At 43.3% G+C, this 236251-nt stretch overlaps 1 protein-coding gene and 3 long non-coding RNA genes across 10 annotated transcripts; 3 read left to right on the top strand and 1 right to left on the bottom strand.

Annotated features, from left to right (window-relative positions):
• Positions 1-1933: 1933 nt before the first annotated feature.
• LOC310836814 lies at positions 1934-23252 on the top strand. 2 transcript variants are annotated; one of them, XR_014560218.1, is made up of 5 exons: positions 1934-2821; positions 6006-6116; positions 13770-13859; positions 17109-17260; positions 20306-23252. It is a non-coding gene; the product is annotated as an uncharacterized lncRNA (long non-coding RNA). The 2 variants fall into 2 exon arrangements; XR_014560219.1 differs by lacking the exon at positions 1934-2821 and adding an exon at positions 4996-5102.
• Positions 15458-188188, bottom strand: TRPC5 (transient receptor potential cation channel subfamily C member 5). 6 transcript variants are annotated; one of them, XM_083722117.1, is made up of 13 exons: positions 187396-188188; positions 186699-186820; positions 172530-172648; positions 142019-142417; positions 98580-99101; positions 73004-73340; positions 65796-65935; positions 55260-55582; positions 44911-45106; positions 28610-28816; positions 27321-27362; positions 18121-18210; positions 15458-16792 (listed from the first exon to the last, which is right to left on the bottom strand). In XM_083722117.1, exons 4-13 carry the CDS (start codon positions 142394-142396, stop codon positions 16061-16063), a joined length of 2967 nt encoding a protein of 988 aa, XP_083578243.1. In that variant the 5' UTR covers positions 142397-142417; positions 172530-172648; positions 186699-186820; positions 187396-188188; the 3' UTR covers positions 15458-16060. The 6 variants fall into 6 exon arrangements, with proteins under 6 accessions (XP_083578243.1, XP_083578245.1, XP_083578246.1 ...); XM_083722119.1 differs by lacking the exon at positions 172530-172648; XM_083722120.1 differs by lacking the exon at positions 172530-172648 and having other exon boundaries at positions 186724-186820.
• LOC310836876 lies at positions 28827-33662 on the top strand. The gene is made up of 2 exons (XR_014560290.1): positions 28827-31865; positions 32813-33662. It is a non-coding gene; the product is annotated as an uncharacterized lncRNA (long non-coding RNA).
• LOC310836877 lies at positions 47695-50926 on the top strand. The gene is made up of 2 exons (XR_014560291.1): positions 47695-47857; positions 49278-50926. It is a non-coding gene; the product is annotated as an uncharacterized lncRNA (long non-coding RNA).
• Positions 188189-236251: the final 48063 nt, after the last annotated feature.

Raw genomic sequence — 236251 nt, 5'->3', positions numbered from 1 at the left:
TCCTGCCCACCTAGCAGTTTAAAAGCACGTCAAGTGCAAGTAGATAAATAGGTACCACTTCAGCAGGAAGGTAAACGGCGTTTCTCTGCGCTGCTCTGGTTTCTCCAGAAGCGGCTTAGTCATGCTGGCCACATGTCCTAGAAAAACTGTGCGGACAAATGCCGGCTCCCTCGGCTAGAAAGGTGAGATGAGCACTGCAACCCCAGAGTCGTCTGCGACTGGACTTAACAGTCAGGGGTCCCTTTACCTTTACCTTTTTTACAGTGGTACCTTGGTTCTGAACTTACAATAATCCTTTCTGGGAGTCCGTTTGACTCCCAAAACAGTTTGAAAACCAAGGTGCGGCTTCTGATTGGTTGCAGGAAGCTCCTGCAGTAAAGCAGAAGCCGTGTAGGATGTTCAGCTTCCAAAAAATGTTTGCAGACTGGAACACTTCCGGGTTTGCAGCGTTCGGGAGCCAATTTGTTAGGGAGCCAAACCCTTCAAGAACCAAGGTACCACTGTATATCCAAACCATGATTCCCTCCTTGCATTATTGTGTATGGTGGTGGTACTTACTGCTACTGTTACAGGAACAGATGTAAGCAGTGCTTTTTTATCTAAAAGTATGTTTAGGGGGTACTCTCATTTTCCTACTCATATTGAAATACTGCCTCTCAGTGAGGCCAAACTTAGATTCATAAAATGTTTAGGGGTATGCGTACCCCTGCATCCCCCCAGAAAAGAAAGCAGTGGATGTAAGAAATCTTGACTATAGCACATCCCCTCTGTTTTGTGGTTCTTGCCCATCATTTTGTGTGTGTGTGCATATTTTTAGCCACTGGATGGTGCTGTAGTGATGTTTTTGTTTCTGGCAAGTTTCAAATATGCATTTTCAGGAGAAATGTTGCAAGTAGGCAAAACGGCTGTGAATTGAATAGTTCCTTTGTCAGTCATTTCTCTGCCACATTTTCCATCAAGGTTTTTTGTTTCCAGTGAAAACTGACTTTCTGCAGTGGCGAGGTTCATTCCCGCATTTTCAAATAAGTTCTTTTCGCTGCACATATGCTAAAAACTATGCCGACCTTGTTTTTTGAACCGTGACTTCTTAGGATTTATACTCTTAGCAGTGAAAGACAAAGTAAAAATCATTGCTGTTTTCTAGAAAAAGAGGTGCTGGAACTCACAATGAATGCCTCCATTGTTCTCTTAGTAATGGTGCCCACCTGAGAGGTACCGGAACTGAGTTCTTGTTGAAAAAAGCCCTGGTAAAAATAATACAACATAGAATCATAGAATCATAGAGTTGGAAGAGACCACAAGGGCCATCGAGTCCAACCCCCTGCCAAGCAGGAAACACCTGGCAGAATGTGAAGCACTGAGTGGATACAGACAAATAGATGCATGGGAGTAACCTAATTAGATCACCTAACCCACTTAAGAAAAGGCAGTATCAAAGCTCCTCTCCTCTCCTTAAATAAAGGCCTGCCCTAATGACAGAAATGAAGGGGCCAAGTGGCTTCTAATTGGGAAAGAGTTGCACAATGCAGGGCCAACACATCTTTATGTACTTACCAGCTGATGTTTCCAGTGAGCGCCCAAGTAGGACCTCAGATGTCAACTTCAGATCACAAGCAGGGTCAGTGGTGTAAGCCATCCTTCAGGTAGCCTAAACTGTTTAGGGCTTTGAAAGGATATTCTGGGTTAGGATCTGTTTTATGGACTTGTATGCTTTATCATCCTGAGTTGATGCTTTTCTTTTTAAATATACATAATTCTTCCTGTGCCTTCCCAGTATCACCCACCTTCTGTTCAATCTGATTGTGTTGCTGGGTACTGAGAGGGAGTTATTGTTCCTCTCCACTCCTGCCACCCAACCTGCCCAAGGGTAAGAAACTCAATTTGGGGAGTGGTGGTGGATGGAGACAATTTCAAGTGTGGGAAGTATTTATTTTTATTTTACTTACTAAATTTGTATACCATCCTTCATTCGAAGACCACAGGGCCGTTCACAACATCAAAACATGAGGCTAGATCTGTATAGCGTAGTGAAAGATCAGACTTCCACATAAAAATACAAAATTGAAAACACAGAATATATAATAAAGCAAAGCCAAACAAATTAATAACCCCTTGAAGCGCTTGGAGAACTTGTTACTTGTGAGTTCCAGTAAAAAACCAATCTACGTTTTCCAGTGTGGATTCCAGCTTAGTTGTCTGCCAGCCTTGGCACTTCCCGAGTATTCAAATGTATTAAAATAATAATAATTTTTATTTATACCCCGCCCTCCCCAGCCAAGGCCGGGCTCAGGGCAGCTAACAAGCAATAATAAAAACAAGTTGAATGAATACAACTTAAAAACAAGATTAAAATACAACATTAAAATATTGAAACATTAAAATATTAAAATGCAGCCTCTTCACAGGAGGAGAAAGGAAGAAGGAAGAGAGGGAGGGAATCAAATTGGCTCCAAGCCAAAGGCCAGGCGGAACAACTCTGTCTTACAGGCCCTGCGGAAAGAAATCAGATCCTGCAGGGCCCTGGTCTCATGAGGCAGAGCGTTCCACCAGGCCGGAGCCAGAGTTGAAAAGGCCCTGGCTCTGGTCGAAGCCAATCTAACTTCCTTAGGGCCCGGGACCACTAGGTTGTTGTTATTTATGGACCTTGAGGCTCTCCGTGGGGCATACCAGGAGAGGCGGTCCCGTAGGTACGAGGGTCCTAGGCCGTGAAGGGCTTTAAAGGTCAAAAGCAGCACCTTAAATCTGACCCTGTACTCCTCTGGGAGCTAGTGCAGCTGGAAAAGCACTAAATACATTTAAAAGTGGATATTTTAGGAGAAAAGTATGCATTTTTAAAAAGTATGTACAGTTAAATGCAAGTGTCTGCATAAGGAGAATTTGCAGATTAATGCGAGATCAAGACAAAATGGCATTGTGGGAAAGGTAGCATGGGTTGGAGACCATGAACAGGAGCTGCTTCCCTCTCCTTGTTAGGTTCTTCCTTTTCCCGTGAACTCACTAAATAAAGAAGGGGGAAAGCAGCGGCTGCTTTCCTCTGTGAAGTCAGTTTTGCTGGTTTGAATATGGGATTTGGATGCAGTTGTTATGAAATGGCAGCCTGCTGAAGATGTGCAGATGTGCTTCTCATATGCTCTGCTCCTGTGTTTGTAAACAAAATGTGTATTATACACCATGAATTTCCAGTGTTCCCTGGGACTTCTTGCCCCTTAGAAATGGGGAGCACATTAAGAATAAGGCTTCCCATCTATCTCTGTTTATCAATGCACCTATATTGGTTCACACATCCTATTATTCAGATAAATTTCAAGTTTATAGTGGTTTAATTCACCAATGGTTTCTTTCTGCTGGGTGGAGAATATTTCCTTAAGGAAACCACAGATTACCAGAGCTTAATTTCTGGATCCAGGGCAGAGATTGATTTCTGATAGGGAAAACAGTCAGTGAGTTCAAGGAAAATGAGTGAATTTGGTTGCTTTGGATATGTTGCACACAAGCAGTCAGCAATCCAAACAGTTTATTGATCGGCTTCATCATGGAGATTCTCTGCTTATTGGGCACTTTGAACTAGATGATACTCTTGAGTAGACCCATTGAATTGAGTCACATTTTTTGATTTCAGTGAGTCTACTCTGAGTATGATTAACACTGGTTATCACACATTGTTTTCACACCTTGTAAAAATTCATTTCTTTCCAATCCAAGATCCCAAATCTATGCCTGCCTTCTCACTTTTCAGCTTGTCAGTTTCTGTGTAGTCCAGTACTTTACTAAGCCAATTTTCTAGTTGCTATTGATACAGACCTCCAGAGCTAACCAAAGAATAACCTATGTGGCTATAAAAAGATTTTGAATAGTATTTTGACCTTGATGATTATCTTCCCAATAGTTCAGTATAAAAATCTAACAAACAAATGAAACAAATCCCTTGAACCCAGCAAGACTGAATATGATGGCATCACTATCAAAGAGAGAACATTTAAATCTGTGACAAGTTATTGATGCTGAGTTCTTCCATCAGTGTTTAAAGACCTTATTTAATCTTGCTAGACTTATATACTAGTGGTACCCATAGTTTGGCTCCAGCTTTCTTAAAGGCAAGCCACAGGAAATCTCCTTAATTGAGTTATACATTTTGTACCAGATTATGCCCAATATAGCAGTTTCCAAATTGCTGGCCCAGAACTATCTGAGATTCCTTTTAATTCTCCATCTTCGGGTTAATTTATACATTTGGGTCATCCTACTTTTCTTCCCTGTGTATTTTCCCATTAAGTCCTCAGATAAGTTTCTTAATTGCCTTCCCCTTTTTGTAAAAGCAAAACAATTACCTAGTGAAATTATTGCTGCCTAATCGCTTTCTACACAGCCCCTCACTTTGCTGTTGGTGGGGTGTGTGAGGACAATTGGAAGAGCATTTCTGTGTATAGTTATTTCCCTCTATCTTATCAAGGAGTGAGAGAATCTTTTTTTTTTTTTTTTTGGTTTAATGTAGGACAGAGTGTGGGGGCCATTGAGTTTATTTTATTAGGTTAATAAAGTGACCACAAGTACTGGTCCATCTTTATTTCCACTTTAATTTTTTTTAGGAAAGCCTCCTTCTTGTTCACATGTAGGGTCATATAATCATGTTAGGATCCCAGGCAGAAAGAAAGTACAGTGGTACCTCAGGTTAAGAACTTAATTCGTTCTGGAGGTCTGTTCTTAACCTGAAACTGTTCTTAACCTGAAGCCCCACTTTAGCTAATGGGGCCTTCTGCTGCCGCTGTGCCGCTGCTGCACAATTTCTGTTCTCATCCTGAAGCAAAGTTCTTAACCCGAGGTAATATTCCTGGGTTAGCGGAGTCTGTAACCTGAAGCGTATGTAACCTGATGTGTATGTAACCCAAGGTACCACTGTATGTAACTGGCCCAGGGTCACCTAGTGAACTTCATGGCTGAGTAGGAGTTTTAACCTGGGACTCCACCATCATAATCTAACCATTGCACCTCACTGGATCTCTGAAGCAGTTGTTTGTTCATTCATGTACTTGGGGGGATATCTAATCACTGCATCCTCTTCAGACCCGAAAGTTGTGCAGTTCTTCTACAATTTAGGCCTTTAAGTAAGTGGTTTTTTTAAAAAAAAAAATCACTTCAGTTTTAATTTCAATACTTCTACACCATTTTCCTCCTTAAAATCACATTTTGATTCCAGGTCTATTCAGAAGACAGTTCTGGTAAAGGGGTTGGGCAAATGTCAACTCTTGTTAGATGGCTTGGCTGAAGGGCCAAGCAAACCTCTCTGGGGTAGGGCACTGCCATTCTAGGCAGTGAAACTTAATTTTTGCAAATTTCTTCAGTGAGGGGTCTTAAAAATGTGGTTTGGGGTGTGAGGAATTCAAATCTGCTAGTATTTATGTGACTGGACAACATTTAGCTTGGTAAATATACGTTTGATTAAAAAGCACATAAACTGCTCTCAGAAAACCCAAGAATTTTAATTTTATTGCCAGTAATGCTATAAAAAATAGCTTCTGTGCATAAAATATATCCTACTAGGCAAAAAACATTACCTTGTAATCATGAAACAACATTAGAAAGTAGTGACATAAATTAATAAGAAATATAAGCAACAAGTTTCATCAGTCTTGCTTTGATTTGTTCTTGGACATAAGCCGCTGACTTGCTTCTTGGCCTCTGATGTAGCCCTCATGTTTCTCATGTGTATGCACCCTTCCTGTTGCCTCTGTGGCTTGTTTCACATTGTGTGATTGAGGGAACTTTTCATGTGGTCCTCAACCAACAGGAGAGCAATGGGGTGCAGTCATACCTCGGGTTGAATGTGCTTCAGGTTGAGGGTGTTTGAATTGTGCTCCGCGGCAACCCGGAAGTAACGGAGCATATTATAGAGCAAATCTATAATATGGAACAGAACTCACTGGCAAAGTTTTGGTAGCTGTTGAATTGAGTTAGCCTGCAATCACATATCTATCTAAAACTTGTTTTTCTTGCCTTGACCTTCAAAGCACTATCGCCAGAACTGCTCAGATCCTGTGATGTTGGCAACGTGCCATCGCTCCATCCAACGGGCACTTTCCATCCATTTGGTTCATCTGCACCTTGGACTCCCACTAAAGGTAGGGGGAAGTGGTTTTCTTGAAATCCCTGTGGACAGCAGAACGTGTGGTCAATATCTGTAACTCCACTGGCATGTATGCAGTGATGCAGAAGCATTGGCATTCTCATCTGACACAGCACATTCAGCACTCAATGCATGTAAAAGTGCTCAGAGCTTTGGTTCTCCACCAAAGACTCTTAGAAAGTCTTTTCTCAATGGGTAGAGTAACTAGTTTAAGCAAGGTAGATTATAGGGTGTGTGTTTCTCATTGTCTTGGCACAGCTAAGCCCTAGTAAACTGGGGAGTGTTATTACTCTAGGACAAGATCTAGGTGCAAGGGCTGCATGCCAGTGGTGGGCAGGGCTAGAGGCAAAGGTGGGTAGAACAATGAGTGTGCCCATTTATACAGTAGGCTACATTCCAGCCATGCAGAAGTCACTGGTTTTGTCTCTGTCTCTTGCTCTTGGCTAGCAAAGGGGCATGATCACAGTTCAAGCTGGGACAAAAGCACTGGGACTGGGGTAATGAGGAAAGGTGACCTGTGGAGAGACACCCCCCCCCCCAAGCACTGGACAGAGGAGCCTGAGATTCTGCATTGCTGATCTTGGGAGCACTAAGACCAGGGGTAAACCTGGTAATCAGTTCGCCAGAAGCGGCTTAGTCATGCTGGCCACATGACCCGGAAGCTGTTCGCCGGCTCCCTCGGCCAATAAAGCGAGATGAGTGCCGCAACCCCAGAGTCGTCCATGACTGGACCTCATGGTCAGGGGTCCCTTTACCTTTACCTTTACCATACACACAATGGAGCAGTCAGACTTTGCTAATTATGAGGAGTAATTACTTTGGATTAGAGACCCACTTGTATTATCCAGTTAAGATTCTTGCTAGTTTCTGATTTCTAAGACTATCCATATTTTTCCCCTTTGGGAGGAGAAAACAGCTTTTTCTATCAAGAGTAATAGCCGGGGTGTGGGGAGAGACAAAGAAAACAAGAAAATCTTTGGGAGAAACATCCATGCAACTGGGCAGCAGTTGACCCAAAGAAATATTTCTTAATGTATGTTAAGGGAAATGTTGGCACACCTTAAAGCGCATAGAGCCGTTAAATCATTGGGGTGACTAGATTGGGTATTAGCTATGTACTTTGCCATTACTAAAAACAATCTAATTTTGTGGCTTTGCCTAATAATCATAATAATAAAGCCAGTGCCTTGCTTCTACCGTGAGTCATTCTGCAAATACACATTTTGGCAGGAATGTTAACTACCATGATTACTGATGTTTATCAGCTATGCAAATTACAATACATTGTGCATGGGGCTACAAGACTGAATCAGATAAATTCACCAAATTTAGCTTATCCATCAGGCGATTTTTATTGAGGGGGAGTTGGGAGTAGAGTCTGCGTGTCTTTTTCAGGCTGTTTATGAGATGTAAAAAAACCTGAAGTCTGTCTCTAACACTGGTTTGTAGTTTTTGTTAATTGATAATAGACCACATTTCTCTTTGGCGTCTTCATGAACGTTTTACTTTTAAAAGTTAGGCAATTAATCAACGAAAAGCTATTTAATCAGTTTGTATCTCTGGTGACAAAGTAGATAGTTTTCTAATGCTTTTCTTAATTATCAGCTTCTTTTACAAAATAAAAGGGCTTGAGAAATACTATCCACTGTTATATTTTGAATATCTCTCTCCCCTGCCTCTCTCTCTCCTGGGTGCAGGATCCTTGTCAGAATCACAAGTTCCTGCTCATAGTCTAGTTTTTTTGAAGAACCCCAGAACCCTATTTTTGTACCACAGCATGGTGCCAGCTACCAGGTAATGCATTTGCACCATGAACCTTCCCTCTTGGAGAATGCCATGCCATTCCCAATGAGGTCACATCCAGGGCACCACATGGCGCAACTAGTTATCCGTAAAAGAAGAAATTTCCAGTTGCCAAGCATTCCTGTGTTTCTTTTATATGTTTCATTTGACATAATGATTTATTATGTTGAGGACGGGAAAGTCTATATATTGTGGGAAGGAATTACTGCACTAATGGTTGGGGATTAAGGTGCACTAATAAGCAGCAAATTTTAAAAAACTACAACCCAAAATTAGTCTGGTTGTCTCTCATTGAGTGAAGGAGCCTGGAAGAGAAATTCATCTGGATTTTCTGGATGGTGAAAGTGCAGGTGAGAGATGGGCAAGTCTGTCACCTTTGGTTTTATTTCCCCAAACATAAGTTCAGGTCTTCACATTTCCACATCAGTTTGATAATATTTGTTTAAATCCCATGAAAATTCATCAGCATCTTAGTGCTATTTTAGCCTAATGCACATATCTGTGAATGCAGTTTTGTCTAAAATACATTTTTTGCAAAGCCCATTATTCCCAATATAATGCATTTTTGCATGTTTACTAAGATGCATTTTTTTACCCTATGCACTTTGCCCTAGTACAGTTATGCAGGGGCCGCGTTCCAGGAATTGCATGTAAAGCCAACATTGCATTTGGTCAAAAAACACATTAGGTGCAATGGTGAGTGTGGTTGTCAAAGTCTTCCCACCCACCCCTGGAAGTCTTTCCCCCTTTTTAATTTGCCAAGCACCTAAAGCTTGAATGTACACAAGTTAAATGCCCATAAGTTGCAGGCTTGCTGTATACATACTTTTGTACACATTACTTGGATGGAGAAAAGTACAAGATTTGAAGTGCAAATTTTGAAGGCTGGCTGTGTTCCTGTTTGTGTGTCTATTACATAGGCTTGCCTTTAAATGCAAGCTGAATCTACGGTAATTTCTCCCCATTCCTAGCAGGGGTTGCAGAAAAACCTAAGTCCTTCCTATTTTAGGAAGCTTCAGAGTAACAGAAGTGGCAGCAAGACTCTGGTGTCAGCTTTGTTTTATTGTTACTGGGACAAGTTTGAGTATACAGTTGAGCTGTATTTATAGTTGTAATTCACTGTTCTGGATAAGATATTGTACAGAATCGCCTGAAGAATTTAAATGTCTGTGGGTTTGCAGGACACATGCCTATGTGGTGTTTTCATTCATTTGTCTCTAGATGTTAAACTAGGTCTGCAGACCCAGGCCAGGTGGTTGTTGAGAGCACATTGTTCTTTTTTGGCAGTGAGTGGGAAAGCAAGCTCCCTGCAGCTTCCCCTTTGGGCAATGGATGGGGCCATTTTGTCTTTTCCTTTGCTGTTATATTCTTCCCAGAAACAGCTTTCCAGTGGTCCGTATATAGTCATCAGGCCAGTGGCAGAGGCCAAGGTGGCCTTTCCTTCCGTTCTGTGCCAGGACAATGCCTTGGTTTTAGAGTTTACAATTAAGCTAAAGTATGCATTTATTTTATTTAAATCTCACCATTCCTCCAAGCAGGTAAATGTGGTGTACATGGCTCTCCCTGCCCATTTCCCTGCCTCACAACAACCCCATGAAGTAGGTTGTTGTTGTTTCATCGTTTAGTTGTGTCCGACTCTTTGTGACCCCATGGACCAGAGCATGCCACTGCCTCCACTGCCTCCTGCAGTTTGGTCAAACTCGTGTTTGTAGCTTCGAGAACACTGTCCAACCATCTCGTCCTCTGTTGTCCCCTTCTCCTTGTGCCCTCCATCTTTCCCAACATCAGGATCTTTTCCAGGGAGTCTTCTCTTCTAATGAGGTGGCCAAAGTATTGGAGCCTCAGCTTCATGATCTGTCCTTCCAGTGAGCACTCAGGGCTGATTTCCTTAAGAATGGATAGGTTTGATCTTCTTGCAGTCCATGGGAAGTAGGTTAGGCTAAGAATATCCATGAAACTCACCACCCTTTTAGGTTGACTGTTGTTCCTGCATCCTTTCCTTTGTTTACCCAAGCTGGATTCAAAACATTTACAGATGCTCCAATATTGATTAATTACTGGGTTACAGTAACTGGTTTCCCAATGGGAGTCCGCTTTGTGGGTCTCCACAAGAGATTAGGACTTCCCAAAGCCACTACCCCTGGAGCATCCAAAACAACCGGGCCCCTCTGTGAAACTCTCAGCTGCTCCTCAGTGTGGGTCCCAGTGGATGCTGCTGGGGAAGCTGTTGGAATCAAAGGAACTGGATGTGTGGGAGGGGAGGGCTATTTGTGCTATTTGTTCTGCTTCCCCCATCCTCATAAGTACCAATGCATTTCTCAACACAGAGTTAGGTTGCTGATGAAACTGACCATATCCTCTCCCAAATTCCTAAGCATGTCCCAGATCTGATTACACACAGGCTCTTCTACATCTGGCCTGTTACCTCCCTGAGTAAGTTACCCTTACATCCCTTGCCCAACCCCCTCCTTAAGTCCTTATGTAAACACAACCTCTTGTTTCTGCTATGGTGTCTATCCGTCATTCAAACCTGCCCAGGAAGTGGCTCCTCCTTTGCCAAAATCAAAATGGCCAAAAATTCCTCCACCAACCTATTTTTTTAAAAAATGATATGTGTTTTTGTGTTTTTATATTGTAAATAACCCTGTGATCCTCAGATGAAGGGGGCGGGTATGGAAATTTAATAAACAATAGCATCTTCAGTACTTAGCAGCTATAGATGATTCCTTAAGAACTGAACTCTGCAGCCAGTTTCTGCTGCCTTCTACCTAGTAGATGAGTAAGATCTGACAATGAATGTTCCTCACATCCCAACAGAGTGCATGGTCTATTTAAAACTTGAGCATGAAGTTTGCTGTTAGACTACAGCATTTATTAATTTCTGGAATTAATTAAAAACATGAAATTAATTAAATGAAATTAATTATTGAAAACATGGAATTAATGAAAGACATGAAAAATTGTTCTAGTTTCTTGTTACACACTACACTGAGCCCACTAATTCTTTTGTTTAAATATAACTTTGCAGTGGGTTGCTGCAAAAATTAGAATGTGTGTCGGGGGGAGTGGAGAGAGTTGTTCTAGATTTTGCAGATACTTGAGCAAGGCTCCTGGACCAAAAAATCAAGATGCTTCATTTGACATCTAGGAGCAACAGCATTCTGAGCCTCTCGGCTGGTTCGGCTTTGCATGATGTTTTTGTTGAGAAGTGAGGTGCTTAATAATTCAGATGCCTTGGAATTTATCCACAACTAGTTCTGACTTGACTGCTGCAAGATTCATCTACCCATATAATGCATTGTTAGTTTGCCAGGTAAAGCTCTTGGGGCCCAGCCAGCACCAGGTGACCTGAAAGGTCAAATGTTATGCATTCACAGTTGCTGTGGAGGTGATTTTTTTCTTCCTTGGGTATTATTATTATTAATTCAAATGTGTATATTGCCCTTCATTCAAAGATCACAGGGCTGTTCACAACAGAACAGTAAGAAGAGATGGTTTTGGCCTTCAGGAAGTAAGAGATTTTGAGATACCTTTAGATAAACTGTATCATGGGAAGATTTGTCGCTGAAGGGTACAGTGCATGCTTTGTAGGGGGAAACTTAGTGCCAGTTTCAGTTCCCTAATATCAGCAAGCAGGTCTGTCTGGAAACCATGGGGAACTGCTATCAGTGTAGACAGTATTATCCCTGACAGATTTGACTTGGTTTTAAGTAATATACCATGTTCCTAACCCAAATTCTAGCTTGAAAGATGTTATGTACAGTTGGGTATATTTTATAATAGATGCACAGAGTTTAAGGATGTAGCTATCTAGTAATTGGACTAAGCAGGAAATTAACCATTGTATTCCACCAGATTATGTTTTTTTTTTGTGTGTGTGTGTGAAAATGACCACCATAGGAACAGTTATATTGGTGGGCTGGGAGACGTGGGCCTGGTCTGAATCCAGACCAGACCATACATGACAGGTGGACAATCTAGATGAGATGGACTGGTTTGAATAGTGCTCTTGTAATTTGATCTCTTGCCATTTTTAGAAAGAGAGTGTACCTTCCACTTCTATGCTCCAGCTGTTCATCTGCAGTTCTAACAGCCTCCAGATGCTCATCAACATAGGAACATAGGAAGCTGCCTAATCCTGAGTCAGACAGGTGGTCCATCTAGCTTAGTATTGCCTACACTGACTGCAGACCTTCCAAGTGTCCCTATTTTCCAGGGACATCCCTAATTTAGAGAAGTCGTCCTGGTTTCTGATTTGATCCCAAAATGTTCCACTTTTCCTTAGGATGTCCCTGTTTTCATTGGAGAAATGTTGGAGGGTATGGAGTTATGTGAATCCTGAGCCAAGGAGATAAGTAGGTATACAACCTTTAGAAGACACCTGAAGGCAGCCCTGTATAGGATTTTTTTTGAATGTTTAACGTTTTACTATGTTTTTATATACATTGGAAGCTGCCCCGGTTGGCTGGGGCAGTCCAGTCAGATGGGTGGGGTACAAATAATAAAGTTATTGTTGTTGTTGCTGCTGTTGTTATTAAATGGGGCATCCCTGTTTTAAAAACTGGTAGGTTTTTTGAAAATGGAAAATGGTAATGCAGACAACTCTAAATATTCCTGTTAATTCAAAAGTAATGCAAGATTGTTGTAACCTATTCTACTAGACCTACTCCCTGAAGAATGTAAAAAGAAAAGAAAAGCCACATACCTGCAGTGAAGTTGAACATTGGACGTGTTTGATCTTGTTATCAAGCTAGTCTCAGAAATTGTTGCAGACAACACTGTAATCCCATTAAGGTGTGCTTGCTAATGATAAATCCTGGGATGCAATACTAAAATGGATATTTGAAACATTTGGTGTCATTCTTACCATGGCTATTGAAATTGTATTACTCAGAACTTTGCAGGAAGCTGCAGATCCCTCCAGTTCCCTGGTGCCTCACCCCTCAGTCATATTTAGTAATGCAAAATGTGTGAATATATGAATATTGTATGGTGAGTTTCCCCACTCCTGGAAGCAGCAGTCAATGGAGTGAAGTGTGTGTGTTGGGTGTAGCCTAGCCTTGTGTCATACCTTGAATGTTTTTTCCTTCCTAAATGGGTAATTTACCTACAGCGGTGGCTTCTGCTTGCAGGAGGGTGTGAGAATAACAGAAAGAGGACAAAATCCAGTTGGAAATTTAAATTGGATAGAGGGAGAAATAGAAATCTGAGCATTTCTAGCAGCAACTGGGAGATGCAGCTTTGTAGGGCTGAACAATTTGTCCTCTGGGGATCTGATGCAGGATTTGCAGCTGCTCATAGGAGTCTGTTTGCTTTCACTATGTTCTGCTTACATATTTGTAAATAAAGCAAATATTACAAAGGCACATGAAGCCTCAAGTGTGCTTTCGTCCAAAGGAAACTAAACCCTGAGGTATTAGCCCTGGAGCTTCTCACAGCTTGCAGAACTGGAGAAGGATGCATGGCAATAACTTTACCCATGTTGTAAATGCGTCAGCTGAATATTGTTGTGAATAGCAGTGTTCAGAAAGGGTAAGCTACTGTGCCAGAACAAGCACTTTAAATATCCAGGAATGGAAATGCTGTTCTAGAATCAATATAGCAAGGAATACAAGCCAGCACAGAATCTGACTCCTTTCCTGATAAATGCAATGAATGGTTCAAAACGGAGCAGTCATCTGAAAGACTTTGGCAAACCTACCCAATGAGAGCAATATAGGCAAGCTTGCCATGCAATTTTCAGGAAAGGCAGATCTTTGGGACTGGAAGGCCACTATACAGAGTTGCTAAATCATGGGGGTAAGGAATTGATTCTGAATAACACTGAACTTTGTTTCCATCACAGGCTTCATTAACCTGGTGCCTTCCAGAAGTTTTGGAGTTCAACTCCCAATAGCCCCACTCAGAAGCCTTATCAAGTGTTAATCTAGATAAGGTAAGATGTTTGCTCAAAGTTATTAATGGGGTGAGTTTTCAGTTCGTATGAAACAGAGAATCCTTGCTTTAAAGTTCTCTATTTGATTTTGGGCCTGAACACATGTGCTCCTTAACTGTGAAATGGTCAGTACTACATGGCAGACACTTTGTTTTACAGGTGTGATCTCATGAAGTAGATCAATTTGGGTGGCAAAATATAGCCCTGGGATTGCTGGAAGGAGAATATAATGACCTCTGCTAATCAAGGGGCTCCAGCCCTGCTTGGGAGGACTATGGGGTTCTCTCTGTTTCCCATGTGTGTATGCACAAAACTCTTTATCTGTGAGTTCTCTGGATAGGGACCACTATGTCATCTGCTGACAATTCAGTTTTTATAAGTCACAGCAGGAGCTGCAAATGTGCTAGGTTTGTATTCTCCTCCCCATCCCAAAAGCCTTTTATCTAGGGGCGAGGTGGTTAACAGCAGTACTCAACCCAGGCTCAAATATTATAATCCAGGGCTGTGCAATCAGAACACAGGAATATGATGTTTCATATAACACCTGAGAAATTGTGTGTGGCAAAACTGTACTGTCAATCCCTTCTCCATGTGTCTCATCCAAGGGAGGTACAGAAGCTGATGACACAATAACAGGCTTTTTCGGTGGTGCTCTCAACTCTTGTGGAATGCTGTCCCAAGGGAAATGTGCCTGGTGCCATTATTGTTAGTTTTTAGGCACGAGGCTAAGACATTTTCATTTGCTCAGGCTTCTGTTGGTTAAGTTTGGCTTGCCTTGCTTTTCTTTCAGTGGAGAAGGGCAGGATTTGTCCTTATTGTACTCATGGATGAGCATTTTAGGAATTTGGTATTGTGCTTTGTTTTTAAATTGTGTGTATTTTATTTTGGTGTTAAGTCACTTTGAAACTTTTTTTTTTTTGGTATAAAATGACTAACAAATGCAATATAATAATTATCACTTGCAAGACGTCCTCTGCTCTGGATGCACTGATTAGCCCATTGCCTAAAAATGCTGTTGTGTCAGCTTAGGGATGGGAAAAGCTCTCAGTTTTAGTTTCTCATTTTTCCCTCAATCTAAAGTTCAGTTATTCACATTTCCACATCAGTTTCTTAAGTTTTAAAAATTTTCAGCATTTTAGTGCATATTTCTCCTAATACACATTTTTGTATGCAAGTTGTCCTAATACACGTATTTTTGCAAGCAATTTCCACAAACATAATGCATTTGGGTGTAGTGTTTTCACTAATATATGCATTCATATGCACACTTTCCCCTAGTATATGCATTCTGTACACATTATTTGGTTGGAGATTTCAAAAAATTCAAGGGATGGCTGTGGTTTGTTTCACATGTTGTTTTAGGATGTGTGAATGAAGTATATTTGCTTAAATCCACACTAACCCCATTGTTATGTAAAATATAGACATGTGTTTGGATGTCAAACATGCTGAATAGCATTTGTGGGGGGGGGGATGTTGCTATTTCCCTGGGACAATTGCAATGGCATACTACCATATCCGGATGGAGGGGTGCACGCGGAGGGATGAGAAAACAGAATATTTTGAAAAACATCTGATGCATGAAAACAGATAAGTTCCAGAACTCAGCTTTAACTCATTGTGGTAATAATTTACAATAAGAAAACAATATGCAACCTTAATAAAAGACATACAGTTGAGTTGAAATCATGGGAAGTTGTATTGCTTGAAAGCGAAAAGCTCATTATATATTTGAACCCTTAGCCTTGCCTGTAGTCTCAGCCTGGCTCTTGACTTCCAACTAAGTCACTGAGCATCTGCTGATCCTAGTGAGCAGTAAACGGCCAGAAAAAAATGGAATGTAAAATGGCACAAAGCAGAGCTACTAACCAAGGTGAGGTTGGAAAAGAAGCAAATGCTTGAGAGGTTCTCCAGCGTTCTGTAACAAAAATATATAAATCCTAAAGAGATTGCAGGAGAAGAAAGAAAGGAACCTGTATGAAGCAACCTTAGAATGTATTATATAGATTTTTGTGTGTTGTTCAAAGGATTTGGCCATTTGAATTAAGAATGCGGCTAAAACAATATGAATTCTGCACTCATCAGTAGAGACAAAATGGCGGGGCGGGGGGGCAGGAGACCTCCTAACTATGAATAATCTGTGATAGCAAACAGTTTCTAGTAATAGTTATGTTCTGCAGCAGGTTACTGAATAGCTGTACTTATAGGCGAGTGGTAACCTGTTCCTCCTGTCCATCTTTCCATTGGTTCCTAAACAAATCACAGGCGTCTCCCCACGAGTCAAAAACGTCCTCAGAGGAGTCTATGAGTTTGGAATTAGAGGTGCAGATGCTGGAAGCACAGTGAAGGGAACTGGAACAAACTGCAGGGCACTGGCTCTGTCCCGTATGTCTGACGTTCCTACTGTAGTCCACCTCATTGAGGTTAATTTCACTCTTGGAGCAGTTCTCGTCTCGCTCTTTAGCCATCTGAGAATACTTAATGTCTTGCCACATGAGGTGTGGCTGGATGACCCCATCGGAGATGGTGTACATGGGCTCTGAGTTTGGCTCTGGGAGGTGGCCATTCATCTTGGAAAAAAGGAGGCCCAGTCGCTTGAAGGACTCTTTCTTGGAGCTAGAGAGCCTTTGGACCCTGTTTCCATTGCGGATGAAGGAGCGCTTGTTGATCCCATTGCTTTTGGGCTTCTCGCTGACCATTTCGAACCCAGACATAGTCTTAATCAGAGCCGACACGTTGAAGTCTTTCTTCTTGTTGGCTGTGCCAAAAGGAACGCTCTTTGCTTTGGATGTTTCTCCAGCAGTGTCCTCATTAGCGTCATCCTTCTGGGAGACTTCTGTGCTGCTGGTGGAATAGCTTCTCCGCTGGGGTTTTCGGTTGCCTAAGAGGTCAAGGACTTCATACCGGAAACTAGAGATATCCTGCTTTAATTCCTAGGGTGAGAGACAGGGAAGGGGAAAAATGAGTTAAACTCTAAAGATTTATCTGTCACGGGGGTGGGGGAAGAGAGAGAGTTTGAACTCTCCTGAGAGAAGCTATGCAAAGTTCAAAGTTATGCAAATGAATTTTTCCACATCACTGTGTACAAGAATTGCAAACAAATCTTTTTCATTATTTAGAATCAGGAACAGAAGTTCAGCAGTTTTTGTTGAGGAAAAGAAAATCTGCAATATGATTTAGCCCCTTCATCTAAACATTAACCATGCACTTCCTTAGTCTTTCATGCACAAATCTTGCTGGGGAGGATAGAGTACCTGGGACCAGCAAAGATGTCTCACAATTTCAGAAACAGACTGGATAAAAATCTCAACTGAAAAAGGCTTGTGGAAAAGGTGGCACCAAAAAGATAATAAGAGACAGCACCTGTCTGATGTGTAATGGGAGAGAGTTCCAAAAGTTAGGTACCACCACACTAAATGCCTAGTTTCTACATTGCATAAAACCAACCTTCTTGTGAGATGGTATCTGCAAGCTTAGTATCCCCAAACCATTTAATTCTTCACAGGTTGTGAGCTGATGGGAGGAGATTAACATTTAGAAGAACACACACACACACACATACACACATGCACACAAACCATAATCAGCACTTAACAGCACTTGCACTTAACAGCACTTAACAGCACTTGCCACCTCCCCATAGCCACCGCTTGGTTCTAGTAGGTGGTAAAGGGCTGTGATGTGGTGGCAGAGAACATGCATTGCATCCCAAAGATGCCAGGTGAGACTAAAACACTGGAGAACTGCTGGCAGTCTGAGCTGGATAAACCAATGATCTGACTGGGTGGGAGGCAGCTTCCTATGTGCCTAAGAGCCCGCTAAGGTGCTGCCTGTTCCCATCAGGTTCCCTATTCCTCCTATACCCTGGGATTTATCTCCCCAGGCAAATACTTTTCTCTTTACACAGATTTTTGGTTCTTATTTTGAAGGCCTCTTTTAAAGGGATGGGATTGGTAAATCCTAATCTTTCTCCCCCTGTTCATCTGTTGTTGTTTTTTAATCTTTTCATTGAATTTTCTTAGCTGAGGAGTCAGTTTGGGTCCTGCTGTGAGAAACCCATCTAACAAATATAATAAAAAATGGAAGACATTTAAGTGACAATACCCAATAATCTAGGAGCGAGTCTAATTTAACTCAGTGGGACTTAACAACTTAGTTGATATGCATAGGAACATGCTGCAAATATTTACAATGTCAAACAATTTTTATGTTGCGCCTGCCATAATACACTAAGTGGGGAATGACAGTATCATATCATTACCTTAAAGTTTTCTTCGGTTAATCCTTCATTGGTTTTTGAATTTCTTATCATTGCTGCAATATATCTCTTCACCAAGTTCCTGATCACTTCCTGTAATGAAAAAGCACAAGAAACCTAATTCCTTTGGAAGGCAATTTCCACAAACAAGGCTTCAATCCCTCTTCTGCTTTTCATGTAGTTCAGATGTGAAATCCAAATCCATCTGGAATGCCCATTTTTAAATTAGAAAATAATCTGTTTTCTAACCTGTTTAAAGAGCCTTCACCAATGACACCTTCCAAAGTGAAAGGCATTCATAGCGTCTCCTCTGAAGAGTCACACGGGAATCAGCCTGGAAGTTTTAGCATGTGAAGCAAATGTTCCACCACTAATCCATAGTCTTTAAGTGTGTGAGGAATGTTCACTGCTAACTCATCCTATGACAATCCACACAGAGAAGGCATCACTCTAAAGTTATTCCATGCTATTTAACTTTTTGTTTTCTTAGTTCGTCTCCCTCTGCTCATTGAAGCCATCTGTGCTCCCGAGAAGCTACTCTGGAGTGTTGCAGAATTCTCCTCCTTGTGGAGGGGATAATTGCCCACAATTATAATCACACAGTTGGCTGTAGGGGGAAAGACTTTCCTGTTGGGAATGTACATTAACTGATCTTAGGATCCATGCTAGGCGGTTAACTAGCAATAATAGATGAAATGGCTGGGTAGCCATAAATTGTATTGCTTGCTTTATTGGAAAGAAAAGCACACTCACTGAAAAGAAGTGGAACAGATGATATGAGTGGGCAAAAGCTCAGCCCTGTTTACCTCTGTTAGTGTTCAGTGAGCTGCGAAGGAAATACATTACTAGACTGCCCAGCCGAGCTGTGCCGATCTACTACAAAATGGTCTCATTTCATAACTCCTCTTAGTATCCTCCTATGAGAGGTCAAATGCTTAGGCAAGGCAACACCCCACACCCTTTCAAGCCTTCCATCCCTAGAGGGTCCTAATGCAGACTTTCAATTTTTGGGGATGTCAAGGCTGGCTGCAGCTAGCAGGAGAGCTAGCAGCTCCTTGTGTACAAGGGTGGGATTTGTATCACTTTTGATGGCCAAGAGAGATAATTTTGGGTCTTTGGTTAGAGATAGGTTTGTTTCTGTAGAATGGTTTGTGAATATATGCTGATAATTTTTCACATTCCAATCCACATATGAATGGAAGTATCACTGTGACCCCAAGCTTGCCAACATCTTTCAGAATATGTAGCAGCCAAACAAGGATCCAATGCTAGCCTAGGAAAACCCTGAAGGAGGCTTCCTGTGTTTTGGTGGAAATTGTCTTAATAAGGGGGAAGGACCAAGTGGATTTATCTACTTGTATCCCTATACAGTCATACAGTCAGATTACAGACGCTTCAGGTTGCGTTTTTTCAGGTTACGGACCGCCAAAACCCGAAAGTACTGGAAAGGGTTACTTCTGGGTTTCAGTGGTTGTGCATGCGCAGAAGCGCTAAATCGTGCTTTGTGCATGCGTAGATGCGCCAAATCGCAACCCGCGCGTGCGCAGACGCACTGCTGCGTGTTGCGGACGCTGCGGGTTGCAGACGTGCATCCTGCACGGATCACATTCGCAACCCAAGTGTCCACTGTATCTCCCTCCCACGCTCCTCTCAAGCCTTCTGAGGATACTGCAAAGATATTAATAAGCAGTTTGTATAACTGCTACTCTGAGCCTTTCAGCTGCCCTGGGGTTTGCAAGCACATGTATTCAAATGGGGTTTGGGAATGAACGCCTTACCTCTTGGACAGTACAGAGCTCATGAAAGGTCTAATGTGGGTCACTTGGAACCAAATGCTGTATGTTATGTTATCTTATGTTAACTTAATTTATGTTAACCTAATTTATTGTGTAGGGCTGCCTCTGATATGCAGTAGTCCCTTTCAGTTAAGTCATTTACATGATACAACTCCTTGGACTTCTGGCCTTCATACTGACTGTTGTAAGACACTTTGGGAACCCTTTCTCCCTGTTGAAGAGCAGGCTAAAAATACTTTAAATAATAAAACAAAGAATAGATTATTTCCTCCATAAGATTTCACTTATGGAGCAGCTACACGTCTTACAATTGTGGCCCTTGGGAAGATCTCTGGAAAAATGAAAGTGCTCCCAGAGTTATCCTGGAAATCTTTATCTACCCAAACAGGAAGTGTTCTCCATTTCTGTGTTCTTCTACACTTAATGGGTATACTGGAAGGGGACACCATACAGAGCCAGAGACCATCTTGATTGTGGGTCCTGGAAGACCTGCCCCCTGCTTTGAAGGCCCTTTTCCACCAGGCCTGGAAGGGCAGGGCCAAGACTGACTCCAGCTACAAAAGCTGAGGCTGTTGTATGGACTCTTGGGCTGGGGAATTGCTTATGGGTTTTTGTTGAGGATGTATGTTATTGCTTTTATTGATATTAATTTTTATATCTTTATTTTGTATCATATGATTTACGTGGAAATTTTTTGATTTGCTGTGTGTATTTTTTAATGTTTTATTTATTGTTTATGACTACTTTTCCTGTGTTGTAGTTATGTATTTTTTCATGTTGTAAGTCACCTTAAACATGCTAAATTAACTGCAGTAATTCTTGCAAGTAAAGACTGAACTAGGGCTTTTGAGTTAATGGGATGGACATTAATTGAAATGCCTAATTGATTTGTGAGTCTAGTGATAAATAAACTGGGTGCACTGCAAAAAAAATTATTATACAATCTTAAAAAAACCTTGATTATTAGAGCGATTTAAGTAATTTAATATAAATGATTAATGGATATGCTTACAGTTTTTTGTGAAACTGATTTCTCCCTTCAGTTATCTTATTGGTTTACTTTGTCAAATGAACTTACTATGCAAACTAAGTGCTTTAATTTACATTAGGCTATAGCACAGTTTATTGCATTTGTTAAGTCACACTCATTGAGGCTGCAACAATCATATGTACAGTCACTAGGAAGCAAATGTTATCAAAATCTGTTGGGCTTGCTTCTGAATAAAATTGCATAGGAGTGGAATTGTGAAAAGTGTGGAATATGTTCTGAGCATAAGATAAGTATATTTTTGCTGGATGAGACGAACATCCAAATAGTCCATCACTGCAAGCAGGATATTAAGGTAATGACCCACATTTGTACTTGAAAAATTCTGTAGTAGAGACATCCTGACCCTGAATATGGGAGTGCCATTTAGGTATTGACATTGATGTCACCTGATATATGGGATGCTCCTTAACGAGGGTCTTGGTTGCGCATGGACCCCTAAGTCACCCCCGCTGGGAGAGTTGTTGCCGGGCATGGCCCAAGCCTTAACCATTGGACCCCAGGATCATGCCAGGTTGTTTGGGCCAATTGGGGCAGTTGGCGTGATTCCTGGGGCCTATAAAAGCAGCGGTGTGGCGTAACTGGGGGTACTTGCATCGCGTTGCCGAACACCCGCCCTCCCTCCCTAATTTTAGGTGCTACTGCTTTGGCCTTGCTTTGGATTGGGTTGCCTGCTTTGGAGCAGGGGCTGGGTAGGAATTTTTTCCATTTGGCAGATTGGATGTAGCCACTTGGTTTTTGCCTACCCTCTTAGCAATCGTCACAACTTTGTAAGGTTTGGTGATTAGGCATTGGCTTATTGAAGTGTGTGGGGTGGGAGGTGTGGCCATCACCTGCCCCTCCATGAAGAAGGGTATTCCGGTAAAGGAATCTGGGGGTCCTGGATCTCAGCCGAAGTCCACTTGAGGGGCTAGGGCCATGCCAGGACCACAGGAACCCCAGGGTGAGCTTCGTTGGTCTTCATCGATGTTGCTCCCTCATTTGGTGTTTACCCTTTCAAACTTCCAGCCAGAGAGGCAGGAGTCAGTTATAGTCTGTTGCCAATGCCTAAGTCAACACCGCTCACTTTGCTGTAATCAGTAAAGTTGTGGCCTGAATTTTGCCCAATAACTCAAACTAAAATTATGTGCCAGTTTGAAGTTAGGGGAAGGGCTTGGGGGCCTCGAAGCGCAACCATGAATTTATGTTACCCTTTAAAAAGTCACCTTGGCACTACCAATAGGGGTGGGTGGATATGTCAGTTATCCTCAGGTTTCTCACTTTCCCAGTCTTAAATTTACTTTGCCACACATTAATGCACGAGTTCGCCATAACAAAGTCCTCAGAAAAAATTACCAGCATTTTAGTGTGTTTCTTTTAATATACTAGATTAGAAGCAATTTTCTTAACATAATGCATTTTATATGCTTTTCCCCCCACCAATACATGCATTTTCATGTACTTTCCTTTGATACACATGCTTTAGGAGTGCAGATTTCAAAGGACAACTGTGTTTTTTGGTTCATGCATTGTTTTTCGGAAGTGTAAATTGGGTTTTGTTGGCATCCGTCTGTCTCAAGAGACAATGGAGTGTGCCACTGGGGGTGAAGTCAAACCTCTGCATTAGCAGCATTGGAGTCACTTCCTCAAGGCGTAAGCCTGGGCAGTGTGTATGGAGGTCCTAGGCTGCCCAGATGACAAGCGTCCCCCCCCCCCCGTTTCTCTGCACTGAAACCAGAGTTATGAGAATGGCACGTGAACGGTCCTCAGAAACGCCACTAATTTGGGAGAAGAATAAAATTTTCGTATTTCCAGAATCCACAAAACAACTTGCAGATCAAAGATGTGGTTTCCTCCAAGCAAGATGCTTGGCAATAGAAGCTAATCTGCAGTTCTACATCAGATTCCCTGCTATTTTCTGTGTCAGAAGGGGCAAGGAAACATACAAATTTACAGTACCAAAGAATGCAGAAGCCTATATCCAAGCACTAACTGCAAAAAGTCTGCCAAGTACAGCTACCAACTGAGCACAAGAAGATTTTTATTTATCCAGGTTTTATGATGTCCAATTTTCAATTCTCTCTTTTTTTCCCCTCTTAACAGCTGTGACTTTATAGCATTCATTGATTTTTCTTTTTCCCTTCTTTAGCTAAATAATAAAATAAGTCACTAAGGCTAATAAGAAACTGAAATCCTTTTTCCCCGCTTGGTTACCATCTTAGAATGATGTCAACAGCATTTTTTCTTCTTCGTCTTCTTTTTGATATGAATGAAGCATAATTTTCATTATTAAAAGGAGAGAGCTGTTACAAGTTGGATTCAAGCAAGAAGTCCTTTTTTATCCTTCCCATCCTCTTTTTTTCTTTCCCACCTTTTCATTTTAAGTCATTTCTTTTACTAAGAGTCCCACTTACTTAGTTTAGTCTTGTTTCTTTCCCCTTTTTGTTGCTTCATATAAGCAAGTGAGTGTGAGTGTGCATGAGTGCGTGTGTTTTGTAATTATTTCCCCCCTTCCCCCTTACTTTCTGTATTTCCTCCCTTTCATTAATCTCATACTTTCCCTTTTATCAACATTGATTTTGATTTTACACCTATTTCTTCCCTTTCAATAACCAACATGTACTGGGGATATCTTTGTTATTTATATATTATTATTTATAATTATTGTTTTAAGGCATAGTGTTTGTTTGGGAAACAGTTTCTACATATAGTTAATATCTATTGAATTCTAGTTTAAACATATATGTTAGATATTTATCCTTGAGATATATTAGATCCTATATATTTCTAAATATGATATTTAGAAATATGATTTGAAATATAATTAGATCCTACATATTTCTAAATATGGATTAATTAGTTAAGAGAACTGATTAATGGGCTGAATTAGGTGCAAATATGAATGCTGTTAGTCTTAATGTGAAAGGTCTGTGAGAAACTAAGCAGCAGAATGTAATCCTAGCATATTTCCAAAGGAAAGTGGAGTGATATGTTTGGCATCAGCTTGGCTGCAGGAGTTGCTGGAAGGAGGCAAACAAGGGTCCCTCCAACCATCTTAGGGACTGCACTCCAGGTTTGTGTAACGTTTACTCCTTAGTCGTTTCCTCTCCTAAAAATATTCCGCAAGGCAGCAGAGGTTTAAGATCAAAGTGTTCCTTCTTCTAGATGAGCTACATTCCCAGATTGACTGGCTGTAAAGACTTTCTTCCCCATCCTTATCTTATGGCAGTAGATGTTGAACCTATAGCCTGTGCTCCAAATTAGGCCTTGCAGAAATCCTAACTTGGTCCATAAGCCCATTTTCCGCAAACAACACCCATCTGCTTCACATATGTTGTGATGTGAGTTCACGGATCCAGTAAAGACACGACTAAAAAAGGTAAAGGTAAAGGACCCCTGACAGTTAAGTCCAGTCGCGAACAACTCTGGGGTTGTGGCGCTCATCTCGCCTTACTGCCTGAGGGAGCCAATGTTTGTCCGCAGACAGTTTTTCTGGGTCATGTGGCCAGCATGACTAAGCCGCTTCTGGTGAAACCAGAGCAGTGCATGGAAACGCCATTTACCTTCCCGCCGGAGTGGTACCTATTTATCTACCTGCACTTTGATGTGCCTTCGAACTGCTAAGTCGGTAGGAGCTGGGACCGAGCAATGGGAGCTCACCCCGTCGTGGGGATTTGAACTGCCACCCTTCCAATCAGCAAGCCCAAGGCTCAGTAGTTTACACCTTAGCGCCACCTACATCCCAGCAATCAAGTAAAGACATGACTAGAAAGAACAATTGGGAGCCTTAAAGTGCCCTTCCTTGACAGGCAAGGCTTCCTGTCAGAACTGATCAGCTGTTCGATGGTCAGCTACATAAAGGCGTTCTTAACTGGGAACTCTGTAGTATGCCTGATTCCAACCCAAAGTGGGGCTTGCTTTAAGTTGCTGACAGCAAGCCCTGCAGGGGTTGGTAGTAGTACAGTGGTCCCAGTCCATGCTCCAAATGGGGCTTGTTGTAATTGTCTATGAGCCATCGCCTGCTGATGTTGGTGAAGCCAGATGACTGCCAGGTGAGCATCTGACTACCTGTCAAAATGGCCTGCAGAGAGCTGCAAAAAAAGGACAAATTTGAAATCTTTTGGGGTGCTTTTTGCCATATGTGAGTTGGAGTTCTGTTACAATAACCACTATCCCAGATGCTTTATGGAGAGGTTATTTGCAGGTTTCGCATTTGTAAAACTAATTGGTGCACAGCATGTTTTCATATTGTAGGATTATAAATAATGCACAAAATGTTAGTCAAAACTCTTTATTGTAGAAAGAGAGCACGTCTTATTTCAGTAAATCCTAATTTGTTGCCAAGTTTTGTTTGCATGTATTGTATCTGTTAAAATTCAGTAAGAGTATTTTTAATGAGTGGCCTGTAGGGAGTGGGGGAGCTCAGGATCCAGCTGCCACATCTCGCCACATATATTTCAGCATTCAGGATTTCAAGTGTAGGTAGTTAAATACTGTGGCTAGGAACTTCAGGTTGTCCCTGAAATCTCCAGTTTGCCTGGCCCCCTCCAACTGGGTGGGAGTGCCTTTGATAAAAAGCAAGACAGTGCATGCTGCTTGCAAGCCTCAGCCCTGTCAATTGCAGCATAGATACTCTGGGTTGTGTGTGTGTGTCTTCCCTCCTACACTTCACCACCAATTAACCTCTGTTTCCAGGGCTCATCACCAGTGGCCATTCCTAGGTCTCAATTTGGGGTCATGAAATCTTAGGGTCTGGGATGCAGCTGACCTGGCAACTCTATTTAGGACCCAGAAGCAAGGGGCAAACTATTTCCCACACAACCTATCACTCTCTACTTCTCCCTATTCAAGTGTTGCTTTTTGAATGCAAAATAATGTAGGAAGTTGCCTTATAATGAGTCAGGCCATTGGTCACTAAGCTCTGGCAGTGGCTCTGCAGGGTTTCACATGGGGAGCCCTTCCTAGTCTGGAATGCTGCAGGTTGAATCTGGGACCTTTGGGGTGCAGAGCAGATGCTCTAGCCACTGAGCTACAGCCTTTCCCCCAGATACAGTCCCATGAGTAATAGTAAAAACAGGCCAGGCCAGGATGGACGTTTTGTTCCTCCTAGGTTGTTCCACAAGCAAAAGCTAGACTCCAACCTGTTGCAGCTACAGAGAAGGAGCCACATCTAAAAGTGTATCTGAGCTTCTGATATCTCAGTGGTTATTTTCAAAAATCTAGCATAATGTGTTCGAGCTGATGGCATGGTAAATCCTTTAATCTTAGTAAATCTTTTAATTGGAAGAATTAGTGATGCCAAACAGGCTACAAATGCAGTTTAGGGTTGCGAAAAACTATGATGGAAAACGCTCAAATCCTCAAGGCCTTGTTCTGTATGCAGATACTAAATGGGGAACCCTTCAAGGACCACATACCTGTGGTGATCAGGGTCAGAGGCAAGAGGACAGAGGGACTTAGGGACAGTCCTAAGAACCTGGTAGAGAGGTCTGAAACGCCACATCCAGCCCATGGGCCTGAGGTTTCCTATCCCTGCTCTAATAGCACGACTCTGATACATTCAACAGGGTTTGTGCAGGGTCACATGGAAGGTGGAGAAACTGGTTTGGACAGCTTTGCAGCTCCCATGCAGTCTTGGAACTCTTGCTACTAATCTTGTCCTCCTGAGTCTTCGGCCTTGCTCTCAAACCAGATAAACCGGATGCTATTCCTTTGTCTTGCAAGAGCACCTGGACCCTGCTCCTTCCTGGCCAATGAGTTTGCACCATTAGACTGCTATAATAAAAAATACTTCTTTATTTACCAGTACATGCCTCTGCGGTTTGCATGATCACAGCCAGACGGCTTTTTGCAGTGTTTTGCCAATGCACATGGGTAAAGAGATGTAATGAACCAAGTGACCTGCTGCAAACTGCACATACTCAGTTCTACAGTCTAATTTTAGAAACACTAAGATTTTAATGCAAACCGAATCTCATCACACTTTTGCATTAACTCTCACGAACTAAGAATACTCCTTGTAGTTGTAACCGGATGCCAAAAGAAAGTATAACAGAAAGTCGTAACCTGGATCTAAACAATGAGGGAACTCATTCTGCCTACCCATGGGAGCTTTGGATTATTTTTATTTATTTATTTTTTGCAGGACCCCACTATGTGACAAACCTCTACTGGAACAGAGAAATGCTTCTAAAGCAGTTGATGATATGGTGTTGCTGCGCATGTTAGATTTGTCATTTAAATAGGGGGAGGGGGAAGTTCTTAAAAATCTGCAGGACACACCCAATTTTTTTGCAAAGTATAAAGAAACTCTTTGGCTCTAAGCTCATTGCAGAGCAAGGAAATGCAAATAAACTGCTTCATTAATGAATGTATTTTACCTGATAGTGCTGATTCTGAATCAAGTTGTCAGCATGACGTTCCTGAAATGAAAGAGGCGCATATATATTAAACAGGTGACCATCATATTTTCAACTTTTTTGCTGTAAGCAATTTGTCAAAAAGAGCCCCACTGGATGAGAACTAGTTAGCTAGTTGCTGATGGAAGTCCTGGTTACACATAAAAGTGAGGCACAACTATTGGTCCACTTACCCCAGTCTGGTCTACAATAGCACTCCAGGGTTTCAGACAGGGGATTAAACCTGGGATCTTCTGCATGCGAGGCAGATGTCCTCCCACCCACTGTGCTACAGCTCTTCTTCAAAAGTCAGGTCCTCCCACAACAGGGGTGTGTGTGTGTGTGTGTGTGTGTGTGTGTACAGCCTCTGAATCTGACCTCCCTTTTGAAGCCAATGAAGCCAGTGTTCACATCATATGTATCTGGTTGACTGGCTGAAATCTAGACTGCTCACTAATGGTTCCTCCTAATTCTGGGCAAAGGTGACAGGTGGAGTGCCACAACAGGGTCCCTGTCCTGGACCCATTGTTGGTCAACATCTTTATAAACTACCTGGAATAAGGAACAGAGGGGATGCTCATCCAGTTTGTAGATTACACCAAACTGGGAGGGGTAGCTAATGCTGCAGAAGACAGAATCAGAATTCAAAATGACCTTAACAGATTGGAGAACTGGGTGCAAGCTACCAAAATGAGGGCTTATCTGCTTACCTTTTGCCTTTCTCTTTCCAGGCACAGCTCACATGCAAAACCCCACTTTTTACCACTGAATCAGAGCAAATGATTGTTGCACTTCAGCTTTAAAGAGCGGATTTTTGTGGGGCAAAAAAAGAGCGCTCGGACACAAAGCTTTAAAGTGTGGACCCCTGCAAAAGTTAGGTTTGGAAAAGCCCTGAATGGAGATTTGAATCCTGGTCTCCCAGGTCCTAGTTTAACACCCTAACCACTAAACCTCACTGCATTTTGTATGTTATGTACACTAATATATGCATTTTTATGCACACATTACCTTAATGAGTGCATTACTGTACACATTACTGAGCTGGAGAACTGTCTTTCAAAATTTGAAGAATTGCAGATTTCGGATACCAGCTATGTTTCAGTTCTCATATTGTTTCATAAACTGCATCTTAGGGAGATACACCTTTAAATGCAAACTGAATAAAATTTCTTCCCCATCCCTACTTACAACATCATCCTGCCATTCAAAAGCAAAGAACCAAATGACAAAGCAGAGTTTCCTGAGAGTGATTGCAGGGACTGTCTCCTTACCGTGAATGTCTTCAGGTTTTCATGCTTTTTCTGATCATTGTCTGGGTCCTGAGACGGGCAGAGTTGGTTGTGGATCCACTTGCAAAGATACCAGAAGGACTTGGGGCTAGGGATGATGTTAAAAGGAGGTGGCAGAGTGCCACCTTCATCAAAGTAACTCATCCAGAGCTTGGTGCGTGCAAACTTCCATTCAATATCTGCGTGGTCCTGGGTGTGGAGAGAAAGTCAAGAAAACAATAGTGGCAAAGTTGTTATCAGCTTTTGGTGACAGCGAATTGCCCACACCCTAAGCTACTGTACAACAACCTCTCTGGCTGAATATTAAGAATGGCCCTGGAGATTATGCTTGTATATGACATAATGAAAGCCACAACCTTCCCAAATTGTGCCCTCCAGACGTTGTTGGAATACAACTCCCACCATCCTTGACTATTGGCCAGGGGGGCTGGAGCTGATGGGAGTTGGAATCCACAACATATGGAAATTTCTGAAATTCTCCTCAACCCACTATCTCCCCCTGACTGCGGAGTTCCAGATTATCTAGCCTGATTTCCTTTTTTAAAAAAATCTATTTTTATTGATAACTCGTTGAAAGATATACCAAAGTTCATACCCAAAATAAATGGTTTTAAAATTTAATCTAAAAAGGAATGGAAGCAAAGAGGAAGGGAAAGGGGGAAAGGGAAAGAAAGGAGAGAGAGAGAGAAAAAAAATAAAAAAGATAAAAGACTTCTGGTTCTCTGTCCTGAAGCTAAACATAGTATTCACTCATTAACATCCAACAATTCTATTTTCTATAAGCCAATATTTTTTTCAGTCTTCAGATCCAGATATTACAAATTCATTTTCTCTGTCCTGCAAAAAGTCCATAAGAAGTTTCCAATCCTTAATAAATGACAATAATGATTTTTCTCTACTTAAAAGTGTTAATTTTGCCATCCTATAATTTTATCAGCCATTCCTCCATAGTTTGTAGATCTTTCCATCTTTGGGCATATAACAGTCTTGCTGCTGTGAACATATATTGAAATAATCTCTCATAGTCCTTTTCCAGTTGTGTATCCATTAACCCTAAAAGAAAAAGTTCTGGCTTCAACTGCATATTAACCTTTAAAACCTGCTGTATCAATGTATGTGTTTGTATCCAATGTTTTGTAGCCTTTTTATACATCCACCAAGCATGGTAAAATGTTCCTTCATGTTATTGGCATTTCCAGCAAACATTTGAAACATCTTTATACATTCTAAATAATTTCTCAGGAGTTAAGTACCAATGATAACAACATTTTATAAAACTTCTCTTTATGATCATAACATAATGTAAATTTTAACCCCTTATTCCACATATGTTCCAACTGTTCCTTTTTTGCCCATTTAATCATGCACCCATTAACCCTTTTTCTTCTGATTCAAATTTCAACAAAAGTTTATACATTTTTGCAAGAACGTGTTTTAAAGTGAAACGAATGCATTTAGGGTTGTTGTTTTTTGTAAATTACCAGTTTGCTGCAGTTTTATGTTCTTTCATTTCTTCAATCTTTACTTCCCTCTATTATTGATGCACATGTTAATACTGATAAAACACTGCAAAAAAGCAATATTGAGGTAACAGTACAGATGGTTATACAATGATTAGTTTTTTGCAGTGTTCTTCTAATATGTGTGGGTAAACACTACATGCAAAACATCTTGAAGCATTTGTTCAGACACTGTGTACATACATACATATAATGTTGCAGTGTTGCATGTGTGCCCAACCCTTTCATTTGCATTATCTTTCCACTAGGAGTGGTAAATTCTGTGGTGCAGATGGTTCTCATGACAGCTTCCACAGCATGGGAGAATGGGAGAATACAACTCTCTCCTAAGACAGAAATAAACTTCTGAACAATGCTGAATTATGACTGTTATTATTGTCAATTACCTGCCCTTTGCCCTAAGGCGCCAGGGCATGTTGCAACATTAAACATTTGTTGTTACAGTGAGATGTACCCTATCCTCTCAAATACATTATATGTCATATATCAGCAATTAGTGATTTGCAGTGCTCCCAGTCATTGTATGCAATCCCTGGACTAATTTCATGCAGGTGGGAAAGGAGGTGACAGAGAAAGAGTGGGAGAAGGGCTAGCAGAGAGAGAGAGAGGAGAAGGAGCCCACACATGGCTGGCTCCTGCCCCACTTGCTTTCAGGTCTTGGACCCAACAGATGGCCCCCAAGGGACTGTGGTTATCAATAGGGGAAAAAGTTACCCCATCCCTTCCAAAGTTCATGTGCTTATTTAGCATTCAGACATGGGCAAGTACATGCTGACTTCCTTCTGTAAAGGTTGCTCAGTTTCCTCATTTTAAAAGAACAACAACCATTGAACCTACTGCACATATTCTGCACTATGGGCTTGTTTCCATGGTGACCTTATCATCATCCCAAGGTTTGATTCCAGAGACCTTTCTCCAAGCTCCTGCTGACCACACCCCCACTCTGTCCCATCACCATCACCACACTACTTCCTAGCTGTCACTCAGATATTTTTATCTTAGTTCTTTCAGTCATAAACAATGGACAGTGTTAGTCAGTCTGTTACATTTAAAAACAAACAAACATGTGCACACAAAATGCTAATTTCTCCTCTGTTTTCCTTCATAGTGAAGAAATGACAGCAGAATTCACAAGACATCCTTTAGCAAATCCCTGAGTCTTAATGCTGTCTTCTCTATTTGTAGTGGAATTTCCCCCATTCCCTTGCTTTTGCAACTGCAGGTTTCTTTTCTCGAAAGAATAAAGTTCATAAGAGCCAACTTGGATTCGGATTTCCAAGTGTGCAAAATGTCAAACTAGCTACTCTGATTGTCCCTGATGCTTTCAATACCTATCTCATGATTTGTCCTCAAAGGCCAACCTAGAAAGGATGCTGGAGACCCACAGTTCATCTCACATGATTTGTCTTAATGGTTTCTTACTTGTTCAAATGCCATTGTCAAGAGGCAGGGGGCTAGAAATCTGCAGTGGCTGTAAGGAGGGGGAATACTTAAGCCTTTCCCTGCAGGTGATTTCTCCTTCTCAAAATGTTTTGTTTTTTCCCCTTTCAGGGGAAAAGATATTGGGTTGAGGTATCTTTTCTGCCTACGGGTAGATAAAGATTATTTGCAAATTTGTACTGGCAATAGCTCTCCAAAGCCTCAGACAGTGTCATGAGCCCTGTGGAGATATCATGGAAGGAATAGTCAGATCCTGAGGCAGAGTGGGAGGAGATCAGGTAGTTGCAACTGGACATCCCCTGGAAGGTCTAAGCAGGTGAGCAGAGAGGCATCCCTCCTTGTGTTATTGGATACCTCTTGTCAGGTACCTTCTAAGTGGAGCTGCCATAGTTTCCTCCTCCTGTCTGTAAGGAGTCTCTACCTTCTGGGAAGGCACCTGAGAGTAAATTGGATACTGAGTCAGCACTGACTCCACCTCCATCTCCAAGGACAATGCTGGTGTGAACAAATCTCGCAGTCCCCACCCACTTACAGGGATGCCCATTTGCTTGCCCAGTCCCAAGACAACTGTCATGCTAAGGCTTGTGCCCACCCACTTCTTCAAATAAAAGAGACAGGAGCATGCCGCTTATTGGAATAAGATCTCATCTTGTGCTTAGCCATGCAATTCACCTGCTGTGCCTTTTACCTTGCCTATCTACTTTGCCTATATACTCAGCTACACATATTACTCAGATATACATATTAAAGATATGGGCTGAAACAGGAAGTCAAGTTCAAATTCTCTAGCAGTGAAGACCGCATTAGGCAGGGGTCTTTTCTGAGTACCTGAGACACTCTGGGCTTTCGGATGGATCTTAATGTGTACCACCATTGTACCTTGAGCCTTTGCCATGAGATGGGAGCCACAGCACCACCTCAGTCACAAGTTAGCTCCAAAGGAGACTAAAGCCTATGCAAAGAATTCCATAGGGGAATATTTGTATGTATAGATGTTCCTAGTTCCCAAAAATTAAGCCAGGTGCCACCTGAAAGTATTATTACCCACCCCCATTCTTGCACATGACAATGGCAATGGTAATGGTTCAGTTGATAAATAAATGCATCTCTTGCTTTGGAGGGGGTTGTAGGTTGTTGACTGGGAAGGGGTAGTAGGGATGTAGAATAAATCCTTTCCCATTCTGCCCTGTATTGATTGCATGCAGCACTGTTTCCATTCTTCCAGTTCCACTTCTGCTAAAATCTACATTATTCATCTCACTGTCTGCTGTGGTGAAATTATGGAGCATATTGAATTCATTATACAAATTATGTAAATTACTCCACCCCATTCATTTTAATGCAGAGGAAATGCAATGCAAAAGGAGAAAAGACATAATCAGTCCTGTATTGTTTGTGGACTGAAAGCAAAAACAACAGCGAATATTAATTTTGTTCACTGAATAGATTCCCATTCCTGACAATTTCTGCTCCCATTTCTATTTTCATGGAATTCTCCAACATTCCAAAGTGTGGCACCCTCAAAATAAGAAAGGAAGGATGTTTGATATCTGAATTTTAGTTTGTAAAAATAACAGAAAGATCAGTGCTGCCCATTTTGTAAGGATTTTGAATGTTTTGTATTGTCCACATGTTGTATTTTGTAGCCTTTCCGGTTCTCTTGGGCTTTAGTTCCCCAACATCTTGTCTATATGCATTCTGTAGCTGAATATTAAGGTTATGAAAAGCATGAAAAGCAAAACAAGCCTCCCCAAACCCCACTAGAGATGGAGGAAAATATGTATCAATTCAAATTTTAATGTGAACCCAACAAATTTGCACTTCCTGAACCAATATGAAGAACAAAACACAGCTATTGTTTGAAATTAGCGCTTCCCTGAATTTTGCCATGCAGTCTACTATTGAAAAAAATGTGGACACAAATGTAGTAAGGGTAAATGGATTGATTAATGAAAGTAACATGCAAAAACGCATTCTATTAGGGCTTGCATAAATGTGTATGCTGTATTAGTAGTTGTATGAAAGTGTGTGAAAGGTGTTTCTTGAGAGAAATGTAATTAAAATGCATACAAATATTTGAGTATATTTTTTTTAAAAGGCAGACTACTATGTGAATGCGTTGAACTGAATGGAACCTAAGACTTTAAAAATGAAAACCTGAGAGAAGTCAAAATTGACAGATTTGTCCATATGCAGCCAACGGTCCTGTGAAATGAAACAACGACAGCTAATGAGGACCTCTGGTAGAAGGCACGTGCGTAGAATAGAGCAGGATTTTAAAAATTCTCTTCTATTAAATTGCCTGATAGGAAAAGCCTGGAGTGGCTCTTTGATTTGTCCGAATTCAGTTCAAATGTGTTCTGCTTTGATTGCAATATCCAGATAAATCAGAGCACTGTGAAGGTCACAGGTCAAAAAAAGCAGTGCTTTGAAAGCACCAGCAGGGAATTTCATATGAGAAATAGATTAGCTGAATATATCTTCTCTATATCACTGTCCCTTCTCTGTCAGATAAGACTGTCCATTCCTTATAGCAAATTCCTGATAGTAGTTTGCCCATAGGACCATTGAGGCTCAGAACTTGACCGGATCTTTCATGGGCTTTGCCCTCAGTGTCTCCAGAGAAACAATTTAAATCCAAAAGGTGGAAGGCAAAAGGCCTATTTCCATCCTTCTTTCCCCAGTCTAATGTTTCAAGGGAGTAGTGGCCTCCAGGTATTTGTAGTGCAACTCCCATCACCCCTGACCATTGGCCATGCTGGCTGGGGCTAGTGAGCATGCAATCACATATGTGAGTGGCTAATCTATCCTCTTTTATACGATATACGATATACAATATCTTTATTGTCATTGTCCCTTGTGGAACAATGAAATTGAAAACTACATAAAACTACCACAAAACTACATAAAACTACCACAAAACTACATAAAACATTCAAAAACCCCTAAAAACTCTAAAACCCCATTTTAAAATACACTATACTTTTAAAATACACTATACACTATACACTATACTTTTCTAGCATCTTCCAGGATCTTTCTCCTTTCCATGGGAGAAAGAGATTGAGAAGCAGACACTGCTAACTACATGTTGAAAATGCATGAGAGTTAAGGCAGTTATCCTGCACTGAAGAGATCATGCCCTTACTCTGAAGGGCTCATCCAGACTTCCTTTTGTGTCATGTTTTTAGGTGCATGCCCACCCTTTAAAGGGCCATGTTTGAGCACTTCCCTGTGCTTTTCTTCAAAAACCCACTTTTTACCACTGAATCAGACCAAAGGGCAAACTGTTGAAAACAGGAATTGCTGTTTGTTCCGATTCAGCATTAAAGAGTGGGTTTTCGAGGGGAAAGTGCTGGGACAAAAAAAGTGTAGAGGCAAGCAGTTCTTCTGAATGGAGGAAGCAGTGCTTCTGAATGCCAGTTGGTGGAAACCACAGGAAGGGAGAGTGCTCGTGTTCAGGTCCTGCTTGTGGGTTCCCATAGACATTTGTTTGGCCACTGTGAGAGCAGCATGCTGGACTAGATGGACCACTGACCTGATCCAGCAGGCTCTTCTTATGAGTCTTATTGCAAACTGCCAGGTCTTTTGTTTTCCTGAACATTGTGGTCATCAGCTACTCAGTAGCCAGACCAAATTTTTGTAAGTGCCATTACCTCCCGAGCACCTTGATTACTGCAACCCTGATGAGCATCATGAATAATAGCTGGTGCAGAGTAACGCCGCTTGTCGATTGTATTTTTAGCATTTCTTTTAAGCATTTGGCCACTTTCCCAGGCAAATCTCTTTAATTATATAGATCTGATTTTCAGGGTTAGGAGAGAAGGAAGGAAAGGTTGTAAAGGAAAATGCAAGCATGAAGGAGGGGCTGGCTTGCCTTCTATATCTTATTTTGCTTAATTAATTCAGCCGCAAGAGAGAACGTTAATTTTGCTTGTCAGGTCTGACTTGAGGATGAGAGGATGCTCTAGGCTGCTGTCTCTGCTGCTTCCTCTGGGTACGTTGGCTTCCACCGTGTCATTAAAGGGGCCTCTTGGGATGTCATTTTGCCTGTCACTTGGCATATAAACTATGCAAGCAGGTTGGGCCCATCTCACACAGGCGGGGAGGAAAGCACCCTTAATATCTGTGAGAGGAAATTTATTGCTACAAGCACAAATGGCAGAAGAAGAGCTATCAGTGAGTTTCCATTAGGGGGAGAAGAGTCCCTCTATCTCATTTGCTTCTTGTTCAGCAACACGTCCTGTGTTCTAGTCTTCCACAATTTCAGCTTAACCTGGAGAATTTTCAACCTTAATTCTGGGACTGAGGCATATGTTGGTAAGGATGAGCAAATCTTGGATAATACTGGTTCCTGTAATGAGTATAACAATAACATTCATTAGACATTTAAGGTATGAATGAAGGAATGAGTGTAGGCCTGTTTTTAGGCTGAAGAACACCACTCTAAAATGGAGTCTCATTAAGACTTGTGGGCAAGTGAAGTGGGGAAGAAGTGCTGAGTTCTTGAGACTTGACGTATGAACAGGCTGATAACAAAGGACGGGTGTTGAGCAAGATTGACTAATGATGATGTGATGAACTCTGGAACGTGATGAACAACTATGACAAGGAACAGATGGTGGTGAATCACCAGAGCTGGAACGTCTGATTGAAAGTCTATAGAGAAGGGACTTTCCAGTGGAAAGGTGTGCCATGTTCCCAGTGCTGCAATGCCTGCCATCCGTCCTCTTGTCATGGCCTGATCAGCTACTGGTGTAAAGTTGGTGAGCATGACTAAGAATGTGCGCGCACGCGTGCTAGGGACTGCGATTTTAATGGTTACAATAAAAATGTTTTGCTGAGTCACTCTGAGTTTAATTTTCCTTTCTCCTAAAGAACCAGCTAAAAATGGATCAAAAGAGCCTCTTATTTGTAACATTTCTCTCAGTTCTTCCTTGTTCCAGTTTTAAGTTTTGTTTTCCACATTTTCACAACAGTTGGCAATTAAAAAGAAGTCATCATAAAAATTCATCAGCATTTTAGGGTGAACGTCTCTCACTATCTTTTCTTGTTCTTCATCTTTTTCCCCCAATAGTGGGTCCAACTGTCAAGAATGTGGTTTCTGCTTGTGCTGTAGAGGGAAGTGAGGGCCAGATGGGGTTTGTCAACCTGAGAAGGTAACTCATCTAGGAAAAGAAGGGAAACTCTGATCTTTAACCTCTGTTGCCTTGTTAAAAGGCTATGGAGCACATTGCTAAAGCATTGAAGACTGATGCTATTTTCTGGTAGGATTCAATTGTGTACTGACAAATTCAGGTTGTACAATTAACAACAAACCCCACTTCCCCCTAAAACTGGACTTTTGCATGAAGGAAAGTGGAAGGGAAAAAGTACTGGAAACACAGCATTGTATAACTTCTTTGCAAATCCCCAGAGGAGTGCCATTAGCTGTCTCCCATGTTACACAGGCCTGACTACGCTCAACTTAGATGTTGGGCACTTAAGTGTTGCTGGTCCCACACGGTTGAATGCTGTCTTCCAGCAGAGATGCAGCAAGCAGCAACACCTGGGGGGCACCTTCTATGCAGGGATGCCAGTGATGGACTCTTGGCACTCACCTTCACCTGCCCCCTTCCCCTTTCCCAGAGCAGGTGACAGCTGTTGCTCTTCTTCACCATCACTTGCTCTTCTGCTTGTTTGCCCACCACTTTGCTGGGGAATTGAACAGGCAGCAAAAATAGTAAAGGGTGTAGAGCATCTGCTATGCATGTATGTTCAATCACTGACATTACCAGGTTGGGTTTCAAATGTCTCATCTCTGAGACCTTGGAAAGCCACTGCAAACCAGTGTAGACCAGCCTTTCCTGCCCTGGTGACATCCAGATATTCTAGACTACAGCCTCCACCAGCTGGGGTTGGTGAGAGTGGTTGTCCAGGGCATCTAGAGGGCACCAAGTTAAGGGAGGCTGGTGGAGGCAACACTGAGCTAGAAGCATCAATGATTTGACTCAGTATAAAAGTAACTTTCTATGCTCTTATTCTCAAAGTGAGGAGGTGGCAATGCTGTGGTGTGTGCATGTTGGGCTTGGACGGGGACGGGGGAATGAGGTTAGGGACCTACTGAAGGTTTCTTGCTTGAGGTGCTTCATAACCTGGAAACAATGCCAAATATTAATAAAATACAATTGGCCACTTCTGATAAAAGAGTTGGAGAGAGGCAGAGAGAGAACTCATATCTGCTTATCCCTGTGGGGCTCAAGCAAAACACAAGTGTATAAAGTCAGAATGCATCCCCTGGATGCATTTGGTTGCTCAGCAAACAGTTCATGAATATTAAAAGCTCACTTCAAGTCCACAGGTGAGATATAGTTAGGCTAAAGACAGGAAAAGGAAAAGGAAAGGAAAGAGACAGTTCTTCATCATCACATGCATGACGTCCTCATGCTCCCAGGGAAACAATTAAGCCTCCTTAGACTCCAGTGAGGTATGCAGAGCCAGATTGCACAGGGAGACCTTTCCATTGCTCAGGATGCAGCTTGACATGTATTTGATGCCCCAGAGGAAATTCTGGAGGCAAATGCAGCACTCACACGTCAAAAGCATTGGTGAGTATGTGGGATATAATTACAGTATGAAGCTGCTAACTATTTTTTAAAAATTGTGTGCCCCTTGGATAGTACCAGGAAGAATGAAGTGTGTGTGTGTTTCTTCAGGAGCACAAAGGGATCTAGAAGCCTCTGAACATGTCACACTTCTCTGGGCACGGATAATGAATAATACTCAACACTTGTATGGTGCTCTCAAGGGTCCATAGAAATTTGTTGCAGTCCTTATAACAACCATGCAAGGAAGGTCAGTTTTGTTTTCCTCACTCGTGTGTGTGTGTGTGTGTGTGTGTGTGTGTGTGTAGTCTGAGAGAAAGAGAAAGCCTTGCCTAAGTACATGATAGAAACAGTGAGGGCCACTGACTTGGATGATTCTAAACGAGGTTTAGACAAAGTCAGGGTGGAGAATGTAGCCCAATGGCTACATTCTACCTGTCAGATTTAGTATGCTTCTGAATATCAGTTGCTGGAAACTACATGGCCAAGGAGTGTTCTTGTGCTCGAATCCTGCTTGTGGGTTTCACACAGGCATCTGGTTTGCCACCACAGAACAGGATGCTGGACCAGAAGTGGTTTGATCCAGTAGGCTCTCCTTATGTCATTTTTGCCATTCAGAATCCACTTTTGTTAGTGTGTTATTAACATCCATACTACAGGAATATAGTTTAAGAGTGCTTGAACATCTGCAAATATCAAAAATTTCACCAATACAAAATAGATACTGAAAGCAAAAAGAATGTATCACTGGACATGCCAACATTCCCTCCTCCAATGAGGCATTTTCAGTATCTATATGTATCTGACAGTGCCTTCCTGCACAGATATACCTAAAACATATTTTTTAGCTGAAGCAGTCTCAGTTACAAATCTAAAGCAACGTTCCTTATAGTTTCTAAACAATTTTCCATTGTTTAGCATATACAGCATATTTTAATTCCTTATCCCGCAACTCTCCAGTTCCTGCAACCTGCTTTACAAAGAGCCAAAAAAGTATTTATAAACAGCAGTCATGGATTTAGCTTTCTGAGAAGACTAAAAAATTCCCTCCAACAATTTAGGCGATGCCAAAGTGCTCAAAGCAGACAGTTCATAAATAGACACAAACACGTGTGGTAAATGAAAGCATTAACAAAGAAAAGGCAGCACACTGTGGAACTCACTCCTCCAGGAAGCAGTGATGTCAACCAGTTGTTGTTGTTGTTGTTGTTTAGTCGTGTCCGACTCTTCGTGACCCCATGGACCAGAGAACGCCAGGCACCTCTGTCCTCCACTGCCTCCCACAGTTTGGTCAAACTCATGCTGGTAACCTCGAAAACACTATCCAACCATCTCGTCCTCTGCCGTCCCCTTCTCCTTGTGCCCTCCATCTTTCCCAACATCAGGGTCTTCTCCAGGGAGTCTTCTCTTCTCATGAGGTGGCCAAAGTACTGGAGCCTCAGCTTCACAATCTGTCCTTCCAGTGAGCACTCAGGGTTGATTTCCTTCAGTATGGAGAGGTTTGATCTTCTTGCAGTCCATGGGACTTTCAAGAGTCAACCAGTTAGGATGGCTTTAAAAGAGGATTGGGCAAATTCATAACCGCAGCGGCAATCTTCTACAATAGCCGTCAGAGGCATTGGCCACTGAATACCAGTTCCTGGGAATCACAGGTGGGCAGAGTGCTGTTGTGTTTGTGGCCTCTTTATGGGCTTCCCATGGGCATCGGTGAGAGTAGGATGCTGGACTAAATGAGCCACTGGCCTGATCCAGCAGGCTCTTCCCAAATTTAGTCCCCATAGGTGCACTGCAGCAAATGTCATATTTGATGTCTTTGCCACTAAAGAAAGAAAATGCCCAACCGAATCCATTGCAGCTGGTAACACTGAAAGAAGTGCATTTTTACGAATGAGTATAGGCACACACTTAGAATTCTTGGAGTAACCAGGAGCGTAGAGAACCCTTTCTCATGTTGCCAAACCAGACATCAAGGAATAATGCCTTCAGACTTGTGGAAGGCTTATCATTACGTGCACTGTTGCTGATTCACTTGGCCATCCCTACCACATGGAGATAAATCCCACTGTCCTTTTAGACATCATGACAGTTTTCATCTGTGTTCAAAATGCAAAACTATTTCTGTCATGCCTTGAAAATATTGAGATGAGGAAACCCATCCTTGCAGAAAACACTGGACCTATCCACACTCCGCTCTTTCCAGGCACGGTCTGCTCTGTTTCTGAGGGTGTTTTTTGTTTTGGTTCTGGAGCTTTCCCTGTGAAATACCACTTTTTAAAGCTCGATCAGAGCAAGTGGCAAACCACAGGAAACCTGAATTGACATTTGTTCCAATTGAGTTTTAAAGAGCAAGTTTTTGCAGAGCAAGCTCAGAGAAGGAAAAAACCCAAACAAACCACTCAGACACAGAGATTTTAAGTGTGTCCCTGTGCCTGGGAAGAGTAGGGCAAAAGCTAGATGTGGATACGTCCACAGTGAGGAGATATCTTGATGCTGGGACTGCTACTACAGGACGTGATCTCAGCTGATTGACTAAGCCCCTCAATATCAGTTTACACTGAAGCACGGCATAAGGCGGCATTTTGCTTTCTTAGCCGCTGATTTCTGTATTTGAATATTGACTGTATTTTGATTCTATGAGAAGGGAAGATAAATACAGGTTGGTGCAGTGAAATGCTCAATAATTACATTGCTTCAAGGTGCCCTGAAGGGAGCAGACGGCTACTGAAGTTTAAAATAGCCTTTGTCCAAAAAGGAGAGTGAGAGAAAAAATCTTGCAGTTCAGTAAGCTGCCTTCCACCTAAAGCAATTCAGGGGTTATTATGGTTGCTTCTCTTATTGGGTCTTGTTCAGCCGCTCTGTGCCATCACTACAATGTGCGACCGGCAAACAGCCATTAGCTGAAAAGGTAGACAAAGATCTTAGAATGCGGAACTAGAAGACAATGGCAAAACAGGGCAGGCTTTAAATAGGGAATAAGCTTTCAAGTTCTGTTTAAAGGGAAAATATGTGCACATATTGTTGTTGGCATCTGTCTCAAAGAACAATGGAGTGTGCCTCTGGGGGTGAAGCCAAACTCCTGTGTTAGCAGCATCAAAGTGACCCCCTCGGTCTGCAAGCCTGGGCATGGAGGTCCTGGGCTGCCCAGACGACTAGACCCCCTACCCTCAGCCTCACTGGGTGTGGTCCAAAGGAAAGCAGAGCAATACACTTGGCAACAGCTTGGCTACAGGAGCTGCCAGAAGGTGGCATATAAGGTAGGATCCGACCATTTTAGGGACTCCGGATTTGTGTAGGATTTTGTCCTTAGCCTTTCTTCTCTTGGAAGATATCCTGAAAGGCAGCGGAGGTTTCAGATCAGGGTTTTCCTTCTTCTAGAGGGGCTACCTTTCCAGGTTGATGAGCTCCATCTGCCCCTCACTTCTCTCTACAGCACATGCAAAAACTGCTTTCTTGGCTGTTGTGCCCACTGTTGGTCTCGTTGGGCGCTCCTGCTAATAATGCACTCAGGTTAGTTGATAATCTGCAGTACTGTTTGCCCATTATGAGGGTGGCACTGCAGAACAGGGAAGATCAGACCAAGTAACTACTTAAGTTTGCTAACTAGTGCAGGGACAGTGCCCCCAGTAAAATTGTACAGATACCATTCAGTCTACCCTGCCTTAACGAAACAGATGTGGACTGGTGCCTTTGCAGTTATCCCTTAAGTAGGGATGACATTCCATCATCACTCCACAAGGTCTAAAACCCACAGAGACTTAATATGTATGTTCTGTTTTATTCTAAAGAGCTTAATAATCTTTCTCCCAAGATTTAGCACCTCTTCAGGGTTGCCTATACATCAGCATCAGGGCTATAATGAATCAGAGCCAGGTTCTCTTTCCAGGTCATATGGAGGGAGAGAGGGAGAATTGTATTTCTTTTGCCTGTTCTTGAAGTCCTGCCAGATGCCCAAAGTCACCAAAAGTACAGAATGCCTTGCCCAGTTCTGCATTTAGGTATGCAAGCAAGCTGTCAGGCATTGAAATGAGGATGTTTTTAGGGAACAGCTCGTCAGGTAGCTCTCTTGCAAGATTCATGTTCCTTCCTATTCTCTAGCTTGTGGAGGAAAATGAAGTCTAGCTTGCTATTTTGGAATTTCATTGGAAATTTCATAATATATAACTTTTAGCATGTAGAAAATGCATTATCACAATATCTTAGCAATATCCTTAAAATTACCATCCTATCATGGAGTTTTGTGTTGTTATCCCCATATTGCAGATGGAAGGCTGAGACTGAGGCTTGTCTAAAATCATCCAGTAAGGAAGAGGGAAGAGTCACACCAGGTACTTTTTGATTCTTTCTCTCTACCCAAGTGGTCACCAACATGATGCTCTCCAGATGTTGCAATTCAACTCCCGATCAGTCCCACCCAATATTACCATTGGCTACCCCTGCACTAGCAGCACCTCCAGGAAGCAACTTAAGTAGGTATAGAACAGGGATTGGCAATTTTTTTTAGCCGCAGGCCGGTCTACTGTGCCTCGGGGGGGGGGGTCTGGAAGAAGAGGCGGGGGGCAAGTAGTCCTCCTCCCCATTCCCCACCCTCAGCCACTGCACTTACCTTCCCTGGGGCTGCTGCCACCACCACTGCTGTTTCTTGTGGGTAGGCAGAGCGAGCTCATCCACTCCGCTCTCTGGCCCACAGGAGCACCAGGGTGGTGATGGCGGAGGGAAGATGAGCTGTGCGAAAGGGCTGGCTCTGGAGAGGGGCTGCTTAAAATGGCGCTCAGCCAGCTTAGCCCAGCCCCCTTCCTCCTCTAGGCAGGGCGGGGAGAAGCCAGGAGGAGGGAGGGAGGAGGCGCCACACATTGTGTGTGTGTGTGTGGAAATGGAATGGCATAGAAAAAAAAAGGCGTAGCCCAAACGAACAGAATCCCCACGCCGATCCACGGACAGTCTGCGGGCTGGATCCTGAAGGCAACTGGGCCTGATCCGGCCCGCGGGCCTTAGTTTGCTGACCCCTGGTATAGAAACTCATAATAGGGAGAAGCCTGGCATAACATATCTGTGATAACGGATTAGAAGCAAGTCTCACTGTGTTAAGTTCAAACATATTCTATTCCTCTCTAAGTACGAATGGTGGGCAAAAAAACCCCAAACCAGTACGTATCTTTGGGCTTGCAGTAGAAGCCCACATCACTGACTGGCTGACCTTCTGTGATGTCATCAAGAAACACCCTCAATCCCTGGAATGAAGCCAACTGTATGCAGCTATGATTGGCTTACCTTTTGTGATGTTACCAAGAAACACACACCCTTAATCCAATAAGAGGCACCAACTGCATGCAGCACTGTTTCACTGACCTTCTGTGATCTTACCAAGAAACAAACAAGACACTCTCAATCCCCAGAACAGAAGTCAATTGTAATCAGCACTGACTGGCAGAACTTCTGTGATGTCATGAAAAACACCTCTTCTCAATCCCTGGTTTTGATTTCCCTTCTCCATTGTTAAATTAATACATTAATGAATGAACAGATAAACACATGAATATTCACGCAGTGTTGTGTGTGAAAGAGAGATAGAGAGAACCAGTAGTCTGCCTGAAGCATGGCAGACGGGTGCTAAGTGGGTGGTTGAGCAGCATTCAAATCACTGGTAGGCATTTGTAATTAATGATGCAAACCTCATCTCATACCAATGGCTGAGGTACCTACAGCAGCAAGCTCTCTTTTTCTAATGCATCACTCTTCGTCCATTTTTAAGAAGTGTCAAACATAAGATTGTAGAATTGGAAGGGACCATGGTGATCATCTAGTCCAACCCCGTGCAATGATCAGTGTCATCTGAGAACACGGCAAATGAGTTGGGAATTTACAGCATATTCTATCTGCACATTTACTTGCAAATACATGGCCCACCCATGAGGCAACGTGAGGCAACTGCCTCAGGTGACAGGATCCATAGGGGCAGCAGATCCAGCCTCCAAGGAAAGCACTGCCTGCTGCTGCTGCTGCTGCTGCTGCTGTAACAAGAGCTGTGGCACGCTCCTTGAAGGCTGGATGTGTCACCACCTCAGCAGCCCCCCACCCCATTCAGCCTCTACAGTGGCCTGTCAGCGAATAGGAGGTGCTGCTGATTTTTCTCCCACTGCAGGGAAGAAATGATGGGAGCTGCCCTTGGGGGTTTTCTGGGCTCTGTACTGGCCTGGCATTATTCAGAGTGCCCTGTGATGGCCTTTGATTCCCACTTCAACTGCCAAGTAAGGTGGATTTGACACCCCCCCCCACACACGTTCCTGATGTAGATCTCCACTCACTCCTTCTTCTCTGGTGGGGCAGGGAGCACCATTTTGTGGTTTGTCTCAGGTACCAAAATGTCTTGGGCCAGCCCTGCATACATGTAATTATGAGGTCCTATTTGACTTCTTGCTTTTGGCCAGAGGATGGTGGGATCATAAGCTGTTCTCAGCTGCAGCTTGCAACAGCAATCCGTGTTACTCTTTGCTTCAGAAGTCAGGTGATTCTCAAGGGTCAATTGCTCAATGTTATGAAGGGATACAAGGGATATAAAGAATCCAGACTTTCTTGTTTCCCTAAGGGTGGTGGTGACTTTTCTGCCTCCAATCTGCAGCTGAAGTATCTTTGGTGCCAGGCAGAATCTTACTTTTCTGTCCCTCTTGTACACAGGCAAACGTATATACACAAAATGCATATTTCAAAGAAAATCGGAAAGAAAGTTCATCAGTTGACTTACTGCTATGAGCTGGTAGGAGTTATTCATCATTGCTATGAGCATATTTAGCAAGACCACTAGGGAGATGACGTTGTATGTGCCAAACATGGTGGCCCCAACAAATTCTGTGAATTCATGCCTGGCTTTCACATTAGTGACGTAGAGGTTCAGCAGACCAAACACAGACCAAAAGAGTGACTGTAGAGTTTCAAAGAGCCTGCAAAAGAGGAGTGCGACATTTGTCATTGCTGGTTGAACATTTAAAGCCTTCGTTTATTTAATTTAAGTACAGAGAAAGGATCAAAGCTGTTGCCTTCGAGAATATTCCAGCTGTCTTAAAACAGGAACAGCAGAATCCGGGGCTCCCCAGATGTTGTTGAATGGCAACTCCGACATTCTCAATTTTGCATATAATTAATCAAACACACCTGACAGATTAACTTAAACACACCTGACAATCAGAGGTGTATCTCAGCTCCCTTGTGCCCTTGACAAGGAGATGTATTGGTCCCCCCCATCCAAACAGCAGAGGAGTGACCAGGGCAGGATTCTGGCCACTTTGTGCCAGAGTAGAGAGGCATGGTTTTTGCACACCCCTGGGTTTGCACCCGTGGCAGGAGCTAATCTCACCAACCCCTAAGTACACCCAATGCATGCAAAGTTCAAGGAGACTGGAGCCACCACATTCCATGTATAGGTAAAGATAAAGGGACCCCTGACCATTAGATCCAGTCACAGACGACTCTGGGGTTGCGGCGCTCATCTCGCTTTACTGGCCGAGGGAGCCAGCGTTTGTCCGCAGACAGCTTCCAGGTCATGCAGCCAGCATGACTATGCCGCTTCTGGCAAAGCAGAGCAGCGCAAGGAAACACCGTTTACCTTCCCGCCGGAGCAGTACCTATTTATCTACTTGCACTTCATGCTTTCGAACTGCTGGGTTGGCAGGATCAGGGACCGAGCAACGGGAGCTCACCCCGTTGCGGGAATTCGAACTGCGACCTTCTGATCGGCAAGCCCTAGGCTCTGTGGTTCAACCCACAGCACTACCCACGTCCCTTATATATATCCATATATAAATTCTTAAATATCCTTATATATCCATGTATAAATTCATTTAAAACAAAGTTCTCCTCCATCCTTGTCCTTATGTGATAACCAGATATTTTACCTTCTTTTCCCAAAGACCCATGGAAGAAAATGCAAATTGTCAGCCTGTCCCTTCTCTACTTCTTCCTTTGTCCATTATTCAGAAGAACTCACAGTGTTTTTATTTAAAAGCAGCTGCAGAATAGGGGTTCCAAAGTGTATCAGAGAAGTGGTGCTGGGATGGGGAAGTTAGCCCTTTCCCATGCGTTGTTTCCCAACTGATACATTTTTATTTTTATTTTTATTACTTGTTACATTTGCATACCGCCCTATGCCCATAGATCACAACATAAAATTACAATATAAAAACACAAAATACATAATAAAAATATAAGCTAATACAACCCAATAATCCCCTCTTCCACAAGACATTTTGAAAGAGCATTGGATCATGTCAGTCATCCAAAGGCCTGGTTAAAGAGGAACGTTCTTGTCTGGTGCCCAAAGGTGTATAATGAAGGCACCATCCGAACCTCCCTGGGGAGAGCATGTTAGAAATAGGGAGCCACTGCAGAAAAGGCCTGTTCTCATGTTGCCACCCTTTGGACCTCTTGTGGAGGAGGCACACAAAGAATATATTCCCCTATTCTCCTTCTTCATGCTGAAATATCCCCCTGTAGCTTCACAGAGAGGGCTGTTTTTGATCAAGAAAGGGGTATGTGGGCTGGGGGAGAGTTACATGCTCCTCCCCCAGTGCCACTGCTATAAACATACCAGAGTTTGCCCTTATCTACTTTAAAGGGGGGGGGGGAGATTCTATCACTGTGCTGCACTATGAACTTGTCAGAAAGTATTTCTCCACTACCTACTGGCCTGTGATTTGAAATAAGGAGGGAAGCACTATTTGTGGTTCCATCACCATCTATGGCTTGTGAGGTGGTTACCCAAGACAGGGCCTTCTCAAGTGGTGGCACCCCAATTGCGATCATCACCACCATCATGTTATTATTTATCAGATTTGTATACCACTGTATACCCATGGATCTCAAGGCAGTTCACAACATAAAACCACAAAATACATAATAAAAATAAGAAGAAAAACAACAACCAAATAACCCCCCCTCCCACAATACATTTAAAAGGGCATTGGATGTCAATCAGCCAAAAGCCTGGTTGAAAAGGAACATTTTTGGCTGGCACTTAAACGTGTGTTTATAACAAAGGCACCAGAGAAACCTCCCTGGGGAGAGTATTCCATGAATGGGGAGCCGTTGCAGAAAAGACCTGTTCTCGTGTTGCCACCCTATGGACCTTTCATGGGGGAGTCACATGAAGAAGGGCCTCAGGTGGTTATCTCAGGGCCCAGGTAGGTTCATATGGAGAGTGGTGGTTCTTGAGATGTTGCGGTCCTGAGCAGTTCATCTGAGGCCCTTCATCACATGCCTACTCCCAGGAAAGATCTGAAGCATAACACAAGAATGGGCCTTTTCTGCAGTTGCTCCCTGTTTGTGGAATGCCCTCCCCAGGGAGGGTCGCCTGGCACCTTCAGTGCATATCTTAAGGTGCCAAACAAAAATGATTCTCTTTAACCAGACCTTTGGCTTTGGCTGATTAACATTCTATATCCTTTTAAATATGTTTTTTTTTTGGGGGGGGGAGGGTTATTGGTTTGTTTTTACTTTTCATTTTGTAATTTTTGTTCTCATTTTGTATTTTTTACGTTGTGAACTGCCCTGTGATCTTTGGATGAAGGGCGGGTTACAAATTTAATAAAGTAAATAAAATTGTGGAATTCCCTCCCTAGGGAACTGTAATTGTCCACCACACTGATAAACTTCAGACACCAATTAAACACATGCCTATTTCTCCAGACTTCTTGTAAGTAAGTATCTCGTAGGATCCAGGAGGTGGTATGGTGGATTTCTATGCTAATTTGGATTTATTGCTTTTGATAGGCTAGTAAAGAAATAACAACAGCAACAACAATAATGTGCAGTTTGGCCCTTAACTTAACACTTGGAAAATGTGGACACAATGAAATGGGAGAATTTGGCCAAAATTTGACCAAACACAAGTACATTTTGAGGAGTTCACAGCAGATCTATTTAGCTAGCACAGGAACTACAGACTAAACTTCCAGTAGGAAAAAAAAAATCAAACTGCAGCTGCCTTCTAAAGATACCCAGAGCAAAGTGACTGTCAGATCTCATTTCAATAGCACAGTTAGCTTCTACTTTTTACTGGCTTTGGAACAAAACCCATTCCAGTTATCCGTCACACTTCACACACAAAAATGGTGTGAAGGGAAAGGCAGGCCCTTCCTATTACCAGGGATGGCACTACCAAAAAAGGGAAGGTGGAGGAAAAGGAAAGAGAGGTTAAAGTAGGTTTGAAGGAGGACACCCTGCTGTGCATAGGAAAACTATGATGGAAATAATGTTCTGGAAAAGGAAGAGTAATTTTTTTTCAGATGGGATGCTTGTCCATTCTTTCCTGCTACTGCCACCAACCTATGGCAGCAATCAATGACTGGAGGTACATCAGCAAGGACACATTTTAATCCTACCATATCTTTACCCTTGTCCCTGTGTTGTCAGAATGTGCAGTTCCTCACTCTCTCGCTGCCAATGGATGCAGAGAGGATGCATAGCGCTCTGATGGGTTAAGTGCTGTTCTTTGCACTGACGATGGCCACAGGGTAATCAGAAGGTAGTTTTCAGCCAATGGAAGCAGGGAGACACAGAGCACTTTAGTGAGTTAAGAGCTGTTCTTTAAGTTGCAGGTATCCAAGGGGAGATTAAATTTGAAGTAGTCCCCTACTTCCCCTGCCAGTGGAAGGAAGGAGGCATGCAGGACCATCCTGTTCTTTATGCAGTGGGTGGCCAAGAGGAGGCTAGATGTTATAATTTTCAGCAGTCCCCTACTTCCTCTCTGCCAATGGATGTAGCACTATTATGGGTTAAACCAGCCTTCACTGGCCTAGTGCCTGCCAGATGATTTGGACTACAGTTCCCACCCGGGCTGATGGGAGTTTTATTTTGTTTTGTTTTGTTTGTTTGTTTCTTGTTTTGTTTCTGCTTTTTATTGTATGTTGAAAACTTTTAATTAAACTATAAATGAATGAATGAATGAATAAAAAAATAAATAAATAACTGGAGGGCATCAGGTTGGCAAAAACTGGCTTAAGCTTTGCCCTTCATTGTGGATGGCCAAGGGAAGATTAGATGTGACATTATAGCTTTCTGACGTCCCTGTGTGTTTAATGTTCTGACCCACAGCTCTATTGCAAATATATTTTGTAGATGGGCTATCAAAGCAAGGGTGAATTTGCCAAGAACAGGAAAGCCAGAACATAAAGCTAGATTTATTAATGGTTTGACCTCCTGCTTGTCACGACAGAATATTACAGTTCCAGGAGGTGGATTGCTCCAGAAAAAAATGGGAAAGAAAAAAAGGATTAAGACTATCCTTCGGAAAGCAATAACAAAGAGTATGACGGTGTCCTATTTTAAACAAGTTGTGCAAACAGGAACAAGAGCCCTTGCCTGGGTCTCTTAAAGAACTGGAGCTTATTAGCTGCTACTCTTCAGATCCAAGAGGAGTTAACGGAAGCTGCTCAGCTTCATTCTTCCATTAAGGGTGACTTAAATGTAGCAAACTCAAAGTGGCATTGGGGGCCGATTGCAAACCCATTGCAACGCCGCTCCTTCACACCGGCCCACAGATATAATTTCTTATTTCGCAGGCTGCCCGTTCTTAGCAAGTTATTCACGCTGAGCATCTGTTCGAAGAGCCAAATGTCACTTGGCACCAGGGGTGTTAATAATGACTGTTTCAGCTTTTAAGACAAGGTAGAGTGAGCTTCTGAAGCGAGGCTCCAACAAAAATGCAATTGCCGCGCGCTCTCCCCGCCTGTAAAGAGACTGCCACTCTAATGGTCTCCCCCTGCTGCTTCTTTGTTTCCGACAAATCTCCCCCCTCCCCAGAGTCTGAGCCCCCTCACATTGCCTTATGCGGCAGTTTTCCTGTGTTTGCAAAGTTGGCTTGTGAGTGTTCAAAGGCTGTCGTCAAGTCATTGAGTGTTGTTGCTGTCAAGCGGTTCACCGTACATTTTCTTAAGCTCTTTATTGTGTGTTGACGCCCTTCTTGGAGATAGGAAAATGGCTTTTTATAGTTATAATGAAATGTCAGGATTCAAGCCGTGTGGCTCTATGGCAGCAGAGTACAAGAGTTCATGGTACATGTAAGAGCTAGCATCTTCTCTAGAAACATAGGTCTCCAGGAAGATCGCTGGAGTACAGAAAACTCAAATGCCGATGGAGTGCCTTCAGCACAAGACCAATATAGGCTTTTGAGACAGAGATACTGTAATCCATCAACTGAACTCATAAACTCTAAGCTGCATATCCCTGGTTAAAATCTGTGCTCAGCCATTGACTCAATGGGCGGCCTTAAGCAAGCCACTATCTATCCTGCTGCCCCCAGCTCCTGTCTGTAATGTGAAGATAATGCTTCTAGTCTGGTGTTATAAGGTTGGCTGTCTTGATTAGACTGAATGGGCTTGTTGCCATTTTGCCTGACAAACATGATGGGTGACAAGGGACTTATCAAGAGAGATGGATGTTCCCTGATGGCTCTAGCCTTTGGAAGATGATGCTGTCTGTAAGGAGGGACAGAGAGCAACCAAGGAGGAAGATTGCTTGAATTTATGCAGAGAAAGAAAGCTGAGAGTTTTCAGCTGGTGTTGGCTAAAACTGAACCCAGTTTTTCCTCGGCTGCAGCTCTTTGGGAATCTGATGTTGGATTGGTGGTTGTGTTGCTTGTTTTTGGGAACCCACTTGCTTGCAACGGGTTCTGCTTTATGTTTGCAAATAAGTAGAGATTATGAAGGCAACTCTCATCCAAAGGAAACAAAACTCTGAGGCTCTACCTCTGAATTTTTAAACTTGAACATGGAAGTGTGGAGTGCATAACACTACCATAAAGGTAAAGATAAAGGGACCCCTAACCATTAGGCCCAATCGTGACTGACTCTGGGGTTGGGGCGCTCATCTCACTTTACTGGCCGAGGAAGCCGGCGTACAGCTTCCGGGTCATGTGGCCAGCATGACTAAGCCGCTTCTGGTGAACCAGAGCAGCACACAGAAACGCTGTTTACCTCCCCGCCAGAGTGGTACCTATTTATCTACTTGCACTTTTTGACATGCTTTCGAACTGCTAGGTTGGCAGGAGCAGGGACCAAGCAACGGGAGCTCACCCCGTCGCAGGGATTCGAACCGCCGACCTTCTGATCGGCAAGTCCTAGGCTCTGTGGTTTAACCCATAGTGCCACCCGTGTCCCAACACTACCATACTGTGTTGTTATAAGGATAACCCAAAATGCATGTAAAGCACTTAGGAGGACAAGAACTAGATGAATGCTGCTGTGAGCGATGGTGATTAAGATAATGATGATGCATCTGTGTGGTTCTAAAATTTCAGAGCTACGTAATCTGCTTATGGCATGACAATGATGTATAAATGGCTCTACAGGGGGGAAAGTGGGGATCAGTATCCCTGTGAATATGACCACTTGCCGCCTTTTGCCTTCCTGGCTGGTAGCACTGATGTGTGGTCACTACTGCAGGTGCAACTACTGATTGATGGAGCAAGATTTCTGAAATTTACCTTTAAAAGTTTGCACAGATGAAGCTCTTACAGGCAAGCACTTCTTAGGACAGAGATTGGTTGCATTATGGAGTTCCCAACTGGAAACTCTGTACTGCAACCAATCCCAACATGGCTTGCTGTCAGCATCTTACACGCCAAAGAACACACTTTAAGGATCCCAACTGTTCCTTTTCAGTCATGTCTGTACAGATAAGATGTTGGCAGTGGGGCGAGTGCCACTGTTTGGAGGAAATGACCCCTATTGATCCTAATTTCACCCACTGACCAGAGGTTCCCCACCACTTTCTTAAAGGAAGGAACAGGGAGATAAAAGAAGGTAAAACCTGGATAAGTAATGTGAATGGGGCAATTAGAAAATACAGATGGCATGCTTGGAATTGTGCGTGTGTGCAAATGGCAGCAGAAGCCATTATTAACAAGTTTCACAAGCACTGTGGCCTTTTCCCAGTTCTTCAGCCTTTGACGCCTTCTACAAAATATTTCTGAAGAACATTATGCTCTGGAATTGATCTATGGTTCTGAAAAGTATATGGCTACATTCCCTGACCATTCCTTGGGCCCCAGTACTCTATATAAATCTAGTATAATAGTATAGTATAGTATAGTATAGTATAGTATAGTATAGTATAGTATAATATAATATAATATAATATAATATAATATAATATAATATAATATAATATAATAATAACTCCAGAACTCAAATGTTGGCAATCCTATTGAGGGTTGTGAGATGGTGAAAATATTAAAATATCAAATTTGGGGTTCATAGCTTTTACTTTGGGGAATCAAGCAGCCCGGTCAAGAAAGGGTTATTTAATGAACAAAAACAGCAATAATAAATCACACATTTTTGGATTTTCAAGTGTGGGGCCTAATGGACAGGGAATTGAGAGATGCTTCTACAGGTCATGAGAGGCAAGGCCTGGGTTCTTTAACTCTGGCTTTACTCCCTGCCACCACCTGGAAAACTCTTGGGAAGTAGATGCTTCCAGTAGGGCTGTACAACAGATTAGGATGAGGTCCTAGCCACACTGGGCTAATTTGGAGGGATCCAGGCACCAGTTGAGTTGGGTTGAGACAGTTCTATATCACTACAGGCTGTGTTGGGTGGCCCAGAGAAATCTGGGGTTTTCAGGGAGGCCAGGGTTTTAGGCAGAGATGGGAAGGAGAAACCATGAAATGGAAGGGCCTACCAAGTTGGGTTAAGACAGGGGTGGGGGCAACCCAACCTTCCCTTTCTGTCAGTCCCCTCCTTCTTCCTGCCCCCTGAAGCAGCACCACACAAGACTGAATCCTCACATTTCAATTTGTGCAGTGCCAGTTGCTGTTCCTTGACAAATGCCTTCCCTGCATGCAGTGAAGCTGCTCATGAAGAAGCAGCATCCTGCAGGATAGACTCTTCCTGCTTATCACCTGGTCATTGGGAAGATTCAATCCTGCGTGTTGCTGGTTGCTTCATCCTTACCAGTGGCTTCCCCACATGCGGAGAAGCCACTCGTTAAGGAGCAGCACCCCACAGAACCCACACAGCGAGGGGAATAAGGTGACATAGTGTTTCCTCCTTTACCCACCTCCTCCCAACCATATGGGGTTTAGAAAGACCTTAGTAAGCCCCTTGACCTTAATTGCTTTGGGGGTAGAATGGGTGGCCTGATTGGGGGCCCTCAGATCAGAGCTGTGGGGCAGATCTGAGGGGCTGTGCACAGCTCTAGCTTCCAACCTTATCCTTGCTGCTGTACTACAACCCTGTCTTCTCAGTCAGACAGGTGGCCTGGGCAGCCCTCTGTAACTACTACTGTTCCATGCTTGGTTCCCCACTTGGAGAAACTGGTCTCTGAGGAAAGGAATCCTCCTTGGAATCAGACCACTACCCTCTCTTAAGACACCATCAATTGCATTTGGACCTTGGCTCTTTTTCTACCTGCACTGATCTCCTGAGGCTGCATGCCTCTGGCTGCACCAGGTCATGATAGGTTAGAAAAGCAGGAAAGGGGAAATGGGCTCCTGGACCAAGAGCAAAGAGCCCTCAATGTGATATGCCATTGTCCCCGGAGCCTGTTTACTCATCTGCTCCTGCATACCTGAGTTGACCCAAAAGAGTGTGGCCCAGGCTGATGCAAATACTGATCAACCCAAGAATTGCTTTTGCCACAGCAGTGGCAAAGAACATCCCAGGAGAACAAAGCTGCAGGTACCCAGGGCTAAACAGGAAATGCATATAGTGCAGGAACTTGGGGCCACCCCATGAAGCTGAATGTTGGAAGAATCAGCATAGGTGCAGAGAAAGTCCTTCTCTGCACACTGCATAAACTATGGAATTGACTACTGCAGGATATAGTGATGGCCAACCACTTGGATGGTTTTAAAAGAGGATTAAATACAAAAAGCATCAATGGCTTCTATCAATGAGGGTGATTTGTTCTATCTTCACTGTCAGAGGCAGTATGCATCTGAATTCCAGTTGCTGGTCAGGGCAGGTAGGGAGAGTGTGCCCTCAGTGGGAAAAGTCTGCTGGATTCCCCCCTTTGGCCTGATCCAGCAATGAGGTTCTCCTGATGTTCAATGGTAGAGCACCTGCTTTGTATGTAGAAAGTCCCAGGTTCAATATCCAGCATCACCAGGTGGGGCTGGGAACTCAGGATAGCCACTGCTAGTCAGTGCAGACAGTCTTAAGCTAGATGGTGGCAGCCAGGTTCGGTCTTATGTTTTTAGTGTTTGATATTGTATTTGTGTTTTTACTATTTTTTGTTGGGAGCTGCCCAGAGTGGCTGGGGCAACCCAGTCATGTGGGTGACATGTAAATAAATTATTATTAGTATTAGTATTACTGTTATTGTTATTATGCTATTCTCAAATAAATTGGGGCAGGTGCTGTCTGATTTTTACATGAACGGATGTGAATGCTTCCTCCTCCCTTTCCACTTTGGGTTTCGCTGGTCAGGGGAAGTGTGCCAGTTTAGCTGGATCCTGCAGGGTTCAGGTTCTTATGTTCTTATCAGAACATTACAAAATACAGCTTTTAAGAAAGGAACAGCACACCAGGATCCCTTGTAAGAAAACAGCTTATAATGTCAAACACAGTGACTCTGATTTTTAAAGGGCAACTTCCTTTGAGCAATTTTGTATTCTTTGCATGACTCAGTAACAGGAATGTTATGGTGATTTAACTGACAATGGATATACCATTTTAAGGATTTGGTCCTGATGAAGAGCAGCGCTGGAAACACTTAGGACAGCATTTACTCCCTGAATAAGCCCTTGGAGAGTCCCTGCAGCTTTGTTCTTTTGTGATATGCAAATACTAACAACGGGAATTATAGCGCCAGGGTGTAAAGTCCTGTCACCCTGACGGCTGCCTTGCCAAGTCCCTTGCAAAGCTCAAGTTCAGCTTTGTCCTTCTGCAGACTGTCTGTCTGAGATAACTCAGGCCAGGCTTACATAACCCCTGACAAATGGACTGGCACTCATCTATGAATAGATAAAGGAATTTTTGCAACACCAGCAGGAGCAGTGGCCAGCATGCCAAGGCCACCGCAGGGAGAAACAGCAGCATTCAGGGAGCAGAAAGAAGAAGGAAAACAAACCAACAGAAGAGAGGCAAGGAGTCTTACGTGGAGAAGGCATTGTTCTGCTTCTCGCATCGGATCCCCTTGCAATTGTTGGGTTCTTCCGAGGCACTGGTCTCGTAATAGAAATAAAGCTGGTTCAGTCCATTGGCGAAAGCCAGCAGCACCAGGCAGTAAATAAATAGGAACTTGAGAATATCTAGCAGCATACGTCCCAGAGAGATCTGCAGGGGTCCCAGGTGAGAGTTTGCTGTAAACAGGGAGATGAGACGCAAGGAGCTTAAAATGTTTGATATTGCAAAGAGGGCTTCTGCAATGAGGGTGGGGTGCCACATTTCCCACTCCTGCCTTGGACGGGAACCATTGTACTGCAAGAAATAATAGGGAGGGGGGAAAGGAATACAGGTGAATTGTTGCAGTCAACACTTCAAATGACATCATTTCACTTTTCAGAACATTATCCACACACGTACACATGCATTCTAAATTTCACTGAGTAGAAGGTGCTACTCTTGCAGGGGATCACTGGTACCTGATGCTCTTTGGGACTTGTCTGGTGAAAGGCATAGAGGTCAACAACAATAGGTGGATCCAGAGCCAAAGACAGCCAGAAGAAATTAATTCTAGTTTTGTCCCCATCCTGCTCCTCTCTGTTGAGTTCCACAAAGGATAGCATTGAGACTATGGAGGAAGAGAAAGTTGACAGCCAGTGCCACCCTCTGGATGTGTTGCAAGGAGGAAGCTGGGCAGCTGGGGGTTGGCTGAGCATAGATTGAGCTTGGTAATGCAGTGCCCAATTTTCCTAACAACCAGCCTTCACTGCAGGAGAGTCTACCCCCCTATTTCATTAGGGAGAATGAGGCAAGGGATTGAAATTAAAACTGCCAGTATCATAACGCTATTGTACAAATCTACAGTGAGGCCACACTTGGAACAATAAAGGCTCCCCCCATACTTCCTTTTGTGCCTAGAAAGCGTGGGGCAAAAGCTAAATGTGGATGAGCCCTATATCTACAGTTCTGGAGTAGAGAAAGTGGGGAGAGAGAGAAAAATTCTCCTTCTCTCATAATATGAACTTGTGGACATCCAATGATACTGATGTTGGGAGAGTCAGGATGGACAAAAGTAAGTACTCCATCCCATAGTGCAGTTATTCAGTTGTTGTATGGCTTTGAAAGAGACAAAGACAAATCTGTGGGGGAGAAGGCTCTTGGGACTCTCTCAAACCATGCCCTTCCCTTAGCCAAATCATTCACCTTCCTTGAGTGCTTTTGCCAGGCTTTTTCTTTGAAATATGGTGCCTTTTGGTTGCATGGATGGAGGAGGTGCATGCATGTAGAATTCTCTTGTTTTTTGTGGCTGGAATGTACAAAAGGTAATGATCTCATCTACTGCTTTGCCCACTGTTTGCATCTCCCTCTGCGTACCACTAGTATGCAGCCCCCAATAAGGTTGCCCCAGACAGAATGTGGCCCTAGAAGATAGAATTTATTCCAGGAAAAGGACAAAGTAGCATACTTTCCAGTTGGGTGTACTGTCTGTTTACAGTAGCCCCACATGACTCCCATCAGCTATATGCATGGGCAAAGGCTATGGGATGTGAAGCACAAGGTGCATCAGAGGAGCCCCTGCAGTTTCACAAAAGATTATGGGGAACCAATAGCATACAGCCAAAGAGTTCTGGCTGAGCATGTTCTACAGCAGCAAAAGGACAGCTCTCAGGTGATGCAGCACCTGCCTTCTTGGGCTCACCTCTTTGGATTCATCCTAGGCAGAAGATACTGTTAAGGGTTTGTGGGTGCCTGGATTTAGCAAGTGCTAGAATTTAATCTTTGACCAAACTGTGGGAGGCAGTGGAAGACAGGAGTGCCTGGTGTGCTCTGGTCCATGGGGTCATGAAGAGTCGGACACGACTAAACGACTAAACAACGATAAGAATTTAATCACTGCTTGGAGAGTTGAACTGGAAATCAGACCCTTAATAGCTGGAGGCTCAGCTTCCTGATAATGTCTGAGTCCTTAAGCAAAAAAAGGGCAGAGAGATGGGCAATTAGCAAAGCAGAGATCCTGTGGCAGCTGGAAAATGGTTGAAGACCCTCCCAGAGCTAGGAGTTGAGTAGAACTCCCTGAGTAGAAGAAAAAGGCTAGGAGGAGAGTTTCAAGATTGCAGTTTGCCCTGCTGTGCTCTATCGGAAAAGATTTTCAGTTGGTAAGCAGTGGAGAAGCAATCTAGGTAGCTGCCTAGTGCACAGTTAGGAGTTGTATGAGCAGGAAAGCCAGGGCAGCAGGCAGGATGTCTGATGTCTGTTTGAACTCAGGACGACACCTACGGGAGAAGCTGAAAGCTTCCAATTCATTATAGACCTAGGCTTAAGGTAAAGGTAAAGGTACCCCTGCCCGTACGGGCCAGTCTTGACAGACTCTGGGGTTGTGCGCCCATCTCACTCAAGAGGCCAGGGGCCAGCGCTGTCCAGAGACACTTCCGGGTCACGTGGCCAGCGTGACAAAGCTGCATCTGGCGAGCCAGAGCCGCACACGGAAACGCCGTTTACCTTCCCGCTGGTAAGCGGTCCCTATTTATCTACTTGCACCCGGAGGTGCTTTCGAACTGCTAGGTTGGCAGGCGCTGGGACCGAGCAGCGGGAGCGCACCCCGCCGCAGGGATTCGAACCGCCGACCTTTCGATCGGCAAGTCCTAGGCGCTGAGGCTTTAACCCACAGCGCCACCTGCGTCCCTACCTAGGCTTATATATATGTAAATAAATGTCCTTGGGGAGCCTTCATTCTTCCATTCTGTGGACATGACCAAGCCAGATGTTACTGAGACAGGAATACGGATATTCTGGGAATGTGGGCTTGGGAGAGCACATCTTTGTTTGAGACTCTGTGTTGCCATGTGATGCCCAAAATGTTCCTGATGCAGCACATGTGGAAAGTAACGAGGTGTTCCTGGCGGGTGTTAGTTGCCCACATCTCACTACCATAAAGGCCTGTGAGCGAGGTGCACCTGAAGCCAAAATGGGGGGAGAAGCAGCAACAGTCCTGGAAGAAATAAAGCTGATGATAGAACAGCAGAGCCGGCAGCTTGAGCAAATGATCCAGTGGCAAGGGCAGGTGTCCAACAAAATGGAGCAGAACCAGCAGTTTGATAGTACAGACCAGCTGCTGGCAAAGTCGTGGAAAAGCCTCCATGGCTAAGAAAGTGTGACTCCATGTGAGGTGAGAGCCTTGTCTGGGGAGATGCAGTCAGTAGGTGAAGGGGGAAAGATGATGCCTTGGGGACGAGGAAGTGCTGCTAATTTTCCATGGGAAAAGGGGGTGCAGGAGGAAAGTGTTACGGAGAAGAGCTGGCTGGCTGGAAATCAAGAACTGCTTCTGATTGATTTCTCTGCTCCCTGGGAGCCTGTTGTGGAAGAAGATGAATTGGATGTGCATGTGGATACCCAAAAAGTCCAGCTGGTTCTTGAGGAGGTGCCAGAAGAAGAGGTGCTGCAGGGGTAATTGTGCCTGATGAAATGGCTGTGTTTCCTTCAGTGGAGAACACCAAGGAGCAATAGAGGGTGGTATGCATGCACCACCAGTGGTAGGTAGCTCCTGCTGATTTGGCTTCTGCTGAATTTTTGAGATAAAATCCCCCAGTGATTTTGCCCATTGGGTGACACACCATTGGGTACGTCAAGATGGTACAGTGGTGCCCCGCAAGACGAATGCCTCGCAAGACAGAAAACCTGCAAGACGAAAGGGTTTTCCGTTTGCGAGTTGCTTCGCAAGACAAATTTCCCTATGGGCTTGCTTCGCAAGAAGGGAAATCTCCGGGGACCTCTTTTAAATGCTGGCGGTGGGGAGCAAAGCCTTTCCCCCCCTCCGGCCTTCAGAAGAGGTCCAGGAAGGCTGGCGGGGGCCGAAAGGCTTTGCTCCCCACCGCCAGTATTTTAAAAGCAGTCCAGGATAGCAGGGAAGCGCTTCCCGCTATCCCGGACAGCTTTTGAAGGCAGGCGGGGGGAGCAAAGACTTTTGCCCCCCGCCGGCCTTCAGAAGAGGTCCCGGACCTCTTCTGAAGGCCGGAGGGGGGCAAAAGTCTTTGCTCCCCCCTGCCTGCCTTCCCGGGAGAGCGGAGAAACACAGCGTGTTTCTCCGCTGTCCCAGACGGCTTTTGAAGGCAGGCAGGGGGAGCAAAGACTTTTGCCCCCCTCCGGCCTTCAGAAGAGGTCCGGGAAGAGGTCCAGGAAGGCCGGCGGGGGCCGAAAGGCTTTGCTCCCCACCGCCAGTATTTTAAAAGCAGTCCAGGATAGCAGGGAAGCGCTTCCCGCTATCCCGGACAGCTTTTGAAGGCAGGCGGGGGGAGCAAAGACTTTTGCCCCCCGCCGGCCTTCAGAAGAGGTCCCGGACCTCTTCTGAAGGCTGGTGGGGGGCAAAAGTTTTGTCCCCCCTGCCTGCCTTCCCGGGGGCTTTTAAATCGCCCCGGGACAGCGGAGAAGTCCTCCGCTGTCCCGGGGTTTTTTAAAATGCTGGGGGTGGGAAGAAAAGCCCTTGTCCCCCCCCCAGCCTTCAGAAGAGGTCGGGGGACAGACTGTCCCCGGACCTGGTCTGAAGGCGGTTTCCATAGGAACGCATTGATTGATTTTCAATGCATTCCTATGGGAAACCGTGCTTCGCAAGACGAAAAACTCGCAAGACGAAAAAACTTGCGGAACGAATTAATTTCGTCTTGCGAGGCACCACTGTATTGTGGGTTAGGGACCTGTCCCTGTACTGGCTACAGCAGCCAAGGTCACCCAGGATCCCATGATTTTGAGGGTTAAGAGCAGCCAAGAGGGCTACTTGTCTTTCTTTGTCCCCACAAAGTGCTCCAGAAAAGCTGGGGAGTAAACAGAGAGTGGAATTTTGGCCACCAACTTGAGGGGGCTGGGCCAATGGGTTCTTGAGAAGGTTTCCTTAGACAATGACTTGGAGCAGGACTTTGATCTGCAGGTTGGGTTGGGGGGTGAAGTGGACTGGGCCAAAGGGGGGTGGGGAGGAGGATGAAGCTGGATTCCCAGTGACTACAATTCCCATCAGCCCCAACCAAAATGGCTGTGCTGGCTAAGGCAAATGGGAGTTCAAAGCATCTAGAGGGCACCAAATTAGCAAAATGTGTTCTATAATGTAAGACACATCCTTTGCCTAGTTATTGGGCTTTGCACAAGCCTCAGACCAAGGGACTGAGGAAAAGCTACTAGTGGTATCTAAGCAGGGCTTTGTGGTAGAATACTTTGAGCCTGGTGACAGGACCGAGGAAAGAGGTGCTCAGTGGGTTTTGATGAGTTTGGGCCTAAAGCCTACTAGATAGCATCATCAGAAGTGTACAGAGTGAGGGGAAGTGAGGAATATCTTTGCCCCTTGCTTTTTTTCACAACTGGCCTGAAGCCAAGCAAGTAAACCAACAAAACAAAAAACAAATTAGCCAAGCAAAATGCCAAACCAAACCAATGGTGTTTGCTTTATGTGGTGTGGCAAACATGAAACCCCATGGCACACTCTGCCTCATGTTCTAGACAATATGTTTCTATAGTATCCTCCAGGTGTTGTGCACTACAACTTCCATCAGCCCCAGCCATGTCAGGATGATAGGAGATGTAGTCCAACAGCACCTGGAGGGCAGCATGTTTGGTCTGCCCCTGCTGTATGACATCCAAGTGATTTTGAAATTGCAGGTCTTTTTCATCACTGTGTCATTTTGTGAGACAGCGTCAGGTTGAACCTAGTGGTAATGGTGCATGCAAGAGGAAAATAATGTGGCTTGCTTGCTGGTGTTACACTGAGGACTTATTTTGCTGCATGGCTCCATGAAATAAAAGCCAACAGTAAATACTTGTTGCTTGCCTCTTAAATTGGAGTTGTGTCTGTACGTTTGCAGGCTACATAAATAGAATTTTCATGCTTTTGGAAAAAATGTCATAAATTAAACTGGTTTATAGAAACCAAGGATTGTGTAAAGCTTTCTTTTTTTAAAAAAAAAAAAGGATAATTTTTCCCGAAGTGCAGAGGTACTGAAGTCCTGCACAAATGCCTTTCTGCATGGCTTCTGATTGCTTCTGACATTTCAAACTGTTCTAGACATCCACGAGCGTCACGGAGAGACTCAGTCAACTTGATTTGTGGAAAGCCCTTACAATGCTCATGTTTAACTCTTCACTAGACCTTTAACTGGAAGCTATGAGTGTAGAGTTTGCCTGGAAAACAGCTGCCCAAGGGAAGCAGTGGGTGCCAGATATGGCTTAGCTTCTTTGACAAACTCCCACAATGCATGAGGCTCTTAGCCAACATTTGTGCTGAAGCCCCTGAGAAGAATAACTTGACAAAGTAATTTAATTGGCCAGATCTATATCATTCAGCATCTTCAAGGGCAAATTCGAACTGGGTCATTAAAAAAAATCAAAAATCAATGATGCATCCTTCTCTTGTCCTGTATAGCAATTCTGGCCATCTTGTGCCAAATCATTAAAGGCAGCTTTCCAAATACTAGTGAATGTCAAAGTGGCTTGCACACGGTGTGCTCTCAACTGGAAGCCCTTCCTGCTAGGCTGCCCATCTCTGCCACATGAGGTACTGGTTGTGCAGATTTAAGGGAGCATGCCTGGTTTGGCCACACTGGGCATGGAGCCTTGGGGTAGCTGCAGGGAGTGGCACAACTATGAGGTAGAATGGAAGGCAAAATGTAGGGGGCTCCAAGTTTTGGCATTACAGAGGGTGCCGCTGAAATTTGAGACCGTAAGGTCCACCACTGTTGCTCACTGTTGAAACGGTGATATTTTGCATGTGTCCAATGATGCAACATGCCTCATGAGAAAGTGGTTTGATGACCTTTGAGTATTGTTGAACTCTAACTCCCATTAGTCCCAGCCAGCATGGTGAATGGCTAGGGATGTTGAGTGTCCTGCTTTGCAAATGGCTGTCAAGAGGGCAGTCCTTAATTGCAAGGAGTCCTCTATTTTGGGACACAGTGGCTATAGTTCACCTCCAAGTGGTGTGCCTCTGAAGAGCTCATTTGTTCTCCAAGAATTCTCAAAGATTACAGACAAAGGCTGTGAGATTACATTCACAGGCTCCTTTAGTACCATTGGGTGCCGCTCACAAGGCCTTGCAGATTTGAAGTAGCTAGGTGTTCCTTTACCACCTCTCTTCCTATCTAGGGCTGCAGCTCCCTCCTTGCATAGTTTATTCTGTTATCACCGGGTTGGGCACTGCTTTCCTTTGGTGAAGAAAGAGGCAAAGCAGGTGTTGAGCAGTTCACCCTTCTCTCTGTCGCCCAATAGCATTTTCCCATCTTCTTCACACATTTATTTACTTATTTACTTAGGACACCAGAGAGTCCCCAGAGTCCCCAGAGAGGTTTTGAAGACTCGGCAAAATAAAGGAACAGGCCAAAATTAAGCCAATAGAAAACCCTGACATATTTCAAGCTTTGTTCTCTTCCTCAGAGGACACGTCTTCATCTGGATGCTGCAGGTTTTGCACTGTCTGAAAACCCCGAAGCAAGGATTGATGTGTGAAGAGCAGAGCTCTGGTACCTAAGAGCTTGGTTCTGCTGTCAGCAGGGCCAGCCCACCCATGAGGCAAGGTGAGGAAACTGCCTCAGTTGGCAGGAACCACCAGGGCAGCAGATCTAAATGTAGATCTTTCTTTCTCTCCTGCCCCTTGTTTCTTATGTAGATCTTCCCTTACCCCTGGCAGAGAGGGGGGATGCCATTTTGAGGTCTGCTTCAGGTTCCAAAACGTCTTGGGCCATCCCTGGCTGTCACTCTGCATATGCACTTGAAGTATATGATTCCTTTGACTTTGCTCAGCAGGAAACTGTGCAGCAAGTGCATCCTCACTGCAAGTGCATGGAGGAAGGAAAATTTGGCATTGGAAAGAGATTTCTTGTTATGGATGCGATCAAGAGTGTGAGAACTCTGAGAATATTCTAATGTCTAATCATGCACCTGGTTCTTTGCCAACTGCCAATTCAAGCATGAGCTACAATTTGGTCTTCATCGGCCATGGCAAGAACATAAGCCTTCTTCCAGTGGGCACTGGCCCACTGGAATTTCCTTTGGTGAAGCACTTTTAGATCTGCTTCCCATGCAGGGCAGATCTGTCACTAAGGTCCAAATATGGCACGGACTTGAGACAATTTGGCCTCTATTGGCTCTTGCCGCTCACATTCACATACACACCCAGGACTGCCCAATCAATCTGCAGTGAGATACGTGCATTGTCACACCAGCCATGACTCAGCAAATGCAACTACTGTTTTACAGCATCCCTTCTGTACAGGCTTGTCCACAATCAAATCAGGAAGCTGCTTTATACTGAGTCAGACCAATGGCCCATCTAGCTCAGTATTGCCTACAATGACCAGCAGAGGATCTCCAGGATTTCAGGCAGCCCTACCTGGAGATGCCAGGGATTGAATGTGAGATCTTCTTGAGTGCAAAGCAGATGCTCTGCCACTGAGCTACAGTCCTGCAAAAAGCTATGAGGCTGCTTTATACTGAGACAGGTCATTGGTCCATCTAGCTCAGTTTTGTCTACTGACTGAGCTCTCCAGATTTTTGGGGAATGGAACATTCTATATGGAGATCTGGGACCTTTTGCATTTAAGGCAAATGTTCTGTGACTGAGCCATGGTCTTTCCATCCTCCGGCCCTCACACAATCCAAACACAGGTCATTTGCATTCAAGTGTACATGCACCCTTCCATCCCTGCCCTGCCCCATTTGATCTCAGCATTTTAGTCTCCTGTAAGACTGCATTTGGCGCTCCAAGTCAAAAAACCAGTTTAGATGCCGACTGCCATTTTCATCCTGCAAATAAACCAATCTTTTCCTATGTTTAGGTCCAAAATTAGGATGTGGTGATTACTGCATAACATCTCATAAAAAATTAAAACAAATAATGGCACAGTGCAATTGGCCCCCATGTCTTAGAATAATAGAATTGTAGAGCTGGAAAATGGGTCATCTAGTCCAACGCCCTGCAAAGCACCAGGTTCCACATAATAGATGCCAAATGTCACACCTTCAGGGTATCACATGTAACTCATGAATTCAAGTAACCCGTGACATGTACAGTAGCAGTCAGTATGGAAGAGTGGCTGTACTTACTTGATTTCCATCACTGGTGTCACTACACCTGACCAGGAGGGATAAGTGGTGGGGTGGTTGGTATGGTGCTAATGTGCAGGTGGAGTCAACCCTGCAGGTGTATTTGTACTGTTTCACCCTCCCAGCCAATATGCCCCTTCCCCTCTCCCTCCTGGAAATGTGCAGAGATGCCAGTGATAGGAGGTCAGGTGAGCACTGCCTTGACTTCTTAAGAGAGGTTGGTGCTCAAATTCCACAATTATCTAATAAATGTTGACTTGCATGGTTTCAGATCTCCCCTCTTTCTTTTGTTGCCTTTGATCTCTTGGTGCTGCAATCCTCTGATGTTTCATTGTTAAATTCTAAAACTGTTAAAATGCAGTTGTACCACTGCCCACCTTGCACCATCCATCATCAATACATGTAGATAGTGACACGGCTGCTTGGGATAGAAGAAAAATCCTTATTTGGGCACCTGGTGCACAAGCAAGATACATTTCTGATGCATGTAACACTGGCTTCTTGAAAACCATGGTTTGCAAAGTGGGTGTTGGATAAGGAACTGGTTACTCATTCATCCTCACTTTCCAAGTCCACCCTAGCCATAGTTTATCATTTACAGCTGCATTTGATGGCAACCAAGTTCACATTGCAGACCACAATACTATACATCTGAGAGTAAGTCCCACATACATCAGGATTACTTCTGAGCATACATGTATAGGATTCCACTTCTAATCAGGATTTGAACTGAGTTTGCAAACCCTGGTTAAGAGCTTGATGTGGTTAGTGCTAGTGCAGACAAGATGCTAAGAACCATGAATGAGGCCAATAATGGGTGGGGGGAGAAGTGAGTAGGTGTCAGAAAGTTCAAAGGGTGAAGAAGCAGACATCCCCAAGACTCCAGATATGCAAACAGGAAATGCCTGAACTTGATCATACCCCCAAATTGTAATGTAATCATAGAATTCACATAGAATTTGATGTGTTTCAGCAGTTCTCAACCTGTGGGTCCCCAGATGTTGTTGGACTACAACTCCCATCATACCTGAGCTCTGGCCTTGCTTGCTAGGGATGATGGGAGTTGTAGTTCATCAACATCTGGGGACCCACAGGTTGGCAGGGAGAGAGAAAGAAAGAAAGCCATTATCTTGGAGAAGCCTAACACTAAAGCAGGAGTGACTAATTTTGGGGGGGCCCAATGTCAAGAGTTGCAAAAGTGGATGGTTAAAAAAAAAAGATTTGAAGGGGATCACAAGACGCTTTTGGCATTTACTTACAGATGGAAGTGGTCAGTAAAAACATGTATTGTTATTTTTAAAGTAAGAGATTTTTAATTTAAAAATGACAAATGGGGGGAAGGCTATGGGGGAGCTACAAAAAACCCTTAAGAGCATAAATATGACTTGCAGGTCACAGGTTAGCCACCCCAGTGCTAACGAGTGCAGACACACATGCTCCATGGTAATGATACCTTGACATATGCAACAATTTTCAGAGAGATCGTTGCCAGGTAGAGAGAGTTCATTGCAAAATCCATCAGGTTCCACCAGTCGTGAACATACTCATTGAAGCCTCCGTCCCACATTTCTTTGATTTCGCCCCAGATAAAACCTAAGGAAAGAGAGTTCATTTCCATGAGACACATTCACTGACCACCAAAGCAGAGTAAACAGGACCTTATGAAAACACTATTTAAAAACAGTGGCTCAGAAGCAAGATTCGGCGATCCCCTCTTGCCACTCCTTTGTTTCTGAAAAAACATAATGATGCTGCTTTTAAGTAGTCTGCTCTGACAGGATGTGAAATATGGCTTGATGTGGAAGGACTAGTACAAGCATAAGTAGCTGAGCTGCCGCTTCAAATGGAAAAGGCTTAAAAGCCCCTGGAAGAAGCGTCCATTTAACCGTTTTTATATTAAGATGGAAGTGCAGTAAGAGCAGTTTGCTTTGAGAAAATTCAGTTTAACTTTGAAAAAGGCTATTTGGAGGTGGGGGGGAGGTATCTCTTTCCTTTTTTATTAGAGACAGTCTCTTTCTTAAGTTGTTAGAGACTGTTCATGCCACCCCTCTTGACCCAAGCATAATAGTGGCTTTTGATTTCCCCATTTTGGCATTCAGGCTGCACACTGGAGACGTGACAGTGGACCATGCTGAAGCGAGCCTTTGGTGCTCGGTTCCTGCAACTGAGTCATTGTCCCTTCTCTTGGTAAAACCTCTGCCAAGCTAAGACCTTAAGGAGTTTCTGCCAATTAAAGAGGGACAGTGGACGGTGAGATGGGCCAGTTCAGTGAGCCAGCTCTGTGTAACGTAGCTTTACACACCATCCATATCTGTGTGTCCATTTATATCCCTTTTCAGCCCCATCAAATTCCATGCAGAGTCAATGCAAAGAGGGAGACTGGGACTACTCATCAGCCTCCCTGACTTTCATGCGCTAATTTTTGTGTGTGCAAATTATTATATAGCTCCGTAGTAGAGCGTCTGCTTTGCATGCAGGAGGTCCATGGTTCAATTCCTGGTATCTCCGGGAAGGACTGGGAATGTCCCTGGCCTGGATAGACCAAATAGGCAGCCTCCTGTGTTCCTAAATAGAGTGTCTGCTCACCCTCCAAACATTGATTCTGCTTAGAATTTGAAGACCCAAAAAGGGGATGATATGATGCGCCACTACCAGTTTATTGTTCTTTATCCTATCACTACAGGCCTGAATATGCATTCATTGAGCTTTATCAAAATATAATATCAATTCTATCTACATTCGCCCAGCAAGAGAAAAAAAAAAAAGAACAAGACAAGCAAATGAAACGAAAAGAAAAGGCACCCGGCCATGTTGGACCCTTCCATTTCCTTATGGTCACTAAACAACAGGGAAAGAGGGAGTTGAATCAATGAGAGGCATCCATTGCACTTGTTCCATTTGTGCAATGATTTTTGCTTGCCCTGTGAAACTTTGCGTGCTCTCCTCCCTCTGTGCATCCCTTGCCCTCTACGGATCTGCTCCAGAGGGTTGGGGGAGCCCCCCAGAACAGACCCGAGGAGCATGTGGCAGGGCAGAGGGAGGTGGGAAGGTTCATTGTACAAATGTAGATCCTTGTACTAATGAAACTTCTTTGGATGCATCCTGGCCTCATGAAAACTTAACAAAATCTTATCTTTCAGTTTTTTGAACTGTGATTTCAGTATCATCATCTTGCTGAGACTGGTTAAGGAATGTTTTATTTTTCTACCAAAATCATCTTCTTCTTCTTCTTCTTCTTCTTCTTTTTCTTTTGCCTGTTCAAACAAATCAGTGGAGTGGATTCTGATGAAGAACCCCATATGTTACATTCACTGCGAGTAATCATTGTTAGAATTGTTACTATAGTTACTGCCATGCCGTCTGCATGGAACGTGACTGTTCTTTCCGTTTGTCTCCCTCCTTTTTTAGAAGGAGGCATTTCATATTTTCTCCCCCTCCCCCCTTTTAAAGAAGGAAATACTCTTTTTTTTGCTATGAAACAATGCCTTCCCTCCGCAATTTAACCAAGACCCCCACTATATCTTTCTTTTTGGAGACAAACACAACCTGTTAAAGCAAGATTCAGGTAGGCAGCCGTGTTGGTCTGACACAGTCGAAATAAATTAAAAAATTAAAAAAATGTCGAGTAGCACCTTAGAGACCAACTAAGTTTATTCTGGGTATAAGCTTTTGTGTGCATGAACAAACCTAGTTGGTCTCTAAGGTGCTTTGTTGTTGTTGTTTAGTCGTTTAGTCGTGTCCGACTCTTTGTGACCCCATGGACCAGAGCATGCCAGGCACTCCGGTCTTCCACTGCCTCCCGCAGTTTGGTCAGACTCATGCTGGTAGCTTCGAGAACACTGTCCAAGCATCTCATCCTCTGTTGTCCCCTTCTCCTTGTGCCCTCCATCTTTCCCAACATCAGGGTCTTTTCTAGGGAGTCTTCTCTTCTCATGAGGTGACCAAAGTATTGGAGTCTCAGCTTCAGGATCTGTCCTTCCAGGGAGCACTCAGGGCTGATTTCCTTAAGAATGGATAGGTTTGATCTTCTTGCAGTCCATGGGACTCTCAAGAGTCTCCTCCAGGACCATAATTCAAAAGCATCCATTCTTCGACGATCAGCCTTCTTTATCGTCCAGCTCGCACTTCCATATATCACTACTGGGAAAACCATAGCTTTAACTATACAGACTTTTGTTGGCAAGGTGATGTCTCTGCTTTTTAAGATGCTGTCTAGGTTTGTCATTGCTTTTCTCCCAAGAAGCAGGTGTCTTTTAATTTCGTGACTGCTGTCACCAACTGCAGTGATCATGGAACCCTAGGAAGTAAAATCTCTCACTGCCTCCATTTCTTCCCCTTTTATTTGCCAGGAGGTGATGGGCCCAGTGGCCATGATCTAAGGTGCTACTCGACAATTTTTTAATTTATTTCGACTGTTAAAGACAAGATTGAAACAGTATGAAGACACCTGAAACAAAAGAGGCACCATCATTTTATTTACAACCAATTCATCCTTTGCTTGTTTGTTCCCCTGTAATCCCTTTTGTTTCCGCAGAGGTGTTTTGCACAATTTAAACTCAAAGGCAGAGACAGAGAGAGGGGCATTAAGAAATACTACCTAGTTAGGAGCCTGCTTGCAGGCATGTGCTGTGAGCACGTTCTTTTACGCAATGACTAGTTCCCGCTGTTCTGGTGTTTCAACTCAGATAATCACTCTCAGCTTCGTTTTTAGAAGCTGTGCAGCTGAGCTGTAAGAATACAATGCAATGATTTGTCTTTTTTTTCTTTTTAAAATCAACCTGTCTTTTTATTCATAATTTCAGCTTGCCTGTAGGCAGATGCGGACCTAGGCTCCCTTGCACCCTTGACAAGGAGATGTATCGGTGCCTCCAAAACTGGGAGAGACCACGGACAAGAAACTAAAGGAGTTTACTTTTTGTTGCCATTCACATTATGACAATGACTCCCTCTGCTCCTCCCCTCCTCTTCCTCTTCCATCAGTCCATCAGCTTCTCTCTGCTCGGTCCTTTCCTTCTGCTTCCTTCCACCCTCCCTTCCTCCTGCTCTCTCTGTCTTTCTTTGCTCTAAGTCCTAAAGGGCACTCCGCTCACACTTCTAATATTGCCACTGGCCCACTGAGGGGCCCGCAGGACTGCTGCAAAGTCCCATAACAGCAACTGGATTTCTCTGCCGAGGCACCCAGAGGAGCCTGTGAACCTTGTCCAGCTGCCCAGAGCAGCATAGGAGTGGCCCAGGGAGTGCATGGATGGGAAGGTTCCTGGCCACTCCAATCCAGAGTGGAAAGACAGGATTTTTGTGCCCCACTGGGCCTGCACCCTTGATGGGGGCCAACCTAAATAACCCGTAGGTCTGCCCCTGCCTCTAGGTCCCATGAGATCTATGTGAGATTAATTGCAGTTGGGAGAATTAACCTTTCAGGGATATTTGTGTGTGTGGATGAGGCTTTGACACAGAGAGATGTTCTCCCATTCAGAGTGAAGTTTTGTTTTCACTCTGAACTGGCTTTGTAGTGCCATCACATATTTGATTGGCTGCATCACTAAATCTGAGTGATGATGTGATGCTTTTACTCTGCATAGCAGACAACATCAGAGTAGATCCACTGAAATTGATAACTTAGATACATTACTTTCAGTGGGTCTACTCTGTATACAACTTAGCTGGAATGCATTGAACTAGATGACTCTTAGAAGGACTCCAAGGGTCATCTAGTCCAGGGATGTCTAGCAGGTCGATCACAATCTACTGGTAGATCCCCAGGAGGTTTTGGTAGATCATGGTTGATTGTTAGGTCCCTTTCCTTAGCGCTGGTAAAAAAAGAATCCAGCCCTGCCCCCTCATCCCGCCCTCCATTGTTGCACGATCTGCAGAATGGAAGACGGAGTTTACTCAGTGAGGCTCTTTGTTTCCCCAGCAATCTGTTGATGAGTGGCTGTTCCCCTTTCTCCCTTGAGCTTAGGCTTGAATCCTCAAAAATTGGGGCTTTCCTGCCTAAAAAAAGTTCAACAACTTTGACCTGAACCCCCCAAAAGGGGGTAGATCACTGCCAGTTTTTAATTCTGTTAGTAGATCACAGTCTCTTGGGAGTTGGCCACCCCTGGTCTAGTTCAGCCCCCTGCAATGCATGATTTACAGCCAAAGTATCCCAGACAGATGGTCATCCAACATCTGTTTTAAAACCTGCAAGGAAGAAAATCCTAGCAGCTTCAGAAGCAGTCCATTCCATGGTTGAACAGCTCTTAACATTAGAAAGTTCTTCCTAATGTTTAATCCAAATCTACTATTTTGTAATCTGAATCCATTGGCTCAGGTCCTACCCTCTGGAGCTGCGTAAAACAAACTTGCTTCATCTTCCATGTGGCAGCACTTTAGCTTGTTGAAGATGCCTATCATATCACCTCTCTCCATACCCAACTACCTTAACTGTTCATCAAAGGGCTTGGGTTTCAGACTCTTCTACCTCATAAGCCAGTTCTGCCCTACTGGTAAGGACCAGGTTCAAGATAGTTGTTCCCCTTGTATCTTCCCGTAAAGCTGATCAGGCAACCAACTTACACTTGCATCATCTGTGCTTTCGTACATGCTCAGGCGAGAAAACAAACATGGCACAGGTGCTGCAGGTCACTGAAGCAGCTCCCTCACTGTTCATGCCTCTTGTTCATGCCTCTTGCACCATGATGCAAACCTTGGGGTCTCCCGTCTCCAACTCCGCTACTAAATGCCCTTGCAAACACCCCTGTTTACTAGTCCTGCCCACAAGCTCCTGATAGCCTGACTCTTAATCACAGGCAGGTTCTTTCATAGCAAAAGTAGAGACTCAGAGGCATTCTTAACTTATTTTTGCAGCCATGGTACGGCTAGGCATGTTCCTGTCATAACAGACTATGGCTTATAGTGACATCAAATTGCAGCCACAATCTACAGTACATTTTCTTCACTGATGTAGTTTAGTGTAGCAGCAAGGAGACTGAATCTGTCAAAATGTCTAGCGACCCTCTGTGCTTCCTGCGTAAGGGTTTGTGAAGTGCATGAAATAAGCTGGAAATCTATATGTGGCTGGCTGTTATGTCCACCAAATAAAAGTGCCGCTGCTGGAACATTCTAATAATGCTGGGAGAGCATTCTTTCTTAGGCTGAAAGCTTGCTAATCATCCATGATGCTAATAGTCCAGGAGCTAATGACTGGATATGTTTTCCTCATAGCTTGAGTTCTCCTATATGCCCACAGCTGCTTTGAGGTCAGGGCAGCTTAACCTGAAAGAGGCGAAGAAATGTGTGTGTTTATGGAAGCATGCTTATTTGCCAGGCTCATCCTAATTAAGCTAATCCCCTTATATAGAACAGCAGGACAAAAAGAGACAATGTCACCATCTAGCACTTCATACCTGAGAAAGCTTAGCTTTTCACTCTTAACATTTGACTAGTGCTGCATACAGGTTGAAGTGGACATTAAAAAAATCATTCGAAGGAAAGGAAAAACAAAAAAGCCCACTTTGCCCACATGAATCATCCAGCTCACCCAGTAAAATGTTTTTGAGAGCTTTAGTTAAAACAACATCCATTATCGTTCCATTATTTGACCTTTGCAAGAATTATTATGATGAGTTATTTTAAGTGAGTGTGATGATCTCCATCCATCTGCAGAGGGGCTGTTTACAAAGGATGCACCTGTAGGAAAAAATCTCCTACAGGGAAAGCTTGAGACAAAGGGGAGTAAATTTCCCCCTACAGTCTGCTTGCAGGCTTCTCTTAGGCATCTGGATGGGTGCTGTGAGAGCAGAATGCCACTGTGCCAATCCAGCATGCCTCTCATGTTCTTGGCAGCTGGTTTTCTAGGTGCAGCCCTTGGAAACAGCACCTGTGCAAATGTATCAACCGTATTTTACCGCATACTGGTTGCCACCTTGTAATAGTACTACACCCCTTTTTCAGATCCTAAAATCGGTCCCAGGGCATTTCCCACATAATAGTCACAGGGGAAATTGTGAGGCGAGATGGGGATCAGCATGGGGGCTCCTGAGGTGGTGAAGTTGGGAGTCTGGGTCCTGAGCGGAGGTACAGTATCTGGAGGAGGCAAGGCAAAGCCAATCCCGGGCTGATGCTGCCCATTGCCGCCAACTTGTGACGCATGGAGTTGAGAGGCAAGGAGGCAGCTTGGCTGTGGGGCTGACTGGCAGAAACTTTCCAGAGATGCTACTCATTACCCACTGTTATTAGCTGTGAGGGAATGGACCAGCGACCTTTTGAATGTGAAACATGTGCTCTGTCACAGTGCTTCCCCAAGGTGTGACAGTGCAGAGTGTGCCTCACAAACTGTACTGTACACCATTTCACTGCTGCCCCTATAAATATTTTAACTCACTTGTACCACCTGGCTAACCCTAATCAGAAGCACAGACTTAAGACAAATAAGGAAAAGAAAAGGAAAAAATATATACCTATCTTCTTCCCTCAGCCCCATCCCAAACTGGTAGCAAAAACAGGGGGGAAAGTCTAAATCCAGTAGACTATTTGACCATTTTTCACCCGCAGAAGAAACAACAGCTACTGATTTGGAAATTAAGGTGCTACACCTATTTGCATGGAAACAGCACCCCAAACCAAATTAATCTGCATGCAAATCCCATCAACCCTCACATGCTTTTGCATTCAGTGGTTTACCTAGAACCCAGGGGAGGATCATCCATTCAACGATGGTTGGAGGAGGTCCCTGCATGTGGAGGTCAGTCCTGACAATGTGCTGCGATGCCAGTAGGAGCATGAAGAGAAAGGTAAGGTAGGAGCCAGTGTGGCAGATAAACTTTATAAATGGCTTTTTGATGAACAGTCCCAGCCTGCTCTTAGGGGCAATCAGGTAGGCCACAGAAAGCACGGGAAACAGCAGTCCAATGGTGATGCATGTCAAGAGCTTGACCACCCAATGCTTTCGCCGCCATCCGGGAAAGCCATCATACCAAAGCGTCGCTAGCAGCTGCTGGCAGTTGGGCTGGGCAACAAACTGGAGAGAAAGAAAGAGGAGAGAGAAAGGGAGAATCTGAGAGAAACATTGCAAAGAGGGAAAGCAAGGGATAAGCACAAGAATGAAAGAAGAGATTTTCTGGATGATGAGCACAAGAGCACTCTCCCCTCATGTGGTTTCCAGCAACTGGTGCTCAGAAGCATTGCTTCCTCCAACTGTGGCAGCAGAGGATAGCCATTGTGGGTAGTAGCCATTGATAGCACTCTCCTTCATGTGTTGGATGTGTTTACAACACAGATGCCCATGTAGGCAGAGACTCCAGCCTGCATTGTTTTCTCTCCCCACTGCCCTTTTCCAGTATGGATGGCATGATGACCTACTGAGTGGCTGCTCAGTCTGTTGTCCAAGTGCTAATTACAGATGGGCAGCTTCAGGGGTTTGGGTTTCCCTTCTTAGAGTTCTTTCCTGGAACCAAAGAGGCCTTTCCCAATATAGGACTGAGCTTGACAGCTCTTGAAATAGAGGACGGTACTCAGTAAAGCAGGACACAAGGCCACCTAGATTGTGTCACCTGCAACAGCAGATGGATGTGACTCTTCTACAATTCCTCTCCCTGCATCTGTTCTCAGTGAAATGATTTCATTTTACAGACTTGGTTCTGCTACTAAAACTTAAGGGGGTTCATATTTCAAGGAGGAAATCCTTTTAAGATTTTGCTTCCTTTTCTACTTTGTGCTAACCCAGAGAAAGAGCCATTAGAAAAAACACCGAACCAAACCATAGCTACTTAAACTTTTAATCAAACTTTTATTTCGGTCTTAGTGAGAAAATGTACCAAAAGGTGCCATGAGCAGCAGTGATAATGCCCCACCCCCAAGAACAGCAGTAGTCACTAAATGTGCACATCACAGCAGAAAAGCAATTGGGTTGCTCTCTAGTCATTAAATGACATCCTCCATTGACTTAAGTTGCATGATTCTGGGCCGTCACTGGCAATAGGCTTTCATTTAAATATCATGACACATTGTTTTTAAACCAAAGGGCATAATAATAAAGAAAAAAGAGTGCATGAAATCACCATAAAATGAAAGCCAGCACAAAGGCAACCTAAGCAGGGTTATTTCAACCTTATGAGAAGCTTTTCCAGTTTTGCGTTTTCTACTAAAGAATCTGAGAGTCATTGACACAGTGCCTGGGGGTGGGGGCTGACCTAGAGCGGGCCCCTAGGAGGGGGCTTTTATATTCCTCCATACTCGGCTCATAGACTGCTGGGATAGCTCAGTTGGTAAAGCATAACTCAAGGGTTGTGGGTTTGAGCCTCATGTTGGGCAAATGATTCCTGCATTGCAGGGGGTTGAACTAGATAACCCACATGGTCCCTTCCAACTCCACAATTCTATGATCTTATGTGGGGCTCTGAGCAAGCTTCTGCCCTCTCATGTGGCTGGCTGAACATGAGCATGTGCAGATTGTTTCCTCTGAGCACTAGGGGAAGGGTTGCAGCTCAGTGGTAGAACATCTGCTTTGCATGTAAAAGCTCCCAAGTCCAATCCCTGGCATTTCCAGGTAGGACTGACAGAGACCCCAGCCTGAAACCCTGGAGAATGGCTGCCAGTCAGAATAAGCAGTACTGAGCTAGATGGACCAATGGTCTGACTCAGTACAAGGCAGCTTCCTGTGTTTCTCTATCTGAAGAAGGACCACAGCTAAGTGGTCCTTGCATGCAGATGGTCCCAGGTTCAGTCCCCAGCATGCCAAAGTAGAGCTGAATGTGTCCCATTTCAGAAACCTTGGAGAGCATGGAGAGTATACAATACTCTCCTTGGGTCTGACTAAGTCTGAGGCAGCTTGCTCTGTTCCACATCAAAACCTTTGGGTTATAGGGAAAGAGCTTTGGAGAGTTGGGGTGTGTTTTGCAAACAAACCTATGATCCCCCACACAGTTCTTTCTTGAAATAAGCCTTTGCATGTCATGTTAGTGATAAAACCTGGCGCTGCCCCAGAGCCACAGGCCTGAGAATACTATGGCATCACCCCACTACCCTGCTTCTTCTCTTGTGATCATGTGCTGCTGATGCTTTTGGTGTCATTCCCGACACTGTCAGTTCCGAACATGATTTCCATACTGTTCTATAATTTTTCCTCATTTGCCCTGGAAAAGGAAGAATGACTGCAAACATCACATCTATTATTCTCCACATGAATTTGCCATATGGGTCAGGCTTCACTATAAGCTGAATGTTTTGCGCAGAGGAAATAAGGAGGACATAGCGTAAGCACTAAAAAATGCTGAGCATACTTCATTTTATATTTCCTCCATCAATCATGCTTTGGGCAAACTGCATTCTGTTATAGCCACAGTTACATTTGCATCCCTAGCCCTTTCTTCTTTTTCTTTTAAGCGACAATGAAATTATGAAGCATTAATTATACATGTTCAATAATCAGCAGTGAGGAGATGATGTACTTTTGCCCTGTATCAAAGCAGCTACCAGCACCATCTTTTCTTTATTATCAGGCAGAGTTAGAAGGCTAGGCAAATCTGTTAAGCCATGACATTTTGGGCAAAAAATTATAGGGAAACTTAGCTCCCTCCACAACACTTTTCTTACGCTTGCAATTTCAAGAACCAAGATCAAGGAAAATATATATTAAAGTGTATAATCCAGTAATAGTTTTGTATTGTTTGTCTGTATCTCTCTGTCTTTCCATCTTTCCATCTTTTTAATTTTCCCGAAAAAACACTTTACAGCAAGGAAAGAAAAACATCAAGGATAAGGAAAATAATATTTCCCTGTCCATCACAATAGTTTAACTGAATGTAATTTAGGGTAGAAATCATCAATTTTGGTACCCCAGAAATTCCTAAACCCCTTTTTCTCAAATGAAAAACAGAAAACCACCAGCCTTAGGCTATGATCCATCCTTCTGCAGATGCAATGACCATACATGGAAGGATCACCATAGGGCTCATTAGAAAGCTGGTCCCCTCCTTGACATATGCTTGTAGGTGCATACAAAAAGAGGTTCATTATAGGGATTGTGAGATCTGTGTGTATGCCTTTGCGGTTATGCAAATCTGAACTCAGAATCCAAGTGTTTAGGACTGGGTAGACTCCATGACTCCTGGTCATTGGCCATGTTGGCTACAGTGCATGGAAATTGTTGAGCAAAACTTATGGCGGGCACTCACTTGGGTAAGACTAGTCTAGTAGGTGGCTTTGTACTACCCCACTGCAAGTAATGTGTGAATATTCATGATTTTAAAAGTCACGCTTAAGAGTCATGGTTTCTCCTGCTTGCTGTTGCAATTAGTTTTCCTCCCACGTGTTCCTTCAGGGTAACTTCAGAACACCACACAGCCTATCATATTTGGCCATGTGGTGACATCACTTTGATAAAATTGAGAGCAACTGAGAGTGAGGGAATGTTTATGAATAAGTGAACATTCTCTGTGAAAGAAGGCTGAAAAATCACGAAAGGGGGGAGGCATTTTCTGGTGCTGCTGAAGATCTTTGCAAACACAGGTGCCTTGGCACAGACCTTGTAATTGCTTATCATTTGGCAGATGGTGACACTTCTCAGGGTCTTACTTCCCTGATTTATAAACTATGAAAACACAATGGGTGAAGCAGGCAAAGCCATGGTGGGTGACTGCAATGGAATCACTGGGTATAGGGAGGTTTAGAATTCAGTGCATTCTCAGATTCCTGATTGTTCTTCTACAGACGTGACTTTACCTGCCCCACACCTGACATTGTATTATATCATAGGTCAGTTAGGTAGGGCAGGGCAGGACAAATCAAGATGCCAGGAAGGCTGAATCTGGCCTACAGACTAGGGGTTTTCAATCTCTGATTGAGATCCATTTCTCTCTGGGTTCATGCCTAGATTGGGGGTAGGATGGGCCTTGGTTTCCCTGATGGATAGCCTTTGCTGGAGAGGGACATGGGGAGTTCAAAACTGTTACTCTTGCTCTCTCATCAGCTTTTGATGGTATCCTCCTGGACCACCTGTTGTGGGATGGGAGATTGAAGCACTGTGTTACAGTGCCTTCTCGCCTTCTTATGACTGGTTTCAGAGAGCAACCATGGGTGATTTTTATTACCCCTCCCCTTGGCAGTTATGCTGTGGGGTGCTGAAGGTAATCAACTTATCCACAATGCTGTTTAACATCTATATGAAGCCACTGGGAGTGGTCAGAGAATGGTACCCTCCGTATGTTGATGATGCCTTTTGAATTTGGGGGTTAAGGATTTTGTAGGAGGTATGCAGTTTAATTTAAAATTGATTTGCCTTTTTTCAGTGCAAAGATAAAGAAAGCAAAGAATTTAAAATGTAAACCATAAAGCACCATAGCCTGGAACGACAAAAGTTCAAAGATGCAGTGCAGGGAATAACAATAATGTATTAACTCATACAAAGCTTCCCATTACAAATAATAAAGCTATATAAAAATGAAAGTATTCTCCACCTCTGAGCTCCATCAATATTAAGAATAAAGGTTTTATAAAGTCTTAGATAAGTCAAATGTTTGCGCATACTGCTGGCACAGAGTGACTGTGTACCTCAATATTCATATAAGAAATATTCATATAAGAAATAAAACCATGCCATATAGAAAAACAACAACCAATGAGCCCCGCCCTTCAGATACTTTTAGTTTCTGAGATATCTTTTCAAGAAGGGCAATTAGGCAGACTCTTCAGTATGCTGGTGATATTGCTGGAATCTTGGAGCTAAACGTTTTATAGGTGGTATGCAGTATACTTTGGCAGATGGATATATGTTCTGCATAGCATATAGGATGGCAATTTCATAGAGGCATGGGATAATATTACATACTTTAGACTTGGGAAACGTCAGAGAGGGGGAAATGTGAGCAATGGTTTTATTAATTGAACTATTCAGGGGGACTATTGGATTATTACAAGATTGATTTAATTGCTTACATCTTTAAGTGCTTGCCGTCAGCGGCTCCCAGCTGGTTGCCCAGGAAAGTTTAAAGACAAGGAAAGGTTTATTACTGTCCTTTTTTATTTCAGACTTTACAGAGAGAGGCTGTAGAACCCAGCCTCTTGGATAATGGCATTGTCCCAAGTGAATCTCCACCCCACCCCACCCCCGTCTCTCCCACTTCCTCATTCCTCATTATCTCCTCTATGGGTGCTGCTACGTGCTGTCTTTGAGCTCTTTGCTCTCCTACTTTTGCGGCTCGTCGGGTTCTGGGAGATGGAGGGTCTGGAATGCTTTCTAATGACAACACTTCAGCCAGCTGCTGCTCTGGTTCTTCTTCCTCCTCTTCTATTATATTCCAACTTTCCCTCTCATCTGCCTCTGAGCTGTGATCTCCAGCAAACCTCTGTTGTAAATCTAAACTGTCTTCCTCTTCCTCCTCCCTGGAAGGGGCAGGATGGGCAAACGGTCTCCACCATTCCTCCTCTGCCCAGTCCCTGACAGCAAAGGAGAAGTCTGAATTGCAAAGTGAAACTAGAAGGGTTAGGAGAAGATAAAGGGTAGCGAAAGTTCCTGAGAGACTCCTGAGAGACCAGTTGCTGAGCTGAGCTGGGTAATGCTGACCAAATAATTAGATGCCAGAGCATGGCATAAGCATAGCTGTCAACTTTTCCCTTTTCTCACGAGGAATCCTATTCGGAATAAGGGAATTTCCCCTTTTAAAAAGGGAAACGTGGACAGCTATGGGCGTAAGACTTATTAGAGGAAAATCTGTGAGATCTCATTCACATTTCTGCTTGTCCCACCATTTTCCCCTGGAGAAAGCCACTCTTTACTAATGAATCGGAACAAACATCCATTGCGTTTTCCACAGATTGATGTTTGTTCTGAGTCAGCGGTAAAAAGTGGGTTTTCCTGGGAAAATCAGAGGGGACGGAGGCAAATGGAAAACCACTTGGACCCATGCTTTCCAGGCATGGGGTAAGTGAAGTATGAACAAGTCCTGAGAGTAGTAAGAACTGGGGTTGGTAATAATAAGGCAATCACAGAAATGAGGAAGTTTTGAATCTTGAATCCAGAGCCTGTAAAACTTTTGCTTATATGCAGCTTTTCTTAGTTGTGACCTAGGAATTGTGAATTTGGGTGAAGATATTGAGTGATTCTTTTAAATGGAAATCTGGCATGCCAGGCTATGAATAGTGGGAAGTGAAAATCAGGGGTATATAATCTGAAATGGCTCAAGGCCTCAATACCTTAAGGGCTGCCTCTCCCCATACAAACCGTCATGGACCCTGTGCTTGTCATCTGACGCCCTTCTCTGTGTCCCTCCTCCCAGAGTGGTTTGGAGGGTATCAACACGAGAACGGTTTTTTTTCTGTGGTGGCTCCCCAACTGTGGAATGCTCTCTCCAGAGAGGTTCACCTGGCACCTTCATTACATGTCTTTAGGCACCAGGCAAAAACATTCCTCTTTACTCAGGCCTTTGGCCATTAAATAATATATGGCCTGTTAAAGCTCTCTCCTCTCTCTCTCTCTCTCTCTCTCTCTCTCTCTCTCTGTGTGTGTGTGTGTGTGTTGTTATTACGATTGTTTTATTATTATACTGTCTGTAGTTATGCTTTTTATTATGTTTTTATTATTGGTGCTCTTTAAAACGTGCAACTGCATGCAAAAACCAGGCATATCAGAATAAATTCTTACTGAAATGCTATGAATTTTCACGAGGACTTTAAAAAAATCACAAACTGATGTGGAAATTTTTTATTGGGTTGTTTTTACTGTACATTGAATTGTCTTTGAAATGTTGCTTTGTATTACATTCTTTTATTGTGCAAGGCCCATGATATTATTTTAATTAGAGGCAGCATATACTTCTTTTAAAATGAAATAAAAAGTGATAAGCCTAAACCTTCATTATTCAAAATTTCCTCATTATCTGAAACTTATAACATTTCCTTCCATACACTCTTCTGGTAGTGAAATTGTGGATAATAAATGGTCCTTTCCTCTTATTCAAACTGTTCCAAGACAAGCCAAATGTTTTGTGTGCCCCTGAGGCCATCAGGATGCATTACATACATCAATTGTGAAAGTATTAATCTACCTTAGAGTCCTTCATGCCTCACAGTGTTTCGTAACGTGTGAAAATGGCTTCTCAGAGGAGGAAAGACTACAAAGAATAATGAAGACCATAAAGACTTCCCTGATTTCATAGCTTTAGAGCTAAGGCTGAGTACTGACCTAAAGCTTAAAACAAAAATATGTGGGATATATCCAGCCTCATTTTTCCAACATGCTTAACTCTAATTAATGCATGAAGGTGTTAAGACCATAGTGTAAGCTATCTTGTCAGGCTTACGTGGCTAACAAACCCTTGCTTTGGGAGGAAGGGTTACTAAAGCCTTTTTCCACAATGTGAACCAACCAGTATGGATGTCTGGACTGGTTTCTCAAAGAACCAGACTGCATGGCTTTAGCAAGACATCTTTGTGTTTTTATACACATAATTTAGAAGCTCTTACCATTTTTGAAAGTAAGTTGTACTGCCTTTCTTTTCTTGGTGCTGTATGGAAAAGCACATGAATCTGACATTTGAAGAGTTTGTAAGTAAACCATTTTTAACCTACCAAAAGTGTGGTCTCTTTCTTTGCTAAGGAAAGTGGGGAACTTTGGAAAGAACCTAGAAGAGGATATTTTAAATGTGTAATAACCTATATTTCCACACTTTACTTTGTCGCATGTTTTGTGATTTTAAATTTCTTAAGGTACTCTATCTCACCAAAGAGTGCCTGCTCCAAAAATTTGGATCTAGGCATCCAGGGAATTCTCCTTTTATTCTTTAACCAAATTACAAAAATAAAAATAAAAAATTAAAAATATCAACAAAATGAGCACTCCTGAAGATGACAGTTGAAAGCATTGCTCAAAGAAGCACGAGTGCTATTGAAAACTCTGCACAACCCATTTGCTTGCTATTTAAATGAGATGAAGGCTAACATCATTGAATACTTCTGCCCCAATACCTTGTTGTTTCCTGTAATATTTTCTCAAAACACTGTCTTCTTGGAACTGACTCACAAATCACAGCAGGCAGCCTCTTATGCATTAGCCTTCCAACAGGAAAGAGAGGCTGACCCAATCTGAATTTGAACAACATGTTCTACTAATCCATGTGCTCCAATTGTTCCTATATACCAAGGAAGTGGCCCTTATTTTCTTGTACCTTGAAAATGATGCTTTGGGGTGCATGCACATGTATGTGTTAACATGCACAGGGATGAACTAGAGTCGATAAGGTAGTGTAGCTCAGAGGAAGAGAATATGCTTTGTAGGCAAGTCACCTCCAGTTAAAAGGATAAGGGAGCAGGTGATGGCAAAGACCTGTACCTGAGACTCTGGAAAACTGCTGTCAGAGTGGACAGTAATGGACTTGATGGACATATATTCGGTTACAGTAGAATTCTGCTTCTGATTCCACCCCTTCCCCCCGCTCTCCACATACTGCTTCTCCCAGTTTCAGGGTGGAGCATGATGGACAGGGAGAGTGGCAGGAAGACTGCATGGTAAAATTGCTATCAGCCAAGTGGCAAAATCCCAGGTTGCATTCAATTATACTTGAATTATACTCAATTATACTTATGTGGCGCTGTTGTCTAAACCACAGAGCCTAGGGCTTGCCTATCAGAAGGTCAGCGGTTCGAATCCCAGCGCCGGAGTGGGCTACCGTTGCTCCGTCCCTGCTCCTGCCGACCTAGCAGTTGAAGTAGATAAATAGGTACCACTCCGGTGGGAAGGTAAACGGTGTTTCCGTGCACTGCTCTGGTTTCACCAGAAGCGGCTTAGTCATGCTGGCCACATGACCTGGAAGCTGTTTGCCGGCTCTCTCAGCCAGTAAAGCAAGATGAGCACTGCAATCTCAGAGTTGTCCGCGACTGGACCTAACTGTCAGGGGTCCCTTTATCTATACTTAGGAGTAGACCCAGTGAAATTGATGTCCCTAAGTTAGCCATGTCCATTAATTTCATGAGTCTAATCCGAGTATGGTTGTTGTTGGATACAACCTCATGGCACCTGATCCTGAGATTCAGTCCTTCCCCGGAGAACCTGAGAAAAAAGCTGAATCCTGAAGATGACGTGATAGGATTCTGCCTTCCCCCAACCTGGTGCCCTTGAGATGCTGTAGAAATAGCCCTGCCACTTCAGAGCAAAGGACCATGTCTTCCAGCATCATGTCTAGCATTGTAACCAGCTATCTCTACAAAGCCAACAAGCTGGACAAGAAGATGATAGTCTTTCCTGTGTCTGCTGCTTAAAAAATGTTATTCAGAGGTATATTACTCCTGGGCATGGAGGTTGCATCTAGTCTTATGTTACAATTGCAACAGTTTTGTAATACAGTGGTACCTCGGGTGACAGATGCTTCAGGTTACAGATGTTTAGGTTACAGACTCCGCTAACCCAGAAATAGTACCTCGGGTTAAGAACTTTGTTTCAGGATGAGAACAGAAATTGCGCAGCGGCAGCAGGAGGCCCCATTAGCTAAAGTGGTGCTTCAGGTTAAGAACAGTTTCAGGTTAAGAACGAACCTCCAGAACGAATTAAGTTCTTAACCAGAGGTACCACTGTAACCTCAACTTGGTCCATTGTATAATCACACATTCTCTCCCTCCTTTTTTCAATTTTTAAAGCAAATTGCTTCAAAAGCCAGTGCAGTATAGGCTATTGGCAAGTAAATGAATCTTATCTTGATAGGGTTGGGAAGGTTCCACCATCAATGAATATCTTCAGCCAAATATGGGAATTTGCAGGCCCTAAAATTTCTACAGTTGTGATTGCATTTAAATGTCCTTAATTTATTACCAATATCTATCTATTTCATGCTGGTTCATCTTAGGAGGAAAGAGAAAAGTGTAGATGAATACTAGAGATGGGGAAGAAATTTGATTCAGTTCGCATTTAAAGGCAAATCTTATTTTTACTTCCTGTAACAATATGCAAACCAAAATGCACCCGTCCTTTGAAATCTGGAACTTTTCTGAATTTTGCAGTGCTGTTCTCCAGACAAGTAATGTGTATAAAGATGCATATGCTGCAGTAAAGTATGCATAGAAATGCACATGTCACATGAACTAGCTTAGGAAGTGCATTGTGTTAGGGGAATTGCTTTGCAAAAATGTGTATACCAGGCAAAATTACACACAAAAATTGAGAAACTAGGGTAAAATTGTATTAAAATGCTGATGCATTTTCATGAGGATTTTTTTTAAAAAGAATTGTAAACTGTTGTGAAAATGTGGGGAACGGAGGGTAGGACTGGAGAAAAAAGGGAGCTCAGAGAAAGCCAAACTGACAGATTCACCCATCCCTAGCAGAGACAGGGGTGCTTCTCAGGTCCAGGGCCCTGTGGCCCATGAGGCCCCCAAACCACCACTCAAATGGGACAGATGATGAGGCCAGCAGCTGGGCTGCATGTTGAGTCCCACTGGAAGCTGGCCTATTCCTATCTCTAAAAACATTGTATAGTCAGGGAATAAGCAGCTGGGCACATGCCAGGTTACAGATGCTCATTTTATTATCTTATTCCACAACAAAATGGTCTGATTCCCAAGTAATTGTGCTTAGCATCAGGGCAACAGAAGCAAACAAACCCAAGGTAGTCATGGTTTTGCAAGGATTAAAACGAGTTTAAAAAAATGTGAAACTGTCCAAGTTCGGTCTATTATTTTTAATTTAAAGATTCTGGGGGTTTTTTCGTTTAATGTTTGCCTCTAACAGCAGGAATGTAGTAAAAGTTGTAGCCCATGCCATGGAGGTGGGCAGTGGGGAGGAAAAGAAGACTGTGTGCTTCACAACTAAAGCAATACAGTGGTACCTCGGGTTACATACGCTTCAGGTTACATACGCTTCAGGTTACAGACTCTGCTAACCCAGAAATAGTACCTCGTGTTAAGAACTTTGCTTCAGGATGAGAACAGAAATCGTGCTCCGGAGGTGCGGCAGCAGCAGGAGGCCCCATTAGCTAAAGTGGTGCTTCAGGTTAAGAACAGTTTCAGGTTAAGAACGGACCTCCGGAATGAATTAAGTACTTAACCTGAGGTACCACTGTATGCGTTTGTAAGGCATATGCACACACAACTGAGGTTGGAGAGGATCACATTATTATCTCCCAACCTGCAGACTGAAATAATGTGGGAATAATGTGGTCACAGGGCCACACAAGCTTGCCCCACCCCCTGTTTCAGAATAGTCCTGGTCAATGCATATAGTGCAATGACCCAGTAGACTTGAGGTGGTAGATGGAGGATTTTGGATTACAAGCAGAAAACTCCAGTCCTGATGCAAAGACAAAAGAGTTTCCAGCCCAATCCCCTTTTCCAACAGTTGTTCTACCATCTTGTCCTACTTTATAGGAACAACATAAGAACATATGGAGATGCCTTATTCTGAGTCAGATTATTGGTTCATCTACCTCATATTACCTACACTGACTGGCAGTGGCTCTTTGTCAGGAGCTGGAGTCAGGCATAGGTGAGAAATTAAACAATAAAGCACCTGATGTCAAGTGAAGTTAACTCTATATTCAAAGAAACAAAACAGCTCAGTTCTAGTGGTCACAGTGACCCTTCCCAGCAAGTATTGCCCCAATGAAGCAGCTGCAAGGACAGAGGGTCACTGCCTTCCCACTGCCCTCTAAGATTCCTCCCCTGGGTCCAGCAACCAGAGACTCCTTTGTCTTGTCTCTCTTGGCTCAGCACTCTTCATTCCTCTATGTAAACTGGAGGAAGGGGAGCTGGTCACAGCAGGGAAGACTCCCTGGATTCTTCAGCAACCTGCCTGCAGACTGCCTCTTGACCCCCGCCTCCTGCTTCTGCTTCTGGGACCACTCTGCCACAGTCCCTTCCTGCTTACCAGACCTTGTTACCTCTTCAGCTTCTGACACCTCCTCCTCCCAGTCTGCTCCCTCTTCTCCTTCTGACAACTCATCGTCATCCTACCATCACTCTGAGCCTTCTTCCCCTGGGGGTTTCTTGGGGGTTTCCTCCTCTGCATCCAGCCAGTCCATGCCACTCTCCATGGTTATGGGCACGGGGCATTTTCACTCCTACCTGGAGCTGTTGGGGATTTAACCTGGGCTTTTTGTATGCAGCGTGGATGCTCTGCCCTGACCTACAGCCTCTCCTCTTGATACTACTTGCATTAAATGTGTGTGTGTGTGTGTGCGTGCGTGCGTGCGTGTGTGTGTGAATATAATAAAACCCAACCTTCTTCTCTTTCCTCCCTGCCATTACTAACACCAGCAATCATGTTGACAGCAGCCTAGTTTTCTTCCTCCTTTCTGTCCCCCATGGACAAAGCACTTAATGATATCATGGCTCCGAAAATGGGTAAGCAGTTCTCGCCGTGTCTGGAGTCCATGCTGTCTCATTTTGGGCTGGGTGAATCATAACTGTGAAATGACAGATTGATGGCCATTGCAAGAGGACAGTGTGGGTGGTGGGGTCAGAAGCAACAGGGGATTATGACAAAAAAAACCCCAAAAAAACCCACAGAACAAAACAAAATGAAAAACACCTGGCAGCAATGAGAACTCCACTACTGCAGCCAGGAATTGTAACAATTCCTCTGACCGAAATCCTTAATGGGCTTCTGATGAATCAGTCTCCTTGGCTCACCCTTTTCCTAAAGAGAAGAGCCACGAGATCATTATGTCTCCTTGTCATTTGCAAATGATGATCCTGATCACCATTCCAATTTGGCTGCAGAAGAAAGGACTTTCACTGATATTTTTTGTTTGTTTTGTTTGAAACCTATCATTCTGAAGCTTATTTTAATAAATGCTTTTGCATCTGCAAACAAGCCTGGTGTCAGCAGATGGCAACCATGGGTAACTGCCAAGGACCCAGTGCAACGGCAGGACCCACTGGAGCTCCTATTCAGCAGTGGCTGGGTCTGGGAACCCATATTTTGATTCCTCACAAAGGATTTGAATTTAGGATTATCATTGCAGCAGAATAAACTCCCTTGGAAAGTGGTGGGCTCTCCCTCATTGGATGTTTTAAAGCAAAGATTGGATGGACATCTGTCTTGGATTCTTTAGTTGTGATTCCTGCATTGCATGGGGTTAGACTAGATGACCCTTGTGGTATTTTCCAAATCTGTGATTCTATTATGATCATTACATAAAAATATTTCTTTCCTGAATTTTCCTGTCATATATGCAGAGCACATGCTCAACCACTCAGCTACAGCATTGCCCATCTAACTCAGTATTACGTACTCTGACTGGAAGCAGCATTGCTGCCTGGGGCGAGGACTTTCTCAACACATACTCCCTGCAAGGGATGTCTCTCCCCTTTAGCATTTCATTCCTAACAAAGGCATGCTGCCTGCAGTGATTTTTAGTACAGTATTAAATCTATACATACTTTGCAAAGTCATAAACTCCTTTACGAAGTGATACATTAATAGTACTATTTAGCTCAGGTGTAAAAAGATAGCTTGCAAGGAATGGGAAAGGAAAGGCATTACATTTATAGTTGTTTATACTTATCGTTAAATAAAAAAAGCCTCCATATATCATAGAAGGCAAATTGCCTTTTTATGCAACTGGCAGAGAATTAATTATACAGGAAATATTACAATATGCCCTACAGTGATTTTGGTAGAATATTGTTTATAAATGTCAAAATTCAAAATGAAACGCTCAGTATCTCTCTGCCTTTCAGGTCCTAGAAGCTCTGTCCCTATACAGGATGGATGCACACCATGAATTTCAAATATACCAAGGGCATTTGATGAATTATTTACAAGATGGGAGGGACATAATTGCTTGTGATATATTTATGCATGCTGTGGATAAAAATAAGGCAATTTCAGCACAGTACAAAACCTTTTGTTTCATCAGTTGGTTGTGCATCTGTGAACACATATTTATTTCCTCCACTAGTTAAAGTCCGTAAGATCAAGAGATCATGTTGTTATGAGGTTGTGGGGTGCCTAGGCTCCCCTTCTAGTTCCTGGAACCCCTTTCTAATTCTTGGGCGCCATACACGGGATTTAGCATGTTAACACGAAAGCCTGGAGCCAGCCTGGTGATGGCCTGCTTAAGATTGATCGTTAGCTGTGAGAAAGTGAGTGGTTCTGTGCTAGAGGGCAAATGAGAGTGGCTCCTCCCACAACTCAGAATTAGTTAGAAAGACAAAGCCTTTAAAGTTGAGTTTGTAGAGCTGGAAGGAGGGCAGTTGTTTTAGGATTGCAGTTGGGGATGATATGGGCTGGAGGAAAAATAGCGGCAGTCTGTTAAACACAGCAAGCTGAAAAGAGGAAGTAAGAGCACAAAATGGGCTGACTGAATCCAAGGCTGCAGCTATGGGAGAAATGAAACCCTTTTGGAGTGTAATGTTGGAATCCCCTGTATCATAGTCTCAAGTTGTATATATATGTGTGTAAATAAACCATATATCATAAAGACACCACAATCTCTGCTGCGCCTCATTTCCAAAGGAAACACAAACCCTAGGCAAGTACCTGAAACCCCTGGAATTGATCACGGTTGTGGAGATTGAGGTGGCATATAACAATATTCTTAAAAGATGCAGACAGGGCTATGTTTGAAGCGTTCATATTACCTGCTTTACTTATTTGGATTTCAAAGGACAGACAGATAGAAAAGACCCTCTTCTAGGTTTCCAATAGATGCTCAACAGCCCCTGAACATCAACACACACTTTCTTCATTGATCCACTCTCTATACCAGCTATTGTTGACCTTCCCTTTCTCTCTTAAGAACATACAAAGAGCCTGCTGGATCAGACCAATAGTCCATGTAGTTAAGCATCCTGCTCTCACAGTCAGATGCCTGTGGGAAACCTCCATGCAGGACCCAAGCACTCTCCCTTCTTGTGGCTTCCAGCAAATGGAATTCAGAAGCACTGCTTTCTCCAACAAGGGAGGTAGAGCATAACTATCATGGCTAGGGCTGGGAGATATCTGGTTTTCAACATTGTGATATTTCACCAGCTAAACACCATGATATATGGCAATGTCTGAAATAAGGATGGAGCTGTGTAGAGGCATTGGCTGGCTTCACAAGTTTCCCCCCACATTTGATTTTTGTACTGTGGGCACACACATGCACGTGAGCACACGCACACACACGTGCACACACACATCATGATTCACAATATATTGCCAGGTCAAACACTATGAAACTGATATCACGATATGGACTTCAAACTGGTTTTGGGTGATATATTAATATATCGCCCAGCCTTAATCATGGCTAGTAACCGTCCATAGCCTCTCCTCCATGAATCTGTCTAAAGCTCTTCTAAAGGCATCCAAGTTCATGGCCTTCACTGCCTACTGGGGGAGTGAGTTCCATGGATTAACTATGCACCCCACTGCCAATCCCAAACCCCACAATTTACTAATATCTCCCTGTCACTGTCACCACTGACAGGAGAGAGAAGGGGTGAAGAGGAGAAAGCCTTTCTCTCCTTTTCCCCTTCCTGCAGGACCACTGCTATCTGTAGTTGAGAAGGCAATGAAGAAGAGAGTCTTTTTATAGCAGCAGCAGCAGCAACAACAACAACAGCAACAGCAGCAGCAGCAACAACAACAACAACAACAACAACAACAACAACAACCACAACGTAAGGGGAAGAGCAGGAAGGCTTGCAAAACCTGCCCCACACTATCTGCCTGCCTATTCCCAAATACCTCCTCCTTTTCCCCCTAGGCTGCTCACTGGCCTGGGCAGTTCCACAGCTACTGCCTTTCTTTGTAGTCCCTTTCTTTCTCCTCTGCCTCCAGTGCCGTTTGTGTTGTGCTGTCATGCTGCAGTTGGTGTGGCCACCCATTGGCAGCCACACTAACTGTAGCATGACAACTATTTTTTCCTTACAAAAATATTATATAGTAAGATAGCCCTTTTGCCTTAATGTATTTATTTGTTCCCTCAAAGTTGAGATAAATCTTTATCGTACTCCTGCACAAATATGCCTTGGATTATTTCCAGTCTCGAATTGTGCTTCCTCTCTGATGCCTCATGGGGATTGGGGAGGGGGAGGTGAATGATGCTAGATTACAGAGTAAAATATCATTTCCGACTTCAAGAGGCAGAACAGCAACAACATAAGTTTGAAACCAAATAATTTTGTTGGATTTTTATACATTTTTGCTGCTTTCAATCTCCCCCCCCCCCCCGTTTACTTCCCTCCCCTCTTCAAAGCACATTTCAAGACTTACTTCCAAAGATAAAATACCTGAGCCATAATTTTTGCTGGAGACATTTAAGTAGACAAAAACCACCAGAGAGAAATATATTCCCTAGCAGTATATGGACAGTCTTACCAGCTATTCCATGGAAAGCTCTGCGGTGCATTGAATCTGTCAAGTGTGGCACTACTCTTGGCAGTACAGCATTCCCCAAAGACCATGGAGAAGCTGGAGAATTTCTATGGAGCACTTTGGTCCACTTTTTAAAAACGGGGGGGGGGGGGCTTTTAAAAATGTCAGTGACACATGAAGAATGAGTTCAGGGCATGTGGAAATAGAAACTCTTGTGGCACGCACTGTGTCTTTCACGCACAAAAATAACCCTCGGGTTTATTGACGGAAAGCCAAGGACTTGTCATTGCTTTGAGCCAGGGAGTAAGATGCAACCCACTTTTTAAATGTCTTTTGCTGTGGTCTGTAGTGGTAAAACAAAGCAGTTCGTTAATATATCCTTCAAAAGCTCACAGAAGAAAATAAGCAAATTACATTTGTAAGACTCCAATCCTCACATTAAACATTATCCTGCTATAAGTGCATACCCTCCAACATTTCTCTGATGAAAATAGGGACATCCCATTCCATAATGATAATTTTACTATTTATACCCCACACATCGTATTGGGTGCCTCAGCGACTCTGGGCAGCTTCCAACAAATATAAAAACATCATAAGATATTAAACATTAAAAAAAACACTTCCCTATACAGGATTGCCTTCAGACAGCTCGGGAGTCAGATAACTCCATACCCTCCAACATTTCTCCAATGAAAATAGGGACATCCTAAGAAAAAGTTGGACATTCTGGGATCAAATCACAAACTGGGACTGCTTCTCCAAATCAGGGGTGTCCCTGGAAAATAGGGACACTTAGAGGGTCTGTAAGTGCTGCGCTGCTAAATTCCATCTGAAATATTCCATTGAACCCTTCACCCTTATGAAAAAAGCAGTTATTTTTCCACATCTTTCATGGGGGCGGAGGAATTTCAGTGCATTTTGCAGGTAGGTCAAGGCTAAGAACATTCAGAAATAAGAAGCGACAAAGAGAAGAGAAGAAAAATGAGACAGACAGATAGAAAAGAACTTATTTTTAAGGTCTTAATCAGATTCAGAGAATAAATTTAAAACCGTCAAATATGGAGAGGGAATGATAGTCTGATTTGTCATTAGAGAAATCTCATTGGCCCAGAATTCTGAAATCCCGGGGCAGTCTGACCATAGGTAACCATAGCTCTATTCTGTTTGTCTGTTTTTCTCCTTTCTCATCTCTTCCATCACTGCTGAAGTTTAGATGATAAAGAAACAGCATGGGCATAGGGAATCTGTCTTTCCAACTTACAAAACTTTTTAAAACGCGATGTGCATCATTGCTGGTGCTTTAATACAACAAAAACAATGGTGGTAATAATAATAATAATAATAATAATAATAATAATAATAATAATAATAATATTTACTACCTAAGTAGATGTTTGTGCTGAGGTTGGAGCAGAAGAATTCTGACATACTGCCATTTTGTACCAAGACAAGCAGGCAACCACCAGCCTAGCCATAGACTGGTTTGGGTCTTGCAATTGGAAAAAATGAAAGTGTTTGCTGTTTTGGTTGAAAATGTGCTATAATAACATAAATTGCCTTGTAATAATAGGTTGTCGTGCTGTACAGATCAAAATGAACTTCACCAGCTACAGGCTGTGATCTACATGGTGGTACCTTTGTGCCCGTGTGTCTAAGTGTTTTCGTTCATTTATTTGACTATTTGTATCCTCCCTGTGGATCTAAAGTGCCTGAAGACTGGTAACAGCATAAAAACTAACAAACCATTAGAAGCACAAGATTCAAAACATTCAGTTAAGTAGCAGCATCAACAACAACAACAGCAGAAAGAAAACCCAAAAGCCTTTCCTCTAAATATTTCTTTGTAGCAAGGTCAGTCCCTCATTCCTGTCCCTGGAGAATCCCTGCCCCAATGAGTCTTGCCAGGGATGCTGCATATGATAATGCAGGAGTCACTAATCTTTTGGGGCCAGTGGGCACACTGCAATTTTGAGGAAGTGTTATGGGCACCACTCACAAAATGGCTGCTGTGGGGTGTGGCATAGCACAAAATGGCTGCTTTGGGAAGGGGCATAATAGAAAAGGGCAGAAACAGAGCAGAAAATAGAAAGTGCTATAAAATGTTTTGAGTCTACCCCCTCTCTATTAAGTACCATGATATACAATGGGAGGAAAGACACCAACATCAAGCACCACTATGCTCACTCACAGAAATAATCTTTTGTACCTCACCTCTCCTCAGAATGGAAGGAAGGGTGAGTGTCCAATCCTGGCATCCAATGAAATGGGGGCATGTTTAAGGGGATGTGTTCTAGGGCTATGCCATACCTTCCAACATTTCTCCAATGAAAAGAGGGACATCTGATTCCATAACGATGATTCTACTATTAATACTCCTTTACTATTTATATCTTTCTGGGTTTCCCATCTACTCCAAGTGGCTTCCACCATATATGTAAAAACATTAAAAAAATTAAACATTTAAAAAACCCTTCCCTATACAGGATTGCCTTCAGATGGCTCGGGAATTGGATAACTCCATACCCTCCAAATTTCCCCCAATGAAAATAGAGACATCCTACCATACCACCCAACATTTCTTCAATGAAAATAGGGATGTCCTAAGGAAAACAGGGACATTACAGGATCAAATCAAAAACTGGGATGGCTTCTCAAATCAGGGACATCCCTGGAAAATAGGGACACTTGAAGGGTCTGCTATGCACTCTGCACTTTGTTTTCCAGCACAGCTCCTGCAGGGGAATGCAGTGTGACTGCTTCCCACTGACATCTCCCTGCCCACTGAGGTCCCAAACCCTAATAGCCCTAGATTACTCCCAAGCAGCCTGGGGCAATCTGGGGCTGTTTCCACCCAACTCAGACAAAGTCTGGACACCCAGACTCTCCCTTGGACACACACCCATCTTCTGGGCATGCAAGAAGCATTATGAGAGTTCAAAAACACATTCTAGCCTGGCGAAAGAACTTTCAAGGAAGGTACAAAGCAGCACTGATGATGGGTGTGGCCTGAGGAGAGCCATATAGAAAGTCCTAGGGGGCTGTGTTTGGCCCCCAGGCTTGAAGTTCTGCTATCCTGGTCTACAACACCCAGAGATGGACACCATACTATAGATACAGATTGACTGATACCTAATGGGGAGGAACCAGCAGAACATGATCCATGCAATATGCTTTGGTTAGCACAGTTTAAGACTGCATTATTGTTGGACAATTGTGTTTTGCAGGGACAAAGGTAAAAAAAGAGTTGAGGCACGAGCTCTCAGGTGACATAGATCACAACTTCAACAAGACCTTCAACAAGTGATAAGCTAATCACTATTTTCACCAGGCAACCATTCCTATTAAGAGACAAGTGTCTCTGGACAAGCTCCATCCTCAACTCTCGATTAGAATCAATAAAGTCCCTGTCCCTGTCCCATCATAATCACGACACATTTCACGTCCAAATCAACTTCCCCAAACCATTTAACTCTAAGGGGATGAATTAGTTTTGCCCCTCAAAGCTGTCCCTGTTCTCTCATTCCAAGGCTGTTCCCTTGGGAAACTGATCTGAGGACAGTGGTGAACAAATCTTTCAGTTCAGTTTCTCATGTTTCCAATCAAGTTCAGTTTGCTCCATATCCACATACATTTGTGGATCTTTCCTTTTAAAAAAAAAGTTTGTGTGAAAATTCATATGCGTTTCTGTACACATGCCTCATAATATAAGCAGTTTTGTACACTGTTTTGCCTAGGCTTGCATTTCTGTAAGAAACTCACCCCCCCCCCAGAAAAGTAGATTTTTGTATGCTGTTTTCACTAATATAAATATGTTCTCATGTGCTTTTCACTAATAAGCACATTTTTATATGGCTTCTTGGGCTGCAGAAATTGGAGAAGTGTAAATTTCAAAGGAGAGATGCATTTAGGTTCATGTATTGGTTTGGGAAATGCAGATTTGGTGAACTTGCATAAAACACAAGCAGAATTAATTCCTGCCCCATCTATAGGTATGTCTTCATCCATGCTACATGCGATGCCTAAGGAGCGCATTCAGCCATTTCAGCTGCTCCCTCTTTTCACTGTCCTGTCCCTTCCTTGTCATCTCCTTTGCCCTTTCTCTGGGTGATGAGTACGGGGACGGTGGTGGTTCTGACAGCTAGCCCAGGCAACCGGAGTAAGGATCTCCAGTCCTGGGGCAAGGATGTCCAGACCCAGTGGCTTCTTAGTATCACTGACAATGTGGAGATCAGTGGAGGATCCAGCTGCCCTTGCTCTTCAGCAGGCCTTAGATATGAGGTCTGGGTAGGGCTGAGCCCTGACTGACAACTTCGCTATTACCTCTGCTCCCATATTCATGCTGAGATGCCAGGAGCTGTCCCTTGACCTACTGGCTGCCACCCCTTGACCCCGCTTCCCTGGGCTTCACTAAGTCCTACCCCATGAGATCCTGAACCTTGAATCACTACACTTTATCTTTCAGACTCCACTGAAGTCCCAGAGAAACTCTTCAGCATATATTTAACCTGATCTTAAATACCTGGTCTACAGTTCAGAAGCACTTCAGAATAATTACTCTTTGTTTTCACAGTTGCACAGACATGAATAAACTGTAAGTGTGACCAGGAAGCGCCATCTGGCCATGTTCTGTACGTGCATTTGAATGTTCTCACACATTCTTAGAGCTGACTGAAGTTCAAAACAATTGATGCTAATTGGATACTAATCGTAGATCTGGAGCTACAGAGAGTTCTTGCACCTCCAAGGGAATTGTTCCCACATTGGTGACAACAGTCTCTATCTGCTCACAGGCAAGGAAGGAATTCTAGAGGGTTACAGCTGAAATATCTTGAATCATTCAGAGGGCATGTTGCATTCTCTGAGAAGCTCTGAGCCCCAACCACTTTCTTGTACCAGAGACAGCAATTCTCCTGCTTTTTTACACCTCCATTAGAATGCAAGAGCCCTGTTGGCTCAAACCAGAGCAACAATCTAGTCCAGCATCCTGTGTCTCACAGCAGCCAGTCAGATGTACCCAGGGAGTCTTCAAGTGGAGCACTACAACACCAACCTTCACACAGTGCCTAATGCTTTTTAAAAGCCATCTAAGTTAGTGGCTGGCACCAATTATTAAGATAATAAATTATATAAATTAACCATGGTTGTAAACATATATGCATTTACTTGGGATTAATTCCCATTTAATTTAACAGGGCTTGCTTCTAAGTAGACCCTATAGGATTGCACTATTAAGCATATTCATTTTATTTGTGATTATGAGGAGTAGCAGGTGGTGAGGTGGCATGGGTGGGGGCATGGCTGCTCTGTTGGCTTCCCAGCACAGTGAGCACTGGTACTTACTGAGAGGGAGGAGTGAGACTCAGTTAGTGTGGTGTAGCGCATGGCAGCAGAAGCATCACAGTGGCTCCTTCACAAAGCACTGCACCATGCCAAGCTCACCTTGCCCCACCTGAACCACCTCACCAGCCACTACTGATTATGAGTAAACTGATGGGATAGCAGTTTTTCCTGTGCTCCATGCACTGTGCAGGAGGGAGAGAGAGGGAGAGAGAGAGAGAGAGAGAGAGAGAGAGAGAGAGAGAGAGAGAGATGTGCATTCAATACTCTTTAACAGCTGGGGAATACACAAACAGAAGGTCTGCACCAAACAAACATTTTATAATCAGAAATGAAAGAGCACTCAGACTCCTCATACATGTCTCTTCCTTGAAGCTCCTATCTGAGCCCGTGAGGGTTATCTCTAGCTACAGTGTATTTGAAGCCATTCAGTATCTTGATATGGACTGCAGCAGTTTACCTGCAGTTCAAATCCCACTTCAGTTGTAGACAACTCATGGCTGCACTAGCATTCTTTGAGGGCAGTTAAAATGACCGTTAAAATGGTCCATAAGAGTGGATGTGACTGTTGTCAAAGCACATCAGCTATGGAACACACTTGTCTGATGCCATGATCAATTACTACTAGGCTTCAGGTCAAAAAGAATTATGTTTCTCCAGGCTTTTAATTGGTGTGCAGTGGTTTTAATTAAATGGCTCTTGAGGATTCTGTGGAAATGCCATGGTTGTATTTGTTGTCATTTGGTTTTAATATTATTTGTAAGCAACCTTGGGAATTTTATATCAAAAGGTGGTGATAACGGGTAGATTAAAGATCATCAGGTCCCCAAAGGGATTCTTTTTAAAAAAATGTTTTTATTATACAATTTCAGCATAACAAATTGTCAAACCATATCATCACGGTTTGAGAGAGAGAGCGATCTACCTGCGACGATCGTCCTGGTGATATTTTTCCATATTTATTCCTTATTTAATTTTTCTTAAGTTATTCCATTTTGTTAATTTCCCCCCTTTCCCCCCTTCTTTCCCCTTCAGGGGCTTTGCCCCATGGGGCGTTTGGCCCCTGGCGAGCTCTGGTCTTGGAGCTTTTCGTTGCCCAGTTGGCCGCTTAAAGGTAAAGGGACCCCTGACCATTAGGTCCAGTCGTGACTGACTCTGGAGTTGCAGCGCTCATCTCGCTTTACTGGCCGTGTGAGCCGGCATACAGCTTCTGGGTCATGTGGCCAGCATGACTAAGCCGCTTCTGGCGAACCAGAGCAGCGCACGGAAACGCTGTTTACCTTCCCGCCGGAGCGGTACCTATTTATCTATTAGCACTTTGACGTGCTTTCGAACTGCTAGGTGGGCAGGAGCAGGGACCCAGCAACGGGAGCTCACCCTGTTGCGGGGATTCGAATCACCAACCTTCTGATCGGCAAGTCCTAGGCTCTGTGGTTTAACTCATAGCGCCACCTAGGTCATGTACATTGTTTTAGGCTATATCTGTTGCAATTTTGGAGTGGGGTGGGGGACAGAGTCTGTCTTTTATTGTTACATGTTAGTTTGAATTTTTTATTACTATATTGCTTTGTATAGAGAGCCAGTGTGGGTAGTAGTTGGAGTGTCAGACTAGGACACGAGAGAGACTAGAGTTTAAATTCCTACTAGGCAATCAAGATAATTGTGTGACCACGGGCTCATCATTGCCCCTCAGACAACCTACCTTACAGGGCTATTGTGAGGAATCATTGAGGAGGGGGAGGACCATGTACACCACGTCGTTTACCTTCCCGCCAGAGCGGTACTGTTGTGTATTGAGTCAAAGGATTTTATATCTGTATTATTATTGTCTGTATTGCATTACGGTAAAGTAACTGCCTTTTGGTTCCAGAGGGTACAGCTACTATTGGTTCATTTAAACTGCTGTATTTGGATCCTCTGTCTTATTGGTTTCCTCCAAAAGGCAGGACTGTGATTGCCTGAGATTGTTCCCTCCAAAATGTATCCTTTCTAGCTTGTTCCCTGTCCCTATAAATGTAGCTCTCCCCTCCTCAAGTCTCAGTCTTGTTTGCTTTAATAAAGAAGTGTTACTAGAGAACTGTCTCCAGCATATTATGTCAAGAGAGCTGAAATTACAAACTCCACGTCACAACAGGTACCTATTTATCTACTTGCACTTTGAGGTGCTTTTGAACTGCTAGGTTGGCAGGAACAGGGACCAAGCAACAGGAGCTCTCCCCACTGCAGGGATTCGAACCGCCAACCTTCTGATCGGCAAGCCCTAGGCTCTGTGGTTTAACCCACAGCGCCACCCATGCCCCTAGTTGTGGAATCTACACACATATAAAAACCATTCTGAAAATGCTTTAAAAAACATTTTAAAAAACACATTGAATTTACCATAGGGCTCACCATTGCTATCCAATGCCACATTGTATATTGCACTTAAAACACACTCAAAATGTTTTATTTCCAGCTGTATAGCTGAGTCTACTGTTTCAATGCTGCCAGCTAACCAAATGATGCCCAAGGAAAACCAACCCTGACTAGTGGAACTGCCACCAACCCTGTAAAGTTCCCCAAATCTGTCCCTCAAACTTGAATTTGGGGGGACACAGATCTGTTTCTGGACACCCTTCTGGACACAGAAGAACAGATCTGAGGCTCACCCAGACAAGAGTCAATGGTCCACTTCTTGTCCTCTGAGCCCCAAACCCACAAGTTTCTCAGTAGGTGCCAGATATGGAGACAAATCCTTTATTAAGAGACTACAAAGTCAAAGCAAAGGACACTTTAAGGAATTCTGTTTCGGGGGGGGGGGGGATAACAAAAGTAGCTTGCCTCACTATCATACGAACCATTTGAGTCACAGACCCACCAAGCATACATGATTGTTGCAACATGATACTTTATCTAGATGGGGCACCCCAGAACCAAGTGAGAAGCCAGTTTTTTAATGCCAAAAGGCATGGATAGAAAGTAGATTTTTCCTTAAATCACCCAGGGCCTTATTTCCCCAGCATTCGAGGGTGTAAGCTTCAGCTGTTGAGTTGATTTTTATAGTCACTATGACCTTCAGCAATCTCACAGCAGATTTCCACACAAGTGGTAAATTCAGAGGTGTGGCAGGGAAGGTAGATGGAGACAGTTGGAGTCGGTTGGAGGCGGGCTCCATTTCCCCTCCGTGCATAGACTAATTAACTATGACTTTTCCCTCAGGAAGACCACACTAAGAATATTAAGTTAACCATTACAATAAACCAAAGAAATAATAAATTTCAAAATCATAAATTTCTTTACATTTGTTATAATCTGCCCAGGTAATATCTATTGATGGTAGACCACCACTCTCTTCATTTACTGATTGTATGTAAGCTGCCCTGGGATCCCTTTTCTTTTAAAAGAACATGTCACACCCCGCCTGGAAATACACACTGGCTCAGCCTTCCCCAGTCTGGTGCCCTCCAGATGTTACTGGACCACAACTCATATAACTACTTAACCTTGGCCATGCAGGCTGCAGGTGCTGATGGGAGTTGGAGTCTAGCAAGATCTTTTCAAGGTGGAGGTATTGGTTTGGGGAAGGCTCTTCTAGCTCATGACATATGCATAGAGTTTTGGACCATACCCAAGTAGGAAAACAGCCCTTACCTCTTTCTGATGGTACTTTATTGCTACCTTTAGCTTTGCCAAGTCATGACATTTCTGCGGGTCTAATTCTTCGCTTTGGTCATCCCTGTGGTTCAAGATTATTTCCAGCTCCCTGGAGCTCCGTGCCTGGTCCAGAAGATCTTTAGCAAACCTCTTGCACTGCTGTGAAAGCTCCTCATACTCGGCCTTGAACTCATTCTCCACTTTGCTGAGCTCCTTCAGCTCCCAACCCAGCCGGAAGGCCGTCAGGATCGGGTCCTCGCTAGATAAGGCAATCAACGAAGGGCTGGCCAAAGCTTTGTAAATATTCAGCCTTGACCTGGAATGCCTCAGGCTGTCTACTTCAGAACTGGAGACGCATTCCACACAATTGCATCTGATTTGGTGCGGGCGCGGGATCGTGACCCGTCTTTGGACTAGCAGCTTGATGATTTCATAGTTGTTGGTGTGAGCCGCCAGCATTATGGGGGTTATATCAGGGGTGAACTCCGAAAACTGAGTGTCCATCATTAATGTGGGGACCTGCACAAAATGAATAAATGAGTTAAAATCTTTCTTCCAGAAACCATATAAATCATGGCAGATCAGGAGCATACATAATAAAGGACATCAAAAAGATATAAAGGACATATAGTATTGTGCTGGGTTTTGTGATTTTATGTCTCAGTATTTTCCTGTGCAACACCCAGAGAGCAATAGCTATCAGGCATCTAATAAATTTAGAATAACTAATTAATTAATTCATTAATTGGATAGTCTGTCCCCAGGAACCAAAATCAAAACAACTAAAAAGAAACAGACTCTAGGTTCAGCCTCATTTTGAAATAGGATAAACAAAACTGGCTACAAAATTAGCAATTCCCCACCAGAATTATCTCCAACGGAGAGAACAGAACTGAATGCAAGATCAACACCTTACTTTCTATTCTGATGAGGTGGAGAATATTCTCAGAAAATGAAAAATATGCTATGATAGCATATTTGTCCACCTCAACAGAATAGAAAATAATGTGTTAATCTTCAGCTCCATTAAGCAAGGACTAGTTTTACAAACCAGCATTTAGGTTGCATGTACCACTAAGTATTCTCAAAACCACAATCACATGTACTATCCTAAGAATGCCTGTAGAACTCCTTTTAATGAAAAATTACACCAAGAGTTTATCCCCTCAAACCATTGACCTTTGCCTTATTACAGACCACTATCCTGACTGGATCAAGCATGAAAACCCATGTGGGCCAGAGGCAGACATTGCTTCCCATGGTGTCCAAATGGCTCCCCACGCCTAGGATCCCATGATCAGACTGCAAAAGTGTATGTGCAGGGGAGTGTGTTTTGTGGTCTTTTTTCAGAACATTTGGGGGCACATAGAAACTGGATGTGGCATAGATCCTTTCTTTTTTAAAAAAGCATTAATTATTTAGCTCAGTTGCTGCAACACCAGTTGGCTGGCATTCACATATACCTATGTACTATGCCTTCCTTGGAACATGCTATATCAGGATAATAGCATTGTTTTCAGAGGCATTGCTGTGGGGAGAGATGGTGGCCATACTTTCCTACTGGAGCCAACATCTTATTTTCCCTTAACAATACTGCTGGCAATAACTAAGAATGATGCTTGTAGGTGCCTAGTCTTTCACTCTACAAATCATCTGTCCAGTGGTCTGCATTCTGTGCCATGTCAGGTGCCTGCACTTCAATTTGAGGGTCTCTCCTCTTTCAAGTCAAAGCTATACCATCCCCATTGCCCCCGAGTCAGATCGCCAAAGTCACAGGCTTGCTCTTTTTCAGCACTTTTCTGTCTTGATACAGCCCTGAACTTTCCTATATATTATAGCTGTGTAGGTCTCCTATGGGCTTTGCAATAAGTGAGGTTGTTGCAAATATTGCCTGCAGAACACTGTCAAGCTCTGAGTTTTGTTTTTTGTTTAACCCAAGCAGCAAAAGGTTGTGTTTTTTGTTTTTTGTTTTAAAAAAAACACTGTTAAAAGCTGTATTTGAGGCTGTTGGGGCTTTTAAAAATTATTATATCCTATTCCTCTTCTTTAACTCCAGAGCTCTTAACAACATTATAGGCAGTGTTCTAGATAGCCTGACATTGTAAGGTCTGTGATTGGACACAAACCAAAGGCTGGTGTGAAGCTGCAATTTATTTATTTTTAAAATACATACAAGAATACACAGAACTTAGCCACCTCTTAATTATTTTGAGGTAAGAAAAAGGAAAGTCCTCCCTCTATCATAAAGGATAGTGATGGAAAGTAGATTCCTTTTACTTCCGCTACTAAAAGCTCCTGGACCTATTGGTCTAACATTTTGCAGGCTAAGTCCACTCCAGAGAGACTCCTATGCTTTTAAATTCTATCCACTTTGGCCAAAAAAGGGAAGCGGTAACTTGAGAAAGAGAAGTCTTTAGGAGCTAGCTATTTCTGCATTCCTAGTAACGCTATGGGTTTAAAACAGATACTGAAAGAATGGGAGCAATGTGCCAAGTACACTGCAGACTAACAGGCCATTCACACAGGCCAAGGAAGTACAAAATCTCCAGACTGAAGTCTTCCCATAAGACTCATCTTTCAGTCACCGCTCACTTCTGCCAGTATCGATAATGTTATACCAACTTTATATGCCTCCAGAGAGGTTGGACTGAGTTCCCAACACCTTCCAACAACAGCCTGGGCCTCTAGCCATCTCAACACCAAGCCACCTGAAGACCTGAAGGGATTACTGTAGAATATTCACTCAACACTTCAGTCAATACTAAGTTGATTTGACAGAAGCAGAAGCAATGTCTGAAGTAGCTGATGAAATTAAGAGACATTTCATTACCAGGCAGCTCAAAGTTCAGAGACAGTATGATGTAGAACAGAGAAGTTATGGAGTTTGGAGTTCAAAATGCCAGTCCTGGCAGGTGCTCATGAGGTGGTGCTTTATCTTATACTGGAGTCCAGTTTATACATCCATTTTTTTCCATGGGTTGCATTATTAATGTTGTAGTAGTAGTAGTAGTAGTAGTAGTAGTAGTAGTAGTAGTATTGGTACAATGGGATTATTATCCCTGTAATACTGTGGAGAAGAGGTATTCTAAACACTCCAGAGAGAACCATACTGAAATTCAATGCACTTTGAAAAGCACCTGTAATTCTATAGTCTGTTGCTAGGGAGCATAATGTGCACATTTTGCCATTCATCTTTTTGTCCAAAATGTCACAGAGTTGGAGAGGATCTTGAAGGCCATCCAGTCCAACCCTCTTCCCAAGGCATGTAATCTTAAACTAGAGCATCCCTCTATAAAGACCTCCAGGAGGAGAGAGTCCATCAACCTTCTAGGTTTGAGCTATGAAATCTGTTGGCGTACCAGGTGTTGTTGGACTCCAACTCCTATCAGTCCCAGCCATCATAGTGAACAGTCAGGAATGGTGGGAGTTCTAGCCCAGCAACATATTTAGGGCCACATGTTCCCTAGCCCTGCTTTGTTTGGACAGGTCTTAGCATCAATAAGTTTTTCCCAGTGTTCAACTCAAAGCCTATCCTTTTGTACGTTAAGCCCATTTGATCTAGCCCTGCTCTCCAGGTCAGCAAAGAACAAGGACACATCCACACTCTACATTTAGATTACTCTTACGCCACTCTTATCTACTGCAACAATCACAGCTTCCCCAAAGAATCTTGGGACTTTGATAAGGGTGCTGGGAATTGTATCCCTGTGTTGGGTCTCCTAACAACTGTCAGCATCCTAAACAAACTACAGTTCCTGGAATTATTTGAGGAAAGCCATTACTGTTAAAATGGTATAAGAGTGCTTTAAATGAATGGTGTAGATGTGACCCAAGCCTCTCCCATCCTGCAGTTCCCAACAACTGGTATTCAGAATCATACTGCCTCCAATATTGGAGGTGGAACATATTCATCAGGCTAGCAACCTTCTCCTCCTCCATTAATTTGTTTAATGCTCCTTTAAAGCCCTCCAAGTTGGGAGTGAGTTCCAGAGTTTAACTGTGCTCAGCATGAAGAAAGATTTTCTTTTGTCTGTCCTGAACCACCCAACATTCAGCTTCACTGGATGTCCGCATGTTCTAGTGTTAAAAATATCTCTGGGATTTATCAGACTGGAAGCTTCACAGCGCATGGGGAAATGACCAATCAAAAAGTCTACGCAGCCCTTTTACACTCTTATTGTTCTCTTGGTGTTAAGTTCAAGCTGTTATTTAGAAGGAATTGTTGCCTGAACACCTCTACTTTAAAAGGTAGGGGAAGGGACGCTTGAAAGAGAACGAGATGTAAATAGTCTAAAAGCTGCCGGCACCACAGTACTGTGCTATTAAGCTATCAATGTACCTTGCAGCTAAGGCTGAGGCTTTAATGCATCCCCTGTTGCGGCCTTATTATCGACATCTGGTGCTCAGAATGCTGAAACGTAAGCGCACAGCAACCTTTCCAAGCAATTCCATTTTGTAACCTGGCAAGTTCAGTTTTCTGCCAGCATCAACAAATATCCACAGAGCTCAGCACATCACCTGACCTCTCCAACCAAACAGCCGCATCTCCTTGAAGTGTGACTAATTGCAGGTGAATGCTGCACACATTTGCCTTGTGACTGTCAAAAGTACTTCATGGGAAGCATTGTCAAAAAGATCTCAGTGGCAGCAGAGTGCTATTTTATCAGTAAAAATATATAAATCGCTGAGACTTGGGATGTGCAAGACCTGTTCCTTTATTTCATTGGTTTCCCCTCCCGTTTCCCCACAGCCTTGACTTGCTGCTGAAACTCAAGGTTCCTTGGATATATTATTGATTTCCAAGGGGTGGAAATTGGATGCACAATAAAGTACAGATTGCATCTAGTTACTCCACTGCTCTTAATGGGATGCTTGTTTGGATTCACATTTTGATCCACATTCAGGTGCATATTTGAATGTTCAGGTGTTGCCGTTCTACTCCCATTACATTCATTTGGATGCACCTCCCAGTGTACATTCTATGGAGAGTCTTCTGCAGAACATCCCACTTCAGCACCTGAATCACTGAGAAGTGCCTGTGTTTCCTCACCCATTTTAGCTGTACACCTAAAAATACAACATATAAGAACCTAAGTAGAACCCTGCTGGGTCAGAACAATGGCCCGTCATAGTAGAACATCCTGCTTTCACAGTGGCCAACCAGATCCCCAAGAGAAGCCCATAGGCAGAGCCTGAGCACAACAGCACCCTCCCTACCTGCAATCCCCAGCAACTGGCATCCAGAGGCATCTTGCCACCCAACAGTGGAGGTGGAACATAGCCATTGGGACTAGTAGGCATTGATAGCTTTACCCTCAATGAATTTGTCTAATCCCCTCCAAATCAATTATACAAATGAGCATTAGGAGTCCCTTTGGGGAACTGATGATCTTTAATCTACCCGTTATCACCACCTTTTGGTATAAAATTCCCAAGGTTGCTTATAAATACCGTAATATTAAAACCAAATGACAACAAATAAAACCATGGCATTCCTGCAGAATCCCCAAGAGCTATTTATCTTGCCATTCCCCATAAGCACCTGGATGGATGAATTCATCTCATTCTGTTTTAAAGCCATCTACTTCTGCTTCATTGACTATGCAAAAGCCTTTGACTGTGTCAACCACAGCAAACTATGGCAAGTTCTTAAAGAAATGGGAGTGCCTGATCATCTCATCTGTCTCCTGAGAAATCTCTATGTGGGACAAGAAGCTACAGTTAGAACTGGATATGGAACAACTGATTGGTTCAAAATTGGGAAAGGAGTACAGCAAAGATGTATATTGTCTCCCTGCTTATTTAACTTATATGCAGAATTCATCATGTGAAAGGCTGGGCTGGATGAATCCCAAGCCGGAATTAAGATCGCTGGAAGAAATATCAACAACCTCAGATATCAGATGACACAACATTGATGGCAGAAAGTAAGGAGGAATTAAAGAACCTTTTAATGAGGGTGAAAGAGGAGAGCGCAAAATATGGTTTGAAGCTCAACATCAAAAAAACGAAGACCATGGCCACTGGGCCCATCACCTCCTGGCAAATAGAAGGGGAAGAAATGGAGGCAGTGAGAGATTTTACTTTCTTGGGCTCCATGATCACTGCAGATGGTGACAGCAGTTCTGAAATTAAAAGACGCCTGCTCCTTGGGACAAAGGCGATGGCAAACCTAGACAGCATCTTAAAAAGCAGAGACATCACCTTGCCAACAAAGGTCCGTATAGTTAAAGCCATGGTTTTCCCAGTAGTGATGTATGGAAGTGAGAGCTGGACCATAAAGAAGGCATATTTCCGAAGAATTGATGCTTTTGAATTATGGTGCTGGAGGAGACTCCTGAGAGTTCCATGGACTGCAAGAAAATCAAATGTATCCATTCTTAAGGAAATCAGCCCTGAGTGCTCACTGGAAGGACAGATCGTGAAGCTGAGACTCCAATACTTTGGCCACCTCATGAGAAGAGAAGACTCCCTGGAAAAGACCCTGATGTTGGGAAAGATGGAGGACACAAGAAGAAGGGGACAACAGAGGACGAGATGGTTGGACAGTGTTCTCGAAGCTACAAACATGAGTCTGACCAAACTGCGGGAGGCAGTGGAAGACAGGAGTGCCTGGTGTGCTCTGGTCCATGGGGTCACGAAGAGTTGGACACGACTAAACGATTAAACAACAACAAAGATGGTTGCCCTTACCACACATTGTGGAAATGAATCCTCTAGCTTAACCATGTGCTGCAAGAAGAAGTGATTCTTTTTGTCTGTACTGAATCTTACTCTGACATTCAAAGACCTACTGTATTTTTCGCTCTATAGGATGCACTTTTTCCCCTCCAAAAATGAAGGGGAAATGTGTGTGCATCCTATGGAGCGAATGCAGGCTTTCGCTGAAGCCTGGAGAGCGAGAGGGGTCGGTGTGCACCAACTCTCTCGCTCTTCAGGCTTCAGGTAGCTATCCGCAAGCCTTGGGAGCTCAGCAGGAGTTCCCGCCGGGCTCCCAAGGCTTGCGGATAGCAGCCTGCATCCCAAAGCCTGGGGAGCGCTGTACAGCGCACCCCAGGCTTCGGGCAGATATCCGCAAGCCCTGGAAGCCCGGCGGGAATCTCATCATGTTCGAGGATTAGTGAATGAAACCTTCATGATGGTCCCTCCACATATTGAGGTATGCGGCGTGGAGAACCGGAAACGTTGCTTTTCAGTGGTGGCTCTTTATATGTGGAACTTCCTCCCTTCTGTGGTATACCTGACCCCAGTGCTCTATGGCTTTAGGCAGTTAGTCGAGGCACCCCTTTTTCAGGAGGTGCTTGGGGGAAGAGAAAGTTGATTGCTGCCAGTATTAGTAACTGTCATTCAGTGATCTGCCAGCACATGCTGTTTTGGGTTGTGCAATTTTTATGAATTTTTACTTATTTGACTTGTTGTAAACTGCCCCGGGGCTTGTGCAGACAGTCGTACATAAATAATCTAAATAAATAAAAATAAACATATCTCCCAACATTCAGCTTCACTGAATGAGAGAGTGAGAAAAAAAACTACCATATCTCTATCCACTTTCCCCACACCGTGCTATATTCAATTTCCCTCATTACTTGCCTTTTTTCTACACTAAATAGCATGTTTGGAAATATGTGTATAATTACATTCATGAAAGAGTCAGGATTAGCTGGATTACCCCATAGGGTACACTCCAGGGTTGTCTTCACATGATGTGTAGAACACTGTAAAAAAAGAAAGGTCCAGGAAAAGTGTTCTGACACAGAGCTTGTTTGTAACTGCTTTGGAGCTGATGGGGTGGAGGGAGGGCCCATTGAGAACTTCTGAAGCATAGTGGCTTAGGGTATGAATTGAAGGTCAAGAAGCTCATAAGTCAAATCTTGCCTTGTTCACAAGCCTTTGAAAAGTTCTCAAACAGTCTGCCCATCTACAGCCTACGTTATATGGTTATTGTAAGCATATAGGGGGAAATGTAAAAACAAAAACAAAAATCTGCCATATTTGTCCTTCTAGTTCCAGCTCACTGAAACAGCCATCTGTAAATGTGTTTGGGTAAGCTTTCCCTCTCTTCAGACCTTCTGGCAGTGCATGAACAGCAGAGGATTCAACAACAGGGGTGGCAAGATTAGCACACAGCCCAGCTCTCTTTCCACTAGGGATGGCTAGTGCCCATTAAGACTGGTGGGACAGAAGGAAGGGAGGCCAACAATAGATAGAGACAGAGCCAATGGCAGGCAGATCCACCCACTGACCAGTTGTAAATTAGAAGACAGGCAGGTGTAGGCTGGCTGGCTGAGAGCAGACAGAGGTTGGTGGGCTGTGCCCCACTCATTGTAGCAGACCTATCTCAATTGCTTTTCATGTGATGTCAGTCCTACAGAGTGTAGATCATAATGAATCAGGATTCCATATTATTTTCTTTCCTGTTGTGCCCTGTTTTTTTCACCCTCTAATTCTGAGTGAGAGTAATTAGGCTTGCGGTAGACCACATACAATAAGCCATGCTATTATGTCTATTCATCCTTTGTCATATCTCCTGTTCCCTCCTTCTTAACTAATAGACTGACCTTGTCTGTCTATGCATGGGGGCAGGGGAAGATAGGTAGCGATAGAGACTTCTCAGCAGAGGGGTCATTTCAGATTTTGAGGAGAGGGGGAAATACAGTAGTGGTAGAAGTGTGTAATTCAGCAGAGTCCACAGGCCAAGACTAGTTATATTCCGGACCAGGTTGTGATACATTGGTGCAAGCCTGATAAAGATGATCATTTGCAGCATGATCCTATACATATCTAGCAACATAGATATGTATGAGTCAGACCTTTGGTCCATCTACACTGACTGACAGTGGCTGTTTGGAGTTTCAGGCAGGAGTCCCTCCCAGCCTTACCTAGAGATGACAGAGGTGGAACCTGGGACACTTTGCATGCAAGGCAAGGTAAGCTCACTGAGTTCAGTAGTGCATGCTCCCTAGTAGGTGGGTATATGATTGTAGCCTTAGACTGCAGTTCTATACACACAATGCTGAAATAACCCCTATTGAACTTAATGGGCTTCTTTTTGAGCAGATGCTTATAAGATTGCATAATGAATTCTTTATAACAGCAGTTATTCCGTGTCAGATGCACCCCCATTGTATATGATCTGACACAGTTGGGGGCTAGAGGGGGAAGAGGTGCACTCTAAATGGAACCCCTACTTGGTCAGAAAAGACATGGCACTCCTTTAAAAAGGTAAAGGGACCCCTGACCATTAGGTCCAGTCGCGGACGACTCTGGGGTTGCGGTGCTCATCTCGCTCTATAGGCCGAGGGAGCCAGTGTTTGTCTGCAGACAGCTTCCGGGTCATGTGGCCAGCATGACTAAGCCACTTCTGGTGAACCAGAGCAGCACACGGAAATGCCATTTACCTTCCCGCCGGAGCGGTACCTATTTTTCTACTTGCACTTGACGTGCTTTCGAACTGCTAGGTTGGCAGAAGCTGAGACCGAACAACAGGAGTTCACCCCGTGGGTGGCGCTGTGGTCTAAACCACAGAGACTAGGGCTTGCCAATCAGAAGGTCGGCGGTTCGAATCCCTGTGACGGGGTGAGCTCCTGTTGTTTGGTCCCAGCTTCTGCCAACCTAGCAGTTCGAAGGCACTCCTTTATTACAACATTAATCTTGGACTTCAGTGGAATCCATTTCCCTTTTGCAGCTTCCTTCCCTGTTATTTAAGGTGATTGTACAGCTGCATATTTGTCATCTTTTCTCTTGTCTTCCCCTAGTGCTGTAGGTTAGAGACTTACAGGGGAAGCATGTAGGTGAAGACAAGTCAGGGTGAGTAAATAGGCAAGGTAGGAAAGGTCAGATCCAGCAGCTAAAGCCTAGCCAAGTCAGGCAAAGCCAAGTTAAAGCAGGCAAAGTTGGGCAAAGGCAAGGGAAGTCTTGACAATAGCTTTCCTAAAAAAAGGCAAACAAAAACAGAATGCTGTTGTTGTTGTTTAGTCGTTTAGTTGTGTCCAACTCTTCATGACCCCCTGGGCCAGAGCACGCCAGGCACTCCTGCCTTCCACTGCCTCCCGCAGTTTGGTCAGACTCATGTTTGTAGCTTCAAGAACACTATCCAACCATCTCGTCCTCTGTTGTCCTCTTCTCCTTGTGCCCTCAATCTTTCCCAATATCAGGGTCTTTTCCAGGGAGTCTTCTCTTCAGCATGGATTTCTGAAAAATAAGTCATGTCAGACTAACCTGATCTCGTTTTTTGACAGAATTACAAGCCTGGTAGATGAAGGGAACGCAGTGGATGTAGCCTACCTTGATTTCAGCAAGGCATTTGACAAGGTCCCCATGATATTCTTGTAAAGAAGCTGGTAAAACACTGTCTTGACAATGCTACCACTCAGTGGATTTGTAACTGGCTGACTGACCGAACCCAAAGGGTGCTGATCAATGGTTCCTCTTCATCCTGGAGAAGAGTGACTAGTCGGGTGCCACAGGGTTCTGTCTTGGGCCCGGTCTTATTCAACATCTTTATCAATGACTTGGATGATGGACTCAAGGGCATCCTGATCAAATTTGCAGATGACACCAAACTGGGAGGGGTGGCTAACACCCCAGAGGACAGGATCACACTTTAAAATGACCTTGACAGATTAGAGAACTGGGCCAAAACAAACAAGATGAATTTTAACAGGGAGAAATGTAAAGTATTGCACTTGGGCAAAAAAAAAATGAGAGGCACAAATACAAGATGGGTGACACCTGGCTTGAGAGCAGTACATGTGAAAAGGATCTAGGAGTCTTGTTTGACCACAAACCTGACATGAGCCAACAGTGTGACGCGGCAGCTAAAAAAGCCAATGCAATTCTGGGCTGCATCAATAGGAGTATAGCATCTAGATCAAGGGAAGTAATAGTGCCACTGTATTCTGCTCTGGTCAGACCTCACCTGGAGTACTGTGTCCAATTCTGGGCACCACAGTTCAAGAAGGACACTGACAAACTGGGACGTGTCCAGAGGAGGGCAACCAAAATGGTCAAAGGCCTGGAAACGATGCCCTATGAGGAACGGCTAAGGGAGCTGGCATGTTTAGCCTGGAGAAGAGGAGGTTAAGGGGTGATATGATAGCCATGTTCAAATATATAAAAGGATGGGAGAAAGGTTGTTTTCTGCTGCTCCAGAGAAGCGGACACGGAGCAATGGATCAAAACTACAAGAAAGAAGATTCCACCTAAACATTAGGAAGAACTTCCTGACAGTAAGAGCTGTTCGACAGTGGAATTTGCTGCCAAGGAGTGTGGTGGAGTCTCCTTCTTTGGAGGTCTTTAAGCAGAGGCTTGACAACCATATGTCAGGAGTGCTCTGATGGTGTTTCCTGCTTGGCAGGGGGTTGGACTCGATGGCCCTTGTGGTCTCTTCCAACTCTATGATTCTATGATTCTCATGAGGTGGCCAAAGTATTGGAGCCTCAGCTTCACGATCTGTCCTTCCAGTGAGCACGCAGGGCTGATTTCCTTAAGAATGGAGAGGCTCGATCTTCTTGCAGTCCATGGGACTCTCAAGAGTCTCCTCCAGCATCATAATTCAAAAGCATCAATTCTTTGGCGATCAGTCTTCTTTATGGTCCAGCTTTCACTTCCATACATCACTACTAGGAAAACCATGGCTTTTACTATATGGACCTTTGTTGGCAAGGTGATGTCTCTGCTTTTTAAAATGCTGTCTAGGTTTGCCATTGCCCTTCTCCCAAGGAGCAGGCGTCTTTTAATTTTGTAACTGCTGTCACCATCTGCAGTGATGCTCCAAATGAGCCCTGTTGGCTTCAATTCTCTCCTCCTATGGTAGTTATCAGAAGATGTTGTCTCAGCATGGAGCTAAACCCAGCTAAAGTTTTATAAGGGATGACAAGGTCTGTAATTTAGTTCACTCTGCCTTCCTGGAGGAGCAGGTGGAGTTGTTAAAAGCACTTTGCCAGCTTTTGCATTCTCTGTCCTACAAGGTTGGCAAGATGGACGTACTGCACAGGGCACATCTCCTGCATCTAGGCAGTAGGACAGTAAATAAGATACTGACTTCAAAAAGGTAGCCCAAGTCTTGCCCTCATCAGAGCCATCCACCGCACACAGTAAAATTCTAGGGTTGGGGCCATGACAATAAAGTAAGGACAGCATATAGGTCAACAATTATAATACTTCTGGCATTTTTGAGGGCTTTATATCGTGCCTTGACAGTTTGCAAACACAATTTTCAGTTAATGACTCCCCTGGTTGCAAAGCCATCATTACGAAGAAAAAGCCTTTGCTGATAACACAACATCTGACAAAGCATGGTTTGTAAATTGCTAATTCTCGGTTCTTAACAGAGCATAGATCCATGCCGCTCTGACAGGTTTAGCTTGTGTTTAGGGCAGCTCCTTTTCCTTTTTAGTTTTTTTCTTTTCTTTTTCATTTTCTTTTTACAGAGACAGAAGAATACATTATTTTACTCCAAGAACTGCACAGTTCTCCCAAGGTTATTTTCAATGAATGACCTGAATAAGATTTCCTTTTCTTTTCTTTTTGCCAGTTCTCCTGACATGAGCTGTTGAGCAGGAACCTTCAGAGAATGACACAGTCAGATCTCATGTTAAAAAAAAGAGGACAAACCTTATTTTTTAAAGAAATGTTAGCAGCTCTGCATTCAATTATTATTTTTTTGCCATCTGTACACAAAGTGGTTTATTATTATCACACTCATCTTTATTCTCTGAAAGTAGTTTGACACATCACACGACTGAGTCCAGAGGGGTTCAAAATGATATCATAGCAAGCTAAGGGTGTGATCACACCATCATTTCGTGTTAGACACCAAGCAGGCTTCAGACTCATGTTTGTGCCGTTTTGTGCCGAGTAACAGTCTAATAACTGAAACCTAAAGATACCTTACCTGAGTACAGATTTACTCCCTTTAAAGGTTTGCATTTGAGAATGGGCCTTAAAGGAGCCTCAAGATCTCACACACCCACTCTTATTCAGGCATGGTGATTCTGTTCCTACTTTGCTTCTGTGAGACAATTCATGGTTTACTGTTTCAACCATACTAGCAAACTATGTTTTGTGCTTGCTATGTCAAGCAGGATTGGATACCAGAATCAAACACTGGTGACCACTCCTGACTTGCAGGATAAAACAAAATGGTATGCTATGGTTTGCCTCAAAACAAGGAAATCACCTCATTTATTTAAATTTTGTATATTTATTTAAACAATTTTCATACCATTCAACAACAGCAGTCTCTAAGAGCCTATATTCTAAGGGGGTATGTGCATGACCCCAAGTTCCATTGAAAGTCCGTATGTGGAGTGCCTAACCATGGCTTGGCATTACATTTGAAACAAGTCCATGGGTCTAATGGGATTCTTTATGCCCTTTCGTAAGCAAGGTTGCTCCATTCATTACACCATCAAGGAACAGCAAGTGCCATCTGTACTCATTTGGATTACTATTTTGAGAACTGGATCTTGTTGCTTAATCTATCAGTATATACAGAGTCTTAAAATTCAAGAAAGGTTTATATTGGGTGGTTAACTGTAGCTTTATGAAACAATGTACTAATCTGTGGCATCTAAATGAGTCATGTTGTTAAAGTCTGGTTCCCTCTTTCTCTTCAGTCCAGATCAGACATAGCAATCTCAGTCCAACAAACCATGGTTTATTGGACTAAAAGTGAACATCGTGATCATACACTCCCCTCTGCGCCTCCTTCTCTTTTCTCACATGTTGTAATGAAAGACTTAAGGGTTACTTAAACCAGTTCCCCGTTACATCTGACAAGAAACAAGTGTGCTCATTTATTCTACTTTCCAGTGGTCAGTCCTATACTGAAGGCATCCTCAACTGCTACCTAATCCAAATCTAGGATAACATCTACACCACACATTTAAACCATATTGAACTGAAAGCCTATGGCTCACCCCAAAGAATCCTGGAAGTTGCAGTTTACCTCTGACAGAGCTATAATTCTCATAACCCTTAACAAGCTGTAGTTCTTAGGATTCTTTGGGGGAACCCCTTGTGATTTCATTGTAAGGCATGGCCTAGTTTAAAGATTCAGAAGCCCTAAGAAGGGAGGGTAGAAATAGAATTGAAGTTTAAAAGTAGTTGGCACCTGGGCAGCAGATTGAGAAGTCTGGCTACTGTCTTCCTCATTACAGTGAGATGTATTGAATTTATTTTTAATTGACAACATTTTTTTTCTAAATTTGCATTCATTCACCTGCATGTACATAGCTACATTTTATGCAAATCTGTGGCCTTTTTCGCCCTCTTTTTACTAGTGTATCTACACTCTTTGGGGGGCAATATGTAAGCGATTAGCTTACTATAAACCAGGATACAAAATCAGAATCAAATCTGAAGCAGGACTTTTTCGCTCTTGCAGGTTTTTTTTCCCCAAAGGAGGAGGATACAAAAAAACCTAAAAGACAAAAACGAACCATTTGTGAGCTCAGCCCCAGGTGGGACACAAAGAAAAGAGCCTCTCAGCTAGATTTTATACAGCAGACAAAGGGCTCGGAGCCAAGACACTCATACAAATAGGTGTGTTGAGAATAAAAATTGACTGGCTCTATGTGAAGTGGTAGCTTCACTGCTTGCAGCTCAACCTACAATAGTTGCATTTTTAAAGCGTTGTTTAAAGTGGGTTAAAATAAATCCTTAAAGAATACACTATTTTTGTCCCAGACTTTGACAATGGTGCAAGAACGATGAGGAAAGTAAGTTGGGAAAGAGACCAGACATTGTCTATTCATATTAACTAGTTTGCTTACGCTTTACTTTCACTGCTTATACAAGTGTTTAAGAGAGGAAGTATACTTTTGGAAAGATGTAGCAGGTGAACCCAGGGCATCAGACAATGGCATCGGAACTCACCCGGACATGCTTTGTTCATTTGTGCATTTAGGAAATTTACTGGCACTACATGATCAAAAGATGTCATATCTATTTATTGTTCAGACTGTGATCACAGTTTCTCTACTACTTGAGTTGCAAATACACACGCAAGGGTCTAAATTCTCATTATCTCCACTTCAGCAGTGATTTTGGAGTTGCTCTGGGTTGCTTCTTGAATATGCTAGCATACTGCATTGCAACTGTCAGAAAGGCAATCAAATTGTAGGAAAAAAATAGAAGAGGGACTGGAGATAACCTAAAACTGAGCTAGCTGACATGGTGACCTCAAGTTGTAGCTGGACTACAATTCTTATCATCCCTGATCACTGACCTTGCCTGCTTAGGGTGATGGGGATTGTAGTCCAAGACATCTGGAGGGCACCACATTGGCTATTCCTGATATGTTTAAATCAAGGGTTCTGAGATGTGACATATTCCTTTCTTGGAGTCTTCCTGTAATCTTGGATTCTGATCATGTCCATCAGAATGAAAGCAGATTGTTTGTTGTGTGTGGGTGGGGGGGTGTCATTTAGCAATTATGATGTTTTCTTCACTTTATCTGTATTAGGACATAAATGTGCAAGCATTTAAATAAAATTAGCTCACGTTTTTCAGCTACAGCCATATTAATTATTTGCTGTAGGAGACACAGCAGCCTTAGCTATGAAGCAGATACATGTACCAGGAACTGTAACCTTGTTCACACATCATGTTTTGCTACTAAAGATGAAAAAGCAATCAATCAGTCTTAGAAAGACAGCTCTGCACATATTTTTGGTTTTCAATAAAGCAGACCAAGACCCAGATAACCTGTGGATCCAGTCCAAAGATCACATCCATTTAAAGCAGGGGTAGGCAACCTAAGGCCTGGGGGCCTCAATCACCTTCTCAATCCAGCCCATGGATGGTCCGAGAATCAGTGTGTTTTTACATGAGTAAAATTTGTCCTTTTATTTAAAATGCATCTCTGGGTTATTTGTGGGGCCTGCCTGGTGTTTTTACATGAGTAGAATGTGTGCTTTTATTTAAAATGCATCTCTGGGTTATTTGTGGGGCATAGGAATTCGTTCATTCCCCCCCCCCAAAAAAAAAATATAGTCTGGCCCACCACATGGTCTGAGGGACAGTGGACCGGCCCATGGCTGAAAAAGGTTGCTGAACCCTGATTTAAAGGAATATTATACCACTGTCCCCACAAAGAATCCTGAGAACTGTAGCTTAAGGGTACTGGATGTTTTAGCTGTGAGAGGGCTCTCCTAACAACTCTTAGTCCCCACAATGAACTATAGTACTCAAGATTCTTTGAAGGGAAGCCCTGAACGTTAAAAATGTTATTAGAGTGCTTTAAATGAATGGTGTGAATGTGACCATAGTCCCTAGAGTTACTACTAACCCCAGTCACCCAGTCACTCTCATCCTTCTGCAACATCAACATTTAAAATAGGGTGGCCACTTATACACCACCCCAAGAAGTAAATACATCACCAAAAAGAGGACAACACACGTTTGGGTAAATGTTCCTTTGCTAATTTATATGTATCACTGCAAATGTTGAAATAATTATTACAATTTCAACTGAAATACAATGCATAGTGGGGAAGACTGTTGTCAGACGACATGTATGCTTCCTTAGTCCAGGTGTTAATGACTGAATGCCAGTGGCAAATGGCCTGCTCTTGTCAGGGGCTGGGCAGAGGAGGAATGGTGGAGACCGCCTCCCATCCTAACCATTCCAGGGAGGAGGAGGAGGAAGAAGAAGACACCATAGATTTACAACAGTGGTTTGCAGGAGGGCACAGCTCAGAGGCAGATGCGGGGAAAAGTTGGGAAATAATGGGAGAGGATGAGGGGGAGGCAGAAGCGGACGGCAACTGGCTGACTCTTATGTCCCAGAACCTGGCTAGCCTTAAAAGTAGGAGAGCAAAGAGCTCAAAGATAGAGGGCACATAGCAGCACCCATAGAAGTGACAAATGAGGAAGTGGGAGAGAATGGGGATGGAGATTCACTCGGGACAACACCATTCTCCAAGAGGCTGGGTTCTAGATCCTCGCTCTCTAATTATTGAACTAAAAAAGGACCGTAAGAAACCTTTCCTTGTCTTTATACTTTCCTGGGCAACCAGCTGGGAGCCACTGACAGTATTTTCTCTCTCTTTAAAACAAAATAATCTTGCAGTGGAACATCCCTTTAATGTAGAGGTCAGACCACTTGACAACCCTTGAAATCGAGGGCGTTTCTCTGTAAAGTAGGGCAGATTTGAAAGTCTGTTTACCTAGAAGATCCATTCTACACATGGCATTCATTTTCAGCATTTGGGGTTCTCTAAATTCATGCACACAATGAAATGCCACATGAAAGGACCTATCTGATCTGAGCATTCCCTCCAACCACTGGGGAGGACCTGGGGACAGAGTGCAGCAGTTTCTGATGGGTGCAAAAGGGGGACTTTGCTGACTGCAACACAACACAAAAGGGAGCCTCTAGCACTAGGAGGGCCTTGTTGTCTGCTTTGGCTCTTTGTCCAGCTACAGTCATTTCTGTACAGGAATGCCTTGATCACAGTGGCCCAAGCTTTGATAACCTCAAGGCTGAATTACAGTAAGCCTGCAATCTATGCAGGGACTACAGTCCGGGGATCGCGTCTAAAGCCAAAATTGTGTATACTCAAAAGCCATTGGGTTGAATGGCAGGTGATGCCCCAGATGCCCGTCCCCTTTCCTGTTAATTTTTTTTGCCAAGCATGGAAAGCTAAATGTACACAAGTTAAATGTCTGTTCGTTGTGGGCTTACTGTACTATAATGTGCTCTATGTGAGGTGTGTGTGGAAGCCTTTGAGGTCTGTATGGAAGCTCAGAGCACAGAAGCCAGGCTACCAAGAACACATTAACAGGGTGAGAAGTCTGATGGACAGTGCTGCTCCCTAGGCTGGTTGCAAGGAAGGCGGCAGGACAGGTGAAGCTGACAGAGAGCAGACTGAAGTTGGTGGGATGACACTCTATTTGCCCGGATGGAGCGGCCTCCACTGCCAAAGGGGACCAATCATAATAAACTTCAGTTTAACATTTTTCATTAGGTTTATGTGTTTTCCCTCTATGCCTTACTTGGGAAGTTCCTGACTAATAAAGAGGATGGCTTGCAGGATTTCATTCCATTTCACTGCAAGGCCCATAGTTTACAAAGTGGCAGGCACCTCATCTTATGCTTTAAAGCAACAGAACAGCTAAACCCTCTCTTCTGCTCATGATTTCTAATTTTACTGGTTGTTATAATAAACACACTAGGGAAGTTTATTACAGTGACAAATTTCATGCTTTATAGTACCACTCCTCCAGTTATTAAAGCCCTCTGCTATATTTCTTTTATGTAATGCAGACATAGTGGGGTGCGCGGGGGGAGGTAACATAAAAATAGGAACAGCAGGCGGGACCACATTCAAATAAATCTGGATAGCTGAAAATAGCTTTTCAGTATGTACTCCATTTTGCTGTTAAGGCAGTAAAAAGAGTTCAGTGCCCCAAAACCAGATTCTTAACATCTGTCAACAACAGCAACAACCACCTATTAAAATAAACTTCTCTGTTGCATAGTTTGGATATTATTGCTGTTCACTGTAACAGAAAATTATGCTGTTTGATGGCCTCTCAGTTTGAACATGAAACAAGTACACACACACACAGAGAGAGAGAGAGAGAGAGAGAGAGAGAGAGAGAGAGAGGGAGAGAGATTTCTAAATACTTGGAGAACATCCTTGGTAGGTAAAGGTAAAGGGACCCCGACCATTAGCTCTAGTCATGACCAACTCTGGGGTTGCGGCGCTCATCTCGCTCTATAGGCCGAGGGACCCAGCGTTTGTCTGCGGACAGCTTCTGGATCATGTGGCCAGCATGACTAAGCTGCTTCTGGCGAACCAGAGCAGCGCACGGAAACGCCATTTACCTTCCCGCCAGAGCGGTACCTATTTATCTACTTGCACCTTGACATGCTTTTGAACTGCTAGGTTGGCAGGAGCAGGGACTGAGCTACGGGAGCGCACCCCACTGTGGGGATTCGAACCGCTGACCTAATGATCAGCAAGCCCTAGGCTCTGTGGTTTAACCCACAGTGCCACCCGCGTCCCTACATCCTTCGTACACAGGTGCAAATGTCTGTAAATAAAAAGAAAATGGTGGGGGGGGGGCAGGCAGGACTCCAGTTACCTGACAGATCTTCAGGCTTATTTGTACTTCCTCTTGTCCTATTACTTTCTCCCCTCCCTGGGTAAAACTACTCTTTAGTGTTCAACTGGACCAAATGGCAATTTAGGTCCCCCCAGGAATTACCATTTGTTCCACTCTATTGCTAAAGAGCGGTTTTTCCTAAAAAAGGAGAAGGGTTAGGGGGAAACCACTTGGACCCATGCCTAGAAAGTGAGGGTCAAGCAGAAAAATTCCCTGACCTGTGCTTCCTAGGCATGGCACAAGTGGAAGTGTGGATGCTGTGCATATAGCAATAAAAAAATAAAAAAATGGAACTCACTCCAGCAGGAGGCAGTGATGGCCACCAACTTGGATAACCCAAGTTATTTTACAGTGTTATTTTCTGTTAGATTCTCCCACCAATGTCTGAGGCAGTATACCTCTGAATACCAGTTGCTGGAAACTGCAGGTAGGGAGAGTTGCTGTTGCACTTAAGTCCACCTTGCAGGTTCCCCATAATGGGCATCTGAATGGCCATTATGAGAACAGGAGGCTGGACTGGATGGGCCTTTAGCCTGACGCTGCAGGACTTTTCTTATGTGCCCATGTAAGAGCCTGTGAGCTTGCACAACATGGAAGGCTATTGAACTTTCAAAGTGAACCCCCTTCAGGCATCACAGGCACGAAGAGACAGCATGAATATTAAGGGTTGCAGGGCTCTGCCTTTAGCTCTGCCCCACCATGGAGAACCTCAGGCTAGCTTCCCCACACACTTGTCTAGTGTAGCTTTCGTAACAAGAAGGCTTTGCTCCTCTGTGAGCCTCCCCAAAGAATAAGGGACATACTGTAAGAATGTGGGTCAGACCATTGGTCCATCTAGCTCAGAACTGTCTATCCTGACCGATAGTATCTCTCTCCAAGGCAGTGGGTGTTCCCAGACCTAACTGGGAGCGCAGAGGATTGAATCTGGGACCTTCTGCATGCAACGCAGGTGCTTTGCCACTGAGCTATGCTACTCTACACACCCCTTGCTCCAGGGCTGTAATCCAAATCAGGGAGGAAGTTGGTGCTTTTAGAAGAAAATGGCACCCAGGCAACCAATCACAGATTGGGCCCTCAGGTATCAGAATTATCATCTCCACTCTCCTGCCTGCCGCAGCAGTGCAATTGCTATATTTTGCTCATCTCAGTAGAAAACACAGGAAGCACCCATTGGTCCTTCAATGTCTGTACTGGCTGGTCTAGTCTTTCTAGGGTTTCAGGCACAGCCTTTCTCAGCTTTGCCCAGGGATGCTGGGGATTGAAACTGGGATCTCATGCATGCAAGGCAGGTGCCCTGCCAGTGAACCACAATCTTTCCCCAGAGGATTTGGTATAGTGGAGAAATCAATTACCGTATTTTTCGCTCTATAACACGCACCTGACCATAACACGCACATTGTTTTTAGAGGAGGAAAACAAGGGAAAAAACATTCTGAATGAAACAGTGGATGTATCATTTTTGGGCTTCATGCTGTGGCCACAGACATGTGATCTGATGGTGAATTTGGGATGACCCAATGCAAAGATCCTGAGAATCCCTGTGGATCCATGCTCTGTAACCACGTTTTTGCACCATTGCAGCCCCAGGCAACAGTGGGTGCGTGATTTTTTTGGTGCAGGCTGTAGCCATGGACATGCTATGTGATCTGATGTTGAATTTGGGGTGACCCAATGCAAAGATCCTGAGAATCCCTGTGGATCTATGCTTTTTAACCACGTTTTTGCACCATTGCAGCCCCATGCAACAGTGGGTGCGTGATTTTGGGGGGGCAGGCTGTAGCCATGGACATGCTATGTGATCTGATGGTGAATTTGGGGTGACCCAATGCAAGGATCCTGAGAATCCCTGTGGATCCATGCTTTTTAACCACATTTTTGCACCATTGCAGCCCCAGGCAACAGTGGGTGCGTGATTTTTTGGTGCAGGCTGTAGCCATGGACATGCTATGTGATCTGATGGTGAATTTGGGGTGACCCAATGCAAAGATCCTGAGGATCTATGCTTTGTAACAAACCACATTTTAAGTGGGGAGGGAAGGAAAAACACAGAAGGGACAAGGAGCAGGAGAGGGGTGTGCAGAGAAGCAGCTGGCTAAGAATGCAGGAGAGGGGTAGGGAGGAAAGGAAGGCAAAAGTTTTCCCCCACCCAAGCCAGCCAGCCAGCCAGCCAGCCATCTCTCTCTCTCTCTCTCTCTCTCTCTCTCCCTCCCTCCCTCCCTCCCCCCCCTCTCTCTCCCTTCCCCCCTCTCTCTCCCTCTCCCCCAGCAGCACCGGAGCTTGCCTGGAGGGGAGGGGCTTTCCCTGCTCTTTGTTCCGTTTCAGCAAACACAGCAAGGAAACAGAGAAGGGTGGGCAGTAAGCCCTGAGGCAGAATGCAGGAAAGCAGCCGCTTTCTCTTTTCAAGTTTCGCTTCTCTGTGCAGCGTGCAGCCCCGCGATTTGATTTTTGCTTGATTTTTCGGCTCCAGGGACCACACATTCGCTCTATAACACGCACAGACATTTCCCCTTCCTTTTTAGGAGAAAAAATCTGCGTGTTATAGAGCGAAATTTACGGTAACTGCAAGTGCTATAGAGGGAGAAGAGATCCAGTGTTGCATCCATTGTGCCATGCAAGAAATTAGGGACATTCTTGTTGCACCCTTTTTCTTATACCAGCAGTCACTGACACACACACACACACACACACACACACACACTATGACACATTGGTAAATATTCTGTTTCTTGAATGCTGCATTCATTTATGCTGCATTAGCAACGCAGCCATAACAGGAGGTTTTGGGGTTTTTTTAAGTAAGAAAATATAATGGACTGTTAAATGTACCTGGCTTACTTATTATAGAATCGTTTCTACTCAGACACATTCAGTAGCATTTGCTATCTGGATACTAGGTGGTTGTATGAAGAGGCGGTGATATTTTTAGGTTACTGTGTATCCTTTCACATGCATGTGTAATGTAATCAAGATGCATTTGCCACCCACCCCACTCAGAGATTTAACTTGCAGGGAACAGGGGGGGGAGAAGGTGGAAACAAACATTCAAGCCCATGAACATGTTTTAAAGCTCCCCACAAAAACAAACCCAACATAAATGCCCTCTCCCAAAGTGTCAGTGATTTAGTAAGGACAGGTATCACAAAATACAGTTGCTGGTAAATAGGAACTAGGGATGCAAATGCTTTTTGGGGTGAGCACAAGTCTGTTTGCACCTCTCTAACAGTGACTAAAGAAGCGTAAGCGTATTGTGCAACCTGGTATGCAGCTCTTTCTTTCTTTCTTTCTTTCTTTCTTTCTTTCTTTCTTTCTTTAACTGGGAAGGGGACAGTCACACAATTAGAAAACAACTTCTTTGATCTGCTTTGCTGTCACTGAATCAGATCAAGAGAAATAAAAATCCTTTATTTTTGGTCACTTATAACTACCATATTTTTCACTCTATAAGACGCACCAGACCATAAGACGCACCTAGTTTTTGGAGGAGGAAAACAAGAAAAAAAAAATTCTGAATCTCAGAAGCCAGAACAACAAGAGGGATCTCTGCGCAGTGAAAGCAGCGATCCCTCTTGCTGTTCTGGCTTCTGGGATAGCTGCGCAGCCTGCATTTGCTCCATAAGACACACACACATTTCCCCTTACTTTTTAGGAGGGGAAAAGTGAGTCTTATAGAGCAAAAATTACGGTATATTAGGGACGTGGGTGGTGCTGTGGTCTAAACCACTGAGCCTAGGGCTTGCCGATCAGAAGGTTGGCGGTTCAAATCCCCACAATAGGGTGAGCTCTCGTTGCTCGGTCCCAGCTCCTGCCAACCTAGCAGTTTGAAAGCACATCAAAATGCAAGTAGATAAATAGGTACTCTAGCGGGAAGGTAAACGGTGTTTCCTTGTGCTGCTCTGGTTTCACAAGAAATGGCTTGGTCATGCTGGCCACATAACCAGGAAAAACTGTCTGTGGACAAACGTTGGCTCCCATGGCTAGTAAAGTGAGATGAGTGCTGCAACCCCAGAGTCATTCACGACTGGACAACTGTCAGGGGTCCTTTACCTTTACCTTTTATAATTATACTGGAATAACCATTTACAGCTTCTGGAGCTCAAATGCTTTATTCATGCAAAAACTATTCACAGGATGAATAGTGATGAGGGAGAGAGCAACAGCAGACATCTTGTCTCAACAAGTTCGGAAAGAGAAAGACAAAATGGCTCAGTCTTTAGGGGTGGAGTTAGACAAAGTGGCTACAAATAGGGAGTGGCTAGATCACTAGCCAAATAATACCCTCTTGTGGTTTAAAGTAACACATGCATTAGCCAGAAGTTCAGGAGAAATAAATGTATTTGCTTTTCTACAACAGTCTTAAAACTCATGGTATCATAAAAGCAAAGATTTGGAAGGGATCATGGTGATCATCTAATTCAACCTGGTACTCACTGCAGTGAAGATTAACATCGCATTATGTACAGCATCACAGACAGATGGACATCCAGGCTTTGCTTAAATATCACCAGTCTGTTCCACAGCTGAACATCTCCTATCATTATAATTTTCCTCCAGATACTTAGTTGAAATCTGTTTCCTTACAATCTCTACCCATTGGTTCTTGCACTGTCATCTGAAGCAACCAAGGACAGTTCTTGTATAGGAAACATAACACCACACTTTTAAAGCACATTACTTCTTCCCCTAAAATCTTGGAAACTGTAGTTTCTTAAGGGTGCTAAGAACTGTAGCTCAGTATCAAACAATGAAGGAACACATGCAGTACAACCTCATCAAGCACAACTCTGTATATGAAATAAGAGTATATTGTACAGCAAATATCTCAATGCAACACGTACTATAACTCAAAATAATGGAAGCTTAAAGAAAATAAAGACAGTATCAAATCAGTCTTGAAGAGATATATACAGTCTTACTGATTACTATTCGGTCGCATGTATTTCAGTGAAACTGATTCTCACCAAATATGCCCGGGATTGCAACTTAAAAATTGTGTAGATGCATCAGAGTTGGGCTGTGAGCAACAGTCTATTGGGAGTAATAATGAGTTGAGCACCAGCAGGAACTGTAAAATAGGTCAGTGGTCAGAACAGATGAGCAATTAAGATCAGAGGGCAAACCGCAATTCAGAACCAAACAGCATGACTAGAGACATGAGGCATGCTAGAGTAGGGGTGGGGAAACATCCTCAGACTGAGGGTTACATTCTGCTCATAGCAACCTTCTGGAGGCCAAGTGCCTGTGGTTGACAGAGGCAGAGACAAAATTAGGTGGAGCAATGAATGCAAATTTTACCTTTGTTCAATAGGGTAGTTTCTAAACACTACCTCCAGCCTCTATCCCTCATCCTAGTAACCAAGAACAATTACCGGAGTTCAAGTCCTGCTAGATCACACCAAAGGCCCATTCAATCCAACATCCCATTCTTACAGTGGACAATCATATGTGCATGGGAAGCCTGCAAGCAGGACCTACATGCAACAGCACTCTCCCCACCTGTGACTCTCAGCAGCTATTATTCAGATGCATACTGCAAAAGTGACTCCCCACCACCAGCACACAATCACACCCACTCTATACATCTACTTCTCATGTCAGGCGAGGTAGCCGATGGGTCTCAAACCCTCGTGCAAAGGTAGGCTTCAGCAGATTGAGTGGACAAGACCCATAGTGGGTCCAATAATCAAGGAGGCAGTTTCTGCACATGCTGTAGAGGGAAGTGAGGGACAAAAGGGGCTTATCAACCTGGGAAGGTAGTCCATCTAGAAGGAAAACTCTGATCCTAAATCTCAGCTGTCTTGTGGGATATCTTCATGAGAAGAAAAGGCTAAACTCTGGAGTGGAGTCCTCAAAACAGCTGGATGGTGCCTTGTACTCTTCCTCCCAGCAACTCTGCTAGAGGAAGGCTGAGATGTAAGAGGAAGCCCTTTATAATTCATCCCTGTCCCTACTGATAGCAAGGTGAACCTGGGACATGGAGTCATTCCAGAAAGTTCTTTACTTTCTGTGGTAAACGGAAGCCTGCCTTCTGCAGTTCAGTTGTTCACCACAAGAGGCAGCCCAAAGCTAATTCCTACAGCTGTTGGTGGGATGGTAGTCTTTTAACTTCTGGCATGTGGCTTATCTGTCATATTACACACCTGAACATTTTTTTGGTGAAGAAAGTATTGATCTGATGTGTAAATATATTTCCTATTCTAATTGATTCAGGAGGGTTCTGGAAGCTTCTCTGTGTGATACAAGCTGGAAGTTTCTAGCCGACAAGCAAGTTTCTATTCTGCCTAGAAACAAGCAGAAGGTTATTGATGTTTGGGTTATTCCTTCAGAGAAGCTGAACAGCTGGTTTAAACTGGTTCTGTTATCTCTTTCACTTAGGGCTATGCTGACTATAGTACTGTATTGGCCAGATGGAGCCTGAGTTTGACTTTCTTTCTGTCTTTCCTTCTGGTGTGGTGTTAAAGTTTTAGTCTTATTATAAGTTATTGTAAGTTTAGGTTACATCTGCTGCGACTGGATTTCTTATGGACAGTGCCAATCCTGAATGTATGAATTTGTGACCATTATGCTCATTTACCTTCAGTAGCAGTAGTAAACTCTGCTGGATGAAATACAATTGCCTCCGGTCTATTTTTTTGGGAATCCTGCAACGTGCTTAAGTTTTCACTCTAACTATACATTGGAGTTCTGCTTTGGATCAATATGAGCAGAATTCTTGTCAATTCCCTGGGGGCCTTTCAGAAACATTCTTGGTACTGATGATAAAGGGGGTGAATCAGCCCATAAATGTTTAATATTGATGAACACGTGATGTCTCTCATTAAAAAGCCACAAAATAGAATATATGTGCTTTGTTGTAGCTTTTTAAAAAGACCTTATTTGTTTTTGCTCGTTATGATGTTAACAGCTATTTAAATGCTGGGAATTTGCATTTTGCTGGTAAGAATGACTAAAGAACCAACAGTACATTTAAATAAATATAAAAAGACTGGAAATTAATCTTCCTAAAGAGCTTACTCACTCAGATTCCCTTAATGCTTTCCATAGCTGTATTTTACACAATGTACATTTTACAGATAAGCGGCTTTTAAATTGAAAAACATGCTCAATAAAGCAATTTTATGAGTACCAGTGGTAATCATTAATATGTATCCAATTGGGCAGAAGTTTTACTCAGCTTTCTCAAGGAATCGTTTTATTCTAGGCAGGGGAAGAATGTTCAATTCCTTAAAGCCATTTCCATTTCTCTGACCTATATACCCCGGTAAGGGCCAGTCTACAGAATTCGTGGTGAAAAGATGGGAAATATAATTGTGGTTTATTCACTACAAAGTGATGGGAGGTTTTGTAGGGAGGGGGCAATCAAAATAAAGGTTGCAGTGTTTGGGACTTCTTGGTTTAGAGAAAAGGTAAGAGGCAACGTGATAAGAGGTCTATAAAATTATTCACGGCACTGGGGCTCTTTTTCAGCCAGAACTTACCAGAACTCAGTTCTGGCCCCTCTCAGGTGGGTGCCATTGCCAGTATAAGAGAACAAGGGAGGCGTTCATGGTGAGTTCCAGCACCTCTATTTCTAGAAAAATAGCACTGCATGGCACAGAGAAAAAGGTAGAGGAAAGGTGGGGCTTTTTTGGAGGTTGACACCCCAATAGTGGAATAGTCTCATTCAAAACACTTAGATGGCACTTGCTTCATTGGATTTTTCTTGCCAAGTGTAGACAGTTTTATGCTCCCAAACTTTAAATGCTTTATGTTATGCATTTCCTGCATGTTGCTATTTTACTATTTCAGTCCCACTTTTCCAGATGTTCTTCATCATTTGTATGCTAATGATTTAGTGTTTAAATGCTGAAATTCAATCTCTCTCTCGCTTTTGCCTTTTGGAGTTGGCCAGCTGTCCACTGCTGGGTCCTGATCTATGTTCTGCCCATCTCTGTACTCCAGAAGAGGGGAATCAGCCTATGGGCCAAGGCCAGTCAATGTAGACAATGTTAATTAATTCCTTCCCATTGAATCAAATGAAACCATTTAAAAAGCAGTGTGTGGTAGTGATTGGAGCATTGGACCTGAAAGATTAAGCATCAAATCCCAACACATCTGTGAAGCTTACTGGGTGACTTTGGGCCACTCACCATCTCCCAGCCCAACCTACTTGTCATGGGGAGAATCACACACATCGCTTTGAGCTCAAGCTCAAAGTGATAACACCAAGGTTGCATATTCGATCCCCATATGGGACAGCTGCAGGGGGTTGAACTAGATGATCCTCAGAGTCCCTTCCAACTCTACAATTCTAGGTAACATCTTAAAAAAGGCGCTCTCCCTTCTCTTCGACACAGGAAAGAAAGTCTCTTCTGAAATGGAGCAGCTCTTATGTACAAATGTATTAAAATCATTTAAAAAATTAAAAGATATGCAATAAACTATTAAGACATTTTTGAAATCTACCGATACACTTCCAATCCGTCAATCTCAGTTCTACCCAGCATGTTCAATGATGGGAGATGAGGGCAGTGCCAAGGGTAGCCACCCTGGTATACACAGTTAATTGACTAAACATTGCAGATCTGCATTTTAAAATCTTCTTGCACTGACCCCTTGTGGCAGGTCATATTCTGAGGTCTCTTGACCATCAGCAGCAGAAGGGGTATGGAGCTGACTCTGGCCCTCCAGGCCTCTATATCTGGTCCCCGGACTCCCCCTAGGCCATAGCCTACTTCACAATCTCCCCAAAGGTTTTTGCCAGGCTGGAATGTGTCCTTGAACTCTGATGGTGCCTTTTGCTTGCCTAGATGAAGGACAGAGAGGAGGTTTAGAATCCAGCCTATTAAGTAAAAGTAAAAGTTACATTTATATGCACTTTGATCTCATCTGTCCAATAATAATAATAATAATAATAATAATAATTTATACCCCAACCATCTGGCTGGGTTTCCCCAACCACTATGGTTGACATTCAATGGCTGTTAAAGAAGCTACTATCAGAAGATCAAGGGGCATTCACTTTTCTTTAGTTTCCCACTCAAACAGCTATTACAAACTTAGTTGCACTTATTGTGGTTGTAGCTCAAAGAATAGAGATAGATTCATTGCTCCACCCACTTTTGCCTTTGGCTCCACCCACCTCTGGCATGTGGCCCCCAGAAGACAGTCCTGAAGGAGATGTGGTCTTCAGGCCATAAATGTTTGCCTTCCTCTGGTCTACAGCATCTTCCTACAGTTTCTGCTGACAGCTAAAAAAAATAAATCAAAAGCTATCCCTGATGCCATATGAAGTATTGCTGTAATAAATGTTTGATGTTGCTGCTTAGGTATATGTTATAAATTGCTGCTGGCACAGCTTGCTCTTTCAGTACTTGTGATGATTACTTTTCGAAGTTTTGATATTATTTCATGCTTGCAAAGCACTAAGCTGCTTAGAACTCATTTTTGTATGAGCAGAACACTGATAAACTGTATTAAAAAATTAAACACCCCATGCCAAATATTTGCTCATTTCTGCAGCATACTAATAATTGAAGGCAATGTATGTTAATCCCTACATTATATTAACTAATAACTAACACTGCATTAATTATTGATAATTTTACATGATATTGCATGATATACACATTTATATAAATTATAAATACTATATATCAGGAATGAGGGCCAAATATTTATCTCCTCTGCCTACTGTCAGCTAACACAGACCAGTGGAACTACCTACCTGTCAATCATCTAATAATGTCATTGATGGTGTTAGGTGATTGACACCTGTCAACATTCAAAGTAGGACACTGTGGAGCAGCTTCCTTTGAAGACTTGCTCCCAGCTCCAGTCAAAGAGGCTCCCTTAACCAATCATCAGTTGATGGTGGATTAGAGGGAGCCACTTTGAAGTCTCTGCAGAGGTGAATATGCTCTGAAACCTGTATCACTTCCCCCCTCTGCAGAGAAAGCAGTTTCTATTCAAAGCACTGGGAGGACTGCTCTGAATGCACACTGATTCTTTTGGAAAGTAAAAAAATAATAATGTTCATTAAGAAATGTAGCATTTTCTTCTTCATTCCACATGAACCTGCAAAACTCCTTCTGTAGTGCTTCCTAAACTTATGTGCTTTGCCCCTGGGGATCCTTAGCCCAGGGTTTGCCAAATTCTTTTTGCAGCACTTCCCAAATGCCTGATCATCTCTGTTCAAGGGGCTTTCAGTCAAGCCCCATCCTTACCTGTCCCACACCTGTCATCATTTATCATGTCAGGTATAGGACAGAGCTGAATGTGGCTTGACCAAAACTGTGAGGCAGAGGTTCCTTAAACCTGATTGATATTTATTTATTTTTCAAATATTTTTATTGCATTTTAATAACAACAAACAGGTTTCAGAAAAAAATGAAATAAAGAAAAAATACCTTAACTTCCAATAAAGAGTCAATAATAAAACATACCAAGAGGGGGGGAAGTGTGGTCTTTAATTAGAAATGATTCCATGTTCTAAATTAAAACTTGCAAATCTGTAGTTCAAAAAAGTTTTTTTTAAAAAATAACCTTGGGCTGGACTAAACCCAGACACTCTCAAAGACCCCTGGTACTTAATGCTCTTGAACCAAAGTGTTTGTGTGTGTAAAATGAAATCAGAACAAATGAAAAGCAACTTTAAGCAATTTGGCCCCTGGACACTATTAGCTGAGGCAAGACCCCCCCCCCCCAGGGCTCTTTTGCCAAATCTTGGAATACAGTACCAATAATCCAGATTATTGGCAGCAAAAGCCTTCCAAAACTTGGCAACTGTTGCGCACACCACTGTCAAAAGATGCAAAATCAGTTCCTTATTGAATTTATATTAATTCTTACATAAGAGGTGTGTGGAAGAAGAGTTGAGCACCTTTGCTTTGTCCCCAAAGGCTCCCCATTCTCTGCAGTACCATAACTAAATGAAATACAGAGTTAGAGAAGATGTGTTTCCCTTGCCCCACTTTTTACAGGCATAGGCCCACACTTTAAAGCTCCATGTCCGAGTGACAAACAACAATCCAGGTTTTCTGTGGATTGCCCCAATTCGCTCCAGTTCAGAGGTAAAGAGTGAGTTCTCGCAGAGAAAGCTCAAGAGCAAAAAAAGAAAGAAAAAAGATCACTTGGACGCGAAGCTTTAAAGCATGGAATGTGCCTGGAAAGCACAGAGGAAAGGTAAATGTGGATAAACCCCAAGTAAACCTACACAGCATTTATACAGCACCAGCTGAGTGTTTGAGACATTATCTGAGTAATCCTTGCAACAAGCCTGTAAGGTAGGTCAGTGTTATTATCCCCCCACGGGGCGGGGACCAAGGGCAAGTGTAACTGATTTGGCAAGTTTAGATCATGTCACTGGTAAGACCTGAACCAGGAATTTCTTAGTTCATAGCTACTGTTAACTGGCACTGTCCAGATCCAGTAAAATATCCCTGCACAAGCTGTGACTCACCCAATTCATCACAGCCTATCAGACATTTACTGTGGCCTACCAGGTGCTTCATCAAAAAAAACCCCTCAATGCTCTCTTAACTTATCTTTACTCTCCTAACTTATCTCAGGCTTGATAAGTTGTGTTTCCTGGCTGCATCAGTGATGATTAAATAAGGTGGTCTTCTATATTTTTTTCTGTTGGCTTAATTGGATGAAATCCATTTCCAGGGCAGCATTTAGTGACAACGGCCTATCACTATATGTAGCCATGAGTTATTACTGCATCATTTTTTTAAAATGAAGTTGGCATGGCTGTTTGGAAACTGAGCTGTAGAAACTAGGCTAGCACTCTTTCTTTCTCTCTCTCCCTTCCTCCCACCTGCACCCCCACCCCCACCCCCGGTGACCCTTCATAAGAGCATAAGAAGAGCCTGCTGGATGTTATGCTATTAAGGATCTGGACCCCACAGAGCTGCAGTTCCTTGTGAAGAACGATTGATTGTTAAACCACCTTGGGAGGTGAACAGAGACCACCTAACAACTCACAACACTTTTAACAAACTACAGCTCCCATAGTTTGGGGAGCCATCACTGCTTAAAATAGTATTATAGTGCTTTAACAGTATGGTGTGAATGTGGCCTAATACAGGACTATTAATTTCAGTGGGTCCACTGTGAGTACAGCCTAGTAGAATACAATTTGCTAAAAACTTTAGTCACATATTCTTATAGCTAATAATGCCAAGGATCTTCTTCCTCTGGCAGTGAAGAAGTTCAGGAGGGAAAAGCGGAAACAGACAGATACCTTTGTGGAATATTCTTTTAGAAGACGGATGGATTCACTTTCAATACAAATAAGCTTATTTGAAGCTAAAGGTCGGATTTTAGTTACCCAGCACTACTGACTGAATGGAAGCCCTCCTTTTAATAAGTGCTAGAGGATTATCTGTAATAAGGCTGCCAAAGTTCACCTTTTGATTCCCTGTAGTACCCTTTGCAAAACAAACATCCTGCCTCCATTTATCTTGGAACTGTGCATCCTCTGGACCGGATCATACGTGGACAGGCCTCTCTACTTAGCTCCAGATGACACACTCAAGGGGCCTATTGACCTTTGAAGCAAAATTCAAGTGTGCGCGCGCGCATACACACACACAATGATATTGGAAACAATTTCATTCTTGTTTTTGGTATTTTCTGAAGGAGACATTCTGCTTATCCAAGACCCATCTGCGAACCAAATATTAATTTGCAGCCATCTGCCATGGGCAAGTTGCTGCTGATGACAGATAAAAGGATGCTGATAGCACCGCTATGAAGACATTTGCTATCAGCTGAAATCGACGTGAGCTAGAAAAGGCTCTGTGGCTTAAAGCAGAGGGTGGGGATGGATAACTTAAAATTCAAGTAGTAGTTGTCAGAGGCAGCATGCTTCTTAAATACCACTTGCTATGAATCCAAGTATGGAGAGTGCTGTCTATGGCAGGTTCAGCAACTGGCAGACTAGAAACTATATCTGGCCACTCAAGGGATACCACTCAGATCTCTCACTGCCTCCCTGCTGGCCTTCCAATTAGGAAGTATAGGAACCTGCTGGGATAGCTCATGAGTCTATTCAGAACAATATTTGCTACACAAGTGGGCAGTGCTTCTCCAGGGCTTCAGTTTTCCCTAGACATATCTGGAAATGCTAGGAATCGAACCTTGGACCCCTGGCCCAACCCCTGTGTGTACAAACTAGCCTGCTGTGCAAAGTTACAATTTGGATTCTTTGCTCCACCTGCTTTTGCCTAGAAAGTAAATGTGGCTCATGGGCTGAAAAAAGATTATCCTCTCCTGGAGTATAAGATTATCCTCTATAAATTAGGTACGTGCAGAAAGTTGGTGGAACACTGGCCAACTTCAAAGGCAGAAGAAGTAAGAGTATGAGCTTCGGCATTTATACACTAAAACATTAACATGCAAACTATGTGAAGCAGGTGGAAAAGCAGGACTAAAAAGAATAAATTGCAGGAATAAAATAACATCAGCCCTTTAAAGCTTGGTATGATGAAACTGTCTATACTTGGCGGCAACAATCCAATCAAGTAAGTGCCAGGAAAACACTTTTAGGAAGAATATTCCACAAGCAGAGGGAAAGCCCCACCAATAATAGCAATCCATCTGCCCTCAGAAAGTGGCCATGCCTGAAACAGGTCCATGTAGGAAGCTGCCTTATACCAAGTTGGACTATTTGTCCATTTAGCTCAGTATTGTCCATACTAACTGGCAGCCCCTCTCCATGGTTTCAAACAGGGAACATTCCCAGCCCAACCTGGAGATGCCGAGGATTGAACCTGAGACATTTGGCATTTGAAACATGTTCTCTACCACTGAGTCACAGACCTTCCCGTGAGAGATGAGAGAGAGGTGGCTAGGACTCAAAAGTTGAAGGGCACCACAGAGTCCTCTCCACTATTACACAGGAGATAGGACATATTCTCATTGTGTGCTAGACTTACCTTTCTTCCACTCTTTCCAGTCAAGGGTCTGCACTTAAAAGCTCTGCGTCTGAGCACTTGTGTGGCTTTTTGTCCTAAGCTTTCCCTGCGGAAACCCACTCTTAAGTGCTCAATCAGAGCAAACATCAATTTTGGTTTTCTGTGGGTTGCTATTTGCTCCACACAGGTTTTCACGGGGGAAGCTCCAGAGCTTGGGTCTCCAGCTGCTTTAGGACTACAGTTCCTATCACCCCTGACATTGCACCTGCTAGCTAGGGTTGATGGGAGTTGTAGTCCAAAAGTAACTGGAGACGCAAGTTTGGGAAACACCGCTCCAGGGCACCCAGACACAGAACTTTAAATCGCAGACCATGTCTGGAAAGAGCAAAGGAAAGGTAACTATGGGTAAGCCCTAGCTCATAATTGTCCACCCTGATGGAAATCTGTTCTCTTAGGTTTCAGGCAGGAGCCTCTCCCAGCCCTACTTGGAGATGTTGCACCTGGGACCCCTCTCCAAAAAAGAAATCTACCATAATGTGAGCCCTGAGGACTCTTTTGATGAAGAACCTCTGGAGCTCCCCTCAAATGGCCTTTTGTTCACTCATGGATTTCTTGGCTTCAGATACAAACAAAATTTCTTCTTCCTTTTCTTGTCAAGCACCTCTAATTCAAGCAAAGTGGTGCACCTGGTTGTTATAGTTACTCTCATGTGAATCATCTTAGCTATTGCAGAAACTTTCTCAGAGAACTGTGTTCAATGTGCCCAAGTGGCAACATGGTACAAAAACAATCATAACGTGTTTGGACGAGTTGCCTCAAGCACCAGAGTCACCAAGTTTTTCTCTCAGTTTCATGTTTTTCCCAATTTTAATATCAGTTCTCCACATTTCCACACCAGTTTAAATCCCCTCCCCCCAAAAAAATCCTCATGAAAATTCACCAGCGTTTAGCCCTAATTTCTCCTAACTTATGTATTTTTGTATGCAATTTCCATTAATATAATGTATTTATAATACATGTAACTGCTGGGTTGGGTTATCTGGAGGTTTGGAGTACATTGTCAGTGGAATGCTGATAACACTCAGCTCTATTTCTCCTTTACAACTGCAGGTGAGGCAGTCAACGTCCTCAACCATTGTCTTGCCTCAGTAATGGATTGGATGAGATCCAACAAACTGAAACTCAATCCAGATAAGATTGAGGCACTGTTAGTGGGTGGTTCCCTAGACCAGATGGCTGGGAGGTCGCCTACTCTTGATGGGGTTACACTTCCCCCAAAGGAACAGGCTTGTAGCTTGGGGGTACTCCTGGATCCTTTGCTGTCGCTCAGTGGCCCAGAGTGCCTTCCATCAGCTTCAGCTGGTGGCTCAGCTACACCCCTATCTGGGCATGTATGGCCTAACTACTGTTGTCTATGCTCTGGTAACCTCAAGGTCAGATTACATTATACGTAGGACTGACTCTGAAGACGGTTCGGAAACTTCAGTTAGTGCAGAATTCAGCAGGCAGATTTCTCACTGGAGCAGGACAGTTTGAGCATATTACACTGATCCTGGACAAATTGCACTGGCTACCAATTAGTTTCCGGGCCCAATTCAAAGTGCAGGTTTTGACCTATAAAACCTTAAACGGCTCAAAGACCGTCTCTTTCCCATATGAACCTACCTGGACCCTGAGATCATCTTCTGAGGCCCTTCTTTGTGTGCCTCCTCCTTGAGATCAGGAGGGAGGCAACCTGAGAATGGGCCTTCTCTGCAGTGGCTGCCGATCTGTGGAATGCTCTCCCCAGGGAAGTTTGCCTGGCGCCTTCATTATACAGTGGTACCACGGGATGCGAACGGGATCTGTTCTGGAGCCCCGTTTGTATCCTGAACAGAACGTAAGACACAACAGCGTGTCTGCGCGTGTGCAAGTCACATTTTGCCACTTCATTTTGACTGTCTGCGCATGCGCGAGCAGCGAAACCCAGAAGTAATGCGCTCCGTTACTTCCGGGTCGCCGTGGAGCGCAACCCGAAAATACTTATCCTGAAGCATATTTATCCCAAGGTATGACTGAACACCTTTAGGCGCCAGGCAAAAGCGTTCCTTTTTAAGCAGGCCTTTGGTTGATTTGATTGACATCCTATGCCCATTTAAAATGTGGGGTTTTTTTGGGGGGTAGTTATTGGGTTGTTTTTATTTTGATTATATATTTTGTGGTTTTATATGTTGATTTTGTTCTGTGAGACCTATGTATACCCTGGGTATAGGGTGGTATATAAATTTAATAAATAAATAAATGTATTTATTTCATAAACACATTTGTTTGTATGAAAACTTTACTCTAGTACTCTAGTATATCCCCTACTCTTTATTCTTTTCTTTTTTTGCATGCATTACTTGGCTGGAGAACTGCATTGCAAAATTCAGGTAGAGGTGGAGAAGGTGGAGAAGACTTGATGGCCACATTTGGCCACTGGGCCTGAGGTTCCTCACCCCTGGCTGAGTAACTTACAGCAAAAACCTAAGGCCCCTGAAAGGGCATCCTAACAGTCATGGGACAGAGTGGAGCTTCCTCTATGCACCCAGAGAAAGGAGTGAACAAGCAGGCAGGTGGGTCTACCCTTGCTAATCGCCCTGTTGTGGGAACGAATAACATTTCTGCCACTTGCCGCTGCACCAGTGGAACCCAGACAGCAGCAATAAGGAAAGGTGGAATACAGTTTGGGGGAGGCTTTGGATTCAAATCCTCCCGTTTTTTGACAATGGTTGTTGTTGGTGGTGATGGTGGAATGCACCAGCCATGGAGATGGCATCCTTATTTTCCTTCCCATGAGGGGAGGATTTAAACGGCCAAAAATAATAATAAGAGAAATGTATTCCCCTCCTTTTCATGAGCTTGGCTTTTGCAGCTTGGCTCCATGCTCCGCAAGGGTGAAGAAAGTGAACAGTGAGAAGTTTTTCTCCCTCTTGTAATACTAGAACTATCTCCTATGGGACTGAGTTCCATAGTTTAATTGGGCTCTGTGGCAAAGTCCTTTTTTAAAAATCCTTCCTGAATTTTTCAGTTTGTGAAGCTATCCCACATAACCCTGCAATACTTTACCTTGGTCCACAGCTGTGTGCTTTCACAGAGCCTGCAAGAGATGGCAATAATGATGAGCACCTACTGGGTGCGCAATCTGATTTCCCCTGCTACCAAGTCCTTGTTACCATACAGGAGACCTCAGACAGGCTGCACTGTGAGGTAGAAAGGTGTTGCTTTTGATATGTAACCTACTTCAAGGTTGTTATGATGAACTGGCACATGTTTCCTTTGCTTGTTTTGGATTATTTACTACTATTATCAAAATGTCACACACCACAGATCCTGTTAATGAAAAAGAAACGTGCCTTCTGTGTTTAAATAAAGTTAATCCTTCAGTTCTTTGGCACAACAGTGAGCATGCTTCAGCTGATTCCAAGAAAGGAAACTGATAATTTGGGGAAAATGATGAGCAGGCTGATAGGCAGAAGGGTCAGAAATTGTCAAGCATACATTTGCATTCCTAGTCATGTTGTGCTCATATAAGACACCCAATGGAATTTCTCCCACATTTTTAGTCCCATTTGCAGACCATGAAACTGGGGTGCATTTTGGCAACCGGGGAGCAGGATGTGGGGACTTACATACATAATAACATGCACTGACCTGAATGCAAACATTCCACAAATTATAGAATCCTTAGATCACATAAGTGTAGAGCTGGAAGAGACGGCAAAAGCCAAGTCCCTGCAATGCACTCAAACGCCTAGCAATGCAGGAACACAGCTAAAGCATCCCTGGCAGATGACCATCCAACCTCTGCTTAAAAACCTCCAAAGAGGTTTTTTATTAGTAGTGAATAAATTTCCATAATGATCTTCATCAGAGGATCACAGGACAGTTTACAATATAAAAACATGAAAATACATAACATAGAATTAGAAACTCTTCTTTGGAAGGATCCATCGTTGGGCGTAGGGATGGAGAAATCTGTCAGCTCTGGTTCTCTCCATTTCTCATTTCCCAACCCCAATCTTAAGTTAACCTCCTTTTGCAATTTTAAAAAAAATTCTCATGAAAATTTGCATAACACACATTTTTGTACCAGTTTTGAGCAATATACGAATTTCCTGCAAAGCAATCTTCCCTAATATATACATTTGTATGTTATTTTCACTCATATATGCCCTTTTTGTTTTGCATAATTTACCCTAGTATGTATACTTTTGTACACATTGGTTGGTGTGAGAACTGCATCACAACATTCTGAGAGGTGTGAATTTTGAAGGATCTCTGTGTTTGAGTTCTCATATAGTTCGAGAAGTGTAAATTAGATAGTTTCTCATTACAATGCAAACAAAATCCAGCTTCTCCCCCACTCCTAAGTATGATGATGGCTGCTCAGGCAAAATGGACGCTGTGTCTCCTAAGCTTATCTTGCCAGTCTGATCAACACAGGGCTGGGGACAAATACTAGGTGGCTTCTGGGTGTCAGGAATATTGAATGATTTGGACAGTTTGACATTCACAAACTGTTCCCATTTGGAAGTGCCTAAGGGATGCTGTGTTCCATAGGTTTAGACCTCAGATTTTAAATAACAGCAACAACAATGTTGCATACTGTGGGGGGGGGATTTAATATGTGAATGTGACTAATAGGTCTTTGGAGTCACATTATCATAGAGAGATAATGAGTGGTTTGGCTGTGACTCCTTTTCCAGCATTCAGTTATGTTGCAGGTTATTACCTAAAAGACCTAACATTACTTCCCAGCTATGTTGTTCAATGCAGGAACAGACTTGGGTAATCTTTCACAATATGGGACCCTATGCCCCAAATGGATCTTATTGATTATGTATCTTCTCAATTTTGCACCCCCTTGGCTTGATGCCCTAGGTGGGGGAACTGCCTGTACCACTCTAAATCCATCACTGCTCAGTGACATTGTGGCTTGCACCTTACTTGTCATCTGGCCTGAGGGCCCTGACTACATGGACATCAGAATCTGCCTTATACCAAGTCATAGAATCTTAGAATCATAGAGTTGGAAGGGACCCTGAGGATCATCTACTTCCTGCAATGCAGGAATATGCAGCTGTCCCATAAGTGCATCAAACCTGCAACCTTGGCATTATCAGCACCATGCTCTAGCCAAACTGAGCTATCCAAGACCCTTGGTCCATCCAGCTCATTGTTGTCCACACTAACTGGTAGCTACTCTCAGAGTTTGAGGTGCGGGTCATTCCCAGACCTACCAGAGATGTTAGGGATTAAACCTGGGAGCTTCTGCATGCAAATATTTGTGTGCGTGTGTGCGCTTTCTTTCTTTCTCTCTCTCTCTCTCTCTCTCTCTCTCTCTCTCTCTCTCTCTCTCTCTCTTTTTCTCTTTCTCTTTCTCTCTCTCTCACTCTCAACCCATTTTCCAGTAATGTTGCCATCACTATACCTACTCAGGCAGTAGAACTGAATAGAAAGTAGTGGAAAATATGCAGGAGCCTTGATTAAGAGGGAGGATTGTCTGCAGGAGTTAGCAAACTTTTTCAGCAGGTCCAGTGTCCCTCAGACCTTGTGGGGGGCCAGACTATATTTTTTTTGGGGGGGGGGGATAATGAACATATTCCTCTGCCCCACAAATAACCCAGAGATGAATTTTAAATAAAAGCACACATCCTACTCATGTAAAAACACACTGATTCCCAGACAGTCCACGGGATGGATTTAGAAGGCGATTGGGCCGGATCCGGCCCCCGGGTCTTAGTTTGCCTACCCATGGTCTACTGCAAGACAGCTGCTTGGGAACAAGCAGATGGCAAAGGGGTGGAGCTAGTGCACTTGTTCCGACCCTTCCCCTCCTGATGTGTTCACTTAAGCCCATTATGGGCAGAAGAATGGGGCTATTTTAGAATCATAGAATCAAATAATTTTAGAGCTGGGAGGGATCCAAAGGGTCACCTAATACAACTCCCTGCAGTGCTAGAATCGTGATGACATTTCACATTTCACAATTTTAGTTTGCATTTTGAATGTAAATTCTCACAATGAAAAATTTATTGGCATCTCTTGGTGGTTCTGGCACACAACCAATATGAAATCTCCTAAGGTTGCAACCCCACTTACCTGCAGAGAGTAAGCCTCCTCAAATTCAACAGGTTTTAATTGTGAGCAGGCATGGCTAGGATTGAAGTCTTACATTGTCAGTTATCAAATAATAAGCAGCATTGCAATGTGACAAAATAAGGCTGCATATCAGTTTCTAAATATTGTTAGTTATAGTAAAAATATAGTCATCTACTAAACACAGTTACATGACAGCCACCCAATATTATTAATTACTAACTACCATTGCACATCAGTTAGTAAATGCTACCAAATACTAAAACAGCATGTGCAACATTTACCGGATATACGCAGATGCAAATGCATATTAGCAATTAAGTACTAATATTCTAATACTGAAATTAAAACTTTTTTATATATTTAAAAAAGATTTAAGAGAATAATAATCACTGCAATCCTATCCATACTTGCCTGGAAGCAATCCCCACTGAACTCAATGGAACTTACTTCTGAGTTGACACATAATCAATTGTTCAGCAAACCACTTAAAAATTCGTTCATGTGCTTGAACACATGGAAATGGCAAACAAAGACACCTGTGTTTAAATTCCAAGTCAGTAAATGGGTTAAGTTACCTGCATTCTCCCACTGACTATCCTATCTTGTTGATTTTAGTGAGATCTCCATTCAACTAACTTAGTCTGGATTTAAGAGAAAGATCACAGTCTCATGTATTGTAGAATCATAGAATCATAGAGTTGGAAGAGACCACAAGGGCCATCGAGTCCAACCCCCTGCCAAGCAGGAAACACCATCAGAGCACTCCTGACATATGGTTGTCAAGCCTCTGCTTAAAGACCTCCAAAGAAGGAGACTCCACCACACTCCTTGGCAGCAAATTCCACTGTCGAACAGCTCTTACTGTCAGGAAGTTCTTCCTAATGTTTAGGTGGAATCTTCTTTCTTGTAGTTTGGATCCATTGCTCCGTGTCCGCTTCTCTGGAGCAGCAGAAAACAACCTTTGTACATGCTTCCAAGTTGTAAGCTACAGCTTAGCTTCCATGTAGCCACATCTGCCCTTGAATTTTTAAACCATAGTAAATAGGCATGCATGATGCTCATACAGGATAAGTTATACTTTAAGGGGAGACCCTTGAGCAAGCCTTTACATTCTTTTAAAATACTGTTGCTTCTCTAATTTGCTGGTGCAGGGAAGACTCCTGTGGTCCTCCAACTCCCATCAGCGCCAGCCAGCACAGCCAGCTGTCAGGGATGATAGGTGTAGTAGTCCATCAACATCTTAGCAGCCACAGGGTCCCCATCCTTATCCGAGGGCTTGTCCATACTTCTGCTTGTCCCTTGCCTAGACAGCACAGGTCCGGGCAGTTTTCCGCTTGCCCCATGCTTTCTAGCAACAGGTCTGAGCAGTTTGCCTTTGCCTCACTGCTTTCCCCTAGAAAGCCCACTTTTTAGCACTAAATCAGAGCAAATGGCAATCTGCAGGAAACCCAATTGCCGTTGGTTCCAATGCAGTGTTAAACCATGGGTTTTCCCAGGGGAAAGCAGCAGGGCAAATGAAAGAGTGGATGAGTGCCTAGTGAATGTGTCCTGATGCATATTTCTAACTTCCTTCCTTCCTTCCTTCCTTCCTTCCTTCCTTCCTTCCTTCCTTCCTGTCTGTTGTCAAGGCTGATTTGGGTTCAATGTTGTTATAGATTTAAGGATTAAAAGGGTAAAGGGACCGCTGAACATTAGGTCCAGTCGTAGCCGACTGGTGCTCATCTCGCTTTATTGGCCAAGGGAGCCAGCATACAGATTCCGGGTCATGTGGCCAGCATGACTAAGCCGCTTCTGGAGAACCAGAGCAGCGCACAGAAACACCATTTACCTTCCTGCCGGAGCGATACCTGTTTATCTACTTGCACTTTGACGTGCTTTCAAACTGCTAGGTTGGCAGGAGCAAGGACCGAGCAATGGGGGCTCACCCCATCGCGGGGATTCGAACCGCCGATCTTCTGATTGGCAAGCCCTAGGCTCCGGGACTCCCTTAAATCCTAGGAATTAATAAATTCTAGAATTCTGTTTATTTGGGATATGAAGGGAGAATGCAAGCTGAAGAGGAAGTTCTGGGCTAGCTTATGCAAAACAACCTGGCTGAGCTAGGGCCATCAAAGAACAACAGAGGGCCATTCGCAGTACAAGAGAACCCCCTCCCCCCCTGCCCTGAGGTGTGAACAGAGACAGGGGTTTGAAAGGTTGCCAGGGTAACTGTGTGCTTGAGGGAGTCTGGGAACAAAGGTGGAAGAAGGAGCAGTAGGAAGAGCTGAGATTCATCTTGGGCAGGCTGGCTGAAGGCTGCTTGCGCTGCTGTGGGGTACAAGCCATGCTGTAAGATGTGGACTCCCTCCATGCTAACTGAAGGTGTAAATAGATGAACAAACCATATTCCTTAAAGCTACAACAGTCTCCACAGTGTCTTCCATTCTCCAAAGGGTCACAGACCCCGTGTGGGTGCCTGGGACCCCATGGGTTCATGCCACTGCTCAAAATAGAGAAGGGCAGGCACCCGACATTTGTAACAATATCAAGAGACTTAAACATGCTTCAGTCCATTTGCTAGTTCACATTTGTATGCCAGGCTCCCCCCGACCCCCGCTGCAATTGCCTAGTTGTTGCAAGGAATCCTGATTTCTTCCCTGAAGGAAGTTATTCTGTGGTGAGGAAATGGCAGCTTTTCGGCACTTAAAATGATGAGGAAATGCATTTCTCCCCAGGGCTGGCTCAAGGTATTTTGCTATCTAGCTGAGGAAAAAATTCACTGCACACACACCATTGTTGTAGTAAACTGGTAGGGTAGAGAGTGGGGGGAAGGAAATCAAGCAGCATATAGAGGAATGGATCTTAAAAGCTTATGTGTTACTTACTAAAGCACATCTTCCTGCTCTGCTTTTGTAAAACACTGCATTAAATATTTACGCATATCCATTTCCCCTACAAATACTACCTTTCAACAGTAAGTTGGATGATATGCAACAGAATTGTAATTCAACTGGAAAAATAAAGCATTGTTATCTTCTTCTTTAAAAAATGTGAAGCCTAAATAAATGTGCCTCTTGCTTTGGCACTGCTTCTGTGCCAATTGTCTGGCATTAAAAAATGTAGCAGGTGACAATTTCCTTTCTACTTACGTCCATGCCAGGAAAAGGCCTAACTTTCTGCAAGGCCAGCTGCTGGCACAGAGGCATGGTCTATAGGAGAAGGGATAGCCCTAAGCCTGGGAAAGAGTTTTCTTCTAACATATGTACTGCATTGTGAACAGTATTATTACGACCCAATCAAGGGGTTTGACACTGCAGTCTTAAGGCTATTCCACACTTCCACTTGTCCTATGCCTGGAAAACATGGGGCTGAGTAGTTTCCTTTCCTTTCCTTTCCTTTCCTTTCAAAACGTTTTTATTGGTTTTCCACTTGCCTTGTGCTCTCCAGGCACTGGTCTGAGAGGTTTTCTGTTTGCCCTGCAACTTTCCCTGAGAAAACCTGCTCCTTTGCAAGGCCCAGCAGTTGGGAGATAGTCCAGCCTTGCTGAAGCCCGTTTTCAAAGCACTATGTTGCAGTGCCTCTGCAAGATCTGTTTCAGCTGAGCCACCTTCATGCTTCCTGTGCAATCTGCTACTGTATATGATATTAAATGAAAGGCAGGTGGGTGTGTCTTGGCCTAAATGGGGAGGGGCTAGAAGGCCTGATTTGGTCCATGGGCCAGAGGTTCCCCACCTGTGGCCTAAGAAAAGTGTGATTCCACCCCCCATCTAAAATTATAGTGCTATCCTTTTTACATCACAGCATGAAAGCCATCCCAGTTGTTGAACACTAAAGAAGCAGCCTCCAATGCTCCTCATTTGCTTTCACCTGGAAATGCTGTATCTGCAATACCTGAGAACTGGACAGCTTTATTTCACGTTAAAAGGAAGTACAGGATGCCAGACAAATGCTTCACTAAAGGAAGAAAGTTAAAAGGAGATCCCTCAGCTTCAAGTCCTACATGCTTAAATCTATCATAAATTTAACCTCTCTCTACCTGGATTTTGGGACAATTTCTTTTTCCCTTCCCTCAAGATAGTTGAAAACCGCTTGACTCAAACTATCCAGAAACAACTGCCTTAAGGTTTGGGAAGAATTTCTCTCTCCACCCCAATAAAGCTGCAGAAAATTAAGATTCCATTTTCACAAAGGAACAATATTTTCAGAAAACTGGTGTGATGGGTCTTGGCCCAGTCTTCATAGAATTATCTTAGGATTCTCCTCCATTTAATTTAGACAAACAATTATATGCAGCATTTCTTTTCATTCTTGACATACCTGTTTCTCCCCACTTGGCTTTCTATAGTTCAGAAGAAGCTCCACAGCCCCCACCACTTCTTTCCTTATTGCATACAAGAGAGCATCACCCACGTAGACACTGTGGCTCAGTAACATCTCCATAATCTCCAGGTTTTCATTCTCTATGGCTATTAAAAGGGCACTGCGTCCAAGAGGGTCCATGCAGTTAATGTTGATGTTGTAGTAGATTTCAGCCTCCTCCAAGGCATGCTTCACACTGGCATAGTCCCCCTTTTCCACAGCACTGAGGTAGGCCTTCTCCTCCAATGACAGTTCTGCTTCTGCCCTCACAATCTGCAAGGGGATCCGGTCTCTGTAGGGTGAGTAGTTCACCTTTTTGTAGTACAGCTGAGCCATTGTTCATAACAACTGGGTGACCTGAATGGGGGGAGGGGGAAGAAAGAGAGCAGTTCTTTCAGATGGAGCTGCAAAATTTGTTACTTATCTTATGCAGGAACAAAGAGATCAGCACTATACTGAGTCAGACCATTGGTCCATCTAGCTCGATATCACCCACACCTACCAGCCCTACCTAAAGATGTCAGGGATTGATTATGGAACCTTCTGCATGCACATCAGATGCTTTACCACTGAGCTACAACTCATCACAAAGTCCTTGGTGTGTGTGTGTCCCATATTGCACATTCACCCCCTTGATTTGCAATGGAGGGGAAGAGGGGAGGTTCTTCATGTATACAACTAATAATTCTGAGCCAGTGTAGTACATTGATTGAAGCAAGGGTGGCAAATCTGTGCCCCCCTAAAAATTGTTGGACCTCAAGTCCCATCAGCCTCCGACTAGCATGACCAGGAATGATGAGAGATGAATTCCAACAGCATTGGAGAGTTACAGATTTCCCTTCCTTGGGCTAGAGTTTGGGGCATCACTTGGGGAGACCCAAGTTAAAATTCCTGCTCAGGCACAAAACTAATGGGCATGTGATTGGCCATAGTTGGCCATAGTAAGTCAGCACATTGGTACATATACCCCAGTGCCACCAACTTTGACTGGCAGCACTCCCCAAGATCTCAGGTAAAAGTCAAATGGAGATGAAAGGCATTGAACCTGGGACCCTCTATGTGGCTAACTACTGTGACCCACCAGACATGGCTGGACTCCAGTCTCCATCAGCCACAGCGTGGGACAAGGTTCAGGGAGAATGGGAGCCATAGCCCCACGACAACATTTGGAGGTCTACAGGCTAGCCACCCCTGCTCTGTGTGCAGAACATGTGCCCTGCCACTGAGCTGTGGGGCCATGCGTATACACCAACATGATATGATTAACATTATATTAACATAGACACTTATGTAACTCTTCTAGCTGTTCCAGGGACCAGGTAGATGGTGGTGGTGGTGATGATGATGGTGATTTAATAAGTCAAAAGCAGTAGTCAAAACCAGGCTCAGTAGCTTATTGGCAGCTGGTTTTTACATGAAAACAGCCCCGTTGTTTTCCCAGAGGTACAATTCACTCTTGATGGAATGTCATCAAATCCCATTGCTTTTGGGTGACTGGCTCCTTTGTATTCAAAGTGCACGGTAGCAAGAAGACCCCCTGTGCTAGCCATCCCAGGATCCACAGGACTGTTGATTCTAGAGATGACTAATATAGAGTCCTGGTCCAATCTGGCTCATTATTTGCTCATAACAATTCAAGTGAGCCCGACTTTGCAGTCAGAGTGCTGCAGATTCCTACTCCCATGTCGAGTGTAATGTGGATAAATTGTGCATAAGCCCAGTGCCTCTTGTTTTAGAGCAGCTGGGGCAGATCCTCCTCCTGAGCAAGCCAGATACAGGTGTAAGGTGGCTAATGGGCACTAATGACTTCAAAGTTCCATGTTCTAGCACAGTCCGCCTCTAATGAGCAAACGTTTACTTTTGTTACTTTTCCCCAGAAGAACCGGATCTGACTTTTCCCCAGTGTGCTCTGTGTGACCTTGCAATCATTTTATTTGCATTCTGACACGTTTAATTATTTTTAGTGCAACCTTCTCTCTTTTCTCAATTTATAAATAAACCTGAAGATGGCTTGAGTATACAAAAAAAAAAAAAAAGGAAAAGGAAAAGGAAAAGCTTCACTGGCTCCCCATGGTCTCCCTACTGAAATAAGCTCTTCCCTTGAGCAAAAAGCTGAAAATTGAATTTCAATTCTTAGTATCCATTAGGTCGCCTGGGGAATGAAAGGTCCCCGACCAACAAGCAAGATAGTCTGTACAATGGAAGGAAGACGGGTGGAGGGAATCATTACCTCCAGGGAGTATTGAGTTAAGTCCTTAAGTACCATAGTTATTACCTTTAAGTTGTGGCCAAACCAAATGGACTATCATAGATCCTTCTAAACAAATCCAGCTGTGGCAAAGCAGAATTGCTCTTTGCTGGTGCCCTTGGAATAAGCTTTCTCATTTTTGTTTTCCACTAGGTGGTAAGATGAGTGTTTGCGGGAAGCAAATGACAGAGGAAAAACGGCTCTAGGGACGTTGGAGTTGACACCACTCTCTCACATTCATGCCACCAATGAGATCATTGTCACCAGTCAACACCTGACATCAGATCAGTGTTCCATGTTATCACAATCCTGCGCTGTATAGATAGTTGCTGCAGAGCCAGTCCAATTCCTGAAGAAACAAACTGCCATTTCAGGCTGGGCATGAGATGGCCATAAGCTCTACTTTGCAGACAGTCCTCTATTTCAGGAATGTGGCTGGGGGCTCCCCTGTTTGGTCCTCAAAACACTCCCCAGGCCACACCCCTCACCATCTGAGCTCTGTGCTCTCCTTAAGTGCAGTTGCCTGACTGGAAAGTGTCACACTGAAATATGATAATGCCTCTTGCTTGCCCAGATGCAAGATGCAGAGATGGGAGTGTGTGTTTCATGTGTGTGCATGTGTAGGAAACATTGACTTTCACATGACTGCAACGTATACCCAAAGGTAAGTTGCATCCATTGCCCAATTACCACTGGCATACACCCCTTGAGCAAGGGACGCGGGTGGCGCTGTGGGTTAAACCACAGAGCCTAGGACTTGCTGATCAGAAGGTCGGTGGTTTGAATCCCCGCAATGGAGTGAGCTCCCATTGCTTGGTCCCTGCTCCTGCCAACCTAGCAGTTCGAAAGCACATCAAAGTGCAAGTAGATAAATAGGTACCACTCCAGTGGGAAGATAAACGGCGTTTCCGTGCACTGCTCTGGTTCACCAGAAGCGGCTTAGTCATGCTGGCCACGTGGCCCGGAAGCTGTACGCTGGCTCCCTCGGCCAATAAAGCGAGATGAGCGCCCCAACCCCAGAGTTGGTCACGACTGGACCTAATGGTCAGGGGTCCCTTTACCTTTACATCCCTTGAAGTGATTGTGGTCCTTAGGATGAAAGAGGTAGGGTTGACATATTTCAAACAGTGAAAATCCAGGCAGAAAAGTTGTTGAGATTTTTGGGCAAAATTGCAAAAAATGCTGTTTCTAAGCTATTTTGGTGGGGAAAACGGCATTGCCAACATAGGCTGCCATACATCTGGATTTTCCTGGACTTTCCCCGGTTTTCCACCCAGACACTCCTGCCGACTGCAGTATTCCAGATGTATTCAGGAAAATTTGGACATATGGCAACCCTAGAAAAAGGTCCTCTTGCCTTGCTCTATATCAGCATTTCCCAAACTTGGGTCTCCAGCTGTTTTGGGACTACAGTTGCCCTCAACCCTGACCACTGGTCCTGCTAGCTAGGGATGATGGGAGTTGTAGTCCAAAAGTAACTGAAGTCCCAAGTTTGGGAAAGTGTGTCCTCCCTCAAAGAGGGCACGTGTTGCGGTGAGACCTGGAGACTGACCTCCTGTGTTGTGGGTGTGTATACAGTGGACGCTTGGGTTGCAAATGTGTCCAGGATGCACATTCACAACCCTCAGCATTCGCAACCCACGTCTGCGCGTCTGTGCACACACGGGTTGCGGTTTGGCGCTTGCACAAAGTGCGATTTAGCGCTTCTGCGCATGTGCGACTGCTGAAACCCGGAAGTAACCCGTTCCGGTACTTCCGGGTTTTGGCGGTCCGCAACCCAAAAAAGCGCAAACCTGAAGCAGCTGTAACCCGAGGTATGACTGTATTGGACAAGCCACAACACCCAATTGGTAGGTCCCTCATTGCTGGGCTTAATCTGGCCAATGGGGTGCAGTCTAAATGGTTCAAGCAACCAATATATGCCTATGCACATGACCCAGAGCTTCCTTTTTTGGCTCATCCATTGGAACACCCACCCACCTCTCCCTATATTTAGGGTCTTTTGTGATTGACCTTGCTATGCCGTCATGTGTCATCTATCATTGGGCCAGGGGCATGGCAGGAATTTTCCCCACTTGCCTGATTGGCTGTTGCCATTTGGGTTTCACCTGCCCCGTAGCAAATCGTCACAACTTGTAAGGTTGCGGATAGGCACTGGTTCAGGTGATAGGGATGGGAGAACGTTCTCGCCATCCCTATGTGAAGGGCATTCCCTTAAAGGAATCCAGGGACTCAACTTGGTTTGGTCAACCCCCGAGAGGGAGTTGTACCTGTGCCTGAGTCCAGGAGAGCATCTGGGGAGTGGACATAGTCCGTTCCTGGGCTTTCTGCCTACCTCAGGTGTTCACTCTTGGCTGACCTATGCTGGTGCCCTGGGTCAGCGCTGCCTGCAAGGGTGCAGGGAGCTAGCCGAACCAGAGCCTATGCAACCATGAACTTTCTGTAATCAATAAAGTTGTGGCCTAAATTCTGCCAAAAACCAAAACTAAAATTTGAGTCAATTGTGTCTTTATTTAGGGGGAAGGTCTCTGGGTCTGAACACGCAAACTCTTCTCAATATTAAGGAGCCCTGTAATAGACAGGCTGCCTGGTCCAACCCTGTTAACAGATGGAATGGGAAATGAATTTGAACTAAAGGAACAGCTTCTCCCATGAAGCACAATAACTAAACTGTATAGTGTTGCAGAACACACACACACACACACACACACTTCCTGCAAGAGATACTCAATATAATAACTTCATTCATTCATTTCATAAATTTATACACCACTTGATTGTAAAAAACAACCAAACAAATCTCAAAGCAGTTTACAAAAACATGAAATAATAATTAACAACCCTACTTTTTAAAGATACAAAAGTTGAAATACTGAAACAGGTTAAAATTACCACAATCATAAAAGGATATCATGTCGAGGTTCAACCCGAATGCCGCTGGAGATACATGAACCTCCCAAAGTCTGAACTCAAAGGGGTGAGCTTTTGTTCTCACAAAAAGCTCAACAACTTTGTGCCATCTCCCCCTATTTTCTTAAATTTGAGTCCCCAAAAATAGGGGGCATCTTATACACAGAAAGATATCGTACTTGCTTAGGTTCATAGGAGGCAGATGCAGCCTTCCCCCTGAGGCAGTCATCAGTGAATCTCAACCATAGGGCAGACAATATCAAAGGGCATATTGGCCCAGGTGGCACAGCAAAAAAGACAAGCCTCATGCAAGTAAAAGCAAACACACACACACCAGGGGCAGATTTAGGACTGTGTGAGCACACACTGGGTGCAGTCCAGTAAGCGAGGCACTGGGCTTTAGGAAGGAGGTATGAGGCTCTGATAGGGTAGAGTCCTCCCATTTCCTTCCCAAAGCCTAGTTAGCACTTTCCCATGCTGCTTTGGGAAAGCAGCATGAGGGGTGAGGGTGGGAAAAATTTTGGGCTCGGACAGGACGCCATAGTACCCAAGTCTGCCACTGCACACTCACACACATGTGGTCTGGCCCAATTGATCTAGAAGGGCAAATGCTTTCTGGCCAAACAGTGGTGGTGGTGACTGGTGGCTTTATTATTTTTTTTAAAACATTTTTTTATTGCTTTTTTAAAGGTACAGAAATACAGAAAAAAGAATAAAGAGTGGTTATAAGAAAGAGAGATATAAATAACAAATTTCCATATTCTTTTTCCATCTAACCTATAGGACTTCCTCACATCCTCCGAACCCTGCGTTCTCTGTCTTATAAAGCATCAGCAATTTGTTAACTTATTTCAAAACTTATTGTAACTTCCATTTTATCATGTTCCCTATTTTCAATTTTACTGTCGCTCAATTCTTATATGTTTTATATTAAACACAATAAAGTTATTTCATTATTTTACCTCTGAATTCTTGTGTCTTAATTTTCATTCCAATAACTTACATTTGCTGAAGCTAGAATTTCCTGAAAGGTGCATTTTTTTTAACATTCATACAACTTATAGTGTTTTTTCAAATAGTCCTTAAACTTTTCCCAATCCTCCTCAGTTGTTTCTTCTCCCGCGTCTCGGATTCTGCCAGTCATTTCAGCCAGTTCCATATAGTCCATCAACTGCGATTGCCATTCCTCCAGCGTGGGTAAATCTTGTATCTTCCAGTATTTTGCAATCAGGATCCTTGCTGCTGTGGTAGCATACATAAAAAAGGTTCTGTCCTTCTTAAACACCCTCTGGTCCACCATGCCCAAAAGGAAGGCCTCTGGTTTTTTAGGTAAGGTAAATCTCAATACCTTTTTTAGTTCATTATGGATCATTTCCCAGAAGGCCTTCACTTTCGGGCAGGTCCACCAGAGATGGAAGAATGTCCCTTCCGCCTCTCCACATTTCCAACATTTGTTGTCAGACAGATGATATATCTTGGCTAACTTGACTGGGGTCATGTACCACCGGTATACCATTTTCATAATATTTTCCTTCAAGGCAGTACATGCCGTGAATTTCAAACCGGTGTTCCATAACCTTTCCCAGTCTGCAAACATAATGTTATGCCCCATGGTGGCTTTAAATAATAGTCAGACAAATCTATAGAGCAAGGTATGTCTAGTAGTAAGAAGACAGAGCCTCCAGGTAGCGTATCTCTGAATGTCAGATGTTAACCACATTCAGGTGAGCTTCCCTGACTGGCCACTTCTGTAGATAATCAATGCCTATGATCTGATTTGATGGGGCTCTTCTTTTCTCCTTAAATCCACAAAAGCAGCGCTGCTTACATTCTTGCTTAACTAGAAGCACTTGAGGAGTCTCACTGAATCAGAAGGGGCACAATTTGTCCAATGAATTTCTTTGCTGTGAATTATTCATTCATCTCTGCAAAATAGCCTGCGGCTGCTCTCTCTCTCCTGCGACTAGCTGATGCTAGGTGGAAATAGTCACATGCAATGTCCAAGAAACTCTCACATTAAGGAACTTATGCAAGCTGCTCGTTGACTCTTACGTAGCTGATCAGAAATGGCTGCTCTAGACTAGACAATGAGGGATTTGCAGACAGACATTTTAATCTAATTTCAACCTTCATCTAAAATACTCGTATAAGGAGTAAGTATTTTACACAATGCTGTAGATACGGACTCTGGGTCATACTCCTAATTCTTTTAACTTACGGTAAGTGATCACCATCATGTTGAAAGGAGAATAATGATGAACTTGATCTGTGGATGTCATTTGACTATTGGAAATTAAGAGGCATCATCCCCTCTTCATCATTACCCTAAAATTCAGGCATGCAACCATAGTGGCTTAAAACTATTCAAACTGTCAAACAAATAATTCCAGAAAGAAAAATGGTACTCAGAAGCTTTACAAAAAAGGGGTGGGGGGACCAACAGTGAAAAGATCCATATTGTAAGATTATCTCAATTTCTCTCCGTTGTATGCCCAGTGGATGCATTCTCCTTGCTGAATTTAATTGGGTTGCATCTACATATTTTATAGGTTGCATTTCTGAGTTTCTTAAAATATATGCACTCTGGCCCACATCTCCATGTTAATGCCAGCATGCATTTATACCATCCAGGGCTTCAACCCACAGTGGACCCAGAATTTGAAACATGCTATGCTTTCTTTCATCTGTTCTGCATCTTCCAACATTCAGCTCCATCAGATATCCACAAGTTCCAATGTCATGAAAGAGGGAGAGAAAAAAAACTATTCTCTGATCACTTTCTCCAGGCCATGCATAATCTTTACAAACTTCTATTATTTTACCTCTTACTTGTATTTTCTCTAAACAAAACCAAAAAAATTCAAATGCTGCTACTTTCTTCATAGGGGAGTCACTCCACCCTCTTGATCATTTTTTAAAAGCTTTTTAAAATATTTATTATTCTTAAAAATAAAAAGAACTGTGTAACCAGAGCTTATATGTTGGTTTTATTTAGGATATATTAAGCCAAATAAATACAAAGGTGTTAAAGACCGTTGGGGCAAGTGCTACCCCCCCCCCAACACTTGCTGCAAATTATTCTATGGACTCTCACTTGTTGTAATTATGCTTTTAAAACCCTTTCCCCTGCAATTGCTATCTTCTTGCAAGCCACCTTTGATGCTTCAAGTATAAATCTTGAAGAGGAAATTTCAAGAGAGAAAGAAACCCAAATTATGCAGCTCATGAAATTGCCTTGATTGTAGTGGTACATATTGAACCGCAGCCTAGTGAATTTTTACACAGAATGTGGTTACTGTATTCTTATTTATTTCAAGAAACGGATCGTTTTGGGGTTTTTTTACAGTAGCATCCTGTGTGGTAGGGAGGAGGCAAAGAACTGCCCTCCGGACACTGGCATTGTTGTAGCTTTCTTGGATTGGGCTGAGGCAATGCAGGGAGGTGGTAAAGTTTGGAATGCGCAAGCACACCAGCAGAGCCAATCCAGCATTCCAAGTTGATGTGCCTGTGCACCCCAACCTCGCAACCCCTGCTCCAGCCCAGTCCAGATAAGCTGCAGCAATGCCAGTTGCACAAGGCCTCATAGCTCCGTCCCACAAGATAGATCAGCCAATGTGGAAAAGATTCATTGAAGGATGAAAGCTTGAAAAACTCTTCTGTAAAGCATATAGGTGGGGGGAGTGTATATTGGGATCTATTGGTAGGTCCATGGGTGATTTTCAGTAGAGCTACAAAGGTTCCGTACTTTAGTAGTTAAAGAATAGTATGTTAATTTGGTTTATTTTCTGGGATGGTTGACCTTTTGCTAATCATTTCTCTCTCGGATTCAGTGTTCCTCATTTGTAAAGTAAGAGTATTAATGGCATGCCTTTGTTCAGCTCTGCTGCTTAATTTTAGAGCTGTGCGTTAGGACTCTTGATCCGTAGTAATTCAGATGTAGATTTGCACTTCTATATGCAAGTTCTCAGTGTGTGGCTCATGGGGTGCAAGTGGAAATTGACTCCTCTGCAAGACATCAATTGAATCTGTGCCAACCCCCTGCAGCCACTATTTTTCACCTTGCCATGGTTAGTGAACCTCAGTGCTTACTTTAAAGCATTAAGATTTTGCTCTGATTATTAGATTTTTATACAAAGAACCATGGGCGTAGCCAAGGGAGGGATCACTAAGATTCTGCCCTTCCCCCAAGAAATGTGCTATAGCCCCCTTACAAAAGGCCTGTCCCTCTAACAAACATCCTGGCTACACCCATGGGAAGAACATAAGACGAGTTTGCTGAAGCAAGACTCAAGCACGAAAGTACCCTCCTCTCCTGCAGTTTCCAGCAACTGGTATTCAGAAGCATTAACGAATCCAATGGCAGAGGCAGAGCATAGCCATCATGGCTAGTAGCCATCAATAGCCTCACCATCTGTGAATGTGTCCAGTCTTCTTTTAAAGCCATCCAAATTTGTGTCCATCACTGCTTCCTGTGGGTGTGAGCTCTGTGTTTTAGCTACGTGCTGTGTGAAGGACTGTCAGGGACCGGGCAGAGGAGGAATGGTGGAGACCGCCTCCCCAGCCTGATCCTTCCAGGGAAGAGGAAGACAGTATAGATTTGCAACAGGGGTTTGAGGGAGGTGGCAGCTCAGAGGCAGATGAAGGGGAAAGTTGGGAAATCATGGGAGAGCCAAAGCAGCTGGCTGAAGCGTTGTCATTAGAAAGCATTCCAGACCCTCCATCTCCCGGAAGCTGACAAGCCTCAAAAGTAGGAGAGCAAAGAGCTAGAAGACAGAGGGCACGTAGCAGCACCCATAGAGGAGATAATGAGAATAAGGAATGAGGAAGTGGGAGAGACGGGGGTGGGGTGGGGTGGAGATTCACTTGGGACAATGCCATTATCCAAGATGCTTGGTTCTATAGCCTCTCTCTGTAAAATCTAAAATAAAGAAGGACAGTAAGAAATTTTTCCTTGCCCTTACACTTTACTGGTCAACCAGCTGGGAGCCACTGACAACACCTTGACAAAGACCTTATTTTATCTGAACAATATTCAGCTTCATTCAACATTCACAATAATAATAATAATTTATTATTTGTACCCCGCCCATCTGGCTGGGTTTCCCCAGCCACTCTGGGCGGCTTCCAACAAAGATGAAAGATACACTAAAATGTCACATATTAAAAACTTCCCTGAACAGGGCTGCCTTCAGATGTCTCCTGAATGTCAGGTAGATGTTTATCGCTTTGACATCTGATGGGAGGGCATTCCATAGGGCAGGTGCCACCACCGAGAAGGCCCTCTGCCTGGTTCCCTGTAACTTGGCCTCTCGCAGTGAGGGAACCACCAGAAGGCCCTCGGAGCTGGACCTCAGTGTCCGGGCAGAACGATGGGGGAGGAGACGCTCCTTCAGATATACTGGACCGAGGCCATTTAGGGCTTTAAAGGTCAGCACCAACACTTTGAATTGTGCTCGGAAACGTACTGGGAGCCAATGTAGGTCTTTCAAGACCAGTGTTATATGGCCTCGGCAGCCGCTCCCAGTCACCAGTCTAGCTGCCGCATTCTGGATTAGTTGTAGTTCTGTGCTAAGGGGCATCCCATCATTAGCTGCAGCATAGAAGACAGAAACACTGCAATATATTCAGCCAATATATTCTGGAGCACAAACCACAGTTTGCAGAAGTGTCAAATCTGTGGCAGCCCAAGATGCATGCATGAAAGCCCCCTAGCCTGAACAACAATGCCAAACATTTTCCATCACTGATATTACTGGTGAACAGAACAGAGACATTGAAACAGATTCCTGCGTCGCTGTGCGATTCCTTATCAAATTCTGCAGCAATGCCAATTTTATCTTGTTCATTGATTCCTTTTGGCTGATGACTGATAGCTGGTGGAGCCCATCAGCCCTAACGCTTCTTGATAACATACAAGAAACATCTTTATAATGTGTTTTGATTCAGAAATGCATTGCTCATACATGATGAAAGCCATCTGCCTCACCAAAGGAAAGTCAGAATCTGATACACAAGAGCCTCCCCCCTCCTACCCCCTGCCAACTCCCCTTGCCTACTGGGACATTGAGTGAGCAGCCAAGCTGAAGTAAACAGGCTGGAGCAGACATCAAAATGTAGCATCTGCCAGTTCACAAATAGCATGTTGAGCGGTTTGCTATTTCAGTAAATGCACTTGGTAAGATGCTGGAAGAACTGGGTGTCTATCTTTAAGGACTGCCACTATGTCTTTTAGCAGTGGAAAATCCACCCCTTCTCCTGATAGTAAACCTTGGCTGATACCACCCAGAGTTAGGAGTAAGGGCAAACCAACTAAGCTGGTACCAAATGTATCAGTCTGCTTTCCTCTGGACCACATCGATGTGGCCGAGAGGGGGGCCTTGTCATCTGGGCAGCCCAGGACCTCCACACACACTGCCACAGAGGCACACTCCATTGTCTCTCAAGACAGATGTGTGCCAACAAACCTATTGAAATTAATAGTTTCATTCATTTCAGGGCTTATCAACACTTTCATTTCTGTCATGATTTCTAGGCACAGATCTGTGATTTGTAGACATTGGTCTGAGAAGGGTTTTTTTGGGAAAATCCACTGTTTGCTGCTGAATTGGAACAAACATCAATCATGTTTTCTGAGAATTGACATTTGTTCCAATTCCATGCAAAACAATGAGTTTTCTTCAGGAAAGCTTCGGAACACAAAACTCAGTTTAATACCACCCTCTGTTTTTAATCAGCTGCTCTAGGAATAGAGGAAGTTGCCTTACAGAGTCAGAGCCATGGTCCAACCAGCTCAGTACTGTCTATACTGACTACCAGCAGTTATCCAGAGTTTCAGGCGGCGGACTTGTCCATCACTACTAGGAGACACTGGGGGTCGAACTTGGCATGCAAAGTAGATCTTCTACCACTGAGCTATGGTCCTTCCTCAAACATAGAAATATGGCAATCTGCCTTATACTGAATCAGATCACTGGTCCATGTAGCTCAGCATTGTCCACACTCACTGGCAGCAGCCCTCCAGGATCTTATGCTGTGGTCTTCTCTCCTAGCCATACCTAGAGATGCTGGGGATCGAACCTGGAACGTTATGCATGCAAAGGATGCGCTTTCCCACTGAGAGACAGTCCATAACCTGATGTCAGCCTCCATTTGTCCACTATTTCATTATAATTATCTTTGTTTCATAACACAGTCATACATTTTATTACATTCAGCTCTTCTCATTACTTCCTGATTATGTCCAGTTTGTTGAGGTTGTTGGTATTTTTCCATGCCTTAGCATTCATTCGTCTTGCTACTGTTAAAAAATGTAATAACTGTTCCCTATAATGGTATGGCACTCTTCCATCAACCTAATTTAATAGACAAGCTGAAGGAAACTCTAATGGAAACCATATCTGAAGCCACATCTAAGTTAAAAGAGTATCTTATAAATTCCAGATTTCATAGCAAATATTTATGTATTTCTATTCTAGCTCAGAGCTTCCCAAGTGGGCAGTACTGCTTAGTGGTGGGAGTGGTGGGATTACCTACTAAGAGCCAAGGGGGTGGCAGGGGGTGCTGGGGGTATACATGGCTATTAGACTTTGAAAAGCTGATATCACTGGATAAGGTTCACCAACTTTGTGGAATTAATTAAACTAAATAGGTTTGACTGAATTTCGAATGAATATGAATTTAATTGTTACTGTTTGCAACTTTATCTTCCTTAGTGGGTTGTGCAAACCGCTATTCTGAATACTGGGGATATGTTTATGGAACCAAAGGGGGTGTGGATCCAAAATGTTTGGGAACCACTGCTCTAAGTGAATTGATGAAAAAAGAATTACATGAATTTTAGTGAATTATAGTCATATTAATTGGTTTGCTTCCTTTTTTATCCTTCATTTCTGGTTTTTAAGCTTTCAAATGTATTTTTGTAAGTTACTGGAAGGGTTTATAGTTTTTGAAATATTTGAATTTAAAAAACTGTAAGAAAGAAGAAGAAGTACTGTCACAATCATTTTGTCATGTCCTCAAGGGGCCAACTATGGTATATTTTCCTGTCCCAACTATAATTTTTCTGTCCCTCTCCCAGATGACACTTTGTTGCTACAAATGTGCAGTATCCATTTAAATATCCACTCCCATCATCACTATCTCTGACTGAGCCTAATGAGCACCCAACAATATTTGGAGGGCCACAATCAGCCCTCTTTGTTTTTTAGATATGAATTTTTTTGGATACAAAACTCTCCAGTAGTGGCTGGTATCATGCCCCGCCGCATGCTCTAAACTTTAGCCATATGATCCAACGGTGGCTGATGTCCATTAGAACTGATAGGGTAAGCAGCAGAAAGGTCCAAAGTCAATGGAACCAGAGACAGTGACAGGTAGAGCCAACTAATTCTAGTTTTGCCCCCATCCTCCTCTCTGCTGCATTCTATGATTACCATATTGAGATTCAGGAGGAGGAAGCTGTCAGATTGTGCCAGCTCCTGGATTGTTTGTTGGAAGAAGCAGTTATCGCTGGTAAATATTCTGATATTTTAATACCTAATGTAAATAACAGTACACTAACCCTGTGTTACCAGCAAAGATTAATTGTCACCTCCTGCAAGAAAGAAGGGGTTCTGCACCAGCAATATAATCTCTCTCCAAAAGTAAAGCCGTGATTGAGGAAGCACACAAGACAACCAGGCAGTCATTTCTCACTAAGTTCATGCCCTTCAACTTCAAAATGGGCATTGTAAATAAACAGCAAACAGAAAGGAATTTATAGGAAATAATCAATGGTACCTTGCTGTTGCTGATGAACAACGGACTTGGCTCCAGAAGCAGGAGCTGGAGCTTGGCCAGCAGACTGCATTTTCTGCAGTTTAGGACATATGCTGAGATTCTTTCTAGCAGAGGTGGTCTCAAGGCTTATATACTGTTGGGGCTGTATAAGCTGCATCTGGTGTTTGGTTGGCACATCCATTCCCATTAAAATGAAAAACTACTTCAGACTTGGCAGGCATCCCACATAAATAACTTCTAAGACCAGCCAGTGCTCCCTATTTCAGGTGCCAGCATGGGATTGGTAGAAGCCTATCTTAAACTCCCACATGGTGCCATCTCAACATATTACATAAAGGTAAAGGTAAAGGTACCCCTGCCCGTACGGGCCAGTCTTGCCAGACTCTGGGGTTGTGCGCCCATCTCACTCAAGAGGCCGGGGGCCAGCGCTGTCCGGAGACACTTCCGGGTCACGTGGCCAGCGTGACATCGCTGCTCTGGCCAGAGCCAGAGCCAGAGCCAGAGCCGCACACGGAAACGCCGTTTACCTTCCCGCTGGTAAGCAGTCCCTATTTATCTACTTGCACCCGGAGGTGCTTTCGAACTGCTAGGTTGGCAGGCGCTGGGACCGAATGACGGGAGCGCACCCCGCCGCAGGGATTCGAACCGCCGACCTTTCGATCGGAAAGCCCTAGGCGCTGAGGCTTTAACCCACAGCGCCACCTGCGTCCCTAACATATTACATATGGAATACTAAAAGAGAAAGACAGAACCATTCAAAGGTCCCAGGCCCATAGGATTTCTAGAAATGAAAGGAGTATTGCTGCATACCACTTAAGCTTCCTCAAATTCACAATGGTCTTCTGCAATTTGGTGGTGCAAATTTTTACCTTCCAGAAATGAATCACGAACTTGTGAGTTTTCAGATCAATTCATTCATTCATTTTCTTTCCTGCCTTTCCCACTAAAAGAAATTAGGACAGCAAGCACATCAGTAATGTAATAACATTGACATGTGCCTCTTTCCCTTCCCAATCTGTGTTATCAAAGCATGTGTGCACTGACAATCTTCTGTCAAAAAATACACACTTCATGCAACTGCATTTTGTTTAAAAAAAAACCCTGGCGACTAATTTGAATAGTAGAGTATTTGTTATCTGGTGGGCGGGGCTTGTGTGTTTTGCTCCAGAATCAGCCCCTCCCTCAGTCTGTGTTTTGTTAAGAGGGACCAACTTCCTCTTCTTGCCTCAGACTTGCCCTATGTGGTTGTATTTAGTTTCTATCGTTTTCTTTATTATTAAAGCTTAGTTTAGATTTACATGAGCCACTTATTTTTCTCAAAGAAGGAGAAACTCTGCCGAGGAATGGTGTGGAATGTCCTAAACTTGGGTGAGTGAGGGGATATTCCCAGTATGACAGGAGGAGTGATTTTGTTAATCATCCACCTGCACAACACATTTGCTATTGCATAAAAAATTATTCATTCATTGATTAAATTTGAATACCACTGTTCATCCATAGCTCTCAGGGCAGTTCACAGCATAAAAATACAAGACTGAAACACAAAATGTATAATAAAAACAAGAGCAAGAAGAAAACAAACCCATAACTCCATTTTCCCTTAAACCTTTTAAAAAAATGTTTCAGCCTAGCTGAAGAGGAACATTTCACCTGACTCAGGTGAGCTTCAAGTGAAGGCATCAGGTGAGCTTCCCTTGGGAGAGCATTTCACAAATGGGGAGCCACTGCAGAAAAGGCCCGTTCTCATGTTGCCACCCTCCAGACCTCTCGTGGAAGATGCACATAAAGAAGGGCCTCATATGATGATCACAGGGTCCGGTCAGTTCATATGGGGACAGGAGGTCCTTGGAAAAAAATGAATTGTCCATGCAATCCTGCACATTAGCAAACACTGCACAAAAAGAATATTGCTGCAATCATGCATACAACAACAAATGACCATACACATTGGTAAGATTGTACAAAAATGATTTTCATGCAATGTTGCGAATAACTGCATCAAGTTTGCTTATTCTTTTCGCAGTGTTTACATAACAAATGCAGGTGTACACAATGATAAGTTGCCGAAATGAATAGAGTAAATTATATTATGTACATGTACAGAATGGAAAAAATGGAATTCCTAATTCATCATATCTAAGTCAGACATAAGTCCAGGTAATTCTGAACCTTAAAATCCAGGGAGAAATTTGAATGAGAACATTTCAGAAGCATCACTGTTATTTAGAATGCAGCAAATGCCTATACATGACAGTGCTCCCATCATGAAACCTCTTGCAAGCTCACATCCACCATGGCATTGCATGTTTGAAAATGATTCATGTTTTGATTGGCACAACCAATATTTATCCTAGACCCAAGTCAGACAACTTTTACTGGTTCTCACGTGAACGGGTTTCCACAAAATGATAGCCTTGGTTGCTCCAAGTGGACAACTTAGATTTCCCTGCTGCTCTTTCTTTAAAAAAACACAAGAGAGAATCAAGCCTCCAGTGATCACCATTTGTCTTTAACTAACAGTATCAAAGCTATAGTGAGCTCTTGCTTTAAAAAACACCCCCCCCAAAAAAAACAGCATCAAACAAGCCCAAAATGCATCACCACAATTCAAATGCAAATGCAGATAAAAGCTTAAATCAGAAAGTTATGAGGTTTTGAAGGTTCACAGAAAGGTATAAAGAAAGGAAAACCACAGAGCTACATAAAATAATAAAATGCTGATCTCAAGACTTGAGGATGGGAATTTTGCAATCAAAATAAATGCCACACAAGAGATGCATCAGCCAGGAGATAGAGAAAGGCCTGCATTTAATAATGCTGCTTATACACAAGAAAATAGGTAAGGTGTGGGATTTGCTTCTTATTACTACCGTACTAAAGACCCCAAATAATATCACTGTTAGTCCAACACAATAACATGTTTGTTCAGGGGAAAAGAAACAGGAGATTCCACTATGCTTTGCAACAAGAATAGTATCTGACATCACACATTCATATGGCACCCTCTGTCTAATCATTCAGGAAAACAAAATGCAAACATAGGACTTAAGTCCTCATAACAGTCCTTCACCTATAGATTCCAACACATTGTATTGAAGTGATGGGAGAAAATGAGAGAGAAATAAGATCTCAGATGCTTTTTTCTGAAAACACAGATGAAATAATGCTCCAGGAAAATCTCCAGCATGAACTCTCCTGGGATAAAGAGGAGCACCCTGGAACAACATACCTGGCACTGCACTGCTGTGTTCTTCTGCAACTCCCATTCATTTCAGTATGGCAGCCTTTACCTGCAGTCTAAATGTGGCTGAAGACCACCAGGTTGACGAAGGGCTACAATGAGCAGTGAGAGAGACTATCCTAGTGAACTGTCTCTGATGACTCCAGCATCCACACCATTCTTTAAACACTTGGACAAACACTTTGCCCATAATGCAAAGACAGGGTATCTATGGCTCTCCAGATGGAGAAAGGCCATAGCTCTGTGACAGAGGATGCATTTTGCATGCAAAAAATCTATAAATTAACCCATCCCTACTACAAACCCCAAACGCTGATCTAGGAGTAGGCATCAATGAACACAGTGGCTCTAGCTGCAGTGGTGTAGCGTGGGGGGTGCAGGGGGGCTGGCCGCACCGGGCGCAACATCAGGGGGGGGCGCGCTCGCACTCGCAGCTCTCTGCCCTCTGCTAAAATCCACGGGTTAGGGGCACAAATTACTTGCCTTGCCCCGGGTGCTGACAACCCACGCTACGCCACTGTCTAGCTTTCAAGGAAACATGCATAAAGTTGTGTTGTTAGTCTTGGGATCTTGCTCAGTGCATGTGTACAGAGACAACCACTAATTAGCACAATTCTAATCATGTTGCTGCAGTGATTGCAGAACCATATTGTGGGGTGAGGTGAGAAGAAAAAGAAACAGCCTTGTGAACTGCCACCAATCTCTGCAGAACCATCTTGCAGGGAGTGAAGAAGACACAGTAGCAGCTTCTTCTAAACAAACAGATTGTCTTCTCCAGTTTATTGTGATTTTAAAATAAAATGATGCTTATTCTAATAATCTTGTGCAAACTGCTTTGTGAGATACCTGAAAAGCAGTATATACCGTATTTTTCGCTCTATGAGACGCACCAGACCACAGTTTTTGGAGGAGGAAAACAAGAAAAAAAATATTCTGAATCTCAGAAGCCAGAACAACAAGAGGGATCGCTGCGCAGTGAAAGCAGTGATCCTTCTTGCTGTTCTGGCTTCTGGGATAGCTGCGCAGCCTGCATTCACTCCATAAGATGCACACACATTTCCCCTTACTTTTTAGGAGGGAAAAAGTGAGTCTTATAGAGCAAAAAATACGGTAAATACCTTTGATAATACTAATGCTAATATCTGTTCAGAAGTCCTGCCAGGATCAACTCCTAGATAAGTGGGTATAAGATTGCATTTTAATTTAGTACCTTTCCCTTTGTCTCATAGAAGTCACAAGCCTCTTGCATGCAAGATATGCATGATTATGCAAGATCGGAGATTCCGAAATAATGATTCAGAAAAACTCTATTTAGCACAAACCAAAAAAACTGTTACTAGAGCCAACTGGTACACAAATTTGTTGAAAAGCATTATGAATCACAAAGGGGGAAACTTGATTAAAATCATTGATTTAAAGTGGTCTTTCCCCCATGGTGAATTCAATCAATGATTTAAATGAGATGCTCTGAAAACATGTTGAAGGATTAGGTTATAAATCCCTAAAATAAATCACCTTCAGTTAAATAAATTTTCACAGCCTTACCTTCCTTCCTTCCCCTTCTTAACAAAGGCAGTTTAGCTCATTGTTAACAAGACTGTTTTTCCTGTACACAAAAAGGGCTTTGCAGTTTCTCCTCTTTATCACATCCAGCAAATATCTGAGAGCACTTCGCTTGTTCAAAACTCTTTGTGTCTAAACCCCTGCACCCGCTAACTTGCTGGTTCTGTTTTCAGCGGCACTTGTGTATTCTTAAGGGTGCTAAGGATCACTCAGGTACTTACCATTACCCACCTCTCCCTGTTAAAACTTTTAAGTGTTGCTGGACCCAAGACTGGTGGGGCAGAATGAAGGATGCCCAAACAGTAGGCAGAGCCAGAGCCAGTGACAGGGGGAGCCAATTGGTTCTAGTTTTATCCCCATCCTCCAGTCTGCTGAGTTCAATAATTGCAGCACTGAGACTAATAAGGAGGACCAGTGCTATTTTTCTGGGGGAACACAGGTACACATACCCCTAAACATTATGTGAATCTAAGTATGGCAGAACCACCTGCTAGGCTGCTTTCAAGGAAGAAGGCAGGCAGGTGGGGCCAGGTGGAGAACAGACTGTGGATGCTGGGGCAGTGCCCCATTCACTCTCATGGGCCAGCCTCCACTGCGTGCTGCTCTCCTCCTTTCACTTCAAGCCTAACTGCAGTAAGGGACAGAGAAGTTTTGAGAGAGTGAACCCAAAAATGTTCCCAATGCTCCCTAACACTGAGTTTCAGATACCTGGTCAAAATTGTTTTGTAACAAGAAGTCTTTCCATCCTTAATGCTTTTCAGATATTTTACTTCCTTTTTTTAGATTTTAATTTCTTAAGGTTTTGAGTTGTGGGGGCTAAATTGATGTTTTACATTTTTACATTTTATATAGCGTGTTTTATGTTGGTAAGCTGGTTTGAGACCTACACTATATAAAAATGTAAAGGATCAATTTAAGCCCTCAAAACTCAAAACCTCAAGAAATTAAAATCTTTTTTTAAAAAAAACCTCAGCAGGAATGGTGACTATCTAACTTCTTACATCTGAAAGCAGCCCTCTATAGGAAATTTTTTTTATGCTTGATGTCTCCCTGTGTTTGTTGTTGTTGTTGTTGTTGTTGTTGTTGTTGGAAGCTATCCAGAGTGGCTGGGGAAACCCAGTCAGATGGGTGGGGTACAAATTAATTATTATTATTATTATTGTTATTGTTATTATTATTATTATTGTTATTATTATTATTATTATTATTATTATTATTATTATTTGTATACCCTTCATTTGTAGATCTCAGTTCACAGGATAAAAAATAAAAGACAAAAACACAAAACACACAATAAAAACAAGAATGAAAACAAAGCAAAACAACACCCCCTAGAGTTGTTCCCACAACACTGGGATAAAATGCATAAACTCTTTAAAGCTTGGCATGACAGAATTGCCTACACTTGGCTATAAAAAGCCAGTCAAGTAAGTGCCACCAAAGTGCTCCTGGGAGGATTATTCCACAACTAGGGTGTCACCATAAAAAAGCCCCACATCCAGCTATGATCCACCACACCTTGGAAAGAGACACCACCTAGAACGGTCCCACATAGGAAGCTGCCCCATACCAAGTTGGACCACTAGCCCGGTCTGGTTGGCACTGGTTGGCAGTTGCTCTCCTGAGTTTCAAACGCAGATGTCAGGGATGAAACCTGGGATCTTTAGCATGCAAGGGAAGAAGGAAAAAACTGAGAACTAGGCATTAGCCTAATCCTAAATAAGCTTAAGTTCCAATGCATGCCTGCTCAAGGTGTTGATTATTGCACTACTTGCACACCATTTCTTTGCTCTGGTATCTGCTTTTCCCAAGAAATGTAAGCCAGAAATGAGCCTTCTACTCATCAACATATATTGTATATCAAATAAACAGTGGGCATTGAATCTGGGAAGGATAAATGTGCCTAATTATCTTAAACAAACATTGGTGGGGGAGGGAGAGCAGGGAGAAGTTGTGTTCTTTGCATGGTTTTGATGCTTGTCTTTCCCTTTGCATGCTTGTAAGGTCTTGCCCAGATGGTGAATGAAACCACATGTGCTAATGTAACCAGCAGCAGGCAGGTTCAGTCTCAAATATAATTCAGAATTTAACAGGGAGAAGTCATGGAGACAAGATAAAGTGCCATGTGAATGCAACTAATGCCTTTCCTCTTGAAACCTCATCCTCTTTCATGAAATACTCACCTAGGTGATCCCACCCCATCCTTGTCTACTGCGTCAGGCAGTGGACAGGATACCATCACAATGCAGGACAGGCAGTAATATTTGCCTACCCATTACAATGAGGACAAGTGAGAGCTATTGAAAAAGCAACATTTTTTGCATGTACTACTGAAATAATAGTCTAATATTCATTAAGTTATTTCAGAAATACAGGTCCATAAAAGGAATCAGATATGAGACCAGTTTCTACTTAATCTGGATAATGAATCTTACCAGAAAATTAAGGCAAAACTAAACACTGAAAGTGTTTGAGGAAGAGAAGGTATCCTACTATTTCCCTACTATTATATCAACAAGGTGATAGCTAGACTTCTTCACAAAGAGAAGGTTAAAACATAAATCTGTGTTCAATGAACCTGAAATAAAATATGCGGGCAGAACAGTCAGGCTGAGAGTAAATCATTATACTGGATACTAAATTAAGCAATGAGGATGGTTGTGTAAAACCAAACAATCCAACTGGGAGATAAAGCAAGCCTGTTTACCTTCAGCACCATGGAATCCTATATTGTTTGTTTGTTTGTTTGTTTGTTTGTTTAATTTGTACACCACCCTTCATCCATAGATATCAGGGCAAATCACAGCATAAAAATACAAGATAAAACACACCAGATACATGATAAAAACAAGAAGAAAACAAACCAATAACCCCCTTCCTGCCAACACCTCCCAGAAACACATTTAAAAGAATATAGGCTTGGTTGAAGAGGACCATTTTCACCTGGCACCTAAAGGTGTATAATGAATTTGTATACGTTATTTTCACTAATATATACATTTATCTGTACACTATACCCCAATGAATGCTTTTTTGTGCACATTTCTTAGCTGCAGAACTGTACTGCAAAATCCATAGAAGTGCACATTTTTACGAACAGCTGTGCTTTATGCATTGTTTCAGAAAAGTGGGAATCAGATAAATTCACCTAGATATAAACTGAATCTAATCCCCTCCCCAATCCCTATCTTAGCTGTCTCACTTTGCAAGAGCTCCAGTATCAGAATATATTATGGAGGAAAGTTAGGCATCAAACAGCCTATTAAGCAGAGAATTCCCTACACAGGGCAGTCACCACACACCAGAGGTGGGAGGGGAGCAGATGTGGAGGTAGACCTGTGATGATGATCTCAGTGAATGGGCAGGCTGATGTGGCAGCTGGCATTCCTTTGGGTTACCTGGCACCGCTGCATGCAGGGCTCCAAAGATAAGCACCAGCACACTAGGATAAATAAGAGGAAGGTCTATAGCTCAGTGGTAGAGCCTTTGCTTGACACATGGAAGACCCCAGATTCAGTCCCCGGCATCTCCAAGTAGGGGTGGGAGAAACTTTTGCCTGAAGCCCCGGAAAGCCACTGCCAATCAGTTTGGATATTACTGAGGTAAATAGGAGAGTCCTGGAGGAAAGGTGTGGTCTTTCAGTTATTTGGGTTCTAAGTTGTTTAGGACTTTCAACATCAATGTGAGCACCTTGAGTTGGACCAGGAAAAACCTGACAAGCAATTACTGTTAGCATTCTCTTACTGCAGTTATGGCCAAGGTGCCTGCATTGATCCCTTTTAGAATGGAGGGGAAATTACTAATAAAGCAAAAGTTATCCAAATTTAAAATTTACCTCTTACAGCTCTGCCTTGTTGTTATTTATACTGCTATAACTGTTTTCTGTGTAGCACTTGGCACCATTGCCTCAAAGAAAGGCTGCCCTTCCGTTGATTTTTATTTTATTTTTTTTGTCTTGAGCAAATGACATTAAACCAGAAACCAAAAAAGAAACGTGCTTTCAAGCTAACTGATGGAAATTCATTTTGTTGCTAGTATCCAAGCAACCTGTACAACTTCAGGGAGAAAGGTTAAAGACTAGGGGTGGGGAATTAAATCCTGCTGGCAAGCCAGATCAATTCTCCTTCCTCCAGCCCATGTGGGCCAATTTGACAGGTAGGTGCCGATCACCTGAAAGCACAATGACATCAGGAGACTCATTTAGCAAAGCCACCCTGAACAAAGCTGCATGCAGGTTATGGAAGCCCTGATGGTCTGCTGATTGTCAGAGCTTGTATGGTCCCATGCATGATGCCCCCTTTAGACCAAGCTGTCCCACACTCAGTGAAGGTTGGACCATTACTGTGAATGGGGCACTGACCCACCACTCACCTGCCTGCCATATTTCTGACAACAATGAGTTCAGGGATGTCAGCACTGCCTGTCAGCCTCCTCCTCCTCCTCCTCCTCCTCCTCCTCCTCCTCCTCACTAGTGTTGCCTTTGTATAATTCAACAGGGAGGAGGAGGAGGAGGACAAAACTAGAGTGAGTTGACTCTGCCTGTCATTGGCTCTGACACCACCTGCTGTTGGCATCTCCGCCTTTCACCCTACCAGTCCCAAGGGGCACCTTTCTGTCCATACCTGATATCATATACCATGTCAAGGGTAGGGCAAATGGGTGTGGCCTAACCAAAATAGACTCAAGGCCTGGTGATACCTATGGGCTGGAGGTTTCCCACCCTACTTAAAGACACTTCCCACACTTCCTTCTCCTGCTACACAAAGCTTGCAATAAACAGGAACCATAGAAGTCACATTAATGATCAGAATTATGAGCTACCTCAGCATTCCTGCAACTGTGTTTTAGGGATACTGTTGGATATGTAATATCATTTGAATTCTCTTTGCTATGCAAAAATATTAGGTAGTGATGATGGCTTGGTGTTTTCATCAATAAAATACCTGATACTGTTTTTGTACTCAGAGTCCAATGTTGTGAACTCTAACAGAATTACACTTGGATCTGAATTGCTCAGAGAAAAGGCTATAGCTCATCTGCCTTGTATGCAGAGGCACCCCTCTGGGTGGGGACAAGAAATACTCCCTGCTTGAGACCCTGGAGAGATGCTGCCAGTCAGTGTAGACAATACTGAGTTAGGTGCACCATTGATCTGACTCAGTATAGCACAGCTTCCTATGACATTTTCAGACCATGAGCGCTGTGATCTGAATACAGTATGTGCAGTTCAAACCTAATGATACACACAATTTAGCAAGTACACTATTAGCTGATTCAGTTCATAATGTCAGCTTGGCACACATGCACGCACACATCAGTTGTATCCAAGGGCTACTGTTAAAAAAATGAGCTCCTCTGAAGGAATGGATAATGACGATGATTTAAAAATTAACATTTTTTAAATCACTGAGGTTAATAAATTGGCAGGTTATTCCCAAAGGAGAAATGGAATATGTTTGCAAATTTTATTCCCTGGGAAGCAGACAGTGCTCCTTGCTGACTGGAATATGCATCCTGATTTCATAGCTTTGGGTGGAGAAATTTCTCTGTAAGTTTTTCCCCCCTTTAAAAAGAGTGTTCCTTTCTCTGAACAAACTCTGTGCACCTGGAATTGTCTTATCACCTGGCATTGCACAATGCTCAAAGATGTTTTGTTTGTTTTTTCACTGGGCTTCTTTCTGGCTAGCCTCTACAATTTCCACTGTAGACTGTCAAGCAATTTGTTTGTCACCTTCAAACAAATGAGGATGACATTTCTGTCGCAGGGTGGTAAAAGGTTGGAGCTTGCATAAGCTTGATAAATGTGAAACCAAGGTGACTCTACTTGTAAGCGTTATGTATTACCATGAAACTGCAAATCCTTCAGGCATGCTTATGTGTCTAGGTTCGCTACATAATCAACTCCTGCTTTGCATTCAGACACCAGGAAAATGTGTGTACTATGAAGAAATGCACAGAAACTGAAAAGAGACATTAATGTTTAGCAGCCCTGTTGGGTTCCTGTCAGACTTGACCATCTACTGGAAGGCAAAATAACTATTTGTATTTTCTTTTAAAATCTCCATGCATTTCCTAACTACTTAGATCCACCTCATCCCTATTATTAATAATGGAGATCATTATTGGGTCAGTCTCTTTTTATGCTCACAGCTGTTAACAGGCCTTGCAGCTTGGCTGAATTAAATTTGAATAATAACTTACAGTTTTTGGAGTTCAAAGGATTTATTCATGCAGGAACTATTTACAGGGTGAGTGACATGAGAGAAACATCTTGTCTGGAGAGAACAGCAAACAAAATGGCTCAGCTTTTAGGGGTAGAGTTAACTTAGACAAAGAGACATATGAACAAGTGCTGGCTAGATTGCTATACAAACAATGCCCTCATGTGGTTTAAAGGAACACATGCATTAACTAGAAGCTCAAGAGTAGGAAATGCATTTGCTTTAGTCCAACAATAAACATAATAAATTTAAAGCAGAGTTCCTTTTCCTATTGCTTACCTTTAATCTGTGTCCTAATGCATTGTCAGTGGGGGAAATTGCCTTACATGGCACCTGGATAAATATTACTTAAATTTCCAAATTACTAGAAGTGGGGTGCTTGCAGCACCATTAACAGGAGTCCAGCCCTGGTTTCTTCTTTAGCTTCTTCATGTAGATTGAATTATTAATCCACTCTAGAAAATGCTGTCCTTTAACACACATACAGTTGCACTTTCCTATTTGATCATTTTTATGATTAGTTATATATGAGCAAGAAGATCAGAGGCTTGAGGCTGCAGAAAAGATTCATCTCAATGGCTTTTGCACAATGAAATGAAACATTCCTTTAAGGAGTTGCCCCTCCCATTTGAGCAAAATGCAAATTTGTGGAGGGAAATAAAAGTGGGAGTCATTTTGTTTTGTTTCTTATCGGATTCCTGTTTGCTAGATTTCAAACAACTCCATTTCAAAAATGCTGCTAATTGCAAATCCACACACATTTAGCAAATAACTCTGTTCAATACAACTTTTGAAGTTCATTTGGCTTCCCATTCCCCCCACCTCCACTTTGGAGTTTCCTTTTAATGCTGCACATAAAATCCACCACAAGATGAATGCAGGCTCTTTTCATCAGCCCAGCTACAAAGAGGCTAAACTCTTTAATTGCACTAGATTGGGTCCTATTTTCTCGAATGCAAGTAGAAACCCCATTAAAATCTAACCAGTTACTCCCAATTTGCACTGATGCTAATGAAAGCAGAACTGAGCCTCTGGGGTCCAATTCTGCTCAGTTAACTCTACTGAGTTAAGAGGAACTCCCTTGGAAATGTATGAGATTATGTGAGTTAAACTTGTGGAGGGATTGATGAATAAGAACCCTGGCGAGGTTGGATGTGATCATTTTCTGAACCCTTCAAAGGCCCTGTGTTTCTGTAGTTTTCTGAAGTACTGATACCCACTCCTGGTTTCGCAATCCCCTTCCTCAAAAATAAGGCAGGAAAAGAGAAAGAGGGAGGAACGATGAGAACACTTTTGTTGCCCAGTCCAGTGCATAATGGATTCAGATTACATGGAGATGAGAATGGGAAAGGGTGGCTGTGGCTCAGTGACAGAGCATCTGTTTTGCATGTAAAAAGTTCCAGGTTCAATGCCTGCCATGTCCAGGTCAGGCTGCCTGTCTGAAAGCAATGGAAGTTACTGCCAGTTGCTCTAGATGCTGCTGAACTAGATGGATCAGTGGACTTCCTATTTGGGGAAGGGTCATAGCTCAGTGGCAGGGCACAAGCTCTGCATTTCACAGGGTCAGTCCCTGACCTCATGCCCCATGCCTGAAACCCTGGAGAGCTTCTGCCAGTGAATATAGATCAAGGGCTGGAATTGTTTTTGGCTCCACAGACCAGCTCCTTCTCAGAATCAGCCTTGCAGGCTAAATGTGACAGGTAGGTGGTGTGACTGTCTACCTATCAATCACATGATGACATGATGACATCACATGACTCACAAATGGGTGGCGCCACCCATCTGCCAAAATTCCCTCAGAGGTTTTGCAAAGTGCCCTCTGAAGCATCCTCTTCCTTCCCTTGGAGAGAGCTTCTTTCAAGCAGGCTTTTGGTCTGCTTCTCATTTAAGTGAGTGGACAGCAGCAGTGGCACTGCCTCCCACTTGCTTAATGATGAAGCACACCTGAGCCCAGAGCGCAGCAGGATCCCTACTCCACTCAATATTCTCACCCTGGGCCAGCAGGGGGATACTGTAGATAGTTATGCAAATAAGGGATCAAATGTGACGTTTAGTGATTGGATAGTTTTAGAAAATTGTTACAGTTACATTGTACTGGAGCTCTATATAAGCAGGCTGACTGAACCCTTCAGTTCAATTCTGTCCTGGCCAGTGAATAAACAAGAGCTGTTTGAAGAATCGCTGTGTTGTCTGATATGTTCATCCACAACTTAACATTCAGGGTCCCTTCCAACTCTACAGATCTATGATTTTGTGAGAGCAATCCTGCCAAGATTGGGGAGAATCAGAGATCTTCCTGCAGGGAGCTTTCTAGCACTCCCAAAGTCTAGCACTCCCAAACTCAGCCAATAGGAGGGCAAAATACTGCTTAGCACTGGACATGAGTGCACAGAACTCTCCTGCACACCTGAGCCCAGTGCTAAGGAAGATCATTCTTCTTTTGCCTTGGATGATGTGCTGGGAGAGCCATCCTGATTAACACTGATGCCCCATTTTGTGCAGCTGGTTGTTGGGTGCTTAGGAAGTTGCACAAAGTGGGCTTTGGGCAAGCCCCACACTTTCAGCGAAGGCCTGCCCTTATCCCCATGACATCTGTTGTATGGTGGGTGGGCATGGCTTGCCCAAAATGTCCTTGCAGCCAAATGGGGAAGCCTGGGAGGTCAATATTGGCACATAGGTCAGAGGTTCCCCACCCCTGGTGGAAATGATACTGAGCCAGAGGGCAGGTGGTCTGATTCAGTAAAGGCAAGGGACCCCTGGACTCTAGTCAAAGGTGACTATGGGGTATGGCGCCCATCTTGCTTTTCAAGCCAAGGGAGCCGGCGTTTGTTCACAAACAGCTTTCTGGGTCATGTGGCCAGCATTACTAAATTGCTACTGATGCATGGAGGACATGATGAGTGCCAGAGCACACGGAAATGCCGTTTACCTTCCTGCCTCAGCTTTATCACAGGATTGTTGCACAAGGGACCAGGGGCATAGGAAACAAGGGCAGGGGGCGGTACGCCCCAGGTGCCATCATGGAGGGGGGTGACAAATTATCAAGGAACAATTACTGCCCTACTAGGACGGTTCATAATATATATATTTTTTAAAATGCCTGTTCCAAAGGTCTTATCTTACTACACTAGGGATTATATAGCTACATATGAAATTTCATGCATATCAGTTAATATCTTGACCCTCCTCCACGAAAATAGCTATTTACTTGGCTGTTTTCCTATGTCATGAAGGCTGAAATTTCAACAAAGCACGTGCCTTTGCTAGACTCTTTTCGGGCACCTGCTAAAAGCATTCTTCTTTAGGCAAGCATACCTAGGTAGATACCTAGATGCAGTGGCGTAGCGTGGGTTGTCAGCACCCGGGGCAAGGCAAGTAATTTGCGCCCCCTAACCTGTGGATTTTGTGCCCCCTAACCCGTGGAGTGCACCCCCCCAGATGTTGCGACCGGTGCAACCGGCCACCCCTGCACCCCCCACGCTACGCCACTGCCTAGATGCTTAGGAAGTTGAAGTAATTTTAATCTTAATATTTTAGCTTTTGTATGTTTTAAAGTAGGATTGTTAATTTTTCTTGATTTTACTGGCTGTGGTGTTTTTTTGTTTTTTGTTTTGGTAAACCACTTTGCAGGTTTTTTTAAATTAATTTTATTAAATAAATAAACAATAAATATAAATAAAATAACACAAGCCAAAACACAATCCATCCTGTAGATTTAAGTATCTGTCCATAGTCGCCTACTTGTTATCAGAAGCCCAGAATCCGCATTCCTTTGTAAGAAAATATGAAATAACCTAAAACCATTTTTGCAGGCAAAAAATAAAAATAAAAATGGGGGGGGGGGGTAACAAGAATTTTTCCGCACCGGATACCACCTGACCTTCCTACGCCTCTGTGAGGGACTGCTGTGATTTGCAATGCTAATTTGTTTCCATTAGATTAAAAATGAACTATGTGTTTTGAAATATGAAAAATTAAAATACTGGTGGCCTCTGAGTCGCCTTCCCATGTGAACTGAATTCCCTTTTCATGTAGCTCCCTCCCTTCATTACTCTCTCCCCATCCTCAGGGTTGTCGCCACAGGGGAAGGGCCCTGCTCTTGGGATGTATGTATCTTGGGATATATCCAGCCTGATTAGTTGTTGAGATCAGAAGGCTTGAGGTTGCAGAAAAGATTCATCTTTATGGCAATCGGGAGAAACATTCCCCTAGGAACTGCTTCTCTCCCACCTCTAATTTGACCAAAATACAAATTTGTGGAGGAAAATAAAAAAGAGTGAGTTGAAAGCCTGCAGGCAGGAGTCTACCCAATTGCTCACCAAGAAATAATATAATGAAGACTGGAGAAAGGGATACAGGTGAAGTTTTCCACTGCTAGATTCAGCTAAGAAATTTGGGGTGTTGTTGAATCCACTCTTCTCTAGGCTCCCTCCTCTCGACAATTTCTTCTGCTCCTGCATCCTCTTAATTTTTTCTTACTTTGTCAAATTTTAAAAAATCCAAGGAAAACCAGCAATTTTCTTCCTGCTCAGATTTTAATCTAAGATGGAGAAGGATTTAGAAACTTCTAAAGCTTTCCTCTCCTTTGAGGTGGGCTTTAAAAGAAGCCTCTGATTTCCTTTTCTGAATCTGACAGTGAAGAATTTCACTGGCACCTCAAATTTTGAAGCGGGGGCAGGGGAAGCTACTTCGGCAAAATCTGAGGGCGGAAGAATGTAGTCAGTCCCCCATGGGTCCTCCAGGCACCACAGCCCCAATCTGGATTGAATGTCCTGTGGTTTAGTTTTCAAAAGGGAAACAAACAAACAAACAAATAAATAAATAAATAAATAAAGATGGTAGATAATATAAGCAAATACTTTAAAGTGCAGCATCAGTGAAATATGCCACTCAAAGTCTGAGCCTCAATATTTTTAAAAAGGGAATACATTAGAATCAATACAGTGGTACCTCGGGTTACAGATGCTTCAGGTTACAGACTCCGCTAACCCAGAAATAGTACCTCGGGTTAAGAACTTTGCTTCAGGATGAGAACAGAAATCGCACAGCGGCGGTGTGGTGGCAGTGGGAGGCCCCATTAGCGAAAGTGGTACCTCAGGTTAAGAACAATTTCAGGTTAAGAACAGACCTCCAGAACGAATTGAGTTCTTAACCCGAGGTACCACTGTATTCCTAAGTCTCATTTCTTAAAACTATCTTCTTTATAGAATAAAAGGTCCCAATATGGGATGGGCTAAAATTTCATTAAATAAGTAAGTATCAGTGGGAGAGGTGAAAAGCCAAGCCACCTCCACTGGCTCTGCTGTGACAGGCCATCCCCACTAGGCCTGCTCTCCCCTCAGCTGTCATCTGGAGGCATTCATTGCCCCCAGACTGCCTCAGTGGGAGAGACAGGAAGCAGAAGGCTCACTCCATCACATTTGTGAAGAGCCCAGCTCCATCAGGCACCTCCTGCCCCTGAACTGGGCCAACTGGGCATTAGAGGAGCAACAGTTCAGAGACTGGTGCCTGAGCTTTGGTTTTGATTTTACTCTTCCCTTCCTGTCCCCTTTTCCTTGTGTGTTGTGGGGTTTTAGCTTGTAAGCCTGCAGGAAGCCTTTTTTGCTGAAGAGAGGGGTACAAGTGCTCTACATAAAACAAACAAACAAAACGTTTAAAAGCCATATGGTTAGAACCATCAACTAAGTTAACCCCTCCCCCACTTCTTATTACTTGTGTGGTGGCATGAACATTGTGGACATGGAACAGAAGTAAAATAATTTCTATCTGGCCGTGCATTTTTGCGTATGTTGGCATTCTATTCAAACTGCAGACAAGAAAATGCAAATCGAAGAACAACAATAACAACAAAGGCCCACCCCATTTCCAGCACCATGTGAAAATCCCCTTGCTTGCAAGTCCGACTGGTTTTTGTAAACTGAATTCATCTATGCCACATCTAATCATTTGCATTTACTGATAACCAAGGTAATGAATTTTCATAACCTCCCCCCCCCCCCGCCACACTTCTAGCCTTGCCCAAACAGGTATAAGTTGTTGCTATAAAAATATTCACTTGGTATGTTTTGACGTCTTATGCTGACAACGAGTATTTTCATGGTTTATTAACTTTCTATTGTCTGACCTCTGAATTTCCTCTGTGAATGTAAAGCAGTTGGGGGGGGGGCATTCCCTTTCCTGCAATTTCCCACAACCAGCAAGAAGAAGAAAATCATAATAAACTCTACCTGCCGCACAGAGAAAAATTCTCCCTGGTCTTTTTCAAGTATGTTTAAGTATTTTTAAAATTAAATTTGTGACAATGAAACCTTTTCTGACCACAGATCTTGAATCTTTTTTGGGCTGAGTGGGGCACTTGAGACAAACATTCTACATGCAGTAGGTAAAATGAAGGTTATAATCCATTGAATGTGCCTCTGGAGGAATTAAAGGATCCTGCTTTTAGAGTGTAAGGGGTTTGTATGTTTTGAACCATGACCAATCCCTGTTATCTTACCCCCGGTGCAGATACTCAACTGATCTCACAAACCAATGGTGATTTGCCAAGCCATAAAAAACTTTTCTTTCCAGGCCAACTGCTCATTCTGAACAATTTTTTGCCTTTACCAGTTTAATCTGGTGTCTAACCACGAGCTGATCTGTCACCATGCCTCCAGCCACTGACCCTTGATTCATGTTTGCTTGATTTGGTACCCAACCTCTGGGACACCCATGACCATGCATTCTGCCTTGGGACCCATCTGACCAGCACCTGCCTATCTGTGTCAAACTCAGATTATACAGATGCCTGTTGCAAAGTTAAGACAGGACTAACAGTGTTACTACCATCTCAGTGTCATAGGGACAAAGCATTCCATCTATCACCTCCTTTTGCCCGATGCCAGAACTCCTCAGATAACTGAGCACTTAGCAGAACTGTGTTTTAATTCTGAATTAATTAATTAACATCGAAAGCTTCACTGTTTATGTGGCTCAGGACGTTAAGGCATCAGATGCTTTTGTATAAACAATGATTTGCCCCAGTTGCATAAACAAGTGAATCAATGAAAGGGCAGGGTCTGCTTGGTTTAGCAACAACAAAAGGGGTGAGGAATTCCCCCACCACCTCTGCACAGGTTGTGGGTAGTGTTTGCTTAAACAGAGCAATACCAGCAGCACTGACTCCAGGTTTGAAGGAGTCCTGAGCAAAGTGTCATGCAGTGGCCCCTCCTCTGCATCAGTGGACCCTGGCGAGCTTACTTGATAGTGGAGAGCAACACTTTACTGAGTAGTGCAAGATGGTTGCATCTAGTTCCCACTGCAACTTATGGAGCAATGCTACACTGGGGCACCATAGGGAATTAAAAATTGGAGCTAAACTTTAAATGAGCCAGAGCAGGCATCAGCAGTTTTTATTGGAACCCTGGCAACAGGTCAAGGATGCCAAGTGCTCATTTTAGACCTTGATATCAGTGCATTTGGTTGGCAGAGAGGAGCTGCAGGGCATCAAGGATCACTCCTTACCCACCTGTCATCCCACCCACCCCAAAAATTGGACCATGCCACCTTTCACTTTCTCCATGATTGTGACAGGTCTATTTTGAACCTGCCCAAGCTTTAAAGATCTGCCCCAGATTAGCCCCATTCTTGAACTGATTTGGGACAAGATCCAGGTTGGACTAGGTGTTTCTGGGATCAACCCTGGTCAGTTGTGGCCAATCTGGGGGCTCAGATCAGGTTGGAGTGTATGCTCCTAACAGTAGTTTGGCTGTGATGGAGCAACCAAGTCAAGATGTCTTGGAAGGGGAATAGGAAGCACCAGTTGCTCATAGAATCACGGGTGCCGGAGCATCTTCTGTTCCACATCAAATTATCATTCTAGAGTCACTGAGGGACTTCTCAGAAAGCAGGAGATCACACATGCACACAAACACACCATTCTGAGATGCAGAAGATAGACAAGACTTGGAAAAGCTGATTCAGGCTAATTGCTGACCATCACACGTCTAACATCAATGCAAAATGCAGAACCAAGCTTTCAACACACCCTGGCACTTATATTCTCTCTTAAGAATAGCCCCCTCTGTATCTCACATATTTGTGTGATCTCGTTGATTTAAAGAACTTGAGGGCTTTACACAGGGAGATCGTGGATCTAATTGTTTTTAAAGATGTTGAACAACATAGGGCCCAGGACAGGCATAATTAATTAATTAAGCAAGTTATAGTTCCATAGCTCCCCTGCATACAAAAATAACAAATTAGGAAAAAATCTCCAGGCTCTTCAAATGAATTTTTTTCCGCAGGCTCAACATGTTTTGAAACAGGTCCTTCTTCGCTAGCATATTTTAAGCAAAACAAAAAAAAATTCCTTCCAGTAGCACCTTAAAGACCAACTAAGTCAGTTCTTGGTATGAGCTTTCGTGTGCATGCACACTTCTTCAGATACACTGAAACAGAAGTATATTTTAAGCAGTGATTCTCACCGAACAAATGGGACGTTACCAATTTAACTGCAAACACCTGAAGTTTCTCTCTCTCTCTCTCTCTCTCTCTCTCTCTCTCTCTCTCTCACACACACACACACACACCCTTGCCTTTTGTGTATTTGCCAGTTTTGTGGTTGCTTTCCTTCCCTGCATGCAGCTGCTGCATTTGCATTGACAACTGGAAAACAAGCGTGTGATCCTCAGGGAGCCAGATTGTTCCCTAGGAGCCTCCAGCTGCTGAACCCTATCCTAGTGCTTTACACTATGCATTTCAGACTTATTAGGGATCAATAAAGAATGGCCAGCAAAAAAAAAAGGTCTGCAAGGGACAGCATGCACATTAACCATCTTGCCCTTGGGCTGTTTTGGGCAGTGCTGTTCCTCTGCTGTTTGATTCAGTGCTTTGCTGAAATCTGTCCTCCGGTTTCTTGAAGGTTTTATTCCCCTGCAAAAGCAACTTCATTTTTTCTGTGTCTCAGGACACTTTAGAATTCTGCTCAGTGTGTGGCTTTCAGCTCACCTTGTTTTTATGGGGTGGGCAAGGGCAGCCTATATATTTTTCTTTCCAGTAAACATTTATCCAGCACCCCAAAGACTCCTAAGCTGCCTGAACTCCTTGATCTGAAAAAGCCCCATGGGAGAAGTCGCCTCATTAGGTCTTCCCCTGGGCTTTGATCGAAGCATAAGTACCCAAGAAGCCTGCAATGTGCAGACCACTAGTGAAATGATTTGTAGAATGGAAGGAAGGACACTCACAATTACCCCCAGCCCCCTCAAATGTAAGTTAGGTACATGAAAACCCTTGCATATAAGTTGAGAAATATCACTGAAATTTTATCTCCTTTTATCATTTTTGAGTGCAATTTGTTTTTGCATTAATAGGGAGATGAATGGTCACACATCCCCCCTGCCCAAAAAAAAGCAACAGGAAAAATTTAAGCACAGAATATGGTTTCAGGACCTAACATCATAATGTTGTTGCGGAAAAGCAAATTAGGAAAAAAGCAGGTCTTTACTGCCAATTCATGTGTACCCGATTCAGTTGTAAGAATAGCTGCATTATTACATTACAGCACAATGTTGCTTCAGCTGTGAAACTATGAATGGGTTTGTTCCATTTTTGTTTCTTAGCTGATTTAATTCCTAAGACAACTGCTTTGCCATATTGTAAAAACATGTGTTTGGCTTACATCTTTTAAACAGATAATTAATTGTGGTTTATAGATTAGTACCAACAAATCAGTTTTTAAAATAAAATAAAAAGCTACCTAGCTGTGTGAGTCTTGGAAAGACATAGATTCTGTTTTGCCATGGCATTTTTCTCTGCTTTCCCCCTCCCAACTGACGATCCAAACCATCATGCAGAGGTAAATTCTGAAGTGCAGACATGCTTTGTGGCAAGTCTCTTGCACATGCCTCCCACAGCCATGCTCCTGGGCAGCAAAGAAAAAACATTCCTTGCAGACATAGTCCAAATTGAGCCCATTCCATATCATTGTCACCATCCATTCATTACGGTCAACAGATCAGAAATCAGTACACAGATTTCCTAATATATAGGACAATTACCAAAAAGAAGTTTGACACAGTGACATCATCTCAGTTATGTAATAAACAACAAATAACCTCAGGGAAGCCTCTGGGCGTTAGGGCAGGGCACTTGATGCAGCTGGATTCCAGATCCTGAATTGAACTGGGCCCCATTGGATCAGCCTAGGATTCAGCAGCATGTCACTTCAGGTCAAAATAGGTCCACCCTGAGGGATCCGTGCTATCCAAAGGTGGTGCGGTCTGTTGGTGAGAAGGTGCTCAGCTGAGGATCTTTGCACCTGGGCAGGCTCAAATAGTTATGCACACTGCTTAGAGATATTTATTATATTGATACCTTTAGGTGGGTGAACTTGTTAACAACTCAGAGATGGGTGGGGTGCTGCAGGGTTTTGTCCTGGGCCTGTATTTTTATAAACAACTTGTTTGAAATAATTGAGAAGATGCTCATTCAATTTGCAGATGACACCAAACTGGGAGGGGTAGTCAATGCCATGGGAGACAAGATCAGGATTCAAGGTGACCTTAACACATTGGAGAACTGGGCCCAAACTAACAAAATGAATTTCAATAGGAAAAAATGTTAGATTCTACTCTTAGGCAGGAAGAAGCACAAATATAAGATGGGGGTCAGCTGGCTTACCAGTAGTATATATGAAAAGGATCTACAAGCTTAACCTGAGTCAACAGTGTGATGCAGCAGCAAAAAAGGCTAATGCTATTCCAAGTTGCATCAACAGAAGTATAGTGTCCCAATCAAGTGAAGTAATAGTACCACTCTATTTTGCCTTGGTCAGACCACAGCTAGAATACTTTGCCTAGTTCTGGGTGCCACAATTTAAGAAGGATGTTGACAAGTTGGAAGGTGAGCAGAAGAAGGCACCCAAGTTTAGGGCTGCCATACAGCCAGAATTTCCTAGACATAGCTGGGATTTGGCTGTCGGAAATAGTGCCTGGGCAGCAAAAAACAAAACAAAACAAAACCTCAACAACTTTTGTGTCTGGATTTTCACTTTTTGAAATAAGGCAACCCTATCCAAGTTGATTACAGGTCTGGAAACCAAGCCTTATGAGGAACAGTTGAGGTAGCAAGTCTCTATCTTTTCTGTAGCTAGATTGTTAAGCCACCAAGAAACACAAACCAGGGACTCTGCCAACAGAGTCTTGCAGCTGACTTGGGCTCAGTTTCTTGTACACCATTGCCAAATCATGTGTACAATGACTTGGGATTGTGTGATGCACCCTACCCACTGTGGGCACCCTACTCACTGTGACATCAAAGCAGCTCACAGCCTAAAGGAATTACAGTGGTACCTCGGGTTAAGTACTTGATTTGTTCCGGAGGTCCGTTCTTAACCTGAAACTGTTCTTAACCAGAAGCACCACTTTAGCTAATGGGGCCTCCTGCTGCCACCGCGCCGCCAGAGCACGATTTCTGTTCTCATCCTGAAGCAAAGTTCTTAACCCGAGGTACTATTTCTGGGTTAGTGGAGTCTGTAATCTGAAGCATCTGTATCCCGAGGTACCACTGTACTGGTACCTAATCTTCACTGGATCACAGTGCCACTCTGATAGTGGCCAGATGGGGTACTGCAGCTTCTCAGCTTGGCCATGACAGTAACCCTGAGGCAGGTTTTGTTGTTGTTTAGTCGTTTAGTCGTGTCCGACTCTTCGTGACCCCATGGACCAGAGAATGCCAGGCACCTCTGTCCTCCACTGCCTCCCGCAGTTTGCTCAAACTCATGCTGGTAACCTCGAAAACACTATCCAACCATCTCGTCCTCTGCCGTCCCCTTCTCCTTGTGCCCTCCATCTTTCCCAACATCAGGGTCTTCTCCAGGGAGTCTTCTCTTCTCATGAGGTGGCCAAAGTACTGGAGCCTCAGCTTCACAATCTGTCCTTCCAGTGAGCACTCAGGGTTGATTTCCTTCAGTATGGAGAGGTTTGATCTTCTTGCAGTCCATGGGACTCTCAAGAGTCTCCTCCAGCACCATAATTCAAAAGCATCAATTCTTCGGCGATCAGCCTTCTTTATGGTCCAGCTCCTTTTCAGACCCAGGGCCCACTTTTAACCCAAGCTTTTATTTGTAGACTCATTTCTTATTCTTTTACCATCTATTTACATAGTAGTAGTGTTCCTGTTGTGACCCACCTTGTATCAGCCCACAACCCATGAATGGGTCTCAGTCTACCAGACAAATGCCCTAAGGAACGCCCTACCTGGCTCTACATATAACTGATGTCCCAGGATTGGTTCCTCAGTTTGAAAAGGTTATCTTCCTGAACTGAAATCTGACTACTAATTTGACCATGACTGTGGTGGAATCTAGACACATACAAAAAAACACTGTGAAAAAGTTTTTTTTAATAAACACGTTTTGCCTCTGACCCTGCTCTCAGAAGCTTGTCTAGAAGGGAATGTGACCCACAGACTGAAAAAGTTTCCCACCCTAGTGTAACAAATCAAGTATAGGATATGGGGCTGCATGCACTTTATGGCCTCAGTGGTCTTTAAACTATTTTCAAAGAGGGCCAGATTTGATGAAGGGATTTTACCCAAGGAGATAAACTGCTACAGGGGCCAGATTAAACTGACCAGCAGGCTGGATTAGGGCCCTGAAATGGATTTTGGACATGCCTGGCTTCAAGGGATTGAAGACCTGGAGATCCACTTTGGCTATGCTTTTCTCCTACCTGGCAAAGACTGAAACAAAGACTGCCCAAGTCTGAATGTGGGAGGGAAGAAGAGTTCGTTCCCATCAGTGGTGCAGCTAGGAAAGCTAATTGCCTTATCCTTTAGATGGCCGTGTGTAATTGCTTTAGCTGTGAAGCACACAATTCATATTTCTCTCATTTCCTGCCCACTTTCCTCGTTGTATCATGCTTTACAATTGTTTTTACAGCCCTGATGCATTGGAGCAGAAAGAGCAGTTCATCAACACTGTTTTTGCTCTGAGCATGTGCAGTTTCACATTATAAACTCACTTAACACAGAGTACCATCATGACTATAGAAATAAATTGGGATTTGCTTCTGCTGTATTTTGTTGTAGAAAAGGGTAAGGTGTTTTAAAAGGAAAATAATAATAATAATAATAATAATAATAATAATAATAATAATAATAATGCATATATGGCCATACATGCAGGCTGCTTACCCCTGATTATTTATTTTAAATTTATTTATTGAATTTATATTCCACTTTTTCTCACAAGTTGCTCAAAGTGGCATACAAGGTTCTCCCCCATCTCATGCCATCCCCACAACAACCCTGTGAGGTAGGTTTGCCTGAGAGGCAGTGACTGGCCCAAGGTCACCCAGTGAGCTGAGTAGCTGAGTGGAGATTTGAATCTGGGTCCCCCAGGATCTAGTCTGACACTCTGACCACTAAATCACACTGAATCTATAAAGTGTACATTGTAAGGTATGTGTGCTTTAAAATAAGAAGAAAGGATTCTGTGGCAGCTAGTGAGAGCCGCACTGGGCTGGCTCAGGTGCTGAGGCCAAGCCCATTTGCTTCTGCCCGTATCAACTACAGTACTGCCCTCTGGGTGGTTGTTCGTTGGGGATACACTGGCCTGTGGACATTGGCCTTGATGTACCACCAATTCCTATTAGCATCCAGGAATTCAAACCTGGACCAGAATGTGTTTGCTTCATGTGGAGTGTGTAATTTCCAACAACTAGCTTTTTGAAGAAGATGCACCAACATCCCAACTGCAAATGAAAAGGACACTGACTGACTATTTGAGCATGATTTTTTTTGCTTCTCTGAAACCGAGGGACACTTTGCAGATCATATCACCACAAGTGCCTTCTCCCTGAATATGGTGCACACACCCCTCTCCCCCGGCTCCCTTTCTCTGTAGCCAAAAATGATTTACATGTTTGTTTACTCCGAGCTACATTCATCTGAGTCATTCAACACCCTCTCCCGCTAGCACATTACAATGAATTCTGAAGTAGCGTATCTGCGAGAGAATATTGTGGCACTTGGAATATTTTAGACTGAATCTCAATTTCTTGGCTGTGTCTCCCTGCTGGTTTTTCGGCTGGCTCTCTATTTGATATCTTCAATGATATTTCGGATAGCTGACAGTTCAACATTCTGTTTGTCAATCAGAATTCATTGATACTTTATCAATGAATCCTGACTGAAAAACAGGGTGTTGAACTGCTGCTACCTTCATGTAGGGTTGGTGATTAGGGATGGGGAGAAATTCAGCTCAGTTTGCATTCAAAAGTGAGCCCACCTAAGTCTCACTTTCTGAAGCAATACGCAAACATAAACACTGCCAACGTCTGAAATGTGCAGTTCTCCAAATTTTGCTATGTACTTCTCCATGCTAAAGTAAAGTGTGCATATGGAATGCATGCAGTAGAAAGAATAATGCATTATACTATGAGGAGTTGCTTTGCACATTTTTCAAAGGCAAAATGTGCATTTTAAGAGACATTTATACTAAAACGAATTTTCACGTGGACTTTTTTAATATATAAAAAGGATTCTCAAACAAATATATGGGAAACCGAACTGAAGATTGGCAAAATGAGAAACTAATACAGATTTGCTCATCCCTGTCTCAAGATGAACCACCAGGCTAGAGACAGTAGCCCTATAGGACCAGCTCATAAGAGTGTGGTATTGGGGCTACAGTTTTCAAGATGGAGTTGGGGCTGATCAAAGGAACTGCTTTGCGGATAGTGTTGGAAGGGTTGTAGCAAGAGAGGGATTGAAGAATATAAAAACTGTGAGGGTATGTGTGACTTGAAGGAGTACTGGCAATATTTACCTCTACAAGTGGAAGAAGGGGAAGTAATTAGGAGAGCAGACCCAGGTGAGAGCCTGGGAGGGACTTCACAAGTGAGATGTGTGGTTAGCTGTTGTATTCTATCATTTTACTTGTGTGCCAGGCATTGTTTTCTCTCCCATTCAGTTTTAAGCTGTTGAATTAGATTGGCTTGTTTGTATTGTTTTATATAACATTGTGTGGATTTAGGATTGTTTACAATGTTAGCCCTACTCCAGAGTAGACCCCTTGAAATTAATGAACCCAAGTTAGTTATATTCATTACTTTCAATGGGTCTACTCTGGAATAAAGCTAACATTAGATACAGCCCCCTTTTTCTGCATTTGTTGATATTGTGACTATTTTTAATTGTTCTTGGTATCATTTTAATTTTTCTATTTATATTTCTTCAATTGGTTTGGGGCACATTTAAAAAAAAAAATGTGAGGAATTGGCAGACAAATAAACAGGTGGTGTTCATTATGGTCAGGTTCACAATGGATCTCCAAATGCCTGCTGGTTGCAAGGACATTCTACTGAAGAATGCTAGATTAAGTCCCCCACTCCAGCCTATCCAGAAAGGTACTAATTAATGCTTTTAAGCAAGAGGATATACTCAAGAACACAGACTAGCTATGTTTAACTGTTCCAAGAGCTCAAATATTCACTCTAGTTTTGCTTAAGCACATGGAATTCTATTTTTAAAAATTGATAGACTGGCCAATTTATCCATATCTTAAAGTACAAGAAAAAAGAGCACATAATGAAAATTCTTGCAGAATCATATTCATCCTTACTCTGGGAAATATTAGATTGGGGAAAAGAGTCCTCTTTGTCATTTCATTTCCATTTTAGTTCTTTTTCAGGATATGTGAAACAAGCCATTCATGAAGAATAAGTGTGTGCACATTGTTATTTTTAGTAAATGTTGCTTTGGAAGAACTGATATCTCCTGAAGGATCAAATGCAATATTTTAAACTATGCAGCAAGGAACATGGAGATATGGAATTGGTGGCAAATTTATTGACAGCTTCTAAAAGAGAACTAGCAAAGCCTTGGGAATCTTCAAATGCTACATTGGTAGAGGAACAGTTTTTAAAAGTCATGGAAAAATCACTAAATCATGACAACTGACTTTGATAGAATTGAGGAATTCATTTTTTAAAAACTCTTTCAAGAAATAGTGACTAAATATGTTAATTACTTGGATAAAGGTGAAACTTTGCTTGTATAGAAAGCTTGCAATCTTTGTCTTCTCTTACATAGTTTAATAGGTTTAGGGAAGAGCCCCCGTTTGGAAATTTAATTTAAAACCAACAAAGTGGAAAGCAGTGGTGTTGGTTACTGTTGTTGTTATTGTAATTAATTCAATTTATATCCTACCCTTCCTCCCCAAGGCCAAAAAATGGAAGCATTCCTAATGCCCTCAATATTAAGCCTATTACGATTTTTAATGTGTGTGGCAAATACATATTTAAAGTGATGACCCACAATTTTGGATTAGTCTTAGTAGCTATCCAAGAACTCTGCTCAAATTTTCTCAAGAGGGTGAAGAGTAGGGTCTCCTCCCTGATCTCATGCTAAAACCACTCCGTAATACTTCGAAAGCCCAGAGCACCTGGAAGCAGTTGAATGACTTCCAAAGCCCATAACAAAAACAGGGATGAACCCCTTACTCTCTTTGCCAGCTTGGAGGGTTTCATGGTGCCTCCGAAACTAATCACAAATTCAGGAGCAAAAATACCCCTCCTGGCTCCAAGCTGATGGGAGGAGGATCATCTGTTTAAGTAGATGGCAAAGGGAAGCTCAACTTGGAAAACAAATTTCTAATCCCCTGAGATAGAAACAAAGTGAGCACCAAGATTCTGCAGTCCAGATTTTCTAGATCTTCCGCACATCAAATCAATAGCAGTAGCAGGATGCATTATAACAATTTGGTGTCTTATTTTTTCACAGCTCAAAACCAAGCCAACACCTGGGCTCTCTCATTATGGGGAATATGTGCGCAACACAATATCTTAAATTATGTGGGCTACATTTCCCTGATAACTTACTCATCCATTTATTGTTGGCATAGTGAGAGGAACAACAATAACTAAGAATAATTGCAAATCAAAATATGAGAAGAGAGGGGACATGAAGAGCCCATGTTTGTGTCAACAGAACCATGTACTTGCTCTCATATACAGATGCAGTTAGTGCTCATTAGGTGAGCTGAAAGGAAAATAATGATGTTTCCTTTACCTACTACTTAAGCACTTCAAATTAAAAGAACAGGATGTGAATATTCAGAGAGAGAACAAATGAGCACGTGTCTCTTTTCTTCCCTGTGCTTTTTTATTCAGTATAATAAAGCTAAATTTCCAAGCCCTTGTAGATCCGCATATATAGAAAAATGGTACAAGTTTTGGATTCTTTTATTTCAGGCTTTAGGGAAAGAAATCAACAGCATAGTGGCTTCTGCTGCAGCTTGATATCAGCAGTAAGCATGTTTTGCATTTATACAGCACTTCTCTTAAAACCTTCTTCCAAGAAAATGAGTTTGGAATCCATTCTGCATCCTAGTTTATTGTCAGCTACACAGGAATATACAATGTCCCTGAATTTCAGCCACTTTACAAAAAAAAAAATTATAAGAAAACCAGCTGAACCTTCAGTTCAGTTTTTTACCCCAGATAATGTCAGCCCATTTTAGGTGTTTTTTGTTTAAAGCCCCATGTAGTTCTTCCAGCAAAATCTGATCCAAAGAAGGATATAAGTGCCATTCATCTGACATGACACACATGTCTTTGGTGGGAACATTTGAATTGGCTTGGGGTAGAGAACCCCCTTCCTAAACTTCATGTGTCAGTTGCATGCTACACCATATCAATTTCATACTACACTAGAAATCACTTGGGATAGAAAAATATCCCATGAAACTGGCTATGTCCAATTTTCGGTTTTCTTGAAAGATGATTAAGAAAACCAGCATCAAAGTACGGCAACAAAAATTTTGCAGTGGGAGAAATAGCAAAGCATCAGAAAAACAAAAGATTTGCCAAAGGTCACTTGGGAAGTCTAAATCTTTGCTGGGAAGAGAAAACAGATATTGTGGCCTTGACAGAGCTGCAGAAAATGAACCCCTACACTTTCCCCCTAAACTTTCCACTCCATTGCCACTACTTGGACACTGCACTAAACATGTCTGGCTTACATTTCACCTGATGCAATGTTTACTTTGCCTCCTGCTGTTCCAGAAAGGTTCTCAGACAAAACTAGATTTGATGGCAACAATAGAAATAGGCAGAACAGCAAATAAAGTTCGGGCCAATGTCCCCTTTGATTCAGCCTGGGACACAAAAAGAAGTCCGTGTAGTTTCCAAGTGGCCCAAGAGAGCACCAATTATGATAAGAGCACTGGTAGCAAGAGCCTACGTGTCTGAATCATCTGTGTCAATAACACTAGCAAGGAGTTCAAATGCTTGGAAACTGTTGAAGCATCACAGGGCAGCAGTTAAATCCCATGTATCATGAAATCAAATAGAGGTGAACAGTCATTGTAATCTTAAAGAAGTAGTGTGTGCATTTTAAAATGTCAGGGGAGCTCACAAATGGCCGAACAGCTGGCAACCGAGGGTAGAGAAGAAGAGAACTGCATCTGATGTGCAACCTTTAGAGCACAGAATACCTCCCAATGACATCATGTCTACCTTTTGGATTCCAATGGTTTTGTGTTTGTGTGTTTCTCTCTCACACAGAGGGAGACAAAACACTAAAAATGCAAACACCCCCCCCCCCTTCATTCTTCATTTGTATAAATATAGGTGTATATTTATGCAGGCAATTAACCTGTGCCAGGGATAAAATCCACACCACATTAAACAAAAATTGAGCGCACAGTTAAGCCTACTATAAATTAAACACTGTCACTTAGATTTAAGACCTCACCATTCCCTGCCCCTTCTCTGGTAATAAAATTCAAAGGAGTTGGCACCTTTGCAAGTTTGCGCAGCCTCCTGAGCTGTCCTGAATGGAGGCCAGTTTGGCAATGCGTGGCCACTTTGGTTTTTCTAACTGCTGCAGCAACGAGAGTGCCCTGGTGAAGAAGTCACATTCACTTCCCTGCTGACTTCCCTGCTTCAACATATTTTCTGGCTACATGCATATCAAAGGGAGAGGGGGAAAGACCTGCAGCCTCCCTTCCATCCCACTTCCTTTGCTGTGACAGGTGTTGGATTTACAGTTCTCTGAGGGCAAAACAGTGTCTGAGAGGGAGACTTGAGGCACTCAGTATCCTGGGAGAAGGGGCGGGGGAAGCCCAGAAAGCAATCATACCAGATCTTTAAAAGGGAGAGGGAGAGAGAGGCTGGTTTTGAAGCCCAGGTCCTTGCGAGGGTATGAGCAAATCATAAAACCAAGCCAATCTCGTCCCTTTTACCCTAGATGGCCTTTCAGAGATCTTCAGCAGCAAAGAGGGCTTCTTCTCAAGGGCCTTTGCAAGCACTAGAAAAGCAAATTGAGGGCTGCTGCTGGACCAGTTGGCAAGGTTCTGCACCCAGTCTTCTGTCTGTGAGGGATGCATCCTTACGGCACCTGTTCCCCCAAACACATGTTCTATCTCATCCACACATTACATTTTTAGGATGCACACTTACAAAATAAATGATGTAAGTGTGCACCAAAACAAAATCACATGTGAAGCAGCACACATCTTTTCTCTTTCATCGGGTCGATTCTTTCCCCCTCCTCTCTTTTGGAGACCACAACAACAGCCTTTATTTCAAGGTGCAACCCCACAAAGCAAAGTGTTGCTTTTGTAGCACAGTCCAGGTCAAACATAGCTGCTCCATAAGGGCAGATGTTGGCTGCAATCCCATCCCCACTTACCTGGGAGTAATTCAAATGGACTCACTTCTGAGAAGACATGCATAGGATCGCGCTGTTAAAGGAGTTGTAAATCCTCTGCACACTTGCTTGGGAGTCAGTCCGGTTGAATTAAGATGGATTCGCTTTGGAGTAAGAAAACAAAACAGAAACATGCTTCCTACAAGGTCTGTCTGTCTGCCTTGGGAATGGTAGTGTCACCCACCCCTTCCCTCTTTTTTTGTTGTGCACCATATTCAGAGGTGCGATTTCGAGGGCGGCGGGGGGGGGGGGGTAGCACAGAGAAATGAGATATCAGGTCGGTGCGCACCAGGTTCCACTGCTTATTCTTGGGGTTCAGCTGCAATCCATCTGCACCTGTCTGCACTATTGCTCTTTAAAGAGCATTGGACTGTGTCTGACTTTGCTCCCAGACCTTACAAGATTCAGGAGCTCCACGAGGATAGACAGATGATCTGAGAGAGACGATGGGGGGCTCCTCCCTATATTGTACCCCTAACTAAGCCTGAACCATCCCTAAACGGCCCGACCATGACCCCAACATTTAGCTCTCCTTTCCAGCCCACGGAGCACACATAGATCAGATTCATGGCAGACAAAGCAGATCCCCATAAAGGGGTTCAAAGCCCACTGCTTCCGTCCACACACGACCCGCTTCTCCTCCTCCTCCTTCGCACCCCTCGAGCTCCGGCAGACTCACCTAAGCGAGAAACAACTGGGGCTCTACATGATCCGGACTGTGATCCTCAGGCTCCCTCCTGGGTGAGGCACGCTCCTCTTTGGCAGGGATGCAACAACAGGAATAATAATCCAGCCCCCGTGGCCGTTGGGGTGGGTAGGGGAGACGGAGGAGCGCTAGGTGGGGGAAGAAGAGTCCCGCGGCTCCTTCTTCCACCGGACTCCTTTACTTGGCCCCACCAAACTTGCCCATCGGGCAACCAACCTTTAGACGTCACGGCATCTTCATTTTCCAACCCAGGTCCCAAGCCAAGCGGGCACAAGGTGCGGGAGGGAGAGAGAGGATGAATGGGGGCTGTCAGGCAGACGCAGCCTTCGCTTCTTTACGCTCTGGATTGGCTACAATCCCAAATCTCCTCCACAGCCGCCGCCACCTCCGCTGCTTCTCCTGGATTCCGGGTGTGATGGGGAGCAGAGAGCAGCAAAGGGTTGCTGGTGAGACTCCCGTCTCCTCCCGCCCGAAGACGAGCGATCCGTGTCACCACTTTAGCAGATGTGGGGGAGAGAGGCGCGAAACTGACTAGCGGTCTCGCCCGCAGCAGCAGCAGCAGCCGCTGCTGGCTGGCTGGCTCCTCTTCCCCACCGGAGAGGACCCCCCGCCCCCACCCGCCACTCCAGTCGTTTCTCCGCCTGGACTGGGATCCAGCCCTCTCGATCGTTTGCTCGCTTCTCTCTCACGGGGTTCTGGAAAACGCCATCGACGGTGGGGGTGGGGGTGCGCTCGGGCAGGAGAGGAGGAAGAGACTGTTTGCAAGCCCCAGCCCAAATCCACAACCCTCGCTTTGCTAAGAGTCCTTTTAAAGTGCACTCCCCCACACCCCAGAAAGCCACCACAGCCCAAAACATTTAAAAAGAAAAGGAAGATCATGTTAGGTTCTTGGTGTGGATAGCAGGGGTTATTCAGGTGGGGATGGTTATTGGTTTTGGTGTGTGTCTGTGTAAGGGAAGCCATATATTAGGGGTGGGGAACCTGTGGCCGTCCAGGTGTTGTTGGCATTCATTACTCAGTAGCCCCAGCTAGCATGGCCAATGGTCATGGAGTCCAGCAACATCTGGAGGGTACCACATACCCCATCCCTCCATTCTTGAAGAAGTCAGTGGTGACCAGAAGCAAGAGTATCAAAATGCAATTTTTAAAAAATCAACACACAGAGAAAAGGGGAAACAGACAGCAGAGGGAAAACCAGCAGATCAGAACAATTCAAAGCCAGCTGCACAAATGAAAATATAAGTGAATTCATAAGAAGCTGGGAAGGGGCACCTGAATGCCCAAGGCCTTAAGCCGGTGATGATATCTCACCTTTCCTCTAAGGATTTCAACACAATAATATCTGGTGTCCCTTAGCCCCATTTCATTCTTATAACAACCTTGTTAGGTGATTTAAATTGAGAAGTGGTGACCAAAGTCAATCAGTGTGTCTCATGGCTGAGTGAGAATTTGAACCCTGGACTCCCAGGTGCTAGTCTAGCACTCTAACCAATACACCACTCTGGGTCTTAACAAAGCAGGTCTATGATAGAAGTAGCAATCAGAAAAATCAGCCTATTATGTTTAGAGGCCTATGCCCTCTTCTACAATCCTCTGTTCTCCACAACATTAACCTGCTCCTGGAACTAGATGAAAGCAGCAAAGGAAAAGCTCCTGTTCTGCTTAACTTGCCTCGTGGCTTGAGAAAGTGGTTGCATTTGAACCAAAGGTGAGACTCAAAACTCATGATACCCCATGAAGTCAAGGTAGTTTTCTCTCAAAAGCACAGCTGAAAATCTACATCTTTTAAGTTGGAGAAGGACCCTAGAGCAGTGGTAGAGGACATGCATTCTATGCACAAGGTCCCATGTTTGATCCCTGTGATCTCCGGGAAGAGCCGGGAATGCCCACTTTCCAGCTGAAACCCTGAGGAGCTGCTGTTCATCGCTTCTCGGCCTTTTGGCTAAGATCAAGTGTAGTACTTTGAAGACAGTACTGATATAGATGGTCCAGCAACCTGACTCCGTATCAGGCAGGTAATCATTTTCCCAACCTCTGTTCACAGTTTTGCTTAGGTGCAGTTTCTGGCAGATGTCTGGTACACCTTGGTTCTGAAGCTACCTCTGAGCTGAGAGACTTGCTCTTGACAGGAGGATGCAGTTAAACTGGCAAACAAGATTTTGTGCTCAGCAAAAACTTGGCACCCTGGAAGTGAGCTCCTCAAAGATGCTGAGGGACAGAACCACTCGGAACTCGACTCTTGCAAGAATGCAGCAGCTCCTTCCATGTTTCCCTAAGTCAGCTCATCAGCTCAGAGAAATGATAAGTGAAGATAAGCACAATAGGTTCTTCTTCATTTTTTTAAAAATCAGCTCACACTACTTTAGCAGCTGACAGCAACAAACTTCACACCAAAGAACCACACCACAGCTGCCATCAAGCTTCATGCACTACTTGGTATTTGGGACCTTTAAGCTCCATATTCACAGTATCATTTGACGTCTGGGTGAGTGGTGCCAGTAGCATATAATTTCTCCCTCTGAGGCTCAAGACACAAATGCAATGTGGCAAATACAATTCTGGGCTCAAAGGTTTACTGTACTATCCCCACACGTTGGGAAAATAAATCTCTCTACATCTAACAAGAAAATTAGAACATTTCAGCTGCATAGATTTCATGCCAAGAACCACATTATGCTTAGACACCTTGATTGGTCTCCAAATGTTTTTTCATATATCCCAACAACACTGAAATGCAAGAAGGCAGGAAATTTGATTGCAGAAGCAGTTTTGGAGGGAGGTGGAGTTCATTCCCTGAGTGCCATTTTTGCAATCAGATTAGCCATATTTTTCTTACAGGTGGGAAAGCAAGTGGGGCAATTTTGATTACAATTACGGCCTTGGGAGAAGGGTTAAGCACCCCCTTCATAACAATACTGTTTTGATTAATTTTTCAGTCATCCACCCCACTATGAAACTGCATTTTCAGGGGTGTGTTGTTTTTAAACACTAATCATGGGTCTCCCATGTAATGTGTAAATTGGCTCCAGGTATCCATGTAATCAGTTCTAAACCCAACTTAGCTATGCTGATTAAGTGTTCTAAGAATCAGGTCTGCTGACAGTTTGGAGACAAAACCATTTCATGAAGGTTTAACTCTTGGGTATGACCAAAAAGAAAATGAATGCAATGTTATTCCTGTGAAAATCATGAAATTATAGAGGGCATCATAAATCATTAGGTATAATTAGGGGAATAGTACCCTCTTTGCCTCTGAGAAACAAGGATTTATTGGATAAACAGATTACGCTAGTAGGATTGCAAGAAGTTCTGTTAGGAGGACTTCATGAAATATTGCAAGGAAGATTTTGAAAAGAATTATTAGTTAAGGATAATTAAAAGTAATAGAAAAATTAAGAAATGCAGAACAAGTGATAAAGAATGGAAAATCTTCAGAGGTGTTGATGGAAGTCTAAAATATTGTATAAGATAAGAAGTTATGTTAAGTGATTGTTGGAAATGATATGCTAAAATATATATATTTCATATATATAGAGAGAGAGAAACAAGGATTTATTGGATAAACAGATTACGCTAGTAGGATTGCAAGAAGTTCTGTTAGGAGGACTTCATGAAATATTGCAAGGAAGATTTTGAAAAGAATTATTAGTTAAGGATAATTAAAAGTAATAGAAAAATTAAGAAATGCAGAACAAGTGATAAAGAATGGAAAATCTTCAGAGGTGTTGATGGAAGTCTAAAATATTGTATAAGATAAGAAGTTATGTTAAATGATTATTGGAAATGATATGTTAAAATATATATATTTCATATATGAGATACAAGGATTTATTGGGGATAGGGATGTAGCTCAGTAGTAGAACATCCATTTATATGCAGAAGGTCCTAGGTTCAATGCCTGTCATCTCCAGGCATGGCTGGGAGAGATTCCTGTATGAAAATCTGCTTCCATTTGTTGCAAGGCAAGGACTCTTTCCCACCTGTATGAATGCCTCTTCCTTTCTCCTTGCCAAGTAGCCACAACCCTGTACAATTTTTTTAAAAATAATAATAATTGCACACATATGCTTGCACCATCAATGCACATGCCATAAGCAAAAGATTGGTCTCTGTCCAATCATGAAGATCTTAACGTCGTAAGTTGGATATTACATTGTATTGTGCTGAAATCTGTCTCCCATCCCACCCCCTTTGAAAGAAGCTTCCATTTTTCTCCCTCAGTTACATGGTGCTTTAGAATTTGCTCCAGATGTTAGTGGGTTGAGCTTACGTTACGACAGCTGAGGATAGTGCTTGTGTCAGGGCTTCAATGTATACAACCTATTTGCTTTCACACAGTTGCAGGAAGTCATGGAGTTTTTGGTGAGCAAAGACACAGAAAAAAGGCTGCACAATGCAGACCCCTGCCCAAAAAAAGATGATTTGTTTAATAAACAACAGCAATGAAAGAACATTCACAACCCCTTTTCTCAGCTTGAAAAATAACAAAACTCCACACTCTACCCATGAACATTCCAACGAATATCTTTTTCTCCCTTCCTAATTTTAACATAATATATTTTCTTATTAATTAATGGAATATGGTTGGAGGAGGGGAGAGAAACGGGGGGGGGAATGGTCAGCGCTGTTCTTTAAAATTTAGTTTCTAGAGGAGGAAAATTAGCAAAGGAGAGTAAGTCAGGGAGGTAGGAAAATATGCACAGATGCATTTAGACACATACCCAGAAACATATTAGATGTGACGTAGGTAGCTATGTTTGCTTATTTGTATATCTGAACCATTCATGTATATAGTGGGAAGTGGAGGGGGTGTCTTATTTTTATGCCAAAGTGGACGTGTGGGTGGGTGTAACCGAACCCTATGCACACACATACACATTTCTCTGCACTTCAGGGCAAATTTCTAGTTCACTACGAGGGGAACATGAACTTGGCTGCAGGACTACTTAAGCTCTCAGCTGGCTGTTTTCTATGCTGGAACAACATTTAAAGCTTGCCAATCTTTGGTGCCTTGAATACAGAAGGACTCCTTACCCAGTTTGGCAGTGAGCTGACCATGGTGCTGATCTCCCATGAATTAGCCTGGACCCAGGTAAAACTTAGAAGTACCCTATCTTGTAGGCCAGGAATGGGGAACCTGTGGCCCTCCAGAGGATGTTTGACTACAGCTCCCATAATCCCTGGGGCTGATGGAGCCCAACAACATCTGAAGAGCCACATCCCTTCTGGAGGCTCTAAGTTGGAACATGATACCTACATGTACCCAGCCCAACCCCTTACTTTATATAAAATGGAGCAGAGCAGACATGGTTCAGTGGCTGAGTATATGTTTTGCAAGCAGATGGTCCCAGTGTCAAACCCTGGTGTCTCCAGTTAAAAGGAGTAGGTTTTTTGAAAGACCCTCTCAGACCCCATGGAAACACTGCTGGAGTAGACAAATGTTCTTCAACCAAGGGTCGCCTGAAGCTGGTCTACAACCACCACCATCCTTGTCCAGTAGTTAAAATGGCTGAGTGTGATAGGAGTTGTAATTTACCACTTTCTGGGGTCCAAAGTTGAAGAACATTGGTCCACTCCAACACCGCTTGATGGATCATTTCTGACTCAGTCAGCCTCCAGTGAAGTTTAAAGTATGTCTGAACCAACCAGAATTAAAATGACCATGGCTCCGATTCTTGTTCCATCCCAAGTGGGATATTTTAGCCATGCTATACACAAGCTTTCATGTGCCTCTATATTTAACACAGGCTAAGGCTGATGTTAATATACAAAATTCCAAAGCTTGCTGTTCTTTCTCTTAGCTTTTAGGGATTAGCAAGTCTAATCCTTTTATTTTGAGGTACAAAGCTCATTCTAAATATATGTGAGCAGGTGATTTTAGGAGTCAGTTTAAGAACAGCAGGCAGAAACTTATCTCTTTCCAAATCAGTTGTTTCATCATTAAACATCAGTGGAGTATTTGCCTGCCCCTCCCCCAAAAAAACTTTTGTTAAAAGAATTTTCTTTATAAATAACAAGCCTCTACCTCTGTCATGTTAATAAATTAACTTGGGTGAGAAACATTCCATTGTGCAGGAGGATGTCCTGTGAATTAAACCCAAGAGGGATGATCTGCCTGCCTCTCACTCCACTCCCCTTAATGCAGGGGTCTCCAAACTAAGGCCTGCGGGCTGGATAAGGCCCGAGGGACTCGTTTATCCAGCCCGCGGCGACCCCCACTGCCCACTGCCACCGCCCGCTCTTGCCGGCCCTGCGCTGCATGGCTGCCGACTTCCAGGTCAGAGGAGCACCGGAAATAGATTGTGCACATGCGCAAGCATTATTTGCGCATGTGCATGTGTTATTTCTGGTGCACATCTGGGTCAGAGGAGTCCCGTGCACATGTGCACAAGCTATTTCTGGTGCTCCTCTGACCCAGAAGTGCACCGGAAATAGTGTGCGCACATGCGTATGGGCATGTGCTCTCAGCACTGGAGACACCAGCCCAAGGTGTGGTAAGTTTGCTGACCCCTGCCTTAATGCCATACAAAATCTGTTGCTTGAGATGGATGACTCACCTTTTCTTATGTTCAAGCTACCTTTGATTTTGACTAAGGTAAGATTCTAAGGAAGAAAGACAGTTCCCTAGATATGAGATTGAAACATACCTAAAGTGGTAACAAAAGTGGATCACAGAAATAAAGAAGTGAAAAGAACCTCAAAAGCCATATAATCCAAGCCCCTGCCAAAACAGAAAAACTGCTGCTACAGCCCCCCTGATTGGTAGCTATCCAATCTCTGGTTAAAAACATTTAATAAAGGACAATTCTCCTTATTCTTAAGAACTCTGTTCTGCAATCAAACTGCTCATGTTATCAGGAGGTTCTCCCAAATGTTTAATTGAAATCTTCTGTCTTCTAATTTGAACTCGATTGGTTTATTCCTTCCCTTTTCAAGCAGGTGTAAGCAACATGGTGCTGTTCTAGGAAATGCCCTCCAGATGTTTGCAGGCTCTTGACTCCAAAAATAAAATATTTTGTCAATAGTGAAGGGATAGCACATGGAAAAGAGGAAAGCCTTCCTTGTTGAGCTAAAGTAACTTGAGAGTTCAGCCTTTTCAGAATTTTCCTCCTGTGATAGAATTGGAAGCATACAGGTCATTTAAATATACTGAACACTCAGCATTAGCACCCATTTTTGGAGCTTCATATTTAAACTCTAAAGTACTTAGAAAACTATGACTGCTGAACAGAACCTATTGGAGGCACACATTGGTTCTTTGCTTACCCCAAATAACAAATCAGAGTGACTCTGGCATTCCCAAGTTGGTTTGTGCCACCAACAAATCTCAAGACGGAACAGGGAGCCCCAACCTTTTTACTTGCTCTGTTGCCTTATTCTTACCAAAAAGTTAATCTCACGAGCTTTTATTTCTCTTTCTATTCCTAAGAAACCAAACCATACTGTGAGCCCATCCACTTCAAGGGATTTCAACTCACTGGGTCAGAGAAGTTTAATGTTTGCCCTGCCACTTTTCAGGGGAAATCTTCTGTTTACTGCAGAATCAGAGCAAACATCTATCTGTAGAAAACCTGATTGATGTTTGTTCTGATTCAACAGTAAACAGTTGTGTTTTCTTGGGGAAAGCGGCAGAAAAAGGGGAAAACCTCTTGGGCCTGTGACTTGAAATCACAGGACAAACAAAGTGCAATACCCTCAAACATTTCTGTGATGAAAATAGGGACGTTTCATTACATAATGATAATTTTACTATTTATACCCCACACATCTTGTTGGGGTGCCCCAGCACTCTGGAGAGCTTCCAGCATATATAAAACATAAAACATTAAACTTTTTTTTTAAAAAAAAAAACTTCCCTATACAGGATTGCCTTCAGACAGCTCAGGGGTTGGATAACTCCATACAGTCCAACATTTCTCCAATGAAAACAGGGACATCCTAAGGAAAAGTGGGACATTCTGGGATCAAATAAAAAACCAGGACGGCTTCTCTAAATCAGGGACATCCTTGGAAAATAGGGGCACTTAGAGGGTCTGAGAGTGTGGATGAACCCTGACTGAAGACATGTACAAAGCATAAGAAAGAGCAAACAGGTTGACCATCTCAGTGAAAACTAGGCTAAGATAGCAAGCCTCAGAAAGGTAAGGAATAGTTTGTTTGTTTGTTTGTTTGTTTGTTTGTTTGTTTGTTTGTTTGTTGTCAGGGAACTGCCATCGGAAGAACAGGTGGTAGAAAGGCTCCGGGAGAATAGGAGAGACTCTGCAGCAGAAGAGGGAACCAGTAGGAGGAGAGCAGGAGTTCAAAGGGAAAGGGAGTCGGAGGGGAGGCTCTGGGATACTTCCAGTGAGAACAGTGAGGAGGTAACAAGACCCCCTTTAGGAACCCCCACCCCTCGCCGGAAGCTGTCACGCAGAGAGTCCAGGAGGCGCATGTCCGTCAAACAGCTTTTATGTTGGAGTAAGTTCCGTAGACGCCCACTGTCGGATTCTACCAGCGACTGACGGAGTCATGCTTTGGGGGCTCCGTTAGAGACTTAGGTTGGCTGACCAGCCAAAACCCGGAGGGATCAAGCTTTACGCACAAGCAGCTCATTATCCCATCACAGCAATCCGACAGTCTTTGAAAGCAGCTTGTGCAAGCAGAGGGCATCATGAGCGAACCAGCCGGAACCGGAGGAGCAGGAGCTGGAACTGGAGCGGGTCCAAGCCTGGAAGAAAGGTACAGGGCGTTGGAGGTCCAGCTCGCGCTGCAAACGGCGAGGCTTGAGGAGAGGAGGGCTCAAGATGTGGATAAGGGGAAAACCACCCCACTTGCCAGAAAGGTGCCTGGATTGGTGCAGAAATTTGGGGGGGATCCCAGGAACTATCAAGCCTTTAGAACAGAGATGCAATATGCTCTCAATCTACTGTTTGATGACTTCCCCGATGAGAACTCTAGAGTGGTGTACGTTATTGGCCATCTAGAGGGAGGGGCAAAGGACTGGATTAGACCCCTGATGGCAGCCAACAATGAAATCTTAAAGGACACGAGGAAGTTTTTCCGCGCCTTGGACCTGATGTTTTCCAGCGAGATTGAGCAGGGAGTGGTGCGCAGGCAGTTAATGGCGTGTAAACAGGGGAGCCGATCTGTACGTGAGTACTGGACTGAGTTCACCATGTTGATACATAGACTGGGGTGGGACCTAGCGAGTGAACCTATTCAAATGCTGTTTGAAGAAGGGCTCTCTCCGGCAGTGAAAGATGAACTTTCCCGGGCGCCTAGGGCGGAGTCTATGGATCATCTGACTAAATCTGCGCTGTCCATAGGAGCGCGCTTGGAGGCAAGAGCTTTGGAAAAGCGGGAAGGAAAGGGGGGAACGTTGGAAGGACTTCCGCATTCCAGAGATTCCGGAGCAGCCTTTCCCGCCAGCAGAGCCGATGGAACTTGGAACAGCGCACGCGCGCGCAGTTTCAAACACCAGTGAAGGGCGGAGGAAGGAGGGAAAGAGTGCCAAGAAATGTTATCTCTGCCAACAGCCAGGTCACTTTGCCAGAGTCTGTCCGCAAAGGAAGGAATGGCAAGGGATGGCGGGAACTGTTGGGGGGAAGGAGAAAGAAGAAATCAAGGAGCAAGTAAAAGCCAACGCCTGGCTGCCAACATCAGGGCACAGCAGCCAGGCCAAGGAGTAGTGAATGTGCCCACGCCGGAACCTCCAAGACCAGCGCTTGTGATAGAGGTGTTGCTGGAACTGTCAAACGGACACCCACTAAAGATAAAAGCGCTATTGGATTCAGGCAGCTCCTGTAATTTCATGAGTAAGGAGTTTGCAGCTGAACACCAGATACAGACTATCCCATTAAGTAAGCCTTTGCAGGTTACCACGATTGATGGGAGGGAATTGTTGGGAGGAGAAGTGAGCCAACAGACTGTGCCAATGATAATGAGGGTGGCAAGACACACAGAACTGATAGCGTTTAACGTAGCCACCTTGGGAGGAGCAGCATGTGCGAGATGTAAGAGAGGTACTGAGCAAACTGCGAGAAAACCGGCTGTGGGTGAAACTGGAGAAGTGTCAGTTTCATACCAGGGAGGTGGAATTCCTGGGGTACCGGTTGTCTGACAAGGGATTGGCCATGGATCCCAGCAAGGTTCAAGCGGTACTGGAATGGAAAACACCAAAGACCAAGAAGGACGTGCAAAGGTTCCTGGGCTTCGGAAACTTCTATAGGAAGTTCATCAAAAACTTTGCCCATTTAACAGCGCCCATCACGGATTGTCTTAGCAGCAAGAAGAAATTTGTTTGGACGGAAGAAGCGCAGCGGGCGTTCGAACGCTTAAAGCAGGCGTTTGTGTCGGAAGAGCAACTTTTGCACGTGGATCTACAACAACCAATGAGAGTGGAGACTGACGCGTCAGACTGAGCGGTGGGGGCCGTGCTTCTCCAGCCGGGAAAAGATACGTCTGAATGGAGACCGTGTGCGTTCTTCTCGCGGAAGTTGAACAAATCCGAGAGGAACTACACAGTATACGACCGAGAACTGCTCGTCATTCATGAAGCATTCCGGAAATGGCGGCACTTGCTGATTGGGGCGCAGCACAAGGTTCAAGTCAGAACTGATCACAAAAATCTGGAATACTGGAGAACAGCCCGAGTGCTGAACCAGAGACAAGTGAGATGGGCCCAGGAGTTCTCCAAATTCCACTTTGAAATTCGTTACGTGCCAGGCTCCAAGAACGTAAGGGCGGGCGCTCTTTCCAGGAAACCTGAGTACTTAGAGGGGGAGGGAGCACCTGAGGAAAGGCATGTAATCCCTGAGGACCGCTGGGTGTGTGGGGCGGCTTTGGTGGGGCAGAGGGAATTGATAGCGAGTACTGAGAACGATGAATATGCCCAAGAGAAACTAAGAGAACTCAGGAGGACAGAGGAGAACACAGGGGGATTTGAAGAAAAGAACGGGGCGTTGTATTACAAAGGGGCACTGTACATACCCGATGGGGAACTGAGGGGCAGAGTACTAAAGCAGTTGCACGACAGCCCCACAGCGGGGCACTTCGGGCAGCACAAGACCATGTGGTTGGTTACCAGGGAGTTTTGGTGGCCCAAGGTGAGGGAGGACGTACGGGAATATGTCAGGGGGGTGCGACAGGTGCCAGCGAGCGAAAGGGGAGAGGCTGGCACCGGCGGGGCTATTAGAACCCTTACCCACACCAGAACGGCCATGGGAGGCAGTATCCATAGATTTTATGACGGACCTGCCAAAATCCAAAGGCAAGACAGCGGTCATGGTGGTGGTAGATCTATTAACTAAGATGTGTCATTTTATAGCCTGTTCACATGCGGTCACAGCGGAGGAAACCGCCAAGTTGTTTGTATTTTTTTTTTATAATATTTTTTATTAGTTTTATGAAATACAGAAAAAAGAATAAAGAGCATATTATAAAAGTAGAAAAAGAAAGTTACAAATTTTCTTATTCTTTTTTCCAAATCTACTGGACTTCCCCGCATCCTCCCAACCCTGCATTCTCTGTGATACATAACATCTGCAATTTGTTAACTTGTTTCAATACTTATTGTATCTTCCATTTTATCATGTTACCCAATTTCAAATATATTATGACCCAAATCATGTACGTTTTCATTTTAACACAATAAAGTTGTTTCATTATTCTATCTCTGACTTCTTGTACCTTAATTTCCATTTCTTTAATTTAACATTACTGAAGCTAGAATTTCCTAAAAGGTGCGTTTTTTAGCATTCATACAACTTATAATGTTTTTCCAAATAGTCTTTAAATTTTTTCCAGTCCTCCTCGATTGTTTCTTCTCCCAAGTCTCGGATTCTGCCAGTCATTTCGGCCAGTTCCATGTAGTCCATCAACTGCGTGTGCCATTCCTCCAGTGTGGGTAAATCTTGTGTCTTCCAATGTTTTGCAATCAGGATCCTTGCTGCTGTAGTAGCGTACATAAAAAAGGTTCTGTCCTTCTTAAGCACTCTCTGGTCCACCATGCCCAGGAGGAAGGCCTCTGGTTTCTTAGGTAAGGTAAATCTAAGTACCTTTTTTAGTTCATTATGAATCATTTCCCAAAAGGCCTTCACTTTCGGGCAGGTCCACCAGAGGTGAAAGAATGTCCCTTCCGCCTCTTTACATTTCCAGCATTTATTATCAGACAGGTGATATATCTTAGCAAGCTTGACTGGGGTCATGTACCACCGGTATATCATTTTCATAATGTTTTCCTTCAAGGCACTACATGCCGTAAATTTCATTCCGGTGTTCCATAACCTTTCCCAGTCTTCAAACATAATGTTATGCCCCAAATCCTGCGCCCACTTTATCATGGCGGATTTGACTGTCTCATCCTGAGTATTCCATTTAAGCAGCAGGTTATACATTCTCGAAAGTAGTTTACTTTTTGGTTCTAACAGTTCTGTCTCTAGTTTCGATTTTTCCACCTGGAATCCAACCTTCTTGTCTACTTTAAAGACCTCTTGAATTTGTGCATAATGCAACCAATCTCGCACCTTGTTTTTTAGTTTTTCCAAGCTCTGCAACCTCCAATTGTCTCCAATCTTTTCAATAATTTCCTCATATTTAGGCCAATTGGCTTCCATATTAGGTCTCTTACGTGCCTTGGCCTCCACCGGTGAGAGCCACCTCGGAGTCTTACTCTCCAATAAGTCTTTATATTTTGTCCAGACCATTAAAATTGCTCTCCTGACAATGTGGTTTTTAAACAATTTGTGCACTTTAACCTTGTCATACCACAAATATGCATGCCACCCAAAAGCGTTGTCAAACCCTTCCAGATCTAGGACATCAGTGTTTTCCAGTAAGATCCAATCTTTCAACCAGCAGAAGGCTGCGGATTCATAATATAACCTCAAGTCTGGCAGGGCAAATCCCCCTCTTTCTTTCGCATCAGTTAATATCTTAAACTTTATTCGGGGCTTTTTGCCCTGCCAAACAAACTTAGAGATATCCTTCTGCCACCTTCCAAAGCATTCCACCTTGTCCACGATCTGTAGGGTCTGAAACAAAAATAACATTTTTGGCAATACATTCATCTTTATAGCTGCTATTCGGCCCAACAAGGAAAGTTTCAATCTTGACCACGTTTCCAAATCTCTTTTGATTTCTGACCAACATTTCTCGTAGTTGTCTTTAAACAAATTCAAATTTTTGGAGGTCAGATACACCCCTAGGTATTTTACTTTTTTAACCACATTTAATTCTGTTTCTTTCACGAACTCATCTGTTTCTGTAATTGTCAAATTTTTTGCTAGAACCTTAGTTTTTTGCTTGTTCAACTTAAATCCCGCCACCCGACCAAAGTCCGAAATTAATTCTAACACTCTTTTAGTACTAGAGACAGGCTCCTGCAATGTTAATACCAGGTCATCTGCAAATGCTTTCAATTTGTATTGTTTCACTCCGACCTCAATTCCCTGTGCCAACCGGTCCTTTCTAATCATGTTCAATAGCACCTCCAGAACTGAAATAAACAATAGGGGGGATAGGGGGCACCCCTGCCGTGTCCCTTTTTCAATTTTAAACTCCTCTGTCACCACATTGTTTACTATCAATTTCGCTTTTTGTTCTGAATATATTGCTTCTATTCCATTTTCAAACCCCCGCCCCACTCCCATCCCTTCCAAATTTTTCTTCATAAACATCCAGGAAATATTGTCAAAGGCTTTCTCCGCATCAATAAAGATTAGCACCGCTCTAGTGTTAAGCTTTGTTTGTAAAAGCTCCAAAATATCAATAATGTTTCTTGTGTTGCCAAACAAATGCCTACCAGGGAGAAAGCCAGCCTGGTCCTTATGGATCACTTCATTAAGCACTTTTTTAAACCTACTTGCCAAAATGTCTGCAAAAATTTTGTAATCCACATTTAGGAGTGAGATGGGGCGGTAGTTCTTAAGCTGGGTCTTTTCAGTTTCTAGTTTAGGTATCAATGTGATGAAGGCTTCTTTCCACGTTTCCGGTGCCTTCCTCCCCTCCATAATCTGGTTACAAACCTCCAACAAAGGTTGTATCAAATAGTCCTTCAGAACCTTATAGTATTTGGAGGTAAGTCCATCGGGGCCTGGAGATTTGCCTAATTGGAGGTTCTGAATGGCGCTTTCAATTTCTTGCTGTGTGATATTACTATTCAGGGTTGTTCTCATTTCCTGAGGTATTTTCTGTAATCCGTTGGTTTTAAGAAATTGGTCCACCTCCGAATCTTTCTGTGGCCCTTGTGAATAAAGCTCTTTGAAGTATCTCTGGAAGCACTTTCTAATTTCCTCGGGTTTCTGTACCATTCTCCCTTCAATCTCTAGATTTGTAACTGTATTAAGTTTTTGTCTCTTTTTCAACTGCCATGCTAGCAGTTTCCCACACTTATTTGCTGATTCAAAAGATCTTTGTTTCATTTGTTTAATTCTCCATTCCACCTCTTGATTTATCAATTTCAAATATTGTGCTTGGAAAAATTTCACTTCTCTCAGCACTTCCTTCGACTTGGGCCTGGATCTTAGTTTTTTTTCTCCATCTCTTATTTTTTCCAATATCTTCTCCTTCTTTTCATTCCAGAGCTTTTTCTTGATCGTGTTTTGTTGTATTAGAAACCCTCTCATAACTGCTTTACTTGCGTCCCAGATTATTCTTTTTTCCACAGTAGTATTTAAATTTATCTCGAAATAGTCCTTTAAAGTTTTTTGGGCCTTCTTAACAATCTTCTCATCCCTTAGTAGGGTGTCATTCATTTTCCATCTGAAGGATCCGGTTGTATTTAGTCTGAGTTCCATTTTCAAAGCATTATGGTCGGAGCAGGTTTTTGGGCAGATTTCCACCTTTCTAGTCTTAGGTGCCAGTCCTCTAGTTATCCATATTTGGTTGATTCGTGTCCATGTCAGATGAGCTTCAGAAAAGAAAGTCCCTTCTTTTCCTAGGGGGTTCTTAACCCTCCATATGTCAATTAAGTCCACATTGTCAGTCATTTCAAAAAAAGTTTTAGGTAGTCTGCCATCTTTCGTTATGTTGGCACTTTGCGACTTATCCATATTTACAGACACAACCCCATTCATATCACCCATCATGATGATGTTGTTGTAGTCTAGGTAGTCCAGCATAATCTCATGCAGCTTCCTGAAAAATTCCGATTTTCCTTCATTTGGGGCGTATATTCCTAATATCAAAAATTTTTCTCCTTGTGTCTGAATTTCAATCGCCAAAATTCTGCCATGTTCATATTTAAATAAGAATTTCGGTGACAGGCTCTCCTTTGCATATATCACCACTCCTCTTTTCTTCACTTTGTCCGAAGAGATGAATTCTTGGCCTAGTCTTTTATTAATTAGCACTTTTCTGTGGAGCCTTGTCACATGCGTTTCTTGCAGGCAAATAATGTCCACTTGTTCTTTTTTCAAGATATGAAATACTTTTCTTCTTTTTTCCGGAGAATTTCCGCCATTTATATTCCAACTAAGAAGCTGCAGCAACATCCTGGTCTAATTGGTGGGTCTACAATGGGGTGTCTAGGTTTCCCTCTGATCCCGGAGGTGGTAATGTTGGTCCAGATCCAGGCGGTGTAGGCTTTCGAGATGGTCCCGGTGGTGGTGGAGGCCAAGAAGCTGCAGCTCCTTTCTGGAGGTCCTCCTCGTGGTCGTGTAGGAACTTCTGTTGGTCCTCCGGTGTTTGATTCTTACTTTCCTTCCTTTGTAGGTAAATGATAGTCCTTGTGGAAACTCCCACCTGTAAGGGATTGTGTTGTATCTCAACAGTTTGGTCAAATCTGTATAAGTGGTCCTAAGATCCAAAAGGTGTTTAGGTATATCTCTGTAAATTTCAGCCTTTTTACCTTCTATCTCCAAAGATTTTTTGAAATGTAGGCCTAGTATCTTGTCTCTTTCCTCTCTCGATCTCAAAATAACCAAACAGTCTCTGGACTTGTCCTTCTTTATCAATTTTCCCAGTCTAAAGGCAGTCACAATTTTAAAGTCCTTATCTTCCTCTATCCCCCAGAATTTGGAGAACAAAAGTGTTAAAAATCCCTGTAGATTTCCTTCCTCCAGTTCTGGGATAGCCCTTAATCTGAGATTATTTTCCTTACTTTTCAATTCAACCAATGACAGGTAGGCTTGTTGTTCCCCTACCTGTCTTTTCAGAGGCCTTACTTCCCCCCTAATCTCATCAACCTTTTTGTTCGCCTGTTCTGCTTTTTGACTAGCTTCCACAGCAAGTTTATAATTTTCAGTCGTTGCCCCTTGCAATTTTTCAATTGCCTGAGTATGATGAGAAACTTGCTCGGATAATTTAGTAATAGAGGATGTAGCTTGGTCAATTTTTGATGATTGATTGTCCACTTTTTGGTTTAAAATTCCAAGTTGTTCCAAGATTTGTTTCAGGACTATTTCAGATCCTCCAGTTGCCATATCTTCTGCAGCAGGCTCTACAACAGGCTCTTCAATTTCCACCTCCTGTGCTGTCAGCACAGTTGGGACGGATGATCTTCGTTGATGAGATAGGGTTGTTTGAACAAGTTGCCCTGGTTTCTTTTCTTTTTCTTTAGCTTTAGCTGCTCTTGTTCTCCCTGTGCCACTCATTCCACACCTGCCTCTGTTCAAGGTCAAATTTTCTTTTGTTTCATAAGTTAGACAAAGTCCAGAGTGTAAACAATTTAACCACAGAGAATCACAATAAAGTACAGTTCCCAGGCCTCTATGTCTCCACAATCCTCTAGGTGGGGGTATTTCAAAGTTTCAAGGAAGGAGAGAGCTCTTGTCCGCCATTGAAGTTCTTATATTCCCTATGTTAAGTCTTTAGTAGTTCCAGAGCACAAAAGGAAGTTTCCACAGGCTTTCTTTTTCTTGAAGAAAAGCCACAAGGTGTCAAGAAAGGTCCCAGCAACAATGTTTAAACGTTAGTGTCTCAGTCTATGTATCAGTTAAGCTCCAATAACAGTATCAGCAGTTTGACAGTTCTCTTTTGCACACTGACAGCCCGATAACTGGGTTGTCCCTTTTAACTCCACATAGCTCAAAGTTGGGAAGAAGGTCCCAAAAATAGGATCCACAACTTTTACAAAGATTTCCTACTTGTCTTTTCACTACAAAGTCTGTCAAATACACCCTCGTTTTACTTTTACAATCCCTTTTAAGCGCTTCAGCGCTCTTCTGCGCAATTGCTTTAATCTGGTTAGCAGGATCGGGAGACGGACTTCCTGTTACTCGCCTCCCGTTTTCAGCCGAATTTCAACCAAATTCCCAAGTTTTTCCGATGTTTAACTCCCCTTACTCACGGGTATGTAGCAGCCAATTTTGATGTTTTCAAGAAGAAAGGTCGGCGCTCATCAGCAGCAGCAGCGCGGCTTTGCGTCCACGAAAAGAGCGATGAACTCACAGCGCCGCTCCCCCTTTCGCGTTCCGGAGCCCCTTCCGGAGCTCCTTCTTCGTTTCCGGGGGGGCTTTGGGCGCCCGCCGAGTCCCACGGCCGCAGGCTCGCTCTGCCTGCGGTTTTTCTTAATGGGTCTCCGCTTCGCCGTAGCGGACGACCCTTTTTCGCGGAGCCCCTCTTCACTGAGTAAAGAGGACCGCCATTGCTGTTTTGCGCCGCCTCCGGAAGTTTTGGTGGCCCAAGGTGAGGGAGGACGTACGGGAATATGTCAGGGGGTGCGACAGGTGCCAGCGAGCGAAAGGGGAGAGGCTGGCACCGGCGGGGCTATTAGAACCCTTACCCACACCAGAACGGCCATGGGAGGCAGTATCCACAGATTTTATGACGGACCTGCCAAAATCCAAAGGCAAGACAGCGGTCATGGTGGTGGTAGATCTATTAACTAAGATGTGTCATTTTATAGCCTGTTCACATGCGGTCACAGCGGAGGAAACCACCAAGTTGTTTGTAGAGCATATTTTCAGGTTGCATGGCGCCCCCTTGAGGGTGGCCAGCGACAGAGGGAAACAGTTTACTTCCAGGTTCTGGAGGAAACTCATGAGCTTACTGCACGTGGAAATCAATTTTTCAACTGCCCGGCACCCAGAAACAAATGGGCAAGCGGAGAGGGCAAACGGGATTTTACAACAATACCTGAGGTGTTATGTTCAGGACAGAGAAAATGATTGGGTAGATAAGTTACCTCTGGCAGAATTTGCCTACAACAACGCGGAGAATGTGTCCACAGGGATGAGTCCCTTTCTGGCAAATTATGGGTGTCATCCCCGGGCTTTTCCAGGAGAGGGAGGGGAGAGGTGGAGCGTGCCGGCGGCGGAACATTTTGTTGAAGAGATGGAAGCGATCCACCATCAGCTCCAACTCAACTTAGAGAAAGCCAAGGAAGAATATAAGAAGCAAGCAGACAGAAATAGGAGGGAAGGTGAAACTATAAGGGTGGGAAACCGGGTGTGGCTATCCACCCAAGGACTACCGTTCAAGGGAGGGAGTAAGAAATTGAGACCCAAAAGATTGGGACCCTTTGAGGTCATACAGCAGGTCAACCCAGTAGCATTCAAACTCAGATTGCCCAGTCACATGAAATTGCACCCAGTATTTCACAGGTCATTACTGTCGCCGTACCGAGAGGGACGTGAGTGGGGGGAACGTGAGAGGGAGGTCACCCAAACGCCCGTGATAGAAGAGAGAGAACGCGACATGAACGTGGCAGGAATCATTGATTCCAGGTGGAAGGGGAATCAGGTGGAATATTTGGTAGAATGGGAGGGGGAAGTAGAGTCAGAAAACACATGGGTACCAGCAGAGGCAGTCAATGACGAGATTTTAATAGAAACGTTTCATAGGCGTTTCCCAAGGAAACCGCAGCCCGTGGCAAGATTTAGAAGGGAACATTTCGGGACCACCGATGAGGAAGGGGAGTTTGAAGGGTTCCCAGATGAGGATTCCCAGATCAGGGGTGGATGAGGAAGCAGACTCCGACGAAGAAGAGGAAGACGGGGCAAGAGACGGTAAGCCGTGGCAAGAAGTGTTTGAATCCACGGACGACGAGGAGAGTTCCTTCAGGGGCTTTCCACCCTCACCGCCAGTGGGAGAGGAGGCGGGAGGGGGTGAAGGGGGCACTGGGAGGGAGGTGGATGTCAGGGAACTGCCATCGGAAGAACAGGTGGTAGAAAGGCTCCAGGAGAATAGGAGAGACTCTGCAGCAGAAGAGGGAACCAGTAGGGGGAGAGCAGGAGCTCAAAGGGAAAGGGAGTCGGAGGGGAGGCTCTGGGATACTTCCAGTGAGAACAGTGAGGAGGTAACAAGACCCCCTTTAGGAACCCCCACCCCTCGCCGGAAGCTGTCACGCAGAGAGTCCAGGAGGCGCATGTCCGTCAAACAGCTTTTATGTTGGAGTAAGTTCCGTAGACGCCCACTGTCGGATTCTACCAGCGACTGACGGAGTCATGCTTTGGGGGCTCCGTTAGGGACTTAGGTTGGCTGACCAGCCAAAACCCGGAGGGATCAAGCTTTACGCACAAGCAGCTCATTATCCCATCACATTTGTCTATAAGATATTGATGTTTGGTTTCCAGCTTTTATCTTGATATATTGATATAAAACAAAGGTTGGGGTTTTTTTGTTTTGTTTTTAGAGTTCTACCAGATTTATGGAACTCTCCCTGTCCTGAAGTTTAAATAATTTCTTCCAAACTAAAATATTTTTGACAGCCAAGCAGTTTCCCTTCCCCAGTGATTCTTGTGATCTAATTAAAATACACAATATCTCCTCTTCCGTATAATGAAGGACTGGACTCTCTTTTTTTCAAGGGAGATAAAAAGACATTTTCCAAAGCTTCTGTTGCAGACATAATTGACTCCTCTGCCTGTTTTTTAGGGCTTGACCTCTTTTGTGATGTTTTGTCATTATAGATGAGAAGACAGAATGAGAAATCTGGGACTCTTGTGTTTGGGCCTCTTCCACATTTAAAATAAGGAGGAGAGGGCTCTTGAAAGCTACTGGCCATGATGGCAGAAATGCTTCTGAATACCAGTTGTTGAAAACCACTGGAGGGGAGAGGGCTCTTGTGCTGAGGTCCGGCTTATAAGTTTTCCACAGATATCTGGTTGGCCACGGGGAACAGGGTCTAGGAACAGGATCTTGGAGCAGATGGACCATTGACTTGATCCAGCAGGTTCTTCTTATGTTCTGGAGAGAGATCCCTTTTTCTTAATAATAATTTTAAAAGTCTGTACAGCACTGGTGTATGTAATATTACATTGTGTGTGCTGCTTGTGTACTGACTATGTATACTATACCTGTGTTCAATGTTCTCACTTGTCTTATTGACCTTCAGACACAAGACGAAGCAGTAATGAAGGTAGACAAATAAAACAGAACACAGCTATTTAAAAACACAAACCTAACCTGAAAAACTAAGGGCAAAATTGGTGGAAGGAAGGATTAAGGAGAGTAACACTGATTAAATAACTAATAATAAGATACCATCAACATCTACTTTTTATCAGTATAAGGGTGGGACTGGGATTAGTTAGGTAGCATACTGTGAAGGAAACAAAACACAAGCTGAACAAATGCCGCCAAACTCTTTTTAAGAGATAGCTAGAGTTGAGGCAGTGTGAGCTTGCAGCATTTTAAAACTTCAATGCACAAGCACTGTGAATGGAGACTGTTGGGTGAGATTCTAGCACTGGATTGGAACAGAGAGCTCTCAGTGAGACAATTCCATCCCCCCCCCCCCGCCTCAGTTTCACATTTTCTTTATATGGTGTTGTAATTAATAATTGCAACACCTAGGAGACAGTTGGTCTGGCTTTTTCAGATATAATTTGAGCTCTGGAACGGGATACAAATTAACTTGAGTCCTCTTGACCCATTCTGTAGTAATCTGTAGCTGTCTTGACCTGATCCAAATTCAGTACAAATCGGCCTGATTCAGTTTGGGATTCAAACTGATCAGTTGTACAATCCTAAATTTGATTAAAAACCAGAAATAACCAGCTTCTGGAAGTCCCTCTGGGCTACAGTAAATTACAGGCAAAAGGTCTCTCCCCTTTGCACCTATCTCGTTACAGTAGCATAGCATAACCATTTTCCTTTGAAAAGTAAAGCATTTTACTGAGTCCACACTACAGGAAAAGCTAAAGGAGGGATCGTGAAGGAAATAGCCACCCTCAGCAACTTGTATTCACTTGTAAAGCTGCAGCTGAAAACCAGGGTCCTCTTTAGCTGTCACAAGAGGGACCTGCAAGAAACTGTTGTTGCATATCCCCTCCGGCTAGCAGGAGTGAGCCTATTTAGAGAACCATTTTTTCAGTTTTCTGTTCTCTTTTTCTGTTGACACTCAACATTTTTATATGCTTAGTGTGCTCGGTCCTCTTTTTTTTTTGGGGGGGGGTTCCCCAGGGAGGGATACTCCCTTAGTTTTTAAAATAAGTCTAATCCTGTAGAGGTCCCATACCATGCTCTTTTTCTGTTGGCATTCACCAGCCGAGTTTGCTTTTAGAGGAAGTGATGACGGCTAATAGGCACTTTAGCAAATACAACAGTATTCTCACTACAGATTTCCCCCACTTCCTTTCACTTTGAATATCTGGCTTCTAGAAACTGCAAAACCACAAAACAAGAGCTCGTCTTTCAGACAAATGTTTCAAACCAAGACTTCTGGCTTATGCAGGAGTGCTTTCCCTCCCCTCCTCTCCTTTTTAATGACATCCCAGTCTTGTCAGCACCCTCTTACATTCCATCACTCCATCTTTATTTACAGCCGAGGCTTTAATTTAATGGCACCAACATAGCTACATTAACTGTAATAGCTTAATTACTGCAAGTTCATAATTAATGTAGCTATGGATGGTGGATATGGTGGAATCATCTGGTGATAATCATTAGAGTGCTGTAGAAATTGAGGTCAGCCACATTAAGTAACATGTTAGATAAGGTAATGCTACTAGCCTCTTTCAGCACAGTGGTTTGTTATTCTTGCATGCCACCTCAATCTCCTGGGTCTTGCTTCTCTCATCTCCACACCCTTGGATTCACCAACACTGGCCATGTCTTTCTCACTACCAACCAGTGAGGGAAAGGTGCTCACCCATTTCCCCTCTGGCACAGAGCAGCTTCCTTTCTTATACTAAGGGCTCATTCTTGGAAACTATTATGACACTTGTCTGGCTAATTCAACAATGGGATCCTTTGGTCTTGTGGAGAAGCTAGTAAAAGATGGACTGGGAGAGTTAACTGTTAAGTGGATATGTAGCTGGTTGACTGACTGAACCTAAAGAGGATCTAACGGTTCCTCGTGATCCTGGAAAAAAGGGACAAGTTTGGTGCCACAGGGTTTTGTCCTAGGCCCACTATTGTTCAATATCTTTATAACCAACTTGGGTGAAAGGGCTGAGGGCATGCTCATCTGATTTGCAGATAGAGGGGTAGTTGGGAGGGATAGCTAATGCCACTGAAGACAGAATTGGGATTCAAGAAGACCTTAACAGACTGCAGAACCTGGCCCAAACTAACAAAATGAATTTTAATAGGGACAAGTGCCAGGTTCTACACTTAGACAGGAAGAACCAGCTGCACAAATATAACATGGGGGTCACCTGGCTTACCAGTAGTACATGTGAAAAGGATATTGGGGTCTTAGTAGACCATGAAACAAAAACAAAAACCGCTCAATGACCTGGAAAACAAGGACCTTTCTTTTAGGGCTAATGGAAAAGGATTGTGGAAGATTACTCCAAAAATATGATTACTGCAGTGAGACTGCTATGTACACAAAGATGGAAAGACACAGCCTTACCCACTATAGAATGACTGATACAATTACTAGACTTGGCTAAGATGGCTAAGCTAACATTAGAGAAAAATCATTACAGTCAAACCTCGGCTCCTAAACACCTCTGTTTTGGAACGTTTTGGCTCCTGAACACCAAAAACCCTGAAGTAAATGTTCCTGTTTTCTAACGTTTTTCGGAAGCCGAACATCTGACGCGGCTTCTTCTTGAGTGTAAGAAGCTCTTGCAACCAATCAGAAGCCGCACCTCGGTTGTCGAGCATTTCGGAAGCTGAATGGGCTTCCGGAACAGATTACGTTCAACAACCGAGGTTTGACTGTACAGTGGTACCTCTACTTACGGACGCGATCCATTCCGGGGTGCCATTTGCACCTCGAAAAGTCCGCAAGTAGAGCGCTGCTTCTGTGTGTGATGCAATAGAGTGCTCCTGCGCATGTGTGAAGCGCACAGAATACTTCTGTGCGTGTGCACACAGTGAAACCCAGAAGTATACTCACGGGAAACCCGGAAGTGTATACTTCTGGGTTTGCCACGTTCGCAACCTGAAAATCCTCAACGTGAAACTAACGCAACTAGAGGTATGACTGTACTAACATTTGTTAAGGATTGGAGATTTCTTATGAACTTTTTGTGTGAAAGAGAAAATGAACTTGTAATATCTGGATTTGAAGATTGAAAAAATATTGGTTCATAGAAGATAGAATGGTTGGGGCTTAAAGAATGAATATCATATGTAGCTATAGAGAACTGGAAGCCCTTTTATTTCACTCTATCTTTCTTTAGGTTTTTCTTTTTTTCCTTTTCTCTGGCTTTCTGCTTCTTTAGATTTCTCCTTTTCTTGTATATTTCTTCCTTCTGACTTTGCTCTTTTTTAGATTAAGCAGTTGTTTTATCTCAGTTTATTATAGAAAAATACTTTGTAATGGGTATGTTTTTCTGTATATTTTTAAATATCAATAAATAAAATTCAAAACAAATAAAAGGAAAGAAGGAAAGAAGAGTGGATTTGTGCCATGGCTCCTTAGTGTGACATCTAGTTAGGCCCAAAGACAACAATACTGAATTATACACTTGGGCTTCTCCCAATCCCAAAGCACTGACCAACTGTATAACTATAAAGCTGCCTTAAATAAGAGTTTATTTCAAGGACAGTTACATAAGGACACCTCTCTCTCTCTGCAATAGAAGCTGTCTAAACCATCAATTGCTATTCTTTTTTAGCACACCATAGACAAGAGACGAGAGAAAACCCAGATATGTGTACATGGTTTGTATTTGTCCTGATTAAACAGCTGAGACAGCATGTTCAATGAGAAGAGAGAGCAAACACAAATCTTTCCTCCTCCTCCTCCTCCTCCTCCTCCTCCTCCTCACATCAGTAGAGAGGCACCTTGTTAATGCAATAGCACCAAATGTTAAGATAGGGAAGGTGACTTACAATGGCAAAATTTAGGAAGGATCTCATCTGCATTCAGACACAGCCATTCAGGACTAAATTACTCCAGAATCACTTAATGGCAAATAAGAAACAGAGCTGAGCATTGAATAAATATTGTCCACTTGCTTAAACTACGTTGATGATGATAATAATAAAATGATTGCAATCACTTTTATTTCAGCTAAAAGCTGCATGGCATCTAAATGTAAGAAATCACTTAGACAGGAACCCTTAAGGACTTCTATTTTAGCCACTGTTTATTATGTTCATATTATATTCAGAATAGCCAAGCTTCCCGCTTCCCTACACCTTCCCATCTGCCCACAGCAGAGGTCCTGTGTCTTTAGCAGTTGTCTCAGGCAGAAATTTAACCATTGTAGTTTCCACAATCAGTGGATCTCTATGCATGGGGGGAAACTGCCTTCTTTAAATTCCTGCCTTTCATTACTTAATTAAAAGTACAAAGGCATCTGAAAGTGTGCATGTGTGTGTGTGTTGGTGTATGCTGCATTATCTAAGCTGTATTCCATAAATTGCAAAGACATGGTTCTCTCACAGAGTAGGTGCAAACTGAATAGCCTCTTAGCCATGGGAACAAATTTCCCATTGGGAGAGGAAGTGGTGAATGAGGAAACCATCATCTCCTATGCTCTACTCGCTCCCATGCACACACATGGCCAAAAAAACTGGCATTCAGTTAACTGCATTGCAAAGATATTGATATGTCCTTAAGTAGAGGGTATTAAATTGGCCCAAGACCTGAACAAATAAATGGGCACCTATCTGGGTGGTGGGGTGGATATATGCAGTCCTTTTAATCTTTGCAAAGTCAATTTTCCAAGTGTTAACACTGTTAGGCTAGACATGCTAGCAAAACACCTGTTGTGTAAGGGAAGGAAAGAGCTGTGGTAGAGTTCATGTGCTGCATATGTTACCACAGAATATGACTGGGAAAACAGTGGTACGCATTAAGATTAGATAAACAATAAGTAAAGCAACTATCTGCCTGGATAGCTAAAGGCCATGAGTTCTCAAGAAAAGTATTTATAAAAGATAGGAATAAAAACAATACTGTGTGAAATTGATTGGATATAGTTTGACTACTCACATTCCACTTATCATGTGTTAATCTTTCCATGAGAGTAAGATGCCAAACGTGCTTATACCAGTTTGCAACAACAACAACAACAAGATAGAGGACATTTTCCAGCCTTCGAAGGAAACTTAGAAGTAAGCAGAAGTGGCTTGCCCAATGAAACAGAGTCACAGTGCTAATTTCCCAGAAGCACCATCACTGCTGTCTTACCAAAAGGGAAACAGGGAAAAGCAAGGTGATGGGCAGGGCAGAGTTGTGTAGGTGCACCAAAAGAGGCATGTTAATAAACCTTTTGCTTGGGGGCATTAGGTTAGAATAATGACTTACAGTTTCTGGAGTTCAATGGCTTTATTCACGCAGGAACCATTTACAGGATTAATGGAGATGAGGAAGAAATGGCAGACATATTGTCTAAAGAAGAACAAACAAAATGTCTCAGCTTGTAGGGATGGAGTTAACTTAGATATACAGGCTTACCAACAAGAGCCAGATGTTAACAGGGTGGCTGCAATACCACCAGATCAGTGACTTATTAAAGGAAGATAAAAAGAGAAATGGGTTCGAAGATAAAAAATCGAAATTCCAAATCGAGTTAATAGACTGTAAAGATAAAATTTTATCAAGAATGTATAGTTTATTGCTAGAATGGTATACAAAAGACGAAGAAGTAAAGGAATCAATGATAAAATGGGCAATTGATATTGGGCATAACATTGAATTGGATGCGTGGAAAAGATTATGGAAGGAGGGTTTGAGATTTACAGGATGCATGGCTTTAAAGGAAAACTTGCTAAAAATGATGTATAGATGGCATTTGACGCCAGTGAAATTAGCTAAAATGTATACGAAAAAAGAAAGAAAATGTTGGAAATGTGAAAAGGCAGATGGGGACTATTTCCATATGTGGTGGACCTGTGATAAGGTAAAAAAAAAAAATTGGGAATCAATTTATAATGAACTCAAAAAAATATTTAGATATACTTTCCCCAAAAGACCGGAAGCGTGTCTATTAGGCTTAATAGGAACAGAAATTAAAATAGAAGATCAAAATTTGTTCATGTATGCTACAGCTGCAGCGAGGACCCTTCTGGCCCAAAGATGGAAAGTACAAGATATACCAACTATTCAGGAGTGGCAGGCGAAGTTGACAGAATATGCAGAACCTGCCAAACTGTCAGGGAGGATCCGGGACCAGGGAGATCAAAGATACCAAAATAACTGGAGTAAATTTATTGAATATTTAAAGAAGAATTGTAAAGAGGTCAAGACACTAGCAGGATTGACATAATACCTCCAATGTATAATAGTACTAATATGAGAATGATGTGTGTGATGGAAAGAGGATAAATATACCAGTTGTGGGGAGGGGGGTCGCGACTCGGCAGAGTCAAAGGGAATGTATGGTGCTATTACAATTTGTTGGAAAAGAATATGTAAGGAAAACAATAAAAATTCACTTGGAAAAAACAAGAGCCAGCTGGATTGTAAAACAAGCAGTGCCCTCTGATGTTGCCAGTTTAAGATGTCAACAAATAAGGCTGTTTTTGAGCTCCTTGGTCTGTTTTAATTTGTTTTTATTTTGAATAGTTGCTCAGCTGTTATTAATAGAATCATAGAATTGTAGAGTTGGAAGGGACCCTAAGGGTCAAGTAGTCTAACCCCCAGCAATGCAGGAATCTCAGCTAAAGCATCAGTGACAGATGGGCATCCAACCCCTGCTTAAAAACCACCGAGGAAGGAGAGTCCACCACCTTCAGAGGGAGAACGTTCCACTTTCGAACAGCTCTTGTCATCAGAAAGAAAGAAACAAACCCTGATGTTTTGTTAGAATTTCCTTTCTTGTAACTTGAAGCCATTGGTGCTGCTACATCAGCAAGTTTCCCATTGAGAAGCAGTTCATCAATATGTCTTTTCAAGATCAAGTGTCCAATGCCTCACAGTTCATACCCTACTCTGTATGTGATTGCAGTGCAAATTAATAAAAAACAGTGCACGGAGGGTAAGCAAGTGGAAGTACAAACATAAGCAGACCCTGCTGGATCAGGCTATTGTCCCATCTAGTCCAGCATATTTTTCTCACAGTGGTCAACCAGATGTCCATTACCCACAAGTAGGATTCGGGCACAAGAGTAACTCTCCCCTCCTGTGGTTTCAGCAACAGTGGAAGCAGAGCATAGCCATCATGGCTAGTAGCCATCTAGTCTTCTTTTAAATCCATCTTTGCTGATGGCCATTATTGCCTCCTGTGGGAGGGAGTTCCATAGTTTAACTGTGCACTTTGTGATGAAGTAAAAGAAAGAAGTAAAAGTAAAATAGACAGCTGCAAACAGAAAAGTTCTGAAGTAGATTTCCCCACCTCACATCCCACCCACCCCCAAAAAAACACACCTCCACTGAGAGGTCAAACCTTTAACCCATTTCAAGTTATTATTTTTTTCCATATAGAAGCCATTGACAAATTACATTTCCACATCTCTCTCTCTCTCTCTCTCTTCACACACACACACACACACACACACACACACACACACACAAATGGTACACTGGTTGGGTTAGTGGTGACAGGAATTCTGATTGTTGTCTGGCAGACAGGACCTACCAGCAAAGAAACTGAAGTTGGTGATGGTTTGGAGGTAAATCAAGAGGTAGGTCTGAGCTCTCCAAGTCCCTATCAGATTCAGTAGCTAAACAATTAAGTGGCATCTATCAAGAGTGGAAATTGAATTCAGAGGCCTGTTTTTACACCAATAAGGCTCAAAAGATGGACTTGGAGGAGTTATTTTCTATTCTTGACCTAACCCCTTAAGATCCAAGGCTGCTGATAGTGCAAAACTATGCTGATAACCACTTGCCAGCTTCCAAGTAAATGATCTTGGTCCATCACTATCTGTTTTGTTGTGTTTCAAATATATTGTAAGGTGCCTCAAAAACATTGGTCAGAAGGTGGGATATAAATACTCCTAAAATAACTAACTAGGGTATCAGTGGGCTTCTGAGAGATTGTTTTTAGATGGCTATGTGTATTACTTCACTGATTTATAAAACATTAAGCCAGTCTTTTTTTTTCTTAGAGGCACTGGACATCTATCTCCCTCACCAAAGTCCTGCCCAGGCATCAGCACCAAGGCTGAGGGAAGGTGCCTATTCATTGCAATGGTGATATCCACCATGACAGTTTTCATTGAAGGGATGTTCTTTTGACCAATCCAGGGTGTCAGCAAACCTTTTCAGCAGGGGGGCGGTCCACTGTCCCTCAGACCTTGTGGGGGGCCAGATTTTATTTTGGGGAGAAAGTGAACGAATTCCTATGCCCCACAAATAACCCAGAGATGCATTTTAAACAAAAGGACACATTCTACTCATGTAAAAACACACTGATTCCCGGACCGTCCGCAGGCCAGATTGAGAAGGCCATTCGGGCCTTAGTTTGCCTACCTATGGACCAATCCCACCTTTATGTCTCTTTTCTTTGTCTTCTCCCTAATGCAAAGAAACAACATTTATTCAGCTCACTCCTGTGAAAGGAAAGAGCCTTCCTGGGTCACAGGAGATAATTTTCCTTCTCCCCCTGCCCTCCCCCTTTTCATTCGGCACATTTGGTTGTCAACATTGAGGCTTTGTGAGTGGAGCCACCTTGGGGGTCAGCCTTCCAAGGGCCACTGCTGCGAAATGACTTGATTAGTCATCCTCTTGGTGAATGCAAGCGCCAACCGCTCTGTAGCACAGGACAAAAGGCAAAGGTGACAGACAATGCCAAAGAGTGCATTTCATTTTGAAAAGAACAGCTGAGCTGCAAAAGCCCCCTTTTGAAATGTTCATTTTAAATAATGGGGAGAAATTATACTTTGATATTAAACCATCAGACAGAAATTGAGCGTTAACACCAGCAATAAAGCACATACCATCTCATTACTGGCATTTATCAACATAATACTAAAATTATAAAGGGAGCTTTTAGTAAGGAACAAAACTCAATTGAATGTTCCGTCCGCACGCTGAGAGAGCAGGAAAGGGGGGGGGAGAGTGACAATAATTACCCTTCTCCACTCTAAAATGCTGTAAGAGTTCAGTAATTGCCAGAAGCTCCCCTCTCCCTTTCATCCCCCCCCACTGTTTTTCCTGAGCATTTGAAGATTAATAACTTTTGCTTAAGAGAGAAGCTAGTGGACAACACACACACACACACACAAACAAACACACACACACTGAAGGTCCAGGTTGTTTGTCGCAGAGGTGAGTTTTCCAAATGTTCTCCTCTTAATGTGCTTCTCAGCAGGTCATTACTTTCAAGCCACTCCTCTGGAACAAAGTACAATGATTACTCCAAACAAATCTCAGACCTGAGCTCTGTCAAAATATACAGCACTCTGGATTCCAATGGACAACATTGGGGGGGGGCTTGATGTGAACCTAGGCAAGAGATGGATGGATCTGTCCATTTTCACAGGAGTACGGGCTGCTACCTTATACTGAATCAGGCCACTGGTCTATCTAGCTCAGTATTGTCTACACTGACTGGAAGCAGCTCTCCAAGTTTTCAGATATTGGTCATTCCTAGCCCTACCTGGCCATGCCAGGGATTGAACCTGGGATCTTCTGCATGCAATCAAATGTTCTACCACTAAGCTACAGCCTATTCATTTATGTGTACATTTTTTGTATGCAAACATACAGATTTAGGAAAACAATTTTTGCCAGTGTAATGAATTTCTGTATGTTACTTTCACTAATATAAGCATTGTTATACACATTTTCCCCTAAACGTGCATTTTTGTACTTTTCCAGCTAAAGAATTGCACTACAAAATTCAGAGGAGTTTAGGAGTGCAGATTTTAAAGAAGAGCTGTGCTTCACTGGGCAAATATTCAAGAACACTACAGAGGCAGCTAAGTAGATCCTCCTCACTGCTTTCACTGCCATAAGGTCTTCACAATTATGTGCTCTAATGACTAAGCTGTATTTTGTTGACTTCACAGTGGAGCTTTCACCATCTGTGCTCTAAGTGTCATCTGGTCTGTTTCATGGCACGTATTTCTCCTGTATACAGGTGTGACCCTATTAATTTCCTGTTTTTCATAATGCATGGTATCCTTGTGGAACAGCTCAGTGGCTTCAGACCATGGTGGTACTATGGTTCCACTCCTATGTGCTTGACTATTTTCAAAGAGTAGCCCTGGATTACTTTCCTTGTTCCTCCTTTCTTCATTGCCTTAAAAAGGAAGCATCAACCTTCCTTCCTTCTTCCTTCCCTATAAGGAAAAGTTGTAGCATTTGAAGAAGAAGAAGAGTTTGGATTTGATATCCTGCTTTATCACTACCCTAGGGAGTCTCAAAGCAGCTAACATTCTCCTTTCCCTTCCTCCCCATCAACAAACACTCTGTGAGGTGAGTGGGGCTGAGAGACTTCAAAGAAGTGTGACTGGCCCAAGGTCACCCAGCAGCTGCATGTGGAGGAGCGGGGACGCGAATCCGGTTCACCAGATTACGAGTCAACTGCTCTTAACCACTACACCACACTGGCTCTCCCTTTTCATTTAGAGAAAATCTGAGTAAGAAGTGACATGATAGAAATTTATGAAATTATGCACGGCCTGTAGAAGTGGACAGAGGACAGTTTTTTCTCCCTCTCTCATAGCACTAGTATGTGTGGACATCCAATGAAACTGAATGTTGGATGATACAGGACAGGCTAAAGAAAGTACTTCATACAGCACATAGTCAAAGTATGGAGGCAACGATGGCCACCAACCTAGGTTGCTTTAAAAGAGGATTAGACAAATTCATGGAGGAGAAGGCTATCAAAACTATACTCTTCCTCCATGGCTGGAAACAGTATGGTTAGTAAACTGCTGGAAACTGCAACCGGGAATTGTGTCCTTGTGCTCCTGTCTTGCTTGTGGGTATCCCACAGGCATCCGGTTGGCCATTGTGAGAAGATGATGCTGGACTGGCCAGATCCAGCAGATTCTTCTTATGTTCTTATGTGCTTCCTCCCCTCTTTTGAGCCTATTAATCATTTGCATTTTATGATTTACCACTACCAATCTAAGCCTGTGTGTAGCAGTTCCTATATGCATTTGTGGTGGATGTGCTGCACTCAACAGTCATGCATACATTCCTTTTTGGAGCACATTCTCCATGCTCTATACTCTTTATCTCATTCCACACAGAACTTCCTTTCAAGGATGCGGCTAGCTCTCTCTTAGTACTCCTACTGAGTCTTTCACAGTGGGGTCTTTTTCTGTAGCCCGCCTGATGCATGCAAAACAGGATATATGGTTGGCCTCACTAAAGAGATGAAAGTTGTTCCATTTCATGTTGAGCAACAGCTATTAGCATAGATGTGCGAGATCCAAATATCATGAACATATCCCTATATTTAAAAATATTTTCCCCCTTTTTACTTGTGAGGAAGAGGAAGAACCTTGTGGATTGAAGCCAATGGTAGAGCACTTCCTCTGTCCCCAGCTTCCTTCAGTACCAAGAGAGATGGAACAAGGTCGGGTGGAAGTAGTCTATGCACTGCCTCCAATGCAAGGATGGATCAGGCTTGCTCTTTCGGTTCAGACTGTGAGGTCACAAGGCGGCTCCTATTTCCAGGCAGTGTTTGCACTTCCCACACAGTGACTGAATCATTGCATGTTAAAAGCAGGAATGAGGAACTTTCAATCCTCCATATGTTGTTGGACTGCAACTCTCATCAGCTCCAGGCAGAATGGCTGATGGTCAGGGCTGATGGGTGTTGTAGCCAATCAAGATCTGGAGAGCCACAGGTTCCCCATTCCTGTGGAAAAGTTAATACAGTAAGACCACAACATCCATTTAACTTGTGCACACTCAACTTTAGGCAGGTGACATATATAAGGGTGGGAAATGAGCAGGGTTCTGGGGAAAATGACTTTGGCAGCTCCAACCACCATTGAACTAGTGAGTTTTGACCATATGTGATTTTAGCTTTAGGCATGATCTCCAGAATGTAACCTCCATGTGAGTTGCAGGCTTACTATAAATATGTAGCCCCACCTTATTCAATGACAAACATCTTACCTCTCTATAATGGAGCTGAGTGCAACTGAAAACTACCATATTCATTTCTTTGTTTATACAATTTTAAAACTGCTTAGAATAAAAATATCTAGGGGCTCATCTACACTTACCTGTAAAATTCAGATTTTTCTTATTAGTTTCTCATCTGGAAGACCATACTTGAGCATTTTGTATTCTGGAAATCTGTTTAGAAAACAGGGTTCATTGTGTCCTCTTTCCACATTTCCATGTTTCCAGTAGTGCCCGCCTCAAGGAAAAAAGGGCACTTGAGGAAGTATAGCTTGGTGGTCCCCCTCTCTAGTAACTATACCTTCACTAGGGCTGCCATTACTGTGATTTCAAAGGCAGACTTGGTGAATCGTAGATCTTAGACAAGTCAATCCAATAAGATTTTTTTCCTAGGGGTCTTTCAGGGTGCAACCCTCCCTTCACTGCCACAAAGCTAAGCATATCAGATTTCTTTTCAGATTTTCCAAACACTAGGTAATTCTGGATTTCCTGAGAAAAAGTATGGCGCAAGAGCTATATACAGTGAAGGATGTCTGGGCATGGGGGAATTAATGGACACACCAGGCATAGACAATCCACATTTAACCAAGGTATGAGCAGATAGACCAATGGTCCCATTTATTATAAGGTAGCTTCCTATCTTCTCTTCCACCTTCTTCAGGAGTGGATGTAATGAAAGAAAAAAGTAAGAGTAAAATACACAAACCACAGAATTTTTCATGGTTATGCACTTCTTTTCCTGAAATTGTCAATCTCTTTCCTCTACCCTGAGCAGAGTACAATGTGTCCTTACCTTGAGCAGAGATAAAGGACAAAACCTATCAGGCAGCACCCAGGAAGATATTTTCCCCATCACTTCAGAAACCATAAAATAAGCTACATTTTCTTTCTGAGAGATCGAAACTGCAATTCAGATTCCCTTAACAGTGTCTTCTTGCAAGCTCTACCCTTGTGTTTTGCTTCAAGGACTTAAAGCAGAAATAGTGTTTAGTGTGATCTGGAGGAAGAGTTGTGTGAATGCAATATTCACAGGAATCAAATGGTTAAGGGCTAGATTCAGCCTTACCAGACAGACTTACAATGTTACTTTCTGTTGCAGCATTAGAAATAGGTATTCAGGAGATCCAAAATACATGAGCAATTTCTAACTGAAAACTACATTCTCCTATAAGGGACTCTATAAATTAAAATACACACACCAATATTTCTGAAATCTACAGATAATGAGCCTTTGACATTTACCATATTGAAAGTTGTCAACACTATGACATATCTCATGATCGTGAAATAAAATTATCCCATGGTCTTGGAAGAAGTGAGTTATGTAAATTAGAAGCATTTGAGCATGGACTTTTCACATTCTGTTCAGGGGAAAAAATGTTACTAAATACACTATCTGATCATACATCATTCATAATACATAAGAGCATTTAAATACTTAATTTCATTCAGTATTGCAGGTATTATATTTAATTCAAATTAAATTATCAAATTCATGTTCATTAGCTGTAACTAAAGATGAACAAGGCATTCAGGTAATTACTGGCCTCTAAACTTGGGACGCGGGTGGCGCTGTGGGTTAAACCACAGAGCCTTGGGCTTGCCGATCAGAAGGTCAGCGGTTCGAATCCCCACAATGGGGTGAGCTCCCGTTGCTCGGTCTCTGCTCCTGCCAACCTAGCAGTTCGAAAGCATGTCAAAGTGCAAGTAGATAAATAGGTACCGCTCCAGCGGGAAGGTAAATGGCATTTCTGTGTGCTGCTCTGGTTCGCCAGAAGCGGCTTAGTCATGCTGGCCACATGACCGGGGAGCTGTATTCCGGCTCCCTCGGCCAATAAAGCGAGATGAGCGCCGCAACCCCGGAGTCAGTCACAACTGGACCTAATGGTCAAGGGTCCCTTTACCTTACCTAAACTTAGACAATGCATTTCAACTGGCTGTCAGTTTATCCAAAGATATTGTATCTCAGATTTTAAATAAAGACCCCCTTTTGATGCTTTCTGTTCATCTTCCCACACTTTTGTATATGACTCTTGCTGTAGTTAAAAGATACAAAACTGGTTCATGTAACCTGCCCATTGATACATATTTGACATTGTTCTAGGAAACATAACACTGCACTAGTTTGTAACTGCAGCAAAATTTAAAATACTTTAATGATTTCAATTGCCATTTTGGGAAAACAAACAAACCACCACTTCATCACCAGAAAATCCAGTCCAGAAATACTGGATGTCTTAACATTAGCAAAATATTGGAAAACATCTCATTTTAATTTACTGGAAGTTTGGTACCAAGAAATCTGGATGACTGCTCTGATAGAAAAAATTAACACATAAAATGAAATCATTGAGAAAAGCAAAATAATGAGACAAAAAAAAATTGGGGGTGCTATCATTTTATTGAATTTGCTTCCAACAAAAGAACTTTATACCACTTGAAACTCATACTGATTTACAGATAACAATTGTTGGCTGGTGGTAATATGTCCATTTCTTCTTTGAATCCTGTACCTTCTTCCTTTAGTTTCCCCCTCTTTGTCGTAGTTGTCCTGTTGCTAACTTCACACTGTGCTCTTGAACTTGCAATAACTGTATTGTAGCTTACCTGTACCCTGTTATCACTCCTTTATGCTTGTCTGTTTATGAAACTTAACAAACGAAAGCAGAAAGAAAAAATAGTACCCGAAAACCAAAAAAAGAAAAGAAATGAATGTGGGATCTGCAAGTGGAATCTGCAACAAAATCTTGGAGTTAGTGTGGTGTGCTGCTGGTCAGGATTCCAGCAATTCCATTCTACTCACAAATTTTCTATCCGCCATTCAACTGTCCATCAGAATTTGAGAGCCACTGAATGTACTTGGTCCTCAAATGCAGTTTTGCATTTCCCCCTGAATAATGTTGTCTGAACATTGCAACTAGAGTGGAGGGTCATTATGATAAAGAGCCCTGTTGGGTTGTTTACTCTGATCATAGGTGGCCGACTCTGGGGTTGCGGCACTCATCTCGCTTTATTGGCCGAGGGAGCCGATGTACAGCTTCTGGGTCATGTGGCCAGGATGACTAAGCCGCTTCTGGCGAACCAGAGCAGTGCACGGAAACGCCGTTTACCTTCCCGCTGGAGTGGTACCTATTTATCTACTTGCACTTTGAGGTGCTTTCGAACTGCTAGGTTGGCAGGCACAGGGACCGAGCAACGGGAGCTCACCCCGTCATGGGGATTCGAACTGTTGACCTTCTGATCGGCAAGTCCTAGGCTCTGTGGTTTAACACACAGCACCACCTGCATCCCTACTCTGATCATATTTGAAGACAAATGCTAGATCTAGGTGGTCCCAGCTCAAACCTATATAGGTTAATAATATAATTAACAACAAGCCCGTGTGTGTGAAGATACTTACAGAACCCTTTCCAGAATCAGCCCATTGGGAATCTGCTGGCAAAATCTGGTTTCTGGAAGCATCACTAATAGAAAGCCATCCTATGAATGTAATGTATGGTGTTGGGCTGGAAAGAGTTACACTGACAGATTCATGCACACACAAACTGACCTCTCTTCCAAAGGCATTGGTGATAAGTACCTACTGTCAGTGAGAGATAAGAAGAAGAAACAAGACTGCAGAAAAGATATATCAGATGGACAGGGAATAAAAATGAATTAAATAGTCTGGAGGCTTAATAAAAGTTCAGTGTACTAATCTCATCAGTAAATGTAAGGCAGGGTTTCAAAGGCTGGGTTTTTGAACTAGATGAAATATTAAAGATGTTTTCTATGAAATCATAAGCTGATAGAATAGCAAACAAAATGATTAAATGATTAAATTAGTTCTTCAATGATCCCTCTCCCCCCCAAAAAACTTCTATCTTTCCCTCCCTGAAAGGACTGCATTCCACCTTGAAGTAACAATTCTTATAATGCAACCCTAACTATGTCTTCTCAGAAGTAAGTCCTGCTGAATTTAGTGGGGCTTGTTCCTGGAAGTAAGTCCCACTGCATTCCATAAGACTTCATTCTGAGGAGGTAAGTATAGAATTGCACTGTTTGTAATTTCATATGGAATGTTGGATTGCTTAAGAGTGTTTGTTGCATTTTGGAACAAAAACCTTGTGAGGTAGGAAAGCATGGGCTGTATCCAATCGTAGACTCACTGAAATTAATGGACCCAGATTAGCCATGGCCATTATTTTCAACCAGCCTTCTCTGAATAGGATACAAGGGTAGGTGGGTGGGTGTTTATGTGACAGTGCTCACTGGAATAGATTACCAGCACCTCTTTTTTGCTGCCCATGGCAGCCATTTTGTGCTGGCCCAACAAGAAGTTTTATCAGCATATGAGGACTGGTGCCTCATTTTTCTTTTTCTATTGAAAAAACACTGGGTACAACCTTATTCTTCTAATCAGTAACATTTAAGAGAACAATTGTGTGAGACATTATGGCTGCTTTCCTTATCAAGATGGGCATATGCTCCCACTCAGTCACCCATGTGAAAGAGGCTTCTGTTTTTCTGCTTCATTCTTGGGGCACATCAAATTTCAACAGGTGCACTTTTTTTGAGTTTTACATAAAGGAAGGGTCATCACTAACTGGATGGTTATCTGCCTTGGAAGGTCCCAGGTTCAATCCCTGGTATCTCCAGGTAGGGCTGGGAAAACCTGCCACCTGAAACCCTTAAGATGGGCTGCCAGTGAAATGTAAACAGTACTGATCTAGATGGCTTAATGCAGCATACAAAAGCTTCCTCCATATCCCTCTGGGCTTCCTGATGCAATCTTAGATTTGCCCCCAAAACATCTTAAGTTAAATCATTCAAGAACATTGCAGGTTAAAGAAAATTTGCCTACAGCAGGGGGGCGAATTCAAGACAGCAGATGGACTGCAGTGGGATGCATGAATACCAAGGGACAAGAATTAAAAGGTGACTAGTTGGATCCAGAATTAGTCATACTTAGTGTCAGATGGGTGACATATATAACAGAGGTCAGTATGTGTCCTTTTTCACAACTTAGTGCCCATTTCCATGCTTTATGCTTCCAGAAAAAATCCATTTGCAAATCATATGGAAACCTGAGCTATATTCCACTATAGTTCAAAAAGTGGTCTTTACATTATGTGAAAGCGCAAATATCATGCGGGAAATAACAGGTGAGGAAACATTGTGCAAATGGAATAAACTGCCATGTGAATGCAGCCAAAGTGTGTTTAATTTGGCTTCCCTCTGAGTAAAGAGCACAAGACCAGTGCAGAGGGAGTTCAAGTTGTTCCCAGCATAGCTTCTCCCTGGAGAGGTTGTGGTAAGGGGGAAATCTCTCCACAGTGAATAATATGCATACTAACGCGGTAAGTCCATGCCTAATTAATCCCCCCCAAACTGGTGCTAGTAATGCCTCTAATTCGGCCATTAATTATCCCTTATGAGGAATGGAATCCCTCCAGCAACCATATTCCACCCTAATTAGAGTAAGCACCCTCGTTTGCATTTCCTGAGAAGTTCAAGCTCAATTGCTATAGTGTACATAGTCATATTTTTAAAAACATACTCTGGTTCGTGAAGATGCCTCCCTGACTCTGCTGTGATTCCATGGCAGGAAAGTTAATTGCTAGGACAGCTGACTACCTCTGAGCTTTCTTATCAAATAACCCCTATGGTATGCCCATCCTAAACATTAACAAAATCTGCTTTCAGATTTCACTTAAAACCTGCTAACGGGCCCCTTCCCTATATGACTGAACCTTTCCTGCAACCCAGATGTTCAGCTTTTGGGAGGACACATCAAGAAGGATGACACACAGTTGTCTTTTTCAAGATGCTTTGACCCCATGGGGGGGGTCTGGAAGGTTTTAACAATGCATTTGGTTGGCATGCATACTTATGGTATGATAAAGTTAAGATCAATAAGGCCTTTAAGAATCATATTGTCAGGAAAGCAGTGTTTAATGTCTGGACAAAATACAAAGACCTACTGGAAAATAAAACTCCAAGATGGCTATTACCTCTGGAGGCCAAGGCCCGAAAAAGACCCAATATGGAGGCCAAATGGCCGAAATATTGGGAAATAATAGAGAAAGAGGGTAATAATTGGAAATTGCAGAGTTTGGAAAAAATGAAAGACAAAGTGCGAGACTGGTTACACTACGCTCAGATCCAAGAAATTTTTAAAAACGATAAAAAGTTAGGATTCCAGGTGGAGAAATCGAAGTTGGAAACAGAATTGTTAGAACCTAAGACCAAAGTACTCTCAAGAATGTATAACTTGCTGTTGAAATGGAATACACAAGATGAAATGGTTAAGTCGGCCATGATAAAGTGGGCACAGGATATTGGGCATAATATTATGTTTGAGGATTGGGAAAGGTTGTGGACCACGGGGATGAACTTCACGGCATGTAATGCTCTGAAGGAAAATGTAATGAAAATGATATATAGGTGGTACATGACCCCAGTTAAACTTGCCAAAATATGCCATGTGCCAGACAATAAATGTTGGAAATGTAAGGAAAATGAAGGAACATTCTTTCACCTCTGGTGGACTTGTCCCAGGGTGAAGGTCTTCTGGGAAATGATATATAATGAGCTGAAAAAGGTATTTAAGTATACCTTCCTTAAGAAACCAGAGGCCTTCCTCTTGGGCATTGTCGGCCAGATGGTGCCAAAGAAGGATCGAACATTCTTTTTGTACGCAACAGCAGCAGCAAGGATACTTATCGCTAAGAAGTGGAAAACTCAAGATCTACCCACGCTGGAAGAATGGCAGATGCAGCTGATGGACTATATGCAACTGGCTGAGATGACTGGCAGAATTCGAGACCTGGGAGAAGAGAGGGTTGAAGAAGATTGGAGGAAATTTAAGACTTATTTACAAAAATATTGTGATTTGGTGGAAAGTTAAGTAGGATGTTTGATCATAAATAATTGGCCACCACAAAATCGGATTGGAACGGGATGTAAAGTGAGATTAAGAGAAATAAATTTGCAGAGGACTATATTTAAATAAGCGGTTATAAAATTTGCAAACTAGATGATAAATTGCATGGAAAAAATTTATGATGATGAAAATGGCAGCGGGAGATGTGAGGAAGTCCAAAGAAGTTATGAAACTCTGTTGAGATAAAAGCAAGGTTGTTTATTGTCTTTGTACTCTATTCTGTAAAAACCCTTAATAAAAATTTTATTAAAAAAAAAACAAGATGCTTTGACCCCATGAATCATTGTTGGAGCTGGCTTCTTTCTGTCTGAGCTTTAGTTAGTTTCTATTCTTTGATTTCCATCACACAGTTCTCCTGCCTCTGATCTTTGTTTGTAGTTTTCTTCAGGACTAGTCAGAAGATCTTGCAGAAGTGAAGCCAGGGTCTTTTTAAAATAAAAATTTCATCTATTTATAATAACCAAGCATATAGACCTGGGATGGAGAACCCTTGACCCTCCAGATATTGTTCAACTCCAACTCTCATCAGGTCCATGCAGTAAGACCAAATGTCAGGAATGATGGAAACTGTAGTCCTGCAACATTTAAAGGGCCACAGGTTCCCCACCCTGATATATAAGAGCATGTGTTGCTGAAACAGAGCCAGCATGGCTTGTTCTTCATGGATTTTGCTTCTTCTTTTTATTCTCCTCCTCCTCCTCCTCCTCCTCCTCCTCCTCCTCCTTCTTTGCTTTCCACATAGCAACTGCACACTGAGCATCTCCTGTTGTGTGCACATGGGAAGAGTTGGGGCATGCCCAGGGTTGGCCCAATAGATTTTGGCACCTGAGTGCACCCACTCCTGAGGGAAGATGAGGGGAGTGAAGATCTACATCAGTAACAAGGGGAGGGGAAGAATAAAGCTCAACATTGGGAACAAGGCGGGAGGAAACCACCAGTACCTCCTATTCACCAAGAGGTCACTGTGGAGGCAGCACTGGGGGAGGGGGTGCTGCTGAAAAGGCAGCAGATCCAAGGAGTGTGCTGCAGCTACCAATGACACCATGGCAGGTGAAGAAGAGTTTGAATTTGATATCCCGCTTTATCACTACCCTAAGGAGTCTCAAAGCGGCTAACATTCTCCTTTCCCTTCCTCCCCCACAACAAACACTCTGTGAGGTGAGTGGGGCTGAGAAACTTCAGAGAAGTGTGACCAGCCCAAGGTCACCCAGCACCTGCATGTGGAGGAGCGGAGACGCGAACCCGGTTCACTAGATTACGAGTCCACCACCCTTAACCACTACACCACACTGGCTGCATTCCTTGGCAGCCTAATAATAATAATAATAATAAATGTATTATTTGTACCCTGCCCATCTGACTGGGTTGCTGCAGCCACTCTGGGTGGTTTTTGCAATGAGAGAACTGCCAGAAGGAGCTGGACTTTGGTGTCCAGGCTGAACAATGGGGTTGGAGATGCCACCCCTGTGGATCCTGCTACCTGAGGTGGTTTTTCACCTTGCCTCATGGGTGGGTCAGTTCTGGTCATGCCAATAATTACACTGAGGAGTTCTCTAGATCATAGCAGTAATTTCGGGAATGGGGGCTGGCAGATCCCTTTCCAGGCTGAAAAAAAAGGTTACCTGCAAAAACACGAGGAGGAGACATACACACACAAACTGAGAGACCATGTTAATGGCCATCAGAAGCAGCTCAGAGATTAGAATCGCAGATGAGACCTGGCAGAGATAGATTAGGGAGCAGCCGGCAGGGCATGTGGTCAAAGGGGCAAATAAATGCAATTTACTATATCATTGCTACTGCAATTTATTAGGTCAAGTTGTCATCAGCTTGGCTAACTCTACTGATGTCTGTGGAGCTAAGCTAGCTGTGAATTTGGACTGTGCCATAAATATACTATTACCTGGCCACATTTTCCCTGTCTCCCTGCCTCCCCACCACCACCATACCATGATTCTCATCACATCACTGCTCCCTTTACTTCTGCTTGTGTTATTAGATTGCAGGTGTTCACTCAGCTGGAACCATGTTTGATTTATCTTTGGTACATGATTGACACTTCACAAATGCATCTTGAAAGTATCATCTATTCTGGAGGCAGCTGCTTCTATTTCTGGTGGGGCTCTTGAGGTTTTAGCTGCACGACAAGCAGAAGTTCAGCAGGTGAAGCTTGCCCCCATCATTAGAGCTCCATGATGGGGGAAGTTTCGCCTGCAGAATCCCTGTCTGTTACACAACTTCTGAAGGCACAGGAACCTTGTAAAATGCAGTGGGGGGAGGAGGTGCTAGTCATAATCTGACATAATTTATCGAACGATTTAGAATCAGGATACCTGAACGACTGCCTTCATCTGTACAGATCTAATTGATCTTTATCATCACTGGAAGAGGCTCTGCTGTTTGTGTTCTGGCTAGTGGATTGCTATCTAGTGATAATATGGAAATAGGGTTTTCATTTTTTGCAGTGGCAACAAGCCTATGGAACAACCCTCCCCACTGCATTGTGATCGGCTGCAGACACCTACAGTGGTATCTCGGGTTACAAACACCTTGTGTTACAAACACTTCAGGTTACAGGCCCAACTAACCCAGAAGTAGTACCTTGGGTTGCAAACTTTGCCCCAGGATGAGAACGGAAAGTGGTACCTCAGGTTAAGAACGGTTTCAGATTAAAAACGGACCTCTGGAACAAATTAAGTTCATAACCAGAGGTACCACCGTATTAAAAATGTACTTGTTTATGTGGGCACTTCCTGCTTCTTTTTAGATTATACTGCCCAGTGTTTTACTTATTTTTATTTACTGTTTATTTTGATAGTTTGATTCTGAATTTTTATTTTATTCATTTGCAAAAAAAATTAAATCTATACACATAAAATTACATTCACAGAACAACATCAGAGCAGTACATCAGCACTACTAGATCACCTCTCAGGGAAAGACTAAAAGAACAGATGGGAGGGTATTCATTTAAATCTATATCCCTTCTTTCCTCCTGAAGGAGTCCAGGGTGGCATACACTGCAACTATATTTTTTAAAAAAGCATTCTAAAACAAAACATTCTAGAAACAGTTCGTATCAAAACATTGCTTCATCTTATGATGTCATTGTTGATAGCAGGTGCTTAAGTGCAAATACTGTAGGAAGAAACTGCACCCAGAAAAGAGATGTGTGTGGAAGATTGTTGGCAGAAGGGGGTAAAGGCACAGGGAGGTGAAGTAGGAATTGCACCCCTATCATGACCCTGACCAGTGTTGTGACAGGGTTGAATTGGATAGAATTGGGGGTGGGGGTGGCAATTTGATTTCAGCCTGGTAAACTTTGCCCATCACTAAAGATAACAATGAATTGAGTAAGTAGCCTGCCAGACTAAAGCAGCTTCACCTGTTCATATGCACTGTTTTCCCCCTCACCATTTGGGCTGAGCACCCATAGGACACATTATTCAAGAGTAGCAGGAACATCTCCCTCCCTCCCTCTCTTTTCTCTGCTGCCCTCCCACCACCTCTCATATAATTAGAGCACTGGGTTGCTCTGTTAATTGGATTTTAGTATGGTTGGATTTTCTTGCTGAGTATGTGAACCATCTTATTTTATTTGCATGAATATTTATAAACTGGCATCTCCTAAAAAGGGGGGGGGGTGCCACAGATATGTACAATAATTCTTAAAAAAAACCAAAAAACTTCACAGACTTATAAAATGGTAAAATACAGAACAAATCATCTACACGGAATCAAATTACCGGTAATTGTCTAAAAATGTTTGGTGGGAGAAATGTTTTCAGCAGGTGATGAAATATCAGGAATGTAGGTGCCTGCCTGATTTTAATAGGAGCAGCATTCCAGATGACTGGTGTCACTACACTAAAAGCCTTAGTTCACATAGAAACTAAACAAATACTGTATGAGATAACTGTGGGGTGACCAGGAAGGCTTCTCCTGATCATTGCAGTGATCAGGATGGCATATACGGGACAAGGCGGTAAGTATAGATCGTGGGAGGATGAGATACCAATATTAGATGAGATTTTAAATTAGGTTAAGCCAGGCTACTACAAAGACACACTGGTGTATATGCATCTGTGTGCTCATACTATTTATTTAAGCTTAATATATATATATTTTAAATCTCCAAGTGACACCCACACACCCACACAGAGGCCACATTTACACAAGACATTAAAAGTACTATGGTACCACTTTATAAACAGCCATGGCTGCCCCCCAAAGAATTCTGGGAGCTGTAGTTCACAAAGCTACAGTTCTCAGAGTTACAGAGGGACTTGTGCAGAGGGAATTGTAGCTCTGCAGGTGAAACAGAAGGGACCTCTACCAACTCGCAGCATGCTTAACAAATGACAGTTCCCAGGATTCTTTGGGGGAAGCCATGGCTGTTTGAAGTGGTATCACAGAGCTTTAAATGCATGGTGTGGATGCGGTCACAGATTGCCATTTCTTACCAATAAAATCCCACGACAGGGCAGTAGGTGTCAAAGTGGGGAGGGGATGCACTTACTCACTGGCTATTAGACATAATAGTCAACTACCAAGCTTAGATCAAAACAAGATCAATACCCAATCGAAGTTAAGAACCGTTGTGTTGCTTTTCCTAGGTGCAAGTCTGTGATGTGTAGGCATGTGTGTCCAAGCAGCTGAGTTTCTCCCCCACCCACCGCCACCACTTTTTCCTGGGGAAAAACCCACTCTTTACTGCTGAATCAGAACAAACGTCAATTGGGTTTTCTGCGGATTGATATCTGTTCTGACTGAGTGGTAAAGTGAGGGTTTTCCCAGGGAAAAGGCAGAACCCTAGAACTGTAGAGGTGGAAGGGGCCCTGAGAGTCATCTAGTCCAACCCCTGCAATGCAGGAGCATACAACTTTCTCACATGAGGATCCAATCTGTGATCTTGGTGTTATCAGCACTACAAAACACAACTGCTTGGACCTGTGCCCAGAAATCACAGAGCTCTGCCCAGAATAGGTGGCACAAAGGCAAGTGTGCCCTGACTTAAGACCACTGCTCCAAGTGATGTGCAGAAATAACTGGAAAGCAACAAAATGTGATGGGGAGGCTAATAAATCTCAGGGACTGAATTGGGATCTTTGGCATGAGTGTTGCCCCCTTGCCAGTGAATCCTATTCCTTCTCTTCTGCTCAGTCCAGTTCTGCCCTGAGTGAGGCCCCACAAGTACTATGCAAGAGGTATTTGCAGACAATCAACCAGGAAAGGGATTCTGGTGAGGATGGGAAATTTGAAATCCCCAAACCCTGCTTCTGAGCAAGCCAAGCTGTTTTTTGTTTTTCCTCTCTGCATGAGATAACATTAGGGTCTTGGGACTAGAATTTGGAAAAATTATGGCTTCTGGCCATAAATAGCACTTGTGGTCTGGCAAAGGTGCAGCAGGGATTTTAATCAGAAAAGTGGGCATTTAATTTTAAATGCTTTTCATAAGAGTGCTAGGAAAGTGAAATAATTACAGCCAAAGACACTGCATGCAAAATGGGTAAAATCTCACTAAGCGCTAGTCTTAATTGTGCCTGCTGGCTGTTTTCTGAGAAATCCTTGTTGCTTTAATTTCTGTAAGACGCCAGTTGACAATACTGCAGCCTGAAGCTCCAGTATATTACCCATTGCTGTTGCTTCTGTTGAGCCTTAGGGCTCATCCTGCTTGTCTTTACCTGAATTGAAGCAAAGGGCAATTGGGGGTTGTTGTTGTTTTGTGGATTGACATTTGCTCCTATGTCAGGTATGTCCAAAGTCCACTTCAGGGCCTAATCCGGCCTGCTAGTCAATTTAATCTGGTCCCCGTGGCAGTATATGTCTTGGGGTAGAATCCTTAATCCTCACCCATGTTCACTTCATCAAATCTGGCCCTCTTTGAAAGAGGTTTGGGCATCCCTGTCCCAAGTGGTACAGAAGCGGGTTTTCTGTCTTACTAACTATCTCCTGTTTGTGGCTGGCACAGCCTTGGCCAATCTTTCTACTCAGGTAGAAAGGTCTCCTGTCTTCCTTTCCTCTTGCTTATGTTGCAGACCCTCCAAGTGTCCCTATTTTCCAAGGATGTCTCTGATTTTGAGAAGTTGTCCTGGTTTCTGATTTGATCCCGAAATGTCCCACTTTTCCTTAGGGCAGCCCTATTTTCATTGGAGAAATGCTGAAGGGTATGGAATTATCCAACCCCTGAGCTGTCTGAAGACAATCCTGTATAGGGAAGGGTTGTTTTTTTTAGTGTTTAATGTTTTCTTGTGCTATTAAGTATTTTGGAAGCTGCCCAGAGTGGCTGGGGCACGCCAGTAAGATGTGTGGGGTATAAATTAAGGTTACCAGACATCCCCGTTTCCTGGGGACAATCCCCAGATTTAAAAATCAGTCCCCATACAATACCCATTGAAGTTGAAAAGTGTCCCCGGATTCATTGAAAAAAATCTGGTAACCTTAGTATAAATTGTAAAATTATCATTATGGAATGAGACATCCCTACAGTGGTACCGCAAGTTACAGACACCTCAGGTTGCAAACGCTTCAGGTTACAAACTCCGCTAACCTGGAAGAGTTACCTCGAGTTGAGAACTTTGCCCCAGGATGAGAACGGAAATCGTGTGCCGGTAGCGCAGTGGCAGCAAGAGACCTCATTAGCGAAAGCACGCCTCTAGTTAAGAACAGTTTCAGGTTAAGAACGGACCTTTGGAACGAATTGTTTGTAACTACAGGTACTCCTGTATTTTCATCAGAAAAAGGTTGGAGGGTATGGTGTTGGAGCAACAGCTAGGAAAGGAGGTGAAAGGAAAGAAGGAAAGAAGAAGGGGCCTGGAGGGCTGTGCGTGAATGTGAAAGGGGCTGCAAGCTAGGAGGGAGGGTGGATGTGAGTAGGAAAGCAGCTGATCTGTGCCCCAGTTCAGACTAAAATTTGAATGGGAGAAGAACAATGTGGTCTTAAAGGTTGTCTCATATTTGAAGTCAGTTTTACAAGCCCCCAAGGTTCATATTTCCAAGCCAGGCACTGCCAGTTTGGGCAACATTGCTAGATGTGCCTTCCTTAGCATTGTAATTATCATCAACAACATCAACATCATTTGTTAAATGTGTATACTGCCCTTTACCCACAGGTCTCAGGGTGGTTCCATTGCAGTCCTTAAGAATACAAATGTTTGCATTTAAATAACCCGAACAATATATTTCATCAGGGTTTGGAGGCAGTTGCTCCATCCAACTTTTGCCACTGGCCCTGCTCACCACTTGTGTGCGGCCCCTGGAAAGTTGCCTAAGAGGGAATGTGGTTCCTGCACTTAAGCACTTTGGCTTTTACAACTGCAAAACAAGCCACAGGGATGCCAATGGATGCATATCAGACATTGACTTCAAAACGGTGCCATACTACGCTAATCTATTAAGTTCGCAATGTTGTCAGTTCAGCTCTGTGATTTTCATTGAGGGAACCATGTAGGGCCGAGATGATTGGCTGCCTGAGAATACTTAGCGGTGAATTCTATTAGAGGAGCTGCCTCTGCAGGAAGCCAGTGAAGACACCTGTAATTTAGCCACCTGCCCGGCAGCTAGGAAAGAAGATTAATGAGGGCTGCTTTAATTAACATGAGCGGCTGAAATGGGCTAGAGCAGTTCCCAAAATTTTTTGTGCCACTGCTCTCTTGGTTCAATAAATTCACCCCTAGTGCCCCCACCCTATAAAATCATTATTCAGAATAGCGGTTTTGGACGATCCACTAAGGAAGATAATAGCACAATAAAATTCAAACAGTAACAATTAATTGCACATCTTTTCAAAATCCAATTAAAACTATTTAGTTTAATTAATTCAACAGAATTGATTAACTTGATCCAGTGAGACAAGCTTTTCAAAGTCTGATAGTCAGGTACATCTCCAGGACCTCCTTGCTGCCCCCTTGGCTCTTAATGCACCCCTATGCAATCCCACCAATCCCAAGGGGTGGTGCCATCCACTTTGGGAACCACTGGGCTAGAGCAATTGAGTCAAGTTGTGTTTGTTTCTCGCATGAGAGACAGTGGAAGGTACAGGACAGGTAGATTTCAATAGAAGCAAATCTGTACTGATTTTTGGCCTTGGGGAAATGTGGCTATTTCTTTCTAATGTCCACTATGGGCCCAGGGGCCAATTGTGGTCCTTTGAACATCTTCCTCCTTTCCCCAGGTCCCTCACTAGTCCTGCTCAACCTCTTCAAATGTTTCTGCCTGACTGTAATGTGCCCTTAAGCTGTGACAGTCCATCCATCCTTGCCTGGTGATGCTTTGTAGAAGCCTTTGGCTTGTGTGTGGTGGCTGGAATGTAGCCTGTTGTCAGAGGTGAACAAAGACATTTTGGTCAACAAGGAAAAGACAACATGGTCTCCTCACCTCTGCTCCATGTACAGAAGTTGGCTAGACCAGCCATTGACTCATATCTCACCACTGGCAATGGACAACATTCCGCTCCTTGCCCCTCAGTACCCAGGGGCAGCAGAGGAATGTAGAGGAGCATGGCAGGCTGTGTAGGACATGGAGCTCTGAGCTCCAACAGAAGGGAATGATGAGGGGGCTCACGATCAATGGCTGTTGTTGCTGACCCCTGGTATCTGCTGCCTGAAGCAATTGCTTCACTCTGCCAAATAGTAAGGCCAGGCCTGCCTACTCTACAAAGGTAAGAGTTAAATCCTTTCCTCTGGCCACTTTTTTTTGCCTCTGGCCCTACCCACTTTTGGCTTCTGTCTCTCCCTACCACTATAATGCTGACCTAGAAGGTTGCCTGTGGTGAAATACAGACTTTGGGCAAAGAGAAGTTTCCTATTTCTGAAATAAACGCTTAATTCAAAGCTGCACAGACACTTCTATTTATTCCTAATCACCTCTTATAGTTACCCAATTTGTTGCTTGCTGTGGCGATCACACAGGGCCCCCGGACGTTTCGTGGTCTATTGACCCTGTGCCACCACTGCGGTTGCTTTCTTCGCTGCCACCACCCCGCTTCTCACGGGGACACACGGAGTCCAGACAGTTGTTAACATAAACAAATAATCAAGTTTATTTTTAAGTGCAGGAATAAGCGTATGGTTTCGGTTTATTTTTCTCTTGTCAGTTTCTTAAATCTTAGTTCCTACAACTTCAAACTGAATTATTCCCAACTATCTATCTAACTCCCTAACAATTCCTCTCACTCTCTCACAATACCACTCAACCAACCCACTGCGTATTCCATCCTCTTCCTTCTCCAACACCCAAGCCTCAACTCCCAACTGACAAACCTCAACTCCCAACTCCCAAACCTCAACTGTCAACCCCCAGACCTCAACTGACTTTTCAAAACCTCCCACTCTATCTTTTACTCCCCCCTTGCATTCTCACCAGCCAATCACATCACACACATTTTAACCCTTTCCTTGACCCATTCTAGGAGCAAACGCCACACTTGCCTATGGCTGGTGGCCAACCAGAGAAGCAAGGGGTGTTCCAATAGGGCTCTGTGGGTCACACATGGAAGATGATGTGAAAGAAAGATACCCCCCCTTATCAAAACATTGGGTGCTGCTTTTATCTTCTCCCCTTTGCCAACCACTTCCTTTCAGACCCATACCATATTTGTC

The sequence above is a fragment of the Podarcis gaigeae genome (genome assembly GCF_964106915.1).
Source record: "Podarcis gaigeae genome assembly, chromosome: Z".
In the NCBI taxonomy this organism is placed as follows: domain Eukaryota; kingdom Metazoa; phylum Chordata; class Lepidosauria; order Squamata; family Lacertidae; genus Podarcis; species Podarcis gaigeae.
This window is presented reverse-complemented; position numbering and strand designations above follow the sequence as displayed.

Coding starts and splice junctions, on each gene's coding strand:
- TRPC5 (XM_083722117.1), bottom strand. CDS start 142,396: ATGGCTCAGCTGTACTACAAAAAGGTGAACTACTCACCCTACAGAGAC. Junction 99,102..142,018: donor AGCCAAGTGGGGAGAAACAG/GTATGTCAAGAA, acceptor CATTTTGTGCAG/GTCCCCACATTAATGATGGA. Junction 45,107..55,259: donor CAGAACAATGCCTTCTCCAC/GTAAGACTCCTT, acceptor CCTCTTTTGCAG/GCTCTTTGAAACTCTACAGT.